Here is a 243,793-nt window from a genome sequence, read left to right on the forward strand (position 1 = left end):
AACATGATGGTCAGCTATGGTAACTGATATGGGGCAAGTTATGTTTTATCTTTTAATGCTTCTGCTACTCAGTCTTTTCCTGTATATCTCTACCCCAGTTAAGACAGACTTGTATGTTTTATCTTTCTCAAATCAGTGAACTAGCAACAATACACCAAATTACCATTAATATTGTTACTTTTTTAGAGATAGCCTCTAGCTAAACAAGTTCTGGATTGGCTGGAATAGGAGAGAGTGGTAGTGCTGTTCTGGTGAGGCAAGTACATATGTCTAAGTCAGTGGGCAACTTGGTATCTCCTTACCTACTTGATAGAAATTGTATTCTTTATCTCACAGCATATATTGGTACAATAAATGATTGCACCTTTGTCATCTTCTCTGACCATATGATCTCATTCTATCAGGCTTGAAATTGATGAAAACATTTCTCATGTTTGGGAAATAGGCAAGATGGACACAGAGAGTCAAGCAAAATGAAGAAACAGAAGAATATGTTCTAATCAAAAGAACAAAATAGAACTCCAGAAACAGATCTTAATGAAACAGAGATAAGTAGTTTAGCTGATAAAGAGTTCAAAATAATGGTTATAAAGATGCTTAACCCTGTCAGAAGAACAATGCATGAACAAAATGAGAATTTAAACAAGGAGATAAAAAATATAAGAAAGTAACAAAGAGAAGTCACAAAGAATACAGTAACTGAACTGAAAAATTCAACTGAGGAGCTCTGCAGGAGACTAGATCAAGCAGAAGAAAAAATCAGTGAACCTGAAGACAGTGTGGTGGAATTCATCCAATCAGAAGAGCAAAAAGAAAAAGAGAATGAAAAAAGAGTGAAGATAGATTAAGGAACTTATGGGATAGCATCAAGCAGCCCAATATATGTACTGTAGGGGTCTCAGAAGGAGGAGACAGAGAGAAGGGGCAGAAAGCTTATTCAAAGAAATAACGAATGAAAATTTCCTAAAATTTCCTAAAGAAACAGAGATATCCAGATCTAGGAAGCCCAGAAGTTTCCAAATAAGAAGAATCCAAAGTGACCCACACTGAGACACATTATAATTAAACTGTCAGAAATTAAATACAAGGAGAGAATCTTAAAAGCATCAAGAGAAAAACAACTTGTTAAACACAAGGGAATCTCTATAAGACTTTTAGCAGAAACTTTTCAGGCCAGAAAGGAGAGGGATGATATACTCAAAGTGCTGAAAGAAAAAAAATTTTCCAACAAAGAATACTCTACCCAGCAAAGTTGTCCATCAGAATTGAAGGAGAGATAAGGAGTTTTCCAAACAAGCAAAAGCTAAAGGAGTTCAGTGCCACTAGACCAGCCTTGTAAGAAGGAAAATGTTAAAGAAAGTTGTCCCAACTAAAAAGAAAGGACATTAATTAGAAATAGGAATACAGATGAAAGTGTAAATCTCACTAGTAAAAGTAAACATATAGTTAAATTCAGAATACTGTAATGTTGTAATGGTGGGTAAATCACTTATAAATCTAGTATAAAGGTTAAAAAACCAAAGTATTTTTACTTTAACTCTAACTTGAACTGTTACTTCAATAATTTGTTAATAGATACACAGGTAAAAGGATGTAATTGTGACATCAAAAACATAAAAGGTAGGGATGGAGAGTTAAATGTAGAGCTTTAGTATGTGTTCAAAGTTATTATTAGCTTAAAATACACTGCTATAAATAAACAATGTTTATGTACACTTCATGATAACCACAAAGCAAAAGCCTATAGTAAATACACAAAATACAAAGGGAAAAGGATATATGCATGTATCACAGAAAATCATTAACTCACAAAGGAAGAGAGAAAGAGAAGAATAAAAGAATAAAGGAAAAGGGAACGCTCTTGCACTGCTGGCGGGAATGTAAATTGATACAGCCACTATGGAGAACAGTACAGAGGTTCCTTAAAAAACTAAAAATAGAACTACCATATGACCCAGCAATCCCACTACTGGGCATATACCCTGAGAAAACCATAATTCAAAAAGAGTCATGTACCACAATGTTCATTGCAGCACTATTTACAATAGCCAGGAGATGGAAGCAAACTAACTGTCCATCGACAGATGAATGGATAAAGAAGATGTGGCACATATATACAATGGAATATTACTCAGCCATAAAAAGAAATGAAATTGAGTTATTTGCAGTGAGGTGGCTGGACCTAGAGTCTGTCATACAGAGTGAAGTAAGTCAGAAAGAGAAAAACAAATACCATACGCTAACACATATATATGGAATCTAAAAAAAAGAAATGGTTCTGATGAACCTAGGGGCAGGACAGGAATAAAGATGCAGACATAGACAATGGACTTGAGGACATGGGGAGGGGGAAGGATAAGCTGGGACAAAGTGAGAGAGTGGCATGGACATATATACACTACCAAATATAAAATAGATAGCTAGTGAGAAGCAGCCTCATAGCACAGGGAGATCAGTTCGGTGCTTTGTGACCACCTAGAGGGGTGGGATAGGGAGGGTGGGAGGGAGATGCAAGAGGGAGGGGATATGGGGATATATGTATACGGGTAGCTGATTCACTTTGTGATACAGCAGAAACTAACACACCATTGTAATGCAATTATACTCCAATAAAGATGTTTTAAAAAAAGAAAAAAAAAGAATAAAGGAGTTACAAAACAGGCAGAAAACAAACAACAAAATGGGAATAGTAAGTCCATAACTATCAATAATAACTTTCAACGTAAACGAACTAAATTCTCCAATAAAAAGAAAGAGCGGTAGAATGGATAAAAAACAAGAAGCAACAGCATGCTGCAAACAATCCCATTTACAATTGCATCAAAAAGAATAAAATATCTAGGGACAGATTTGATCAGGAGGTAAAAGATCTGTACACTGCAAACTATAAGACATTGATGAAAGAAATTGAAGAAGATAAATTAAATGTAAAGATACTCAATGCTCATGGCTTGGAACAATTAATATTGTTACATGTCCATACTACCCAAAACAATTTACAAATTCAATGCAATTCCTGTCAAAATTCCAATGGCATTTTTCACAGAAATAGAAAAAGAATTCTAAAATTTGTATGAAATTGCAAAAGACTCTGAATAGCCAAAGCTATCTTGAGACAGAAGAATGAAGCTGAAGAATCACACTTCCTGATTTTTTTTTCATACAGCAGGTTCTTACTAGTTATCTATTTTATACATATTAGTGTATATATGTCAATCCCAATCTCCCAATTCATCCCACCACCACCCCCAACCCCACTTTCCCCCCTTGGTGTACATACATTTGTTCTCTACATCTGTGTTTCTATTTCTGCCTTGCAAATCTGTACCATTTTTCTAGATTCCACATACATGCGTTAATATACGATATTTGTTTTTCTCTTTTTGACTTGTTTCCCGCTGTATGACAGTCTCTAGGTCCATCCACGTCTCTATAAATGACCCAATTTTTTTCCTTTTTATGGCTGAGTAATACTCCATTGTATATATGAACCACATCTTCTTTATCCATTCGTCTGTCAATGGGCATTTAGGTTGCTTCCATGGCATGGCTACTGTAAACAGTGCTGCAGTGAACATTGGGGTGCATGTGTCTTTTTGAATTATGGTTTTCCCTGGGTATATGCCCAGCAGTCAGATTCCTGGATCATATGGTAATTCTATTTTTAGGTGTTTAAGGAACATCTGTACTGTTCTCCATAGTGGCTGTATTGATTTACATTCCCACCAACAGTGTAAGAGGGTTCCCTTTTTTCCACACCCTCTCCAGCACTTACTGTTTATAGATTTTCTGATGATGCCCATTCTAACCAGTGTCAGGTGATACCTCATTGTAGTTTTGATTTGCATTTCTCTAATAATTAGTGATGTTGAGCAGCTTTTCATGTGAGTCTTGGCCATCTGAATGTCTTCTTTGGAGAGATCTCTATTTAGGTTTTCTGCTCATTTATTGATTGGGTTGTTTGCTTTTTAAATATTGAGCTGCATGAGCTGTTTATGTTTTGGAGATTAATCCTTTGTCCATTGATTCATTTGCAAATATTTTCTCCCATTCTGAGGGTTGTCTTTTTGTCTTGTTTGTAGTTTCCTTTGCTGTGTAAAAGCTTTTAAGTTTCATTAGGTCCCATTTGTTTATTTTTGTTTTTATTTTCATTTCTCTAGGAGGTGGGTCAAAAAAGATCTTGCTGTGATTTATGTCAAAGAGTGTTCTTCCTATGTTTTCCTCTAAGAGTTTTATAGTGTCCAGTCTTACATTTAGTTCTTTAACCCATTTTGAGTTTATTTTTGTGCATGGTGTTAGGGAGTGTTCTAATTTCATTCTTTTACATGTAGCTGTACAGTTTTTCCAGCACCACTTATTGAAGAGATTGTCTTTTCTCCATTGTATATCCTTGCCTCCTTTGTCATATGTCAACTAATGTTGACCATAGGTGTGTGGGTTTATCTCTGGGCTTTCTATCCTGTTCCATTGATCTATATTTCTGTTTTTGTGCCAGTACCATATTGTCTGGTTTACTGTAGCTCTGTACTATAGTCTGAAGTCAGGGAGCCTGATTCCTCCAGCTCCACTTTTTTCCCTCAAGATTGCTTTGGCTATTAGGGGTCTTTTGTGTCTCCATACAAATTTTAAGATTTTTTGTTCTAGTTCTGTAAAAAATGCCATTGGTAATTTGATAGGGATCGCATTGAATCTGTAGATTGTTTTGGGTAGTATAGTCATTTTCACAGTGTTGATTCTTCCAATCTAAGAACATGGTATATCTCTCAATCTGTTTGTGTCATCTTTGATTTCTTTCATCAGTGTCATAGTTTCCTGAGTACAGGTCTTTTACCTCCTTAGGTAGGTTTATTCCTAGGTATTTTATTCTCTTCCTTGCAATGGTGAATGGGATTGTTTCCTTAATTTCTCTTTCTGATCTTTTGTTATTAGTGTATAGGAATGCAAGAGACTTCTGTGCATTAATTTTGTATCCTGCAACGTTACCAAATTCACTGATTAGCTCTAGTAGTTTTCTGGTGGCATCTTTAGGATTCTCTATATATAGTATCATGTCATCTGCAAACAGTGACAGTTTTACTTCTTCTTTTCCAATTTGTATTCCTTTTATTTCTTTTCCTTCTCTGATTGCCGTGGCTAGGACTTCCAAAACTATGTTGAATAATAGTGGTGAGAGTGGACATCCTAGTCTTGTTCCTGATCTTAGAGGAAATGGTTTCAGTTTTTCACCATTGAGAATGATGTTTGCTGTGGGTTTGCCATATATGGCCTTTATTATGTTGAGGTAGTTTCCCTCTATGCCCACTTTCTGAAGAGTTTTTATAATAAATCGGTGTTGAATTTTGTCAAAAGCTTTTTCTGCATCTATTGAGATCATCATATGGTTTTTATTCTTCAGTTTGTTAATATGGTATATCACAATGACTGATTTGCATATATTGAAGAATCCTTGCATCCCTGGGATAAATCCCACTTGATCATGGTGTATGATCCTTTTACTGTGTTGTTGGATTCTGTTTGCTAGTATTTTGTTGAGGATTTTTGCATCTATATTCATTAGTGATAGTGGTCTGTAATTTTCTTTTTTGTAGTATCTCTGTCTGGTTTTGGTATCAGCATGATGGTAGCCTTGAAGAATGAGTTTGGAAGTGTTCCTCTGAAATTTTTTGGAAGAGTTTGAGAAGGGTGTTAGCTCTTCCCTAAATGTTTGATAGAATTCACCTGTGAAGCCATTTGATCCTGGTCTCTTGTTTGTTGGAAGAACTTAAATCATAGTTTCAATTTCATTACTTGTGATTGGTCTGTTCATATTTTCTATTTCTTCCTGGTTCAGTCTTGGAAGTTTATACCTTTCTAAGAATTTGTCCATTTCTTCCAGGTTGTCCATTTTATTGGTATAGAGTTGCTTGTCATAGTCTCTTATGATGCTTTGTATTTCTGCAGTGTCATTTGTAACTTCTCCTTTTTCATTTCCAATCGTATTGATTTGATCTTCTCCCTCTTTTTCATGATGAGTCTGGCTAAAGGTTTATCAATTTTGTTTATCTTCTCAAAGAACCAGCTTTTGGTTTTATTGATCTTTGCTATTGTTTTCTTTGTTTCTATTTCATTTATTTCTGCTCTGGTATTTATGATTTCTTTCCTTCTACTAACTTTGGGTTTTGTTTGTTCTTCTTTCTCTAGTTCCTTTAGGTATAAGGTTAGATTGTTTATTTAAAGTTTTTCTTGTTTCTTGAAGTAGGATTGTATTGTTATAAACTTCCCTCTTAGAACTGCTTTTGCTGCATCCCATAGATTTTGGATCTTCGTGTTTTTGTTGTCATTTGTCTCTAGGTATTTTTTGATTTCCTCTTTGATTTCTTCAGTGATCTCTTGGTTATTTAGTAACGTATTGTTTAGCCTCCATGTGTTTGTGTGTTTTACATTTTTTCCCTTGTAATTGATTTCTAATCTCATAGTGTTGCGGTCGGAAAAGATGCTTGATATTATTTCAATTTTCTTAAACTTACCGAGGCTTGATTTGTGTCCCAAGGTGTGATCTATCCTGGAGAATGTTCCATGCACACTTGAGAAGAAAGTGTAATCTGCTGTTTTTGGATGGAATGTCCTAGAAATATCAATTAAATCTATCTGTTCTATTGTGCCATTTAAAGCTTGTGTTTCCTTATTAATTTCTGTCTGGATGATCTGTCCATTGGTTTAAGTGAGGTGTTAAAGTACCCCACTATTACTGTGTTACTGTTGATTTCCTCTTTTATAGCTGTTAGCATCTGCCTTATGTATTGAGGTGCTCCTATGTTGGGTGCATATATATTTATAATTATTATATCTTCTTCTTGGATTGATCCCTTGATCATTATGTAGTGTCCTCCTTTGTCTCTTGTAATAGTCTTTATTTTAAAGTCTATTTTGTCTGATATGAGAATTGCTACTCCAGCTTTCTTTTGATTTCCATTTGCATGGAATATCTTTTTCCATCCCCTCACTTTCAGTCTGTATGTGTCCCTAGGTCTGAAGTGGGTCTCTTGTAGACAGCATATATATGGGTCTTCTTTTTGTATCCATTCAACAAGCCTGTGTCTTTTGGTTGGAGCATTTAATCCATTCACGTTTAAGGTAATTATCGATATGTATGTTCCTATTACCATTTTCCTAATTGTTTTGTGTTTGTTTTTGTAGGTCCTTGTCTTCTCTTGTGTTTCCCACTTAGAGAAGTTCCTTTAGCATTTGCTGTAGAGCTGGTTTGGTGGTGCTGAATTCTCTTAGCTTTGCTTGTCTGTAAAGCTTTTGATTTCTCCATTGAATCTGAATGAGATCCTTGCCAGGTAGAGTAAACTTGGTTGTAGGTTCTTCCCTTTCATCACTTTAAATATATTGTGCCACTCTCTTCTGGCTTGTAGAGTTTCTGCTGAGAAATCAGCTGTTAACCTTATAGGAGTTCCTTTGTATTTTATTTGTCATTTTTCCCTTGTTGGTTTTAATAATTTTTCTTTGTCTTCAGTTCTTTTCAATTTGATTACTATGTGTGTCAGTGTGTTTCTCCTTGGGTTTATCCTGCCTGGGACTCTCTGCGCTTCCTGGACTTGGGTGGCTATTTCCTTTCCTATGTTGGGGAAGTTTTCAACTATAATCTCTTCAAATATTTTCTCGGGTCCTTTCTCTCTCTCTCCTCCTTCTGGGACCCCTATAATGCGAATGTTGTTGCGTTTAATGTTGCCCTAGAGGTCCCTTATGCTGTCTTCATTTCTCTTCATTCTTTTTTCTTTATTCTGTTCCATGGCTGTGAATTCCACCATTCTGTCTTCCTGGTCACCTATCCATTATTCTGCCTCAGTTATTCTGCTATTGATTACTTCTAGTGTATTTTTCATTTCAGTTATTGTATTGTTCATCTCTGTTTGTTTGTTCTTTAATTCTTCTAGGTGTTTGTTCTTTAATTCTTCTAGGTCTTTGTTAAACATTTCTTGCATCTTCTCGATCTTTGCCTCCATTCTTTTTCCGAGGTCCTGGATCATCTTCACTATCATTATTCTGAATTCCTTTTCTGGAAGGTTGCCTATCTCCACTTCATTTAATTGTTTTTCTGGGTTGTATCTTGTTCCTTCATCTGGTACATAGTCCTCTGTCTTTCGTTTTGTCTGTCTTTCAGTGAATGTGGTTTTCATTCCACAGGCTGCAGAATTGTAGTTCTTCTTGCTTCTGCTGTCTGCCCTCTGGTGGATGAGGCTATCTCCACACTTCCTGATTTTCACTGATATTACAAAGCTATAGTAATCAAAACAGTATGGTATTGGCATAAAAACAGATACATAGATCATTGAAACAGAATAGAGAGCCCATAAATAAACCCATAAATGCATGATCAATTAATTTACAAGAAAGGAGCCAAGAATATACACTGGGGAAAGGATAATTTCTTCAATAATGGTATTGGGAAAACCAGACAGCCACATGCAAAAGAATGAAACTGGTCCACTATCTTACACTGAACACAAAAATTTACTCAGAATGGACTAAAGACTTGAACATAAGACCTGAAATTATAAAACTCCTAGAAGGAAACATAGAGGGTAAACTCCTTGAAATTGGTATTGGCAATGATTTTTTGGATTTGACACCAAAAGCTAAGGCACAAAAGCAAAAATAAACAAGTGGAACTACATCAAACTAAAAAAACTTCTGCAGGGTCGAGAAAAACCGTCAACAAAATGTAAAGGTAACCTATGAAATGGGAGAAAATATTTGCAAACCACATATCTGATAAGGGGTTAATATCTTAAATATATAAGAACTCATACAACACAACAGGAAAACAAATAAACAAACAATCCAATTAAGAAGTGGGCAGAGAAACTGAATAGACATTTTTCCAAAGACATCCAAATGGCCAACAGATCCATTAAAAAAGGTGCTCAACATCACTAATCATCATGGAAATGCAAATCAAAATCATAACGAGATATCACCTCACACTTGTTAGAATGGCTATTATCAAAAAGACAAGAGATAACAAATGCTGGTGAAGATGTGGGAAAAAGGGAGCCCTTGTGCACTATTGATGGGAATGTAAATTGGTTTAGCCACTTATGGAGAGTAGTATGAAGGTTTCTCAAAAAATTAAAAATAGAACTACCATGTGATCTAGAAATCCCACTTCTGGGTATATATCCAAAGGAAGTAAAAACAAGATATTGAAAAGATATCTGCACCCACGTATTTATTGCAGTATCATTCACAATAGTCAAGGTATGGAAACAACCTAAGTGTCTGCCAGCAGATGAATGCATGAAGATGTGGTTTATATACACAATGGAATATTGAAGCCATGAGAAAGAAGGAAATTCTGCCTTTTGCAACAACATGGAGGGACCTTGAGATATGCCAAGTGAAGAAAATCAGACAGAGAAAGATAAATACCGCATGGTTTCACTTATATGTCGAATCTAAAAAAAAAAGCCAAAATCATAGAAACAGAGTGCAGAAAAGTGGTTAACAGGGGCTGGGAAGTGGGGAAAATAAGGAGAGGCTGGTAAGAGTGTACAAACTTTCAGCTATAAGATGAATAGGTTATGAGTATATAATATAAAACATGGTGACTATAGTTGATAACAGTGTGTTGTATAAATGAAATTTGCTGAGAGTAAAACTTAAATGTTCTCTCATACACACAAAAAAGATAAATATATGAGGTGATGGATGTGTTAATTAACTAGAAGGGGGGAATCTTTATATGACTATAAGGCACATATTAAATACCTTATAATTTTACATGTGAATTATACCTCAATGAAGCAGACATTTTTATAAAAAGAAAATCAGAGAATCTGCAGTGGTAGTGCTTTTTGGAAATATTAAGGAAGAGGTCCAAAAACTAGTGTAAAGGATTCATTAGATATTCACAGTTGCAAAGGAATTCTATTAGTAGCCACAACTGGGTGGGGTGTTGGTCTTTTGTCTTCGATTCTGGTATCCAACTATAAGTGAAGAGAGACAAAGTCTCTCATGGGTGGCCATGACTTTCCCCATCTAGAGCCGCCTAGAGCTGATCATTGTGATCTGGGGATATAATTGTGATGTTCCTCAGACTAGAGAACAGTGAAAATTACACTGTTGTTAATGAGCAGTCAGGAAAAGACCAGAGAACCAAGAAACATATGTTTTCTCAGGCTCAAACCTCTGGAGATTCCTCCTGGATCTACAATGTGGTGATCATTCTAAACACTCTCATAGGTTGAAACCTCAGCCCAAAGTGGCTAGAGGCACATGGTTTGCATATCTTGATAAGGTTCCTAGAAATCTAAAGTTGTGATGACCTTATTTAACCCCTTCCAATGTTATGATCTTTTCTGGCCATACCTCTTTTATCTAAAATGTTGCTGTATTTTCAGTTCATTTCTTCTCTAACTTTGCATTAGCCAGAGTCTAATTCATTTTTATCTTGGTGTTAATCACGTAAGAAAAGTTAAAGAAGTTAAAGTAAATCTCTCCACATTGATGCTTCTCCAAAATAACAATCCCATACAGTCCTAAGTACTTTGAATGAAACAAACTATCTGGTGTCACATCCATCTCCCCCAAACCTTCATTTACTTCATATATTAATTCCTGAAGATATGAGTAGAGGGTCTTCAAGCTTGCATTCTGTCAGCTCATTTTGCAGCCTCTACATCTTAGTCCAAAGAACTAACTCTGGAAGTTTCAAGAGACATACTTTAAAGAATCCCAAATACTATCCTGCCACATTCTTTTATCATATCTAGCTAAATGCCTACTCTGGCCTATCTATAATAAAGAAGGTAGACTATTTTTCAACAAAGACGACTTGACATTATTTCCATTTATCATCTCTGTTTTCTTCCAAAACACCCCTAAGTCACCTATTCACACAAATCTCTTCTTTTGGAAAGAAGAGTTACGGTACAAGGCAAGTCTGTACTGATACTAAGACTCAGATGACCACTGAATTTCTTTCCTTGGTGTTTGATGTTTCATTGGCTGTTCTGGCTCCGTATGCCTGATGCTTTGTCAGTGTCTCAAGTTATGTTTGAAAAAGAACTTGTCTGAATTCTCCATTTCACCTCCACTTAATGTAACTGGTGATGACATGGAAATTCTCTTCAAGGTAACCATGAAGAAACCCTAAGGCAATAATACTTGCCCTTCAGTTGAAGTAATTACCTGGCCTTTACCAACTGCAGACTTCTGGGTGTTGATAGGAATCATTCGGCAGGTTCTTTTTAAAAATAGGTAATGATCCTTTAGAGGATGAAGCCCCACTTCATAACATGCAATTTTGTTAACCACTCTGTTTAGAAAACCGGACTCCCTCTGGTTTCCCAGCGCCGGTAGCTCTGCTTGACGCATGAGGTTGGAGCTGTGTCCGTCAAGCCACTTTAGATTACTGGCTCTCACAGGATGCTACAAGGCAGACACACCCCAGGCTGACTCACTGAGTGGGAAGTTTAAAAAGATGGTTTTCCTCAGCCATCAATTAGATAAACCACATTTTCCAGGAGAAAAACAGCATCTTGAAAAGTTCTTTACAAACAAAGCTCTTTTGCTCTTAATGCTTTCGGTCATGTTTTCTTGTGAAGGGAAGTATAACTTTAACCTTAATTGCACTTACAAATTAGCAAGTAAAATATAATGCCACCCTTTCCCCCTTCCTTCCTTCCTTTTTTTTTTTCTTCAAAAGGAGACCCTTTCATGATTTTAGCTCTGGTAAAATTAGAGCTTTCTTCCTCTTTGCCTCTTCCCTCAAAGTTGTGGTTTTGACCAACCACTTGGTGAATAAGTTATAGATGCCTGAGCTCTGTTTCCTCTGCTCTGGTTACTCTTCTTTATATGTTTTCTTTCTACCTTTTATTGCAACCTCCTTGAAAACGTAGTGAGGAAAGGACATTGGCAGATTGTGCCTTTTTGAAAATGGCAATTTGGGTTTAAGATATTTGTTAGGAAGAATCAAGCACCACATAATAATTTAAATCTCCTCACCTCATGTTTTTCCAGTGCTGGCTACATGTTTGGAAAGTACTGGGTAAGTGTCTCTCACTGTATTGTAAGATTCCCAAGGACAAAGGACATATTTGTGTTTTCTATCTCTTGGTGTACAATTTACCTAATGCATATTGAGTTACGTGTTCAAAAGCAGACTTTCTTTGTCATGTAAAAGAATAAATAAGAGAAAAAACACACAATCAAATATTTTGCACAAAATATTTTGTACAAAATCTCATGTCCTTATTCACCCAAAACTTGAGACCAAGGTGACAATATTATTGCTTGGGGTTCCATACAGATATTCTGGGCCCGAAGACCCTTTGTGCGTATTTTTAATATAGACATCTAGATCTGAGATGAGTCGTTGATTATCACCGTCCCCTTCCTGTAATCCTCTTGGGTATGTGAATACAAGGATCCAGCAACACTAAGGCATTCCCCTGCTTGCTGTCTCTTAGATCTGTCTTTATTGGAGTCAATTTACAGCAGCCAAAGGTAATATGTGCTCAATAAATTTGGATGAAAGTAGTGCCAACAGATAAGAATGATGTGACCAGGTTTTTTGTGTGGTTATGTGTGTGGGTGTGTGTGTCTGTACTATCCCATTTAGGTCTCATAATAATTAAGAAAGGTATTATCTCCACTTCACAAATGAGAAAATAGTGGCTGGCTCAGATGAGTAGTTTGCTGAAAGTCAGAAAACTTAGTTGTTAAATCTGGCTTCAAGATGTGGGCTCTTGGGGACTTCCCTGGTGGCACAGTGGTTAAGAATCCGCCTGCCAATGCAGGGGACACGGGTTCGAGCCCTGGTCCGGGAAGATATCACATGCCGCGGAGCAACCAAGCCCATGTGCCACAACTACCGAGCCTGCGCTCTAGAGCCTGTGAGCCACAACTACTGAAGCCCGCGCACCTAGAGCCCGTGCTCCACAACAAGAGAAGCCACCACAATGAGAAGCCCGTGCACCGCAACACAGAATAGCCCCGGCTTGCTGCAACTAGGGAAAGCCTGCACACAGCAATGAAGACCCAACGCAGCCAAAAAAAAAAAGATGTGTGCTCTTAAATATTAAATAATGCTGCTCCTACCAAATTACATTTCCTCTCTTGTATTAGATAATCTGCCACTCTTTTCCACTTCAATTCCATTAGCTATTTTTTGAGAGTTAGTTTACAACAGATTGGTAGGAAAACAGACACCAGAGAGATAAAAGAAGTCTGTGCCTTTAAATAGCGGTGTTATGATTTCTTTGTCATGGCCAAAGGCTACACCACCAATTCTTTAGGGGACTAGGGGGATGGGGCAAGTGAAGGGGAAATACAGTTCTTAAGATGCAATGAACAATACCATCCAAACCTTTCCATATCACCACTGTCTCCTGGGGTGTCCTGGGCCCTGTCCTCAATTTTGAGGGGCTTAGGAGTACCCTGGGCCTATGGGTTGGATGCCTACATAGGGTAACTTAGACAAGCCAACAGTCTGCAGACTTAGCAGAGCACTCCCCTGTTGGACAATCAGAGGGCAATACAGGCACCTGCAGTGGGTGCTCACCTGGAGGGCAAGGGATGGTCCCTGGGCATCATTGGCTCAGGTCACAAAAGGCTTTGTGGTGATGCATGGTGCTGACATAAATAAGAGAAAATAAGAGCAGACTTTGGATACTAATCCTGCTTCTCTCCTCCAGGTGCAGAAGGCCTCTCCCAATCCTCCATCCTACTTGCCTCCATCCCTCTCTATCTCCCAACCTACGTATTCTACCTACTGTTTATGATCAAACGTTATGCACTTTCAGGCAGATTTAGGAGCATGTTCTGGAAGTCAATGCTGAGCACTGTTTTCTATGAATGTTCCATAGGTTCCAACCATCCTAACATTCTCCCAGGTAATGGATGGAATGAGGGAAGTTCATTAACAAGGAAAAGCAAGCGTAAAACTCATATTAATATGTTTCAAAATATAATATTGCACTTAAGACTCCAGAGGATCTTACACAAGTTCTTTTCTTAACGCATTTGAAGGATTTTGAGGCTCATCACATAAGCATCATGTTTTCAAAAATTGTTTTTCAAAAATTGTTTTTCAAAAATTGAAGCTGTCAAATGCTGAAATCAATACAGCTTTGCTACACTAAACTTATGCCACTTTTGTACTGTAATTTGCTAATTTTATACTTTACTGACCCTGTCTCAATATATCTGAATTTCAACAAGTCTTTTTATAAGAGAAAGTCTTTCTGATAGAAAGCTCCTATAATTGACCAAGGGTAACTACAGATGAGTAGGTGAGTGGATCATTAATGAGCTTGATTCAGCTTGGAGAGGAATTTCTAGGGCTGCTTAACAGACATCAAAACCTGAATAAAGTTAGTAAGGATATGTTAATCCAATTCAGACACTGTGAAACTAGAATAGTAGACAGTGACAGATGTCCATGAGAGGGGCAATGTCGAGTGGGGAGCTGAGAAACCTTTAAACGTGACTGGTCACTAACAAGCATAAATGTTCATTAAGCAGAGCTAAATGCAAGATTCTACACCTGGGTTGAAAAAGACCTGTATAAGATGTAGGATGTGGCTTATAGCACCACACATAAAAAATAAAACAACATAATGTCAAAAACTGCTCTTTTGAGTCAACATTAGAGTGACGACACAAATTCAGTGTAATGTTAGAATGATAGATTTATCTGTCTAAGAGGCTGCTTACTCTTGTTGTAGCTATAGATGTCAGGGGCTAAAATTTTCTTTACTGTCTTTGTTTCCTTTAGTGACTCCTGTTGTCTTTAAGTTTCCATAGAGACTCTTTCTTAAGTAGGGTCTGAGCTTTGCAGTTCTTTTAGCTATAATTCCCTGTTATCATGTAGGGGCCCTATCGATGCAGTGGTTAGAATGTGGAGGGAGGGGAATAGTTCTACTACAGTGATTAGGTCTTAGTCTTTCAGGGATCCCAGGCCCTAACCAACTTTCACAAGTACTTCTAAGCTCCCTGTCCCAGTCCTGTCCATCAGTGAGACAGGAAGCCTAGAGGGGGCTGGAGGAGGGTACTTCTCTTCTCCTTAGTCAGTTAGGCTCTGGTTTACCTTGAGGTCAGGGCTTTGCTAAGGAGGGCAGAGAGTTCTGGGTATATTTCAGAATGATTACTTTCCCCTTCCTGCAGCCAGAAGCACTGGGGTAGGGGGGTGGCTCCTCTGACCTTCACCCTAAGAACCTGATGTGGCTCCTGGAGGTAAAACGTACAAAATGTGAAGTTTATCCACACTGAACCTCCAGCAATTTGTCCATGATCGTTTCAGTGCTCCTACCAGTAATGCCTCCACTTGCAGGCTTCTGCTTCTGTCATCTCTGATTCTTAGTATCTGCCTCTCTCTCTAGTTTTTGTGGCAGTGGTTTGCCGTGTGACCTCAATTCTCAGATGGATCTAGAAAGGGTTGTTGATTTTTCAGTCTTTTCAGCATTTTTCTTGTTTTGAGAACAAGAGTGATGACTTACAAGCTCTTTACATGTCAGGCCAGAAACTGGGAGTCAGAATGACAGGTTTATATCTAATCTAGAGAGAAAAGAGTAGTCCTGATGTAGACTAACCACATTCAAGGAATGAAGTTCAGTTGTAGTTACCTCACTTGAAAGAACATATCCAAAGAATAGTGAAAGGAAAATAAAGCCATCATCAAATAAGAATTACTGAAAAATCCGAAAAGTGGCCTGACTCAGCATTAGTACCACACTGGTTTTGCCCTTCAGGAAATTTATCCATGGTTGGTAAGCTATCTTAATGTCACTACTTTCCAGATCTAGATTTATAAAATATACAGACAACACCAACAATTTATTTTTTGTTACTTAGATATACATTGTGAAGTGATTTCTAATGAGGTGCCAGGAATCCTACCACAGAAACAGAAATATTTGGTAATCTCCAGCCACTGTTGGTAGAAATTCAGTAAGTACATTCTTTCTCATAGATAATGATGCTATATAATTTGGTAAAGTAAAAGTACTATGATTCACCTGTCAGTGAATTAGTGTCTCAGAAAATACCAAAAAATGCATATTAGATGATTCAAAGTCAATAAAAATTTTCCCACAAGAAAACATCAGACTCAGACAACTTTACAGAGTAGTTCTACCACACATTCAAGGAAAAAATGATTTCAGTTTTTCACAAAACTCTTCCAAGAAGATAGAGAAAGAGAATATGTCCAATCTCATTTTATGAGTCCAGGATTTTCATGTTCAAACCTGGCCAGTCAAATAAATAAAAATTATGCAACAATAGCACTCTTGAACAAACATGTAAAATGTAAGTAATTAAATAAAATATTAGCAATTAGCATAAAGTAATATATAAGTTAATACATCAGAAGTAAGGTAAGCTTATCCCAGGATTGCAATGCTGGTTTAATAATAGAAAATCAATTAATATTCTTTTTCATATTATTAAAGGAAGAAAGGCAGATGATTACCTTAATAGATGCAGAAAAAGCATTTTAAAAAGTTCAATATTCATATATGATTTAAAAGAAATTTTAGCAAACTAGGAAAGCATGAAACTTCATTAATTTTATAAAAGGCAAACAAAAACACTCAAACAAAAATGTATAGTAAACATCAAACCTAAATATGTAATGTTGAAGGCATTTTCTTTAAGATCAGGAAAAAGTTAAGGATGCCTGTTACCGTCACTTCTATTCAACCACTGACTGTGGGATCTAGCTACTGTAACAGAGTAGGAAAAAAAAGAAATAAAGGCAATAAGGAAGGAAAAGAAGAGCCAAAAGACTCATTTTTTTTTGCAGATGATATAATTTTCATATTAATGTAAAAAATCTAAATGAAATTATAGAAAAATAAGACATTTAATTAGAAAGTTTGGCAAGTTTTGATATAAAAATCAATATGTAAAAGTCAGTTGTATTTCTACATCAGGAATAGCAGTTATAAAGCAGTTTTAAATAAGGACATTCTCAGTGGCAACTAAAAATATAAAAATACTTAGGAATAATTCTATCAAAAGGCAGGCAAACCCTTAGTGGAGCAAATTATGAAATTCTAATAAAAATCATCAAGGGTGATCTAAACAAGTGGAGAGAAACAACCTGTTCTTGTAAAGACTCAATTTTGCCTGTATTAAGCTATAGATTTAGTGACTTTCAATAAAAATTCCCAAATGGTTGTAGAGAGCACTGTGGTGCTGCAGGGCCTGGTAGCATTTATCAGCAGGAGGTGGAAGCAGGGAGAAGAGGAAGGGATCAAAAGTTCACAGAAGTGGACATTCAAAAGTGGATATAGGGCTTCCCTGGTGGCGCAGTGGTTGAGAATCTGCCTGCCAATGTAGGGGACACGGGTTCGAGCCCTGGTCTGGGAAGATCCCACATGCCACGGAGCAACTGGGCCCGTGAGCCACAATTACTGAGCCTGCGCGTCTGGAGCCTGTGCTCCGCAACAAGAGAGGCCGCGATGGTGAGAGGCCCGCGCACCGCGATGAAGAGTGGTCCCCACTTGCCGCAACTAGAGAAAGCCCTCGCACAGAAACGAAGACTCAACACAGTCATAAGTAAATAAATAAAAGAACGTGAATTTCTTTAAAAAAAAAAAAAAAAAAAGTGGATATAGTATATAAGGCAAAAACCCTATCAGCTGACTATATTCTACACAAGGGCCTGAAAGACCTTCCATTTATTAGAACAATAAAGAATGTGCTGGGGCTTCCCTGGTGGCGCAATGGTTAAGAATCCGCCTGCCAATGCAGGGAACATGGGTTTGATCCCTGGTCCGGGAAGATCCCACATGCCGCGGACCAACTAAGCCCGCGAGCCACAGCTACTGAGCCTGCACTCTAGATGTGTATCTAATAACAGATTACAGCAATCTAACAGCAGATTAGAATTGGCCCCACACGGCAGCGAAGAGCAGCCCCGCTCGCCTAGAGAAAGCCCACGCGCAGCAATGAACACCCAACACAGCCAAAAATAAATAAATAAATAAATAAATAAATTTAAAAAAAAAAAAAAAAGAATGTGCTGGTGAGACAGGCACCAGCATCACTGAGACGCTCTTCTCTTTAAGCTTGGAACTGTCATTACAGAACTGGGCTCGCAGACAGCAATGGGGATGATCCCCACATACTAGAGGCCAGGAGGTGTGGCGTAACCATTAGAATGGAGGTGGGCACAGTTATCACAAACAATAACAAATTAGCATGGCAGTCAGGAGCAGCCATGGAGATATTTAACAGAATACAGTCTTCCAAGGGGCCCAAGAGATGGGCACTTTTCTGATCCAGACCCACTGAGCTTAAGCAGAGGCTGGGTGACTAGGAGATAGGATCCTACAACATCACAACATCACAGCACTCAGTGGTAATTTTTTCTAGTCTTTCCTCAAAGGACGTAAAAGCCATTACCAGCAGGGAAAGGGAAAATCCAAATATATTGAGGACTGCTGGGCACAGGGACTGAGTTGACCTGAAGTGGCAAATGCTGTCCCTTGTTTAGGATAAGGGCACATAGAAGTAAAGTAATTTTCTGTTTTAAGCCATTCAGTTTGTGGTCATTTGTTACTGTAGCCCTAAAGAACTAATACAGAACACTTCACCCTTGGCAAGGGCAGTGATTTATTTCATCTAAAGTTGATATGCATTATGGGTATGGTTTGCCTTTCCTGCCTGCAGGACCTTGGCCAGACAACAGAAAGCTTACAGTGATTCACCAACACAGAACACAGATTGCTACCTAATACTGCCTTGGACCAAGGGTCCCTTTTTACAGCAAAGATGGTACAACAGTAGACACATGTCCCAGGGACCCATGGGTCCTATCACAAAATATACTACCCAGAATATACTGACCTAATAGAGCAATTGAATGGCCTTTTGAAGGTACAGATGAGGCATCAACTTTTTACTGAATTTTAAACTATGGCTACTGCCCAGTCCCTGAAAACCTCTGTGTCAAGAGAACAGCAGACAAGGAAAAGGTTTAATTGACTCTGCTCATCATTAGGAGAAGGCAGAGCTGCTATTATACAATGCAGGCAAGAAAGAATAAGTTTGGCACATAGGTGATCTACTGTATTATCTCTTGCCACTCCCTTGCACAATTGTGACAGTAAATAGACAAGTGCAGGAACTGTGTCCTGAGAAAGGCATAATCAGAGTCTCAAAACTTTAGGGATGAGGGTCTGGGTCATGCTTTGCATAAGTCACCTAGACCAGTGGAGGTGCTAGTGAAGGGTGAGGAGAGTCCACAAGGGTGGTGGAGAAAGGGAATTACAAGTTACACCATTGAGTAACTTGAGTAATTATTTACTTGTATAATTAGGTGTGATGGGCAGTTAATTCCATTAGCCTTCCTCTTGTAAATTTCCCCCCAAAAGAGAATAAGCTGAATCCTGAAGGATCTTGACTATAGTGGATGCTGGTAGTGTACCACCTGAATCCACCATGGCACTCATTCCCCAAGCTGCCCGGACTGTTGACTGCTGATAGGTTATGGTTGACTCTCTCTGTAAGAAAGAGAGCTGAAGGGAGTTGCCTAACCACAATATTATATTCCCCTAGAAGAAGCAGTCCACATGGAACATTTGGTTGATGTGAGGGTTAAAAGGTCTGGCCCCTTTAACTCAATTTAGGACATCTCTGAAGAGTCCATGTAGCTCCAGAGCTTCTCATGATATCTACTAAGGCCTCTAATAAAATTGCATCACATTTAAATGTCTCCTTTAGCCCCATCCTGCTTGTCTCACTCTTTCTCAAGTATCGATCGCAAGGGCATAAACTCCTGCACATGAATCCCCATCTGAGTCTATTTCCCAGGAATCCCAAGCCAAGACAAGGGTTTACTGTGGCATTTGAGAAGCTGATCTTAAAATTTATGTGAAAGAGCAAAATTCAAGAATAGTCAAGAAATTGCTAAAGAAGAACAAAGTTGGGAAATGGGTGGTGGTGGTGGTGGACCCTGCACTATCAGATGTCAAAACTTTATTATAAAGATGTAGGAAATGAGACAGTATAATTTTGCTACAGGAGCAGATAAATAACTAATGAAGAAGAATAGAAAACTGGACATAGACTGAAACATACATGAAAACTTGAAGCATGAGAGTGAGTCTCAGAGATCACTGAAGGAAAGATAAACTGCTTAGTAATTGTGTTGTTATGCGGAAATAAAATCCAATTGGATTAATGACATATATAGAAGACAAAACTGTAAAACTTTTAGGTGGCAACATAGGAGGATATCTTTCTGACATCAGGGTAGGGAAGGATTTTCTAAACAAGACACAAAAAAGCATAAACTGTAAAGGAAAAATTACTACATTTGACTATGTTAACATTAAAAACTTCTTGTCATCAAATGTCACCATAAACAAAATGAAAAAGTAATTGACAAACTAGAAAAATGTATTTTAAATTCATACAACTACAAAGGAGTATTATCCAGAATATGTAGAAACCCTACAGATCAGTAAGAAAAAACTAAAAATTCTTTTTTTTAAACAAAAGACATAAGCAAGTATCTTTTATGACATGAATAGAAATCTTTTAAAAACATAAAATAAATAAAATAAAATAAAATAAAAATTGTCTAAAAATTTGTACCACCCAGATATATACAAATTTAGCCAGGAAGGATATTTGTCGGTTTTCACACTCTGAATGTAGACCACTCATTCCTTTTGCTTATCTATGTACATTTCTTTATACTTTTCCAGTGACTTCAATCCTCATGAAAATCTCATCCTAAAAATATTCTTAACATATTATTTAACTAGTAAGCAAAAATTGGTCTCATCTCAACTAGATTTTTCAAGCAGAGTTCTTGAAAAAAAATTAAAATTCTTCATCATGCTTAAGAAGCACCATATATATATATACACACACACATATATGTATACACACACATATATACACACACACATATATATACACATATGCACACGTATGTATATATATGCAATAGCTGTGAAGGTGAATTTTATATGTTTAAACATTATAAACATTAGAATTTATTTTGAAAATTAGCCCATGGGGAATTTCTGATCCAGTAGAAATTATGGTATAAACTGCCCAGGGAATATCAACTAGAAATGGAGTATTTAACCATATCCCTCTTACTTCCCATTAGTCCAGAAATATCAAATATGTTACACATGTCCTGCCTTTCCTCTCACACTCAATCCTTGGTGCGATCACCAACATTTAGCATCTTTTCCAGCGGGATACTAATTTTCTATCCCAATTCTCCTCCATGAAGTGCTCCAGGCAGCCACTATCAATTCTTCAGAGTTGGCAAAATAAATGACACTTATTTGCCATCTCTACTCTAGACCAAGAAGCATGATAAAATAGACATTTAAAATTTTACCTTTCGGGAACACTCTTTTCCTACAAATAACACAGACAATGTATTTTTCCTCATCCATGAGCACCCTTATTTGCAATCTGAAGCACCAAACCCAGGATCAAATGGACTTGGAATGAACACTGGTGCACACACCATCTTCTAATGCTAGAAGAGCTTGTTTTCATAAAAGCCAATCTTATTTTTAGTCCTAGTCACTTTAGTCACTGTAACCAAAATTATGTAAACTTTCTAAATAGACTAAATATTCTAAAAATACAGTAAAACACCAACCTCCACACCAACCAAGTCACAATATGGGTGTCTGGCCTAAACCCACAAAATGAGAATGATGGGAAGGTCATTTATCAAACTGCAGTGACCATAACACACTTCCATCCCTGTATCAAAACAAGGCAATCAAATGGCTATTACTCAAAGTGATTCCATTATCTTTGGGAAAGCATCCCTGCACACGTGTAAATGCTTATCACATTAGACTTATGATTTAAATTCCGTGCTTATATCAATGTGCCTTTTGAACACTTTTCCATACTTTGGAAAATGATGGAACTATTTCCAATTTTGTTACTATGTTTTCAGAATCTCCTATGAAGAAATATGAATGTGGGCTGTGGAAAAAGAATTTGTCTCAGTCTATTTGTTACCACTTATAGTACAGCCTTGGGTACTTAGATTCCTAAATGAATGCTTTGACCATTAGGAAGAATTGTGAAGATAAGTACATCAAACATTATGACTTTCTCATCTCCTCTTGTAGCCTTGGCTAATGGAGGTCCCACTACCGATGCCTTTAAATTACTGAGGCATATTTGGTAAAATAGAGAAATGTGTGTTCCCTTTTGTTGTCACTTGCTATTGGAAAAGCAACAAAGCCAAGTTGCTGCCTTACACCTGCTACGTCACTGTATTTACTGTAAAATATTTCAGTTAGGATGACACGATGTGTGTATATAAGTTATCTTCAATCTACAGTCTACAGAAGTTCGTTAACATTTGAGGTTTCCTACCCCTGAATTCACACTCCAGAAAGTTAGCCTTTGAGAGACCCTATCAGGTTTCCATGCTCTAGAAGCAAATTTAAGAAGTACTTTAAATTGCAAGGTCTAAATCTCCACTATTGCATTTGTTGATTAGAAATGTTTTCACTGGTGAAATGAGTGGTGATTAAGACATGTGATTAGCAAGGAAGATTAGTGTGGATACCTCCACCCTTTCAAAAACAGGGTAAAAGAATTTGGTGAGCCCAACATTCTAACACTTTTGCAGCAAATAAAGCCTTATGACTAAAACTCCACATCCCACTACAGCCCCACCCTTTCACTGTAACCACTTAATGGAGGATTTTTGTCATTTTTACTGATTGAAAAACAAATGATCTTGGTGCTGCCCATTTTTTTTTGCGTTTCCCTTGCAATAAACCTTTAAAGCAAGGTGCTCTCAGAGTATACTAAGGGCAGAGAGTAAAATTATTGCAGCATTTTTTAAAGTGTGAAAAAATAAAGTGTAAGCAAGATGAATGCTGATCAAATGGAAAATGGTCAAGTAAATTATTCATGGAATATTATGCAATATTAGAAACTATTATTAAAGAATAATTAAGCTATGTAAAGTGACTTGGGACATGGAGGTATTCTAAAGTGTGTTGAATGAGGAAAATGACGTGTGAGGAAGAGTATTTAATATTCCATTTTTATAAAGTAAACAATGACAAAAAGTGTATAGTGTGTGCATGTGCGTATGTATATAAAATTACGAAAGGATACATAAAATGGGGCATGGGATGAGAGAGACGAGTGGGGTGGGAAAGTAAGGCAAGCAGAAAATAAAAGCTGGGAAAAGACTACAATAAAGAATTTATAATGTGAAATTTTATTTGTATGAAATGATATGTGCATATGTATGCTCACAGAAAGTGGAAGAACAAGGTGGCTCTCTACCAATGACTTATAGGGATGTTCATAGTATATTAAGTAGAAAAAGATAAGTATCTCGTAATGAGTATCTTATGATCCTATTTCAGGATAAAGGGAATAAACCACACCTCTATGCAGATATATTTATGGCCATATATGTTTGTATGAGCAAAAAAATGATACACAGTTAGACCTCCAGGGTCTGATCTTGTAGTGGGGTGGATTAGTAGGATGTGGGTTGCTGGGGTGTGTGCTTTTTACCTTTGCCCATTTTTGAATTGCATTGTATTGATTTACATATTACAACACAAATGCATTATTTCTGAAATTTGAAAACATGCAAATTACAGACTGGATATCTGAATGGTTTTCTAACATTGTTGAAATGAAAAAAATTTCTTAAATATGCTTATTTATTTAAAGAATTTATTTTAAACCATTAACTTCACTAAATTCACCAATGTACTGAATCCTTATTGGAAATCCTTAACTTAGCTCCCTATTTTGGCCCAAGAGTGCTTAAAATTAATTCATTTGTAGTACTAAAATTCTTAAGCAACTACTGGACTAAAGCCGTCAAAGTTAAACCATGGTCATTGCCATTTAATCATGCTTATTGTCATTTTTGCATAGGAGTAACACTTCCGGTTTTTGAGTGCTGATTCATAAAAACTATCAAAAATTAGCATTTATGGAGCTGTTACTATATGCCATGCATTACCCTTTTTAGGGGGAGCTATAATTTACATACAGTAAAATTTCCCGTTTTAAGTGTATTCTAACCATAAGAGTCCTCCAAGAAACAGATGCCAAGACGGGAATAAACATGCATTACATTGGCAAGTGTTTGCTTGTTTGTTTGATTGATTTTAGTTATTATAATAGGAGTTTAGTTGTTTCCCACTGATATCTTTTACACAGAATTATATAAACAACCCTATACCACAGGTGGAATCTGTAGAACAGATTTATTTTAAATAGATTGCCCATGGCAACTCAGAGTCATCTGATCTTTAAAATGGTGTCTGTAGCCACTCGTGACCTATTGTCGCCAAGATCCTGAGTCTTCCTTAAGTGACAGTTGGTTGTGCATGTGGTTACTCAGAGGCAACGGGGCATGGAATATATTTCCTGGTTCTTTCCTCAGTTCAAGGAGGTGATCAATATCACAAAAACTTTTGAAACTTTTTTCAGGCTTATCTTTGGATAGTGGGACTATCCAAAGAAAATATGGAGAAGTAGAAAACAGAGATGAAAAGTCAACCAAACTCTATTTACTAAGCACATAAGTTTAAGTTGCAGCTGATGGCAGTTGAGGGAAGAAAATTATTGAAAGATAATGTCAATAGTAAGCTGTGTGAGGCTACTGTAAAATGAGTTAAGCTTTTTTACGTAAGTTTTCTCTGATGTGCTTCATATGTAGTGACGACACATTAGTAAAAATCAATTTTTGTTTTTTAGGACTACAGCATAAAATGCAGAAGAAATAAGATCATGTAACAATGTTCAAACTTCCATCTTTATGATTCAGATTTTTGTAAAATTAGTGGAATGATTCTACTGAAAACTAGCATTATTAATCATATGACTTCTAAGGAATTCATTTGATAGAAGGTGGTATGGAAGGGAAGTTAAACAAAACCTTTGTGGGGTTTTCTTTGATGTTGTTTTGGTCTTTTATTTTTGGCAGGGGTTAGAGTGCTGTTTGGGAAAGTGAGAAATGGTAGAGAAATGGAATTGTGTGATTTAGGGATAAATAACTGAGTAACATGGCCCCAGTGAGACATCGGGTTGGGGTTGGAGGGTGGGTTTGAGAGAACGTGAACTGCAAGCTAGTTCATTTTTGTTTTCTGTATTTTTTGCTTTTTTAATCTAGGGTTACATTTATCCTTGCAGAAGATTATCAATAGAATACAGAAACAAAGAACACAGAAACTAGTCTTTATTCCAGACCCCTTGTGTGTGTGTATGTGTAAACTGGCAAGCTATAAGCTCTAATGAGCTTAGAAAAAGCATACCAGCTCCCATCTAACCAGAGTATCAATGTTTATCTACCTCTCCCATAATTAAAATCACATGTCTGACCACAAGCAATGGGTGAGGCTTTGCTTACCTTAATAACTGCTTGTAATCTATTGGGCCACTAAGTGCCACTGGCTCTGTGAATTGAATCAGCAGGCAGAAAGAAAAGTGTCAGCATCGGAATCCACTTTAGGCATTTAAGCTGATTCCACAACTTATAAAACCATTCATATAAACAATTTCCAACTTCAGATATTTTTCTCCTCACCTCCGGTCCATCAAAGTGTAAGTTAACTACTAATTCTGGTTGATTGAATAACTCAACAGACCAAAAATGTGTAATCATTTGCTTAAAGTGCAAATGATTTGCAAAATTTCACCTCGATGTTTTTATTCATGTCATGGGAAATTATGTATATTGCCATTATTCAACATTTAAAAATCAGCCACTTTCTAAGTAGTTTGAAATGTCAAGCCAAATCTAAATTCTCTATATTTTAAATTTAATTAAAATTGCACTAAGAATAGCACAATAGGATGAAATTATTCAGAGCTAACAGACTATTGAAAGGAGAATGTAAATCTCAACCATTTCCAATAGGTTCAAAATCAGAAGTTAATTTTATTTCTTAAGTGAACCAAATTCTTTTTGTTTAAATGTCAATCTACTGTTCATAGAATTACAAACTTACTGTATTCTAGAAAAGACTTAAAGAATTGACACAAATAGTTAAATATAAATCATTGGTAAAATACAAAATGTATGCATTCTAGATAAGTGATTCCATTCAATTATACATTTAATTGAGATATGTTAGATTCCCAAACATAAGTTTAATTTTTTCTTCCCAAGTTTGGTCAACTTTGACTTAACAAGAACTGCATGCCTGCCTGGTTCTACCTTTTCTCTCTACTGGAATAGATAGATATCATGTTAATGAAATTTTAGTATTTGTTTTAATTTTATAACACACTATTTTATGATATCTTTTGTCTGTATGCATCAAGCAAGGTAACTATCTGCAAACCTTAATTCTGGCCTAAGTAGATGGAAGAATTTCTTCAGAGGCATCTGATGTATGGTAACAAGACTACGACCAATTTGATAAATGTACATCAAAAGACTGCAAGACATTTACCTATATAAATCCAAGAAAACACAATGCAATGTTAGGAGGAAGAGAAATGTAGAGAATAAATAAACTGAAACCAGCTTATGTAGAAATAATAAGTGACTTTATTGAAGTGGTTTGTGTCTCAACCTATCTTAAAGAGGAAACTATTTAGAATGATCATATATGATGTCAGCCTTCTTATGAAAGTTAGTCAAGCCAGCTGATGAATTTGTAAAAAAAGGTTTAGCTTTTTCTTTTTTCCTGTATTACATGATCTAGACTTGTAAATGGCGTGACTTGATTTTCAGGGATTGGGGTCTGCACTGTAACTTCATCAGTTCATTATTAATTACATTTTGTCAAGATAAAAAAAAGCTTAATATGATTCCAAAAGTAAACCATTCATTTTGGTATGTCACTGAGATTTTAAATTAAACTAGAATAGAAGCTTCTGTTTTATAAATAAAATAAAATAATTAATATAAGAACAGTAGTTTTAACATCACAGATACACTTTTAGAATCAGAATCTGATGAAGTGTCCTTTCTTTCCCAGGAAAAAAATGCATATTCAAACTAAATTTTGTATACAATTTCTCTGCAAGCTTGTCCTTTGGCATCAAAGTTTAAAACTTCTGAAGTAAAAGTTGGGACCAAGTTAAAGAATACATGCATGCAATAAGGATCTCTGTATAATTATGTTTATTATTGCAAGACTGAGCACAATTTGGCTCAGATTCTTAGGATGCAGGGAAAAATAGAAACTGTATTTATGACGATTCTCATCAAGAAAATGAAACACAGCTTTTAGGGAAAACAAAGCCTTGCCTAGCAATAAATCATAAATAATTTCCCCTGGGACTATTTTGTAAACTTTACTTTGGAAACTGCATAATCTCAAATTCAATAGTCAATTTCATATAATTTCTTAGTTTGGCCACTTAGTAAAATAAGAGGGCATAAGATTACTGGAAACAGGCAGCCTATTTGTTGTCTGAATCATATAGCACAGGCATTCAACTCAACCACTTTTATCACTTCTATTCTTGGATTATGTTCCCTAAAATTTTACTTCTCCCTCAAAGCTGGGCTTTTTGTAGGTGCATTTCAGATATCAGCCCTCTGAAGAATCTCTGCTACATCTAGCCTTATGGAAGGTAGGAAAAGAAGAAACAAAAAATGTATAAAAAAAGGTCCCCAAAGAAGAAAACCAAAACAATAAAATGAGATATTTAAAAAATCTATAATTAAAGACAAACTTTCCTAAAATTAAGAAGATACATAAATATACATGTGTTTATAAATATTCTGGAAGTACGTGTTGAAAAGGCACACTATATACTGGGGAGAATGGGCTGAGAACACTGAGAAAAATCTAATAAAATTATTGGTTATTCAAGAAAATGAGTAAATTCTTTTGACATCTGGACAAAAACCCTAAGTCACTTACAAATGAAAGAAAATCAAATTGTTAACAGTTTTCAACAGCAAAATTTTATGTCTTCTGGGGTGAACCAAATATGAAAATCTGAGCCAAGATTTTTTTTATATTCAGATAAACTTTTCCAAGTATAAACTCTTTTCAATATCTCATGAGTTATTCCTAAGGTATCTACTAGAGAATAACCTTCAGACAACTAAAATGACTGGAGATATATCAATTTTAGGACTGGTGGTGAGCATCAGTATATAGTTAATTGTAGCGCTATGAATAAATGATAGCAATAAAGAAAGAAATATAGTACATAATGTACCAATCCTAACGTTGACATCTTCCCCAAGGGTACAGAGTGAATGGAATGAAGGAACAGGGATGGAAGATAGACTGCTTGGAATATATTTTGTTTTATAGAATTGACTTTGAAACCATGTAAGCATCTGATATAATAAAAAAAGTTTAATCTCAAAAGTTGAAATTAAAATGAGATCAATGAATCTAAATGGGTAACTAGTTGCTGGCATAATCACATGGAAACTAATCGAAGTAACTTTGAAAAATAGTTTTTGGCCATACATCCCTAACAGTATATGCCTTAAGGACAAAAATTGCTGGAAAAAATTTAAACAGTTTTCAGTGATCATATTGTAGGTGGTAGTGATGGTATTGCAAATCAAAAAATGCTGTGTATAAAGTATAATTCTGTGATATTATAATCCTATTATCCAGTGTCCTTCACAAGCAAGATTCTTGGCAAGTGAGAAAGGAAAAACAGATACCAGAAAGGAGAAATTAAGTAAAGACCTTTTAGTCCTGAATTTGAAGTATCAATATAAATCAGTGATATTTTCTGCTTGAAAAAAAATATTTTCTAATTTTTTCAACTGAAAAGTCCCATAAATACTGAGGCACCCAGTAGCAATGAGTACCTCCAGCACCTAGAATTTAGTATTGAAATCTAATTTCCTTCTGAAAGGATCCAGAGCTCCTTGGAGAAATGGCTAATTCCAGGTCTGGGACAGGAAATATACAGATCATATTGGAAATCTTGTCACATCACATAATAAGGAAGCTATCAAAGATGACTAGATTTGTGTCAAAGATTTGGGAATCAACTTGCCGAGACTGTCAAAGATGAGACAATATGAAGATCAATGAGGGAAAAAACCTTCAAAAGATTGAAATATATCAAATAAGTTTAAATCCATGAGTTCATAATGACACTTAAAAAAACTGGTCAGCAATTGGAAGACACTAGTGAACCAATTCATCATTTTGAAAACTTATAAACAAAGAACCACTCAGTAATGAAACAGAAGATAAGAGTAAGATTTTCTTTATTGTGGTATTTTAGCAAATAAATGAAAAATAAATGATAGAATTGGAATATCACTTTCTTGTAACCCAAAATGAATGAATGGATCTAGGCATAGAGTTACTGCTAATATCAAAAGGAGAAAGATAAACAGATATGAGGAGTCTCCTGATAGAGGATCAAAGCACCTCCTAAAAAAAGAGTCTTTTCAGAAAATCAAGCCTGACTCTGGTCGATCCTCCAGATTCAATTACTAATTTATAAAAAATTCAGAGGAAAGAGGAACACGTTAAACTATACTATGGGGTTGTAATCAGCAAAATCCTATAGGACAAATAATCAAGTTTCTTTAGCAAATAAATTACAAACAGAAAAAAAAAAAAGATGGAGGGGGAAACCAATAGGTGAAAAGAAACTTAAAAGGAATATATTAACCAATCATTACATGTGGGCCTTGTTTGGATCCTGATTCAAACTAGAAACATTTGTGACATTAAAGAGATAATTGGAAATTTGAACTCTGAATATTTGATGATATCCAGGAATTATTAATTAAAAAAATATAATCATGATATTGTGTTATATAAAAAGAACAAAAGTCCTTTTCATTTAGAGTTACATACTAAAATGTTTGTTCATAAAATAAAATGTTGTCTGGAATTTGCCACAGAATCATTTGGGAAGGTGGATATGGGCAAGGATATTTCGTTGAAGCTGGAAAACGGCACATGGGGAGTTTATTATATTGTTCCCTATATTCTGGGGGGAAATATTCAAAAATAAAACATTTAAAACAAAAACATGCATTTGGTAGCTTTGCCTGCATGGCATTGTCATGCCCTGAAGGCACTTGAAATATTCGCAGTTATCTCTGTTAAGGAGTTCTTTCTTTTCCCCTGTGTCTGAGAAAAGCAGCCAGCGCTGCATGTGAGCCCAGTGAGGGTTAAAGAGCACAAGCAGCTGATACATCTGGGGAGCATTAACTATATTAAGGACAAGCCAGCATGAAAAGGTAACCGGAAGAAGCAGCTGAGTACTCTCTGGTCAGGCCTTGAGGTCATCTGAATTAAGGGACTGCGGTTTACAGTCTAGCATAGGACATTTATCATTTCAGTACTTTGTCTCAAACCCCAGCACAAGAGTTCCTTTGGTTTGGAATTGGATCAAAACCAAGTAGAAGACTTTTTTATTCTCAATAAGCAATTTAAAATGTTCTGTATCACAATACCTTTCAGGAAAGAATAGACAGGATTTATAGTATAGTAACAAAAGTTATAGTAACAAAAATTGAATCTCGTTTGGATTTTTTCCTATGTTACAAAAATTTCCATTAGCCATATATGTGAATATAATGATAAACACTTCTTTTGATTGTCATATCAGTTGACTGTCTACAGTATTTATTACGTGGTGGCACTGTGAAAAGCATGGTAGAGTTATAGGGGTATTACAATTTCATGGAACGGGAGACTTTGAAATAAAACAAAAATTGTCTAAAATCTTGACTCTGCCATTTCTCAGCTTGCTGGGTGGAGCAGTCTCTCTACTTTGGTTCCCTCATCCGTAAATCAGGATGTAGTGAGGTTTAAAGATAATACATAAAGCACCTAGCCCATAACTTCAGTATGTGGAAGAATTGTCATTTTCACATTTGCTTTCTTATAATCAGTGAATTCTGCCACTTGCCTTTGAGTAAAGGCATCTTTGAGTATTTGACATCTTTCTCCTTTTGTAAACACCACTACTTGGTGCTGTCCTAGGCTACCAGCTCAATCTCTTCTGAAGAAAAACCTGAAACGAGTCAATGCTCACAGATTAATTTTTCTCTTACGGTAAAACCATTTTTATTAGAAATTAAAGGCTTTTTGGATAACAACGTGTCATAAAGACTCAAATACTGGTTTTAACCTTGTAATATTCTGATAACTAATACTAAGAGAGATGCAAAAGTAAGTGTAGTGGATTAAGCAATTGGAGAAGACACAGCTCTGCCTTAGTCCCAATGGAAACAGAATACTGAATATGCCACGCTTCAGCCATTCACAGTTTGAGCTGGGACAGGGCCTCTCTTCCTGGTCTCTTGTCTTTTATTGTTAAAAACAGCAGTGAATAATTGATATGTATAAACCATTTTGATGCAATTTTAATACGCATAACTTCATGCCATGCTTACAATCAGCCATATCTAGATTGTAAATTTCACTCAAACTACATGATAAAATGAGTCCATTTCACTTACAGTAAAAGGTAAAGCCAGCAAGTGTTTTCCATCAATCCCTGTGTCATTTAATGTAGGATAGAAGTTTCCAAAGCAAGAGATTTGGTAGTTTAAGCAACAGTTAGGAAGACCATGAAGCCACTGTACAACCCTGTGGACCTACTTTCATTCCTACTAGTTATGTCATTGACTAGAGGCCGGGACTCTGGGAAATATTACACTTTTTATTGTACTCAGCATATTTATTATATAATCAATCCAAGTCCATTGCAGAGAGATTAGAAGTAGTAAAGTTAAAAAAAAAAAAAAGCCTAAAACCTCTCCAGAGATAATCACCATTATTACAGATTTATATATCTCTATCCAGATTTTGTATAAACATAAGAAAAATTTAATTTTACAAATATTTGGCCAACTAGGTATGTTTCATAACTTATTTTTTCCACAAGAATTTTGATATTGTTTTGCAAATATTTTCAATGATATTTGATATAGATCTACATTAAAAACTGTGATAATAGAGCATTCTATTATATGGAGGACTTATGTACTTAACCAATTTTCTGTTACATATTTGTTTTCGTTATTTTTTTCCCTTACAAATATGTGTCTTGGATAGAGATCTTTATACTAAGGAAATATGATGTGTGAAAATTCCCAGAAGTGTAATCTTAGTATGTTTTAAATTCTCCTCCCTAATCTCCCTGTTTGTGCTCTTTAAAAGGAGTATTTTATTCACTTTCCATGGCAGACTTTTCTACGTTAGCAACACAGCATGTTAATGGAAAAAGGGCACAGAAGGTGGATGACAATATGTATTTTTTTTTGTCCACCATCCCTCTGGAACAGGTTTTCTGTCTAATGAGAAAAAATTTCCTCAGATATGTGATCTGGCCACTGGTGACCAAACCAGGGCATTGAGAGGAGATGCATGTGATCTACAACTGTGGCCCCGCAGGTGCTCTGGAACCATCTCTGTGTTTGAGAATGAATCCATTTGACCAGGTATTTTAGAAAGCTTTTGAGCAGCCAAAAGTTTAACTCAGATATAGCTTAGTTTCTTACAAAGCCAACGCTACGATACTCTTTAGCCATTTTTAATTTTATAGGTAAAATTTGATTTATCAAACATTGTGATGGGTGCTTTGTGCATCATGGTTCTCCTCCATAAGCTTCTAACTTTCAATTTCTACTCTGTCAAAGTCAGCCATTTCCCATGAACAAAACCAGAAAAAAATGTCCTGTTTCGAATGCAGAATCAGGTTACGTTTCTGGTTTCAATGATTATGCATAAGAAATACATTTTTGGTGACTGAAGCTCTGTAATTTTTAGTGACTAACTATAAAGAAAATATTTACAAAGAAAAGTTTTAGTCAGTGTCTATGTAGCTTACACACACTGGTATCCCCCCAGGTCCATTCTGTGCGCGTTCTCATTTTATAATACACTGTTAGCACTGCCTACCTCAAGCACCTAATTTAGGAGCATTCTGCACACAAGAGGAGTCAGCTTGTGGCCAAAATTAGAATGAAGCCAACCTTCCCAACAGACCACTCATCTGTGCATCTCTGCACATGGCTTGGATTTGTCTGCATTTGATAGAAGATGAATAGTGCCAACCCTGGCAAGTGAGGAGGTCGCTTAAGACTTGAATCCAGAGAATAGAAACATATTAGGATACAAGAACGTAAGGACAAAACCAGAAGTGAAGAAACACACACGAACAAGGTTGATGTCCATGGATGTGCAATCAGGACCTGGTATCAGAACAGCTGCATAGATAAATAGTGTTCTTTATAGAAAAAATGCTTTCCCCAGGTCTGCCCTGTCTTGTTATACCGTACCTATGCTCAGGGAAAGTTTGACCAACCACTTGTTGACCATTTGCAAATTATATTCAAATTGGTTTAAGTATGTCCCATTTGTTAGTTATGCTAAAATTAGTTGCATATGTCCCTCTGAAAATCAATGCTGGGTCATAGCAGGAAAGAGGAAAGCATAACTAAAACAAAAAACAAAAGAAAAATTAGGCTCCTCTTCCGCCCTGATTTGGCAGTGCACTGGTGAGCAGCCGGGGACATGGTCTCCTTGGCTATGGGAGCCTCTGGGTCTACAGCGGTACAGCTAGTAGGAGTTTCACCAGGAGACGGAGTTTCAACATAATGAGGACTTTCATCAGGTCATGTCACTTACCTGGGCAGCCTTTGCAACAGAGAGCCACTGCTCACGTTGCTGATGACCACAGCCTCACCTCTAGCTTAACAGGTAAGCAGCAACTCATGTCAAAGAAAAGGTAGGCAGAGATTTGGTGTATAATGTGGGTAGGTGTAGTACTTGGAGGGGGGAAGCCATCTCAATGCAGACAGTGTCACAGGTCCCTGAGCTGAGGGCCCCAGCATCAAGCACATGTTGAATCCATCAGTGAGGGAAATCCCAGCTAGCCATGGGACTGGAACCTGCAGACCCTGTAATCTGTTGGGTTAACATCATCATAGAACTTGCTACTAGCCTAGAGAATGCCAGTTTTGCAACTGGTACACAACACCATGCTGGCCCAAGAAAAGAGGTAGTTAAGGGCTGACAGAGGCAGAAGTGGCAACTAGGTTAAAGCATGGGTGAGAGAATTTGAAATTGACAAGTAATCCAGGCAATGCTCCTAAAATATGTAGTGAACTGGAGTACCAAACCCAATCAGGACCTACTGTGTCTTCAATCAGCCCTGGTGCCAATTTTGGATCTGGAAAATCCCCTGGGACCTCTAGGGAGGGAGCCTGATGCTGAGGTGACCATCTGCTGGAATTGAGGGCTCGACTATACTGGAAGTCAGTCCAGGACAGCCCAAATGAAGAAGTGGGGTGGAAGTATACCCAAAGGGCTTTAGAAAGACCAAAACCAAGGCTGACACACAGGTTGGGAACAGATCTTACACTAGCATCAGTGTAGCGGTGGTGAGTGAACACTACTACACAGTAGGAATAGACTCAATATAGCCTTGAGCCTACAGAGGAAGCCTCTGTTAGGACAAGCCCCAGGGAGCCACACCATCTCTGAGCAGGAGAAGCAAAGTGGAGTCTGGTAATCAATCCTGAATGATGATGGAGATGGAGGAGTTAAAGAAAGAACCACTTTTGACAAGTGAGGGTCATCTGTTGTATGACTTCTTCCCTATTTCAGTGGTCATATCTCAAAGGGAATGGTAGAGCCACCTAGCCAGGCATTTTGGAAATTTTAGGAGGCTTTTTTCCTCTTTTGTCACAGTAATTGGGAAACCCTACAGACATTCAGTAAGAGAGTTCAGGGATACATGGTGTCCTGCAATCGAATACTTGTCCTACATCTGCACAGCTTCCAAATTGTCTCACTGGATATTTACATAGAGGAAAAAATCTACCTAGAGCCTAACTTCTTTTATATATAACACAAAATATTTCTGTACAGTTTTAATATACACTGACTCTTATAGTAATAACTGTAAATTGAGAGAAGGTCCTATTTGACTTGATTGGAATGATTCCGTGAGCCGTTCACCACCTCAGAAAACTATGTCCCTGACAGTAATGCTGCTCATGATATCTGGACCACCTACACAACACACCTGGATTATTAGAGTCTAACTATCACATTCATGTAGATTCTATACCTAGTTGCCAACATTTGGATGCTGGATTATGTCTAATGGTACAGTCATATCTGAGTTATTAAGAATTAAAATTAATTAAATTAAAACATACAGTAGAGAAAATAAAGTCAAAAGTTAGTTGTGAGAGGGGCTTCCCTGGTGGCGCAGTGGTTGAGAATCTGCCTGCCAATGTAGGGGACACGGGTTCGAGCCCTGGTCTGGGAAGATCCCACATGCCGCAGAGCAACTAGGCCCGTGAGCCACAACTACTGAGCCTGCGCGTCTGGAGCCTGTGCTCGGCAACAAGAGAGGGCGCGATAGTGAGAGGCCCGCGCACCGCGATGAAGAGTGGCCCCCGCTTGCCGCAACTGGAGAAAGCCCTCGCACAGAAACGAAGACCCAACACAGCCAAAAAAAATAAAAAATAAATAAACATTAAAAAAAAAAAGAAGTTAGTTGTGAGAAAAGATGAATAAAATTGATAAACTCCTAGCAAGACTAATGAAAAATAAAGAGAAAAGGCTGAAATTACCAATATCAGAAGGCATTAAGAAGGTAATAATAAGATACTATTTAGAACATGACATCAATTACCTTGAAAACTTATTTGTAAAAACGGTCAAATTTCTAGAAAATCTCAAATTACCAAAGAGCCACATGAAGGAAAAGAAGTTATGAATAGTTCTACATCTATTAAAGAAATTGAATTTGAAATTCAAACTCTTCCCACAATATTAAATTACTTACATTTTTCTCAAGGTCTTCCAAAGATTAGAGAAGAGGAAACCCCTGCTGACTTCTGTAATGAGCCAAGCATTTCCTTGACCTCCACAACCCACCAAGGGCATTTCCTTTTCCAAAAAGGAAAATTAAAAAGTAAGCTTTCTCTTCAAACTAGGTAAAAATTCTAAACACAATAACTGCAAACACTTCCAAGCTCTATATAAAAAGGATCATATATTACAACCAAGAAGGACTTATTCTGAGAACATGATGTTGGGTTAACATTTGGTAATCGAGCAATGTAATTTAGTAATTAATAGAAAAAAAGGAAAGAAATATGGTTATCTCAATAGAGGCAGGAAAAGCATTTGGTAAAATTCAACACTCATTCATGATAATGTCTCATAATACACAAGAAATAGAAAGGTCTTCTTTATCTGATAATAAGTATCTCAAAAGAATACAAATAGTACAAATACAAACAAAAAAATCATTTCAAATTTAGAGGTAAAACTTCAAAAGTTTTTATCATAGGATTGGGAATGAGACATGGATGTTTGCTATCACCACTTACTATGTAGGGCAGGCATCACAAACCCAAATACCTACAAGGGTCATGGCCATAGAGAGAGGCGGGGTCTATGGAATTTGAAAAAGAATATTTTGCCGAAAGTCATTCAAATTCAATTACAAAACAAGACCAAACAAAACCAAGACTAAACAAAACAAAAATCACTGGCCCAGCCAAACAAAATATCTGCAGGCCAGATTTAGCCTGCAGTCTGCAAATTGGTGAACTTGGCTGGGGTTATTTTGGGCCCAGCCTTTAAAGATTCTTTCATATAACCAGCTGATAGGATAGGATACTAAACTTCACATCCTAAGTGAAAACAGTAATCAAGTCTATTACGACCTGAAGGAGACCTTGTGTTTTAATAGATGTCAAAGCCTAAGCTAAACTGTGTTATTTGGAAAAGAGAGCTGAAGAGGCAAGTCACCTAATAAAAAGAATAAACAATACTAAAGATATAATATGAAAAGGGAGGCTTAGACTGTGGGCCATCAGGAGTAGTGAAATAACAGCAAGACCACTTGGTTATGAATTATTCTAAGACATCCCCAGGGCACCTCTGCCTGAATTTGTCATATTGTACAAGTGTGAAAGGAAGATGGATAAAAAGTACAGTTTTGAGTTGGCTGTTTTCATTTGTTAAACCCTTTCCTACACTTTACCACTGGAAGTGCTTTGCATGTAATAGCTACTGGTGAAGTCTTTGAATTTAATAGTTTTCTCTTTTGATGTTTTTGATGCCTACAGTGACTAGGAATGGTCCTCTATGGCCCTAGACTGGTGTCATCAGCTTGCTCCTGGGCTCGTCGTTGCAAACACAGGAAGGCAGAAGGAAGGAAGGCCATTTTGCTCAGGAAGAGCCATCTCTTGGGTGGTCCATTTTGCACATGTGTTAAGAACCAGCTTGACCCAGAACCACCTCTCTCATTTCTGCAGGGAGAGGTTCATGGAATCTTTGGTGCAGTGACTTTCTGAATCTAAACTGAACTTGGCTTTTGTGTTTCCTTGGAAAACCTTCTCTCCGCTTTGCAAGGGGATGAGCTTTTTGCCTGCTTCCCAGAATGAGGTGGAGATTGCATGCAGTTGGCCAAAAGCCTAAACCCGATCCCCTCTGGTGCCTTTGGCACTTGGTGTGGGTTTCCCAGGTCAGCCAGTTAGGCGGCTCCAAGAGATCACCCAGAGTCCTCAAAGGAAATCTCGTCCTTGAAGCAAGATGTACATCAGTGCAGCCTGACAGGACTGACCACCCGCCCAGAGGTCAGTCTGGGCTGTCACCCACACGCCCACTGCCAGGCCTGGCGCATGGATGTAACTGTGTTCAGAAATGCCAGCGTTTGGAGGAGTTCTTGACTGTGTTTGTATTTATGATCACAACTCTATGTTTAAGATGATGTGACTTGGATTCTTCCAGTTGTTTTCAGGCTTTCTTGCCCTTCAGATAACTAGCTACACTGGCAGCCACCAAGAGCCTAAGCAGGTGACACTGGGGACAACTGGACAATTCTCCAATTAAAAGCTATTTCCTACAAACTCCAACTTACCTTTGCACTCCATCCTTATAAACCACCTCCAGTTGTCTCCACTTCACTAAGCTGCCTTTTGCTTCTTCCTGAACAAGAGGGATAACAGAAGAAAAAAAAAAAGTTTTTCTTTTATTATAAGTTGTTCTAAGAACAGTGCCTGGCAGCACCACTTTGGTTAGAGTTTCTGACCCGTAAGCTAGTTTTCAGGAGTTTATCACATTCACTATTTTATTTGTTAAGTTGTAGAAACCTTACCAGGGGGTCAGAGTTCATACACATACTCTGTTTACGGAAACATGACTCAAACTGCAGCTGGCCTGTTGCTGTTTGCTATGAATGGTGTCATTTGTATCAGACCACACTTATTGGAATCTGCCTTCAAATACAGCTTTGGTTAAAATGAAATACTGAACTTTTGTTGAAAAAAATTTAATTTCTTACATGGGGCCAAATCTAAGCTCAGATTAGAGACAGAAGATATAGCTCTGAATCTGGGTAAATTAGATTCATTATGCTGAATCTTGTGGACAGAGACCCTAATTTACTTGTTAATTAATATACCTGTGCCTAAATAGAGCGCAACTGGCAGGCACATAATACATGGCTGCTGAGTGACTTAGTTGGAGGAAGTTTATTTTGGGAATTAAGATATCTCATTAAGAATACTTTGGGGGATAGAAGTGGCTCAAACTGTGAGCCAAAAAACTATAAACCACATCTTTAAAATACACATATATTAAATAGTTTATTAAATGGAAAAACGACGACTTGAAAAATACCACTGGTTGTTTTTTGTTTTTAACATCTTTATTGGAGTATAATTGCTTTACAATGTTGTGTTAGTTGTTGCTTTATAACAGAGTGAATCAGCTATATGTATACATCTATCCCCATATCTCCTCCCTATCCCACCCCCTAGGTGGACACAAAGCACCGAACTGATCTCCCTGTGCTATGCAGCTGCTTCCCACTAGCTATCTATTTTACATTTGGTAGTGTATATATGTCCATGCCACTCTTTCACTTCGTCCCAGCTTACCCTTCCCCCTCCCCATGTCCTCAAGTCCACTCTCTACGTCTGCGTCTTTATTCCTGTCCTGCCCCTAGGTTCTTCAGAACCTTTTTTTTTTTTTTAAATTCCATATATATGTGTTAGCATATGGTATTTGTTTTTGTCTTTCTGACTTACTTCACTCTGTATGAAAGACTCTAGGTCCATCCACCTCACTACAAATAACTCAATTTTGTTTCTTTTTATGGCTGAGTAATATTCCATTGCATATATGTGCCACATCTTCTTTATCCATTCATCTGTCATGGACACTTAGGTTGCTTCCATGCCCTGGCTGTTGTAAATAGAGCTGCAATGAACATTGTGGTACATGATTCTTTTTGAATTATGGTTTTCTCAGGGTATATGTTCAGTAGTGGGATTGCTGGGTCCTATGGTAGTTCTATTTTTAGTTTTTTCAGGCACCTCCATACTGTTCTCCATAGTGGCTGTATCAATTTACATTCCCACCAACAGTGCAAGAGGGTTCTCTTTTCTCCACACCCTCTCCAGCATTTATTGTTTGTAGATTTTTTGATGATGGCCATTCTGACTGGTGTGAGGTGATACCTCATTGTAGATTTGATTTGCATTTCTCAGATGATTAGTGATGTTGAGCATCCTTTCATGTGTTTGTTGGCAATCTGTATATCTTCTTTGGAGAAATGTCTATTTAGGTCTTCTGCCCATTTTTGGATTAGGTTGTTTGTTTTCTTGATATTGAGCTGCATGAGCTGCTTGTAAATTTTGGAGATTAATCCTTTATCAGTTGCTTCATTTGCAAATAGTTTCTCCCATTCTGAGGGAGAAAGGTTTATGGTTTCCTCTGCTGTGCAAAAGCTTTTAAGTTTCATTAGGTCCCATTTGTTTATTTTTGTTTTTATTTCCATTTCTCTAGGAGGTGGGTCAAAAAGGATCTTGCTGTGATGTATGTCATAGAGTGTTCTGCCTATGTTTTCCTCTAAGAGTTTTATAGTGTCTGGCCTTACATTTAGGTCTCGAATCCATTTTGAGTTTATTTTTGTGTATGGTGTTAGGGAGAGTTCTAATTTCATTCCTTTACATGTAGCTGTCCAGTTTTCCCAGCTGTCTTTTCTGCTTTGTATATTCTTTTTTTTTTTTTAATTTTATTTATTTATTTATTTATGGCTGTGTTGGGTCTTCGTTTCTGTGCGAGGGCTTTCTCTAGTTGCGGCAAGTGGGGGCCACTCTTCATCGCGGTGCGTGGGCCTTTCACTATCACGGCCTCTCTTGTTGCGGAGCACAGGCTCCAGACATGCAGGCTCAGCAATTGTGGCTCACGGGCCTAGTCACTCCGCGGCATGTGGGATCTTCCCAGACCAGGGCTCAAACCCGTGTCCCCTGCATTGGCAGGCAGATTCTCAACCACTGCGCCACCAGGGAAGCCCCTCCTTTGTATATTCTTGCCTCCTTTATCAAAGATAAGGTGACCATATGTGCGTGGGTTTATTTCTGGGCTTTCTATCCTGTTCCATTGATCTATATTTCTGTTTTTGTGTCAGTACCATACTGTCTTGATTACTGTAGCTTTGTAGTATAGTCTGAAGTCAGGGAGCCTGATTTCCCCCAGCTCCATTTTTCTTTCTCAAGATTGCTTTGGCTATTCGGGGTCTTTTGTGTTTCCATACAAATTGTGAAATTTTTTGTTCTAGTTCTGTGAAAAATGCCATTGGTAGTTTGATAGGGATTGTATTGTATCTGTAGATTGCTTTGGGTAGTATAGTCATTTTCACAATGTTGATTCTTCCAATCCAAGAACATGGTATATCTCTCCATTTGTTTGTATCATCTTTAATTTCTTTCATCAGTGTCTTATAGTTTTCTGCATACAGGTCTTTTGTCTCCTTAGGTAAGTTTATTCCTAGGGATTTTATTCTTTTTGTTGCCATGGACCACTGGTTTTAAATCACTAAAATTTCCATGGGAAAAAAACATGGTATACCACAGGTTCCAGTGGTCTCTGCCCATCTGGAAGTGTAAACACCTAAAAAGGAGGCAGACTTCACTAGTGAAGACAACCTGACTGTCTTCTAAGAACCAGGCAGGCGTATTGGCAAGACCAGTGATGTTAGAAGCATGGCAAATACTTTCTAAGCAATAGGTGCTTATCAAAGCTCCATTTAGTGAATAATTATTTTGCAGTGGAAAAAATGTTCATTAGCACAGCACCACTTCGGGGAAACTCCCTTCCACATTTTTGTGTATATGATCCATGTTGGACTGGCTCCAACTCCAATCATACAGGTCTGGACTAGAGTCAATCTAAAGACTTTTAATAATGCCATCAGAAAAGGGATGCATTTGTTTTGGTGAAGTTGTGAAGGTGATAAGAATGAGGACTAGAATTATTTCTGTCCATCTTTACCACTAAGTGGGAAGAGTCTTTCAGAGAATGAAGATTATGCAAAGAAACTTAGAGATGAGAGATGAATACAGAGAGTTTTCTGGTCATATTGTGAGAGCATCTGGATCCAGCTATACCTGAAGCTGATGTCTGTACTTTCTGTTTAGTGGAAAACTTTTTTAAGTCCATTGTTTCCCCAGCATATTTCTCTCCATTGCTTTTCCTCAGTTCTCATCCAACAAGGTAATATTTTCCCTAAAAAATTCATATACAAAATAATTTTTTATAATTTACTAATAAATGATCTATGTCTCTATTAGGTATCCTTAATGCTCTACTTTAAAAGTATCTTTCCGGGCTTCCTTGGTGGCGCAGTAGTTGAGAATCTGCCTGCCAATGCAGGGAACACGGGTTCGAGCCCTGGTCTGGGAAGATCCCACATGCCACGGAGCAACTAGGTCCGTGAGCCACAACTACTGAGCCTGCGCGTCTGGAGCCTGTGCTCCGCAACGAGCGGCCATGATAGTGAGAGGCCCAAGCACCGCGATGAAGAGTGGCCCCCACTTGCCGCAACTAGAGAAAGCCCTCGCACAGAAACGAAGACCCAACACAGCCACAAATAAATAAATAAATAAATAAATATTTTAAAAATGGATGCCATTATTTGGCATATATATTTTTTTTTAAAAAAGTATCTTTCCAAGTATAAAACTATTTGAGACCTTATCATCTCAACATAATTTTTCAGAAAAATCTCTGAGAGCTCAGAATATTGTATACAGTAGTTCAGTGAGAGTCTGGTCTAGCCCTTTTCAGAAGGCAGAAGAGCTATCTGTAAGAATTAAAAAGATTAACCAGCATGTAAAAGCAGAGTTTTTCTGAATCAAAAGCAGTAACACAGGCACTAAAAACCTTGCTTGACTTGTAATCAGCCTTTGTATTTTATCCCCTCCCACACAGAGGGTTGGGTCAGGGAAACTCCATTCTCTCATATTCCTACATCCACACTTCTGGCATTTATTTAATTTCTAATTGAAAAGTCACCACTGTCAGTCTGGCAGGCACTTGGGAGATGTTCAGACTTTCCTTCTTCCAATGTTATCATGCCAGGTTCCCAGAGGTGGGACTTCCACTTGTGACACTTGGACCACAGCCTGTCCTCCCTTTGCTATTTCAACTTCCTTTTAAGACTTTAATCATCCTTGTAACTTGGCTGGTTTAAACTACCAGCACTTGGCTACCGGGATTGGGAGCTACTGGGAATCTATCTACTGCTCGTATCACGTTATCTCTCTTTATCCCCAAAGCCCTACCATTTGAAATTAGGGGTTTAGTAGACAAATTCAACTGATATGACTTGCCCATAAAAATTGCCTCCAAACACCCAATAGCTTTTTGTCATTGGGCTGTTGTGTCTAAACACGGCATACTGTGGTCCCCCTCTCTGCTTGAGAATATTGGCGTTTGTCCCCAATTCTAGTCAGACTGGTCTTCACACCAAAAACATGTGAAACAAGTGTCAGATGAACTACAGAATTAAGTTTCTAGACAAAGGCACTAAAACTTAATGGAAGCAGGGTGGCCACACCACGCAGAAGTAAGTGTGGCATATCACAACACATCTTCCCCTGGCTCCCAGACCCCCTAATCAAGAATCTGCCCATGCAATGTGGAGTCCAGCCAGATCTGAGAGCTGTATTTTGCAGTGGCAACTGTTCCCATATGCAGCAGATGATTTCTGATTTCTTTGGTCTATTTCAGATTTACATTGATCTATTTGCCTATTCATGCCCAGCACTACACTGTCTTAATTACTGTGGCTTTATAATAAGTCTTGGCATCTGAGAAAAAGTCTTCTCAGCTCATATTTCTTCTTTAAGAAAGTCTTGGCTACCGTAAGTCCTTTGCATTTCTTTATAAACTTTATACTCAGCTTGTGAAATTTTTAAAAATCCGTAAGAGTTTAGAGTGCAGGATTTCATTGACAATTGGTATAAGACTGAGTTTTCCAATCCATTCATATTGTATAACACGATTTAGATTTTCTTTAATTTCTCTTAGTGTTTGCAGTTTTTTGTATAGCAGTCTAGCAGAATTTTATTTAGATTTATTCCTAGGTGTTTAACACTATGATGCTATTATAAGAGCATACACTAAATTTCATTTCCTAACACTTTTCAATATATAGAAATGAACTGATTTTTAAATATTGATTTCATGTACAGCAGTCTTGCAAAACATTCTTTAAGTCTCATGATTTAAATGTAAATTATTTTAAAATATTTTATATATAATCGTAGTATCTGCAAATAGAAGTTTACTTTTATTTTTTCATTTCTAAACCTTATGGCTTTCATGTGTTTTTTGTTGCCTTGCTGTATTACTACGAACTTGAGCAATTGTTGAATAGGAGTGATAACATCCTTGCCTTTTCCCAATTCCAAAGAAAACAATTTCATTATTTCATCATTAAGTGTATTTGCTGAAGTTCTGTTGTTTTGTTTGTTGTAGATATTCATTATTAGATTATTGAATATCTGTTCTAACCTGGTTTGCTAAGAGTATTTGGGTTTTTTTCATCCTAAATGAATGTCGAATTTTATTATGTACATTTTCTGCGTCTGTTGAGATTATCATGATTTTGTCCTTCAGTTAATTAATGTAGCATGTTATTAGAGCAATATACCACTCAGAGGTGAGGATTAAAAATTTAAAAGTTCTATGAAGGGCAGGGGCTCAATTTTGTCAAGGAATATCACATTGTTTATACTAATAGCAGTTATAAATAAAAGCAAGTAAATCAGAGAATAAGTTACAAAGTACTTTTCAAAGACAAAAGACTTGAGAGGAAGAGTATCTTAAAATATGTTATGAGAGCCTTAGCATTATTGCAACTCGTTAAGCACTTACCACATGCAGTATCTAACTTATCCTCAAAAAACCCAATCACTTCCACTTAAGAAAGATGAAACTGAAGCTCATCGTGGTTAAATAATTTGGCCAATGGTACACAGCTAATAAGTGCTGATGAGGGCATTCCAAATGGCTCCAAACCCAAATTCTTAAGTTTCTTTTGGAGAAGGCAACATAACATTAGTGGGTGAGGATTTTACAGTGTCAGTTTTGATAAACAATGTTTTAAAGTGATATTCTTATAGATGAAATAGAATCAAGAAAAAAATTGTACTCTGAACCATTTTATAGGGATTATTCTTCATGTGAAGAATTATAAAATCTGAAATTCTTTTACTCTAGATACTCTCACATAACTTTCCCTAATTGAAAGAACTTAATTGTGTGTCTTTGGGTCTGTGGGCTGAGCAAAGGGTTGAACGTTTGCATGTCTTGTGGTAAAATTCATTCTTCAGTTCCCTTCATTCCTTCCTGTGTGAAAACTCAATGTACTCATAATAGTCCCTAATATAGTGTCTGCCACTTTTGACACTGTTAACTACTCCAATACTTTGATGACGCTCTATGATAACATCACATTCTTCCATTCTCCTTCTGCGCTTCTGTTCTTTTTTGTAGGCTGTTCCATCCATCTCTTAAATGTTGATGTTCATATTCACTTTTTGGAAATCTCATATCTTGGGATCATATCTTATATCTTATCTACCTAGTAGCTCAAGCCAGAAAATAAAAGTGATAAGTGATTTATACATCATTAATACTTCAATATAAATATATAATATCAGTATGATTATCAGTATTTTCTTTTTGCTAATCAGACTTAACTTCTTAAAAATGAAGACTTTATATTTTTAGAGCAGTTTTAGGTTCACAGCAAAATTGAGGGAAAGGTACAGAGGTTTCCATATACTGTTTGCCCCTCCACATGGATAGCCTCTCCCATTATCAGCATTCCCCACCAAACTGGTCCATTTGTTACGATTGATGAGCCTACACTGACACATTATAATCACCCAAAGTCCATAGTTTACATTATGGTTCACTCTTGGTGTTTTACATTCTACAGATTTGGACAAATGTATAATGACATGTATCCACAATGTACGATACAGAATATTTTCACTACCCTAAAAATCTCCTGTGCTCTGCCTGTGCATCCTCTCACCCCCCAAGCCCTGGCAACCACTGATCTTTTTACTTACTGTCTCCATAGTTTTGCCTTTTCCAGCATGTCATATAGTTGGAATAATACAGTATGTAGCCTTTTCAGATTGGCCTCTTTCACTTAATAATATTCATTTAAGGTTCCTCCATATCTTTTCATAGCTTGATAGTGCATTTCTTTTTAGTGCTGAATAATATTCCATTGTCTGAATGTACATTTATTTATTCATTGACCCACAGAAGGACAGCTTGATTGTTCTCCAGTTTTGACAATCATAAATCAAGCTTCCATAAACATCTACGTGCAGGTTTTTGTGTGTACGTAAGTTTTCAACTCCTTTGGGTAAATACCAAGAAGTGCGATTATTGGAGCCTATGGTAGGAGTATGTTTAGTTTTATAAAAAACCACCAAATTGTCTTGCACAGTGGCTATACAATTTGGCATTCCCACCAGCAATGAATGAGAATTCCTGTTGCTCCACATCCTCACCAGCATGTGGTGATGTCAGTGTTCTGGATATTGCCCATGGTGTGCAACTGTGCAGCGGTATCTCATTGTTGTTTTAATTTGCATTTGCCTGATGACATATGATGTAGAGCATCTTTTCATGTGCTTATTTGCCATCTGTACATATTCTTTGGTGAGGTGTCCATAGATGTCTTTGGCCCATTTTCAAATCAAGTTGTTTCCTTTATTGTTGAGTTTTAAGAGTTCTTTGTATATTTTGAATAACAGTCCTTCGTCAGATGTATCTTTAGCAAATATTTTCTAGTCTGTGGCTGTTCTTCAGCATTATTTTTTATATTCTTCATTATATAGAATTCCAACATTGCAGAAAATATGAAGATAAAAATTACAAACAGAAAAAAATTTTAAATGCACGAAATATATTACACATATACACAGGGGTAATAAAATATGATTTAAAAACATTAAAACATGGAAATGTGAACAGCAAATGAGGAAGGTGACAGAGAAATAGGATCAGTGAGGAGTGTACAGGGCTTTAGAATTCAGATTAAATAGTTGTTGACTAAAATATGCTAAAACTTTATATCAAGAATTTTGAACCATGTTCTTCTCCATTCTTTTCTATGTGTTCAAAATATTTCATAATTTAAAGAGGAAAAAATAGAAATCAGAATGCATTCTATTGTTTGATACCTATGATGTTGCTGAACATATTACTTTAGTCTAACCTCTTTTTAGGGTTCAATTTCTTTATTTAGAAGATTCCCTTCCATTCCAAAATTCTAGAAACAGTTTTTTTCATTTATTTATTTACTTACTTACTTATTGGTGCACCGGTGCAGCATGTGGGACCTTAGTCCCCTGACCAGGGATTGAACCTGCATCCCCTGCCTAGCAAGGTGGATTCTTTACCACTGGACCACCAGAGAAGTCCCCTAGGAATGCTTTTATGATGTTATGTTTCACTCCTTTTCTAGGTACATCTTAATTTACAAATATGAAACTTCAAATGTTTGCTTAAGAAATACCTTCAGATTAGTTTACAAGGGGAATGTAAACGCATTGTAACCTTAGTGTTTAATGTATTGAAACAAGGGCCCTCACTTGAATCTGGACTCTGCTATTAGCTGAGTAAATGAACTCAGTAAATGGTCAGTAGCTTGTATAAACATCACTGGTCTAAATATAGGATGTGTTATACCATGCCCAGATTGGGTCAACATCAAAAGGAGGTACGTGCTAATGAATTTTTCCCACTTCTTTTGGAAAAGCATATATCCATTGAGCTCACAGATCAGGGTTTCCCATATGCAGTGCATTTAATGCTAAGCTAAAATTTTAAAAAAATGTTTCCAAAATGATTTGACAAATCACAACCACTACATTTCTAAACGGTCCTTGGGGTGGACCAAAAAGAAAACAAGGGCTTTCAGGCTCTTCCTGACTGAGGCTTCCAGCTGTACCCCACAGCAGTTAGAGCAATGACCTGGGCAGAAATTTCCTCCCAGACATGAACCAAACCATAATCATCTACAGCAATCGAGTCCTTTAAAAATATTCTCCAAAAGTGAAAGTTTACAAAATAAAGCTGGGACTTGAAGTATTTGCATAGGCCCTAGATGTGAGGAATTAAAGAACTTTTGACCCTGCTCAGTTTCTCAGTGGATAGGCCAGTGTCAGGGCCTCCAAGTTCTGCTAGTTGTAACTTGCTTTCCACAGGGACATGAAGAAGGAACTGGTAAGACTCTTAATTGCCTACATGAAGGAAGTCATTGAGGACACTTAGGCTGATAAAAGATAGAATGAGGAGTAAGAGAGAGGCCATGGCTTGAAAGCTGGAAGGATTCTTTTTACTCTGCTCCCTACGTTCACACTCACTCCAGCATGGATCTGAGATGGCTAATGTGTGGACTTCTAATTCTGTTTGCTCATCGTCTAAGCAGGAACAAGCCCTTTTGAAGTCTCCTTGTTTACTCTTTCATCTCACTCTCTACTTCTTTTTTTTTAATTGAAGTATAGTTGATTTACAATGTTGTGTTAATTTCTGCTGTACAGCAAAGTGACTCAATTATACACATATAGATATTATTTTTTTATATTCTTTTCCATTATGGTTTATCACAGGATATTGAATATAGTTCCCTGTGCTATACAGTAGGACCTTGTTGTTTATCCATTCTATATAAAATAGTTTACACGTGCTAATCCCAAACTCCCAGTCCTTCCCTCCCCCACCCCTTCCCCCTTGGCAACCACAAGTCTGTTCTCTATGTCTGTGTCTGTTTCTGTTTTGTAGATAGGTTCATTTGTGCCATATTTTAGATTCCACATATAAGTGATATCATATGGTATGTGTCTTTCTCTTTCTGACTTACTTCACTTAGTATAATTTCTAGTTGCATCCATGTTGCTGCAAATGGCATTATTTCGTTCTTTTTTATGGCTGAGTAGTATTCCATTGTATATATGTACCACATCTTCTTTATCCATTCATCTGTTGATGGACACTTAGGTTGTTTCCATGTTTTGTCTATTGTGAATAGTGCTGTCATTCTCTACTTCTTAAATTCTCTAAATCGTCAAATGTTGACTCTATCAAAAATTTGGAGTGCCATGGCAGTTTGGGGATTTGTTGTAGGAGAATCTGTCTTACTTCTTTTGAATTAGGGTTGGAACTAAAGAGGGCAAAGACACAGGATAATTGAGATAGAGGTTGAAACACATGGGTATGTTATATTTGTTTGTTGAATTTGTTATAAATTCAAAAAATTGAATTTTAAACATATGTAACTTCCTTGAACCTTACATGGTTGTCTGCCCCAGGAGCTATTTTCTAGGGAGGGCATGCCTGAACTTCTGATGGGAGGTCATTTTTATCAGGTTCCTGCTTGAAGGTCTCTTGATCTCAGTATATGTGTGCAAAGTGAGCTGTGTGAAAAAGACCAAAGGCAGCACATGTTCTGATATATCTGGAGGTCGGCTTTGTGGGTGGTGGGGGGAGGGGGAAATGTGGGCATAGAGTTGGAGAACAGAAATGAAGATCAAGCACAAGGTCAGGGGTTTCCCTGGTGGTGCAGTGGTTAAGAATCCACCTGCCAATGCAGGGGACATGGGTTCGAGCCCTGGCCCAGGAAGATATCACATGCTGCGGAGCAACTAAGCCAGTGTGCCACAACTACTGAGCCTGCGCTCTAGAGCCCGCGAGCCACAACTACTGAAGCCCGTGTGCCTAGAGCCCATGCTCTGCAACAAGAGAAGCCACCGCAGTGAGAAGCCCGCGCGCAGCAACAAAGACCCAACGCAGCCAAAAATAAATAAATAAAATAAATTTTAAAAAAAGCACAAGTGTCAGTCAGCTGGCCCGAAAAATGGCAAAGAAATCAAGATTTTGTTTTGTTTTGTTTTCCCAAAGAACACTGTCAACATGAACTTTGAGAGTAAAAATAACTAAGTCCTGAAGGAATCAAGAATAAAGTTTGTGACATTAGTCAGAGCTTCTTTAGAAGGGGAAAAGATGAAAAACAAGACCACTATCGCCCCATGAGGGAAGATGGGCTGGAATAGGCGGGAAGCATGACCTGGGAGGAGGACAGTGCAGCCCTGCTCAGGGGATGCACCTGAAGGGGACCAGATACTCACGAGTTGGGAGCTGGCCTGGCCTCTGTCTTGAGCTGAGGCAATAATTGCAGAGTCCACTGCATTTGGGACAGCTCTGCACACCTCTCTAGAGGAGTACCTTGGTTGTTCTGCTGGTTACCATACAGGGAAAGCTCCCATCTGGAGATGTCCGCCTATCACCTGTTGATCATTTGGCAGGAAGAACGTCTGTGCCCCAAGACGGCACAGTCCTATCTGAACTGTCCTCAACAGAACTTCCCTCTTTCCAATGGCCCAAGATAGCCGTAAGGCTTTTTTAAAAAGAGATTGGATCCTTGACATCAAGAATGGATGAGGTTGGAAGGGGAACACCTCTGTGACTGTACATGGGTGGTACTAAAGAGAACAAGCTCCAGGTGTCCACCTGAGCCAAGAGAAAGATGAAGCTCTATCCTCCATCTACGAGGGTCTTTTATCCCGCCTCCAGACACCCACCACCTCACCGTGCTGCTTGACTCAACCTCATGGTTCTTTGGGTTTCTCTACTTGGATTGTCTTTGCTATAAGCAGTTAATTGCATTTAGGTAAAACCAACCAACCAACCAACCTGAGCATTTCTCTCTCCCTTGAGAATACTAGCATGTCTTTAATTCTTTCTTGGGAGTCTATAACTTTCTTTCCCAAAGTAAATAGCGTGAAAAAAAATTTTCTGTCAAACCCAGTTAATTGGTATCTTTAGGAAGTCCCACAGGATAACTGTGAATGTAGCCTGATTCTATTTTTTAAAAAGATGATTCTATTTCTTAAAATATTACCTAGAAATAATTCTATAATTCTTCCACTGCCACCTTTTGCCTCTGCTGGTTCCTTCTTTTTCCTTCCTTCCTCCCTCCCTCCCTCCCTCCCTTCCTTCCTTTCTTTCTTTCTTGTCTCTGCTTTCAGGTATTCATTCCTAGTCAGCTCTTAGCAATTTCCATACTGACAGCTGGTCTCCGACTCTGGTTTGCCTTATTCTTGCCCTGACTTTCCAACTGGTCCTAGTGTGTGTTCTCTATCCCAGCAACGACTCCTGGCAGACTCCCGTTTTTGAGTTGCTGGTGTTTTGTGGCCAGTACATCAGTATAATTTTAGCGAAGGCAGAAATGGGAAAAGTTGTGCAATTCTTTTATTCTTCCTAATCTCTCCCCCGGGAGAAATAAATCTGGGGAAAAGGATAGGGAGGTGCAATGGAAAAGGTCAGCACAGATTGCTGTGCTTCTGAGAAGAGTGAGGATTATACAGACAGCCGGATTGGGCTGGAGAAATTGGCCCCTGAGTTAACCATGAGGAGCTGAGAGCCTGTGACCCCTCCCCAGGCCACTGCCCTCAAGCTGCTACTTGTACTGACTAATGGATCCAAAGGGATCCATGGCCTTAGCCAATCATATTCTACCACAGGACACTGCATCAGCCCAGACCTAGAAAGCCAGAACAGATTAATAGCTTCCTTACAGTTCTTTGGGTGGTAATATATAGCTATTCTTGGCTGGGGATTAATTCTGATTTCAAATAAGTTAGTATAAACTTTCTAGCTCATATACAAATTGGCCACTCTTCCTTTGTACCTATACTGCCATCAAAATAACACTGGAATACATTGTTATTCTCATCTCTGTTATTATTTTTGTCAGTAAGATACAGTGTCTAATAATAGCCAAAAATATAGCACTTATTATGGGCCAGGAGCTGTTCTACATGCTTTACATATATTAAGTCATTTAATGCTCATAATAACCCTATGAGGAAGGTACTTTTATCATTCTCATTTTACAGAGGAGAAAACTGAGCAGAGAGGTTAAATAACCTCCCAATCTCTTGCCAATAATCCATGGTGGAGCAGGGATTCAAACTAAAATAATCTAACTCTGAAGTCTAGATTTCCAATCATTAAATTATTAAATTGTCTTTATACAGTCATCAATACCTAGCACAGCATTAAACAAATGAGTGCTTAATAAAAAAAAATCCAAGTTCATTATTTCAACTGGGGATATTAAATCAAGTGCTTTAACATGATAAATATTTTATTTGATACATTTTCCACCCGCATTAGGAAACTAAGAGAGTTTAAGAGCCCTGACTTGTTGGGTGGGGTCAGGATTCAAAGTCATCTGACTCTGCATCCAGGGCTCTGCCTACCCTGCCAAGTGATCTTTCTACTTGGCCCATGGAACTACAGGATCGCTTGGTCCTCTTGTGGCTGCAAGGGCTGTTTTCTGAGGCTCTCACACCAGTGGATCTGTAAGGGACCTCACTGGACCATTTTTGCACAACCAGGGATAAATGTGGAGGGAGACCTGTGGTACCCATGGAACCGAGGTGTCTGCTGGCCCTCAGATGGCCCTGCCTAAGCCTCGTCCAATAGCTTGACTCTCATATGAAAAGTGGGAAAGTCTGGGTTCTGTTCCTGCCTCACCAATAATCCTGTGCTATTGAATCACTTCCTTTCTGTGTAAGAAAAAGGAGAGAAAAATCAGGGCTGGCTCTTCAGTCTCCAGTCCCGTTTTCCAAGAACGGGGAACTGAACTACCTGGGCTCCTCAGGAAGGCTTGAGCACAGAAGGTGAGACGTTCTTTCTCCTCTCGGGATCATCCTGAACACCACTGAGGTAGTTGTCTATTTAGAATAATCCTTTTGCCTTTTGGTTTTAATGACACATCTCACCAGGCCTAGAATTAAGATATAACTTTAAAAAATGTTTTAAATACAACAACTGTTGAAGGTCGTCAACAGACACAGCAGGGAGAGTTTTGGTTTATGAATAAAGCCACAAGGGTTCTGAGCTACCACTTTTCGTGAGTTTTGCGAAGTAATGTCACTTAACTATTCCAGTGAAACAAAAATTTACCCAGTATATTTCATGTGACTTCAAAGATGATATGAGGTGATGCGTTTAGTTAGTTATCCTTTCACATAAACTCAGGTTTATATATATTTGAGTGCCTCTCTCGGCACTCTTTATTCTCAATTGCCTTTAGTAAAACGTTCCACTTTTTTCTTTACCCTGTCTGTTCTCCTTAGGAAACAATAAAAGGTTAATTCACAATCTTCGTAAAGTAGAGAAAAAATAACTTTGGGGGATTTTACGAGGTGGCTTTCTAATCCAGGGACAGGACTCCAGTCTGAGTCTTTGTTTAGAGAGGAGTTTTTTGCAGGCTGTTTCTCCACAGATGGCACTTTGGTCACTTTACAGTAACCAAAGCTCTCCGTAACCGATCTCTGTGGGGAGACGATCATGTCCCGGCTCTTCCAGCCAAGCAGTTTCATTTCTGTTCTTCCCTTTGATTTCAGGGAAGGAGACTCATGTTATAGCTCAATGTTTTCTTTTCAATGTCAGCTCCTTACAGTCCCATCACATGCAGTCTAATAATAAAAAGTGGTAAATTTTTAGTTCTTGAATGTTGATTATATAAGAACCAGAAACTATGTAAGCATAAAAAATTAATCACCCAAATTCTACCACAGATGGGACACACTGTTAAGAGTGTTGGTGATTATCCCCTTAGATAGCTTTCTATGTAGACAGTATTTAGTGTTTATATTTAGTATTTATATATGTGTGTGTATATAAAGCATTTACATATATATAAAGGGTTTATGTATAAAGTGTTTATGTATATATATTAAAAGTGGTTTTATATATATATATATAAAACCAATAATATGAATCTCAGAGATCCAAACTGTAATATGTCTCAGTGACATATATATATATATTTGACTATGTTTTTTACAAATATGAAACCATATGAACTATCTTGTTTTGTGGTCTTTTTTTTTTTTTTTTTTTCATTTAAGAGCACATTACATGTTTCCTAGCCCAGGTGATCATAAACATGAGAAGAGATAAACTATGGTACATTTATACAATGGAAGAGTATTCAGCAATAAAAAGGAGTGAACCATGTATACACATAAAAATATAGATGAATCTCAAAAAATAATACTGAGTGAAAGAAGCTTTAACCAAAAAAGTACTTATTGTTATGAGTTCATTCATAAGAAGTTTTTAGATCAGGCAAAGCTCATCTGTGGTGAAAAAAAATCAGAAAAGTGGTTGCCTTGACAAAACTTGAGGCAGGAAATGAGGAAGGGGTAAGATGGAGTGGCTGTAATGTTCTATTTCTTTTTTTTTTTTTTGGCTGCGCCTCGCAGTATGTGGGATCTTGGTTCCCCGAACAGGGATCGAACCCATGTCCCCTGTAGTGGAAGCACGCAGTGTTAACCACTGGACCGCTGGGGAAGTCCCTATAACGTTCTATTTCTTGATAGGGGTTTGGGTTACACAGGTGCATGCATGTGTCAAAACTCATCTAATGGTCCACTTAGGATTATGTACATTTCATTGTACGTAAATTTACCTAAGACAAGAACAACAAATAGAGAACTCTAGTTAATAATATGCATACTAAAGTATTTAGGGGGAACTGAACTAATGTCTGCATCTTACTTTGAAATGCATTAAAAAAAGACAGTTGGAAACAGGGATGCATAGATGGATAGATGAATTATAAAGCAAGCATAGTAAAGTGTTAATTATAGCATCCAGGTAGTAGTTATATGTGTGTTCTCTGTACAGTTTGTTCAACTTTTCTGTATGTTTGAAAATTTTTCATATTAAAATGTTAGCAAGAAAAAAAGACCATATAACATGTTCCCATGTCAAATATGCTTCCACAACATTTAAAGGACTGATTAAATCAACATCTGTAGAATGGAATACAATTCAGTCACTGTTGAACATTTCAGCTATTTAAAACTTTGCAGAATAAGCTATATTACAACAATTATCCTTATACTTATATATTTAAACCCTTGTCTTATTATATCCTTAGGACAAATTCCTATGAGCATAGTTGCTAAGTCAATAAAGAATTAAGGGTTTGGGTTCCTATTTTCATCCAGAAGTCTTGGGACACTTTTCTCTTATTAAATAGAAAACTTCATATTTCCTTTCAAGATTTCCATAAAGATTGAGTTTTGCTCTTTTTTCATCTTTGCTTATCAGTTTGATATCCTTAATGGACTCTTCTTATAATTTATTTTTTGGCTTTCTCCCTCAGCATTTCAGAATCAAGGAAAAAGGACTTAAAAGAGAAGAGAGATATTCAACACGCAATGATGAACTAACAATCTGAATTTCAGAGATCCAAAAGGTAATCTGCCTCAAACCTATTTTCAAGATTTGAAATGGAATTAGTGTTTAATCAGAGATTGTCTGACAGAAAGCGAAAATCAGTTTCTAGGTTTTCTATCTAGTCTTTTCTCTCTGTGAACACCCAAAGAATGTGCACTGAATATAAGAATACGGGAGGCATTTACCCTTCATATCATGATATCACTATGCTTTGAAAAATCATAACTTGGAGTTGTATGTGCTAGCGCCTTTGGGTGATCAGTAAGCTGTATAAAAACCCAACGAATGCCAAGGTTGGATCACTTCTGTTTAAATGATGATTAAAAGCCCATGCAATCTGTGCAGCAATTCGGTGTGCCAGAAGAGGCAGCACACAAACAAAACACTTGGCTACTGGTCCCGCTCATTGTGGTGTGGATTACAGCCCCGTTTTATCCCTTTCTCTTGGCTCTTTCAGCAACAGATGAAACCGCTGAAGCCACTCAGCAGACAAACACGCCAGCTCACGGGCCAGAGGACAATTTCCCTTTCCCAGCAGCAGCTCAGGGCCCTTCCCTGGACTTTCCAGATGACTTTTATAGCAGCGGCTGACTTTCTGAATAGTTTTTATTTTGATGGCCTAGAGCAAAATAACAATGCAACATTGCCTAGTGAAAAGACTGGGATTCAAACTCTAGATCTATGTCTCTTTTGGTTTTGACTTGAATACAAGAGACTTCAAAAAGGCAACAACAGTGAACATGTATGTGTATTTACTCCTCATGGAGGTTTAACCAGTTTCTGAGCAACAGGTGCATTTTACAGCTTCCAAAAATGATATTGTGTTGAACAAGTTCTCTACTGTATTCCAATATCAGCTTTCAAATGGGTTGGCCCGTTTCATGCATTTGAAAATTGATTCTCTGTGGAAGTTGATACTGTTGATGTCCCGATGGAATTTCATTTCCTCTCTGATTTTCTTGATATTGCACCTTCTAGGTTCCCACCTACCTCCCTGAAAGTCTCTTTTCTCTCTTGACTGGCTCATTTCATTTATCTCAGACCCTATAAATAGTTGTCACTCAAACTTCAGTCTTTAGCTGTATATTCTATCTCTACTTTTTCCTATAACGATAGGAGAAAAAGTCAATTCCAAAATTTGGATGGGTTCCAAAAAGTGGAATCAAAATTTAAAATTCTGGTAATATGTATCAAATTGGTATAACTGCCTGGTATATCCTGTCAATTCCCACTTCCTGAAGATAACAGCAATTTTCTTGCATGCTCATCAAGCAGGTTCCTCCCATTCCCAGTGTTGGGTAGACTGATGGATGAAAAAATGACATCTTATCCAGCCAGTCTTATGAATGCTCATGTTCCTCGTCTGTTTTTAAACAGTAATGTTTATCTTTTTCTTATTTATGTCTGTTTCCTTTATACTACAAATAAGCAATTGTCTATTATGAATATTAAAATTTTTTTCCAGTTTCTTTTACATTTTAGTTTTCAATGTGTTGTTCTTCCATGTGAAGAACATTTCATATAGTCAGCTCAACTGAGCGTCTTATTTCCTATGAAGTAATGGATAAACATAGAGCCATAATGAGTAAAAAACTTGATGGTGAGGGTATAAAATAATTATTGTGAGTATGAGAAGAGAGAGTTAACTGGAGAAATGTGGAAGAAATGGCAGACAATATCGAGACCCCAGATGACCATAGATACCCTGAATTGGGCACTAATCTGTATTTTTAACCAGGTAGAGCCAGTAGTCTAGGTATATAACTACCAATTGTAGACAGTTGTGCTGATCTAAGGTATAGTTTCTGGAGGACAAAGGAAGGATTAGTAAGTGAGGTAATTGAAAATGTTAGCAAGATAATTTATATAACAGATTATGTAGTCTGGTATGTACTACTGAATTAGCTGCTGTTTCAAAATATAGAGCAATATGGGGTAAGTGACAGAGGACCAGATTGTGACTGAAACAGACTAAAGTCAGTTGACCATCACACTAGAACATCTTAAGAGACTATTTTTCAGAGTTATGGAAATTTTCCATTTCATTGAACTTCCTGTCCACAAATCTTTATAAATTAATGATAAATTACAACCAGGAAAATAAATGACAACAATGATGACAGGTAGAAAGTGTGCTATAATAAGAGGCCAAAATCTCAGAGAATGGATTTTTACAAAAAAAAAAGGAAGAACAGTAGTTTCTAGGTGTGCTTGTGAAACGAGGTCACCCATATCTTTTGGGATGCAGAATGAAACTGTGTTGTGGAAGCAGAGTTCTGAGGTGAGAGAAAGCTTTAGTTAAGGCAAGGAAGGAATGAAGTAGTTGATAGAAGAGGTATATGTAAAGGATGAGGACATGATATATGGAGAAGGTATACCGTGTATCAAAAATTGTTTTAGGGCTTCCCTGGTGGCGCAGTGGTTAAGAATCCACCTGCCAATGCAGGGGACACGGGTTCGAGCCCTGGTCCGGGAAGATCCCACATGCCGCGGAGCAACTAAGCCCGTGAGCCACAACTACTGAGCCTGCGCTCTAGAGCCTGGGAGCCACAACTCCTGAAGCCCGTGTGCCTAGAGCCCGTGCTCCACAACAAGAGAAGCCACCATAATGAGAAGCCCGCGCACCGCAACAGAGAGTAGCCCCCACTCACCACAACTAGAGAAAGCCCGCGTGCAGTAACGAAGACCCAACGCAGCCAAAAATAAAATAAATTAATTAATTTTAAAAAATTGTTTTAAAATTATTTTTAATCTCTGAAGGTCAGTTTTGCTTTAATATGATTTATCCACTTGTGATTTGTTTTAACTTGTCATTTGAAACCCAGCAAGATCTTTTATTCTGAAAATTCATGTCTTTATTCTGGAAATTTCTCCTTAATTAACCTTTTGTATAAAGGGTATACCATTCTTTCTATTCTTTCCCCATGAAACTCTTTTTAGACCTGAATTGATGCCTCTTATCCTATTATTTGTATTTATTTATGTCTTTTTTATATTTTCTATTGATCAATCTTCCAGTGTATCAATTCTCTTTAACTGGTCTCATCTACTATTTAATTATTCTACTGAATTTTTAAATTTCAATTACTGTATTTTTCAGTTTTAGTTTTCAATTGTTCATTCTCCTGTGTGTTGTATTTATTGAATCTCCCTCATGGTGATTTGATTCCAAATGTAGTTTCTAATTTTTGACTGAGTACCTCTCCAGCAGAGGTTGTTCTACAGGTTTGAAGGTATTCTCAAGCCTTAGCACTTGAAAAAGATGGCCAAGCATGAATCCCACCTTTATGTAGGAAACTCAGTTCTAGCTTAAACTCCTACTCATCACTCTAACTTTGTGTTTCCATTCTTGGTTCAGGCACCTAAAATTTTTCCTTTCTTGCTTTTAAACTTTGTTATGTAATTTTAAAATATGTGTTGTTCCAGGCCAACATAAAACTGGAAAATTCTCCAAATAATTTTATGAACCCAGGATAACTTTAAAACTAAAACCTGATAAAGACAGTATCAAAAAATGATATAGATTGATCTTATTTATCAATATAGACATAGATGCATAAATTGCACCAAATATTAAAAAATAGGTTTTTTAACATGGAACCCACCTTTCTAGTCCTACAATAAATCTTACTTAATTTGCATTTACTATTTTTTTGATACATTGCTAGATTTTATCAATATATTTTACTATGTTAACAGATTAAAAGGGAAAAATCATATGAATATAACAACTGATGGTGAAAATATGATTCAGATTAAAGTCATTTCTTATAGAAATTCTGAGTAAAATTAGAATGCAAGAAAAGACTTAAATATGGTTAATTCTTTACAAAAAAACCCAGTAGCAACTATTACCCCAAAGAGCAAAACCTAAAATATTTTATTTAAAAATCAGGATCTAGTCAGGGGTAGTGAATATATTAACATAAAATTTAAATAATTGGTTTGATTATTTGAAATAAAATGGTAAAACTATCAATTTTGCAAATAATATGATTATACAACTAGAAAATTCAAGGACATTTAGTTACAAGAGGGAAAAAAAAAGATCTGTAAGAGTATTTAACAAAGTAGCTAAATGGAAGCTAAGTATATAAGTATCGGTAGGTTTACTCTGTTTTAGCAATTAGCACCTAAAAATGAAACCAGGGAGAAATATTCCATTTATAATAGAAATAATCTATAAAAATATTAAAAATAAATATAATAAAAAGTCACAAAGGTCTATATGCAGAAAACCGTAGTATCTTAGTAAAAGACATGTCAAGATTTGAGCATACGGAACTTCCCTGGTGGTCCAGCAGTTAAGACTCTGCACTCCCAATGCAGGGGGCCTGGAGTTCGATCCCTGGTCAGGGAACTAGATCCCACATGCTGCAACTAACAGCCTGCACACCGCAACTAAAAAAAAAAAGGATCCCGCATGCTGCAACCAAAGATCCCACATGCCACAGCTAAAGATCCTGCACACCACAACTAAAGATCCAGCACGCCACAACGAAGATCCTGCATACCACAACTAAAGACCCAGTGCAGCCAAATAAATAAACATTTTTAAAAAACATTTTTGGGCTTCCCTGGTGGTGCAGTGGTTAAGAATCTGCCTGCCAATGCAGGGGACATGGGTTCAAGCCCTGGTCCGGGAAGATCCCACGTGTCGCGGAGCAACCAAGCCTGTGCGCCACAACTACTGAGCCTGCGCTCTAGAGCCCATGAGCCACAACTACTGAGCCCACGTGCCACAACTACTGAAGCCTGTGCACCTCGAGCCCGTGCTCTGCAACAAGAGAAGCTACAGCAGCGAGAAGCCCACATATCACAACAAAGAGTAGCCCCCCCCCCCGCTCAGCGCAACCAAAGAAAGCCCACGTGCAGCAATGGAGACCCAGTGCAGCCAAAAATAAATTAATAAATTAATTAATTAGTTAATTTTAAAAAAAGATTTGAGCATATGGATATATTCTTGGATTGGTAGAATTGCCATCATAGAAATGTTAATCTCTCCAAGCAATAAAAAATGTACTTAAAATTTCATTAAAATTCTAATAGTTTCTTGTTGGAATTGGATTAAGTTACCTTAAGTTTTATGTGGAAAAAAGTTCATATAGTATAGCCATGACAATTATAAAAACAAAGAATAACAAAGGGGGAGACTTGTTTCTCAGGCTATCAGAACTCAGTACAAAGAGACTGGGAAAACAAATATGAAATTGGTATAGCTATGGACTGACTTATTACTCAGTGGAACAGGTCATAGAATTCAGAAATAGATTCTAGTATACATGATAATTTTAATACTTGGCTAAAGTTGTGGTTTTACAAAATGCAAAAAGGCAAGTAATTTAATACATGGTGCTATTGCACCTAGCTATCAAAATAGAAGATAATAAAATTGGATCCCACTCTTAACCATTAAAAGAAACCTTCTAGATGTAGTAATAATAATTATAATAATAATTGTTTTACAATACAATCTAAGAGACTATGTGTACAATCTAAGGCAGGGGAGATCTTAACCAATATTGGAAACCCAGAAGCTATTAAGAACGTATAGATACATTTGAGCTTTCAATACTAAAATTTTATGGCAATAAAACCAAAGATAAGATAAAAAAGTCATGTAATGACATTTTAACGATTAATAGCTACAATATTTTAAAAATGAGCTCTAATAAAGAAAAGATAAATAACTCAAAAAGAAAAAATATATAAATAGGCAATTTAAAGTTCAGACTACCAAGAAACGTGAAAATAATAAATTTCACAGTAATATGAAAATGCATATTAAAGTAATGATAAATCACTTTTCTCTAAACATACTGGAAAAAAATTAAAACCCTTATCTCCAACTGTTACCATAGATGTGGGGAAATATATACTCTCAGATATTGATGATGGCAGTAGGAATAGCTGTAAACTTTCTAGAAACAAATCATTGAATAACTACTAAAATTAGTATATGTATATATAGTGTATTTGTAATTTTCAAATTGTAATTCCATATACAATTATTATATATTTGTTTATGTTTATGCATTTAAAAATATTTATAATGTACATTAAAAAATAAACCACGTGGTAAAGCAAAACTTTATTTACATATATATTCCATAGAGGACTTACAGATTTGGTACTCAAAATCCATGCCATTATACTTCTAGTGTGTGTTCTGGTTCTGCAGAGTCTGGAAGGTTAAAAAGCACATTTTTCAGACTCCCTTGCTAACTCTAGAATCCTGGATGTGATTTAGGTTTGGCTAATCAGATGCACTTGTATAAAATTTGGAAGGCAGAAGTCAGTCTTCTCATGAAAACATCAAGATTCTTTTGTCGTTAAGTTTTGGCAATTTGCATATGTCTAGGTGTTTTTGTTTTCTTTTTTATTTGGGGCATTTATCCTGTCTGGGGTTAGCTGAGGTTCTTGGATCTGTGTTTTGGTATCTGTTATTAGTTTTGGAAAATTCTTGGCCATTGTCTCTTCAAATATTTCTTCTGCTCTGTATTTTCTCTCTTCTACTTCTGGAAATCCAATTACACATATATTAAATTATTTGATTTTTTTGCATACCTCGTAGATCCTCTGTTCTTATCTTTTCACTCTTGTTTGTCTCTTTATGTTTTTTTCCTTGGCTGTTGATGAGGCTATTGAAGACATTCTTAATTTCTCTTACTGTGTACTCATTTCTAGCATTTCCATGTGATTCTTTTTTATAGTTTTCATATCTTTGCTGAAATCACTCATCCAATCATGCATATTCCACCTCTTCCACTAGAGATTTAACACATTAACATTGTTATTTTAAATTTTATGTTTGGTAGTTAACAACATGTATGCCATGTCCAAGTATGGTTCTATTGAATGCTTTCTCTCTTAAAAGAGTGTTATTCTCTTGCTAAAAGGAAAAAAAAAAAAACCTATCAACTAAGAATCCTATATCCTGCTTTCCTTCAAAGGTGAGGGAGAAATAAAGACATTTCTAGATAAACACAAGCTAAGGAAGTTTGTTACCACTCAAATGAAAAGACAGTATCTCAAAGCCATATGTAAAATAAAGACATCAGTAAAGTAAATGCCTGGGCAATTATAACAGCTAGTATTATTGTAACAACATTTTGTCACTCTACCTTTTGTTTTGTAAATGATTTAAGAGACTAATACATTAAAAAAATTTATTAGTCTACCAGCTAGTATTATTGTAACTTTGGTGTGTAACTCCACATTTTGTTTCTACATAATTAAAAAACTAATGCATTAAGAAAACAATTATTGGGTTATGTTTTCAGACAAAAATGTACAGTGATGTAATTCTGTGACATCAATAACTGAAAGGGATGGGGACCATGCTATAAATGAGCAGAGTTTTTGTAAGTTATTGCAGTTAATAAATTCAAATTAGAATGTTATAACTCTGTAGGATGTTAAATGCAATGCCCATAAAGAAAATAGTTATAGAATATACACAAAAGAAATTGAGAAGAAAATTAAAATATTTCCTACCAAAAATCCACTAAATATGAAAGAGACAATAATGCAGTAAGAGAGGAACAAAGAATATTTAACGCATATAGAAAACAAATAGTAAAATTACAGAAGTGAACCCCTCCTTATCAGTAATTACTTTAAGTGTAAATGGATTAAACTCTCCCATGAAAAGAGAAGTTAGCAGAATGGATTTTTTTTAAAGTTCTACCTATATGCTATTTACAAGAGACACTTCAGACCCAAGGACACAAATGGGATGAAAGTGAAAGGACAAAAAAGATATTCCATGCAAATAGTAACCAAAACATAGCAGGAGTGGCTATACTAGTGTCAGACAAAATAGGCTTTAAATAAAAAAAGTTTATAAGAGACAAAGAAGGACTTTATATATTTTAAAAACTTCAATACAGAAAGAAGATATCACAATTATAAACATTTATGCACCCAATAACAGACTATCAAAATGTATAAAATAAAAATTGAAGGAACTGAAGGGAGAAATAGGTATTTCCATGAAAATAATTGAAGACTTCAATACCCCACTCTCAATAATGGATAGAACAACCAGACAGAAATAAGTAAGAAAATAGATGATTTGAATAACACAATACCAATTAGATCTAACAAACATATACTGAACTCTCTAGCAAAACCAACAGCATGCACATTCTTGTCAAGTCTACATGGGACATTTTCAAGGATATACCATATATTAGGGGACAAATTAAATCTCAGTAGGTTTTGAAAGATACATATCATACAAAGTATCTTCTCCAACTACAATGGGCTGAAGTTAGGAATCAAAAACAGAAGGAAAACTGGAAATTTCACAAATTTGTGGATATTAAACAACCAATGAATAAAAGAAATCACAAGGGAAATTTGAAAATACTAAGATATGAATAAAAATGAAAGCACAACATACCAAAACTTATGGAATGCAGTGAAAGCAGTGCTAAGGGGGAAATTTACAGCTATAAATGTTTACATTTTAAAAAAAGAAAGATCTTAATTCAACAACCTAAAAATACAACCTAAGGCACTAGAAGAAAAGGACAAACCAAGCCCAAGTCTAGCAGAAGGAAGTGAATAATAAAGATTAGAGCAGAGATAAATAAAACAGAAAATAGGAAAACAATAGAGAAAATCAATGAAACCAAATCAATGATCTTCAGAAGGATAAACAAAATTGACAACCTTTAGTTAGATTGACCAAGGGGAAAAAAAAGAGAGAAAATTCAAGGTACTAAAATCAGAAATGAAAGTGGGACATTATTACTGATTCTACAGAAATAAAAGGCATTATGAGAAATTGAACACCAACAAATTATATAACCTAGGTGAAATGAACATTTTCTAAGAAACAGAAATCCTGTCAAGACTGAATCACTAAGGTAGAAAATCTGAATAGACCTAAAACTAGTGAGAAGATTGAATCAGCAATCAAAAATCTTCCAATGAAGAAAAGCCCTGGAACTGATGGCTTCACTGGTGAATTCTACCATTTAAAGAACTAATGCTAATCCTTCTTATACTTTTCCAAGAATTGAAGAGGTTGGAACACTTCTTAATTCATTCTATGAAGCCAGCATTACCCTGATATCTAAGCCAGTCAGAGATGCTACAAGAAAACTACATAACAATACACCTTGTGAATATTGATGTCAAAATCCTCAACAAAATTATTGACTATATTCACTGTGCTGTACATTACGTCCCTGTGCTTTATTTATTTTATAACTGGTAGTTTGTAGTTCTTAATCCCATTCACCTATTTCACACATCCTTCCACTCCCCTCCTCTCTGGAAACCACTAGTTTGTTCTCTGTCTCTCTGAGTCTGTTTTTCATTATATTTGTTCATTTGTTTTGTGTTTTGTAAACTATTTCTACTCGATATAGAGACAAGAACCAACCATATTACAACTGGTCTGAACAGTTAATACTATGCAAATAAGTCCCTTCCTGGTCAACATAAAAATAAAATTTTGTTGGAAACAAACAAAAAAATCTTCAGCAAAATACTAGCAAACTTAACTCAGCAGCATATTAAAAGGATTGTACACCATGACCAAGTCTATTTTCAAGTATGTGAAAAGATGCTCAATATCATTGACAACTAGGGAAATGTAAATTGTAACCACAATGTGATACCATCTCCCTCCCATTAAGATGGCTACTATCAAAAAACAGAAAACAACTGATGTTGGCAAGAATGTGGAGAAACAGGAACACTTGTGCACTGTTAGTGGGAATGTAAAATGGTACAGATGCTTTGTTTCTTTAAAAAATTAAACTTAGAATTACTATATGATCCAACAGTTCCACTTCTGGGCACATACCCAAAAGAACTGAAAGTGTGGTCTTGAAGAGATATCCAAACACCCAGGTACATACCACCATTATTCATGATAGCTAAAACAAGTATCTGTACAGGGATGAATGTAAAAGCAAAATATCATATATGTTCACAATGGAATACTATTCAGTTTTAAAAAGGAAGGAAATTCTGGCACATTCTACAACATAGATGAACCTTGAGGACATTATGCTAAGTGTAATAAACCAGTCACAAAAAGACAAATACTGTCTGATTTCACTTACATGAGATACCTAGAGTAGTCAAAATCATAGAGTTGAATGGTGGTTGCCAGGGGCAAACACAAAATAATTTCCCATAAATTGTTGTGATTGGCTTAAAATGTTAGGCACAATTTTAACTGTCATCTTTTGCCGTCCTCAGCAGAGGAACACACTACATAACTTCTGAAAGAAAAATGTCCCTTTAGGCAACTTCTTTTGGGCTACCTCAAATCTTCAAATTCCTTCAACACAGAAATATGCCAATTCATCTTCAAAACAGTACTGCTGTGAGATTAAAGGGTTAAGAGCTTCATAGTACATGGTTGATCTGAGTTTGTTATTAATGGCTGGTCACATGGCCTTTGGCAGGCCAAGTGGTAACACTGGCTTCCAGGAGAGAGGATGTTTTGGAAAATGATAACGTATGTGACTATCTGTGCCAGTCCGCCCTGTGTTGGCAGAGCCTCCCATTCTACTGTCTGCTTCCTTTGGTTTGGTTTAACCTATTTTTCAGTATCGTCAGTTTAAGTTTTTTCCTGGACTCTGGGAATGGAGTTTCATTCTTGCTTAGGATCATATGAGATTTTATTGCAAAACCTCAAACCATATTAAATTTGATTATTTTGAAATATGCCATTGACTTTGAGTTCCAGGGGTCTGCTTAAATATTGCCTCTTGGTCCAAACTTTTCCTTAAAGAAAGCAGATAACTTTTCAGCCTCCAAAATACCAGACCCAACTGGATAGATCTTTGTGAAGGGGCTGCTGTTTAGAATTCCTTCCATAACCCTAAGATTTCTGTTAGTCGGAGACACGGTCTGTGAGTACAACATTCCAGTCACCAGAATATAATCTGGAACTACAGGATAGAAATTGCAATATTTATAAGACCTTGTAATAATTTCCATTTCCTTATAGCAAGGCTCATAGAAGATATGGACGAGAATCCATGAGACCAATAATGGATTGACCATCTGTCCAGTTTTCACTCACTAACTTAATGACAATCTGTACTGGTACCATCAGCATAAGGAAATAAGAAAGGCATAATTATACCTCGGTAAAAGCCCCATCACCTGGAGTTAACCATCAGGGCCCAGAAATAATTTATTTCCCCACAACTGCCATCGAGCTTCAATGTTAAAAATGACAAGGCATCTCTTATCCTTAGTCCTCATGAGACAATATAAGCATATGTACAGTCAGCTCCAACATGACAAGGCCTAAGAGCGATTGAGCATGACAGGCTGAGGCAGGGACTGTCATACTCGGGCAAGTTTCTTTACCTCTATGGGATGTCATGTTCTTCAACTGTGATGGTACCTGTTATTCAAGCTTGTTAAAAAGATTTGGAAAAATAAATATGTGATATATGTGTGGGTGTGGGGCATCTCAGACTGACACATATGTGTGGTTGTTCCTGATGAGTATGTGGGGTAGGACCACAAGAAACCTATTGGAACAGGACTGTAGTGCCTTAAAAAATGATTCTTAAAGGACTCTTCAAGAATAGTGAGCTTGGGCTTCCCTGGTGGCGCAGTGGTTGAGAATCTGCCTGCCAATGCAGGGGACACGGGTTCGAGCCCTGGTCTGGGAAGATCCCACATGCCGCGGAGCAACTAGGCCCGTGAGCCACAACTACTGAGCCTGCGCGTCTGGAGCTTGTGCTACGCAACAAGAGAGGCCGCGATAGTGAGAGGCCCGCGCACCGCCATGAAGAGTGGCCCCTGCTCGCCGCAACTAGAGAAAGCCCTTGCGCAGAGGCGAAGACCCAACACAGCTATAAATAAATAAATAAATTTAAAAAAAAAAAAAAAAAAAAAAAAGAATAGTGAGCTTGATCCAGTAGGGCAGACTCAGAAACACTACAATTTTCAAATCACTTAGAATCATTGATATATAGCTCCCACATTGAACTCATATCTAAGAACCTCACTGAGACGGAGGAAGAAAATTCAAAATAAACTCTAAATGACAATAGGAAATAAGCTTCCGTTGGCTCATATATCTTCTAGAAGGTATGTGTATTCCACTCCTGAAATACAGGTAGAGTACAGTGCAAATATGAAGCAGGCTGATTGTGAGTGCATCTGGGACACTCTGAAGACTCCCCAAATTATCTGCCAGAGAATTTGGATAGTACCAGGTCCTGTGTTAGAAAGGTAAGGGCATTAGCCAGTGAAATGTGGATTATCACTGTTTAATCTGATCTCATTTGTACCCAGTAGCTAAAAGCCTGGAGTAAGTTTTATTATGTATATAATAGGTATAATGTAATACTTTGAACACTGCTCATGGTATTAAAATGTCATTTCCCATTAATTAACATAATATGTTTCATACATTAACTGAAAATATTTAATTGTGCTATGTGACACAAGGAAAACAAATGGGATGTATAAAACTTAAAAGCTGTGTTAAGCATAGATAATAAAAGGTAGTTTTAAGATATACGTGAGACTCATAAAATGTGTTCAATATAGATAATAAGTAATCAAATGGCTTCTATGACACGGGCAGAAGTCCTTAAATGTATTAACATAGATAAGCAAGTTATTAACCTGTGAGGCATGTTAGACCACAGATAAACTAAATAGGAACTGAAGGACCAAGAGGCACCTAACATTTGTGATATACTAATACTTGAGACATATTAAGCCCTCAGTTATTCATGAGACCCTATATTGATCACCCACTGTTGACACCCATTCTAGCCCCACCGGGCAACCCAAGAAGTACAAATAAAATGTGTAGCTGCTCATTGGGCTAATTGGTGAACTACAGCTGTGGCCAATACTTGTTCCTGTGTCTCTTAGCTAGATCAACTGTGTATATGGTTAACTCTGGGCACTTTCCATCTGCTTAGCCCACTTGCTTAACCTTAATTCTGGTCCTCATAATTCCAAGATCAACAAGCAATGCTAATGCAGCAGAGGGAGAGGCAAGCCATATAAACATTTCTTTAACAATGATCTAGGTAGTGTGACCCTTCTGCTCTGCTTGCAATTATACCTAATGTGTTCACTTACCACTTCTTTTTCCTCTTTTTGTGTATTTTAAATTGATTTAGTAAACTGAATGATTCAAGCATCTTAATTAAGCCTATGAGCCTCTTTGGGGTAACTGGATAGTAAAGTGTACTTGGACATTACCATTGCATCAAGGCAACTTCTCACATAAAAATTAAGTTTTCTGATATGCTTATGTATTTAGGAAGAGGGATTTAACTAGTAGATTAGAGAATGAACTACAAGGAATGAAAATCATAACCATTTGAGGTGGTTTTAAATCTTTGGAGTTGAAAGAAGACACTGTGTGTGGATTGTCAAAATGGGACCAGATGTGCTTGTTTTAGTACATGTTGGTTTCTGCTCATAGAAGAGTCCTGGGAAAAGCTTGGGGTTCTTGTCTGGTTTTAGAAAAGATAGGTAGCTCCAATCGTCTGATTCTATCTCCTATTCATTCATTCTCCCTCAGTTCAAGGCAAGCATTATTTCTAGGTATCTAATAACAGATTACAGCAATCTAACAGCAGATTAGAACTGGCCTCACACGGCAGCGAAGAGCAGCCCCCGCTCGCCGCAACTAGAGAAAGCCCGCGCGCAGCAACGAACATCCAACGCAGCCAAAAATAAAAAGAATAGGCAACAAATATGAAAATCATTACTATACATTTTTTAAATGAAGTCATTCCAGCTACCTGAATTTATTATTTTTGCAAGCCCCTAGTTGATATTCTTACCTCTAATCAATAAAATTATTCACTTGGTTTTTAAAATTGAGGTGAAATTCAGATTTAAAAATTAACCATTTAAAAATGTACAATTCAATGTCATTTAGTATGGGCACAATGTTGTGCAACCACTACCTCTATCTATGTGAATACATTTTTATCACCCCAAAAAAAACTCCATACCCATTAAATAGTCAATAATTGTTTCCCCTCCCCCAGCCCCTAGCAAACAGCAAGCTGCTTTATGTCTCTATGGATTTACCTATTCCGGATATTTAATATAAATGGAATCATATAATATATAACTTTTGTGTCTGGCTTCTTTCACTTAGCTTAATGTTTTCAAGGTTTGTCCACACTGAAGCATGTATCTATACTTCATTCCTTTTTATGGCTGAATAATATTCTATTGCACATATACACCACAATTTGTTTAACCATTCATCAATTGCTGGATACTTGGGTTGTTTCTCCTTTTGGCTATTGCAAATAGTGCTGCTATGAACATTCACATACAAGTATTTGAGTACCTGTTTTCAATTTTGGGGGATATATACCTAGGAAAGAAATTGTGAAATTATATATCAATTCTACATTTAACTTTTTCAAGAACCACAAAGCTGCTTTCCACATGGATTGCAACATTCCCACGAACAATGTACAATGGTTCCAATTTTTTCCACCACCTTGCCTGCACTTATTCTCCTTCTTAAAAATTATTGCCGTCCTAGTGGGTCTGAAGAGGTATTTCATTGTGGTTTTGATTTGTATTTCCCTAATGACTAATGATGCTAAACACCTTTTCATGTGCTTGTTGACCATTTGTATATTTTTTCTGAAGAAATGTCATTTCAAATCATTTGCATATCTTAAATTGGGTTGCTTATCTTTTTGTTTTTGAGGTATAAGAGTTCTTTATACACACAGTATCCATACTGGACCCTTATCAGATATACAATTTTTAATATTTTCTCCCATTCTGTAGGTTGTCTTTTCACTTTCTCAATGTTGTTCTTGGATGCTAAAAGTTTTTAATTTTGGTAAGATCCAATTTATCTATTTTTAAATTCTGTTGCTTATGCTCTTGGTGTCATTTGTAAATGAATCCATTGGCAGATTCAATGTTTGGAATGAAGATTTACCTGAGCTTTCTCTTAAGAGTTTTACAGTTTTACCACTTATATACCCCTTATATATTAGGTTGTTTTATCACTTATATTTGGGTTGTTTTCTGGATTCTCAGTTCTAGTCCACTGGTCTATATGTCCATATTTATGCCAGTACCACACTGTCTTGATTATTGCAGCTTTGTAGCAAGTTTTGAAATTGTGAAATATAATCCCTTCTTTTTCAATATTGTGTTGGTTATTCAGGGTTCCTTAAAATTACATATAAATTTGAGGATAGGCTGTTCCATTTCTGCAAAAAAAAAAAGATCATTGGAATTTTGATAAGGTTTGCATTGACTTTGTAGGTGGCCTTGGGTATTATTGCCATCTTACCAATATTAAGTCTTTCAATACATGAACAAGGGATGTCTTTCCATTTATTTGTGTTTTCAATTTCCTTCAGCAATGTTGTAGTTTTCAGTGTACAAGACTTTCACCCCCTTGGTTAAATTTATTCCTAGGAATTTATTCTCTTTGATGCCATTGTAAATGGACTTGTTTTCTTACTTTCCTTTTCAGATTTTTCATTCATAGTTTATAGAAATACAACTGATTTTTGTGTTGATCTTTTAGGCTGCAAATTTTACTGAATTCTTTAATTAGCTCTAGTATTTTGTATGTGTGAATTCTTTGGGATTTTCTTTATAGGGTCATGTCATTGCAAATATAGTTTCACTTCTTTCTTTCCAATTTGGATGACTTTTATTTCTTTTCTTGCCCAATTTTTCTGGCTAGAACTTTCAGTACAATGTTGAATAGCAATGGTGAAAGCAGGCATCCTTGTCTTGTTCTTGATCTTGGGAGAAAACTTTCAGTCTTTCACCTTAAAGTATGATGTCAGCTATGGGTTTTTCATAAGTGCCCTTTGTTGCAGCGAGGAATTTCCCTTTTATTCCTAGTTCTCTGTTTTTTTTTTTTTTTTTTGATCATGAAAAGGTGTTGAATTGTGTCAAATACTTTTTCTGCATCAATTGAGATGATCATCTAGTTTTTCCTCTTTGTTGTATTAATGCAGTATATATTACACTGATTAATTTCTTATATTGAAATACCTTTGCATTCCTGGAATACCTCTTGGTCATGGTGTATAATCCTTTCAATATGCTGTTGGAGTCAGTTTGTTAGTTAGTACAGTAGTTTGGAAACTATATTTGATTTTGGCATCTACATTCGTAAGGATCATTGGTATTTTGTACTTTCTTTTTTTGTAATATTTTTGTCTGACTTTGGTTTTAGAATAATGTTGGCCTTATAGAACAAGTTAGGAGTTGTTCCTTTCTCTTCTATTTTTTGGAAGAGTTTGAGAAGGATTGGTGTTAATTCTTTAAATGTTTGGTAGAAGTCACCAGTGAAGCCAGCTAGTCCTGGGCTTTTCTTTGTTGCAAAGTTTTGATTACTCATTCAATCTGTTTACTTGATATTGGTCTTTCCAGATTTCTCTTTCTTTCTTATTGAGTCAGTTTTGGTAATTGTACATTTCTGTCCATTATTTCTACCTATTATTGAAAATGGGGTAAGGAGTCTCCAACTAATATTGTAGAACAGTTTCTCCCTTCAATAACGACATTTTTTCTCTATATATTTTGAGGCTCTATTGTTTGGTCCATATATGATTATAATTATTATGTCTTGATGAGTTGAACTTTTAATCAATAGATAATATCTTCATATCATGTAACAATTTTTGACTTAAAATCTATTTTTTTCTCTTATTAGCATAGCCACCACAGCTTTCTTTTGGGTACTATTTGTATGGAATATGTTTTTACATCCTTTCATTTTCAACTTACTTGTGTAATTGGATCTAAAGTGAATCTTTTGTAGACAGCACTTTTTGAATCTCCAACCAAAGAAATTATTTTTTTATCCATTCTTCCAATCTCTGTCTTTTAATTGGTGAGTTTAATCTATTTGAATTTAAAGTGGTTAAAGGACTTACTTCTGTTATAAAGTAAGATAAAGGACTTACTTCTGTTATTTTGCTATTTGTGTTCTATATGTCATATCTTTTTTGTGATCAAATCCTCCAATGGTGCCTTATTTTATGTTAGATCTTTTTTCATAGTCTATTCTTTTGATTCTCTCATTTCTCTTTTTGTGTATTTTTTAGTTATTTTCTTCATTGTTACCCTGGGGCACTACAAAGTTTTTTTTATAGACAAGTCCCTCCTTTTGGAAATATTGCCCTTTTTTGGCTTTCATTATACATTGCCTTTGAATCTATTTATTTTCTTTCTCTTAAAGCAACTGTTTCTTAATTGGAAATTTCATTCATAATAATAACAGAATATTATCAATTAGGAATTAATTTAGACAATAATGAAGATCTGTCTACAATGGCTTAAACACATAAGGGCTTATATTTATTTGTGTGTGTGTGTAATGGAAAGTCTAGCAAGGTTTGCAATGTTTTCTGGCATGATTCAGTAACTCAAATATATCAGAATCAAGGGCTCTGCTCTTCTTTTGATCTTTCCCTCATGACCCAAGAGGATTCCTATAGCTCCAGTCATGATGACTTTATTCTATGAAAGGAGGAAAAAGAAAAAAAAAAAAAAAAAAAGCATTCCAACTAGCCAAATTAGCCCTTTTAAAGAACTTTCATAAGTTACATCTAACAACTTACATTTACAGATCATTTGCCAGCCATATCAATAAGGGAGATTTGGAAATGTAGTTTTCCTTTTACCTGAGAACATTGCTACCCCTAACAACTGAAGATTTCTGTTACTAAAAAAGAAGGGCAGAATGAATATCAGCAAGGTAACTGGCACATAATTAGTTGTTAACATTTATACAGCAGGTATTATGTGCCAGACACTGTGCTAAATTCCCTATATATTAGCTCATTTAATCACAACAATCTTAGAGAATAGGTGCCTTTATTATCTCCATTGTACAGATGAGAAAGCTGATTCAAATACAAATAGTAACTTTCTTAATTTCTCAGACTTACTTAATATTAGAGCCATTTAGAACCTGGTTATCCTCCAGATCTCATTTTCTTTCTTCATTTCTTTCTTTCTTTCATCTTTCTTTCTTTTTTCAGCTGCACTATGCACAGCTGTGGGATCTTAGTTCCCTGACCAGGGACTGAACCCGGGCCCCTCGGCAGTGAAAGTGCCGAGTCCTAACCCCCGGACCACCAGGGAATTCCCAGATCTCATTTTCTAAACCATTCTGCTGTATTAAACAAAAAACAGATCCTAAATCTATACATACAACTTTTGCCTTTTTCCTTCCATAATCATCTGCTAACGTTTAGATGCCACCTTAAATTCAATATGATTAAAACTAGCCTTTATAGCTGGTTCCTTAACTGGCTTCCTACATCTGTAGCCTCCATTGTTATTCTCTGTTACCATCAAGGTTTGCTGCTCACAATGCCTGCAAGCACTAGGAAACCCATTTTATTGAAAACATGTGCAGGAAGGTGTGATTCATTGATCCTTCACTGTCATTGTATCTCTAGTGTCAATCCTAAGGTTTGATCACTGTGACAGCCTCCCACTGGGTACCCTCACCTCCACTCCCTGACACTGATGTTTAGAGCAGTCTTATGTATATAGATTAACTGGTGAGCAGTGGGAAAACACTGAATGCCAGTCTGAAAGTGAAAGACTTCAAATTTTCTAACATATTTTGAAACTGTCACATAAAGTGGCTCTTTACTGCTCAGTCAAAATTCCTTGGATTGAAATTCAACGTTCTAAACTAGGTTCAATGTCATTACAACTTTATTTTCATGTACTTCTTTATCTCCAATATATTTACAGTCACCTAGCTATTCCTGGCAAAAGTAAAAAGGTAGAAATAAATAATAACATCCTCCCCTGTCTCCCCTTTCCTACCAAGTTATTTCCTGACCCTTTCAAGTCTTACCACTTCAGCTCATAGCAAAACAACTTTAATAGAAATTACTAGAAAATCAGAAGACATACTTTTTCATACTTATGGAAAAGTTATTAACAATAAAAAGCAGAATGAATTTTCTTACAATAGATGGATTTTCTTTTTCTCTATATCCTCACTAAGAAATACCAGTTTCATTAAGTACTATATGTGTATTGATTATTTAAATTTAAAACAAGCTGTTTCAATTATCTACTGCTGCATAACAGAGACGCCCCCCCAAAAAAAATCTTTGTGGATTAAAAAAAATTATTTATTTGGTCATAATTCTGCAACTTGAACAGGGCTTAGCAGTGATAGCTCCTCTTGGCTCCATGTAATTTTGACAATGGCAGCTTAGCTGGGGCCTAATCACATGATTCCAACTGGGGTAGTTAGAAGGGCTTGGGTTGACCATCCCTCTCTTTCTCTGTTTGTAATGTCTCTTCTTCCATTGCCTCTTTCTGTCCACGTGGCTTCTTTCTCTCATAGCATATTTGACTTTTTTATGTCATAGCTGATATCCAAGAGGGTAAAAATGGATGCTGCAAAACTTCTTAAGACCTATGTCCATGAGTCATATAAAATAATTTCTGCCACATTTGGCTGATCAAAGCAAGTCACAGAGCCAGCCTAACGCAAGGGGAGGAAAAAGAGACTCCCCTTTTACTGGGATGGGAGTAATCACTGATAGCCAACTTTACTATCAACCACATGAGTTTCTGCTTTTGTTTTGCCTCAGTAAGACATAACCAAAGTGTTTTCCAACAAAAGTATGGCATGAAAATCATTATTATTGTTCTTTTCTTTGCCTACGGCTATACAGCAGTTTGATTGCAAAACTACATCCCACTCTGTGTTTCTCAAAATTCCAAACATGTGAAATTTTAGCAAACACTAAATCAGGTGGAAAGGATTCTTTCATGAGATATGGCTTGTCATGGGTTAAATGATGGTCCCTAAAATTATGTGTCCAAACCCGAACCCCCAGAACCCATGAATATGACCTTATTTGGAAAAAAGGTCTTTGCAAATGTAATTAAGTGAAGTATGAGATCGTCTTGGATTAACTCAGTGGGCTCTAAATCAATGATGAGAGTCCTTATAAGAAGAGAAGACTCAGACACACAGAAAGAAGAATGTGAAGACAGAAGCAGAGACTGAAGCTGCCACAAGCCAAGGAATGCCGGCAGCCTCCAGAAGTTAAAGAAGCAAGCTAGGATTCTCCCCGAGAGTCTTGAGAGGGAGTGTGGCCCTGCTGACACATTTATTTCAAACTTCTGGCCTTAATAACTGTGAGAGAATACATTTCTGTTGTTTTTAAGCCAACCAGTTCGTGGTAATTTGTTATGGCAACCCTAGGAAACTAATTCATAGTTCTTTATCAAACTCTAATGAAAAATATTTTATAATACTATTTTTAAAACTTCCATGCCTAGTTGCAGAAGAGGATGAAAGGGCCGAAAGAAGTTGCATTTATCTCAAACTTACTAAGAGCTCTCTAACAACAAAATTTAAACTTTAATTCCAGAATAGTGCAGATTTCCCTCATCAGTTTTGTATCTACAGACATAGTATTGAAGTGATCTCATCATTTATTTTGGCTGGATAGTTATACTGATTCATCTATACCCTCACAACACTTTTTTTTTTCCCATGTAGCATCTCTGTGGTCTCAGATACTTATGGCAAGAAATTAACACAAAAGTAAAATAGTTAATCATCACCATGGCTTAAGTCAGTGGCTCTCAAGCAATGGCACCCTTAACAGCAGCATCAACATCACTTGGAAACTCATTAGACGTGCACTTTCTTGAATCCCACCCCGACCTACTGAATCAGAAACACAGCGATCTGTGTTTGAACAAGCCCTCTAGGCAATTTTGATGCTACTAACATTTGAGAACTGCTGGGGATTCTGCTGCTTGCTAAATATGTCTATCATTCCACTTATGCTTTCTGGAGCTGGGGAAATAACCACAGAATGATTTCAGGGACCCATTGGACCCACTGTGAGATGAATTTGAACTAAAACTTCATTGATCACCTGACCTCCATGACCTCTGACTGGTGGACCACAGTGACATTTTGTGTATCCCTGAATTAGTGTCAGTTCAGAGGCAGTGTCCAGTAATCTTCAAAAAACCTGATTATTTCCTTTCCCCAGTGCACAGTCAACCCTGGGGCATGGTGTTATATTGGTGACTGAGTGTTGGTTTCTACTGCTGGTCAACCTGGACTCAGCATTGGCTATAGCCAGGTTGGCCTTAGTGAGTGGAAGTCCATGTTATTTCCAGGGATTACAAACTCCAAATCTTTGAGGTAACTAACTAGATTTCTTACTTGTGTTTGATGTGTTAGATTTCTTACTTGGATATGGTGAAGATATTTTTCCCCAATTGATTTCTTCTTCAGATTTCCTTCCCTTTTTAACCTGCCTCATCTAGCAAGTGTTTTCACTAAGGAGGCTGCTGTCCAACATCTGGGTCTGAAAGGAAACTACAGAAATCCATCAAAACACATTTGCTTGATTCCTGTGGGTTTTTGGGTGGGGAATAAATTTAAACTCTGTGTGAACCTAATGAGGATAAAATAAGCAAGGGCAGAAGAATGAAACATTGGGTTGGGACTGTAGAAAACCAAAAGCATTAGGTTTATGCCCTGATCCTTTCTTCTATGATAGCCATACTGCTGGGCCCAAAGGAACTGATCTGCTTCACAACCTCTCTAGGACTGCAAATACATGTATTCATTATGTCATAGATATCCTGTCAGTATCCTTGAATTATTTCTTTTTGCCTCTTTAGAGTGGGAGAGCCACATTATTATGAACAGATTTAATCCCATTCACAGGGCATAGTCTACAAAATAGACTCTTTCTCTTTCTTCTCAATCCATGCTCACTACTCAGGGAATCAGACACCAGGCAGAATTTAACAGAAACTGGACTTTTAAATGTTGCATAGAAGTGTGACAAATTTACCAGAAAATTCCAGAATAGTCTACCAACGATGTGAATTATAGAATTTTGTTCATCTCTCAACACTATATTCTCAGTCTAGCTGCTCTGCTTATAAGAATATGTATACGGAAGTCACACACCTGAAGAAATGAGAGGTTGGAAATAGAGGAATTCAACACTAAGCACTCGGTAAAATATTTACCTGGTCCCTTCCCATGATTAAAAGTTCATTGATGTGTAGTAATATATGGTAACAGAACAGCCTCCAAGTCCACAGCAAAGAAGAAGCACTTCATATTTTTTATGTTGCCAATGAACCACATTTTATTGAATCTATGATGCTATCAATTGTAAAATGCATCGTTTCATATACGTTAGAAGGAAAAAATAGTTGCCAATTAAATCATCTTCTGTTTTTATTTTATATGTATTCAAAGAGCTCTTTTAGACATATTTAGACCTGGATTTTTATCATATATAACTCTCATGCTCTCATTAAAAGAAAAATGCTGGTAAAATAAGTGACTTAATATTCCTAAAATTTCTTCCCATTGAGAGTTCAACTTTTCTGAATCAGAAGTGTTGATGTCCATGTTTTCCCCCATAATACCACCTTGGGGGCATCAGGAGATGCAGGCACATCAGGTATTAAAAACAGTGCTCCACTCCTATCTCCAAGCTTTTCTTCCAAGCTCCTGACACATGCTCTTCAAGTTTTGGTGCTGACATTAAAAAGTCTAACAGAAGAAGTCAATGGAAGGTTTTCAAACAATTAGGTCCCACATTACTTTTTAATGAGACTTAAAATATTTGTTGACTAAAATGTTCAGAGGTATAGTTGTCCAGTTATGCCATCAGAAAAAACCACAAAGTCACTATGCTTATTGACAAGCTTTTCCTCTAACTCTTCCAATGCATGTCTACAAAATGAAACGAGAAGTAGCATAATTTGTCAGTAATGTAGTGCTCCTATCATCAATTTCCTATTTGGTAGGTTTCCCACTTCACTTCCTCTCCCACCATGAACCCTGGGAGAGTCTCTTTATGGTCAGATAATTACCTTGCTTGTTTCATGTTCCTCTGAGAAACTCTACTCTGCCTGTGACATTTTTCCCCTCACTGCCAAGGCTTTTGACAGGTGATGTATTGTTGAAGTGACAATGTGAATTGCTATGCTCAAGTTCATGCATGTGCAGGCAATGACAACCCCATCCCAACCGCAGCTTGGCCATCAGTAACTATAAGTGCTAAGATGCCACCAGCTTGGCAGCACTTGACTGCCATGATATAAAACGTTAAAATGTGGGGAAAAGTGAATTTTAGGATACATGAAGAAAGGCAATTATTTTATCTTAGATCAACAGGACAGAATCATAGAGGCAGAGATTTGTACCTCTATATCCTGGCACCTAATAAAGACCTGTATATTATTCAGAGATCAGTAAATGTTTGTTGAATGAATAAAGGGCTCACCCATGGCCAGCAAAATGCTGATCATGCATATCAACAAAGCATGAACCCTCAGGTTTGTTTTCCTAATAACAGAAAGTAACAAGTATTTGAATCAGATTTTTCTTTAAATAAGAATATTTATTCCCTGTAGCAGTCATGAATTACAAGTAGAGACATATTTATATCCTCAAAATGAAGGCTGCGGCATAGCAGAAAATTATATTTTATTAACATATAAAAACAATCTAGGGGCTTCCCTGGTGGCGCAGTGGTTGAGAATCTGCCTGCCAATGCAGGGGACACGGGTTTGAGCCTTGGTCTGGGAGGATCCCACATGCCGCGGAGCAGCTAGGCCCGTGAGCCACAATTTACTGAACCTGCGCGTCTGGAGCCTGTGCTCCGCAACAAGAGAGGCTGCGATAGTGAGAGGCCCACGCACCGCGATGATGAGTGGCCCCCACTTGCTGCAACTAGAGGAAGCCCTCGCACAGAAACGAGGACCCAACACAGCCATAAATAAATAAACCCAAAAAAAAAGTTAAAAAAAAAAAAAAAGAAAAAAAAGGGGGCTTCCCTGGTGGTGCAGTGGTTGAGAATCTGCCTGCCAATGCAGGGGACACGGGTTCGAGCCCTGGTCTGGGAAGATCCCACGTGCCGCGGAGCAACTGGGCCCGTGAGCCACAATTACTGAGCCTGCGCGTCTGGAGCCTGTGCTCCGCAACAAGAGAGGCCGCGATAGTGAGAGGCCCGCGCACTGCGATGAAGAGTGGTCCCCACTTGCCGCAACTAGAGAAAGCCCTCACACAGAAACGAAGACCCAAAACAGCCATAAATAAATTAAAAAAAGAAAAAAGAAAAAAAAAAAACACCTCTTTAAAAAAAAAAAACAATCTAGTTAAATATAATTTGTCAAAATATCTCATATATCCTGTGAACTTTCCAGCAAATTGGAAAGGGACAATTTTCTGTGGATGCTTTCTGTTAACATGGGAAGAAAATTCATATATAACAATGTACTCTTACAAACTATTTGCCACTATGATGGCTTTCCAAACCTCTTATGTCAACATTCAATAGTTCCCTTATTTTCATTCTTAGTGAGCTAGTCATCTTCACGCTCAAATGAACCAATCTTTTTCACTGAGTGTGGGGAGAAATTAATCATGTTAACCAAACTCTCCGCTCCATCCTACTCTCAAAGAATTTATTTCATCATTCAACCTTCTGTGAATGTAGATTTTAACTTATTCAAATTGCTATTTTCAAAGAAAACATTCTCAATTAGTGCAATCAGTCAGGGTGCAGTAAGAAGGTAGAAACCACACCAGTAATGTCAACAGAAAAATTTTAACATAAAGAACTACTAATTAGTAACAGATAAAGCACAAAGAGAAGTAAAGAGGATGCTAAAGAATAAGTGTATATAAGGGGCAGCCGGTTGTAGGAGAACACTCAAGAAAGGAACAAACTGGGAAGAGCATGCCTGCCCAAGCACTGACTAGACTTGCCAGGAAGCCACCCACTGGGGTACACATCACTAGTCTCCAGCACACCTCCCCAACAAGGAAGCCAGCCTCTGGCAGATGCACTACAGGATCAAGAGGGAAAGCACCACCACAAGGAAAAGAAGCCCTTTCCTTTTACAGTGTCCGTCCAGCACTCTCTCCTGACAAGTTCTAATATTGTGCCAACGGACTAGAAGAAATGTTTACAGGGTCCATCCCCACTATCGCAAAGCAGGGAAAGAAGGGTGGATTTGGGGCTGAGAGACAATAAATTGACAACTGGCATAATTAGCTTACCCCCTTTTTTCCTACATCTGTTAAAAAAATTCTAACTTTAGAGACATCCAAAACCCAGCACATAAAGACTGATGGGGGAGAGGGAAGAAAATCACAGCTTTATAGATCACTGTCACTTTAAATTAATAGTATCTCATTTCACCTGGGCCTTAGCTGCCCAGAAATGCTATCATGTTCATGACCATCTATCTATTCTCCATTCCCTAAAAATATCCATTTTAAAATTATTTCCTCATGTCTCTACTCTTTAGCCTTGCTCCTTATTCTTAGTAAATTATTTTATTGCTTATTTTAAAGAGAATTATAGAAACCTTCAGAATGAAACTCACTCATTTCTGTGTGCTTACTACAAACATATATGCATCTAGAGCAAACCTTGCTCCTTCTCTCCTATCAGAGTGGGCTAAGTGTATTCTTCCTTTATAATGCTTATTCTACCACCTACTCTCTGGACCCCAACCCCTCCCATACCTCCGTGGACAAGGTTTTATCAGTTTTATCCTTGCTTATTTTCCCTTCATTGTAGTATTTCTAAACTGGGGTTTTTGCAATACCTACCTCACATTCACCTGGGGTAGTTGGTTAAACACAAATCTAGTGCTCTACCTCAAACCTACCTAATCAGCAACTCTGTAGGGCAGAACTCAGGAGTCCTCTTTATTTGAGTGTCCTTGATAATACTTATGCATGCTGAATTTTGGGAACCAGTGATATGCTATCTTTTCTGCATGCTTACTACTTCTCACTTATTAAAAATAACTTGTGACTCTTCCCTTCTCTCATTTTTATTCAGTCTTTCTTTGCCCCTGCACAACAAAGTTTTTTAAAAGCACTGCTCATAGTGGGTTGCAGAGGAGACTAAAAATCACCATCTGGCTTTCCCTTCAAAGATACTAAAAGTGTTCTCCCAGGTCATCACGACTTCTTGGTAATAAATTCAAAAGATTTGTTAAGCTTTTCAGTGTTTGAAAAGCAATGTTTGACACTGATATTTCCTTTCCCTTAGCTTTTCTTTTTCTTTTTAAATTTTTCTTACTGCTTTATCCTATCCCTTAGTCTTCTGCTCAGACTTATCTGCCTAGCTCTTAAATATTGATTTATCCATGGTTCTGAATCTGACGGTTTCCTTCTCTTCCTACACGTTTCCTAAGTAATCTCTTGAACCTCTATGTCTTTACCTACCACTTACATAATAATGTAAGCCAAGATCTCTCTCTCTTAAACCTCATAACCATATTAGACCCAACTATATACTGGACAGCTTTGTACTCACATTAAATCCAACTCTACACTGGACAGCTTTACTTAGATTTCCACAAGCATTTTAAACTCAGTGAGTTCAGTTTTAGGCTTCGCTTTCTTTATTCAAGCTCCACTTTTTCTTTCTCCACCTTTGTGAATAATACTGTAATCCCTCCAGATGTCAAAGTTATCATTGATTCTTTCCTTTCCCTCAGCACACATACAAGAGTCACAACAAGCTATGACTATCTTGTATCTACTTTTTTTCCATAGCCACAGTTTTATTTTAAGCAAGATCATGTGCATCATGCGGAAGCCTACTAAATTTTCTTGTCCCCAAGCTTGATCCTCTTTTAATACACTTCTTTATTGTCAACAAAATTTTGTTCTAAATATCAAATGTGATTATGTCCCATCCCCTTCAAAAAAAACTATGTTTCCTTATACCAACAACAAATAGAAGATGAAATTTTTTGAAAGCATACAATTTGGAATATAATTAAAAATATCAAATATCTAAAAATAAATATTCTGAATAATGTGCAATATCTCTACAGAGAAGAACATTATTTAGAGAAAAGAGCTAAGACCTAAATAAACTGAGGGTATACTATGTTAATGGGTTGGAAAGTTCAATGCTTTACAAATGTGTCATTTCTCCCCAAATTGATCCATATTTTCATATAATCCTAATCAATACTCCCAAAGTTATTTTATGAAATTTTACAAGGTGTTTCTAAAATTTATGAAAGTGCAGAAATTCAAAAACAGTCAAAGAAGTCTTGAAGAATATGTCAAGATGAATTGTTCAACTTTTATTCAAGACTTATAGAGCTATGATAACAAGACAGTGGAGTGTTAGTCAAAGGACAGACAGGTATACAAAGGTTTTTCAGTGGTGGAAACACTTTCATTCTCATTCTTGATGTTCGTTGTAATTGGTAGGGAATTTTTGTAATTTCTTGGGAATTGCTTTATAGTTCAGCACATGACCAATTTTGGTAATTGTTCCATATGCTGCTGAAAAGTGCATACTGTCATTTCTGGGTTCAGTGTTCTACACATGTCAATTAGTCAAAATGGTTAATCATGGTTTCAGACATTTATATGCTTAGTGTTTTTTTTTTAAGGTTGGTCTATCAGCTATTGAGAGAGGTATGTTTAAGTTCATCACTATATGAATTTATCTTTTCTCCTTTAAATTATACCAATTTTGTTTCTAAAGCTATAACTATCAGATACATACAAATTTTGAACTGTTTTTTTCTGTCAAATTTACCTATTTAGCAAAATCAAATGTCCCTCTTGACTGTAGTATTTCTTGCCCTAAAGTCCACTTTATCTGATATTAGTAGAGCTACACATGAAATATTTTTTTTCCATCCTGTTGCAATCTTTTTATGTCCTTACATTTAAAATTTCCATCTGGTAAGGAGCATATAGTTTTGGGTTGTTTTCTTATTCAGTCTGAAAAATCTTGGTCTTTTCATTTGAATACTTAGTACATTAATAATGCAATTATTGATATATTGCTTTTATATCTACCAACTTACTATTTGTTTTCTATTTGTACAACTTATTTTATGTTCTGTTAATCAAATATTTTATTATTATAACTCTCCCTCTATTATGTGAGATATATAGATGTATATATATATACATGTATATATTTAATATATTTACATATAAATATATATTTATACTTATATGTATATAGAGAGATAGATATAGTTATACTATATCTATCTATACATATTTTATATTTTATATATATATATTAGGGATTACAATATGAATGCTTTGCACACCTGACTTATTATCATCTCATATAATAGTAGTTTCTACTTAACAACCCATGATGAAAACTTATGATTTTCTTCACTTCTTTTAACCCCCTCTGACTTTTTATGTTATCGTTGTCATGTATTTTAATTCAACACCCATGTAAACATTATAAAATATTTTATTTTTTATTTAGCATTATTTTATATTTATACATGTATTTACCAATACCATTGATATTTTTCCTTCTTGAATTTTTCGTTTTTCTGTTAGGCATTATTTTCTTTCTATCTGAAGCACCCCTGTAATATTTGCTGTAATATTTACTAATGGTGAATCCTCTTTGTTTTTGGTAATCTGGAAAGTCTTTATTTCCACTTTCAATTCTGAAGTATATTTTCACTTGGTAGAGAATTCTAAACTGGCAGTTATTTTCTTTCATCATTAAAGATGTCATAACATTGTCTTCTGCCTTTCATTATTTATGTTAAGGAATCAGCTGTCCATCTTATATTTACTGGTTTAAAAGTAATGTGTCTTTTTATTTTGTGTACTTTTAATATAATTTTCTTTCATTTTCAGCAGTTTGATGTGCCAAAATGTGGTTCTCATTGTATTTACTCTGCTTGGACTTTATACACTTCTTGACTCTATCACTTATTATCTTTGGACAGATTTGGAAAATTCTTGAAAAAAATTTTCAAATATTACTTCTTCCCCATCCTCTATCTCCTTCCCTTGTGGAACCCCAATTTCTTATATAGAAGACCTTCACTGAAACATCTTTTAAAAGATGTGTTTCCAGAAAAGGAAATGCAACCTAAAGGAAGAACTGCAAAGCAAGAAACAGTGGTAGATAAAGGAACTGACAAACATCAGGATAAATATAAACAAGAATTTATTGCATAAAATATTATTATAATTATTATTTACAACTTAATTGAAGAGTATAAAACAAATTAGAGCTAAAATAGGGAAACACTAGACCTGAGGAAATGTGATAAGTATTTAAGTGTTCTAAGAATTTGTACTTTTCAGGATAAATATATTGATTAACATTGGACTTTTCATCTACAAATAACAAATGCTGGAGAGGGTGTAGAGAAAAGGGAACCCTCCTACACTGTTGGTGGGAATGTAAGTTGGTGCAGCCACTGTGGAAAATAGTATGGAGGTTCCTCAGAAAACTAAAAATAGAATTGGGATCCAGCAGTACCACTCCTGGGTATATATCCAGACAAAACTATAATTCAAAAAGATACATGCACCCCAATGTTCACAGCAGCACTATTCACAATAGCCAAGATATGGAAACAACCTAAATGTCCATTTACAGATGAATGGATAAAGAATATGTGGTACATACATACAATGGAATACTACTCAGCCATAGAAAGAACTAAATAATGTCATTTGCAGCAACATGGATGCAACTAGAGATTATCATACTAAGTAAAGTAAGTCACAAAGAGCAAGACAAATACCACATGATATCACTCAATGTGGAATCTAAAATATGACACAAATAAATCTATCTATGAAACAGAAACAGAACCATGGACATAGAGAACAGACTTGTGGTTGCCAAGGGGGAGGGGGTTGGGGGAAGGATGGAATGGGAAGTTGGGGTTAGTAGATGTAAGCTTCTATGTATAGAATGGGTAAACAACAAGGCCCTACTGTATAGCGCAGAGAACTATATTCAATATCCTACGATAAACCATAATGGAAAAGAATACTAAAAAAAGAATGTATATATATATATGTAAAACTGAATTACTTTGCTGTACAGCAGAAATTAACAGAACATTGCAAATCAACTATACTTCAATAAAAAATATTGATAAAGAATTTAAAAATTGGACTTTTCAAAGTAATGTGTGTTTGTAAAATTTAAGACTATTTAAAGAAGAGAATGAGAATATAAAACTTTCAAAATATTATTGGAGCAATAGGATTCTTAAATAAAACTTAATCTACTAAAAGCTTGAATGGAGGGAAAAAATGGAGCATAGGAAAAAACAGGATAAATGAAAATCACAAAATGGGATGGCAAAAATGGATGATGAATGCATCAGTTTAACTGAGCTTGACAGTTAAATAAAATCTAAGGTTGGATTAAATTAAATGCAGCAATATTCTGTTTTAAAAGACACGCTTAAAACATAAGCATACAGAAAGATTACAAGCAAATGGATAGTAAAATAAATACTACACATGCTGTAATCTAAAAAATGTTCTATTGCAGGGGTCGGCAAAATTTTTCTGTAAAGGGCCAGATAATATATATTTTGGGCTGTATGTCACAACTACTGAATTCTGCCATTGTAGTAAGAAAGCAACCATAGACAATATGTAAACAAATGAGCATACATATGTTATAAGAAAACTTTTTCACAAAAACAGCTGGCACACTATATTTAATCAACAGGCCATGGTGTGCTGACTTTTGGTCTATTGAAAGGTCATAACCATGGGCCTAATAGTTATGAAAAGGAATACTTTAAGATACAACACGATAAATTAGGACATCATGATTTTGTAGGAAAAGTCAATCTCAGAAGCTGGAATAGGTATTCAGTAAGAATAGAGAAGGAATTGGACAAAGATGGTAGATGACTTGATTTTTTACTTCCTTAACCGTCATTAACTCATCACTTCTTTCTTTTTCCCTCACTCCCACCTTATACCAGTACTAGACAAGATAAAAATTAAGACATAGGCTTGGGAGAGTGATTTCAGGTAGCAGATGATCCAGAGTTTATGAGAATAGAATCTCCAGAAACTGCAAGATGGAATGGAAGTGATCTTATAGTTACGTTATTGGAGCCGCTCTTCTGTAGACACTTCTGCTATGAGAGTGAAATAAAGTATGGGATCACTGCTTGTGATAAAAGAATTTCCTGAAACTAACTGATCCCACTAGCATTTATGAATAATTATTTAGGAAATGATTAAAGGACACCAATTACCTTTTATACTTAGCATTTTAATCATAAACTGTAAAATATCAATAGCATGTAAAACAGTTACTTATTATCTCTTAATTATAATTCTAACCACTAGGTGGCACTCATCTTAATTTGTATCTACCCAGGAGGGTGACAGAGAGGTTGCAAACTGACAGGGTCTGACTCTGGCCCACGTGTGTTTTGATTGGCCAATCATGTTTTCAAAATTTTGTATTACTGGTTAATGTTTAAGATTAGAGAATTCCACATTATAAAACTATTTCTTGCTTCTCTTGGAAAAAATTAATTTAATACTGAAATTATTTCAGAAATATAGAGGTAAAGTTAAAAAGGAAGAAATACAACAGGAATCAAGATCTGGTTTCTACATTATAGAATGAATCTTGAATTAATGAAAGTAAAGGGGCCTTAGAGCAAGATAAGCAGCACAGTATAAAAAGGTAAAAATTAATAATGTCCAGCAAATGTCAGTTGGCTGGGTCCAGCACTGGGTTAAGCACTTTCTGTAGATTCATGCATTAAATTCTCAAAATCATTCTATGAGGTGTGTTGTTTCCATCCCATTATACAAAGATAAGAAAAGGGAGACCCAGGGTTGAATATCTTTTCCAAAGTCATAGACAGTAAGGGGCAGGACTGCGTTTAAACCCAAGTAGGTTTGAGGCAAAGTCCAAGTTTTAGCTTCCACTCTAAGGCTTTTGCTACAGAGAGGTTATTTGGTGATTGGCTTGAGATGTAGTTTGGTTTGCTTTGCCATTCATACCAAATCTTTCAGAGCCCTCAAGTTGCTTAGTCCTGATTTTCCCTGTTGAGTGAGAAGATAATTTCTGCAGGGAGACAGTAGATGAGCCCTTCTCTTCCTTCTCCATTGTGATGAGGAGGGAAGTACTGGTTCCCTCGCAGATAGTGGCTTGGTCCTTACAGACTGCGGTCATCCTTGCCCTTCTCTCCCTAGGATTCTCCTTCCTCTGAGAACACCAAAACTCCCCGGGATGCTTACTCCAACCAAAGAGAGCCAGAAAACCTGCTCCGTCAGTGGCGGAGGCCATTCTTTTTCACAGTTGCTGCCACACGGTGTCACTGTTGAAACGTAGGGAACACAGCCACCCAGGTAGGGTCCCTGCTTCACACTGTTGTTGCTGAGCCCCAGGCCGGTACTGTGGCTGGTGACCACTGCAGAGAGCCTTGGTGACCTACAAGCACCGCTGCCATCCATCATTTATCTGGCAGCAGTTTCTCCACAGGAAGAAGAAATCTCTCCTTGGTGTCATTGTCAACTATGGTAGTTCTATGCAGGCCTGAGCCTATTTTCAGTCTACATTTACAGCCATTTTTACAAGATCCATACTTAATCCCCAGAGTGGCTGAATTTGGAAGGATTTTCAGTCTCAGCCATGCAATTGCTCAGAATTGCCTCTCCTCCCTCCCATCTTCTTTAACCAACCTCCAGTGTGAAAGAACTTCCTCTCCATCTCTGACCCAATGACCATCCCCATTTTTATTCAAGGAAGAATAACATTTCTTTGTGACAACACCTAACCTTACTGCAAAAACAAGCTACAACCTTAATCCCTGAAAATCTTTCTACACTCAGAGAATTACTCTGCATGGATTAAGACACCCTGTAGGGTTAAAGTAGTACAGTTTGGTTTCAGAGACTTGGATGTGGACTGACTCTGTGAAGCATACTCAGCATCTCATGTCAAGAGAATGATCCCCCAAATCCCTTCTTGTTAAAAAATAATTGGTGTCATTATTATGCTAGGGATGCATGCAATTGAACAATAAATGATATCTAAATAAAGTTTCAAATTCAGTAAAAAAGTCTGTCTTTTAATTCCACTGTATGCCAATGTTCTTTCTCATGGAAATATGTTCTGTATCTTTTGAGATGAAGAGTAAATATGAAGAAAACACTGAAGATGGATTTGAGGATCATGACATGATCATACCAGAAACAACACTGATAAACTGTCCATTTTGTTCTGGACATATAGTATTATAGATATATAGTCAACTCTCAACTAATTAGAGAAGAGAGAAGTTCACAACCCAAAATCAAAGCTGAAATAAACTATGCATCATCTTCTATTGCTTCCCAACTGCCTGCCTTCCACCATCTTGTAAGTAGCCTTCCCTGAGGTTTGGTTCTGATTATCCTAAACCTACCATGCCAGCTCTAGCCCTCTGGGGGAGTGGGAAAATTGTTCTGGTGAACATCAGTGGCAACAAGTGATGGCTATTACCTAATTTCTGAGTCCTGCTGCATTATTACCATAGCTAATTAGGGATTTGATTTACTCTACCCCAGGGTGATTGAGAAGTGCCTGTATCTTAGTCTCTAAAATCTTCCAGGAAGTAGAATTGCACATCCTTTCTTGTCAATAAATTCTAGAGGTAATTAGCCAGGAAACCATTGTTTTTAAAAAATTAGTACAGTGTTGATTAATTTCCCTATAAATTAAGAAACATAATTTCTGAGAGGTTATTTATATTTAAAACGGAGGGTATTAAGTAATAATTTTTACATCAGTGATGGAATCCCTTCCAAAGCAAAAAGGAAAAGTTTAGAATTATAGAAAGGTCTATAGATCATGAGATTCAGGCTTTTGACTTTTTTCGATTACGTATAAGGAAGTTCATTGCATTCAGCATTAATCCTCTCATCTGTTAAATGAAGGACTCCAAGTGATTTGACCTCAGTTGAAGAGTTAGTTACTTGGGTGGGAAAAAAGCTAAAATTCCTATCTAAGGCACTTTCTATTATCCCCTACTGCATTAAAACTAATCAGTCACTGTCTTCTAAAACCATTCCCTCCCCCTCTCTCCCGAAATGAATGATATTCCACATTATAATTCCAGGATACAGCTTTTAGAACACTTGGCTGGAACTAAGAAGAAAAGTTGCTGGAACTGTGGCTATTCTCTTGTGGTTTAGAGGCAATTCAAACATCAGTTGTGTGTTGTTACATTTCAATTCTCAAAGACTGTGATGGGATCCCATGTTTTCGTATGCTTCAAATAAAAACACAGAGACCTCCTTTCTGAGGCTGTGGGATGACACGCAGTTTTGTGCCACTTCATCAGAACTCGGTCTTTTGACCAGAGAGTTTATTACAAAGTGCAGAAGAGCGGAACAGAACCACAGAGAAACATTAGAGCTCTCCCTCCCTTTCTGAATTAGTCTGAGGAGAGGATTTTCCTTCAGAAACAACATTTCTGCCTCAGCGCTCACTATGCCAATAGCTCAGTCTCACTGGGTGAATTTCCCATGGGATTTTACAAAGAAGATACCTGAGTTTGGGAACTGGGGAAATGCACATTTTATAGCCTCTTTCATTGAATGTCCTCCCTTCTTTGAATGGAAACTATATTATCAAGTTATCTTTGGTTGTGGGAATTGAGCGGGCAGAGAGGTAGGTATTCAGATTACTCCCAACGAGTGAGGCGTGGGACAGGATATGTAAATGAATGTGTCCTTTGACCACTGTAAAAAATAAATTGAGCAAGACTAAAATTTTGGAGTTATAAAAACTGAAACAAAGGAATTTTTGTGTGTGGAGTTAACTACATATGCAGACACGGGTTCTAAAAGTCCATCCCCAGCTTTCTAGTCAGTTCCTGTTATCCTCTATTGGTTTGGGCTCATCTTGTTACCATCCTATTGGTTGCATCTCCATCCTTCTGTGATCCTGAGATGGTTAAGGTGCTGAGAAGGATTTCAACTTGATATTTTATTTTCAATCTTTATTTTCCCTTATTCTTTAAAAAAAAAACAAACAAATACTTAAGTTGGCTAGAACTTCTATCACATAGTTGCCTGAGGTCTTGTTGGAGCTGGAAAGTTGCACAATAAATCAAAGCAAGCTGTGCTCTTGTGTTTCTGAATAATTAAACACTTACATCTGACTGGTCACACAGTATCTTTTCTCTAAATGTATATACCATTGATTGAGCGACAGAGTTTGGTGTCAATAATTTGGAGGATACCTCATTCTAACAGAAGGCATGTTTTAGGCCCAATTCAGCTAAACTTTGCCGATGGGATAGAAAATTTAAGTACAAGGGTTGACTTTTTAGAAAGCTCACACCAATAGAGTACATAAACACTCTAAACCAGCAAAGAAAATGATGTGTTTATGATGCTAATTACTGAACTTCACCAGCCCAGTTCAAGATATATTAAAAAGTTGCTTAGACTGGCAATGGATCTTGTTTCAGTTGTTAAGCTTTCGCCTTATTTCCCTCTAAGGTCAGAGCACCAATCTTGAAGGAATGGCCTAGAAAATCCTAATAATATTATAAAGTGATCCAAGAATAAAAGAACATTATGATGATTTCTATTCTTTTGGGATCCTAAGGTCACATGCTTTTGAGGTTGAAAAAAGTTCATGAAGATAACAGACATGTAACCAAAACAGAAACAGGGTACAGTGTACTCTAGTTTCTGGGTGAGTTGTAGGTGATAATATTTAAGGCTACAATGGAAAACCAAGGTAAACTCTAATAATCTGCTCTGGAAGAAAAATCATTTAACTATTTTCTTGTTGACATCTTCCAAAGACCTTTTTGTGAATATTCTACGATTTGCATACTTTGCAGATTGGGAAATATAGTGGTTATCCACAGTAGTTAATGAGAATAGCCCAAGATTTCCATTTTTTCCATAGTACTTCAAAACCTCTAAGCTAAGTCATCCTCTCTTTGACGTATCTTTAAACACTGTACCTAGTATCAGATTATTCCATCACATAGCATTTTGTTAAAATATACTGAAGCAAGTATATAATATGATACTTCCTGTGGTACAGTATTCCCACCTTGCAAATATCCCCACCAGTGATTGCTCATAATCACATTATGTTTGAGTGGTGATTGAGGGCATGTCTAATAGATTAGCTTTCCCATTCTTCTGCATAGTCAGCTCTCCCCAGGCTCCCGTAGATTGCTGCTTTTAACCAGATTTCCCTTAAATAATAAGATAAAAGGGGTGGGAATCAGAAAAATTGTGAGTCAATAACCACTGTGCTGCTTTTTACCCCAGTACTGATCTGGGGCATTGATGAAGAGATAGTTAAATGTGGTAGAAATAATCCTTTGGGTCTTCATATTCTGTCCTTAAGCCCAAAGACCAGACTGGTTCAGTTTAGGCCTCAGAAACATAGATTCCAATATCCTGTACTCTCACCACAACCTTCCACTTCTCAGAGGATCCCCTCGTCTTTATCCCACAGACTTCCCTCCTTAGTTCCTCATCTCCCCTCACTCGAGCATATATGCCCTTGTACCACCAGCTTTACTACCTACCCTGAACCTCAGGCTTGATCTGCTCTCCACCAGCACCTCAGTTTACTTACACCCTATCCTCCTGCCTCACCCACTATGCATATTCCCTGACCCTTGGATAAAAGACAAGGAATAATCCACCTTTTTTCTCCTACTCTATGCAGGGGACTGGGCCTGCTGGAGCAAGGCACACAACCTTGCAAACTGATGACACCACACTTTGAGACTCTGGCTTCATAAGCCACGGGCACCTCCTAACTGCACTCTTGCAAGCTAATGGAAGTTTTCCCCTCCATTCCATTCAATGACTCTTGTAAATCTAAACCATAACTTCTCTGCCATTAAATTCACAATCCAACTTCCAGTTTCCCAGCTTCTTGTTCTCACACATCTTCTCAATGTTACTTTCTACTGAGATTGTGCTTAACATTTTCAGTGGTTTGTTTGCTTGGTTCTTTGTGTGTTTGTTTTCACTTTGAACTTTCTACCCTATCTAGAAATATATTTTCCACCGGTCCATTTTTACCTATTTCCTCTGGTCTAAGTTCTCCCTATGTCACGTGTCGACCAACCACTCAGTTCTTGAGCCTTCACACTCCCTTCAATCATCCACTGTCTCTCTTATAAGTGTAACCTCTTCTGCCCTACTTCTTCTTTAACTGCCCTTCCCAAAACAAAATAAGAATAAGAACAGATACCTTCCCCTGAATTGAATTCTTCAAGAGCAACATTTTCCTCTCTGAAGTTCAGATTAATAAGGGAGAAGAGACCAATCTAGACTAGTTTATCAAGCATTTGTACTTCATCTGTTGAATTAATGGCTCCCACTCTCAGCACCCCACTGAAGTTACTCTTCTTGGGGTCCATAATAACATTTTCACCAAATTTAACAGTCATTTTCAGTTGCTCTCTTACCAGATCTCTCCACTTTACCTGGCATTGTTCATCCCATTCTTTTTGTAACAGGGAAGAGCCAGATCTGACTACATGTTGGATCTTTTTCTTTTACTTTAACCTTTGCTTCCCGTTGCACTTGTTCACTAAAAGGATACTGTCTATGCATAATGGCCTGCCTCGGGGAACCCTGCCCCTTTGTTTGAATGTTAAACCAAAGTGCCTTTGTTCAGGGAAACATCTGGACCCTGTCTACCTGTGGATGGCTGCAAGAAAGAAGAAATTAACACATCCCCTCCTTGAGGCTGCCCATTCCAGGGGATATTTGCAAAAGTTATGGCCTTTTTCCTTTATTTCCTCATCTCCTTCCCCTCTCTGTGCTATAAAAGAAACTGGCATCCAAACCCCAATAAGATGGTTATTTTGAGACATTAGTCTGCCATCTTCTTGGTCTACCAGCTTTCTGAATAAAGTCGTATTCCTTGCCTCAACACCTTGTCTCCGATTTATTGGCCTGTCGTGCGGTGAGCAGAGCAAGCTTGGACTCAGTAACGTTTTAAACATTTGTTCTGCCCTTGTTTTCCAAGACACACTATTTTCTTATTTCTATTCCTATAAGTGAATAGGAATAGAATTCCTAAAATAGGAATAAAATCGAGTAACAATAATTTCTTACTTGTATTTCCATTTCTATAAGTGGAATCTCTTTCTTTCACATATTTTTAAATTTTGGATTCTTCTCTCAGTTCTCTGCCTTCATCACAGACCAACCAAAAATATGTAAAATTATGTCATTTTAAACTATCATCAGTATGCTTTTGACTTCCAAATTTTTATTTTCAACTCAACTCCCTCCCTTTCTTGAGATCTGAAGGCATGTTTTCACTAGCTGGCTGGATCTGATTACTAATTTTTGAGAGGAACCTAAACCCAGTATTTCTAAACTAGTTTCTTCCCACTACCCTGCATCTCTTTCCAAAACCCATACATACACCTGTGATATTATGATTTATAAGAAAACATATTTGGTCATTCAGAGTACCAAAATATATATCTCATACATGTTTGGTCTTTGTCCACAGTTCCTGGCTCACAGCTCCCAAAATGCTTAGAATTTCCTAAGTGTTGAGAGTGATAAATGTGTCTTTTGTTATGTGAATGAGGTGACTTTTGGAAGCACCTACGGATGGGGGTTGGTGCCAGGAGAACCAACATGTGATTAGAGGGTTAGAAATTTCAGACCCACCCCACCTCCCACCTCCGAGGAGAGGGAGAGGGAGAGGGGCTGAAGGTTGAATCAATCTCTAATAGTGAACGATTTAATCAATTATATCTATATAATGATGCCTCCATAAAGCGCCAAAAGGACAGGGTTTGGAGAGCTTCTGGGTTGGTGAACACGTGCAGATTGGGGAGAGTGGTGTGCCTGGAGAGGGCATGGAAGCTCCGTGCCCTTTCCCCATACCTTGCCCTATGCATTTCGTTCATCTGGCTGTCCCGGTGTTATATCCTTTCATAAAATAGTGATCTAGTAAGCGAAATGTTTCTCTGAGTTCTGTGAAGAGCTACAGTAAATTAGTTGAAACCAAGGAGGAGGTTTTGGGAACAAAGTGCACAGCCAGTCAGTCAGAAGTACAGGTCACAACTGGACTTGTGACTAGCATGTGAAGTCCAAGAAAGAGGTCCAGTCTGTAGCTGGTTGGTCAGAAGCACAGGTAACAACTTGGGCTTGAGATTGGGGATCTGAAGTAGGGGGTGTTGGGGCAGAAGAGGGGCAGTCTAGAAGGAATGAACTCTTAACCTGTGGAATCTGATGTTGTCTCCGGGTAGACAGTGTCAGAATTCAGTTGAATTGTAGGACATGCAGCTAGTGTCTGGAGAATTGTCGGATGTGTGGTGAAACCCCCCATCCACACATTGGAAATTGGTCTCAGAACACCAAAAAGAATGCCCAATATCCACTGCCTATTTAAACAGCCACCTTAACTAAAGCTTGAAATTTGGTGTCTCCTTTTAGCTCTCTACTCCCTCACTGTTTTATATCACACCCTTAACTTAGTCATTGGTTATATCTCAAATATTCTGGTCTCTGGAACCTTCTTCTTCATCTGCACTAAAACTGCCAGGCATCAGGCTGCCATCATAACCCTCTTGGAGATACAAAAGATGACAACATACTCTCTCTGCTGCTGCTTTTGTCCCATCAAATTCATTCTCCACAAAGCTTCCAATCACTCTTCTTAGATGAAGAGTGATTACATCATGCTTATGTTTAATACCCACCAATTATTGTCTATAGAATAATGTCTGGGCAACTTATTGTGATACTTCTTCATGATCTAACCCTTGTCTACCTCTTCAGCTATAAATGTCATAATCCTCTGCCTCAAACTTGACGCTGCTACAGCAACATGGAATGGATGATATTTCCCAGATTCTTAAAACTATTTCTCCCCTAGTTGCCTTTGCTCATGCAATAACTTTTCCCTTTTTTGTTTTTGTCTTTGAAATGGAAGGTTTAAAGGGGGAATATCTGGTAGAAATTGTGATTGTGGAAGCTTTCCATAAACAGTGGGAGTTAGAGGTAAATCTCCTCTCATAATATTTTCCCTTTTTTCCTCCAGGATTCAATTATATAGAAGCCCTGTTACTCTGTTATTCTTTTTCTATAAAATGAAGCTATTCAGCAAAAATTCACCCACAGTTTTCGTCAAAGAATAATTTCCCCTAGTGGAGATATATATATACGTATATACATATATATACGTATATATATATACACATATATACATATATATATGTGTATATATATGTATATATGTGTATATATATATATAAATTCTGTTCTGAGATGTCTGGTAAAGTCCAGATCCTTTAGCAGTTGTGGGAAGATGCTGAAAATCACAAGGAGTAAAGAGCTAAAGGAAACTACGGAAGACTTTCAAGGACAAAGTCCCTGCTGTAGGTGAAGACAGCATGTGCTACTAGCAACCCCCACATCACCCTATGATGGTCCACTTTCTCACTGCCATGTTGTGAATTATTACAGTGTTAGGTGGATTCTGAAAGTAGAAGCCAATGTCAAAAAGGGGCAATGGGAAGAGGGTGTTGGGTGATGTTTATATAGCTTGGCCTAAAATGTATTCCTTTCAATCAGGTTTGAAGTGTTGTGAGGCTCATTTGAATGTCATAGTCCTTGTAAAGCCAGATAACAGGTAACGGCAAGCGGGATCTGTCTTTGCTTTTATTAAGTTCCTCCTGTGTCTCATAAGGACCATGACTCTGGAAGGAGTCTGTCTAACATCTTTTGCCTGAAATTTCCTACCTCCTTTTCTGTATCATATGCCACTAGTGCCTGTCTTAGACCTTCTCAGTCACACCCTTGAGTCCATGGCTGTAGCAAACAGCTCTCTGAAGACCTTGTCTCATGTCATACTAACATAACTAACACTTCAAGTGCCCATGCTCTCTGCCCAGGGTTTCCTGTTGCTGCAGCATGGGACACAGAAGACCACTCTGCACGCATGCCTCTGCAGCCTAGAAGCTCTGGAGCTTTAGCAAACAGTTGGGGAACCCTGAACAAATGGGGGTCAGGAATTGATGGATAATTGCTTCTCCTACTGCTCCTCAGGAGGCTAATCCTGAGAGGCATCTACACTTCCTTAGGGATCCAGCCCCAGTAACTCATGGAGATGGACCTATGCCATTTGAGCAGGCAGCAGTAGTATGTGTGCAAGAAAGAGTGGTGGGGAGTTCTGCTAAGAATCAGGTTGGTGTCATGTTGGCAAAACATAAGGAGAGTGGGAAAAACCCAACATAAAGAAACTAGCTTTGAAGAAACAAGAAATGTCCCTTCCTCAGAATCAAAAGAGAAAGACTGTAGTAAAAACATACTATGTCCACAGAGGGCTAAAAGGGAAACACAAATAAAGATGAGCACACAACCTGTAATCACCATACACTTGAGGAAAAACTATAAAGTAATAGAGGTAATAGAGCAAACTAAATGAAGCTACAGAAAATGTATAAATGGAGACACCTCCCCTGCAGAGAGGTTCAGGAAGATTTTGCATACATCAAAAACTCTAAGAGACCTACAAAATTTAAAAATTGATCCAACTCTAGAGATTGGATTAACAGTAAAATAAACAATGCTGAAAGACAAATTAGTGAGCTGAAAGATTAAGCTGAGGCGTTCTCCCTAAATGAATTCCAAATGAACCAAGTGACAGAAAACATGGAAGAAAGGATAAGAGACATAGCAAGCATGTCCAGAATTTCCAGCAGCAGTTCCAGAGGAAGACAGCACAGAGAACAAAGGGAGAGGGTGGTACATAAAATAAATAAAAGAAAATTAAAGAAGAAAATTTAGTTCTAAGAAAATCCTAGAACTAAAAAGGGCTTGGTATAAGATTAAAAGAAACTGCTTAAGTGCTAAACAGAGGAGATTAAAAAGAAATTATATAGAAAGCTCCAACTTTGGTATACATTAAAGTAAAATATCAAAGCATCAAGGAAAAATTCTAAAATGTAGAAAAAAGAAAATAAAAAATATCACTTATAAAATGATAAGTATTAATTTTCCTAGATATAATGAGAGGCTTGTGGATAATAGAAGACTACTCTATTCTTTTGAAAAGTATGTTAATATTAGGGATGAAAACTCATGATGGCTGCAACGTATTTTCAAATGGTTAAGCAAAAGAATGCACACACATATAGAGAGGGGAATATCATGCAAATATGGCTAAATGTTTATCTTGGTGGCAGATACATGGGTATTCCCTATACCATGCTTTCAACTTTCCTATTTGTTTGAATACTTTCCTACTATAAAGTTGGGAAAACTTCTCAGGATCTTGTTGACTGGCAACTAACAACCAAAAATTATCTATAAACTAACAGGTGTCAGATTAAAATTAGGTATCTCACAAGTAACACTAGATACAAGAAGATAATGAGGTGCTATCTTCTAAGTCCTTAGAAGAATGTCTTTTGACTTTCCCAGATCAAAAAACTATTATGTAAACTAAGTAACTACAAGTAATAAAATTTACTAACTTCAAACTGCATTTAATATAATTACTAAAGGATATATTCCAATAAAATTACTAAATACAAGATGAAGCCAAATTAATTAATTCCAAATATATGGAATCAGTCAACTGTTCAACTAATCGCCCTCCTAGAAGTAACATTAAAGAGAAAAAACGATATAAACTGACAAATACAAAGAGAACATGAAAAGGGGGACAGCTAGAAGAAGAATCTCAATTTCTAGAAAACCAAACATATATGGATTTAATGATGCCGAGGAAGCCATGGTCACAATGAATGAAGAGTGATAGTTCACATGCCAGGACTAGGAGGGGCTCAGGACTAGAATGTGCAAAGTACAGAGGAAAGTGATGAGGAGGCCTAGGGCAAAATTGAATTTTTGTAGACAGTACAAAAATTGTATACAACTAACTCTTCCACTCTCCTTCCCACGCTATGCATGGAAGAGTGATAGCTAAGCTCCTCCCATCTCTCACCATGGGCAAGAGATTGGCAGTTTCTTTTCTGAAGAACTTAGTGGTTCTTGGGATATACCTCTACAAATGGTATTTGCTGAAATAAGCAAAAGAGTCAATGAATGACCAGTCCTTGAGCTAAACCACATAGCTTCCAATCTGCTTTTCAGAGTCTCACTATGAAATATTAATGGAAATTAAATGTTATGAGACATTTGAGAAAAATCTCCCATATGTAAGAAAGATACGAAAATAGGAAAATACAGCCCTGGGTGTTTTTTTAAGGTTTTCTTCAAAACTATTATCTTTAATTAATATCCTCAGGACAATCAGAGAAGATGTTGCACCTATAAAACAAGAACAGAGTGTTATGGAAAATTAACAATTGGAGAACAAAAAAGGCCTCTTAGAAATACAACTTTTTAGGGGTTAATACAAGGATTGAAAGATAAAAATTAAGGAACTCTCCCCAAAAGTATGACTAAAAACCAAAGATGAGTGGGAAAATGTGATAGAAAAGATTCAAGAGGTCCAATATCTTATTAATAACAAGTTCACAAAAAAGAGTAGAGAAAAATGAAAAGGATGAAACTATAACAGACGTAATGCAGTTAAATTTCCTGGAGAGATTTTCCAAATCAAAATGGCCTAGAAAGTGTCTAGCATGACAGGTGGACTGTTATTTACCTTATACTTTATATTCAACTAATATTTAGTTAATATAAAGAAAAAATATTAACTACATTCAATAAGTAAATTTGAATCACTCTTTGTAACAAATGTGCCTGTGTCTCAAATTTGAGGATTATGGTATTTCAATTTTTAAACATCAAAAAATTTCATTAAACAAATCTTTAATAGGGTTGAAAAACTACAACCACAGGCCAAATCCACTTGCAGTTTGTTTTCATACATCCTGGAGCTAAGAAGGATTTTTACATTTTTAAAGAGTTACAAAAGCCAAAACAAAATAAACATACAATAGGTGACAGAAACCATATGTGGCCCACAAAGCCTAAAATATCTGCTATCTGGGTTTGCTGACTGACCATACTAAGCAAACAATGAAAATTATATGCTGTCCCTCAATATGCTGCTCCTCTATTATGCTAATCCTCTTTCAGAGCATTAAAGCATTTCTAAAAGACTCCATCATTAAGAAACTGGGAAATGGAGGGATCTCAAAATCACAGAACAGTTTTTGACAAGTGGTACCTTATATCACAAGGAGTTCCAACTCAAAGGATTTGGTGCCAGGCTGGTTACTTATATTAAGGTAAGAAACCAACCAGGGTTGTACGATGCCCAGGAGCAGTGGAAGGGGCCAGTGAGGAACTAGAGAGAGCATGCCTGAACTAAAGACATTCCCATTCAAAACACAAAAAATGTGCTCTTTGTATAAATTTGTGTGATCTGTACTAAAATCACTGCAGGATGGATGAATATCATGTTCTAGAATTTCTGCTGCTTCTGTAATTTTATTTTATCATTTTCATAGCTATCTAAGAATGAAAATTTTGCTTATATTGAGGCAACCTCTTCTCTCTGCTGACATGTTTGCAAATTCCTTGGCTTAATGTATTTCAGTCCAAAGATTTTCTTGAGATGTGGTAGAAAACAGAGAAATCTTAAGGCAAAGGAGAAAGATGCTTCTGGGTTGATGCCTATAGAGACCTCAGGCCATAAATCAACTTCCAGATGCCCCCAACAATCCCTGACTCCTGGTATCCACACCCTGTGTAATGCTCTCCCCTTGAGTGTGGGCTGGACCGAATGACTTGGGTCTAATGAGTAGAACACTTCCATTGATTTGGTTACAAAAATTATGACTTCTGTCCTGTTAGCAGACTCTTTTGTGGGCCTAAACGACATGTCTGAGAGGCCCACGTGGCAAGGAACTGGGGGCGACCTCTGGCCAACAGCCAGGGGAAACTAAAGCCTTCAGTACAACAGCCAGTGAGGAACTGAATCCTGCTGGCAAGCACCAAATAAGCCTGGGGCAGATGAACCACTGAAGAATATTTAAGTCCCATTATACTATATTTTGACATAAAAACATGAGTTTGTTTTTCAAGAAATTTTCCTACACTTTGCTTTTGTATTGTTTTGTAGGAAATTGTGTTGATTCATTATTTGTTTGCTCTAGTTAAACTTACTCATCACCCTTGTAGAATCAACCCATTGTCTGTGACTTCACTGATGTTACTATAAACAATACAACCTAATACAAAAGCACTGTGAATTCTCTTGGAGTTAAAAGAAGCATTTATAAGCTTTTTCTTTCTTGTATACGTTATGGCAGATTTATTTTTGAAATACAACATGAATTCTCAAACTTTTCATCTCTGCTTAATTACTGACTTAGCTTTCTTAATAAATTATCTGGGTTGGTATACCGGTCCACCATATACTCTGTGGTCGTGGGAAAGCCTCTTTGCTTTTCTAAATCTGCTTCTCCATAAGTAAAATGGAAACTTTGCTCTGATTTGAAAACAGTTATATGGCATAGCGGCATAAATTTCTTGATAAGTGCTCAAAAAACCACCATTTCCTCCCTTCATATAAAAGGCAGATTAATTTTCCTTTTATTTCTACAGAACTGTTTTTTAAAAACAAATAATAACATAGTGTTTCATAAGCAATTACTTACAATTCTCATTTAGTTAAAAGATACTGATTGGGCAATTCATTATGATGATGATATTATTATAGAAGATGAGGCAAAGGGGAAATTTCAGTGTTGCAAATCTGAAAAATCATCATCCTCAAACTTAGAAAAGATTTAAGATCTCACCTGGATATTCCTCACTTAAAAGACATGTTTAGTCAATGGGATAGTTATTTCCAAATGCATGTTATGATATTTATAAATTGAGTGCACTATTATTTTCCTTCTCCAAAATGTTTCCCCATGTTTGCTCAGTGTTTCCAAACTTGCCTGATCATGAGGTTCTTCTTAACTTAAAAATAGATGTTCGGAGCCCTTCCCCTGGAGAGGCTGATGCATTGTGGCTGGGGCAAAAATCTGTACATTTAACTGTTGCCCCACGTGGTTCTTAGGACAAGGCAAGTATAGAAAAAAAGTGCATCAGCTGATCTATCCATTTTGCTGATTGGGAGAAAGTGTATACATGCAAGTCAACCACTAAAATTACATTTTTCCTAAGTCATAACATGCTTAAATTCAATAATTTTTTCCTTAGAGTTAGCAGTTGGTTAGTAGCCTGCAGGATTGAAAAATTAATTACAGTGAAGGTTGAGAAGGTGATTTTGCCACACGGCCTTTTTGTGGCAGGGTTATATTTCAGCGTTAATCTGTGTGTTTTCCAAAAAATTCCCTCCCCACCCCACTTTCTCACTGGTACACTGAGGATCTCTATTCCTCCCTCCCACCTTCCTTCCCTCTTTCCTTCTAGCCAGCAAACACCAAGGTAGAAATAAAGACTGAAAGAAGCTGTCTTAGTCCATATGGGCTGCTATAACAAAATACTATAGACTGGTTGACTTATAAACAACAGAAATTTCTCTGTCAGTTCTGGAGACTGGAAATCCAAGATCAAGGCACCAGTAGATCTGATGTATGGTGACAGCCCCTTCCTCATAGACAGCCATCTTCTCACTGTAACCTCACATGACAGAAGGGACTAGGGAGGTCTGTGGGGTCTCATTTATAAGGGCACTAATCTCACTCATGAGGGCTCCACCCTCATGATGAAAGCAGCTCCCAAAGGCCTCACCTCCTAACACCATCACATTGGGCATTAGGTTTCAATGTGAATTTTGGGGAGGACACAAATATTTAGTCTATAACAGTATCTTTGGGTTCAGTGTCAGACAGTAAGGGTGGAAGACATGCTTGCCAAGATCAGATCAACATAGAAGGAACAGAGGAAAACGAAACCAAAACGGAGTGGGGGAAAGGAGTGGTGGGCTGAGGGGCACAGAACATATATCCTCCCTGTCAAGATCAATTCATCCCTTCCCTCCATTCAATAACATGTTTTATGCATCAATTATCAGTCTGATTGCCCCACATCGGTAACATTTGTGTGTAGAGTTGACCCTTGAACAACATGGGTTTTACCTGTGCTGGTCCACTTATACGTGGATTTTTCCAATAAATACATACTGCAATACTACACAATCCACAGGTGGTTGAATGTGCAGATACAGAATCTCGATATGGAGAGCTGACTGTAATTATACATCGATTTTTGACTGCCCTGGGGTCAGCGACACTAACCCACACATTATTCAAGGGTTAACTGTAAATGCCATATGTGTGTCTTGGCAAAATGCTAGCTAGCCCTAAGGGACATACTGCATATACTATCACTGTACCTGTCCAGCTACTTGCCAGAGGACTTGGCACATAAAAGATGGTTTAAAAACTTTAAAGGTTTATACAAAGTGATTCACAGCACTAAATATGAGATACAACTGTTAATGATTATCTGCACCTATCTGGCTTCCAATTTCTGTAATCCCCTCTCTCCACCTGACCCCAATATTATAGTTTTAGAAGAAATCCTAGCCTTAGCCACAATGCCTTATCTCTTTTGCTAACTGTCTGCTTTGGCAGTAAGTCATCCTTGATCTCAGTTTCATTCTGAGCTTTTGTTCTGATTCTTATAACTGGACTTCTGTCTTGTTCTTTGTTCTTTATAACATTTCTAGGTAATCTGACCACTACTACTCCAGTACCTCTACAACTGGGTTTAGTCATTGTTATGGGTTGAATTGTGTTCCCTATAAAGATACACTGAAGTCATAACCCCCCATACCTCAAATGTGTCACTTCCAAATGTGACCTTATTTGGAAACAAGGTTATTGTAGATGTAATTAGATGAGTAAGATGGGTCCTTAATCTAATATGACCAGTGTCCTTATAAGAAAAGGAAGACAACTAAAGAGAAACAAGGAAAACACCATGTGATGACAGAGGCCAAGAATGTAGTGATGCAGCTGCAAGCCAAGGAATGCCAGGGACTGTGGCCACCACCAGAAGCTATATGAAGGCAAAGAAGGATATTCCCTAAAGCTTTCAGAGGGAGCATGATCCTGCTGACACTTTGATTTCAGACTACTAACCTCCAGAACTGTGAGACAATACATTTCTGTTATTTAAGGCTATTTAGTTTGTGGTACGTGTTTAAAGGAGCTATAAAACTAATGCAGTCTTTTTGCCAGTGTCTTTCCAGATATTATAGATAATTTCTTAGCATCAGCAATCACTATGCCTACCTCACATACACACATCAGAACATGCAAAACTAATGAAATTTCAGTGAAAAGCTCAAATTTGTAGGTATACGAGATATCTACTGGTCAAAATATCTTTTCTACAACTTCCACATGATTCTGTACTCCAAGTATCTAACAAATTCCATGGCAGAGAGGTCAAATTCTAAGTCCTATAAAATATTAAAATAGTGTCTAACCATGTGCCAACATATTTTTCTTTTAGTTTGCTAATCAGACTAAATGTTCCAACCAAAAGACACAGATTGGCTGAATGGATATGAAAACCAGACCTGTATATTTGCTGCCTACAAGATACTCACTTCAGATGTAGAGACATATACAGACTGAAAGTGATGGGATGGAAAAAGGTATTCCTTGTAAATGGAAATCAAAAGAAAGCTGGAGTTGCAATACTTATATCAGAGAAAATAGACTTTAAAATAAAGACTGTTACAAGTGACAAAGAAGGACACTACATAATCATCAAAGAATCAATCCAAGAAGAAGATATAACAATTATAAATATATATGCACCCAACATAGGAGCTCCTCAACATATAAGGCAAATGTTAACAGGCAGAAAAGGAGAAATTGACAATAACACAATAATAGTGGGGGACTTTAACACCCCACTTACATCAATAGACAGATCATCCACACAGAAAACCAATAAGGAAACACAGGCCTTAAATGACACATTAGACCAGATGGACTTAATTGATATTTATAGAGGATTCCATCTGAAAGCCCAAGAATACACATTCTTTTCAAATGCACATGGAACATTCTCCAGGATAGACCACATGCTGGGCCACAAAGCAAACCTTGATAAATTTAAGAAAACTGAAATCATATCAAGCATCTTTTCCAACCACAATGCTATGAGACTAGAAATCAACTACAAGAAAAAAACTGCAAAAAACACAAACACGTGGAGGCTAAACAACATGCTACTAAACAACCAATGGGTCACTGAAGAAATCAAAGAGGAAATTAAAAAATACCTAGAAATAAAGGAAAATGAAAACACAGCAATCCAAAACCTATGGGATGCAGCAAAAGCAGTTCTAAGAGGGAATTTTATAGCATTCCAAGCTTACTTCAGGAAAGAAGAAAAATATCAAATAAACAACCTAACCTTACGCCTAAAGCAACAACAGAAAGAAGAGCAAACAAAATGCGAAGTTAGTAGAAGGAAAGAAGTCATAAAGATCAGAGCAGAAAGAAATGAAATAGAAACTAAAAAACAACAGAAAAGATTACTGAAACTAAAAGCTGGTTCTTTGAGAAGATAAACAAAATTGATAAACATTTAGCCAGATTTATTCAGGGAAAAAAAAAAAAAAAGGGAGAGGGCCCAAATCAATAAAATCAGAAAGGAAAAGGAGAAGTTACAACCAACACCACAGAAATACAAAGAATCATAAGAGAATACTACAAGCAACTATAAGCCAATAAAATGGACAACCTAGAAGAAATGGACAAATTCTTAGAAAGGTACAATCTCTCAGGACTGAACCAGGAAGAGATAGAAAATATGAACAGAACAATTACCAGGACTGAAATCAAATCAGTAATGTAAAAACTCCCAACAAGCGGAAGTCCAGGACCAGATGGCTTCACAGGTGAAGGAACACTTCTGAACTCATTCTATAAGGCCACCATCACTCTGATACCAAAACCAGATAAAGATATCACAAAGAAAGAAAAGTTTTCATCAGGCCAACAGCAGTGATGAAAATAGATGCAAAAATACTCAACACAATACTAGCAAACTGACTCCAACAATACATTAAAAGGATCATCCACCATGATCAGTGGGATTTATCCCAGGGATGCAAATATTTGTCAGTATCTGTAAAGCAATCAATGTGACACATCACATTAACAGATGGACGAATAAAAAGCATATGATTATCTCAATAGATTCAGAAAAAGCTTATGATAAAATTCAACATCCGTTTATGATAAAAACTCTTCAGAAAGTGAGCACAGAGGGAATATACCTCAACATTATAAAGGCCATATATGACAAACCCACAGCTAACATCATACTCAACAGTAAAAAGCTGAAACCATTTCCTCTAAGATCAGGAACAAGACAAGGATACCACTCTTGCCACTTTTATTCAACATAGTTTTGGAAGTCCTAGCCACAGCAATCAGAAAAGAAAAAGAAATAAAAAGAATCCAAATTGGAAAAGAAGTAAAACTGTGACTGTTTACAGATGACATGATGCTATGCATAGAAAATTCTAAAGATTCTACCAGAAAACTACTAGAACTCATCAATGAATTGGGTGAAGTTGCTGGTTCTATACACTAACAACAAAATATCAGAAAGAGAAATTAAGGAAACAAGAGATTATCATACTAAGTTAAGTAAATCAGACAGAAAAAGACAAATATCATATGCTATCACTTATATGCGGAATATTAAAAAAAAGAGACAAATGAACTTATTTACAAAACAGAAATAGACTCACAGACATAGAAAACAAACTTATGGTTACAAAGGGGATAGTGGGGGTGAGGGAAGAGATAAATTAGGAGTTTGGGATTAACATATATATACTCCTTTATATAAAATAGGTAAATAATAAGGACCTACTATATAGCAAAGGGAACTATACTGAATATCTTACAATAATCTATAATGGAAAAGAATCTGAAAAAGAATAAATAAATAAATAAATAAGTAAATAAATAAATCTGAGTCACTTTGCTGTACACTTGAAACTAACACAACATTGTAAATTAACTATACTTCAATGAAAAAGACACTAGACAGCAACATGAAAATATACAAAAATATAAAGCTCTCTGGAAAAGGTAAATATATAGACAAATACAAAATACTCAAGTATTGTAATGTTGGTACATGAATCACTTTTATTTCTGGAATAGAATTTAAATGGAAAAAGAATTTAAAATAACTATAAATCTATGTTATGGATATACATATATATATGTAAATGATGTAATTTGTGACATCAATAACAGAAAGTTGGGAGGTGTAAATGTAAAGAAGCAGAGTTTTTGTATGCAATGTAAGTTAAGTTGTTATCAGTTTAAAATAGATTGTTATAACTTTAAGATGTCTTATGTAATCTCCATGGTAACCATAAACAAGACCTATAGAAGATCTATAAGAGGAAATGAAAAAGGAGTCAAAGTATATTACTACAAAAAAACACAAGGAAGGTAGCAAGAGAAAAAGAGACAGAACAGCTGCAAGACATATCAAAAACTATTAACAAATGGCAGTAGCAGGTCCTCCCCTACCAGTAATTACTTTTAAAATGTAAATAGATTAAAATCCCCAACCAAAAGACATAGATTGATTAGAAAGGTTAGAAAAAAACCCAAACAGATCCATCCAAATGCTGTCTACAAGAGACTAACTTGAAATCTAAGGGCACATACAGGCTAAAAGTGAAAGAATGGAAAAAGATATACCATGCAAATAGTAACTGAAATAGAGCAGGGGTGACCATAATTGAACAGACAAAATAGACTCTGAGTCAAAAACTGTCACAAGAGACAAAGAAGGATATTTTATAATGATAAAAGTGTTAATTTACCACAGAGACATAACAATTATAAATATATATGCACCTAACATCAGAAATCCCAAATATACAAAGCAAACAGAATTACAGAATTGACGAGAGAAATAGACAGCAACACAATAATAGTAGGAGACTTCATTAGCCCAATTTTAATAATGGATAGAACAACCAGACAGAAGATCAATAAGGAAACAGAAGACTTGAACAATAACAATACTATAGACGAATTAGACCTAACAGACATACAGAACATTCCACCCAACACCAGCAGAATACACATTCTTCTTAAGTGTACATGGAACATTCTCCAGGATACACCACATGTTAGGCCACAAAATAAATTTTAACAAATTTAAGAAGATTGAAATTATACCAAATATCTTTTCTGGCCACAATGGGATGAAAGTGGAAATCAACAGCAAAAGGAAAACTGGAAAATTCACAAAATGCAGAAATTAAACAACACCCAAGAATAAATGAGTCAAAAAAAGAAAAAAACAATATCTTGAGACAAATAAAAATGAAAAAAATTGGTGCTTTGTGACCACCTAGAGGGGTGGGATAGGGAGGGTGGGAGGGAGGGAGATGCAAGAGGGAAGAGATATGGGAACATATGTATATGTATAACTGATTCACTTTGTTATAAAGCAGAAACTAACACACCATTGTAAAGCAATTATACTCCAATAAAGATGTTAAAAAGAAAAAAGAAAAAAAAAACCCAGCATACCAAAACTCCTGGGGTGCAGTGAAAGCAGTACTAAGAGGAAAGTTTACAGCAGTAAACACCAAAATTAAAAAAGAAGAAAGGGGCTTCCCTGGTGGCACAGTGGTTGAGAATCTGCCTGCCAATGCAGGGGACACAGGTTCGAGCCCTGGTCTGGGAAGATCCCACATGCCGTGCAGGCAACTAGGCCCGTGAGCCACAACTACTGAGCCTGCGCATCTGGAACCTGTGCTTTGCAACAAGAGAGGCCGCGACAGTGAGAGGCCCGCGCACCGTGATGAAGAGTGGCCCCCGCTCGCCGCAACTAGAGAGAGCCCTCGCACAGAAACAAAGACCCAACACAGCCATAAATAAATAAATTTATTTTTCAAAAAAAGAAGAAAGATTTAAAGTCAGTAACCTAACTTTACATATCAAGGAACCAGAAAAGAAGAACAAATTAAGTATAAATTTAGCAGAAGGAAGGAAATAATAAAGATTAAAGCAAAAATAAATGAAATAGAGAATAGAAAAATAGAAAAATCAACAAAACATAGGAATTAATTTTTTTGAAAAAACAACAAAATTGACAAACGCTTAGCTAGACTAAGAAAGAGAGGACCCTTATAAATAAAATCAGAAGTGAAATAGGAGCTATTACAATTGATTTTCCAGAAATAAAAAGGATTATAAGAGACTACTACGTAAAAAATAAAAATAAAAAAAGAGACTACTATGAAGAATTATACCCAACAAACTAGATAGTATATAAGAAATGCATAAATTTCTAGAAACATAGAACCAAACAAGACTGAATCATGAGGAAATTAAAAATCTAAACAGATCTATAATCAGTGAGGAGACTGAATCAGTAAACAAAAACTTCACAACAAAGAAAAGCCCAGGACCAGACTGCTTCTCTGGAGAATTCTACCAACATTTAAGGAAGAAATTACCAATACTCCTCAAACTCTTCCAAAAAATTGAAGAAGAAGAACACTTCCAAAATCATTTTATGAGGTCAGTATTACCCTGATCCCAAAGGTAGACAAAGATACTGCAATAAGAGAAAACTACAAATATCCCTGATGGATATTGATATAAAAATCTTCATCAAAATAATAACAAACTGAATTCAACAGAATCTTAAAAGCATCCTACCACGACCAAATGAGGTTTATTCCTGGAATGCAAGGATGGTTGAACACATGAAAAGCAATCAATTTGTAGTGTTAATGTAGTGTATCAACACTACATTAATAGAATGAAGAAAAAAACTACATGATCATCTCAATCAATGAAGAAAAAGCATTAACAAAATTCAATACCTTTTCATGATAAAAACATGCAACAAACTAGGAATAGAAGAAAACCAGTTCAACATAATTAAGGTCCTATATGAAAAGCCTGCAGCTAACATTTTACTCAACATAGAAAAACTGAAATCTTTTCCTCTTAGATCAGGAACAAGGCAAGTATGCCCACCCTCATCACTTCTATTCAAATAGTACTGGAAGTCCTAGACAAAGCAATTAGTTAAGAAAAAAAGGCATCCAATTTGGAAAGGAAGAAGATTATCTCTGTTCACAGATGACATATACTTATATGTAGACAACTAAAGATTACACACCCACACCCAAACAAAACTGTTTGAATAAACAAATTCAGCAAGGTGCAGGATACAAAAACAACAGGTAGAAAACAGTTGTGTTTCTATACACTAACAATAAACTACCTGAAAAGGGAATTAAGGAAACAATTCAATTTACAGTAACATTAAAAAGAACAAAATACTTAGGAACAAACTCACTCAAAACACTTAGGAACAAACTCACTTAGGAACAAGACTTATACACTGAAGACTACAAAACAGTGCTATAAGAAATTAAAGAAGATACAAATAAATGAAAAGATATCCCATGTTCATGGATTGGAAGACTTTATATTGTTGAAATGTCCATACTACTCAAAGCAATCTACAGATTCAATACAAACCCTATGAAAAACCCAATGACATTTTTAAAGAAATTGAAGAGCCATCCGAAAATTTGTATGGAATCTCAAGGGACCCCAAATAAATCCTGAAAAAGGACAAAGTTGTTGGCCTCATACTTGATTTTAAAACATTACAAAGATACAGTAATCATAAAAGTGTGGTACTGCATAAAGACAGATATATAGACAAATGGAATAGAATACGGAGATCAGAAATAAACACTCACGCATATGGTTGTATAATCTTGGACAAGGGTACCAAGACCACACAATGGGGAAAGGACAGTATCTTCAACAAATGGTGCTGGCAAAACTGGGGATCCACATGCAAAAGAATGAAGTTGGATCTTTACCTTACACCATATACAAAAATTAAAACAAAATGGGTTAAAGGCCTACACATAAGATCTAAATCTGTAAAACTGTAAAAGAAAACATAGGGGAATAGCGTCATGACAATGGATTTGGCATTGATTTCTTGGATATTACACCAACACACAGACAAAAAAAGGAAAAAAAGACAAACTTAAAAACTTCTGCGCATTAAAGAAGATAATCAACAAAGTGAAAAAGCAACCTACAAAACAGGAGAAAATATTTGCAAATCATATATATGACAAAGGATTAATATCCAAAATATATAAAGAATACAACTCAACAACAACAATTTAAAAAAACCCAATTTTAAAATGTGCAAAGGACTTGAATAGACATTTCTCCAAAGAAGATATCCAAACAGCCACGAAGCATATGAAAATATGGTTTATCATCACTAATCATTAGAGAACTGCAATGAGATATCACACACACACACACACACAGATATATACTCAGAAAATGGCAAGTGTTGGTGAGGATACAGAAAAATTTGAAGCCTGTGCACTGTTGGTGAGAATGTAAAATGATGTATCACTATGGAAAACAGTATAGAGGTTTCTCAAAAAAAATAAAAATAGAATTACCGTATGATCCAGCAATCTCACTTTTGGGTATTCATCCAAAAGAATTGAAAGCAGGATGGAAGACATTTTGCATAACCATATTTATTGTAGTATTATGCACAATAGCCAAGAGGTGGAAGCAATCTAAATGTCCATGGAAGAATGAATGGATAAAGAAAATGTAGTATATCTGTACAATGGAATATTATTCATCCTTAAAAAAGAAGGAAATCCTGTCATATGCTACAACATGGAAGAAACTTTAGGACATCATGCTAAGTGAAATAAGAAATAAGTCAGTCACAAGAAGGCAAATAGTATATGATTCCACTTATATGAGGTATCTAAAGTAGTCAAATATACAGAAGCAAAGTAGAATCGTGGTTGCCATGGGTTGAGGCGAGGGGGAGATGGGGAGCTGTTGCTCAATGGGTACAGAGGTACAGTTTTGTATGATAAAAAAGCTCTAGGGATCAGTTGCACAACAATGTGAATATAATTAATGCTACTGAATGGTACACTTTAAAATGGTTAAGATGGTAAATATTGTCTTAGATTTTTTTTTTTTTTTAAACCACAGTTAAAATAATACAAAACTTCCAGGCCCAGAGATCATGGAGCCATCTTACAAAATTACATTACAGTTAACACCTTTCCTACCTGCCTCCCATTCCATCTATCTTTCTTCCCCATTCCCCATCCCTTTAGCTTCAACTTCAGCAGAGTCAAAATCACTGCTATAAATTTTTAGACGAACTAATTTTTTAAACAGAAAAAAATACCTCACTAACTCTATCAGTTCCTGGTAACAGTGAATGAGTTCACCAAGAACAAATACTGAGCATTATAATGCTGTCTGCGTGTATTCCTTTTCTTTTTTAAAAAAGCACTTTTATGGATAGCGTAATTTTATGGAGAAATTTTATATCAACATGGTGCTCCCAAAAGTTAAGAATTACTAACAATGTTTTTACTTGAATTCCTTTTTTAACATAGAAAGAACATCAGATTACAGAGGCTTACAAAAAGACTAAGAAAACCCCGAAAAGTCTAAAAAAGCAATGTGGAAAACTTTCTTTGAAAATAATTAATGATAATAGCAAACATTGTTTTCCTCAATATTCTGCCGTTATTTTGGCCCTTCCTCACATGCTACCACTAGTATCTTATAGAAGCTGCTTCTTGCCAACATAAGCATTGTGTGAAAACTTTACAAACATAGCTGGGAAGAATAGACTATAAACTCTGTATGACTTCTTAGCAACTTTGCAAGATGAAGGCCTAATTTGACATGTGGATTTGGTGGTTTGACCAGCCTTGGCTAACATCAGGTCCACATGTAAGGGGGGGGTACAGTGGTTCCCTACTCCAGGGCACCAACTCAGTCTCATGTGCTGTGAGTCACAGTGGCAGAAGAAAGCCTCCTTCCTGGCTGTCTTGACTCACTCGGGAGCAGAAGAGGATGCTCATTGGGGTTGTGGTCCTGTGTTACGTGAGAGACCATGGTGAGCTAAACGGCTTCACCAAAATGCAACCAGATCCCTCAAATTAGGAGAGAACAGGATGAGAATGAACAAATTCACTGATGTTTTGGGTTGGCAAACTTCTATGAAGTTCTAACATTAGCTCTGGTCTCATAAGTCGGGTTTTACTTAGTCTTTTAGACTTCTAATACTTAAATTGCTGCAGCTGAAGTTGTCTTTTCAATAAATTCAATATGAATTTACATTCTGTTTTAAAGTAAATTAATATTTAAAGTCTATCTTGGATCAGACCCAAATGTCCCAAATTGCCCAGAACCCATGTCACTTTACGTGGTATAGATACTGCCCTTCCTAACAGGTATCTACTATTTCATTCTTCTCCAGGATTGGTGTGCTTTTCCTTTTTTAAGTTGAAATCATCTACCCCAGGTTTTTCACTTTTTAATTTATATAGTAGTATTACTTAGTGGGAACTAAGTTGCAGTGTGCATCAGTGATTTTGAAACCAAGCAGGACTTTGCTGGGCCTTCCTGGGGACAGAACCCCACATGCCCCCCACCTCTTGTTTGTAGAAAAACTTTAGCCTCCTAGGCTTTTCCCAAGTTCCAAAGAGCAAATTTAATCAGAGAAGTGAGAAAATGCTGAAACAAACAAACAAACAAACAAACAAAAACAGTCAAGCAAGACAAAATAATAATTTACCCATAAAGCAAAGTCAAGGACTTTTAGTTCCTCCTCAAGGGCCACAGATAATATCCTGAGCCATATCCTCGAGTTATTTTACAGATACTAAACCTCCACCAGGCAGAAGAAGTTAACTGCATGCTGACCACCAACATGTAGACTGATTCCAACCAGTTGGAATCAGAAGTTGATAATTCAGATTCCCAAAACTTCACTCTGTTACCTCACCATCAACCAGTCAGAGAATTGTGCACGAGTTGATCACACATCCTATGACCCTCTCCCTCCCACTGTCTTTAAAAATCCTTTCCTGAAAGCCATTGGGGAGTTCCAATCTTTTTAGCAAAAGCTACCCATTTTTCCTTTCTTGGCACCCTGCAATAAAAGCTGTACTTTCCTTCACCACAACCTGGTGTCAGTGGATTGGCTTTGCTGCACTTTGGGCAAAGAGACCCAAGTTTTGTTTGGTAATAATGTGTCTAATTATTAAATTACTAAAACGATTGTCCCTTTTAGACAAACTCCTAAGATTATTTTGGCTGCAAACTAGTGATAAAGGGAATATAAGAAAAATTTCAGGAAAAAATGCGTTAATCCCTCCTTTCATCATATGACCAACCATAGGCCCTCTCAGAACCTAAAGTGATTTTTCAATTTAGATAATTCAGAGACCTATAGTTTCATGTACCATTCAATCATGGCTACCCTCAAGGTTACTCACACATTACTGGTGCCATTTCTCTTCCTATAACGCTTGTCCTCCATCTTCCACTTATCGTCTTACAGGTTTATATCACTTATATCCTTAAAAATCCAAATTACAGTTTATCTCTTTAAGTAAATATTTTCATATTTTTAAGACCACTGCAGTACCTGGGAGGGGGCTGGTCAAAGGCAAGTAAAAACACCCAAAACCCTTCTACCATTATAAAGTTGGCTTGTCTTGATTCAGCACTTGCTTGGTTGTTTGAAACCTTTGCCTATTTTCCTGACTTCCGGCAAAATTGATTCTGACTGTTTCTGCTTAATTTTTCAAAATTTCTGTGGCGGGATAAGCCATTGAACATGCGTACTCTGCCATTTTCACCACTGACATTCAAAAATAATTCTCTTATGGTGCACAGTGCTATTCTAGCCTAAGGTTCACTAAAATAATATTATTCACACCTGTCAACATGCTCAACCCATTTTGAGCTATAATTGAGTATACGGTATCAGGCCAACTTCCCACCATGAATAACCACAGTGCTGGATTAAGTTTGAAAAGGAAACAGTAGCATCTGAGAGTATCCAAAGCAGCCAAGAAAGATAGCTTAGGTATCTCAACTTAGATAGCCTGGTAGTGACTTTTGTCACCAGGAGATATGCTCTAAAACTTAATAAAGAATGAAATGATTTCAAATTTAATCCCAGAAATGCAAAAAGCAATGAAAAGCAAAGTAAGGCATTAATATAAGGATAAATCTAAACTAATATTGTCTGTTTAAAATAAATAATATTTTGTTGGGTTTTTAAATGATTAAATAGAATTAAAATAAGTGACAACAATTGCACAAAAATCAGGAATTGGGTAAATGAAATTAAAGTGTTCTAAAGTCCTTGCATTGTCTGGAAACTAGGGAAAGTGCTAACGTGCAGAAGATTCTAATAAGTCAAAGATTCATTTTGCAATGAAAAAGCCACAGAGTAAGAAAAATATCTGCAATACAATTATCTGCCAAAGAATCATATCTAGAATATAGAAAACCTCCTAGAAATCAGTAAGAAAAAGACAGATAACCTAATTTAAAAATGGGTAGAAGACTTGAAAAGGCATTTCACAATATCCAAATGATATATAGACACATGAAAAGGTGCTAAACTCTTTTTGTCATCCAAAAAACTCAAATTAAATACATAATGTGATAGCCTACAGATGCATCAGAATGTATAACATTACCAAAGGTCCTCCATGCTGTTTTCCATAGTGGCCGCACCATTTTAGATTCCAACCAACAGTGTACAAGGGTTCCAATTTCTCTACATCCTTGCCAACACGTGTTTTTTGGTTAATATCTTTCCTGATGTGAGGTGATATCTCATGTTGGTTGATTCGCATTTCCCTGATGATTAGTGACATTAAGCACCTTTTCATATACCTGTTGGCCATTTGTATATCTTCTTTGGAGAAATGTCTATTCTAATCCTTTGCCCATTAAATTGGGTTATTTGGGGGTTTTTTGCTAAAGAGTTGTAGGAGTTCCTTATAATTTTTGGAAAGTAATGCCTTATTAAATATATGGTTTGCAAATATTTTCTTCTACTTTTGGGTTGCCTTTTCACTCTTGATTTTTTCCTTTACTGTGCAGAACTTTGTTGGTTTGACATAGTCCCACTTGTCTATTTTTACTTTTGTTGCCTGTGTTTTTGGTGTCGTATCCATGAAATCATTGCCAAGCCTACTCTCATGAAGCTTTTCCCATAGTCTTCTAGGAGTTTTATAGTTTCAGATCTTTTGTTTAAATCTTCAATTCATTTTGAATTGATTTTTGTGTATGTTTTAAGGTAGGGGTTTATTTTCATCCTTTTACATGTGAATATTCAGTTTTCCAAACTCCATTTGCTGAAGAGACTATCCTTTCCCCACTGTGTATTCTTGGTGCCCTTGTTGAAGATCAGTTACCTATATGTGTGTGGGTTTATTTCTGGGATCTCTATTCTGTTCTATTGGTCTATATGTCTGTCTTTATCCCAGTATCATACTGCTTTAACTATGGCAGTTTTGTAATATATTTTGAAATCAGGAAGTGTGATGTCCCCAGATTTGTTCTTTCTCAAGGTCACTTTGGGTATTCTGGGTCTTTCAGTGTTCTATATGAATTTTAGAATTGTTTTCTATTTCTGTAAAAAAAAATGCCAGTGGAATTTTAATGGGAATAGCATTGAATATATAGATTCCTTTGGGTAGTCTGAACATTCTAATAATATTAAGTCTTCCAATCCATGAACACAAGATGTCTTTCCATTTATTTGTGTTTTCTTTAATATCTTTCATCAGTGTATGGTAGTTTCACATCCTTTGTTAGACTTATTCTTAAATATTTTATTGATTTGGATGCTACTGTAAATGAGATTATCTTCCTATTTCTTTTTTTGGTAGTTCACTGTTAGTGTATGCAAATGCAACTAAATTTTGTATATTGATTTTGTATCCTGAAACTTTCCTGGATTTGTTTATTAGGTCTAACAGGTGTGTGTGTGTGTATAATCTTTAGGGTTTTCTATATATAAGATCAGCTCATCTGCACATAGGGACAATTTTACTTCTTCTTTTTCAATTTGGATGCCTTTTATTTCTTTTTCTTGACTAGTTGCTCTGTCTAGGACTGCCTATGTTATACGTTGAATATAAGTGCTGAGAGTGGATACCCTTGCCTTGTTCCTGATCTTAGAGGAAAAGCTTTCAATTTTTCACCATTGAATATGATGTTAGCTGTGGGCTTCTAATATTTGGTCTTCACTATGTTGAGGTACATTCTGTCTATACCTAATATGCTAAGAGTTTTTATCATGAAGGGATGTTGAATATTATCAAATGTTTTTTCTGCATCTACTGAGATGATCATATGATTTTCATCCTTCATTTGTTAATGTGGTATATCACACTGATTGATTGTATATGTTGAACCATCCTGGTATCCCATAAATAAATTCCATTTGATCATGGCGTATAATCCTCTTAATGTAGTGTTGAATTCTGTTTGTTAGAATTTTTGTTACAAATTTTTGCATTTACATTCATCAGAGATATGGAGCTGCAATTTTCTTGTAATGTCTTTTTCTGGTTTTGGTATCAGGGTAATAGAGGCCTTGTAAAATGGATTTGGAAATGTTGCCTCCTCTTCAATTTTTTGGAGAAGTTTGAGAAAGACTGGTGTTAAGTTTCTTTAAATGTTTGGTAGAATTCACCAGGGAAGCCATCTGATCCTGGGTTTTTCTTTGTTGAGAGGTTTTTTTTACTACTAATTCAATTTCCTTACTTGTAATTAGTCTGTTCATATTTTCTATTACTTTTACCATCTGATCCAGTAATTCTACTCCTGGATATATAACCAAAAGAAGTGATCCAGTAATTCTACTCCTGGATATATACCCAAAAGAAGTGAAATCAGGATTTTAAACAGATATCTACATTACCATGCTTATTGCAGCATGATTCACAACCGTCAAGATTTGGAAACAACCCAAATTTCCATCAACAGATGAATGGATAAAGAAAATGTGGTATATGCATACAACAGAATGTAATTCAGCCTTAAAAAAGAAGGAAATCCTACCGTTTGGGACATCATGGACGGACCTAGAAGTAAATATTATGTATACCTCTATATTATTATCAAAATTCATTTTTCATTTTAAATGTCCTTTTATCTAAGTGACAACTGCTTTGACTGAAGCAAAAGCTAAAGTGCTACTCCATGTATTTCTTGCCTTTCAGATTCAATCGGGTGACAAATAATTGCACCATCAAGTTCTAATTGCTTAAAAGGCATGTGATATAGATCAGTTGCACAACCAGAGACATCTTCTTACTCTGACATTGCTTCATTCGGTTCAATCATCACTTTCTCTTTACAGCATCTGTCTTTTCTAGATAATTCCTAAAGATTTCTGGAATACAAAATTCAGGGCTAAAACCTCTCATGGGCTGCTTCAGCAGCTGTGGTGTCCCAGAGCCCAAACCTGGAGCGGGCAGAGAAGTTTTTGGGCTCAGGCGCCTGGCCTGGGGGAGTGTGAGGTGAGGGCTGAGTTGAGCTGTATGTACTTGGGGATGGGGAGAGGGAGACCTGCAGTTGTAGCAGCACCTCTTACCTGCCCACACGTGGCCCTCTTACGGCGCCAACCATCTGAAAGGCAGACACCAAAGACCAGCCTAGCCCGCGGCTCACACAAAGTTCAGAGGGAGGAGCTGGAGATGCAGCATCATCATGGCAAACATTAGGCCTGGAAATAAGTCAGTCACAGAATAACAAATACTGCATGATTCCACTTAAATGAAGTATTTAGTACAAACTCATAGATGCAGACAATAGAATGGTGGTTGTCAGAAGATGGGAGAGGAGAAAATGGGGAATTTTTCAATGGTTATAAAGTTACAATTATATACAAGACTAATAAGCTCTAGAGATTTGCTGTACAACATAGGGCCCATGGTTAACATAGGTTATTGTTTACTTAAAAACTTAGGACAGTAGATCTCTTGCTATGTGTTCTTGCCACAAAAAAAAAAGCAAGGGGACACAAGAAATATTTTAGTGGTGATGGACACATTTTTTTAAAAATTTATTTTACTGAAGTATAGTTGATTTACAATGTTGTGTTAGTTTCTGGTGTACAGCAAAGTGATTCAGTTATATATATATGTGTGTGTGTGTGTATTTAAATACACACCTATATATATATAAATTCTTTTTAATATTCTTTCCCATTATGGTTTATTACAGGATATTGAATATAGTTCCCTATGCTATACAGTAGGACTTTATTTTTTATCCATTCTATATATAATAGTTTGCATCTGCTAATCCCAAACTCCTAATCCATCCCTCCCCCTCTCCCCTCCGCCTTGGCAACCACAAGTTTGTTCTTTATGTCTGTGAGTCTATTTCTGTTTCATAGATAAGTTCATTTGTGTCATATTTTAGATTCCACACAAAAGTGATATCATATGCTATTTGTCTTTCTCTTTCTGACTTACTTCACTTAGTATGATAATCTCTAGGTCCATCCATGTTGCTGCAAATGGCATCATTTCGTTCTTTTTTATGGCTGAGTAGTATTCCATTATAGATATATACCACATCTTCTTTATCCATTCATCTGTCAATGGACATTTAGGTCATTTCCATGTCTTGGCTATTGTAAATAGTGCTGCTATGAACATAGGGGTACATGTATCTTTGTGAATTAGTTTTGTCAATGGATATGTTTACTACCTTGTTTGTGGTAATGGTATCACAGGTCTATGCACGTGTCCAAACTCATTAAAATGTATCCATTAAATCTTTGCAACTTTTTGTATATTGTTTGTCTCAATAAAGTTGAAAACAGAAAACAAACAACAGAAAAAGATGAACACAAAACTGAGAATATCGAGTGCTGGCAAAGATGTGGAGCTACTGGAATTTTCATTCACTGCTAGTGGACTGTAAATTGACAAAACCAAAAAACTATTTGGCAGTGTCTACTAATACTGAATATATGTACATCCTGTGGCACAGTAATACTACTCTTAGGTATATATCAAAATCAAATGTGTAACTATGCGCATCAACAGACAGGTATAAGAATATTCATAGCAGCATCATTTGTAGTCACCCCAAACTTTAAACGACCCAATGTTAAGCAGTATTAGAATAGATAAAGAAATCTGGGGAAATATACAAGTATGAAAATGAATAAACTACTATTATATTCTTTACTATGGATCAATCTCACAAACATATTATTGAGTGAAAAGAGCCACACAAGAGTACATACTACGTGTGGCCATTTATAACCACTGGAAAGCAGGCAAAACTAATTTTGGTGATAAAATTCAGAACAGTGACCATTTTTGTATGGGTTGCAATGACTAAAATGGAGCACGAGGAGAGCTTCTATACTGCTGGTAAACATTTAACATCTTGGTCTAGGAGGTGGTAACACACGTTCGTTCAGTTTGTTACCAAGATACATGCTCAGGATTATCGCACTTTTGTACATATGTTATCTCTTAACAATTTTTCACACATCCATTCAGAAATTTTTAAAAATTATATTTCATCAGTTTTGGCGAGGGTGCAGGGAAGGGGTGTTCATTTATTTACGGTAGTAATTTTAGTTTAACAGCTACTTTGAGGAGTAAATAGAGGGAAATCTACTACTGAGATTGAAAATGTGCATACTCTATCCAGCGCACCCACGTTAGTATCTCTACCTAGAGAACACTTGGATATATGTGCAAAAAGGCACAAACATATGTTGAAGGTAGCAACGCTTCTAACAAAAAACCAAAAAAGAAAACAAACTATGGATACATGTCCGAGGGTAAGGGAATCATAAATTAAATCTATTGGTTCTGAGAACTACCACGTAGTAATTTAAAAGAATGAGATAAATTTATATAGAGATACGGAAAGATCTCGAGGATATAATGTTGATTGGGGAAAGAAAATTACATCTACACATATTTAGATGCAGAGGAACTAGGAGTCAACATATAGGGACTGGTTTGTAATTCCTGCCTGAAAAGGATTAGCCTAATGTGTGATGTTTAAATTTATGGTTATGTGTAACTTAACATGAATAATATCAGCAACCCTGACTCAGGCACTGACTTCAACAGGCGAACTGAGTGCCTGAGGACCTGGAAGCGGAAGGAGAACGTTCACTCTGTAACCTTCTATTCCTTCCTGTATTTGAACGATGTAACTGTAGCATCTATTGTAAAAAAGGTTCATTAAAATATAAAGATAATGTGAAGTCAAACAGTGATTAAAGAATGGCAATTTCGTGCGAAAGCCGATACAAATATAATTGAATGTGACTACTATATTAAGGCTGAGGTGTTAGTTATGCGATAGGAGCGCAGAGAAAGTGTGTGTCCTAAGTCTGGAGGGGTCTGAGGAGAAGTCAAAGCTGAGGTGACTCTTGAACAGAGAAACTGAATGTCCTACTTTTTCATTCCTGGAGAGCCCAGAGGCCCTGAAATCCAGTCCCATGATTATTTTCCAGAGCTGGAGCCTAAATCCTCACCGAGAGACTGGAGGAAGGCGGAAGAAGAATGGTTGAGGAGGGAGAAGCGACGTGTCACAAAACGGTGCGGTACGGGTTTGTGGCAAATCCAATCAGCCGGAGTTCCAGATTCCCACTCTCTCCTCAGGGCAGGCCGGCCCGCCCTCTCCCGCCTTCCCGCGACGCTTACTGGGCAGTAGATGATTGACAGAGTCACCCACCAATCGCTGCTCTGCTACGGGGGGGCACTCAGGCCCTCAGCCTGGTCTTTGGTCTCTCGGGCGAGGTGCGGCCTCTGTGCGTCGACGTCAGCGTGATGACGTCACGGGCCGGGTACTGGAGGAGCCGGGGGCCGCTGTCCGCGGGCGGTGGGCTGCGCGAGTCTGCAGGGCTCGATTCCCGGTCCCGCCCCGCCGAGCCCCGCCCCTCCGCTCGCGAAGAGTGCAGCGGGCGCAGCCACAGAGGCGCTGTCGCCGGGCCAGCCAAGGGCGGCCGGCCCGGAACCACCCGATGAGGTAGGCTGGGTTTCTCGTCACCCTATTTGACAGATTGGAAAACTGAGTCATCCGGGATCAGATGATTTGCCCCGGACTCACTGGAGACCCGCGAACGGAGGCCAGAGCCGAGCGTCCGGTTGTGTTTGTTGAGCCCTCGCCGTCCTCCGGGGAGGAGGAGGGGCTAGGCAGGCTGTATTTATAAAGGGTACAAAAGTGAAGTTGCAGATTGCGGAGCCCCTTTTCATCCAGGGTTTGGGCTGGGATTCAGGGGATGGATGCAGGTAGCGAGGTCTCCATTCCTTAACCCTGCGGACCCCGAGGAGCCCTCGGTGGGGTCCAGACTGGTGCTGGCCCCCTGGGCCCTCCAGAATGACCAAGAATGATGACTGGGGTGATGCGTGGATTATACAGACAAGGTCGGTTACTGACCTCTTTTATTCATCAAGAAAAGCTGTGTTCGAAACAAAATTGAAAAATTAAAGCTCAAATCACGAATGTTCTGGCTCTGGTTTCAGTTCAGTGCTTTGCCCACTCATGGGTATCTGGCCATATTTTGAAATCTCAGTAGCATGCTTATTTTTGTTTTAGGATTAGAAAGGGATTTTCTCTCTCTCTCTCTCTCTCTCTCTTAGTTCAAACATGAGTTAACACTGTGGAACTTATCACTCTCTTCATGTGCCAATTGTTCACCATGTCATTTGTCTTCTATTTCACAGATGGAATCACTGAATTCATCACTTGACTCAGTAATAGTTTGGATAAGTTTAGCAAGGTAACAAAGTAACAGGTCGAACCTCTCAATACTAATACTGGAATTAGTTGTTTGTTTCTCAGAATTCTTTGTTGAGAAGCGTTCTGAAAGATAATTCCCACATATATATATATATATATATATATATATATATATATATATATACACACACTGTCTACTCATACACCCTTACAAAACAAAACAACTTAGGGTACCTTTGCTTTATTTATGGGTTCTAATAAGGTGGGGCATAATTCATGCTCATAAAGTGAAAATGTGTACTATAGGATATATGTATCCATATGTAGTATTTTGTATTGTGAAGAATTTATTCTCTTTAAATCTTGCTGTCTCAGACATTGACCTTTTAAGACTGTATTATTGCATAAAACTGCACTAAAGAAATGAAATTAAAGCCGCTTCAGGGGACTATTCCTTACTTAGGTTCACGGAAGAATGGTTATTATCATTTGAATTTAGTCTTTGGACAAATTTATCTGATGAGTGCCTCATCTATGCCATGCTTTGTTTTAGATGTTGGGGATTGAATGCTGAAACATTTAGATAAGGGTCCTGCCCTCAAGACCTTCCATTTTGGTGGAGATACTATAAATATATAAACAAAAATGGCAATTTTAGATAATGATAAATGCTAGAAAAAAATATTACAGGGGAAGGGGCTGGAGCTTGACTGGGATGTGGAGGGAAATTGAGATATGGGTGGTCAGAGGAGATTTCCTTGAGGAAGTTTGGAGGAGACCTGAGTGTTTAGAATGAGTCAGCCATGGGAAGATGGCTGGAAGTTTCCAAGCAGAAATAACAGTGCAAAGGAGCTGAAGGAAGAAGGAGCTTGGCATGTTCCAGGGATAGATGAGAAGCTGTGTGGCTGGAGTGAGGTGAACCTAGGGGAGAGGGAGATGGGGAGACACGAGGAGGAGATGACACTCAAGAGGTAGGCAGGACCGAGATCGTCTGAACCCCATGTAAGAATTGCAGCCAGACAAAGGAAATAGGATTTAGATATAGTTAAAGCTCTCCATTTTTTTAAGTGACATTCATAGAAGCTAACCAGCTCTCTGCTTTATATTGGTTATGAAATCACTGTAGTAAATCATTATATATATATTTTTTTTACTGATGGTCCTCTTTCTTAATGGAAAAATGTCTTCTTCCCTCAAGCCCTGTGTCCCAGGCTGTTTCTTTCCTGTTCATTCTTATTGCTGGCAGGACTCTGAGCCTCTGCTTATCTTCCACTCCCTGCTTTTATCCTTCCTGCTCCCAACCACGAGTCCTCTCCAGTATTGATGTTCAGGCGCTAAGTCCCTTCACTTCCCCACGCGGAGTTCTAGGAAACTGCATTGGCAAGTGGATTACTGTTTTCCATTAAAACTTTTATTACTGACCAGAGACTTAACGTCTGCCTTTATTTAGTGCCTACAATGTACCAGGTGCATTATATACATTCTGATCCTTCTAACCTTCTATTGCAAAGGTAAATGTTATCCCTTCTTGGTGGAAGAGGAAACTTCTGCCTCAGGCCACCCAGCTGGTACTGAGGGAGCCCAGGTTTGAAACCAGTTAGCCTGCCCCCAAAGCCTAATCCATGCTTCTCCACCTCACCGCTTCCCGAGTATATAACAACCACAAACCTCTATTATTTGAAATTAATATTTTATGAAAGAGCATTTTAGGGATCATGATTCAATCCTCTTAGTTTAAAGGTGAGACTGTGGAGGCCCATTGATATTCAGTGCTTTTCAAGGCAGAATTGGCACCAGATTCTCTCTCTGCTGATTCTCAGCCTAGTGTTTTTGTTTGCTTGTTTGTTTGTTTTTCTGCTGTACTTACTTCATGAAAGTCCCTTCACAAGGAGTTTCTGTATACACAAAAATATAATATTTCAACATCATGAATTTACCAAGATGTCCATAAACTCATACAAGGCAATTTTTTAAAAGATGAAACAGTGCTGCTTCTCGGGCTAAAATAACCCCTTGTTTTATTTTACTTCTCTTTTTCAGCAGTGAGCAGGTGTAAACTTTCTGGATGAATGTTGGTTTTCTTAGTAGAAAGTGGTTTCCAAATGACTTTAAAATTTAAGTTTTAACTTCACAAATCTTTGTAAGGGAGTTTTAAATTTCCTGTTTTCCCAGCTTTAACCATTTGCTTACCAGTATGGGAATATTGCCGAGTGTTTGCTGGCTCATAGTTTCTGCTGGCAAGTAGAGTTTCTTCCTATAATTGAGGAAGCTGTTGGGTCAGCTCAGGAATACAACTTCTCTTTCTTAGTGTAATGTATTATCATTTTTAGAAAATGAGTAAAAATCAGTTCCTAAATTATATGGTTGGAAAATGGGTTACTTTGTTTTTGCAATTTAAAAATACCCATTCTTTATTTCTAAGGTTTGCTTATTTTATTAATTATGATTGGGATATGGTTGATGAAAAATAGTAAATTAACAAATAGCTAAATTTACTTTCTGGTGGCTTTTTGACTCTCCTGTAACTTAGTGGAGATTGTCTTTTCTATTAGTCAAATCAGAATAATGTTATTAGAATTAGTAGCACCTTCTTTCTTAAACGTTGGAAGATATTTAAATTTAGCCAAAAGAGACCTTTTGCTCTTTAAATCATCTACGGGCTGTTTTGACTGAGTATCTCTATCCTTTAAGATTGTTCATGCAACTGACCTCCACTTTCTGAAGGTCCAGGCTGTCATGATTTGAGCTCAAATTATAGTGCTGTCCTTCCACCATGAACTCTGTGCCCCAAACTGGACTCCTGGCCTTTCCAGCTTTAGTGCCATTGCTTGTGCTCTGCCTACAGCCTGGTATGCCTTCTAGATGGACAAACCCAGCCAAAGTTCTACCTGTGCCTCTGTTTCCATCTATGCTCCTTTCTCAATGAGATACTTCCTGTATCTCTTTAATGGAAGCCTTCTCTTTCACAGCAGTTTTGGTAGTCTTTCTCATGACAGTTTACCAATCTTGGTATCTTTGGTAATACACTATATTGTGTGTAGGTATTCAAATATATGTTGACTTGAGCTTAAAAGGGACTTAACAATTCATGTTAGACATGCAAAGTTTTTTGTAGATTATAGAGCCCTGTAGTTTCGTTTAGCCCTTTTAGATTTGTAGAGCTTTTATTACCTCTTCTTTGCGGGAAGCATTGTTCATGCTTTTCTTGGCTTTGATTCAGCAGAACCTCTTTCCTGTTTCAGTTAAGGGTCTGACTGCTACAGTTACCAAGGGGTCCCTTGAGAGGAACTCAACCCTTTGCGCTGTAAATATTGAAGACACATTGTTGCAAATAAAAATCAGTGTTCTCTGTGTTTATAGCTTTGGATAAAAATAACAGTAATTCCAGTTTTTAATCGTGAAGATGAGAAAACTGAAGCCCAGAGGACTAGCCAGGGGCTCCTGTAGTGCCAGACTGAGGAGCTTGAGCAGCCCTCCTGGTTCACGGCAGCCGGGGCTAGTGTGGGCCGGCACTCGTTTCGATGTTTTGCAGCAGAATTCCTGGTAGCCTATTAAGAGTGTATCAGTACAGCTTAGGCCTTTTCCCGATTGTTACACTTGCTTTGCTAGTGAGTTGCCCTGGATCTGGGAGACACCTCTTGTTGTGACTCACTGTCAAAGCAGGACCTCTCACCAAGGATCCTGGACTGAACTATTTAAGCCCGTGGGATCTTCCTGGGCAAGCATTGGCTGGTATTGGGTTGGGCAGGCTCTTTAGTTTAAAACCTCTCTCTTCTACTTCCCCTCTCATCACAGTTTTCCAAAAAGTATCTTGGGACTGGTGGGCATCCTTTGTATTAAACTTGGAGTTTGGAGGAATTCAGTCTAGTGCCTTCTAAGTTGCGGTAATCACAGGTTTCCGCGTCCCATATTCTCCAGGACAGTTTACTTTTCAGACACTGTGCATTGTTGCTCACTAGAGCATGTTCTTGTTTGCTTTTTGTTTCAGGAAAATGTATTCTCATAATTCTTTCTTTAATTAATCAATCACTTGCTAAATTAATGATGTAGAACCAGAGAATTTCAAGTTCATTTTCCTATTTGTATGGTATGTTAAATTCTTCCAAGGGAACACAAGGAGCTCTTGAGAAATTAGAATTTTCACCAGCTGAGGTTGGAGCACCAGCCAGGACTTGCTTCTGTTATTATTAATAAAAACTGACACTTAGAGAGGGCTTCCTCTGTGTCAGGTGCTGTTTTAAATGGTGTGTGTCAGGGTTTCTCATCCTCAGCACTGTTGACATTTTGGGTTGGATAAGTTTTTGTGGTGGGAGCTGTCCTGTGTGTCCTAAGGGGTTTAGCAGCGTCCCTGGGCTCTATCCCCTGGGTACCAGGGGCCCCTCCCCCAGCTGTGACAACCGAAAATGTCTCCAGACAATGCCAGCTGTCCTGAAGCCGGTAGTGAGCAGAGTCCTTCCCTCCACAGCCCAGACACCTTGAGAACAACTGCTTTATATAAACTAATTTATTCCTCTCAGCAGCCCTCTAAGGTGGGTCGTATTATTGTCCTCATTTTATGGAAGGAGAAGCTGAGGCATAGAGAGGTTAAGTAACTTGTCCGAGGTTACACAACTAGTCCACAGTCATACTGGATGTGAAACCAGGCAATGCTCTTTGTGAACCCTGGCCCAGCGCATCCAACAGACTGGGCGCAAACTGTTAGGGATCCGAAGACCCATGTAAGCCAGGGGACAAAACAAATGCCAGCGGCATCGAGCAGTGCTGTAAGTGAGGTGGCTGGAGTGAACTGGGGAGCCTTGCCAGAATTGCCTGTTTTTCAAGAGAAGCTCGAAATCTGGATTTTATTTGTGTGAAAAAATTCTTATCTTTTAATATTGGCAATTCAATGTTTACAAAACATCGTGCAAGCCACTAGACAGGCAAAGAGTATCACCTACATATGGACAAGATTTGGTCCCGGGCCATTAGTTTGTGGTCTTTTTTTGTGGAGACTTTGCAGCAATGTAACATTATAGAGAACTGTATATTCATTTGATGAGGGACAAGGAGGTAGATTCTCTGTGGAGAGCGAAAGTTTCGCTTCTTGGAAGGCTCTGAAAATAAGGATGAGTGGGTGGAGCTTCTAGCTAGAAATGGTTGTCTTGCTTTCTTATAAGCCAAAAGAGTGCGAGAATTAGGCTGGCCATCCGTCACACTTTGAAATTTTAATGCTGTGCCGCTCAGACTCAGTTTGCAAGTTCTGTACTTTTATGTCCTTCAGCAGCATCACTCATAACAGTTTCTTTTATGACCTCTGCTTGTCTAGGTGTTAAAATCCATATCTTACATGACACTGAGAAAACATAAATTCTGGAATTCAATGGCTGTATCCTGGAGAAGTGAACCACAACTGTACCTCACTTTTTTAACGGCCGGTAACCGGTTGAGTACGGTTTAACTCTCTAGGTAAGACCAGGCTGTCTGCCTGCTTTAGTAGCAGATGGAATTCTGCGGGCCTTTGCAGCATTTTCCTTGAGCCCGTGTGCCATCATGCCCCTGCTCTGGTGTGAAAAGCGAACTCCTTTTCTTACGCTGACTTTTCATGGCCTCCAGATCTGTCCCGTCCTTCAGTCCCCTGTACCTCCTAAGACTCCCTCACGTGGGCCCCTCCCCAACTGTGGATGGCCCAGTCTCCAGAACTTGTTCCTGGTCCTCCTCTGTTTCTCATTTCCTCTAGTCTGCCTCTTCCTTGCTATATGTCACCTTTTCATTTCTTCTGAAGCCATCCATTTTCTCTTAGGCCAGCTTTTTAATCAAGCCTTTTCTAGCCACAAGAACCTAAAGTTTGGTCCTTTAGACTTATAGCTATCTTAGGCTTTAATTTCTTATTATTTGTATAACCATTTCACCTCCTTTATAAAACTGTATTTTACTTGAGGATAGAGAACAGTCTTGCCCATCTCACTTTTTCCCCATGGCATCTAGCATAGTGTTTTACATTGGGTAGATACTTAATATGTTTCAGTTTATTCACTGGAGTCTGGTAGGTTCCCACTCATACAGTGATCTCTTCCCTTTTTTTCCATATATTTGTATCAGTTTATATAGTGTGTTGTTAGAGTGACTTCACTAAATAGAATTCAAAATATGTAGGGAAAAAGTGATGACCAAATTAATTTGGGGAGGTTGGAGCATTTTTATTAATTACGTTGTCAATGTTAGTAATCAGAGATGAAATATTCTTGGTTAACTTAATATAATATATTAGAGCTCCAGACAACTGTGTAAACTTGTCTAACTTTAGGTAGCAAGCACCTAGACTCCATACTTTTATACAGTGATATTTGTAATTCATGAATTTAACAAACAAATTGAATGCCTAAAACATAGCCAGGCATTTCCCTAGGTGCTAAGGGCACAGAAGTGTCTTCTAGGAGCTTTTGGTATAGTACTGAGAATAAGACATGTAAACAATATGTGAAATACATATGAAAGATTAGAAGTGCTGGTAAAGAAAGATAGTATATCAGTGGGATCAGAGAAGATTTCATTGAGGAAGTGATACTTAAGCTTCCTTGAACAATGAATAGGCTTCTGTGGCTGTTAATTGTTTGGCAGTTGGAGGGAAAGGCACTCCAGGCAGGAGTATTAGGACAAAGGCACGGATAGTGCCACCACCTCGTGTACAAGGGAACCAGCAATGAGTTAGTACATCTAGAGCCCTGGGTGTGAGGGAAATGGAGTTTTGAGTAGAGGGAGGAAATGGTTCATTCAGGCTTTCATTTTAGAAAAACTAGCATGAGAATGTTTTGCAGATAGTAGACTGAATTACAGAGTAATGTGGATAAACGCTGATTGGGAAAACCACGGAAAAGACTGATGAGAGCTATTAGGAGGAATGACACAGTCACCAGTTAAGAATATAATGTTTGGAAGATAGAGCCAGTAGCAGAATCACATTTAACTCATTGTCTTAATACAAGGTGTAAACGAGATCTTACTGATTATTATTGGTTAATTTTTCTTACCTTAAACATTTGTGAAGTATTTCTAGGTAGTGTATATATATTATACATCAATATCAGTATTTTTAAGTCATTCTTAAAATTTTCTTTTTTAATTTTGTAATTGTTTATTTCTTATTAATTATTTGAGAGCAGATAATTTGAGAGCAGTTTTTTGGAGACATGCTAGTTTCAAACCTCTATTGAGAACCTTGTGAGCTTAAACAGGTCTTACTTTAGTGATATCCTCTGACTCTGTAACATGTGTTCCCAGCCCATTCTCATTATTAGGCTGTAGTTCATACTCTATTTTCTGGATATATTAGCTTGTAGTTGTATTGAAGCTTATAATTAGTGGTCTTTGTTTCTGTGATCCTGTTTCCTGAAGCACAAGCTAGGTTGATAAAGTCCTCTGAGGCTGATCTCTCAAGGCTCTGTGTTCCTTTGTGACTGCCTAAAAAGTCTGATGAAGAAAGAGGAAAGGGTACTGGTTTAAATCTCAGTGTCAAGATTTGAGATTGACTTTCCTTACAAGTCACATGCACCAAGCTTTGAACCTCAAGCCTTGACTTATGGTAGAGATTAGTGATTTTTTTAAAGAACTGTGTTTTATCCATGTCTCAAAGTATGGGAGATAACATACGTAACTTCTGCCTGTTGGTAGATACCCCCTCGCAAACATGCAAATGGCCTTCCCTTTCTATTTCTCTCTCAGACCTCTCCCCTGAACTCCTGACTCATATCTAACCGCTTACTTTTATTTCCACTTAGATATTAATAAGCATCTTATACTCAATGTGTCCAAAGTGAACTGATGTTCTCCCTCAGAGTAGCCCCTCCTCTAGCTTCTCCCTTTCAGTCAATAGTGAGTCCATCCCCTCCCTTCCCACAGGCTATAAATCTGGCAGCTCTCGTTTAGTCCTCCCTTTGTCCTGTATCCCATGACCAACCCATCCCGTACTGCTTTTGGCTCTGTATCTGGAACCAACCACTATCACCACCCTCATCTACAAAGGCAGTATGTCCTCTCTCTCCTGAATGATTGCCACAGTCCCCTAAAGGGGCTCCCCGCTTCTATGCTTCTGTCAGCCAGAGAGTCTCCTAAAGCTTAAGCTGCATCAGGCTTCTCTGCTACTGAAAAGCTTCCAGTGTCTTCCCATCTCATTCAACATCTTTACTGTGGCCTACGACGTCCCACAAGGCCGCCCCAAGTTGTTAACTTCTCCGTAATCACCTCCTGCTGCTCTTCCATGCTGTCAGCTCCTGCAAAGCTGGACGCCGACGACCTGCTGAACTCCTGCCTGGCCAGCTCCACCCCATCCTCAGGACCTTGCCTGGCCTCTTTGCTCCAGCTGCCCTGCTCATCCTCCTGATACTATGTGACATTTCTCCCTTATCTCCTGCTAGTCTCTGCTCCACCTTTGTTCACCTGTAAATGACCTCAGTGAGGTCATCCTGACCAAGCAGTTTACAGTTACGGGGCTCCTTTGTTTATCCTGTGTCCCTGCACTCTAGAAGGTAAGCTCTGTGAGGGGAGAAAATTCCTTCAGCTTTATTCATTGCCACATCCCCAGTGCTCAGAGGAGGACCTGATATATTTTTGGTAGTTCAAAGCATATTTGTGGAGTAAATGAAGTAGATGCGGTATATTCTCGGCAAACTTTGAATTTTCAAAAATTATCAAGTGCGGTTTTTAAACCTTATAGTATACATCCAGGTTCAGTTTCTTAATAAATGTTTTAGATTTGCCTCATAAATTATGAAAACATCAATATGTATTTACCCAGCTATCTTTAAATCTTAATATTTCTCTCTATGTTATATGTCAAATAAAAGTTCACTAATATTTCTAATATTGGTATAGAAATAGGTCACTTAGAAATTAAGTTGCCATAAGAACAGGTTTGGGCTTGGGAGATAAATTAGTGTCTGTGAGGGGAGTGACTTAAAAACACCATCACATGCCTGTTTTCTGCTTTAATTCTTCCAAGTCATTGATGCTAACTTCTAAATAAATTTGAGTCTTGAAACATGCTGTCAAAAAGTTAAATTCTCTTTATGCACACACAATTACTTTTATCTGTTGATATTAACAGAAATTGTTAAATGAGATGAGACTGCAAGAAATGACATAGAGCTTGATTAGAGAGCCTTAATGTGTGTTGAGGGGGAAGAGGGCAGAACACATAGCAGCAGAGTGAGCGGACTTATCAGGATGGAATAAAACGTTTCATTACCTCCCAAATGAATATGAACAACAAGAGAAAATATGGCACCTGGAACATAAGTATTCAGAATAAAACCATGGAATTAATACATAGAGATATTACTATGGAGTCGGAGTTCTAAATTCTTGAAGAAAAGTAAGAGAAAGAAGGAAGTGCAGTTGAAATGTAGGTCCCAGTGGAATAAGTCAGCTGCATGAATAAAACAACACATGGTGCCCCCAAGCCTCAGTGGATGATGCTTTGTAAAAGATCCATCTTTCCCCAGGTGTCTGGGAAGAGTATAAGTACTAACATATGGAACAAGTGAAGGATAAATTTGGCCTTTAAAAGCTTACAGTAAAGTTATGTCTTATGCACATTTTCACTAAAGACCGGAACAAACTTTAGACCCCAAACTGTTGCATGGTGTGCACTCCATTATTTCATTTAAGCCTTGTGACGACACAACAACAGCAAAAGACTATTATTAGGTATTTGGTATTGGCTCAAAATCCAGACAGAATGACTCCTGTCTGCAGTCACAAGCACTTTAGAAGTGTTCATCCAATCTCCATTTGTGTCTAGGAAATTTGATAGTTTTATTAGGGGCAGAATGATTTGGATGCCCAGAAATCTTATATAGGTTTTCCTTTGAGTCTATCAGTGTGTCTCAAATTGTCATGTACATAGGAATTATTACACAGAGGTATGTGTACAAAATCCACATGCATTCTCTTTTATAGAATGATTTATGAAGTTTTCTAGGATGATTCCAGTTACTTATTCTGCTCTTAAAGGTAGCTCATACTTACAGTAAAGTTAGTTTAATGATTTTTTGCAGTGAAAATTTGTCTTTATTCATATGTTTATATAAACACACACACAACATACACATATGTATACTATATGCTTATTATGTTTAAATATATTTATATCATATATACATGTTTATATATACTGGATGGATTGATAGAGCAACTCTATCCCAAAACATCCTTATGTCCTTATGTTTTTCTGAACTATTCAGAGGTTAAGAATTTCTAAGAATAAGGGAATTCTCCTGCATAATCAGAATACTAAACTATAATCAATTTTCCAGCTGTCTTTTGTAGCATTATCGTTTGGGGTTTTTGTTTTTGTTTTAATTCAGGATTCAGTCTAGACTTCTGCGTTGCATTTGATGGTTGTGGCTCTTTATGCTTTTTTAAGTATGAAGAGTATCCACACCGCTTTCCTACCTTTTGTTCTTGTTTTGTTTTTCAACATGTTGACTTCGCTCAAGATTCCAGGATAGCTGTCTTGTAGAATGTCCCACCTACTGTGTTTGTTTGATTGTCTCCTTATGACTGAATTCAGGCTAAACATTTTTGGCAAGGGAACATCATAATTGTTGTTATATACTTGTGACTGTATCACATTAAAAGGCATATAATGTCAGCTTGTTCTAATATTGGTAATGCTGTTTGATTACTTGGTACAGGTGGAGACTACCAGATCTCTCTACTATAAAGTCATATTATTCCCAATGAAATTATTAAATATTCTGAGGGGTAACACTTTGAGACTATGAATATCCTATTCCCCAGCAATGTTTTAATAATTTTAAGCATCCAGTAAAGATCCTTGCCTGAATCACTTACTCCAACTGGGGGTTACAAACTGTTGATTTATCTAATTTTATTATTTTTTCTACATTTCTTAATCTAACATTTGTTTCCTGTAAAGGAGAATTTCTACCCTCTCTCTCTTTTTTGCAATATTACTATGGACTCATGGAACGTCTTAATTTTTCCAACATAAATTCCAGCATTACAGTCATTATTCATTTTTATGTTCAAGTCATCCAATCTGACCCACGGGAACTCCTCATAGCCTACACAATTTTTTTTTTTTAATGATTATGGCTTTTTGTGCCTTCTCTTAAGAAATCTTTGCCTACTAAAAGGTTTGAAAAATATTCTCCTGCAAATTCTTATAACAGCTTTATATTTTTAGTTTTTTTGTCTATGATCCATCTTGAATTATTTTTTGCATGGTTTGAGTTAGGGTTTGAGATTCATGTTTTTTTTTCAATTTTGATATCTTGTTGTCTCAGCATTATACTTTCTTTTCTTGTTGGATTGCTTTGACATCTTTGTCAAAAGTAAAATCATATAAGTGTGGGTCTGTTTCTAGACTCTTCCTTATGTTCCATTGATCTATTTGTTGATCCTCACGCTAGTGCCACACTGCCTTCATTACTGAAGTGTTATAGAAAGTCTTTAAGTAGTGTGTCTTCCAATTTTGTTCTTTTTCAAGATTGCTTTGGATATTCTCGTTTCTTTGCATTTCTGTATACATTTTAGAATTAGCTTATCCATTTCTACCAAAAAAGCTTGGTGAGATTATGATTGGGATTGAGTTGAATCTATAGATCAATTTGGGGAGAATTGAAATCTTAACAATATGAATTCTTCCAATCCGTAAACATGGTCAGCTCTCTGTTTATTTTCATCTTCTTTGATTTCTCTCAGCAGTGTTTTATAGTTTTCAGTGTTGGGACCTTGCATGTATTTTAAGTTTATCGCTTACAGTGTTTTATGTTTTTGGTGCTATTTTAAAAGCACTCCACCCCCTCCTCATTTCTTCCTACTCCCAACTGCCCAGAATGGAGGGATTGGTAAACAGGTGAATCACAACATCCTGAATAAGCTATTTTTTTGTTTTCTTTTGTTTTTTGGTGTTTTTTGTTTTGTCTTATTTTGTTTTTATCTAAAGTAGATTGAAAATAATCTTGAGGCAGCATGATCGATGTCTGTGTACACTATTTTCTGATGGGGCAGAGAGGTGTAGAAGAATGGGAGGAAGCAAAAGCCTCCCTGAGAAAGTGACCTTTGAGTTAAGGCTTATTAGGATGGCTAAGAGTCATAGAGATAAGGAAAGTAGCACTCAAGGTAGGGAGAAAAATACAAGCCGGGGTTGGTGAGAATGTGATTCCTTTAGGGAATTGCTTGTGATTTGTAGTATGGTGAAGTGATTCTGGAGAGGTAGGCAGAAGTAGGCCATGTGCTAGGTTAGGCAAGATTAAGGAATTTGAACTCTACCTGAAGGTCCCAGGAAACTAATAAATGATCTCATAAATTTAATTTGCTCCCCTAAAAAATTTACAGGTGTTGGGTGAGAATTACCTTAGTTTATCAATAAATTTATTTTTCTAGTGTACCTTGACTTGCTTTGCCCATTTTTCTAATTGGATTTAAGGTTTTTATTATCTGTCTTTCAATACTCTTGTTTTGCTTCTAATGTTTTTGAATAGAGAAACTTGATTTTTACATATTCAGTTCTGTTTTCCATTGTAGATTGTCTTAGAAAGAATTCCACATCCTAAAATCATGTGTTATTTACCACAATTTCTTCTACTATGTAAACCATACAAACGATTTTGCTTTGTTAGCTTTTTAATAAAATATTCAGTATATTTTGATATGTAGATTTCTTTCTCCATGTACTTGAATGACTGGTTAATAGTTTTATTCTTTTGCAACTGAATTTTGATGGTATCTTTATCATCTGTAGGTATTTTTTGATTTACACAAGTTTTTCCTTGCAGAAAAGCTTAGGGAAGTACAGGCCACACAGTGGCTTATTGGTAATGAGTTTTCCTTGGCCATCAGTGTTTTTATTATTTTTTTAATTGAACTAATGCTTAATATTTTGGAAATTTCCTATGACAGTTAACGTTTCTGGCTTCTACTGATAAATAACAGTATCCTCTATGTCCACATGTTTGGCCCTAGAATATTGGGCATACGCCCCTCTCCTGTTTGCCGGTTGTTCCTTGTCTCCTGACACTGATTGTCAGTTGCCCATTTTTGTTCAGCTTACTGTGGTGTTTTTTGCAATATCACATATTTTCCCCTAGGTCTCTTTCAGAGCCTGGAGAATAAGAGACTTGAGAGAGACACATTTTAAAATAAGTGGAAGGTAGTGGATATCTATGCGGAAATGAAGAGTCCCATGAAGTTTGAAATTATGCCAGTCCTCCCAAATTCGAAATTAGTCAAAATATACATAATTTCAAAGCTTTTTGGCTCAAATAAGTTGTAAGTTGTGTTCATGGGTGCTTTCGAAATGCAGTGAAACATTTCAGTGGGTAAACAGAAATATTTGCCTTCCGATTAGGTTTAGTTTTTTGGGTTTTTTTTTAAATATGAGTTTTGACTTAATTTTTGTGATGTTTCAGGAATACATTCTAATACGTGGGTCCTACTTGTGGGAGCTATTGTGAGGCTTAAATGACATAATGTATGTTAAGTACTCAGCACCAAGCCTGACTCAGTCTCAGTGTAAGGAAGCTCTTGATTTTGTTAATATGTTAATATAAGGCATACAGTATTACATAATATAATAATATGTTAATAGGTGGGATAGGTTTGTACTTATGTTCTTTTGTTCTTGTGTGTTCTTGGTCAGATAATGTTAGGATTATGCTAGCTTTATTTAATGATAGGATAGATAGCTTTTCTTTCTTTTTAATGTTCTGCAACAGTTTATAGGATTTTGTTTATCTTTTATTTAAAATTTTGAAATACCTGTCATACTCTCTGACTCTCATTCCTTTGCTAGGTAATTCTTTGTCAACTTTTTCACTTTTCTTTTGGGGATGGTTCATTCTATTCAGTCCATCTGTGTCTTCTTGATGTAATATATATATTTTTTCAGAGTATGGACTTTCTTTATGATTTTCAAATGTGATTATTATAAAGTATCACTTACACTTTGAAAAATAAACTCTCCTATTATGGGACTTGTATTCCTTTCCTAATCTCCCCTCCCGAATCTAGGTTTACCTATATTCCCTTTTAAAAGACTAATTTTGGGGTTTATTTGTATTTTTTAAATTTGTGGAAATGTTCATCCATGTACAAAAGTAGAGGGTTTAATATAATGAATAACATTGTATTCATTCCTCAGATTGGAACAATTCTTCTTCTTCTTCTTTTGGATTTATTTATTAATTGTACCCATTGTTTTTCTTTTTTATATTTTTTCCCATGGGGATAGAGTTTTTGTAACTTTATTGTTTAAATGCCTAATTCTTTAATTTTATTCTTTATTGAAAAGTAATTAGAGCACTTTAAGGAAGTGAATTTGATAATAAGCTTAACTTTGACAGCTTTCCACTGTCACTATTTTCTAAATAGTTTGTTTTAATTTTAAAATATTTTTATCTCAGTAGTTATTTTAGAAAATACTACTATGTTATGAATTTCTATTTTATGCATTATTTGTTCTGTATTTAGCTCCTAATTGCAAGGCTTACTGAATTAGATTTTTTTTGATAGTCGAGTTTTATGATCAATTTTGTAAACATGGTATATCTTCAAAATAGCACGTAGTCTATGGTTGTAGGGTTGAAAAAAGAATTATCTTTAAAAAACTTAAAGTATTCAAATAATCTATATCCATGTTTGTTTCTTTAAAATACTCAGTAGATTTTAAAAAGTAATCTTCAAAAACTTCCCATTTTGATTATAATCTATCACTAAGTAAGCTTTTGCAGTTTTTTAGTTTTTTTTTTTTTTTTTTTTGGAGTATAGTTGATTTACAGTGTTGTGTTAGTTTCAGGTATACAGCAAAGTGAATCAGTTATACACATACATATATCCACTCTTTTTTAGATTCTTCATTTTTAAAAATGCATTTTGTATTTCTGTTCTTTCTGGTAAGGAATACATGGATACTGATTGGTAAATCTTAAACCTGATTTCAAATGTATTACACTTCTTAAATTTAAAAATATCAAATATTAGCTATACTTGCTTAGTCAAGAGTATATATATAAAAATCTTCAGAGCTTAATTATACATCTGGAGTCTTTGACGTTTTTGTGTACTTATTAAAAATCTTTAGCTGAACTATGTACCCTCCCCTGCTTTTTATTGAGTATGAACTCGTAATCATACCCAAATGCTTACAAGTCAGATTTAAAATAAGCAAATATTGGATCACTGTTGCATGATCAAGTTCAGTTACTATAGCTTTGGGTTGAGCTTGGTAACTGTCATGTACTTAATAATTCTACTTAAGGAAAATTATTGATAATTATATGTAAGTTTATAAAGAGATATTGGAAGAATACTGGAGTGATGACCTTTATATAATTCTCTTTTGAAACGTTACCACTTGCATACTATATACAGAATATGCTTATATTTTTTGGTGGCTAACCATCACTAAAATGGTCTCTGGATGATATCTCTAGAAGCTCCTAAAGAGCAATTTTGTACGATAAGGCCATTGAGGGTCGTCAGGAGACGTCCAGACATTTATCTCCCAAAAAGCTTCTCAGTGGCATCACGTTGGTGACTTTATTAGGTTTGAGTCCAGCCGTCTTTCTTGTTGACTGAGAAACCTGATTTGTCAGCTTGTGTATTCAGAGCCCAGTGGAGAGTGGCTCTTTCTCACATGGGTAAACTTACATCTCAGAATCTCCAGTGGAACACCGTAACTGCCGTGTAGACTGAATATTTATTTCAAGCTGACCAGTCTATTGTCTCCCTATCACATTTTAATAAGCACAGAATTGTGAAAGGTTGTGAGAGGCATGTAGGGAATTATTAAACTGTTCAGTGACAAAAGGCACTGATGATACCCTGATGCCATCACACTAATGATAGGAATAACAAGGCCAGTGGATTGAAGATACTTAAAATCGAACAGACAAGGTGTCCCCACTTGAAGAGTGCCAGACTGGGCACAGGCGCCATTTTTCCTGTATCTTCGGGACTGACCCACCCTCTTTCTGATGGGCACATTCCCTCTTCACCTCTTTAGATCTGAGCATATGTCCTGTCACCTTGTTCTTATGTCTTGGCCTACGAGCCGTTTTACTTCTTTAAGGGCAGAGCACATCTACTCTGATTCATTATGTGCAGATTTTACGGTTTAACTTTCAGAGGGCAGTATTATTTTAATTGTTTCAAAATTCTATCCCCATTATAGTCCTGATAATATGGGCAAATCTATAAAAAGCCTAACAGAGTTTCATACATACACATAGATCTTTTTCTTCTTCTTTTTTAAAACATTTCACTCATTTTCAGTTGGAAAATCAATAGGAATCTGCTGGAAATATTTGATTCCTTGATTCAAGAAACAGTTTTTTCTTTAAAGTAATGCCAAACAATTGGTTGGGTGATTTTATTTAGATGCTTTAAGAAAAATTTTTTTTACTTATTAATTTAAAATAACTTTATTTTCCAGATTTCTTTATCCAGTAATTTCCTATTGCTACAACTACTAATCTGGATGTGATGTGTAGGTGTTTTAAAATTCAATCCAATAGTCTAGATTTTAGAAATGCTTTTCTAGACATTCTATTTAACTTGTAATATATAACGCATAAAGTAAGCCAGGGCTGTTTTGAAATGTGAACATAATGGTAGCGGACATTTGCCAAAGACAGGTTTGTTTGATCTTGATTTTATTAAACTTCCTGTAGTGCTTCATCGTGATAGTTCTCCAGCCCAGGAAGCTGGTATGTTACACAAATGCATCAACTCCCTAACCTCAGCCGCTGCCAGGCTTTCTAAAGACACTTTCATCAGAGTTCTACCAGGTCTTTACCTTCCAAGGTAAAATGGACATACCTATAGCATCAGTACCATGAAGAAGTACCGGATGATGAATCATACTTCTTTTGTTGCTTAGAACATCTTTACCACAAACCAACTTTTTGATGTTTTAAAAACATAAGCAGATCGTTTAAGAAGACACTAAATAAAAGTTTTTAATTTATGAAAGTTTGAATAGTTGGTTGAATCTGATGTGTAGATTTCCCCGGTCTTCTTAGGCATGCAGAACTTTCCTTCTCTCATACTTTGGAATAGGAAGGTTGTCTTATTATGTGTTTCTGGTGCTGTGGATTAGCTTCCTTCCCACAGCTCTCTCTTCTCTCTGCATGTTTACTTCTAAAGCATCTGTGTTTGTTAGTTATCATGCCTCTTTCTCATACTGGCAAGGTATGTTTGTAAATGTCAGGTTACTCCCTTATGATTCCCGTTCTCCACTTCTAGCTGTTTCATTTTGGAAACTGTGGGCTGTACACAGAGCTTTTAAAAACCGTCATAAACCAGGTCTCATAACACGTGGTGGGCCTTGCAAGAAGAGAGTCAGATTGAGGTGCTTCTTGCGCCCAGAGGAACCCAGACCCGGGGTAGAGTGGGCACAGCTGGGGCAGCTCGTGTCTTTAGGGACAAATCCAATGACTGCATCCCAGGGGCCATTTGAACACCTTCCGATGTCCCTCCTGTTTCCTTCTAGGAATCTGATGGAGAGGACAGAAGTGGAAGACCCGAGTCTTAATTCTAAGATATATCTTGAAATATCCCTCAGATGGGTGTGTCCTTATATAATCCACGTAGGCCTCAGCTGCTACCTTTTTGTTTTTTTCATCTGTAAGCAAACATTTACTTTAGAGGCGAGAATAATTTCGGTAACACAGATGAAGAAAGCTTTTTTTAAAATTTATTTATTTTTGGGGGTGCTGGGTCTTCATTGCCGCGTGTGGGCTTTCTCTGGTTGCAGCGAGTCGGGGCTACTCTTCATTGCAGTGCGTGGGCTTCTCATTGCAGTGGCTTCTCTTGTTGCGGAGCACGGGCTTCAGTAGTTGCAGCACACGGGCCCCAGAGCACGCGGGCTTCAGTAGTTGCGGCACGCCAGCTCAGTAGTTGTAGCTTGTGGGCTGTAGCGCGCAGGCTCAGTAGTTGTGGCGCACGGGCTTAGTTGCTCCGCGGCATGTGGGATCTTCCCGGACCAGGGCTTGAACCCGTGTCCCCTGCATCGGCAGGCGGATTCTTAACCACTGCGCCACCAGGGAAGTCCCTGAAGAAAGCTTTGAAAGAACGCGAAGAGACACAATCTGCAGGTGTAGAACTCTCTTTGCCTGTCAGACGACAGGGGGAATAGATCAGAGTGGCAGACTCAGATGACTCCAGGCTAGGTCAAGGCTGAGGCCAAGTGGAGGGTGCGGGCTCTACCTGAAGAGTTCAGCAGCTTCTTGGCTTTATTCTTATGGTAAGGGAACGCAGGCCTGGCTATTCTGTGTCTTTTAACTTTTCCAGAGAAGCTAGACATCTGGAATTTTAGATGAAAGATCATTATTTAAAATGTTAGCAATTAGTTCAAGATCTTTAGAAACACTGCACAAGACCAAGCAAAACATGTCTGTAAGCCAAGTCTGCTCCACAGGCCTTTGGATAAGATGATAAATATTTTTTGTGTCTGTTATTCTCAATTCTCTCTCTCTCGGAGGAGAACACACAGTGTCCTGCTGTGGCCGGAAGTAATACAGAGGAGAAGGCTGGGTGCCTGGGTTGAGAGACTTGGTTTGGCCGCCCCAGTAGGTGCCCAGAGGCCCTCTCCACTTCTCCCAGGAGAGACTGTGGGACTCCTGTAAAATGCTAACAGTGGTAGCTACTGCGCTATAGCAGCTGCTGTTTACCATCTGGGTGGTATCAATTCTGTGCTGAAGCAGATGGAGCTGAAGTTTTGGCTTAGCTTTGCAACCAGCCTGGGGACCAGTACAGTAGTAACATCTCAAAGATGTAAGCTATTCTTTCTGGAAGGAAAAGGATTTCAGGTTTCTGTTTTTTTTCCACGTGCAAAGGGTATCATCGTTTAGGAAGCCACCAGTATAGATACGGTAGAATTTTTCTCCAGTTCTAGCAGTGTGGGATTAAGGGAAGAGAATACGGCAGAGAGCTGTGCGTTTGGGCTGTAAGTACTGCTGAAGTGGCCCTCAGGTAAGGCAACAAGACCACCTGTGCCTGAGCTGTGCTGTGTCACGAGAGCCACCTGTGGAAAAATAAGAATGGATTACAAGTTTTTGCTAATTGCAGAATCAGAGCATGCGTTGGAAAAATTAATATTCATCAATCAGCCTATTTTTTGCTAATTATAACACAGAACCTCTAAATCTCACATGGCTCCCCTTTGAGAAGCTGATGGAAGCAGCAGTCTCCCTTTCTAGAAAACTACAGGTAGTAAAGGAAATATTTTAGGCTTTGTGAACCATATAGTCTCTGTTGTGACTGTTCACCTCTGCTCTCTTCATGTGAAAGTGTCCATAGCAATCGATACCAACCATAGGACTGCATGTGGTAGTATTCTAATAAAACTCCATATTAAGAAACAAGCAGCCTGCAATATTTGACTTACAGGCTATAGGTTGTTGACTCCTAGTTTAGAACATTGACAGCTGTGGTAGATTGGAATATTTCTCAGTAAATATCCACTTACCTTCTCCTCCTCTTTGGATGGAATGTACATCTCAGCTCCACGCCCTTTGGGCTTGGCCTTGAGATATACTTTGACCTCTAGAATGTGAAGAGACATGTTGGATACAGAGATTGCAGTGTGTTTACATGGTCGAGCTTGTCTCCTGTGCTCCTGCCATTTGCTGTGAAGAGAACATGTAGTTTCTCCATGACTACTTCCCCATGTAGCCCTGGTCCAAGGGGAAAGACAAACAGGCAGCAGACTTAGACACAACACAGTTTGAAGCCAAGCTCTGCTATCCACTACCTGAAGCAGAGTTGCCAGCTGGGCCCAGACTAGACCAGCTGAACTGCAGGCACCCTGCAGACCCATGAGCTTGAGAACAAATGTAGATTGTTTTAAGCCATTGGGTTTGGGGGTAGTTTGTGAACACAGCATGATTGTAGAAATAGCTAGCCAATACAGAGGAGGATAGTTACCCATCCAGATAAAACAATTATGACATGAATCTCTTTTTCAAAAACCAAAATAACAAAAGAGGATTCTCATCTCCTTACACAGATTCCAGTAAAAGATAAGGGGATGGTTTTCTTTATTTTATAATTCTCCACCCCACTCCTTATCACCTTCCCCCCTCCCCATGCTTCTTCCATAGTTGGAATAAACCCTGCATGGTAGATTCAGCCTCCTGCGTGTACAGCTAATCAGAACTTAATACCCTCTTTAGAGAGGCATAGCTTTCCTCAAGCCAACCCCAGAGAGGACTCAGTACAAGAACTGGATATTTAATACTTTTCAATATTATATCTGGGAAAATAACCAAGCTTTTCCTCAGAAACAAACAGTGTGGTCTCCTCAGTTCAGCAGAGTTTTTTGAGATCCCCCTGGTGTGAGTGTCTGTGCTAGGTGCTAGACAGGATTTATCCAGTCAATATCTGTTTTGTTCTTGCTGTGTGTTGTGTACTGAGGTAGTCCCTGGGGACACAGGGATGTGCAAATCAAATTCAAGGCCTTCAAGGAGCACTCCAGCTAGCAGGAGGGCAGGCAAGTAAGTGGATAATTAAGGCACAGTGTGGTAAGCAGTACCATAAGTGGCATATCCATAGTCCTAGGGGAGCTTGGAGGAGATGCACTTGGCCTTGCGTGGCGATTGGAATGTGGGCAGCATTTCAGGGAAGTCTTCTTGAAGGAATTGACACTTGAACTGAATCTTTCTGAAGGACATGGTTAGAATGAAATCCTATCATTGTAGAGTAGAAAGAGGCTTTAGAAGTATCTTCCTCTTGACACATTAAAAGGAAGCCCTCCCTCCCTTTTAAAATTTACTTCTGTCCCAGACAGAGATCAGTCTGATTAGAGTCAAGCTGCTGAGAGCAATCTGTGCAGTGGGTAACTTTATCATTGAAGCTATTGCAAGTAGTATCTATACATTCTAGTTAAATAGAAGTTATATATACACACGTCTGAAAAATAATGTAATGATTCTCATTTCCCAAGTCAGGTGTACAGCATTGTATGATGTCAGTTTTTTAGATGGAAATAGCCTCCGATTTCTGGGGTGGCTGTTTTGCTTTGTTGTCCTTTTTATTCATGAGGGGTGGGCTCAGGAAAGGAGGAATGGGTGAGACTAAGAAGATGATCCAATTACCTTGCAAATGATTTTCTTCCTAAAAACAGTCCTCAGTTTGAATTGTGAATTTGTTGAATTTTCTGTACAGTCTAGTGGCTTTAAATCATTGATACGACAGTAAATTATCAAAAAGTGAGTACAGCCATGTTGGCACTACTCAGCCCAAGAAAGAGGACTTGACCAAGCTTGCACCCTCTTGTCACTTCTCCTTTCCTCTTGCTCAAAGGTAATCAGTGACCCAGCCTCTAATGACATAGATCAATTTTTGCCTTGAAGGTCTACAGTTAAGTTCCTATAGATTTCCAGAAGTAGGGTTACTAGATCAAGAAGTATGATTATTTTAAAGTATCATAGTTCAAACTGCATAATGAAATTGCTTTCAAAAATGCTATGTCATTCAATCACCACATTGTATGAAAATGTGGAAAGGACTTTTGTTCCTGAGTGTGGGAAGGGAGAGAATTGAAGGTCAAGTGTGAAGATGTAGAGTTCTGGACTGTGAATAGGACCAAATGGGACCATATTACTTTAGGGAAATTCCAGCAATGTTTTGAAATTGTATTTTACCCACCTGGGAAATGTTCTTCTTTCTACTGGACATTGTCAGTCATTGTGGCAGAAGCGAGAGCAGGGTGAGCCATGCGCTGGTTCTTAAGATCTGGGCGCAGGTAACACACATTACAGTGGCCACATTACACTGGCCAAAGAAAGGCATATGAATTCAGTAGAGCCAGGGGTATATAATCCTCCCATAGGGAGAGGTGGTGTAGGAAGGGAGACTACAATATTTGGCAAAGAAAAATACCATCCATCATACCCTCTGTCTGATGACTTTGCCTCATCCATGAGGAGATCAGATCATTCAGATCGCCAGTCTTTTATTATAGAAGCACATGCTGGCCTTGCGGGGATGGGGTTCCTGCGTCTCCACATAGGACTGTGATTGTTGCAGTTATCGGTGGGGTTATAATGGTAAACTAATGGTAAACTTTTTGAGGTCTGCATACTTCTTTTCCAAGAAGAGGCCCGGAAACATGCTTATTCATTAAGAGGTAATGGAAATGCTAAATTTGGTTTATTAGATACCTCTGGTGGAAAGCAATTTCTCTTAGGAAACAGATTTTTTTTTTTTATACTTGGTTTACACGTTCTGGTTACATGCTCTCTGGGAAGCTATTCAGTAAATGTTTTCCTAGTCCATGGGTAGTGACACTGACAGAACTGTAGAGGTTTTCTCCCTGGCACCGCAAGGAAGCTGGCTTGGCTGGGTCACCCAGAGGCTTGCTCCAGGTTCCAGGCACACCTTTCTGTTGTTAACAGCCTGTTTTTACCCTTTACTACTTACTATAGATATGCATTCTTCTTTACTGACGGTCTTTCCCATAACAGTTTTTTTGGTATTGATAGTATTGAAGGATAATATCAAGAATTGCTTCTCATTTCTCTTTCTCTCTATATCTTCATCAAGACAGAAATGTCTTCAGTTAAAACACCCTGATGCTCAGGGAGACGGGCAGTCACACGGGGCAGGGGTAGCACTGTGGTGTCAGGTGGGCTCTGATTTAACGTGCGTTTCTCTTTCATTCCCCAAAGATTTCTTCTCTCTAGGGATGGTGAAGTTGGAGAGGGGCTCCTTTAACCCCCCTGCAGGATGAACCCTGTGCCGGAAGACATGGAGAACGCTCTCATGGGGAGTCAGAGCTCGCACGCTTCCCTGCGCGAAGTCCATTCCATCAACCCCAGCCAACTCATGGCCAGGATTGAGTCCTATGAAGGAAGGGAAAAGAAAGGCATATCCGATGTCAGGAGGACTTTCTGTTTGTTTGTCACCTTTGACCTCTTATTTGTAACGTTACTGTGGATAATAGAGTTAAATGTAAGTGGTTGGTTTTTTTTTTATGACATTATACAAATTGTTTCCAGAGACAAAAAAAAAACCAGTTTTCTTATTTTTCTCATCATTTCTGTCTCATTTTCGTGAATTTCATCTTTTTTTCAAATGAGGCACCACTGGTCTTCTCCAGCTGATTTGGACCTTTCTTGTTTTTTTATGGTTATTATCAATATTTAAAACGAACCTGGTTAGTTTAAAATTCACTTTGTCTGCAATTATGAAAGTTGAATTCTTGGGGTTTTGCTCTATAACAGGAGATGGCAAACTGCAGTCTGAGAGCTAAATTCAGGTGGCCTGGTTTTATAAATAAAGTTTTATTGGAACACAGCCCTGCCCATCTGTTTACATATTGTCTGTGGCTGGCTTTTGTGCTGAGTGGTTGAGTTGAGTAGTTTTGACAGAGTCCATCTGGCCCACAAAGGCAAATTTTTTATTCCCTGGCCCTTTTCAGAAAAAAACTGCTAATCATTGCTTTAAAAAATGTAACATGCTTCTGGAATATGTTTTAAATGTTGCATTTACTTTCTAGTTCCCACATTTAAGATTTTGCATGCACTTATTTTTTATTTTTTTGCAAAAGATTATTTGTTCATATTTTATCAAAAAATAATCCTAGAGGCATTTGGAGTTTTGTCTCTATTTTGTCAAGTTTATGTGGTTATATTGCCAAATAATTGTCTAGACCAGTACTATCCAATAGAAATGGAATGCAAGCCTCATGTGTAATTTTAAGTTCTCTAGCTGCTACATTTAACAAAAATAAAAATAAGCCGGTGAAATTCATTTTAATAATACATTTTATTTAACACAATATATCTGTTTTCTCCAAAGCCTCGGCTTTGACTGTTTACATTCCTTACCAACAAATAGGTGAACTCTTCCAGAATGCTTCCTCCCAAGCAAATATTGTCTGTTTCCTTCACTTTCAGCAGTTCATTTATTTCCAAGAAACATTTGCTAAGGCCTGGGTAGCAATAGTTATTAGCTAGTGTTTATTATTAAGAGGTTCCTCTTTGCTAGGCATGGTGCTAGGTGCTTTATAAGAAATTTATTAAAATAGAGAAAATATGAAAGGATGCTGAGATTCCTGTTGGAAAATGATTTTTAATTTTGCCTCATAATAGAAAGAGTCAATGTCTTAATCTAAACTTTGATTAATATTCTGATTCATAGCAGCAATTTTAGTTCTAGATTCTAGACTCTTAAAAATTAGCATCATTGGATTCATTTAATTTCATCATAAATTCTAATAGAGTAATAAAACTCTTCATGAAAGCAGATATATACTTATATTAGAAAATAAAAAAAATTTAAACAAAAGAAGATAGATTTTTTTCCCAGAATCAAGGTCATATGCAGCACGAATCTACTGTTAAGTTTCTGTTTATAGATTTTTCCTTCTGTTAATCTTGCATTGTGGGTATGCCTTAGTTTTGTTTCAAACCAAAAAAGCCAGTGATATGACAACAGTAATTTAAAGTGTCTCCTTTAACCATGTGTTCCATGTATACCCATTAAAGAATATATTTAAATTGATATATTTTAAAGGAGTAATATATTTTCAAAACCAGCAGCTGTGGCATGAGAGATGAAAAAGAAATGCATCTTTTAACAGGAAAGTTTAGCAGCAGTCTTAAGGAAGCACACTTAAAATTATTGCAGTGACAGCACAAAATCGAGGCATTCATTGGTTTGCCACTAATATGACCACTGAGTGTGCACTTAAGTTAGGGAAGCTATGGGATGGGGCCGTGGTGGGTCACAGGATTACACTACTCACTTCCCTCCTTTCTTACTGCTTCAAGGAGATTGAAATGGAAGTGAAGTAAGTGGGATGCACCCTGTTTCGTTCATCATAAGGGATCTGTTTCCATCCATATGCAACATTTTATAAATGAAAAATCACCAGGCCTAGCAATTAAGAAATTTGTTTCTATCCTCACTTTCCCACTGACTACCAGTTTCCCCATTTGTAAAAAGAGTATATGATCTTTAAGATAGTATATCATGACTTTCTTAGCAAGGCTATTTTAAAAAAAAGAAAACATTTAACTTTCTAGTTCTATTTGTTTTGAATTGTCAGTCCTAACCCGGGTTTTTCATTACACACTGTACCATCCCTTTTCTTTTGTTGTCTGTCTCTGTAAATCTCTAATCACTCGGATCCACTGTTATTTTCACATGCCTGTACGTTTACTGAGTGCCAAGACATAGGCTTCTGATTCAGGTGTTGCAAGCTCCACAAAAAGCTACATGAGCTTTAAAGTTTAGCAGAGGAGGTGTAACAGATATCTTATATTGCCTCCTACTGTTGATCTTTAAAAGAGGAAAGAAATAGCATAAAGGGAGCTTAGGCCTTCAATAGAGTATGGGGACCCAGCTGTTCTATGCAATCATAACAATAGCCAAAATATTTCGCCTTCATATATGACTTCCAACTTAGCCACTTTTCCTCCTGGCTCCAGGGAGTTGACTGGCGCCAACCCAGCCTGGTGTGCAGGGCCTGGGCGAGCTGGAGCAGCCTAAGAGCACCTTGGTTCATTTTCCTGCTGGAAGACCTTGGGCCAGCTGATTTCTGTGGGCCAGTTGAAGGGATGGTTCTGGTTCTGTGTAGGATCTGCTGGTACACCCTTGAGTAGATTGGTTTCCCAGATTGGATCTAGAATTCACCATCAGTTTGATTTGCCTGAAGACTCTGTTTCCTCTCCAAACTCCTCTACCCCAGGCTCTTTAGACTGACAGGGACAGGGGTCAAAATGGCAGGAGAAGGGAAGTTGTTTTTCTTTCTCAGCTTTTGACACTTTGGTTGAGATTATGGTTCAAGAAAGACCTTTATCAGTGCTTATTGCCTGTCTTCTTATTTTCTAACTGGTATACCAGAAAGTGTCAGAATGCTTCTAATTTGTCCCAGAGCTGTCACGGCCAACTCTGTGGCCTCAGGCAAGCCATGTAAGTTCTCTGAGCCTTGGTTTCTCAGTCAGTTAACTGAGCTAATACCTGTCTTGCCTTCCTTGTGAATTCTTGTGAGGAGCAAATAAAAAGATACATTCCACAGCCTCTTGGCAGTTGTGAAGCTCTATATAACTATAGATTATGTAATTTACTATTAGCTAAATAAATTCTACCCAGAAAGAGAAAAAACAAGTTGGTTATTAATCTCTCTCTATTGTTACACTTATGTTTCAGGTATTTATTATCCTACTGATTCTGATTCTGATTTTATTACCCCACTGTCATTATGTTCTATAGTTAAACTGTGATGACCCATGATAACAAAAACTCACTGGGAGAGTTCAGTGGGTTGGAATTATCTGAAGAGTGGAATTGGGGATAGAAGGGTGATCTAGGATTGGATGGTGGAACCAACAGGGAGAGGGTTTCGAGATGGAGGTGAACAGAAGCACTGAGGCAAGAGTGTTGTGCTTATGCGTGTGTGTGTGTGTGTGTGTGTGTGTGTGTGTGTGTTTTGGAGGGGACAAGGGCCGATGCAGAGAAAATATTAGCCTGGCTAGAAATAAGGTGCCTGTAGGAAATGAAATTGCCTAGGTAACTTGGTTCTAAACAATTGAAATTCTTAAAGAGCTACATGGAAGTGTTGGACTTACCTCAGTTGTGAGCTGAGATAGGTTCTAGAGCAGATTGGAAAACACGGTTTTGAGATGTTCCAGGGGTCACTGACTCACATTCCACATTACATCACGACCTACCTGCTATGTCGATTTGGACGCTTAACTTGACATTGCTCCCCGACGACACATACACACACCCACTTCTTTATCAGTAAAAAAAATACCCTGATGCTCAGGCCAAAGGTGAAGACTCATCCTTGATTGATTTGCTTGTATTTCTCATGCCCCCTGTCCAATCTAAAAGTAAGTCCTGTCAAATCTGCCTGCAAAATATACTCACAATGTGATCCCTTCTCTCCATTTCTACCATTGCCACCCTCGACCAAGCCAACATTATTACTCATCCAAACTACTGCACCCTGTCTGTGCCTGACCAGTTTGCCTGCTTGCACGCTTGCCCTCCCAAAATCCATTCTCCTGATAGAATCCAGAGTGACTATTAAAAGTAAAAACATAAATCAGATGTTACTTTCTGTTTAAAACCCTTCATGGACTTAGCCGGAGCACTTAGCATAAAGTCCAAATGCTGAAACTTGGCTTGCAAAGCCCCTCAGAAGCCAACCCAGACTTCCTTTCCCACCCTCTGTTCCTGGCCCACCCAGATCAGCCAGACTTCTGTTCTCAGAATGGAACAAGCTCTCTTCTGTCTTAGACCTTAATACTAGTTCCTTCTATATGAAATGGTTAATTTCCTTTATCTTGATGTAGATTTCAACTTAGCATGCTGGTATCAGTTTAAATGTCACCAAGAGAAGACTTCCATGACCACCCAACCCAGAGGAGTCAACTGTTATTCCATCACACTGTCCTGCTTCTGTCCTCTGTGTAGCACTGATTTTCTTATGTGTCTCTATCTCCACCTGCTAGCATGGAAGCTCCATAAAGGCAGAGATATTGTTTTGCTTACTGGAGTATTTCCTGTGTTTAGAACAGTCCTTGGCATTCACTAGGTGCTCAACAGATATTTGGTGAATGGATCAAGATCATGGCAGTGGTTTGCAGATTAGGATAAATTCTGGGCAGATTGACAGTAAGAACATTAACTCAGAAACTGCTGAAGGAGCCCCATAGAAGGTGGTAGGAGTAGAAAAGGAGCAGCTAACTTGAGAGACATACTAAAGGAAGAAATATCAGACGATTTGTCGATAGGCTGATTTTATCACCCCCAGTATCCAAAGATGACTCTAAGATTTCTAAGGATGGAGCCTAGAATAACAGTACCAGCTCTGGCAGAGCTCTGATTGGGAAGGGGTTCCATGTGAAACTAAAGATGAATCTGGGACATCTTGTGCTAGAGACGACCAAGATTTTGAAATAATTTATAGTACAAGATGGGCTAGAAATGTAGATTTTAGATTTCTATATTTAAAGGCAACATGAAATCCGGGTCTCTTAAAGTATATGGATACCGAAGAGAACCCTTTTCTACTGGCTAGTTATTGAACTGTTATCAGCAGCTTTAATTCCTGTTCTCTGAGCCAGGAGGGGTAACTTCTATGTGGTAGAGAACTCCTCTTTGCCATAGGCTACTTGGAATAATCTTTTTAAAAAATATGTGGATATTGGTAAGTTTCCTTAGTCTGAAGAGACACAGCAGTGAGACTAGATGGTTGGTTGGCTTTTAATTCTCCTTGCTCCCAGGTTTTCAATTCTATTCATTTGTAAAGGTCTATCTATAGTCAGGCAGGTCTGTAGGCAACCTGCGCAAATTACACAGAAGTCTAAGCCTCCTTAAGGGATTTAAAGTACAGAATAGTGTTTATGGTATACTCCATTTTCATAACAAGCACAGTTGACCCTTGACCCCAGCATGTGGGGGAGGGGGACAGTAATCTTTGTATAATCTGTAGCCAGCCCTCCGTATCCGAGGTTCCTCCGCATCCACGGATTCAACCAACCATGGACCATGTAGTACTGTAGTATTTACTATTGCAAAATATCCACGTGTAAGTGGACCCGTGCAGTCCAAACCCCTGTTGCTTAAGGGTCAACTGTACTTGAAAAGGTATCTAAGCCAAGAGAATCCTTTCCTTATGGCAACTTTTATTCTAACTTGACCAATTAGCAAACCTTGCAAAGGTATTCCTTATTGATTTTTTTCCCCTTTTTTCTTTTACCCAGGTCTTGGGTTAATTGCCCTCTAATTTGTCCTTCTCAGACCAGCTGCACTGGTTTGCCAGGACCAACAATGTCTGTGCTCCAGATTGGAACCGTGAATTTACTGTTGTACATCATGTTCACTATTATCAGCTAATCCACGGGCCCTCGCCTTACAGAGGGTCTGCTTAGAACGCTACATTCGCTACCACGCATACGTTCCCTTCCTTGATTAGTATTCTATATAGTTCGATATGCAGAATTTTGAACTTGATCATTTAAAATTCATCTTGATAGGAAAATTGGGAGAGGACAGAAAATTTATCGTATTAGATTTAATTTTCATCATCTACTATAACTTTCTCACATAGGTCTAATCTGGTCCTTATTTTGTTATCCAAGTTAAAATATATATATACATATAAGTTGATAAGAGTGCAGAATTTTAAAGTGCTAGGAGCAAATAGGAGCAATCAGGAGATTTTTTACACTTCTATCCTGTGTCATGATAACTGTCTTCATGGATGTGTGCTAAGAGATCAGGGGACCACTTGACCTTCCAAGACTTAAAATAGTGCAGTGGTCAGAAAGTGAGGGGAGCCCTGGATAAATGTTAATTGTCTTCTTTAAAAATATGTTTGTATATACAATGGAATATTACTCAGCCATAAAAAGAAACGAAATTGAGTTATTTGTAATGAGGTGGATGGACCTAGAGTCTGTCATACAGAATGAAGTAAGTCAGAAAGAGAAAAACAAATACCGTATGCTAACACATATATATGGAATCTAAAAAAAAGAAGAAAAAAATGGTTCTGAAGAACCTAGGGGCAGGACAGGAGTAAAGACACAGACGTAGAGAATGGACTTGAGGACACGGAGAGGGGGAAGGGTAAGCTGGGATGAAGTGAGAGAGTGGCATGGACATATATACACTACCAAATGTAAAATAGATAGCTAGTGGGAAGCAGCCGCATAGCACAGGGAGATCAGCTTGGTGCTTTGTGACCACCTAGAGGGGTGGGATAGGGAGGGTGGGAGGGAGACGCAAGAGGGAGGAGATATGGGGATATATGTATATGTATAGCTGATTCACTTTGTTATAAAGCAGAAACTAACACCATTGTAAAGCAATTATACTCCAATAAAGATGTTAAAAAAATAATAATAATAAAAATATATGTTTGTGTGATTGAAGACTTTATCTTACAAGAGAAAAAAAATTAGTTTTCACATTTAACATTTCAGTTTACCAAAATATGAACTACCAAAAAAGGCATCGTTCGTCATTATATATTTATATTTGTTGAACAAATGAATTCAGAATTCAAGTGGGAAATGCTCTTCAGCATTTTTCTATTCAAATTATGAGCGTTCTTTTCTTCCATATTTTAACATTTCTGGGTTAGGAGAAGGCAGAAAAGTGTATGCAAAACCTTACTTGTGTGTTCTCTTGTATTATTTTCACGCATAACTCTCCTCATTTTTACTTCTTCCTCTCCTTCCCAGGTGAATGGAGGTATTGAGAACACGTTAGAGAAAGAGGTGGTGCAGTATGACTACTACTCTTCTTATTTTGATATATTTGTAAGTATTCTCTGTTGTAGGTTTCATTTTGGACATGATGAAACTAACCAAAAGGCAAATTTCCTGTCAGTAGACCTCAGATTCTGTGCCATTCTTTTTTCCTCTTTTAAACGTTATCTTTCCTTTTTCCTTATTCTTGGACCATTCAGTGCAATCTCTCTCTCTCTCTTTCTAAGAAATTGCCTGGTCATCTTGAGGAAAAAAAAAGATTAATGAGGAATAAGGGAGCATAGCAGAAGAAGCCATTCTGATTTTCCTTTATTCTTTAAAATGGCTGAGATAGAAGCCACTGACAGCCCCTAATCACTGAAAGGAAAATGCACCTGTTTACATAACAGCACAGTGAAAATGCCATTCCTTTTCTGTCTTGAGATAGATTTCTGTGTATATTTTTAAAAATAATTCTGTTTCATTTTTCCATAATAGGAGTTTTTAAGAAAAGTGATATATTGATAATCTTGGGCAAAACTAGTCAGTTGTAGAATTATATAGATGCAGTTATCTGTAGATGAGGCAGTATCTTTCCAGGACACACTGTGACTTTGGTTGGGTTTAATACATCTCACAGTATCTCTTTATAGGTGATAGTGTAAGTCAGTCAGATTCTAACATTGTGTTAGACACGACATAGGCAATTAAAATTCATAAAGAATCCCCCCTAAATTCATTTTAACTGCTTTACTCACTATCTTTAGAAGCTGTGTGCAAAATGGATAAGACCCTTGAAGTCAGAAAAACCTGGGTTTGATTCACAACACTATCACTCATTGTATATCTTTGAATATATTAGGTCTAAACTTCAGTTTCCTCATATGTGAAACGAGATCATCATCGTTCTGAAAAGTAAATGAAATAATACCTGGAAAACACTTAAGCCCAATGATAGGTATGTCCTAGGAGCTCAGAGACTCACCTGCAATCACGGTTATTACCATCATTAGTTTTGGATGAAGAGTATTACTGATTATATTTTCTAGTGGTTTTCATACTACTCTCAAAAGTCTTGTTTTGTTTTGTTTTTCCCACACTCACTGCAGAAGTATGTATGAGGAAAGAGATGGGGTTCCCAGTAAATAGAGATCAGGGTTTATGTCATCACCCCCTTGCAATCTGAGTAATTCCATTTTCATCTGTACGGTATGTTAGGGTTCCAATAAGATTGTTTTGAAAAAGTGTTTGGCTGCTACAGAATATTTGGAAAACCACTGATATAATTTAATCTCCTTTTCCAGATGAAGAAATTGAGTCTCATGGTTCAGTGTCTTGACCTACCCCAGGTCACTGAACTTGGTGGCAGAGCATGTGAGATCCCAAATCTCTTGATAATTTTTTCCTGTAAAACTATTGACATAGAATAACAAAATTGACTTCTCTTTTTCCTTTTATTTCCCCTGTTGAATTTATCTTAACATAGTCTGAGCCAGGACTTACCGGGAAGCCAAATTAATCCACTGGCCAGATCTCCAAGGATTGTCTGAACTCTGCTTAGGGAGTTAATGATACTGGACAAATAGGTGGGACCTATTAGCTCAGCTTGGAAAGACTGTCATGCCTGGCCCTGGAAATGGACACAGCCTCCAGGAAACCTTGGGATCTGGGAGACTTTGAGATAGAGGAATAAAGACTTATACTTTTGCCAAGTCCGGAATGCAAAGATAGGGCTAGGATACATAGAGAAACTAAACGGTTAGCAGATTATTAGAAAACACGTTTTTAATGAAAGCAGGAAATTAAAACAAAAACAACTGCAAACTTCATTTACGTGAAAGGATCTTCAGTGAGGTCACCCAGCCAGTGGCAGCAAAGACGTTGTCAGCCTCCAGCCTTTCAGCAGTTGTGATTAGTGAGGAACTTTGGGCAGACCCCCTACCCTGAGGCATTGCTCCAGAGCCACCTGACTTCTCCCTACTCAGAATAAGTATGTTTTCCAAGTAAAATTAGTAAAGTTTTATTCCGTGTTTATTCCTTAGTAGAATTACTGAAACAGCTAAGGCATAGTGGATAAGAGCCTGGTCTTCGGAGTCAAGCTACCTGGGTTCAAATCGTGGCATCCTCACTAAGAGTTGTGTGGCCTTGGACAATTTTTCTATCCATCTTAATGACAGTTGACTCATGGGATTGCTGGGCTGGGGGATTACATGGGAAAATAATGCACATAAAAGTCTTCACAAAAGTCCCTGAACCACCCTGAAAAACCAGAGGGCAGGTCCTGGGATAGCAGAACTCTCCCAACACCCCAGTAACTCAGAGCTTTGCAGGGGACTTCACTAAGAATCTGGTATCTTCCAAAAAGTCAGTATTTGTACTTGGAGTGAAAAGGTACTGGAGTGGAAACTTTCAAAGCATTTTCTCCAACCTTAAAAGGATATCAGAATATATATGGACTCAAATAGAAAGGAAAAATAAACATCTAACTATATATTCTTTTGTTGATAATGGGAAGTTAATTTGAATCCCTCTTTGGGCAGTATTCCATAAATTCTAGAGCAGAAGATCCCAAACGCTGGTCTGTAGACCAGTACCCATCTGGGACAGTTTTCAGCTAAATCAGAATAATGAAGACACTTTGGTGGGTTCTTCCTAAAACCCAATGACTTTACCTTTGTGTATATTCCTTAAAACTTATCTTGTCTTTTCTTTTTAATACAGCTTTTGGCAGTTTTTCGATTTAAAGTGTTAATACTTGCGTATGCCGTGTGCAGACTGCGCCATTGGTGGGCCATAGCGGTGAGTATGCCTGGTGAGTGGTTCCTCCCCTCCGATTTTGGTGGCTGGGCCCTGCTCACAAGAGGGCTGAGCTGCAGGCAGATGTGGATTCCATCTGGGTTGAATTCCACTTGCTTTTCCTGAGTCCCCGTCCTCCACACCTCAGTAGGTTTCACTCTCTGGGGCTTCTTTCCAAAGGTAATGAGTAACTAGCTTTGTCGCTATGGAGACTGAGACAAGTGAGGAATCTAGGGCTGACCCGTGATTGTGGTCCAAGCATCAGCCCACCCTCCACCTCATTATGCAAACGAGAGATGAGTTCCGTCCCTCTGTCACGAAGCGATTTGGACAATTTCCTCTCGGGTTGAAGCTGCCTGGTGATTTTTCAGGACTTGCTCTCTGCTTATTTTGATCACTGACTTCCTCACTGTGTTATCCCCCTCGCTCCAGTCTTAAAGGGGAAAGCTCCCTTTTTATGGTTGCCTTCGGGCTTCTCGAAGACAGTGGCAGTTTTTAACTCACCTCTGTTTCCTGGCCTCCAGCCCAGAGCTTTGACACAAGCTCTTCACCCTCAATAAATATTTATTGATTGAGAGAAGAATTACAAGCAATTCTGCCTGAATTATTTTCCCTGTTTCCATGGACTTCTAAACAGTCACCTTGTTGAGAGCTCTAACAAGGCAGGTATATGGGGGGGGTGTTGAAGTCCTCAGACTGGAGAGACGTGGGCAGGACCAACCTGCCGTCCTGCTTCTGGAAGGTCAGACCTCAGTCTGTGTGGGACCGGCACGGGCTTGTCCAGCTGGGCATGGGGTTGTGCGCTGTCCTAAGGGGGAGTCCCCCAGGGGCTGCGTCTGCCTGGGCCATCTCCTCTGAGCATCTACAGAATCCCAGGGCTGCTGTCAGACCACCCGTTGAGTCCCAAGTTCACGGTTCGTGGATGAGGGCTGACAGCTTCAGCCGGACTTGACTCCCTTTACTGAGTAGGCCGTTGCCGATACCAAATGGCTGTGATGATTATCCCTTACCCACTGTCTGCAGCAGCCCCAATTTGGGCCGTTCTATTCCAGTCTCCATGATGTGCACTGGTGTTTGTCAGACCATCTGTCTCAGTGTTTGTTTCAGGAAAGTGGTTGACGTGCAATGAGAGTTTTAAGACAGTTTCTTCAACCTCTTCTTTGAAATGATCAAAGGGACAGGTCAGATTTAGCGCATCCATTTTATTGTTTTTGATTCTCGTTTTTAAAAACATTTACAGAGTGGGGGCCAGGCAGCTGGAAGGAGTCAGCTGGTACCTGAAGAGCACTTAGTGTCAGCCTGTAAAGTTAATTAGTATCAGAATGTAAGATGCCTCCCCTCCCGTGTTGTGTGTGTGTGTATGTGTGTGTCTGGCTGGTGTGTGTGTGTGTGTGTATGTTTTGTTTTGCTGACAAAACTAACTACAACTTTGTCAACACTAAGCATGATGCCTGATGTTCCCCAACCTCCAATCTCCGTTTTGTCAGTCAAGGCTGCTGTTGGCACTCACTTTGGTCAGGTTTCATATTGCTACAAATATCAGTTGAAGGATGGAGAGACAAAGCCCAGGTGCTGTGGGATTGCCTCTGGGCTTCCCAAGCCCTGGAGGAGCCTTTCCTCTATTTCACTGGTCCTTTCTCCTATGCCGATAGCATCTTTGCATGTTGTACCCTCTAGTGGACGAAACAGAGTTTCCCAACACACAGCGTGTGGGTGAAGGGAAACCTCAAGCTGCCAGTCAGGGCTCGTGTGCCACGTGGAAGCCCACTTTGCCCCCGTCTGGTTTAGGGGATAGAGTGACATGGGAGGGAGCTGGGTGAGACAGACCCTTTTCAGGCATTACCTGTTCCTGGCTCAGATGGGTCTCTTGCTTGAGGAAGGTGCCTTCAGAGTGTAAAATATCGAATTTGAACGCTGCTGGATTATGTGTCTTTCAGTTGACGACAGCAGTGACCAGTGCCTTTTTACTAGCAAAAGTGATCCTCTCAAAGGTATGGCTTTTCGCTTTTTCTGTGCCATGACCATCTGTACTGACACAGCTGCGTTCTCCAGGGTGAGCTCATGGTAACTGTGTTTCTCTTTCCTGGTCACGTCTGTTCTTCCAGCTTTTCTCTCAAGGGGCTTTTGGCTACGTGCTGCCCATCATTTCCTTCATCCTTGCCTGGATCGAGACGTGGTTCCTGGATTTCAAGGTGTTACCTCAAGAGGCAGAAGAAGAAAACAGTAAGTTTCTCTCCGAGTTCCCCTCCTGAGACTGGCCAGGCTGGGAGGAGGGGCTGCAGAGGTCTGTCTTTGTTTGTTTGTTTTAATTTTTATTTATATTGGAATAGAGTTGATTTATAGTGTTGTGTTAGTTTCAGCTGTACAGCAAAGTGATTTAGTTATACATATACATATATCTATTCTTTTCCAGATTCTTTTCCCAGATAGGTTATTACAGAGTATTGAGTAGAGTTCCCTGTGCTGTACAGTAGGTCCTTGTTGATTATCTGTTTTATATATAGTAGTGTGTGTATGTTAATTCCAACCTCCTAATTTATCCCTCCCCCTAATATATCCCTAGCCCTAATTTATAGTTACCTTTCCCCTTTGGTAACTATACGTTCGTTTTCTAAGTCTGTGAGTCTGTGTCCCTTTTGTAAATAAGTTTATTTGTATCATTTTTAGATTCCACATATAAGTGGTATCACGATATTGATCTTTCTCTGTCTGACTTACTTCACTTAGGATGATAATCTCTATGTCCATCCATGTTGCTGCAAATGGCATTATTTCATTCTTTTTTTATGGCTGAGTGATATTCCCTTGTATATATGTACCACATTTTCTTTATCCATTCCTCTGTCCATGGACATTTAGGTTGATTCCACGTCTTGGCTATTGTAAATAGTGCTGCAGTGAACATTGGGGTATGTGTATCTTTTCGAATTATGGTTTTCCCAGGAGTGGAATTGCTGGATCATGTGATAGCTTTATTTTTAGTTTTTTAAGTGTACTCCATACTGTTCTCCATAGCGGCTGGAACAATTTACATTCCCACCAACAGTGTAGGAGGGTTCAGAGATCTGGCTTTGCGTGGAGCTACGGGTGCCGTTAGGCAGATCGCGTGTCTCCACCCTGCAGGGCTGCAGGAGACATCGGGGGAAGCGTTGGATGAAAGGACGGGGACAGGGTGTGGTTCCTCACTCCAGCTGTTAGGCCAGCCTTCCCCAGAAGGAAGCGTGAACACTGGTGGAAAAGACATTCCAGCAGCAACAACAGCCAACACCTCCTTCTCCTCGGACAGGTTGACCTTTTCTCCCTGTGGATAATAGCCGGAGGACACGAAGCATTTTGTGCCGAGGTAGCAATTCTACACAGAAGTCCTCAACTTTCCAGAGGCTCCCATCGCTGTCCATCCGCAGCTGGTGCCTTTGAATGGGCCACAGCGTGAATAACAGCGGAGTGCCTACAGGGGGACGGTTTGATGGGTTGCTGATGGAGATGGAGAGGAGGGAGTTAGCCAGCTGGACATGTTCACCCATCTCAGGCTTTCCAGTCCTCCTCTGAGGAGCAGAGTGAGAGCTGGCGTTATGTAGTCATGAGTCCCGGGAAAGCTGTTATAATCTCCCTGTGTGGCTTTGAGCATCACTGGATATTCACTGGGAAATCCAAATGATTGATTGAGCTTTAGGATGAATTATGGGGCTGGAATTCTTCTCTGCATGATGACCTTAGTGAACGCCTGCACATCCCACCTGCCCTCTTAGAGGTGATATAATCAAAGTTCAATGCAGAGACCTGGGCAGTTTCAAGACATGCTGTTTTCTTTTAAATTTATTTAGTTATTTATTTTTGGCTGTTTTGGGTCTTCGTTTCTGTGCGAGGGCTTTCTCTAGTTGTGGCGAGCGGGGGCCACTCTTCATCGCGGCGCGCGGGCCTCACACTATCGCGGCCTCTCTTGTTGCGGAGCACAGGCTCCAGACGCGCAGGCTCAGTAATTGTGGCTCACGGGCCTAGTTGCTCCACGGCATGTGGGATCTTCCCAGACCAGGGCTCGAACCCGTGTCCCCTGCATTGGCAGGCAGACTCTCAACCACTGCGCCACCAGGGAAGCCCCAAGACATGCTGTTTTTATGCTCTGTCAGTCATCTGACTGGATTTGCCCTGCCTAATAGGAAAAAAAAAATTCTTGTGTCTTATAGAAAGTTAAGCATGATTGTAACCTCAAGATACAGCAGAAGGGAAAATAACCTTGCAAGTGGTTTTATTTTTCAAAAGCTCATATACAAAGAAGAAATCTAGAAGAAAAGAATTATAATTTCAAGAGTAGATTTTAAAACACATTAATCAGACCGAGGTCCGTCTTCTATTCTGTGCCCTCTGTTCCTTTATGAAAATGTATTGTGGAAAGGGGACAAATAAAGCTAATGGAAGCCACTTTTTAAAAAGTTGTAAATAGAGGACTTCCCTGGTGGTCCGGTGGTTAGCACTCTGTGTGTCCACTGCAGGGGGCACAGGTTCGATCCCTGGTTGGGGAACTAAGATCCCCCTGCCGCATGGCACAGCCAAAAATAAAAAATAAAAAGTTGTATATAAACATCAAACTGAACTTTATTGAAAGCATTATCAACTGTGAATGTGACTGAGGCTTGCATGCCTATGTGATTAAACCAAATTCAAAGTAACTAATAAAGCAGAATATATAATTAATGAAATAATTGAAAACAGCATTTATTTTCACTGTAGCATGTATTACATGCACACCTGGCACCTGCTATTTGGCCCGGTGCTTCCTCTAGCTTTATCTTGGTGTTAACTCAGCTTCAGCCAGAAGAACTCATTGTCGACGGCCTCTCTCATCATGTGCTAGTGCTTTGATGCTTTACGTCTGCCATTTCTCTAACCAGACACAGATGTAAAGCACGACCGGGTTTTTTGTTTGGCTTTGTGCTTTGGTTTTGATGTTGTTGATTTCTATACGGAAATAGGTATTTCCTAAGGGAAAGATGCTATAAATACAGAGTCAAAGAATCCTATGAGTAACCTGAAGCAATTTTTTTTAACTAGTTGAAATCTGTCCTTATTGTACTGGTTCATAGTTTATTAATAACACTTTGTTTTTGGTTGAAAGATTTTCAGAGTACCCTTCCTGCTAAGAGTTTTTTTAAAAACGTAATAGTAACACCATTTCATTGTGATTAACCTCGCCACGAAGCTACCAGAACACTGACATCATTCCCAGTATCTGAATTTCTTCTCTTCCAGGACTCCTGATAGTTCACGATGCCTCGGAGAGGGCAGCACTGATACCTGGTGGTCTTTCTGATGGTCAGTTTTATTCTCCTCCTGAATCCGAAGCAGGTAAAAAATTTGCTTATCATTTGCGTCTTTGTCCATCATTCAGAACTTGGTCCCCCTCTCCCCCTCACTACCCCCCCTACTTCTCAATACGCTTAGCAAACATTTAACATACCAGGCATTTAGGTTGTGAATATAACGAAGACTAAGACGTGGTCTTGATGTGCGACCCGTGATGAGATGCAGAGATGTGAAAATAAACGTGGTTGAGGGCCTTAGACCTGATGCGTGGCCGGGGGGAGGGTCTCTATGCTCTGTTATCTGTCATCCCCTAACTGGCCTTCCTCCACAACCCCCCATGTCTGAGAGTGGCAGCACTGCCTACCCAGTTGCCCAAGTCAGAAACCAGAGCCTCACTGGGGACTCTGCCCCTTGCCTGTGGCTCCTGGCCCGTCGTTCACCACGCCGTTTTGATCCTCATTGTTTCTGCCTCCTTGATTTCATTTAAATTGCGCCACTTATCATATCTGTAGCCTCAGTTCAGCATTTCTCGTTTCTTTTTTTTTTTGGCCGCGCCGCGCGGCATGTGGGATCTTAGCTCCCTGACCAGGGCTGGAACTCGCGCCCCCTGCATTGGAAGCGTGGAGTCTTCCCCACTGAACCGCCAGGGACGCCCCCAGCATTTCTCATCTCAATTTCTGCGGCAGCCTCCTCCTCAGCTGCCTTCTCCCAACCAGCCACTAGAATGCCATGTTAAATAGAACAACTGCATTGTTCTAAAGGTTCTTCATAACTGCTCTGTGAGGTAGAAGTCTCATTACCCCTGTTTTAGAGATGAGCAAGTTGAGACACAGAGAAGTGAGGTGGTTTGTCCAGCATCACACAAAGAGCAAGAAGGTGGAGGATTTGAACCCCAGCTCCAGGGCTAGTGTCCATGCTCACAGCTAATATGCAGCCTTTCAGTATTAATGAATGTGCAAGACTGATCATGTTATTCCCTTGCTTGAAAGCCTTCGGCGGCGCAAAGGATTAAGAAAGTCATTGGATCCTTAGCCTGACAGAAAGCACCTCTGTGTCCACCCTTACCCAGTGAGCCAAGCTCTCTTCTCCTTATGCTCCTCGTGTGCTGTTCTTAGCTTTCTGAAAATACACTAAAACCCTCAAGCCATTGTGCATGTTGCTTGTTCTATCCTTGGCGTTACCCTCTGCAGTCCTAGTTTCCACTCACACGTGCAGAGGGCTTCTCCCCACTCCCACCCTCCCCCTGGCTCCCAGCAGTCCTAGGTAGGGGGTCTTTTGCCTCGGTTCTCTAAGCTCTCTCCCACAACCCTGTCGTCCTGTGCTGACTGCACCGTCTTTGGCAGTGACTTGGCCTGTTTCTATTACTGGGATATAAACTTGGGTTAGAGACTACATTGTTTTATTCCCCACATTACATTTAGTAAATATTTTAAACACACACACACACACACACACACACACACACACACACACACTAGAGTAAAACCAGACTCCAGGCAGAAAGAGCCACGTGAATATCAAAGGCACAGCAATGGGACATAGGATATTAGGGGAACTCGAAGTAACTTGATATTCTGGGCTGTTGGTGTTAGATTTAAAAGCAATATAAAACACAAAATCATAGAGTCAGATGAAATAAAGATATGAATTAACAGAAACGCTATTTCTCAGCCAGCAGAAACTAGAATAAGTATTAAACTTTCATTACCTCATTATAAGGATGCTTTCCTTGAGATTTTTGTATGTCACAGGACTCATTCTTTCAAAAAAAAAGTTTGCATTACAGTTCATGCTTTTGTATAACTTTTTTTCTAAGACTAATAAAACTTCTCAGCCCCAATGTATTTTTTTAATTAGAAGTTCAGAACAACAGGATAATAATGTGAGGAATACCTCAGGCATTTTTCATCCAGCAAGCCATTGGCTTCCTTCTTTGACTTTTACCACCACCTAGTGGCAGTTGGAAGCATTACCATTTCATTGAATTATGAAGGTAAACAAAAACAACCCTGTCAGCGTTCCACTGGGTGGCTGTGTTGTATAAGACAAAGCCCAGATTAGCAGTGGGCAGAGGAGTGTTCAAAGTGACTTACTTTATTGTATTATATTTTCATTGTCTGAATGTTCAATTCAGGAAAGAATTAAGATTGAAAACTATTATTGGAATTAATGTGCCTAGAAAGAAGATTTTACTTTAAAATAAAGCTTTCTTAGGAGGTCAGCAGACAAATATTAAATAGTCTAATAGCAGCAGAAGTTATAAGCTTTTTGCCCTTATACAGTGCTAATTGGTCCCTATCAATAAGAAGGTGTCTGGGGCCTGCCTTGCCCTTTCTTGTCTTTCTCTAGCACCTAGTATAGTGCCTGGCACATAGTAAACTTAGAACTGTTGAAGGAATGAATGAAGAGAGAAAGAAAGAAATTGGAGGCACCAGAAATTTAAATGTTAGCATTTTTCCTTGTAAAGGAATGGCTTGAATTTTAGAATCACAGAGCTTTGGAAAATTAGCACATTTTAGTGGATGTACTTTTAAAGGATATAAAGGTGGTTTGTTTTACAGATTTGCTTGTTGGTTTAGCCATATCCTGTTTGCCTGTGTATTAAATGGAAAGAATGAGGAAGCAGAGTCCTTTCTTGGATGATTGGGTTGAGGTTGTTATGTGCTCAGACAATTTAAGTGAACCAGTTGTGATGCTGGAGAAAAAGTAATTTGTCACCTCTTGAATCATTGAAAGACTGACTTAAAATGAAGAATAGCTCAATTGCATACTATCATCTGTGCTAAACAAATCTAGATGAAGGCATTGAAATTTTTGTGTGTGTGTGTGCCTTCTAAAATGGGTGTGGCCACACCACACAAGGATCTGTGGGCAAGGATGTTCAGTGCAGTATTGTTTATAAAGTAAAGCAGGGCAAAATGAAACCCAAGCCTGGGAACACCTAAAAGAGACAAAACATTTAAATAACTTATGGTACATCCTTATCATAAATCCTATGAGGCTGTTAAAAGGAGGCTGAGGTTTATAAACTAATATGGAAAGAAGTCCACTATATATTAAGTAAAAAAAAGGCAACTTGCAGAAGAGTATACACACTATGAGTCTATTTGTGTTAAACATATGTATATATATACACTGCAAAATGTACTTTTATAAGTACATTTTAAAAAAAAACTAGTTAGTAAAGTAAACTGCCTGAGGTCTAAAAAAATAAATAAATAAAAGTCATTAAAATAAAATGGAATTTAACATTTAAATATGAGTTTACCTTTATAAATTATGGGCCATTTTTGTACAGTAGATAAGTTTTCTGGAGTTTTTGAAACATCTTTTATTATTTTGAATTTTATTTTATTTATTTTTTTGTACAGCAGCAGGTTCTTATTAGTTATCCATTTTATTCATAATAGTGTATACATGTCAATCCCAATCTCCCAATTCATCACACCACCACCATCCCCACCCCCCCCGCCACTTTCCCCCCTTGGTGTCCATACGTTTGTTCTCTACATCTGTGTCTCAATTTCTGCCCTGCAAATCGGTTCATCTGTACCATTTTTCTAGGTTCCACATATATGCGTTAATATACTATATTTGTTTTTCTCTTTCTGACTTACTTCACTCTGTATGAGTCTCTAGACCCATCCACGTCTTTACAAATGACCCAATTTCATTCCTTTTTTATGGCTGAGTAAGGCATGGAAATTTGAATTTGACACCATGCATGCTGGTGTGGGCTAAGTCTGTGAAATTATGTCCCCTGTGGTGTGTGGTTGTGGATGTGTCTTTTCAGTTGTTGTTGTTGTTTTTAATTCTTTTATTTTTAAGCCTGGCTTCCTAGGGGTCACCCCTGTGTCTGCATAGCTTCGTGGTAGCCAATGATTAGACAGCCTTTGCGGTCAGTCACCTTGATTAAGACTTTCATCCTCGGCCAAATGGATATTTGTATGTATTGGATAGCACGTTCAAATTTCAGGTCTTTTTGAGTCTTCTTCAAAAAGCCTTTTTCAGCTTCTGGAGTCTTCTTTTGCTGAATATTTTTACGCCTCCTCTGCATATGCTCACAGCCTCATGGTTTTTAGGCTGTAGCGTGGGTTCTCTTGGGTTTCCGTTGTGTATGCGCACAGCTTCAGCCAAGCAGATGCGTGCTGCAGCCGTGACCATCACCTCAAACCAGCAGAGGCTCTGGCCCCTGTGCTCACATACCACCAAGTCTGTCATTTCACCATCGCATCACTTCTCACCCCAGATTAAATGAGCTCCTTCAACCGTGTAAGTTTGCCGCCAGTCCTCACGGCCTGCCATACTCTGGAAGAACCTTCCTGCCATGGAGCTGGGCGATGGGAGGTGGGGGAAGAGTGGGGGCAGCCAAAGGAAAGAGCGACATGGTGTTCCCGCAGTTCTGCAGTTTCTCAAGCACGTCTCACATAGTTGTAAGCCTTTGGTCGTTTCCCCAACACTGAACTTGCTGTCTGGTTCATCTAGTTCAGTTTTATAGTCGCTTTTCAAGGAGAAGGTGTGTTGAACTCCTTATTCGACAATAGCCAGAACGCCTTGCTAGCATTCACTTTTAAATTATGGAAAGCATGTGCATTATTATGTTTTAATTTAAAGTTTGGCTTTATTTAGGACTCCCAAATAGTTCCAAGCCACGTCAGCTCATTGTGGCTTGAGTGCCGTTACCCTGACAGGTGGAAAGTGAGCCCGGAAACAGGAAGGCTCGCTGTGACCACTTTCCTTAGACTCCTTTCAAAGTGACATGGCAGTTACACCACCCCAGGGTCTCTAAGATTTCCAGCAGTTGAATAAGCTGGGAAGTGAAGCCTCCCAACCACTATATCTTTATGTATTTGTTTTACCACAAACTTAACCTGAACGACATGACATTTATGAGGTTGAGGTGTGGGACTCAAAACTTTTCTTAAGATTCTCAGGCATTCATTCTTCTGTACCAGATTTGTTCTGGGCTATAATCCAGGCAGACGTTCTCGAAGAAAAAAGTGCCCTTTTAAAAAACTTTTTATTGGGGTATAGTTGATTTACAATGTTGTGTTAGTTTCAGGTGTACAGCAAAGTGAATCAGTTATACATATGCATATACCCACTCTTTTTTTAGATTCTTTTCCCATATAGGTCATTACAGAGTACTGAGTAGAGTTCCCTGTGCTACACAGTAGGTCCTTACTAGTTATCTATTTTATATACAGTAGTGTGTGTATGTCCATCCCAGTCTCCCAATTCATCCCTCTCCCCCCACCCCTCCACTTTCTCTCCGGTGAAATTGCCCTTTTTGAAGTGTATTATCTGATAAGAGTAAAGCAACAGTGAGGCTGGCTGCTTTTGCAGGAGTAGGTAACATTCTAACCTGTTCCCTTGGTCTCCTCACCACTCTCTTTAGTTCCCTTCCCTGATTATGAGAGGAATGCGTAATTGTTATAAAAAATGTGTGAAAAGAACAAAAATGAAAGATAACGCTCCTTCAAACTATTCAGCAACATTAGTATTGACAGTTTAGTTTGTTTCCTTCTACTTTTGTGTAATTTACATAATTCTTGGCCGTACTGTCTGTGTTATTTATACCCTGTTTTAAAAATTATAAAGTCACTTTAAGTTTATTGTAGAAATTTTGGAATATCCAGAAATGTACATAAGTCACCTGGTCATTTATTTCTAGTCTTACTGATTTGTACAAGTATATCAAGTTTTTAAAATTTTTATCAAATGTGATCTTACACTATATTTCTCATTACATATTTGCCTTTACTTTATAGCATATGCATTTCCCATGTTGTTATATACTGTATAAACACAGTTTTTAAGTGGATGGAAGATATTTCATGGAAATATAATAATTACTTAACTTTTCTTCTACTCTCAGACATTAGATTTTTCTTCTCATTTTTAGAGGGAAAGTCTTCATAATGGAAAAAGGTGTTATTTCCTCAGGGAGATATCCTAAGGATATCATCCCAGAGTGGAATGACTGGGTCACATTCAAGAATAACAGAAGGCTCACGCAACATTGACCCAGAGTGGTTGTAACCATGGTCGCTGGCAACAGCGCACAATGGTGACCATCTGCCTTGCCCGTACGTTGGAATCCCTCACTGCTCTCTCACTCACTGAATACAGCTGTTTTTCAAAATACGTAGATTAAATTATTAATACCCAAAGATTCTTGCACTTGAAAAACAGGTAAGCTTTTCAGCAAAGAAGCAGAAGAGGAGGAGCAGTGCATAATAGTTCTTGGTCCATATGAATATTTTTAGAACATACGTGAAATCCATTTTGACAGATCAGTGCTTGCGATAGGTCCTATTTGAAAGGTTTCCCTCCTACAAGATATAAAGTAAAACTATTTTACAGTTTTGTTAACTTGAATCTCTTGTGGCTTAAACATATGTATCCCTCATTTAAAATTTTATGCTCGTAGATTATAATTTTAAAGAAATCGTTTGTTACTGTAATCGAATGCAGTACTTTTTCTCCTTCCCCTTCCCTACCATCTAGGATCTGAAAATGAAGCTGAAGAAAAGCAGGACAGTGAAAAACCACTTTTAGAACTATGAGTAAGACTTTTATTAAAGTAAGTCTTTGAAAATGAAACTGTAATAATGAAGTGGTTAAATACGGAGCCTTTCTTTGAGTAGATTCAAAGTAAAATTCAAAGAATATGTGTGTGATTATACGTTATATTTCTCCCAAGTACATGAATTTGTCAGGCACATTTTATAACGTAAAATCTCTTAACCTTTTCTAGGTATAAATTTGCGAAGGATGAGAAATACCTCAGAGTCCCAAATTTCTAAATAAGGATGACTTAGTTCCTTTTTGTTTATGTAGCCAGAATGTCTCCGTGTCAGACTTTGTTTAATTACAAACCCTAACTTCTGAGGGCGGCGAGGGCAGCAGTCCTGGGAGGCTGGTACGGTCATTGTCTCCACTTACACGGAGGCGGGTGAGACTGAGGGTGAGTGATTGGTCCAAGGTCGCACAGCTGGCAGGGGCAGAGCCGGGACTCAGGCGTTCCGTGTGGTACCAGGATCCGTTCTGGTCCCGCACCGGATGGACGTCTCTGGAGGGTTCTGGAGCTTCTGAGATGACACATGTGGTCCAGTCACAGCAGTCGGGCCCGATGTACCTCCAGGTCAGGGCACGTTGTTCAGTCCCTTCAAATCATCAAAGGAAACATTTCAACCTCAGAAATGCGAGCAAATAAACATACAGTCGATTGTAGAAGCAGCAACCCTGCTTAATTATTTAACCACAGAAGGGAAAAGAGAGTAGGTCTTAAAAGTTCCCATCACAAGAAAAAAAAAATAATCTGTAACTATGTATAGTGAGGGATGTCAACTAGACTTACTGCGGTGATCGTTTCACAATGTAGACAAATATAGAATCATTAGGTGGTATAACTTAAGCTAATAAAATGTTATATGTCAATTACATCTCAACTTAAAAAAATAATGAAATAAAATTTAGAATTTTATTTAAAAAAAATAAAAGGCATCCAGAGGCAGCCAGAGTCGCAGCAAACGGAGGCCCTGCCCTGCATCAGTGGTACCCAACACGCTCCGGCCCCTTTTTCTACAACAGTGTTCAGACATAGGACAAAAATATGGGCATGTGAATAAGGATGTCCTTTTCTAAAATGCTTTAAAATAAATTCTTGGGTGGCCTCACCCATGGTCTTTCAAGTGTCTGTAACACAGCCTATCTTTAGTATGTAGACTTTGTTGTAAACGCATAAAGCAAAATGTAGCATTTTGCCTTTTTACACTACATCTCAAATATTTCTGTGTTCTCTCTTTTTCTAAGTGTGAAAAACCTTCACTGAACGTCACCAGAGGGAAAAAAGGACTGAAACTGGGGGTCTCCCTATTGAGGGTTGAAATGGTGACATCCACTGCTGACGTTACTGAATGGCTAATAAAGAATTTATTGATTGTAATACCTCACAGACATGGTACCATCTCCACATACATTTAATCACCTGCCTGTGGCTGGTAAGATAATGTCATGATCCATCCTGTATCCAGTGAGACTTGAGTCTGATCTGTCAATGAATAGTTGCAGAAAGTCTTGTGCTGTGTTCCTGATCAAAAGACTTCTTAATATATTGGAATAACACTTTTTTTAGTATGCAAAATATCTTTTTATTTTGACTTGCAGAATGGAATTTTTTTGTTTCATGTCTCGGATTTCTTTTGTCTTTCTTTTTTAACTCCCTACATTTCCCTTGTGTTTTTTTAACTCATGCACATGCACTATTTGTACAATTTTAAAAGGTAATAAAATCCAACATATCAAAATGATCAGTTTTATTTTTCCTGTTTTGCATTATGTATTTGGCCTAAAGTGTTGGAATTACAAAAGGGGAACATGAGGGATTGTGAATACATATAAAAAGTCACCAGAAATGGAATCGTTCTCTCAGAAGTATGATCTAAAATAGTCTAAATACTCTTCTTTGAACCCACTCTGTGAAATCATTTTCCCTTGTGTTTAGCTAGTTTGAATTAAAATGAGCTCAATTATATTGTGAGCTATTTTTGTTAAACAGGAATATTCAATGCAATGCTTCCTGGGAAGGCAGCATGTCTATCAGTTTTCTTTCATTATTCATTGTGTCATTCAAGAAATGCTCAACTGTGTATGATGGAAATGGTGCTGGTTTGGATGGAAACTGACCATTTATGCACATCAAATCAACTCCATCCGTGCTTGGTCTAAGAATGGGCCACAGGACCGAAGTGCAACTGGAGGCTCCCTGGGAGGCTGGGGCCTAACCAGGGGGAGCTTCTTCCATGGAGAAAGGGGGAGGGAGAGCTCCAGGGCCTGGCTTTGGACTAAAGCCTCAAGAATTCAGTGGTGTCATCACAACGAGAACATCCTGTCTCGGGAGTGGACCCCCATCTACACCATGACCACTGATGTGGCCTGTGTGCCTTTAACCTGAGAAGGAGCTCTCCCCAACACACTGGGATGGACCAGTAGGATGTGGCCAGTCTTCCTAGGTGGGCAAGGCCCCCCCAGATGTTGGCTCTCAGAGCAGAGACCAAGGAGGATGAAGGATGTGACTTGAATGTGCTGTAAGGTCAGACTGTGAGAGCTAAAGCATTGATCTCAGCTGTAGAGCCGTGCTTCCCTCTGGGACTGGACGGATGGAATCCAGGGCTCAGACCCCTGCTGGGCGGGGTGGAGGTGGGACACCTGCTCTTCATGCTTGCGTTGCTGAGCAGCCCTCGGCTCGTTCACCCATCACACTGTTATCTGATGTCAGTGCTTCTATTAAGCCTTGCTCAGGATGACTCTGAAGTCATTTTGTCCCATTAGGGGGACTTATGTGACTCAGTATATGACACTCAATTGCATGGGTGAGATCAGGGCCTCCGTATCTCTGTTCTTGTGAGGGAAAAAGCACATCACATCTGTCCATACAGCTGGGTTTAGGGGAATCGGGTCTTATGTCACCCTGTCTACACTGAGAAGATGAAACCAAGAAGTACCAGCCTCAGTAAATCACAGATCATGGAAGAGCATGGGTGGTTGGTGGAATGTCAGGGATTATCTTAGTGCTGCAAGGAGTCCTGTCTGCTCTTTCCTCCAGAACAGGGTCCTGAGCGTGGATGGAGGTGCAGCATCTGAATATTCTGGGCATAAGTTTCCCAACTCACATAGGAGCTAATTGGAGGAACTGCATACAGAAATAATGGGGAACGCCAAGCCACAGCCTAGAGTATGTTTGATAGCAATTACGTGCCTGTGTAGAGGGATGTTTTCTTTCCATTAGCTGTGACCCTTTGAAAGTGAGCAAAGTTGGTTGTGGTTTAACTGTTCTTATTTCCTTGTGACACCCCATCTACCCCTTGCACAGTCCCAACCAGCAGGGGCCGGTTTGACTTTGAGCATTTTCCACGAATCAACCACATTCGACAGAGCACGCAAACAAAAGAAGCCTGAGAAAATGAAACACCACCAGCCATACCAGCGCCTTCCTGCCACTCACGCTGTTACCCTCACCACCACCGCCCTCCCGTCTCCGCACCTCCCAGGCCAGGGCAGCCCAGGGCAAGTTGGGAAAGGAAGTTGCTGAGAAGTTGGAAACCACAGGAGGCACTGCCCAGCAGGGCCCTGGCGGTGAAATCAGCTGCACAAAACTTTCAGAGATTTGCAATTTTTCCATCTTGCCTTTCTATGCTTTCCCAATGTAGAAATAGTTTCCAATCTCCAAGAGGAGGGCCAGGTACTTGGGCTAAAGAGATCTGCTCAAATATCTAATTTGGATAGTCTCCACCAAGGAGACTATCTAAATTAGATTTCATCTTTCTTGTATCTGGTTGCTCTTATTTTGTTTCCAAATGGGAACCTCTATTTGGTTTTCAAAAGAACTAGTTTCACAGAAGCTGAAGTGAATTGTAAACACAGAAACAAACAAAAAAAACAGCTTCCCAATTTTAAAGGAGACAATGTTTTAATTCTAATACATAAAAAGGATTTTTACTTTAAAAGGATTAGAGAAAATAGAAAAATATACAATCACTTATTTTTTCACCCACCTACCATGCAGTGAACATTTTGTTTTGTGTGTGCCTGTAGAAATACACAGACACACATATAAATGAGCATCATACTTGTTACTATTACCACTCAATAGAAAAAAGTGATCAAAGGACATGAACAAATATTGCACAGGAAAGGAAATACGAATAGACTTTATATAAAGAGATGCTTATCCTCACAGAAAGAGAAAAACAAATTAAAACCACAGTGAGATAGATGAGATACTGTTTTTCACCTGTCAGATCAGCAGAATCCTGACCTTTGACAGCACTCTCCCAGCATTCACCTACATTGTGGTACAGATGCAGGATGGTGCTGTGTCCATCATAGGCAAGTTGGCCATAGCTGTCAAAATGACCAATATGCACGGTCAAAACGACATAAAACACTATTATAATTTCAGCATCTTTTGTAATAGCAAAAGAGTGGAAATAAGCCAATGACATATCACGGGGGAACTGATTTTTGTAAAGTATTGTAATTCACCAGTGAAATATCACACAACTGTCCATGTGTCCCCAGAGACTGACATGAAAAGAGCTCTAGGTTGTATAAGTGAGAAGAGAGGTGCAGAATAATGTATATTGTTTACTACCTTTGTGTATGAAGCAGGAAATTAGAATATACATGCATGTACATATATGTTTCATTTATTTTGTATGTTCATTCGAATTTGCTAAATAAAAACTGGAAGTATGCAGAGGAAACAGAAGTGTGACCTGTAAGAGGTAGGGACGTAGATATAGTGGTTGGAGCAAGGTTTCTTAATGCAATTTCTAGAGTGTTTTGATTGATTTGGAACCAGGCCATGGTATAATCTAACAATTTTACTGGCGTTTGCTAGGCATATTAGTTTTTCAACAACACTTCCTGACTAATTCTCCATTTCTTTAAATAACGTACATTTTTTTGGAAGACGCATAGAAGTCTGTCATATGATGTCCTTTAGTTTATTTCTGTAGTTTCTAATTGGCATTTGGGTTACTTTGGGCTGTAAGTGGCGCTACATTGGATGGACATCTGGGCACATAAATCCCAGTACATACATTTTGTTTCCTTAGGAAATTGATGCGTGGATGGTAAGATCACTTTCCAGGTGAAGCACGTTGTACACTTGTGTAATGGGCTCTGTGACGACTCCTCGCTGCCTGAGATCTGAGCTGGCGGCACTGGGGCTGTTTCAGTCGCTTGCTGCCTCAACCCGGCTGCACATTAGAATTACTGAAGGAGCCTTTTTAAAGTCTGATGCCTGGGCTGTTATGAAGTCTGGGCCTCAAGTGATTCTTCCTTTTCTCCCTCCCTCCCTCCCTCCCCTCCCTCTCTCCCTCCCCCCCGCCTCCTCCTTCCCTCCCTCCCTTCCTTCCATTTATTTTGAGTTATAATTAACATTCCATGGGTTCCCAAGAAGACAGCAACTGTTATAATGGATAAAGCAGTAGGGCTTAAGTTATGCAGACCTGGCCCAAGCGAACTATGGCACTGCTCCGTGTTAACTTGGGGTATGTTTCTTAGTTTCTCTGGGGCCTGGTGTTCTCATCAGTGAAATGAGTGTCATACCTGATCTGTGTTTTAGTGAGAGCATCAGGCATGAAGCAAGCAAACTGCCCAGCAGAATTCCTGGTGCTCACTAAGTGGTAGGTACTTGCTATTATTCAAAGAAAACAAAAGAAAGCAAACATAACAAAAAGTAGCCTAAGAGACCATGACAGAGACCGTGCACTTACCCAGACTAGTTTTCATGGCTAACAGAAATGTTGAATTTCTAGCTTTTTGGCTGAATTATACCAGCTTGGTGAAGTATTTCTAGTTATCTCTTTTTACTCAGAATTTCTAATTGACAATTATATGTGACTTTGAATAAATAAAGTGGGAAATCCTGTATTACTTAATCATGACCTGCTAGATTAACAGGAAGCCTTCAAAAAATGAAGTCTATGAGGGAAAGAATTCCGAAACAGTAAAGAGAATTCATAATGGGAAAAACTTTGAGAATTGCTGCCTTGAAGTTTCCCTTTTGTATACTTGAGAAGTGTATGAAGTACTCTAGTTCTATAAAAACAACTGACACATGAGAGTTTTTTTTTTTTTGTTTGTTTGTTTTTTTTTTTTATGAGAGTTTTAATGTGGCATTGTATCCATCTTTGCCTAACTTTTCCATTTCACACCTGCAGATGCAGCCTGCTGTTGTGGTATATATTTTATCCAACCAAGTGTCATGGACTTTCGTCACAGAGGCTCTATCAGTGGTTGGCAAGTCAGTGTATAAAAGTCTTCCTGGCATGAAAAATTTGGGGGCAGGTTGGCTTCTGACCCTTTAATTGCACGCACAGCCTAGGAGCAAGGAGAGGAAACGTAGACAAGGAAGGAAATTTTCCAGTTTTAACTGAAAATAAGTGTAACCTGTTTCTATAATAGCAGCAACTAATGTAGAAGGTAAGAGCAGAGCTCCAGGCTCTGCTTGGGTTCAAATCCAAGTAACCAGGCTGCTTGGGTTCAAATCCCAGGTCTGTTTCTTATTAGCTGTTTCACTCTAGAGACCCTCCTTAACCCTCTCTGCCTCAGTTTCTCCATCTATAGAACAGAGATAATTGCACGTGTCTTGTGAGAGTTAAATAAGTTAACAGGCACTTAGACCAGTACTAGAAAGCCTTTGCTATTATTACTTCATTGGGTTATTAATCATTGAATTTGTAAATTGCCATAGAAATCTGAAATGACTTAATTTGAACACTTTCTTCTAAAGATGGGTAAACTCAGGCAACGTGACGTGGTCAAGGAGAAATGACACAGACGTTTCTGTGTTAAAATGTTATAACAGACCAGGAAGTGGAGGCTCTAACGATGGGATGTGAGGTAGAACCTCTGGTCCAGGGTTCCTCCCCCAGTACCACATTGCAGCCACGCTGTAGTGGAAAAGGACTGGACCAAAAGGATGTATGTCTTCCTCCCACCTCAGAAATGCTCCTGGACATATAAGAGGCTTCCAGAGGGAGATTCTGAGGACCTCAGGGCCCCTTGAGTCTAGGGGAGGAGCTGTGGTGTCAGGATGCACAGAACACCATCCAGTGTCCTGCTCTGCCTGAGAATCTCAGTCCAATTCATCACACCCCCCGAAAAGGGCAGTTACAAATCTAGACACACTCACAGAGTAAGGCAGGATTTCCATGATGTGGACAACAAAGGGAGCAGCTATGGTGATTCCAGAGTATGTACATGAGGAGAAGACAGGTGCACCCACAAGTCCTTTAGAAAATTCTCACCAACTCCTTGAAGGATGTCTTTAGTCAAGAAGCAGTGCATGTTGCATTTTGTTGTGGCTTGTTCTGTTTTTATTTTTCCCAGTAGAAAGTGAGTCAAGGAAAAGCCATAAGATCCTAGGAAACAAAATATGAGCTCTGAGTTCAGAGAGCCCTGGCTGTAAATGACTGTTACTTACAAAATAGTGACCATGAGCAGAATACTTAATCTCTCCAATCTGTAAACTGTGGCTATAACTGTACCCTCCCCCAAGGGCTCTTAGACGATGAATGGGATTCCTGGGGAATTGTTAAAACTGAGTCCCTGATCCATCCACACCCACCCTGTCTGCAGGGAAATGAGATTAGAGATGATCCTCGGTGTGTCTGGGTGTGTATGTGTGGAATCTACTATTTTTACAGTAGAGCTACTGACAGTAGATGCTAATGTTGTCGAGGATGTGCATGGACCAAACATTATTAACTCATCTAATCCTCACCCTCCAGGAGACAGGGTGCTGTAACTTCATTACACACATGAGGAAATGACGGCACAGGGAGTTCAGATCGCTGCCTGAGATCACACAGAAATGTACTAATAAAGACCCAGGGCTCTGGCACTTGAATTCATCAACCAGGTCAGAAGAAAAATTCTTCCTCCAACTCCAGTCAATACTTCTTAGTAAAAGAATGTAGGATGGGGGCTTCCCTGGTGGCGCAGTGGTTGAGAGTCTGCCTGCTAATGCAGGGAACACGGGTTCGAGCCCTGGTCTGGGAAGATCCCACATGCCGCGGAGCAGCTAGGCCCGTGAGCCACAATAACTGAGCCTGCGCGTCTGGAGCTTGTGCTCCGCAACAAGAGAGGCCGCGATAGTGAGAGGCCTGCGCACCGTGATGAAGAGTGGCCCCCACTTGCTGCAACTAGAGAAAGCCCTCGCACAGAAACGAAGACCCAACACAGCCAAAAATAAATAAATAAATAAATTAAAAAAAAAAAAAAAAAAGAATGTAGGATGGCTTTGTAGTTATTATTTTCAAAGCAATTAATTGTATGGCTCTACATTAAGAATTTCATTACACTTTACATCTGTACTTGTAAGAGTTGCCAGATTTCTCTTGGCAAACCAGCAACCACATTAGCACTTAACCTTTTCTTAAAGGAAAGGAAATGTACTTAGAAGTGACTCGGATTCCAAAACGTTAGTTAGAATCAGCAGGGAGTTGAATTTGTATGTGCTCTTTATGTGACAACCTACTGCTGAATTGCTGAAGAGTTGAATCAGCTTGCTACCCATTGGTAGCTTTTAGAAGTTTCTCTCTTTAGGGCTTTTCCACCGTGAATCTCTAGAGAAAGCCCCTGTGCTGTTGCCCCAGTGGTCATTGTGACAAGAGAAAGCCCCTCAGAAGCATCAGGAGGCATAAAACAAGAAAGTTGTGCATGGTGTGAGGTAAGGATACGATTTCATTTTGTTTTCCTTATGGATAACCAGTTGCCTCAGCAGCATTCAGTGAATAATTGATCCTTTTCCCACTGATTTCCTCCATTGCCATCCCTGTTTTGTATAGGACTTTATATGAATTGATCTCCATTCTCTTCACTTTTTTCTCCCTGTTTATCCTTGTACCATACCACTCTGTCTAAATTATGTAGTTCTATAATAAATCTTGATACACTGAAGGGCCATTCACCACCCCACCCATACTCACCTTATTTATATTCTTCAGGAGTCTCTTGGCTATTTTTGGCCCCTCTATCTTCCATATAAAATTTAGAAACAGCTTGTAAAATTCCACAAAATATGTTTTTGTGTTTTCATTGGACATGTACAGGATCTGCAGATAATTTTGGAGAGATCTGACATCTTAAAAACATTAAATATGCCCTTCCCAAAACATGGTATTTCTTTACTTATTTCATTCTTCTTTAATGTCTTTCACTAAAATTTTATAATTTTCTTCAAAAGGTTCCACATTAAATTTAGACTTAATTCTAGATGTTGTAGATAGGTGAAAGACTTAGGTAGATAGAGAGATGATAGATACATAGATACATAGATACCTAGATAGATGCTAGTTAGATAAATATAAAGAATTACTATGATAAGTCACCTTTTTGAATTTCATTTTCTATTTTCTGCAAATATGTGTAAATGCAAATTACTTTTATATATCAATTTGATACCCAACATCTTTGTTAGGTTCTTATTAATTCTAATCATTTCCTATTGTTTATTTTGGATTTTCTTGTAAACAATCGTATGATCTATGGATAGTGAATAGTGATAGATTTGGTTCTTCCTTTCCAACTTTTATGTCATTTATTTACTTTTCTTCTGTTATAATACTTGCCCAGCTGATTTTGCTTAGTATTTGCCTAGTAGATCTTTTTCCACCCAAATGCCTTTACATTTTGATTGTGTCATATACAAGCAATATATTGTTGGATTCTGTTTTTTATATAATCTATTATTTTTGAAATGCTTACTGAGTTATTTGGATTCATTACTACTAGGTTATTTTGTGATTTATGTTTTCTCTTTCCTCTCTTGTTTTCTTACCTTTTTTATTATTAATTTTCCCAATTCTATTTTTTTCCTCTCTTACTTTTTCTCTTTAGTGGTTACCCTAAAGAGCTTCAATAAGGGAATTTAACTCAACACAATGTAAAGTTAAATCAATATAAAAGCAAAGCCTTAGAACAGATCATTTCTCTCTTGATTATAATTGAGATATTATTTTCCTTTATATAGTAATTGTTTATTTAGATTAACATGCATGCCATATTTTTGGCTTATAATTTCTTGCATCTCAGGTGCTTCCATTTGAGATCACTTTTTCTTTCTTTTTTTTTTTTGGAAATACTTACCTTAGAAATTCCTTAATCTGTAAGTTAATATATTTTCCTTTGTCCTGGAGAGGTAGGCTTAGAGGATAATGAACTTTAAGTTGACAGTAGTTCTCTCACAGAAAGTTGAAGCTACTGTTTAATTATCTTCTGTTTTATATTGCTGCTGTCAAGAGGTCAGGTTTTAATCTTATTTTTGCCATTTGTAAGCAATTTCTCTTTTTTCTCTGGCTGCTTTTAAAATAATGTTTTTGTCTTTGGTCCTACAGTTTTACAGCAACTTGGCTAAGTATATCTTGCTTTTTATTTATCCTGTTTGAGATTGATTAGACTTCCTGAAACTGAGGATTCATGCCATACAACAATTCTGGAAAATACTTAGCCATTATCTCTTTAAATATTGTCTTTCCTCCATTCTTCGTGTTCTTTTCTTCCAGAAGTCCATTTGTAAGTATGTCAGATATTTTCTTTCTTTACTCCTTTTTTCTAATCATATAGATATACATATTTATATATTTTCTATATGTTATATGTGAGAGATATATATATATATCTCTGTGTGTGCATGTAATTTATTCATTTTTAGATTCTAGCTTATAAATTTTTTCTATAATGCATGACTTGTTTAACAATTAAGTTTCCATTTTACTGTATTTTTCAATTGAGTTTAGTTGAAAATTTTGCCCGATCATTTTGATAGTCTCTTGCTCTTGTTCTTATTCTTTAATTATATTTATAACAGCCTCTCTTATTTATTTTAAAAAAAAAAAAGACCCAGGGTTCGAACTCAGGCCCTCTGGTCAGAGTCTCTGTGCTTCACCCTGCACCCGATGCCCCTCTGGTGTCGGTGCAGTTCTCATGGGGTTAATGTGAGGATCAGGAGTCAGTGCCTGCGAGACACTAGTACAGATCTGAGCACACACAGTGCAGGTCACGCTGGCTATTACACTGTCATCACAGGAACGTCCCAAACCAGTGAGTCTGAATCTGATGACCTTTGAAAGAGAAGGAACCCGGGCACCTTCGTTTGGCGGTGGGTCCCACTGGAGCCAGTGCCCCAAAGAAAGCACCATAACCAGCATCTCAGGGAAAGACTCAGAAATGCGGTGTGACCATGATTACAACCAGCGCTGGATTTGATAGCTCGGTTGTCATGCTGTTTCTTACCTTGGTTAGATTTCATGAAATTAAAATACACAGACAAAAGTGGACTTTTGATTTCTTTTTTATTTTTTGTGTCTCTTATGAAAATCCAAGGACAGGATTCAAGTGGCAACGCTGGCGGCCCCAGGGTGGGTGGCAGGGAGGGTGGGGGCCGTGGTCTGGGTGGAGAGGGGAGCTGCCCGCTGTGCGCCCTCAGGAGGCACGAGGACTCGGGGGCAGGAGGAGCTGGTGCGGTTGTGGGGACAGTGGTGGGAGAGGCTCCCCTGGGCCAGCCCTGGGCCCTGCCCCCGAGTGATGGCAGAATTCCCTGTCACGGAGTCAAACTGTCTGCTTGCCCAGTGCTTTGAAAAGCCCTTACACAATAATGGCACACAGAAGAATACGCATGTGAACTGACATAACCCAAACCCAGAAAGGAAGCCCAGCTAGATCCTCAGCAGACACTTTCAGAGACAAGAGATGATGAAGGAAAGGTGACCCCTTTGTGGTCCCCTCTGTCACGAGCTCTTCCCATGGCCACAGACGGCTGTTCTCCTACACACACAGCAGGCGACGATGACAAAGTAGACCGAGCTCTTGAGGAGGAGAAGGAGGTAGGTGTAGTAGGCACTGGTGTTCATGAGCTGCAGCTGCAGGGAATCTAGGAGAAGTCATCTTGGTTAGTTTCAGCTGTTCCTTTGAGAGGCTAGGACATATTCATGGAAGGGGCGGCCACAATTAATTATTTCTGATGACCTACTAGGAAGCAGTACCCCTGCACCACCAAACCCCAAAGAAAACATGTACAACCTCCATGACCACCACCACTAGGACAGCTCAGAATCCAGCTTGCAATTCAAGTCGATCAACAACCTCAGCTAAACCTCCCATTCACCAGAAGTTTCCAAAATATTAAAAAGTAAGGTTATGTTTTTAATGAACAAGTCCAATGGGAAACAATATGTGTGATAAAGAGCATTTAGCATTTTTTTTGTCTCCACCACATCTCTGAGTAATAATAACAGGTAATAGTCATCAACCACTAACCAAATGTCAAACCCGTATTCTGAGAGCTTTGCATGCAAAATTCTAATCTTATTTAAGTTTTAAAATAGCCTATTCGAGATGATTAATTTCAAGCCCATTTTACAAATAAAGTGAGGACAGAGAGAAATAATTTGCTTGATGCCATCCATTTAGGAAGTACCAGAAACCACATTTCAATCCCAGCATCATGACTTTGAAGAACACATTCTTAGCTGCTCTGTAATCCTGCATCTCCAGACATCAAGGTGAGGCATAAATATCAAGTTGAATTGCTGATTTGGAAACATCTGAGCCGTTACACATGGTGCATGCAATGAGATTCCGACGAAGGATACAAATCAGGGAAATCTGGTTGTGTTCACAGTGGGTGGGTGGGGGGTTTTAGTAAAGAGAACATTGTACAAAATAGAAGAAAGTGGGGAATCCAAAATCCCTGAAACTTTAGGAGATCATGACTCACTCACTTGCCTTTCCTGAATGTCTAACATCGTGGCTGTGATGTTATAGGATAATTGCACTTACTCTCCTTTGAAGTTTTGCAAGAAATATATGATATCAAAAAGCTCTGTGATGACCTAGATGGGCAGGATGGGGGGGATGGGAGGGAGGCCCAAAAGGGAGGCAATATATATATATATATATATATATATATATATATATATATATATATATATATATACACACACACATATAGCTGATTCACTTTGTAGTACAGCAGAAACTAACACAACATTGTAAAGAAATTATAGTCCAATAAAATAAAAACAATTACAACAATGATCATGGGCCTGACTTGGCTACTGAATGAACCACAAGGCTGAGTCCGTTCCTGAGGAAATTTCCCTTTTCCACACTTTATTTCATAGAGCCAGAACTCCAGAATCACCAGCACTTGGTGTGGAAAGGGATCTCAGGAGGTGATGTGCTCATAACTCACTGCCTTCAGTCAGGTCAGGTGTTAGCTGAGTTCTAGGCCCCCTGGTACGGGGAACGGAAGAAGGACCATCAGGGCCAGAGCCAGTGCTTCTAAATTCACTTAGAACCTTCATGTAGGGAGAAAGGGCCACCAACTAGTACTGATTCTGTGCCAGCTAAATGGATACCCTATGGGAGATATTCCACGTATGTGACCTTATGTCTGCAGTAACTGAGGAGGGTGTAATTGTTCCCTATTGGCAGATGAGGACAATATTGCTCAGAAATGTAAGTAATTTATCCATATTCATGCAACTAATAATTAAAGAACTGGGGTTAAAGTCCAGTCTGTGATAGAAGCCCAGGCACTTACACCCCTGCCCATGGGGCCATCCTGTCTCAAGGCTTTGGCTTTGGGATTCTTGCTCTATATTTATATCTTAGAGGAGGGACAGAGAACTGAGTAAGTGCATGAACCGATGATTCAGATGGGCTGGGTTGACTCCCCAGATAGAGCTGTGTGGCTTCGTACAAGGGACTTAATTAATTGTAGCTCATTGCCCTCATCTGTAAAGTGAGGGGAAAATATTGCATCACCTCCTAGGAGTATTATAAGGAGGAAACAGAATATGCAGGCAAGACACAGCACAACACCTTGTGTATATGAAGCTCTCAGTAAGTGTCAGTTCATGTATTAGTTACCTGCAAGGGCTAAAACTTAAAAAAAAGTCTAGAAGCAACTTGATATCACATTTCTTCAGTCACTACAAACAAAACTACACAACTGAGTGAAGCCCACTGCTGAAATAATTCGGAGCCTATCACTGCGTTCTCTAACTTAGAGTCATCTCACAACACAACCAGCATTTAATGTGTTAAGATGACTCTTAGGGAATGATGGATTTACTTAAAATATTATGCAGTCCATTCTGTAATATCCAGATATTCTGGCTTTCTACCTTAAACCAAGAAAGTTCAACAGTTAAGTTTATCCAGTGGGAAAAAGTGCTGTAGCATGACATAAAGGCAAATATATACAAAACTTACTGTTTTCATCTTTCAGACAAGCTTTAGTAGAATTAGTAACAGTGACTTCTAGAAGAAAGGAGAGCAAGTGTTAGTCAATTGTTCATACCTCTTATTGGACAGTGACACATACGTGTATATGTATGTGTGTTAATATATATGTATATATAATATAAAATCTGCTGACAGAGACAGGAGAGATACTGATTAAAAATGTGAACCCCACAATTCCAGGAATAATTGGTTTTTCCTACCATTAGATAGGGAAGTTCAAAAGGTAGTTTGATCAGGAGGAAAAAAATTCTGTAGGATGTCGTAAAGGCAAACATAGGCAAAAACTTACCACTTTTATCTTTCAGACAAGCTTTTGTAGAATCAGTACCAGTGACTTCTAGAAGAAACGGAAGCAAGTATTAATCCATTGTCCATGCCCATTATTTCACTGTGTGTATATGTATGTATATATATATGTAATTTACTGACAGAGAGACAGTAGAGATAGTCATTAAAACAATGACAATGATGAGCCCCACAATTCCAGATAATTGGTCTTTTCTACTTTAAGCCAGAGAAGTTCAAAAGGTAAATAGATCAGGGAGAAAAAAAGACTGAAGCATGACATAAAGGCAGACGTGTGCAAAAACTTACTGCTTTCATCATTCAAACAATCATTTGGAGACTCAGTAGAAGGGACAGCTGAGGTGACAACTACAAGAAATGAGAACAAGTATTAGTCAATTATTCATGCCCATTATTTGACAGTGTGTGTGTGTGTGTTTACACATGTGGATTGTAACATTTATATGTATATATATATATAATCTGTTGACAGATAGTCATTAAAAATGTGAGCCCTACAATTCCAAAAATAGTCTGATTCTATGTAATTCATAGATTTAATCCACATATGGTTTTCTACACATGAAAATGTTGAAGTTCATGAAGGGTAGATTTTTCTTTTTATCGTGACTGGAGGGTAACACCCAAGGCCATCTTATTTTCCTTCTGTATTCATAGCTCCTAGCACAGTGCCTGCTACAAAGTAGGTGTTCAAGAAATACTTGTTGCAAAGACAAATCATCAGAAAAAGCGGCTGCTCTACATCTTCAGCACACACTGCCGACATGAAGAGTTGCTACCAAATCAAATTCATCCAATCCTAGAATCCAAAAGAGAATCCCACATTTGAAGGAGACTGGCTCAGGCAAATTTCCCATCTAAGCAAAGGAAAGCAGCCACACCTTTCCAAATTACGCGTTTCCCAGTATCCCCAACTCATGCACGTGATTTTCTGCAGTTGTGGTGTTTATGGGCATAATTAAAACAATAAGGCTAATAGCTAGTGGGTGACTATAACCGAGTCAGGCACTCGCTTAAGTACTTCACATGCATTATCTTCTTTAATCCTCCAGTGACATTGAAGTGAGTTGTATTTTGCAGGATTCCATGTTACAAAAGAGGAAATAAGAATTAGGGGGTAAGTAACTGGCGGAGAGTCATACCAATGATACCAGTGATGACAGAGTCAGCATTCAAAGGATCATCCTGGGGGATTAAATGAGACAGAGCACGTGGAAAGTACTTTGCAAAAATACTCCATAGAAAGAGAGAGAAATAAGTCTATAGAAAAACAACATAATTTCATCACTGTGGACACTAAAAACATCTTCTCTTCCAGATATATTAATTATTCTTATCAATGACCTTTTTATTGCAGGAGCTCAGTATTTCAGTGCAATCCTTTCCAGGGTTATAAAAATAGGCCAAATCACATTTATAGTTCTCTGACTCTATAAAACCTGAGGTGAGAGTTTTATTCATGAATAATGTAAAAAAAAAAAAAAGACATCATACAAGTACAAAAATTTTTTTAAACGATAACAGACTGTTGGATGGAGGGAAACAAAGACACAATGGTTGTTTTGGATTATCCTTTTTCTCCTGATGTGTTCTTGTCCGTATGGATTTGGTTCTGGTATACCATTTTATGCCCTCAATGAGATCTTTTTTCAATATGCTCTAAAAAATTGGTTTGAGGTATAAAGGCTTTGGAGTAAATCCCAAGAATGAAAATATTAGTACAGTCATGTTTAGATGTTAAAACATCCTCAAGGACTGACTTTAATGTGTATTAAAAGTCTCTTTCTTTTCCTTACAGTGACTTTATTCACTAAAAGATAAACCTCTTATTACCATGCATTGACTGAAGTAGAAACAATTTTTATAATAAACTCTATGTGTTTAAGTTCTCTTTCTCAAAAACTAGGATCAGATGAGCTTTGTTTCTCTTCAAAATCATTTCATTCGTGCTTCCATGTTATATTCTTAGCTTTTATCAAAATCCAAAAAACTTCCAAGAAACAGCATTAGCAATTTGCTGTACAATGACATTAACAGAAATGCCCTCGTTAGCTTTATTGCCTTTAGAACCCCCTGGAAGGCATTTGTTTCAGAAATTGTGTCAGGTGAAACACATTATGAACTGGAACTTCTCTCCAATATGGTAATCGTCACAGTGAAACTTACTATACTTATTTTTTCCTGATCACTAGAAGAAGCAAAACCTAATAGGAAGAGAAATGCAAATCAAAAGTACCATGAGGTATCACCTCACACCAGTCAGAATGGCCATCATCAAAAAATCTACAAACAATAAATGCTGGAGAGGGTGTGGAGAAAAGGGAACCCTCTTGCACTGTTGGTGGGAATGTAAATTGATACAGCCACTATGCAGAACAGTATGGAGGTTCCTTAAAAAACTAAAAATAGAATTACCATATGATCCAGCAATCCCACTACTGGGCATATACCCTGAGAAAACCATAATTCAAAAAGAGTCATGTAGCACAATGTTCACTGCAGCTGTATTTACAATAGCCAGGACGTGGAATCAACCTAAGTGTCCATCGACAGAGGAATGGATAAAGAAGATGTGGCACATATATACAATGGAATATTACTCAGCCATAAAAAGAAACGAAATTGAGTTATTTGTAGTGAGGTGGATGGACCTAGAGTCTGTCATACAGAGTGAAGTAAGTCAGAAAGAGAAAAACAAATACCGTACGCTAACACACATATATGGAATCTAAAAAAAAGAAATGGTCTGATGAACCTAGGGGCAGGACAGGAATAAAGACGCAGACATAGAGGATGGACTTGAGGACACGGGGAGGGGGAAGGGTAAACTGGGATGAAGTGAGAGAGTGGCATGGACATATATACACTACCAAATGTGAAACCAATAGGTAGTGGGAAGCAGCCGCATAGCACAGGGAGATCAGCTCGGTGCTTTGTGACCACCTAGAGGGGTGGGATAGGGAGGGTGGGAGGGAGACGCAAGAGGGAGGAGATATGGGGATATATGTATATGTATAGCTGATTCACTTTGTTATAAAGTAGAAACTAACACACCATTGTAAAGCAATTATACTCCAATAAAGATGTTAAAAAAAAAATACACACACACAAAAAAAACCTAATAGGACACTCAGGGCCGTGGTTACATTAAACTGCACTTAGCAAATTTGCTTCCTCTCTATTTCTTAGAGTAGAAATTAAAATTTAGGGCTGTTTTTGTAATCTTACTTTTAATTAGTTTTAGGAAAGGATATAAATAGATAGGATGAATATAAGAATAAATACCTCCATGTCATGCTTTGGAAAACAAGCGTTTTCTCTGATGTTATTTCATTTGCTCTTCCTTGCAGCCCCAGGAAAAGGCCAAGGTAAGTGTTCAAACCTGATTTGATCATTGGACAAACTAAGAATCAGAAAAGATAAAGACTTGCTTCAGAAATTCGGACTGCTACACAGCAAAAGTCTCTGCACATTTTATGTGCTTGTTTCCCACTGCTTAAAAAGGGCTTCCTAACCACAGGGAAAAGCACAAAATGATTCCTTCCAATGGGCACTCTGGGGCCTTTGGTCTGTTAGGTGAATACTCAGGACTTTAAGTCCCGAGTCCAGTGAGTTATGAAGACACATCCAGCCCTCTGCATGGATATATACAGCATCTGCATCAAAGGGACTCCTTTGGGACATCATGCCTAAATCACGAGTGGCCCTGAGTGATTAGGAAGTGAGTATATTCTCTTTACTGTAGTGCATCCTCCTGGGACAGTAATTCACCAGAGTGTGTTCATCCACATATCCCTCCAGGCCCGGCACGTGCTAGGGCTGCAATAAAAGTTTCTTGAGAGACATTTACCAATGGCAAGAAATATATTCATTATGTAGAATGGGATTATGTCTGTACACTTTAGCCTCACCCAATCTTTAATTACAAAATTTTACCTCACAGTGATATGTAAAATACAAACGTCAAAACCCAAGACCATAACAAAAGCGCAGTGGTCAAATTATTCTACTTTTTTGTTGAGCTGCAATCTTGCTTCCTCTTACAAACACCATTTTGTCATTTAATAACTCATTGTTTTGGGACTGTACCTTGAGTAAAGCAGGATTGAAGTGAGAGTGACTTTGCTTGCTGAGCAGAGCATTCCTGAAATCTGTATAATTGTTCTTATTTCCTGATCAACCAAGATCATCTACAGTGGAGTTTGCTTTTGCTCATTTGCTGTGTGCTAAGTTGCTAGATGCTTTCACGTATGTTGTTTCATTTCATCCGTACAACAACTCTAAGAAGCATCATTATGACCTTAATATTTTGGAAGATGAAACTGAGCCTGAGAAAAGTTAAGTGAAAATTTTTTCTCTTTTTTATGTTTCAAAGCCTATCCCATTTTAATTCTATGGGGGGATAGCAGGACATTTATGCTACCATTAAATGAAATATTTTATAAAAAATTATAGTTGTTTTTCATTAATGCTTAACAGAAAAGGTGGGGTATTTTATTTGAAAAACAGTGTTCTGGGAGGTTATATTTACATTTACAGTCACATACCTTCATTTACTGAAGGAAAAAGAATCTCTTGTTCTGCTCCTCCTCTATTTTTCTCGTGTATGACAACACATATGTGTTCTTTATCTACTGAGTTTTCAGCCACGGTCAGCCAGCTGAACTGCATGTACATGTCAGCGGTCTTCATGGTATTTCCCTGCTGGGATGGCAGAACTCTGTTGCTATTCTTTTCTTTCCAATAAACATTAATAACATCAGGGAAGAATTTCTCCAGAAGACTAAGATATGTTCCAGTCTTATGGTGGTTGATTTCAGCAATTGAAGGAAGAAAAATAGTGGGCTTGGGGGAAATGTCTGCAGCAAGGTTTCTGTCTGTGGAGGCAAATGAAATAGTAATGAAAAAGAATTATTAGAGAAACACGAACATTGTGTGGTTTGGAAAAACCTAGCAAGCAGTAAAAGGAAGAAAGGCTACCACTGAGCTAGTGCTCACCATGGCCTTTCATCCAACTTTCATCCAAGTTGTTAGGTGCTTATTATTGTTCTTATTTTCAATGGGAAGAGAAGTTCAAGACTTAATGTAACTTGCCCAAAGTCATTGCTATTAAGTAGCAGAGCTGGATTACACCTTGGCCTTCAATTTTTCTCCATATGCAAAGATGGGGTTTGGCTTTTAAGTGTACCATATCAAGGCTTTCAACATTCATGAACACATTTATTTTTTAAAAGCTCTTTTGCTCTATCATAGTGGAGCCTGTTTTAAAGTGGATGGATGGGTGGTGGGAATGGGGGTGGAAGAGGAGACCAGGTAACTCTGATGGTTTCTCTAACGGTGAGAATATTTGGTGGGTTCTAAACTACTTCCCTTTCCCATCCTGTGTTTTGTAACTTATGCTCTCTTTGACCAAATAACACATTCTCATGTTTTGCAACTCTGTGGAATCTCATTCTTCACTGAACTGATTCTGGAATGCACCATATTTATTTTATTTCCCACAAAAATAAATACCAAGAGAAAATTTATCATTTTTAAAAATATATATACAGCTACTTTTAAAAATGGGAATCAGCATCCATGTGTACTTGACAATCTATGAAGTTGAACTTTTTGCTCCAAACATGGATCCCATGCCCAATTCTGAAGTGATGGAATTCTCTTTATTTCTAATTTTTTATAACCTCTCAATTTTACATCTGAACCACTCCAGATTTTTGAGTAGAGCAGTACATTATTTATAATGTCTTGAATGTAGAAGCAAAATAGCAATATTTCCAAAACTTCTATTAAAAATGTGTTATTTTGGGATTAACAGATACACACTACTATAAATAAAATAGATAAACAACAAGGACCTACTGTATAGCACAGAGAACTATATTCAATATCTTGTAATAACCTATAATGGAAAAGAACCTGAAAAAGAATACACACACAAACAGATATATATATATATAACTGAATCACTTTGCTGTACACCTGAAACTAACACAACATTGTCAATCAACTATACTTACATTTTAAAAATGTATTATTTTCAGAAATGCTCTTATACTAAACTTATCAAGTAATGCACTTAGAATTTTGTCTCAATTCGGAAAATTTTCACCAGAAACACATTTTATTTTGGAATTTCCTCTGAGGTTTTAGCTTGAGTAATAATACACAATATTTTGACTCTCAGCATCTCCCCCATAATTTGACTCTGCCCTATAAGGCTGCTGAACTGCTTTAGAGCACCACTATCTTCTCTTTTTTCACCTGCTGAATAAAGTGTATATATAATTAGAACAATGTTAAAAGTTATGGTTCCCAAGTTTCTAACGGGCAAAATGTCAAAATATATAACAGAACATCATATGTGTACAAAGGCATATCACTTGAATGCTGGAATGTAAACTTTATGACTAATCAAATAGTTGAAATGATAAATGTTAGAACCCTTTCCAATTTGGTTTCCAATTGAAAAGCAAATAATTAATATTCTCTTATTGGAGTTAGTTTTATTACTCACTGGGTAATATCTTAAGAAAAGAAAAATTGCACTTCTCATTTGAAAAGAAAAGAAAAAAATTCTTGAGAATTTCTGCCTGTGCAACAAAGTTCCTGATTTTTCTACTAAATCTGTAATGAAACAGTGTTGATTTTTGACTCATGCTGTAAATATAGTTGGGTCATAATGTGCTTATTTTAATTTTATACATCTTGCTTTTCATGCAAGTAGTATTTTATTCATTATATTAGCAAGACACTGTGTATTTCGCCAACCATATACTTTGTTGATAGTGATTTACGTGTTCTCTCTTTTTTCCTTCTCATTTTTCTTTTATAAATTAAATAATTAGAACTATTTCATATTTAAATAAGATTTTCAAATTCATGACATTTCTACCTATATTTAATTGACTTTACTTCTTGATCATTTTCTTTATAAATTCAAACTATTTTTCTGATAAATATGAGCATGAAGCCCAAGCTTATTGGCTATATATTTTAGAGCCAATAAATGTTGTTTTTAGAAATGATATCAATTAAGTTAAAGGATTAAGATTTAAAGCACATAGGACAATAAGATATATCAATATAAAAAAATAAACACATTTGAATCTCATTTTTCTTGCCAAGTAGGCAAAAGTCTGCTAAAGAGATACAAATACCTCCCAATTCAATTTTGTGTGTGTATGAGTGGACAGTAAGATAATTTTCCATTTGAGGAGTTGGAAGTGCAGATGCATCCTCTGAAGAATTTCAGTTCAGTCAATAGTTTTAGCTGCAAACAACTTTTCCTTTCGGAGGCAATTTTCCCTTTACATTTGAATAGAGTGTAGATGCACCTACCCAGCACCTAGGATGTGTTAGACAATGTGCTAAGTACCTTATTCACACTACCTCATTCAATTCTCATACAACCCCTGCTGGATATATACTGTTATCCCATTTTAGGGATTGGGAGACCGAGGCCAGAGAATCACCTCCACGTTCACACAAGTAGTTAGTGGTGGATCGGAAGCTCCAGGTCAGCCTGACTCCAAAGCCCAGGTTCTTTGAAAACACCCCTTCAGCCTCAGAAAAGGAAACCTGTCAATTCACAAAACTTACCTGGAATAACAGACTTCAGCCTTCGGCCAAACACAGTCATCATGACTATGCACATTATACACAAGCCGTTTATAGAAGTCCACATGTACACAAGACAAATCCTATTACAATATTTGCACAATGTTGTCTATGCTGTCTTTTACTATATGGATTTGTTTTAAAATCTCTCCTAAATTTCTACATCTAATCCCCATCCACATTCTCATTTTTTGTAACTATCATTCCCATTTAATTGTTTCTTGCCTTCCCTCTATTACCTTGAAGAAAATTGCATTCTCTGGTACCTACCTGTGACAACAAGTTTTGTTCCAACATTGAAGATTTTTATATAATTATTCCACAGTGATTCAACCAGTATCAAAAACCTTAGACTAATTTAGCTTCTCTGATTTCTTCAAATTCTAGTAGAACTATGATGGCTTGGAATTCAAGAGACCAGGTTTCTGGTCCCGGTTCATTTTGCTCCTAACAAGTTCTGTAGTTGAGCAAATCAAGTAAACTAAAGCCTTAGGTGCTTTATTTATTTGAAAACAATGATGTTAGTGTTAAGTCAATTGAAGATCCTTATCAGTGCTGCGGTGAGACCAAAATGAAACAAGATCTGAAAAGTGATTTGAATAAAAATTATATGGAGATAAGAGATTACGAATATTACTATATTATCATTAGCATTATTATTAGCATTTTTATTTGTGATAATCATGTGGTCCAACATGACATTTTTTTTTTTTCAACATGACATTTTAATATCATGGGACCAAACCTTGCCTACCATGATAGGAATTCACCATTTGAGGTTTACAGTTAGATCTGTGGCAACTGATGACTTGTTTGCATTCCTCTGTGCTCTGATATGTCTGGAATTCTCAAAGCTGTCATCACAGATTTTCATACACCCAGTTAATAGGCAGTCATTTGTTTCATCTTATTTGCTTCATTTCCAGGGTTAAGAAAATCAAAGGGAACATTGGCTAAAGCCTAATGGATGCAGTCAGTATACAGAACTTCTTCACTTGGGTTGTCCAAAACAAATGGCTTTTTTCCCAATCAAAAGCACAATCTATTGGCATCCCAAGATTTTACCAGAAATTTCAGCCTCAAACTGACTTCTATCCAGCTTATATCCAAAGTTCAGCTTGCAACTCTGGGCAGTGGGCCTTAAGACAGAATGACTAGAGAAATGGCCTGGTCCAAATGAGGATGCCTGGTCCTCAAATCCTCCTATTGTCACATTGAATCACTAAAACATTGCCTGCCTGACCTTATGTGCTGAGGGTCGCCATCTGTGAATGACATTAAATGTTGGTGCCCATAGCATTGATGCACTGGGAGTATAGATGAATTTGTTTAAAGACCATTTCTTCCATTTTATAAAATGAATGTTGAAGGTAATGTCCCTTTTTACCTCACTTTCCTCCTAAAGACTCCTGCATTGAAGTTCTTTTATAATTTTATGGTTGGAAAAACATATCATATTTGAAAATTTGGTGTGCTATTTTATCAGTTAATAAAAACTATGTATTCCACTACATTTTTTTCCTGCTTTCTTATTTCTTTTTTTATTCACTTCTTTTGTTTTGAGATAGAACTGACACATATTCTGAATATTTAATAAATGCCTATTCAATATGACTTACATGATCTTTTGGGGGAAAAGAGAGGTTATTTCAGTGCCATGATTAAAAGCAAAAGCATTGCTTTCACGTATGAGTAGCAATACAAAGTATGAGCTATTACCAATAAAGTAATTAATTAAAGAATCCAGGTCAGGCTACAGAAGAGTAACTATTCAGGATATAAAAACATGACTTTATGTTTCTAATATCACATAATGGGCCAGACCATGTACTTCTGGAATAGGCAAGTCTCTATGGGATCCCAAACTTTGCCACAGTAACTAGTCATGTGACTTTAGGCAAGTAACTGAACTTCTGTAAACCTTAGTTTCCTTATCTATGAAATGGGAATAAAAGGATTCCTTTGAGGAAAAGATAAGGCACTGAAACTACTTATCATGGTGCCTGGCCCTCAGTAAATATCAGCTGATGTTAACTAATATTCAAATTCTCTTTAATGGGATGATTTGGGGCCATTTCATCAAATTCCTCCACCAAACAAAAGGTATGGGTTTTATAAGTAATAACTATTACATGATTAAGAAAGGAAACAAGCTCGTCAATGCAAGACGTCCTGCCTCTCTGCAGCCACGGGCCATAGAACACGGGGCCCAATCAAGCCAGAATCTAGAAGGCTTTCCCACTAGAATAGAAGCTGTTTGAGTGTTGAGACTTGTTCTATCTGTGTCTTGTTCACACTTTTATCTCCAGCATCCAGCACAGAAACTGAATTCAATAAATATTTGCTGAGAGAATGAAAGAGCAAATGAGGATGTAGACACTTTTCATGGACTTTGGAGCTGAAATGGCTCATTGAGCTCACAAACTGGTCCATATCCAGGCAATTTCACAAGAGATGGGATAGCTTAAGTTTCAGATGATCTCAGCCTACCTCTAAGAAGCTAGAGTAATAAGAAGTGAGATTTATCAATGTTCTATAGTCATTTACTATAAAAATTTTTTTGCACTGCTGTTAGGGATGAGATGAAAAGCAATAATATTGGTTTTGCAGGCTATTGAGAGAAAGGAACACTGTGTTTTATCTCAAACTCTACAGAAGAGATAATTAAGAAAAGTGTTTCTCAGGTAATATGCCGTCTACAAAAAAAAAAGGAACTTGAACCGATAACTTATACTAATGTAATAAAGAACAGGACAACGGTGTAAGAATATTGAAACATAAATGAAACAATAAAACAGACAGGGTCCTCAGAATATTTTAATATGTAGCCTGAGTCTATTTTGGCGTGTGTGTGTGTGTGTGTGTATTTTCTAGAAGACAAATTTCAACTGCTTACAAGCAGGGAAGAGAATACACCATTTACAAAGAAGTTTAGTTTCCATATACAGTGACCAGTAGCTGCAAAATTGCTGTTCATATGCTGAGGCCAAGAATGTGGCAGTCAGATAAGGGGGATCCTAAACTGTGTTTTCTAAAAAGCATCTGTAGGGAATTCCCTGGTGGTCCAGCAATTAAGACTCAGCGCTTTCACTGCCATGGGCCTGGGTTCGATCCCTGGTTGGGGAACTAAGGTCCCACATGCCCCAAGGTGTGGCCAAAAAATAAAGTAAAATAAAAAAGAAAAAGCATCTGTCAGTCTTTCATGACTCACATAAAAATAGAAGAAAATTACTTACCACGGGGAGCTACCATGAGCTTCGTTCCTTCTCCAAATACCTTCTTCCAGCCTGAGTGGTTAAACCTCCTACAATAGTCTCAGCCTTCTCCTGCCTTCATGAAGTGACTAGCAGTTTAAAAATTTTGTACTGGCAATTTGATCTTCTGAGTTCTTTTGGAAGTCCTTGAATATAGGTTTCATGGCATCTGATGTTTTATAAGTTTTCCTCAGGTAAATGGATCCAAAGATCTGCTTTCCAAGGAGGAGTAATCATTGAAAACACTGATGAAAGATGAAAGTATAAAAGCAGGAAAAGAACACATCATTGGCACCAACTAGTTAACCACCTGCTTTTCTAAATTTCCAGGAAGAGTTTTCAAAGAATCAAGACTTTTTTTATTTCCAGGTGTTCAGCTCTGTTGAAACTGCTCAGAGTTTGCATGGAAGGAAAGGCCCGTCTGTTCTCACAAACACCAGGGCTGCTCCTTTAGCGATTTAAGAATGTACTTCTGAAAGGAGGAAACTCTTCAGTAACTGAAAATACAAATACGCCGTCCCAAGTGTACTTGAGAAATGCGAAAAAAGTTCTCCATTCATTGGGCAGCAGGATTTTTTACCATGGCAATGCAAGATGAGAAAATAAGTCCTTGGATTACATTATTTTTTCTAGGATAAAGGAAGAAATGTGTAGAATTCTATCTCCTTTGAAATAATAGATTCCTTATTTAAACTAAAACTTGAAAACAATATCCATTTCTCTGATACTTTGAAAGAAGTCTCTTGGAGGCTTTTCTGTAATCTTAAACCACTCATCTTAGATCAGGGGAAAAAGAAATTGCCAGAAGCAGCTGAGTGCTCCTCTGAATACAGATGAGCTGCCCATCTGCCAGGACCCAGACAGGACAGGCCCTGAGTATCCCCATGTCCACTCCAGATCCACCTGGTCCTGGTCTAAGTCCCGTGAGCAATCATTGCCTCTGTCCTGAGAATGAAAGTAAGAGGAGGCCACGGTGGGCAACTGTTCATTCACAGCAGCTCAGAAACCCCAACACAATGGGGGAAGACAAGAGGTGGATGAAAATCCTATTTAGAAAGGGGTTTTTTAAAAATTGAGAATTCTAAGTTATCAGTACTTGGGGCTGTCATATACCATTTGCACCTATTGTAGACATGAATGATACCTACTCAGCTCCTTTCTGATATCTTGTCCTCTGTTTTTCCTTATTCCAAGACCATGAGCAGAATTGTCAGAAGCTTTAGGAGTTGTCTGTATTTCAAGATCCGTGAAGGATTTAAGTAGTAAAATGTAAGAGAGTAAGTAAAGAGTTATAAAATCTTTGATTAAATTTACAAGATAATACAAGACTGTATAAAGAAAACAGTATAGGATTTTACCAACTGGCTTAAAAAAACCTGCATAAGTGGAGGGACATATCATATTCATGAAAGAAAAACTTAGTATCATAAATGTGCTAATCCTTCCTAAAATCATGTATATAAATTGACTGTAATTTCAATCAGAGTTAAGATAACATTTTTGTTGTTGTATGTTGTAAGGATTGGGGCTGAGCTAGTTATGTAGTAAGAATATTGAAACATAAATGAAACACAAATCCTCCAGAAAATGCTCCAAGCATATGTTAATGTAAAAATAGGATAAAGCATGTTAAATTGTAGGGAAATGATAGATTATTTTAAAACTAGCTTTGAACTATTGATTATATCTGTTAGGAGAACGAAAATAGCTCTTTATCAAATACCACATAAATTAGATTTATATTAAAAAGACATCTAGAGATGTGAGCTAGAAAGAACAAGTAGGAGACTAACTGGGTCCTTGGGTAGAGAAACTTGGAACGGGAAGAGGGTAGGAGACAGCTTTACTTAATAATTTTTAAGAAGGAGAAATTTGGAGACCTTTCACTTTTTACAACATTTTCCAATAAATAGTTTTTTAAAAATTAAATGATGAGAACTTACTGAAGGTTTTAGGGAGAAAAGTGACATGATCAGATCTGTGCTTTAGGAAGATAAAGAGCAGAAAGGTGGGTTGGTCAGAGGGCCAGTCCCAGTGAAGCAGACATGTTTCAGAGACAATCCCCATGAGCCACCGAGAGGCATCTGAGGACCCAGGTTATGGTAGTGACAGTGGGGATGGACGGAAGGGCTGGTGAATAAATATTAACAGAGCTTCTAAGGAATTCACATGCGATAAATCAAATTACCATTAAGGAGGTTGAAAATGAGGAAAAAGACTTTTTAAAAATTGAAGTATAGTTGATTTAAAATATCGTATTAGTTTCAGGTGTACAGCAAAGTGGCTCAGTTATATATATATATATAAAACTATATATATATAACTATATATATATATATAACTATATTCAGATTCTTTTCCGTTATAGATATTGAGTATAGTTCCCTGTGCCGTACAGAAATCCCTGTTGTTTATTTTATATTTAGTGGTGTGTATCTGTTAATCCTATACTCCCAATTTATCCCTCCCCCTACTTTCCTCTTTGGTAACCATAAGTTTGTTTTCTAGGTCTGTGAGGATGTTTCTCTTTCGTAAATAAATTCCTTTGTATTATTTTTTAGATTCCACATGTAAGTGACATCATATAATAGTTGTCTTTCTCTGTCTGACTTACTTCACTCAGTATGATAATCTCTAGGGCCATCCATGTTCGGCAAATGGCAATATTTCATTCATTTTTATGGTTGAGTAATATTCCGTTGTATATATATACCACAGATACTTGATCTATTCATCTGTTGATGGACACTTAGGTTGTTTCTACATCTTGACTGTTGTAAATAATGATACAATGAACATGGGGTGCAGATACTTTATCAACTTAGTGTTTTCATTTTCTTCTGATAAACACTCAGAAGTGGAATTGATGGATCATATAGTAGCTCTAGTTTTAGTTTTTTAAGGAACCTCCATACTGTTCTCCATAGTGGCTGCACCAATATACATTCCCACCAACAGTGTCAGAGGGTTCCCTTTTCTCCACATCCTCTCCAGCATTTATTGTTTGTAGCCTTTTTGATGATGTGGTGGGAAGTGTTCCTTCCTCTTTGATTTTTTGGAACATTTTGAGACGGATGGATGTTAACTTAAAAATATTAAGTTGAATTCATCTGAGAAGCTGTCTGGTCCTAGACTTTTGTTTTGGGGGAGGTTTTTCCTTACTGATACAGTTTCATTTCTGATAGTCTATTCATATTTGCTATTTCCTTCTGATTCAGTTGAGAGATTTTACATTTCTAGGAATTTATCCATTTCTCCAAGTTGTCTATTTTCTTGGCATATAATTATTTGTAGTAATGTCTAATTACCATTTGTATTTTTGTGGTGTCAGTTGTAACTTCTCCTATTTCATGTCTAATTTTATATCTTCGAGTTCTCTCTCTTTTTTTCTTGATGAGTTTGGCTAAACGTTTTCCAATTTGTTTGTTTTTTCAGATAACCAGCTCTTAGTGTCATTGATCTTTTCTATCGTGTTTTTAGTCTCTATTTTATTTATTTCTGCTCTGATTTTTATTATTTCTTTCCTTCTACTTACCTTTGAGTTTGTTTGTTCTTTTTTCCAGTTCTTTTAGGTGAAAGTTTAGGCTGTTTATCTGAGGTTTTTCTTGTCTCCTGACATAGGCTTGTATCACTATAAACTGCCCTCTTAGAACTGCTTTGGCTGTATACCACAGATTTTTTATGGTGATTTCCCATTTTCATTGTCTTCAAGTATTTTTGATTTCCTCTGATTTTTTTCAGTCATGCACGGGTTGTCTAGTAGCATACTGTTTATCCTATATGTGTTTGTGTTTCTTGTCATGTACAGTGACTCCACCTCTAGCTGGCCTTGAGAGAAACTGGCCTGTATAAGCAGACACAGAGAGTGGAAAAGAAGGGTGAGAACATCAAGGGCTCTGTGAGCATATGGAAAGGTAGTTATCACAAAGTGGCAATGAAAAACAGTGATGCATTAGTCTGTAATTGGGGGAGAAATTGGGTCTCCACGTTAAGATTGCTACCTTACGCCCATACACAAAAATTCAAATCAAATCGGACCAAAGAAACAAATGGGCAGAACAAAGTTTTAGCACCATTGGAAAAGTATAAATGAAAATATATTGATGCTTCAGGCTTTCTTAAAGCTGCAAATAGTTAAAACGTGTGGTTGCTGATATAGCATGGCAAGTTAAAGTTGGTTCTTTTACCATCTAATTCCTTCCTCCCCGCAGTCACAGAAGTGAGAAGGACTTGAAGCTTTGACTTGTGTTTTGGGGTTCTCATGGAGACATGTGATGACCTGGGAGAGTGGCAGCACCCAGGGTACAATAAGACAGGAGGGGCTTCTGGGTTGGGAGCAAGCCCATGAGCACCGTTCTAGACTGCCTTCCTGCGTCAGGCTGGGAACTGGCCCGTTTCAGAGGGAGGCATGTCACTTTATCCGTTACTGCTAGGGCAGCAGTTCTTATAAATCAATTTGAAGAAGAATCAACAGTGGAGTTTATCAAAAAACGCACATTTTCAGGATTCATTCCAAGATTCACTGTGTTGAGTGCCACACAGAACATGCACTTTTATTCCGGCCCAGGTGTTTCTGATGCAGGTGGTTCATGGACCACAGTCTGAGAGATACTGTTCCAAAAGCTCAGACTCTGAGCTTTTGGTAGCTTGGTAGTTATCACAAAGTGGCAATGAAAAACAGTGATGCATTAGTCGGTAATTGGGGGTATATTGGAGAATCCAATATACAAGAGACCATACATATATATATGAATCTGGCATTTCTGTATTTCAGTTTGAATTTTACATCCTTAAACCTAGCCCAGTAAGAAAGCCACAACCCTTTCCTATAGGACTTTTCAATTGAAATATATACTTGTCATTGTCTGATTGTTCACCTGAAGTGTTCTTTAATTTTAATTATTGAGAAAATGATAATCTGATAAGTCTCATTCCAGTTTGGCACTTGGCCATGTCAAAGAAGGGGGTGGAAAGATGCTCTGGCTTTACTTACTTGTTTAAGACAGAACAGTTCTGGCTGTGGGCTGAACTTCAAAAAAAGGTGTAAGTAGAATACAATGGTTGACTTACCTAAAACAGTCACTTTTTGCCTACACTTTCACTCCGTCAACCATGCCCTTGTTGGTTATGTGAGAAAAATATCAGTTTGTCCTAAAGAGAAATTGGATACCAGCTTGAGGTTCAGGAAGTCCAAGTTTTCATTCCATCATTTCTCATTCTTCATATTCCTGAATAATGAAGACGCTCCATTCCCAACCATTTTCTCTGGATGATGATTGGATAAATGATTCAGTATTACCTAGCCTCTCCAGTTTGTTCTCCTAAATGTTTCCCCTAACAAATCAATCCTAGGTGACCTGTCTGTCCTAAAGAGAAAATTATACGGACTCCACCAGCTCCTAGGAGAGCTGCCTGCCAGACTGCTTGCCTATGGCCTGGAGGTGGAGGCCTGTTTTTAGGAAAAACTGTGGCTGTTTTGGGGGAAGGAGGAGGTGGCAGTGGGATATAAAGGTTGGGGAATGGGCATTGAGCCTAGGATTTCTCTTTGCTCAGAGTAAAGAGAATTGGGGGCAGGAAGTGAAGCAGGGGTTGGTACCAGGGCTGCTCTTGGCACCCATAAGCCAAATTTCCAGTGCAGTGCACAGGAAGTCTGAACCAACGTGCTTCTCCCAGACAGCGCAGTAGTACATCCCGGAATCACTGTCTTCCAGATTTAGGATTGCAAATGTATAGCTCCTCCCTGTGACTTTATAAACACTGTATTTTGCTTCATTGATTCCTGAATCGAACACACTCTTTGAGTAGTAGACGTCGTAGTAGAGAAGACGTTGGGGGGCAGTCCCCTTCTGGTGTTTGTACCAGTGGATATAGCTGGCATCTTGTGTAAGCTCACAAGTGAGCGAAGCAGTCTCCCCTATCTTACTAGTGACTGAAAGCTTGTCCCCTTTCAAGTTGGAAGATACCTGAGTGACTGCAATGGGAAAAGCAACAAAAAATAATGAGGAAGAGGAAATAGTAATTCCTCCCCCCCCCACCACCCCACCACGGCCAAAAAATACAGAAAAATCCCACGAGCAACCAGACACCATACTTACCAGGAGCCAGGAAAACAAGAAGTAGCCCTGGGACCCGCAGCATGCCTGGGGCAGTGAGCTAGACTGGGGTTCCGAGCAGATGTGACAGGCAGGGAAGTCAGTGAGGTTCTCTCTTAAAGACCACCACGCTGATCCTAGGGGTGGGTGGGTGCTGGTGGAACCCTGGGGAGGAGCCCTGCCTCTCTGCACCAACCCTTTTCTCGAGGGCCCCGCTCTGGCAGGCTGGGAGCAGTCTCCACCCCCAGGAGAAAAGAAGCCTGAGCGCTGAGAGCTCAGAAATGCAAGCAAATGGATCAGATGGGGGAGAGGGAGGAGAAATTCGGATAAAGCTTGTCTGTTGCCTAGTAGAGTGAGCCGTCCTAAATTGGGCTAAGTTCCCTGCAGTTCACAGTTTCCATGTTAATGCTGCTGCCATGGTCCTGTCTGGTGATGAAACTTCTTTATATTCTTTCCCTAAACTACCTTTCCTTTTACACCTGTAAGCAAACTTTGAAGACAACAACCAGCAAATCCAATAAGAAGTGAACCTACTTTATTATAAGAAATTAAGATCAGTTATGTGGGTCTACATTTGACTCTCCTTAAAAGTAAACGGATGTGTGTTTGTGTGTGTGCCTGCGTTATAAATCAATTTGATAGAGGATTTATCTTCATCCTCAAGTAAAAATCTGCCTCATATAGGCTTTCCAGATGTCACCAAAAAAAAAAAAATGCAAGGAGCCTTGCAATATTTGGAAAGTCCATAAACTAAAAAAAAAAAAAATATTTTTTGTTTATCTGAAATTCAGGAAATGCAGATCAAAACAACAATGAGATATCATCTCACACCGTCAGAATGGCTACCATCTAAAAGAACACAAACAACAAATGTTGGTGAGGGTGTGGAGAAAAGGGAGTTGTTGGAATAACAACAATTCAACATCACAATATTGTGATATCACAATAACAACAATATCACAGTTGTTGGAATAACACAATATCACAATAACAACAATATCACAGTTGTTGGAATAACAGAGAATTTAAAGTAGTTATGATGACCATGGGAGGAAATGGAGAGAAGTAGAGATAGACATAGAAAGTAAAATAGGTAAGAGGGATATAGAGAAATAGACAAGGAAAGACAGGTGGTAGAGACAGGCAAGTAGAGAGATAGAAACAGTCAGAAATAGAGATGAGGAAAGAACTAGTAAAACAGAGGAGAGATAAAGAGAACTAGAGAAAGGGAAGGAGTCATTGCTGGAAAGAAAGAGAGAGGGGGTGGGTGGGTAGCAATAGGAAAGGGAGAAGATCTGTGGACGAAGAGATGGAGAGACAGAAGGATATAAAGACTGGTGCAGTGGGAAAGTAGAGATACAGAATGGGAGAGAGAGATAGACAGCCAGTCAAGAAACAGAGATGTAAAGCAGTCAGGAGAATTGTCTTAATCCATTACATAATTAGGGGCCACATAATAATAATTATATATGTATATATATACCACAGCTACTTTATCTATTCATCTGTTGATGGGCACTTAGGTTGTTTCTATGTCTTGGCTATTATAAACAATGAACATAGGGGTGCAGATATCTTTTTGAATTAGTGTTTTCATTTTCTTTGGATAAACACTCAAAGTGGAATTGCTGCATCATGTGGTACTTCCATTTTTAACTTTTTGACGAACCTCCGTACTGTTCTCCATAGTGGCTGTACCAATTTACATTCCCACCAACAGTGTAGGAGGGTTCCTCCTTACCTTTGGAACAGTTTCTCAGAACTATCTGAGAGTCTGTCTCCTGGTTTATAGTCCTCAGTAAGACAGGGAATGAACTCAACCCCCAGCTATTACTTTGTTTCTTTGTTTGTTTGTTGGTTGGTTTTCCAGTTGACAACCCCAAGAGGACTCATGCGCTACTGGTGGCTCTCTTGGGTCCCCATCACTGTCATGAGAACAAGTCCCAGCTAGTCAGCTGCAGGATGAAGTCCCACCTGGAACAGAGCTGATTCATCCCAGCCCAGACCACCATGATAAGGTCACATATTGGTCAGCTGATGGGTTGGCTGGGGCCTGGCTGGTCAACAGCTAAATCTGGCCCAGATCAGCAGAACAGCTTAGCTGACCCATGGGCTTTTGAGAATTCTTGATTATTGTTTTAAGCCACTATGCATTTGGGATGTTTGTTATACAGCTTTATTATGCAATAGAAAGATAGATAGATAGATGGATATAGATAGGTAGAAAGATAATATATCAACACATAAGGAGAAAAGAAATACATATTATTCATTTATTATATAAAATATATTCATATACTAAATAAACATGTAACAATATATAAATATACAGTTTGCAACAATATGTATATAAATATGCATATCTCTAATTTTCTTTCTCCCTCTCCTCTCTCTCACACACACACACACACACACAATATTACCTCTATTTCTGTATATCTATATCTATGTGTATATCACACTCTATGTGGCCACATATATTCCTCTGTCTCTAGAGCTCTGTCATTCTTTCTCTCCCTTTATCTCCACTTCTCTCTTACTGTATATTTCTCTGTCTCTCCATCTCTGTCTCTGGTGTCTACCCCTCTCTCTTTCTCCATCTCACTATATTTATATGAAAATCTCTCTCTACTCCTTTTTTCTCGATATTAATCTTCCTTCTTCTCTCTCTATTTCCATCGCCTTATCCCTCTGTTTCTCTTTATGTCTTTTTATTTATCTCTTTTATTATCTCTCTCTCCTTCTCATTACAGAGATCTATACTTCTCTGTGTATATTTCTCTCCTCACCAACTCTTCTTATCTCTCTATGCCACTGTCTCAGTCATTCTCTCTTTTCCTCTCATTCCCACTCTGCCCTTCATCCCTCTTTCCCTGACTTCCTAACGCTAATTTCTATTGCTATCAGTGTCTCGAAATAGCTTCCTCTCCCTTTTCCACTTAACCTCTCTCCTCCATCTCTCCCTTTCTATCTCATCATCTTTGCTGGGCTCCACAGGCCTGTGGGATGTAAGCCTGGGCTTCTGGTCTGCTGGCTACAATAGAAGAATGAGTCCAAGCTCACAAATATAAATTCACTTCTTTGGCTTCTCCTGACAATTGTACCTGTCACATATGAAGAGATCAGAATTATTATGGTCATGTTAGGAGACTTGTCAAAACATTGCTGCCTTGGGGAGAAGGTTACAGCATCCAGGCTATGTTTACATTTCAATTTCAGCTACCGGTGTTGCTTGGCAGCAATATGGGAAACAGTTTATCATGAAATATTAGAATTTTCTCATGACCTCTAAATGGGTGTCTGTCTCTGTCTATAGTTTTGTGACCATTTTACAGATGAAACAGAGGCGTAGGGAGGTTAAGTAACTTACTTAAGCTTGCCTAGGGAATAAAGACACGGCAAGAATTTGAACCAAGTTAGCCAGTCTCCAGAGCCTGTGCCCTAAGTAACCCGCTGGGCTGTTTGTGATTCAGCAATTAATTTCTGTCCTCTTTGGGATGTTGCATTTGATATATAATGTGATATTGTTATACTTCCTACTTGTGTTCAGTTTTGTGCTTCCTGCTTAAAAAGTACATTATTTTGATTCCATTAAGTTACTTTCACTAACTTCTAGCACCCTCTCTTGGCCATTTAGAATTAATTTTTGTGTTTGGAGGTAAGGAAATAAATTTTGATTTGACTATCCACAGTTGTCACAGAAACATTTGTTGAAAAGGCCACATTTTCCCCAATGAATTGACTTAGCACGTTTGTAAACAACAGTTGACCATAAATATAAGAGTTTGTTTCTGCGCTTAGCTCTCTTGCAGTGACCTGCGTGCAAGGAGAGCACATTGAAAGACTCACTCCAGCCTAGATGGAAAGGCCCCTAACATGGATATGTTAGCTCATGTGTAGCAAAACTAAAGGGAATTGACTCTTGGATTCATATTTTCCACTTGCAAATGCCCCCTGCACCAGACTAGTTTATAGAGAGGACTGCTTAACTCAAAATCACCTTAAAATGATGCTCAAATGGAGGAGAGAGTACACCTGAACCAGGATGAGAAGAAGACATCAGAACTAGACAATTGTTCCAAATGCCAAACCTGACCCGTGTTTTCTTAATTTATTGGAGTTTTGCATAGAATCAAATGTTCTTCTATCATGAGAGCGAGCTATGAGATTTTAGAAATCAATCCAACTCTTGGGCTTGTGGTTGATTACCCACCTGCAGTACTTACGTTAACCTTGGTGGATTTCTCCTCTCCAAGGCTTTGATTGGATGGCCCTCGGAAAATTTATTTTAAAAGAAAGAAGTTATAGCTCTGTTCAGGGCACTATTGATATTACGAGATGGGATGCCCTCACTTGGCTGATCAATAATATCTGCTTTGACACTGACCATAAATATGAATATTCTTGAACGGCTACTCAAGCTCAACCAGAACAAAGATCTGACTCTCAATCAAAAACTTGGGACTTCCCTGGTGGCCCAGTGGTTAAGACTCTGTGCTTCCACTGCAGGGGGCATGGGTTCCATCCCTGGTTGGGGAACTAAGATCCCATATACTGCATGATGCAGGGGGGAAAAAAAAAAAAACCGTAACCTTCCCATTTTATTAGGAGGAAACCTCCCACAATTATGGGATGGATTTATATGGTTAACACCAAGCTATGGTCATTTAAGTTGAAAAGTTCCCTTATGTTGGGAACAATTAAACCATACTAAGGATAATCAGCCTAAGAACACTAGGTAATTGGGCTGGGTGCCTTATGAACAATGTCAATATATCATTACCCTTAGAGATAGCAATGTACGACAGAATGGCTCAGAGGACTGGAGATATACTGGGTTGCCCCTAAGAGAACTCAATGGATTTGAGGAACCAATTAATGGCCTTGGCTTCTTCCAGGATGCATAGGAAGATGTACCCTGGGACTCCTGTGGACTCAAGGTCACTTGGAGGCCAATTTAGATATGGCCCCAGAAAATTTACCATTGGTATAAGCCAAGTGATCTGTATGGCTCAAGTGATCTGTAATTCGGTGGTGTGACCTCTTAGCAGCCATCTTTGCACCTGCAGGAGGATCAGAGTTGGTAAGTGGCCATATGGAAACGTTAACAAAATTCACTCAGCAGGCCATAAATGACAGCAATCAGGCTATTAACCTACTGAACTCTTTCTCTATGATGAGAAAAGTGGTATTACAAAATCGAATGGTTTTCAATACCCTTACGGCATCTCGGGAGGCACCAATGCCATAATTCAAACTGAATGCTGCTTTTTCACACCAGATGAATCCTCTAAGATAACACATTGAAGAGCCCACGTAAAAAATCAGATTTCTTCCTTAAGTGATCCACTCCCCAGGCTTGATGACCCCTTAAAAAACTGGTTTGGTGTTAGAAGCTCTTGGCTTGAATATTTGGTTAACCCTATTAATGCTACCAGCTATATCACTTCATTCTGCCTTTTTTACAAGATTGTTGCATTACCAGATGTGTGACTGAGCCGCCGATAAAACTAACGGTGACTGGGAGACTTGAAAGGATTGAACAAATATATAGTTTTTTATGAGATCAATGATTGTGATAGTGTAACTCTAGGTATGGGAAGAAGTCACAAGAGGGAATCATTCCCTGGACCATAACAGACTAGTAAGACAGGTGATCTAGAGACTTTTGGCTACCATTAATAGGGTCTATTGCAGTAATAGCACTTTGATTGGCCTATCAATGAAATCCTGGCTTGACCTAGGAATGAGCATTCCTAGCACCATTGGACAAAATGATCACGAAATGCCTGCATCCCAAACCTTGGTGCAATTTATGACCATGAGGGGGCACTGCCAACTCAAGAATGCCATTCACCTTCTGGCTCTGCTAGGATTGAGTCATTAGCAACTGCAGTCCCAGACTTTTAACACACCCTGAAAAGAGTCCAGGGTAGAGATCAGGAATGAGGTACTCTATGCACTGGGAAAGCTAGCAGAACAGACCTTTAGATAGTTAAATATTTTCAGGAAAAAAAATTTTGAACCCAAAATTTTGAAAAAATTTTGAATTTTTTACATTGTTACATACTTAGTAAAGCACTAAAGCCAATAACTAAGAGCTGATTCTCGTGACCAGCGGCAACCTTCTACCCTGATGTGTGCTTGATTGTATGCACCCCTTCAGCAAAGTCACAGATATACTGACCTCCCTCCCCTCCCCTGCAGAACAGTTTCTCAGAGCTACTGAGAGTCAGCCTCCCAGGCTATGGTCCTCAGTAAGACACTGAATAAACTCAACTTATCTTGTGCATTTTTTTCCAGTTGACAACTACAAGAGGCCTAATGCACTTTTGCTGGCTTTCTTGGATGCCCACTGTTGTCACGAGAACAAGTCCCAGCTGGTCAGTGTGTGACTTGAATGTGCCGTGAGGTCAGAATGTGAGAGCAAAAACCTTGGTCTCAGCAATAGAGCCACGCTTCCCTCTGGGACTGGATGGATGGAGTCCAGGGTCTGGACCCCCTCTCTGGTCCCTGCTGGGTGGGGTGGGCGGGGGACACCTGTTCTTCATGCTGACATTGCTGAGCAGTCCTCTGCTCATTTACCCGTCACACTGTCATCTGATGTTAGTGCCTCTAGTAAGCCTTGCTCAGGATGACTCTGAAGTCATCTTGTCCCTTTAGGGGGACTTACGTGACATTCAATTGCACAGGTGAACCCAGGGCTTCCATGACTCTGTTCTCTGTCACCCACATCTGCACTCTGTCCATGTCACTGGGTTTAGGGGGATCGGATCTTGTGTCACCCCATCTATACTGAGAAAATGAAACCAAAAAGTACCAGCCTCAGTAAATCACAGATCATGGAAGAGCATGGGTGGTTGGTGGAATGTCAGGCATTATCTTAGTGCTGCAAGGAGTCCTGTCTGCTCTGTCCTCCAGAACAGGGTCAGGAGCGTGGACGGAGGAGCAGCATCTGAATATTCTGGGCGTAAGTTTCCCAACTCACATAGGAGCTAATTGGAGGAACTGCATACAGAAATAATGGGGAACCCAGACCCACAGCCTAGGAGTATGTTTGATAACAATCACATGCGTGTGTAGAAGGATATTTTCTTCCATTGGCTGTTGCCCTTTGAAAGTGAGCAAAGTTGGTTGTGGTTTAACTGTTCTTATTTCCTTGTGACACCCCATCTACCCCTTGCACAGTCCCAACCAGCAGGGGCCGGTTTGACTTTGAGCATTTTCCACGAATCAACCACATTCGACAGAGCACGCAAACAAAAGAAGCCTGAGAAAATGAAACACCACCAGCCATACCAGCGCCCTCCTGCCACTCACGCTGTCACCTTCACCACCACCGCCCTCCCGTCTCCGCACCTCTCAGGCCAGGGCAGCCCAGGGCTAGTTGGGAAAGGAAGTTGCTGAGAAGTTGGAAACCACAGGAAACACTGCCCAGCAGTGCCCTGGCAGTGAAGTCAGCTGCACAAAACTTGCAGTGATTTGCAGGTTTCCCCTCTTGGCTTCTATGCTTTACCAATGCAGAAATAGTTCCAAATCTGTAAGAGGAGGGCCATGTATCTGGGCTAAAGAGGTTTGATCAATTTCAGGAGAATCAAGGAGTTGATCTAAATTAGATTTCACCTTTCTGGTATCTGGTTGCTCTTTTTTTCTTTCCAAAAGGGAATTTCTACTTCCTTTCTCAAAGAACCTGTTTAGCAGATACTAAAAGTTGATGATTAACAAACAAACAAACAAAAAAGAGCTTTCCAATTTTAAATGATACATTGGTTTATTTCTGATATATAAAAGGTTTTACTTTAAAAGGAGTCATTAGAGGAACTTCCCTGGTGGCGCAGTGGTTAAGACTCCACCTGCCAGCGCAGGGGACACGGGTTCGAGCCCTGGTCCGGGAAGATCCCACATGCCGCGGAGCAACTAAGCCCGTGCGCCACAACTACTGAGCCCGCGTGCCACAACTACTGAAGCCCGCGCACCTAGAGCTTGTGCTCCGCAACAAGAGAAGCCACCTCAATGAGAAGCCCACGCACAGCAATGAAGAGTAGCCCCTGCTCACTGCAACTAGAAAAAGCCCACGCACAGCAACGATGACCCAATGCAGCCAAAAATAAATAAATAAACAAACAAATAAATAAATACATTTATTTTAAAAAATAAAAATATAAAAGGAGTCATTAGAGAAAATAGAAAAATATACAAGTTTTTTTTCACCCACCTATCATGCATCAAACATTTTGTTTTATGCCTGTGCCTAGAGAAATACACAGACACACATATAAATGAGCATCTTACTTGTTAGTATTATTACTCAATAGAAAAAATGATCAAAGGACATGAACAAATATTGCACAGAAAAAGAAATATAAATAGACTTTGCCTATATGAAGAGTTGTTTATCCTCACTAGTCAGAGAAAAGCAAATTAAAACCACGAGGAGATACTATCTTTCAACTGTCGGATCAGCAAAATCCTGACCTTTGACAGCACTCTCCTGGGATTCACCTACATTGTGGTACAATTGCAGACCTGGCCCACGTGGATTCTGGCACTACTCCTTTTTTAACCTTGGGCATTTTTCCCAGTCTCTCTGGGACCTAGTCTTTCCATTAGTGAAATGAACATCATACTTGAAACAAGCAAACTGCCTACAGAATTCCTGATGCTTACTAAGTGGTCGGCACATGCTGTTATTCAAAACGACAAACAAAAGTAAGAAAGCAAACAGAAAATTAGCCTAACAGAGCATGACAAAGATCATGCACTTACCCCGACAAGTTTTCATGGCTAACGAAAATGTGGAGTTTCTAGCCTTTCGGCTGAATTAGGTCATCTTGGTATAGTCCCTCCGGTTGTCTCTTATTACTCAGAATTGCTAATTGACAGTTATATAGGATTTTGATTTTTTTAAAAAAGGGGAAATCAAGTATTACTTAACCGTAGGCTGCTTGATTGACAGAATTTCATTCGAAGAGTGAAGTTGAAGAGAGAAAGAATTCCAAAACAGTGAGAATTCATAATGGGGAAAACTTTGAGAATTATTCTCTGACTTTTCCCTTTTTTATAGTTGAGAAGTGTATGGAGTGCTCTAGTTCTATAAAGTCTATTGAGCCTTGAATGTTTTAATGTGGAACTATACAAATCTTCACCTAACTTTTGCATTGCACACCTGTGGATGCATCCTTTTGCTCTGATATTTATTTCATCCAACAAAGTCTCCTGGACTTTAGTCACAGAAATCCTGTTAGTAGGTGGGAAGTTGGCATTAACCTCTTCCCAGCCTAGGGGCAATGAAAGGAAATGTGGACAGGGAAAGAGGCAGTTGGCTTTACCACTTCTTAGCCTGAGAAGGAAAATTTCCTGTTTTAATTGAAAGTAAAAGTAACCTGTTTCTATTCTAGCAGCAACTAACGTAGAAGTTAAGAGCAGAGCTCCAGTATCCAGACTGCTGGTGTTCAAATTCCCAGCTCTGTTTCTTATTAGCTGTTTTACTTTGGGGACCCTCCTTAGACCTCTCTGCCTCAGTTTCCCCATCTATAGAAAAGATTGAATTGCACATGTCTTATAGGCTTCTTGTGAGAATTAAATAAGTTAATAGGTACCTAGACCAGTACCAGAAAGCAATATTCCAGCATTTGCTATTATTGCTTCATTAGGATGTTAGTCATTAAATTTGTAAATTGCTCTGGAAATCTGAAAGTATTTAACTTGAACACTTTCTTATAAAGATGGATAAACTAGGCAACATTACGTGGTCAAGAAGAAATGACACAGCTGGTTAAAACAAACCAAGTAACCGAGGCTCTAACAACAGGGGTGTGATGTGGAACCTCTGGTCCAGGGTTCCTCCCCCAATACCACATGGCAGCAGCTCTGTAGTGGAAAAGGACTGGACCAAAAGGATGTATGTCTTCCTCCCACCTCAGAAATGCACCTGGACACATAAGAGGCTTCCACAGGGAGATTCTGAGGACCTCAGGGCCTCTTGAGTCTAGGGGAGGAGCTGTGGTGTCAGGATGCTCAGAACACCATCCACTGTCCTGCTCTGCCTGAGAATCTCAGTCCAATTCATTACACCCCCCAAAAGGGCAGTTACAAATCTAGACACACTCACAGAGTAAGGCAGGATTTCCATGGTGTTGACAACGAAGGGAGCAGCTATGGTGATTCCAGAGTATGTACATGAGGAGAAGACAGGTGCACTCACAAGTCCTTTAGAAATTTCTCACTGATGCCTTGAAGGATGTCTTTAGTAAAGAAGCAGTGCATGTTTTGTTTTCTTTTCATTTGTTTTGCTTTGTTTTCCCAGTTGAAAGTGTGTTGGGAAAGCTAAAAGATACGAGGTAACAAAATACAGGCTCTGAGATCAGAGAGACCTGGTTCTAAATGACTCTTACTTACAAAATAGTGGTGATGGGCAGATAACTTCATCTCTTCTATCTGTAAACTGTGGGCTACAACTGTTCCTTCCTCCAAGGGCTCTTAGAGGATTAATGGGTTTACCTGGTGAACAGTAGAAACTGAGTCCCTGTTTCATCCACATCTAACCCATCTGCAGGGAATGAGATTAGAGATGACTCTTGGTGGTTCGGTGTATGTGTGGAATCTACTATTTTTACAGCAGAGCTACCAACAGTAGATGCTAATGTTGCTGAGGTCTCGCATGGACCAAGCATCATTAACTCATCTAATCCGTATGCTCCAGGAGACAGGGCGCTGTAACGTCATTACACAGAGGATGGCACTGAGAGTTCAAATAGCTGCCTGAGGTCGCACAGATACTAATACAGACCCAGGCTTCAAACCCAAGTTCTCAGGGCTCAGAGTCTCTGTGCTTCACCCTGCACCCGATGCCCCTCTGGTGTCGGTGCAGTTCTCACAGGGTTAATGCGAGGATCAGGAGTCAGTGCCTGTGAGACACTAGTACAGATCTGAGCACACACAGTGCAGGTCACGCTGGCTATTACACTGTCATCACAGGAACATCCCAAACCAATGAGTCTGAATCCGGTGACCTTTGAAAGAGAAGGAACCCAGGCACCTCTGTTTGGCGGTGGGTCCCGTGGGAGCCAGTGTCCCAAAGAAAGCACCATAACCAACATCTCAGGGAAAGACTCAGAAATGCGGTGTGACCATGATTACAACCAGCGCTGGATGTGATAGCTCAGTTGTCATGCTGTTTCTTACCTTGGTTAGATTTCATGAAATTAAAATACACAGACAAAAGTGGACTTTTGATTTTTTTTTTTATTTTTTGTGTCTCTTATGAAAATCCAAGGACAGGAGTCAAGTGGCAAAGCTGGCGGCCCCAGGGTGGGTGGCAGGGAGGGTGGGGGCCGTGGTCTGGGTGGAGGCACTGAGGGAGGAGAGGGGAGCTGCCCGCTGTGCGCCCTCAGGAGGCACGAGGACTCGGGGGCAGGAGGAGCTGGTGCGGTTGTGGGGACAGTGGTGGGAGAGGCTCCCCTGGGCCAGCCCTGGGCCCTGCCCCCGAGTGATGGCAGAATTCCCTGTCACGGAGTCAAACTGTCTGCTTGCCCAGTGCTTTGAAAAGCCCTTACACAATAATGGCACACAGAAGAATACGCATGTGAACTGACATAACCCAAACCCAGAAAGGAAGCCCAGCTAGATCCTCAGCAGACACTTTCAGAGACAAGAGATGATGAAGGAAAGGTGACCCCTTTGTGGTCCCCTCTGTCACGAGCTCTTCCCATGGCCACAGACGGCTGTTCTCCTACACACACAGAAGGCGATGATGACAAAATAGACCGAGCTCTTGAGGAGGAGAAGGAGGTAGGTGTAGTAGGCACTGGTGTTCATGAGCTGCAGCTGCAGGGAATCTAGGAGAAGTCATCTTGGTTAGTTTCAGCTGTTCTTTTGAGAGGATAAAACACAGTGATGGGGGAACGCGTCGCAGCTAGAAGCATCAATGAGATTCCTATGAGAGGTACAAATCAGGGAAACCTGCTGGTGTTCACAGTGGGGTGGTTGGGGGCTTAGTAAAGAGAACATTGCACAAAATGGAATAAACTGTTTAATCCAAATTCTCTGAAACTTTAGGATCTCATGCCTCAGTCACCTGTATTTTCTTTCACATCTCTCACTGTGGCTAGGATGTTATTAGGTAATGGCACTTCCTCTCCTATCAAGGTTTCGAAGACATATATGATGTCAAGAAATAATTGCCAACAATGATGACGGGCCTGACTTGGCTCCTCAATGGACCACAAGGCTGAGTCCATTCCTGAGGAAATTTCCCTTTTCCACGCTTCATCTTCATAGAGTCAGAACTCCAGAATCACCAGCACTTGGTGTGGAAAGGGATCTCAGGAAGTGATGTGCTCATAACTCAATGCCTTCAGTCAGGTCAGGTGTTAGCTGAGTTCCAGGCCCCCTGATACTGGGAACGGAAGAAGGACCAGCAGGGCCAGAGCCAGTGCTTCTAAATTCACTTAGAACCTTCATGTAGGGAGAAAGGGCCACCAACTAGTACTGATTCTGTGCCAGCTAAATGGATACCCTATGGGAGATATTCCACATATGTGACCTTATGTCTGCAATAACTGAGTAGGGTGTAATTGTTCCCTATTGGCAGATGACGACTGTAGTCCTCAGAAAATGTAAGGAATTTACCCATATTCATGCAACTAGTAGTGAAAGAACTGGGGTTAAAGTCCAGTCTGTGATAGCGGAAGCCCAGGCTCTTACACCCCTGCCCACTCGGTCTCAGGGCTTTGGCTTTGGGATTCTTGCTCTATATTTATATCTTAGAGGAGGGATAGAGAACTGAGTAAGTGTATGAACCGATGATTCAGATGAGCTGGGTTGACTCCCCAGATAGAGCTGTGTGGCTTCGTACAAGGGACTTAACTAATTGTAGCTCATTGCCCTCATCTGTAAAGTGAGGGGAAAATATTGTATCACCTCCTAGGAGTATTATAAGGAGTAAACAGAATAGGCAGGCAAGACACAGCACAACACCTGGGTATACGAAGCTCTCGGTAAGTGTCAGTTCATGTATTAGCTACTAGCAAGGGCTAAAACTTAAAAAAAAAAAATCTACAAACAACTTGATATCACGTTTCCCTAGTCATTAGAAACACAAGCCACACAAGTGGAGGAAATCCACTGTTGAAATAATTCAGAACCTATCACTGCACCCCCTAATTTAGAGTCATGTCACACCAAAACCAGCATTTACTGTGTTAAGATGACTCCTAGGAAATGATGATAGATTTACTTAAAATATCACATCTATTTCTGCAGCATCCAGGCATTCTGGTTTTTCTACCTTAAACCAAGGAAGTTCAAAAGTTAAATTTATCCAGAGGAAAAAAATGTGCTGTAGCATGACATAAAGGCAAACCTAGACAAAAACTTACCACTTCTTTTTTTCACGCAGGCATGTGTAGTGACCTCTACAAGAAATAAGAGCAAGTATTAGTGTATTGTTTATATCCATTATTTGACAGTGTGCATCACTGTGTGTGTCTCTGGATAGACAGACTGATAGAATCTGCTGAGAGAGGAGAGAATCATTAAAAATAAGAGCCCTACAATCTGGGAATAGATGGTCTGATTCAATGTAATTCAGTAGATCTAGTTCATATACTGTTTTCTGTATCCAAGGATGTTCAAGTTCATGAAGGGTGCATTTTTGTTCTTCTTTATTACAACTGGAGGGTAATATCCAAGATCATCTTGGTTTCCTTCTGTGTTCGCCTCTCCTACGCCCCAAAGTGTTCAGGAAATACTGTCAGAAGACAAATCGTCAGAAAAAGCGGCTGCTCTACATCTTCAGCGCCCACTGCTGACATGAAGGGATGCTCCCAAAATGTATGCATCCAATCCCAGAATCTACAACAGAATCTCATGTTTGAAGGAGTCTGGCTTAGGTAAATTTCCCATCAAAAAAAAAAAAGCAGTCAAACCTTTCCAAATCACACATACCCCCAGTATCCCCAACTCATGTACGTGATTTTCTGCAGTTGTGGAGTTTGTGGACGTCAGGATAACAATATAAATGAGGCTAATAGCTAGTGAGTGATTATTACTGTGCCAGGTACTTGCTTAAATACTTCATATGCATTATCTCCTTTAACTCCCCAGTGACACTGGAGTGAGTTGTATTTGGGGGTATTCCACGGTACAAAAGAGGAATAAAGATTAGAGGATAAGTCATATCAGTGATGACAGAGTGCATTCAAAGGATGGTCATGGGGGATTAAATGAGATAGAGTAGGTGGGAAGAACTTTGTAAAAAATAATCCATAGAAATACAGAGAAATTAATGTATAGAGAGACAACATAATTCCACCATGGTGGACACTGAAAACGTCTTCTTTTCCAGAGATCTTAATTATTCTTAACAAATGAAATATTTATTACAGGAGCTCAGCATTTCAGTTCAATTCTTTCCAGGATAGAGAGATAGACCAAATCATATTTCTAGTTAATATGATAACCTGAGGTGAAGGTTGTATTTATCTACAATGAAAAAAAAAAGGCAAACATCCATGCAAAAACAAAATTTCTTTAAAAAAAATAATAGACTGTTGGATGGAGGAAATCAGAGACACAGAAGTTGTTTGGTTTACCCTTTTTCTCCTACATTCATACAAAAACAAAATTTCTTAAAAAAATAATAGACTGTTGGATGGAGGAAATCAGAGACACAGAGGTTGTTTGGTTTATCCTTTTTCTCCTAGATGTGCTTTTGTACATATGATATGGTTCTAGTTTATGATATGGTTCAGGGAGACCTCTATTTGGTTTGCTCTAAAAAATGGGTTCAAGGTACAAGTATCCCCTATTTTTCAAAAGTTTACGCCACTTCGCTTTTACGAAAGACCTACATTCGTACCTGTTTTTGCTAACAGAAAGAAATCTGAAGAGGATTTTCACTTTTACGAGAAAAGGCTAAAAGCAAAAATAGCATTTAGTGCTTGTTTTGCAGCCAGCCATGATAGAGGCAGCGGGCACTCCAGCAACAAGGACAGCACCGCCAAGGGACTACATCAGCATTTCAGCATCAAGCTGCCATAGCTCTGAACTGTATCTGTGAGCATCTGTGCCTTATCTCCATTTACTTTGCGCATCTGTTAGCAAGATCTGCCTTAAGATGATTGCTTCTTCGCTTTATGCCTTTCAGCTTAGGAAAGGTTTCATAGGAACAATCTACTTTCAGGTAGAGGGTAAACCTGTGTTACTTTGGGGTAAATCCCAAGAAGGAAAATGTTAGTACACTCATGTTAGGTGTTAAAATATACTGAAGAACTGACTTTAATATGTCTTAAAAACCTCTTTCTTTTCCTTTCAGCGAATTTATTTATTATAAGATAAATAAAAATCACTTATCACCATACATTGATTGAGGTAAAAACAATAGCATAAAAAGTTTTCATCATAAAATTTGTGTGAATACCCTAAGTTCTCTTCCTCAATCAAGAACTTGGACCAGATTACTTTTATGAGCCTTCAAGATCACTTCATTGATTTGTGCTTCCATGTTATATTTTTATCTTTCATTAAGACAACAAAAACAACAACCAACAAAAACTTCTATGAAACAGCATTAGGAATTTAGTGTAGAATGACATTGACAGAAATGCCCTCATTCGCTTTGTTGCACTGAGAAGCCCATGGGAGACATTTATTTCAGAAATTAAGTGCCAAGTAAAACACATTATGAACTGGAACTTCTCTCCTTTATGATCATCATCACCATGGAACTTATCATTCTTGTTTTTCCCTGATCACTAGCAAAATCAAAACCTAATAGGACCTTTACACCCAAGGTTATGTTAAACTTACACTTTGCGTATTTGCTTCCCCTCTGTTTCTTAGCTGTAGAAATAGAAATTTAGGGTTGTTTTTGTAATCTTACTCTAGTTAGTTTGAGAAAAGCATATCAATAAATACAACGAATGCATGAATAAATACATCAGTGTTATGGTTTGGAAAGCAAGCGTTTTCACTGACGTTATTTCATTTGCTCTTTATCGCAGCCCCAGGACAAAGCCAAGGCAAGTGCTCCAATATAATTTGATCATTGGATGAACTCACGATCTGAGAAGATAAAGACTTGCTTCAGAAATTCAGACTGCTACACACCAAAATCTCTGCACAGTTTTGTTTTATGCTTGGTTGCCACTGCTTAAAAAGTTTTCCTAACCACACAGAAAATAACTGATACAAAATGATTTCTTCTGATGGGCACTCTGGGTCCTTTGGTCTGTTAGGTGAATACTCAGGTCATTAAGTCACGAGTCCAGTGAGTTACAGGACCACTGCCAGGGCCAAGGTACAGCCAGCCCTCTGCCCGCACTGTGTGGATATGTAAAGCATCTGCATCAAAGGGACTCCTTTGGGACATCATGCCTGAATCATGAGAGACCCTGAGTGATTAGGAAGTGAGTATATTCTCTTTACTGTAGTGCACCCTCCTGGGACAGTAATTCACCCGAATGTGTTCATCCACACATCCCTCCAGGCCTGGCACGTGCTAGGGCTGCAATAAAAGTTTCTTGAGAGGCATTTACCAATGGCAAGAAATACATTCATTATGTAAAATGGGAGTAAGCCTGTACACTTTAGGCTCACCCAATCTTCAATTGCAAAATTTTAGCTTAAGTGGTAGATAAAACACAAACCTCAAAAACCTAAGACCATAATAAACATGTAGCAGCAATTATTCTACATTCTGTTGAGCCATGATCTGGCTTCCTCATATGAACACCACTTTGTCATTTAGTGACTCATTATTTCTGTGTTATACTTTGAGTAAAGTAAGAGCGAAGTGAGAGGGACTTTGCTTGCTGAGTAGAACCTTCTTGAAAGATGTGTAATTGTTCTTATTTCCTGATCAAGTAAGATCATCAAAAATGGAATCTCTCTTTGTGCATTTATTATGTGCTAAATTGACAGGTACTTTGACATGCTTTGTTTCATTTAATCTATACAGCAACCCTAAAATACATCATTGTGACCTTTATATTTCAGATGATAAGACTGAGCTGAAAAAGCTTCAGTAAACTTTTTTTTTTTTAATGTTTCAAAGCCAATACAATTTTAATTTTGTGGGGAAATAGCAGGACATTTATGCTACCATTAAATGTAACAACATTTAACAATTTATATTTGTTTTTCATTAATGCTTGATCGTAAAGGTGGGGTATTTTCTTTGAAGAAAAGAATCATGGGAGGTTATGTTTCTTAATAATCACATACCTTTGTTAATTGAAGGGAAAAGAATCTCTTGATCAATTCCTCTTTTATTATTCTCGTGTTTGACGATACAGACGTGTTCATTATCCATTGACTTTTTAGTCACGGTCAGCCAGCTGAATTTCATGTATGTATCATTAGTCTTGATGATATTTCCCTGCTGGGATTCCAGAACTATGTTGCCATTCTTTTCTTTCCAATAGACCTTAATAACATCAGGGAAAAAATTCTCGAGAAGGCAAAGATGTGTTCCAGCCTCATGGAGGTTTATTTCATCAATCGAAGGAAGAAATATAGTGGGCTTGGGAGACATGTCTACATCAAGGCTTCTATCTGTAGGGGATAATGGAATAGAATTGAAAAGAATTATTAGAGAAACATAAATAGTGTGTGGTTTGGAACAACCTAGCTTATAGTAAAAGGAAGAAAAGCTTCCATTGAATTAGTTCTCATCATGGCCTTTCATCCACAGTAGATGTCTAGGTACTTATTATTGCTCTTATTTTCAATGGGAAGAGATGATCAAGAGATTATATAACCTGTCCAAAGTCACAGCTGTTCAGGAGCAGAGGCTGGCTCGCACCTTGGCTTTGGTTCCTTCTCCACTTGCTAAGTTGGAATATGACTTAAAACTGCCCCATATCAATGCTTGGAACATTCAAGGACAAATTTATTTTCTTAAATCTCTTTTGTTCTATCATAGTGGAGCCTGTTTTAAGGGGAATGAGAGTGGGTGGTAGGGTTGGGGGAGAAGACCATGTAACTTTGATGGTCTCTCTACAGGTAAGAATCTTTGGTCACTTCTAAGCTATTTCCCTTTCCTATCCTGTGTTTTGTAACACGCTCTCTTTGGCCGGTTAATACATTCTCACGTTCTGCATCTCTGTGGAACCTCATTCTTCATTTAACTGATTCCGGAATGCACCATATTTATCTTAATTCCTAAATAAATAAATGTCAGGAGGGGGTTATCATTTTAAAAACAATATACAGTTACTTGTATTACTGGGACTCTACCTCCACCTGTATTTGACAATCTATCAAGTTGAACTTTGAGCTTCAAATGTGGGTCCCATGCTCAGTTCTGAAGTGAAGAAGTTCTCCTTGTTGATTTCTAATTTTGTACAACTTCTCAATGTCACATCTGAACCACTCTAGATTTTTGAGGAGGGCAATATTAAAGTTGCACCTCCAAAACAGTGCCTTGAGTTTAGAAGTAAAACAGCAATACTTCCAATATTTCTATTAAAATGTATTATTTTTGGAAATGCTTTTATATTTACCTTACCAAGTAATGCACTTACAGAATTTTGTTCCACTTTAGAAAATGTTCATCAAGAACACATTTTATTTTGGAATTTCATTTGAAGTTGAAGCATGACTAAGAAGGCACCATATTTTGACTTTTATTGTCTCCCCCCAAATTTGAGTCTACCCTGTTGGGCTGCTGAACTGTTTTCAAGCTCAAATATTTCTGTGTCTACGCCTGCTGAATAAAGAGTACATATAATTAGTGTAATGTTAAAAGTTATGGTTCCCGAGTTTTCTTGCAGACATAATGTCAAGATATGTACAAAAACATCACAGTTTGCAAAGGATGTCACTTGAATGCTGGAATGTTCTTGATTATACATTTATTGTTAATATAACAATTGAAATTATAGATGTTAGAACTCTTTCCAATTTGATCTTCAATTGAAACGCTAATGCTTTACTGATATTGTCTTTTGACAAGTTTGGATTTAGTTTAATAATTCAATGGGCAATTTCTTAAGAAAAGAAGAACTGGATTTCCCCATTGAGCAGAAAAGGAAAAATATTCTTGAGAATTTCTGCCTGTGTAGCCAAGTTCCTGATTTTTATACTAAATCAGTAAGCAAATAATGTTGATTTTTTACTCATACTGTAAATATAGTTAGTTCACAGTGTGCTTATTTTAATTTTATACATCTCAATTTTAGAGCAAAAATATTTGATTGATTATAATAATGACACTAAAAATTTCTCCAACTGTATATGTACTTTGTTGATCTTGATTTACATGTTCTATTTTGTCTTGTCACATTTTTAATCAAATAAATAATTACAGCTAATTTATATTTAAATAAGAATTTCAAATTTATGACATTTCTAACTACATTTAATTGACTTTACATCTCGACCATTTTCTGTATGAATTTAATTTTTTTCCTTATAAACATGAGTATGAAACTCAAACTTATTGGCTATAAATTTTAGAGGCAATAAATATTGGTGTAGAGATAATAGCAATTGAGATAAAGGATTAAGATTTATTTTCTTGTTCTATGTACCTAAAGTGTTCATAATCTATGTTTACAAACATAGAACAACAACAGAAATGAAAAACAGACACATTTTAATCTCATTTTTCTTGCTAAGTGAGGAAAAATTCTGCTAAAGAGAAAAAAGTATGTCTAAATTCAATCTTTTTGTGTGAGTGGACAGTAAGATAACTTTTCATTTGAGCAGTTAGAAGTACAACTGTATTCACTGGAGAATATCTGTTCTCTTAATATTATAGGTTGCAAATAACTCTATACTGGACACAATTCTCTTGGAATAAGTTGTAGGTACACCTATCCAGCACCTATGATGAGTTAGCCAATGTGCAAAGTACTTTATTCACACTGTCTCATTCAATTCCAACACAACCCATGCTCGATACATACTGTTATCCCATTTATGGATTAGGAGACTGAGGCCAGAGAATCATCTCCAAGTTCACATAAGCAGTAAGTGATGGACCTGGAGCTCCAGCTCAGCCTGATGCCAAAGCCCAGGCTCCTTGACAACACCCTTTCACCATCAGAAAAGTAATACGTCAACTCACAAAACTTACCTGTAATAACAAACTTCAGCCTTGGGTCAAACATTTTCATAATAATTACATACGTATGAGCACTTTGTATAAGTCCACATGGACACAAAGCTAATTCCTATCACAGCATATGCACAGTGTTATCTGTGCTGTCCTTTACTATACAGATTTGTTTAAAAATCCTTCTAAGGTTTCTACATTTAAATACCATCACAGCCCTGTTTTTTCTAAAGATTCTTAACTATTACTCTAATTTTTTCTTCCCTCCCTCCAAAAACTTGAAAAAAATTGCATTCCTCTGATACCTACCTGTGACCACAAGTTTCGTCCCCGTGCCGAAAATTTTTATGTATTAACTCCACAGTGATTCAACCCATATCAAAAACTTTAGACTAATTTAGCTTCTCTGATTTCTTCAAATCCTAGTGGGACTATAACAGCCTGCTATTCAAGAGACCAGGGTTCTGTTCCTGGTTCTTTTTGCTCTTAACAAGTTCTGTGTCTGAGCTAATCAGGTAAACTAAAGCCTTATTTTATTGAAACAATGATGATAATGTAAATCAATTCAACATCCCTACCAGTGCTGAAGTGAGGCCAAAATAAAACAAGATCTGAAAAGCAATTTGATTAAAAGTGCTACAGAAATGAGATTATAATAATTATTATTATCATTATCATTTTATTAGGAATTTGTAATGATTGTGTGGTCCAATATGACATTTTAATCTCATGGGACCAAGTCATGCCCTCACCGCTAGAAATTCAGTATCTGGGGGTTGCAATTGGATCTGTGGCAATCAAGCAGGAAGACTGATTCCCTGGTTTGCTGTGCTCTGATACATCTGGAATTTTCAAAGCCTTCATCATAGGAAATGTGCCTTTTACACACCCAATTAATAGGCAATAATCTATCTTGTCTTATCCCCTGCATATCTATGGTTAAGAAAATCAAAGGGAACACTGGTTAAATATATGTAATCAGTATATGGGACTACTTAACTTATGTTGTCCAGAACAAATGGCTTTTCCCCAATCAACAGCATAATCTATTGGCATCCGAAGTTTTACCAGAAATTTCAGCCTCAATCTGACTTCTCTCCAGCTCAAGCTCAGAGTTCAGCTTGCAACTCCTGGCAGCGGACCTTCAAGGCAGGATGACTAGAGAAATGGCAGGATGCCTGGTCCTCAAATCCTATTATTGTCACCTTGGATCACGAAAACTTGCCTGACGTTATCTGCTGAGGGTCACCATCCGAATGACATTAAATGTTATGGTGCCGTATCATCAATGCACTGGGAGTATAAACTGGGTTGGCTTAAAGACCGTTTCTTCCATTTTATGGAATGGATATTGAAGTCAATGTCCATGCTTTACATCACTTTCCTCCTTCAAAACTCCTGCCTTGAAATCTTTTTCTAATTTTATGGTGGGAAAACATATCATATTTGAAAATTTGGTGTGCTTCATTTTATCAGTTAACAAAGGGTATGTATTCTACTACATTTTCCCCTACCTTCTTTTTTCTTTTTTTGTTCACTTCTTTTTACTGAGATATAACTGACACGTAACTCTGCTACCTTTGAGCATAAAATCTTACCCTGTGCTTCTTGCTAGATTATCAGCGGCCTTTTCCCTTCTGCTTCCCTTAGTGCCTTTGATCTTCTATTCTTATTTCATGCTCTGCCTCTATATATGTTTGCTCTGTTAGGTCTTCTCAAATAGATTTTGCAAACAAGCAGTTTAAATAAGTGACAAATAGTTTGTGCATTATAGTTTGCTTGTTTTTCTGCCCTAGGGGTTCATAATTAGTAAGATCTAACTCCAGAATGACATAAGGCATGGTAAAATATGTTTACAAATCCTAGTTCTGTGATATAGAAGCAAAACATGCAGGATTCAAACAGACCGAGGGTGCCAGAACATAAGGTGAGGCTTTCTTTCTCAAAATTATCCCTCACAAAACAAGGGGCTGCCTATGTATCAGTGCCTGTGCAACCGTTCATATTAAAAGATACTCTTCTAATACTCTGCTCTGGTCAAAAAGTACTACCTGGACAAGATATCAACCTGAAAGGAACTCAGTTAAAGCTGGTTTGGGAGTATTAATATTACCTGGTAATAATTATTTGGGATTGAAGTCTCTACAGTTTGTGCTTACCTGGCACATGTACAGAATAATAGAATAAATTTTACAAATGCTTTCCTTTTATTTTATAAGTGGGTAATTATTTCTTTGAATGAAATACCCACTGGCATCATCGTATGGGGATCACAAAACAAACAGACCCTGAGATGACTTAGAAAGTTGCTCTAAGGTAGATGTTTTAGGTGCCTGTTTAGGGTCTGAACAAAATTTTTAATGAAATGTGTGGGCAAAAAGCAATATTTCTCAACTGGTTTTGTATTGACATAATTTTTAACTTTCAGGTGTAATCCAAATAAATTAAATACTACAATTGAATATTTGACTTTTGTCTATATCTCTATAAGCTTGTATGTTCAAGTTGCAAAAAAAAAATAATATTTAAAAAAACACTTTTTTTACTTCCAGATATTTCTACTGCAAGATGAGAGAGCACCTTATATTCAGGCTAATAATATTTGAGATAATGCTTATTACATTTTACCACTTTTAGAAGCAGGTAACAATTGGTCATAGAAACTGAGAGAATTTTTAAGTACCGACCATTTGTTCTAAAATGACCTAAGACTAGATGGTAATTAATACATTTAGCTGTACTACTGATTTCATAAAGAATTCCAATGAGTAAATGAGTAATAATTTAAATTCTGGAGAAGGAATTGATCTTTTTATCATAGACCACGTCCCAACATTTGTGGTAGGTAATTTTCATTTTTAATTTTGTTTAATCCTCACAACACCTACTTGAGATGGTTGTTGCACAGATGGAATAAGTGATTAGAAATATATCAAACTGTTAACAGTGATGTGTCTATAAAAATTTTTAATTTTTCTTTATTTTTGTATTTTTCAATTTTTTCCCGCAATGGGCATGCATTATTTGCACAATTTTTTAAAGCACTAACCAGTGAATCAAATTTTATTTGCTAAAGGATCATCATACAGAAAGTGACAGATCCAGAATCAAAGTCCATATTTTTCCCTGCACCACACACTACTAAAAATGATTTTTCAGGACACTTATGAGTTATATCTGGGTCACCTTTATTTAATTTGATTGCTATAATTTACATTGAATAGAGTCAGTTGAAAAAGGGGAACCGGTATGTTGCTTTTCAATTTACAGATTCATTTGTTCATATGATCACAACCACTAAAGAGATCAAAATATATAATTCTTTCATTTTTTCCAATGCTTTACCAACTTTGTGAAAATTTTAAAAAACTTTCATTTCCATGGATCTCATAGGGTAGGAACATCCTTGAGAGATGTTCCCCCCTCATCCAGGCAAAATTTCACCTTTAAGGCAAATGAGGAGGGAACAAATTTACTGGATTGAATTTAGAAAAAAAAAAAAAATCCACCTTAAGACATGCTTGAATATGGTTGCAAAGTTAAATATCTTTCTACTTGATACTAATCATTCTCTAACTAAATGACAAGTTGAACAATATTTGTCCAATTTTTCCATCAGTTATTTCTGGAACCAAATTAAAAAACCAACTAAGAGTCTTTGAAATTTTCCAAGACCCAATGAACCTAATGTATCCACCACTGAGGGACTCACACTTGGTCTAACTGCCTAACTCTTGTCAATGTCCTCTGTACTCGGTCAGGCAGAGAAGGAACCAGGCAGACTCCAAGGACCTGGACGGAGTCACCGACCTCTCCAGAGACCCCACCCTGATTCGTGCCCAAACAGGGATCAAATCCAAGAATTCTGGGCCAACACCAGCACTGCAGCGTGCAGTGCCTGTATTGCTTGCCTCGCTCCCCTACCTTACTACAGAATTTAAAGAATATTTACCTGTAACAATGAGCTGTGTTCCAGAACCAAACGTTTTGACGCTCTTGCCATGTGTTAGCCCACTATCTAAAAAGCCTTTGTAGAAATCTCCCTCTGGGCCTGCTTTAAAATTGTGCCCATATTTTTTCAATATTTGTATAAATACATAAAAAATTGGCCCTGCTAACAATAAACAAAGATGGAACTCAAGCAAAAGCACATTAGGTACGAACGTGGTCAAGAATTGAAAAATTGAACCTGCTCTTATTGGGCAGCTTGGGTTACGTCTGTTTCCATCTCACCTCACATACACTGGAGAGTATGATTCCATCTTTTCTCACCATTTTGCCTAAATCTTCTAGATATCCTCCCTTAAAGGGTTTTCATGTATAAAATCAGTTCATGCTTAGTTAATGTTTCTTTAATTTCCAAAATTGAACTAGGAATAATGTATTTGATTATTTAATAAATGTATATTCATTACTTTTTATAGGTATTTTGTGATATATATGTATTGAGAGGTAGGTATCTGGGTTAATTCTAAAGTAACTTCTTTCCAGAATCCAATCCTCATTTAGTAGACCAGATGAGTTGCTGCAGGGTGTGAATTTTTAATGATGACCTCTTAAGCTATTCATTGCTGGAAGACTGCTCCTTTCTACCTGAAAATAACCTTATGGTTTCAAGGCCATTGAAATAAAATTCTCCGCTGCTTATCAGAGAATCCTATTCAGTTTGGTATTTCTCAAGCATTTGGTATCACCTTTTCTGCACTATTTTTTAAAATTTTTATTTAATATTGGAGTATAATTGATTAACAATGTTGTGTTAGTTTCAGGTGTACAGCAAAGTGATTCAGTTATACATATACATGTATCTATTCTTTTTCAAATTCTTTTCCCATTTAGGTTGTTACAGAATATTGAGCAGAGTAGGTCCTTGTTGGTTATCTATTTTAAATATAATAGTGTGTATTTGGTATTTTTCGCTCCCACCATGTCTGGAAAAGCAGCTCTAAGTTATGCCATTTAGTATAAATGCTATAATTCTTTTACCAGATTCAATATTTTTAGCAAATCTGATGCCAGTACAGAAGGAAAATTGAGTGAAATGGTGTCAAAATGAATTGCCATTCTATAAAGATACTCTAAGCATCATATTTTGAGTATTTAATAATTGGATATTCAGTATGACTTACATGATCTTTTCTGGGAGGAGCAAGGTCATTTTGGTGCCATGATTAGAAGCGGGAGCATTATTTTCACACATGAGTATTAATACAAATTATGAACTATTACTAATTAGGTAGTCAATTACAAAATCCTTTTAAAAGGTCAGAATACAAAAGATTAAATATTCAGAATATAAAAACATGACGTTTAATATCACATGATGGTCCAGACCCCGCACTTTGGAATCGACAAGTCGCTATTGGATCCCAAATTTTGCCACAGTAACTAGTCATGTGCCTGTAGGCAAGTAACTGAACTTCTCTAAACCTCAGTTTCCTTATCTATGAAATGGGAAGAAGAGGATTCCTGTTGAGGAAGGAGATAAGGCATTGAAACTAATTATCTTGGTGTCTGGTCCTCAGTAAATAGTAGGTGATATTATTATTCTCTTTAGTGGGATGGTTGTGGCCATTTCATCAAAATCTTCCAGTAAACTAAGTATATGGATTTTATAGCTATTACATCAATTAAGAAAGGAAACAAGCCCATCAATGCAAGACCTCCCACCTTTCTGGCAGCCATGGGCCAAAGAATATGGGGCCCAATCAAGCCAGAATCTAGAAGGCTTTTCCACTAGACTGGAAGCTGTTTGAGCGTTGGGACCTGTCCTATCTGTGTCTTGTTCACCCTTTTATCTCCAGCATCCAGCACAGAAAGTGTCCTCAATAAATGTTTGCTGAGAGAAGGAGCAAATGAGAATATACAACCATGCAGACTCTTTTCATGGACTTTGGAGCTGAGATGGCTCACTGAGCTCACAAATCCCCTGAAACTGGTCCATATCCAGGCAATGTAACGAGAGTTGTAACTGCATGAATTTCAGCTGATCTCAGCCTATCTCTGAGAAGCTAGAGTAACAAGAAGTGGGATTTATCGATGTTCTATAGTCATTTACTATAAGAATTTTTTTGCACTGCTGTTAAGGATGAGATGAAAACCAATAATGTCATTTTTTCAGGTAATTGGGAGACAGGAGCAATGTGTTTATCTCAAACTATAGAGACGAGGTAAATATTGTTTCTCATTTAAAAGCCCATCCATAGCGCTTCCCTGGTGGCTCAGTGGTTAAGAATCCGCCTGCCAATATAAGGGACTCGGGTTTGATCCCTGGCCCGGGAAGATCCCACATACCACAGAGCAACTAAGCCCGTGTGCCACAGCTACTGAGCCCGCGTGCCACAGTTACTGAGCCCACGTGCCACAACTACTGAAGCTTGCGTGCCTAGAGCCCGTGCTCCGCAACAAGAGAAGCCACCACAATGAGTAGCCTGCGCCCCACAACGAAGAGTAGCCCCTGCTCGCTGCAACTAGAGAAAGCCCGCGCGCAGCAACGAAGACCCAACACAGCCAAAAATAAAGACACAAAGAAAAAATAAAAATTTTTTAAAAATATATTTTTTAAAAAAGCCCATCTATAAGAAAAGCATTTTGAACCAATAACTTACAGCAACGGATTACAGACATGGTCCTCAAAATACTTTAATTTCTACCCTGAGTCTATTCTTTTTTGGATAAAAAGTTGAATTTCTAAAGGTAGAATTTCAACTGCTAACGAGCAGGGAAAAGAATAAGCCATTTACAAGAGAGTTTTGTTTCCATATACAGTGACCAGTAGCTGCAAAATTGCTGTTCAGATGCTGAGGACAAGCATGTGGCAGTCAGATAAGGGGGAATCCTAAATTGTTTGTTTTTTTTTCTAAAAAGCAACTATGAATTTTTCACTATTAAGTTAAAATAGAAAAAAGTTACTTACCAGGGAGAGTTACTACGAGCTTAGTTCCTTCTCCAAATATCTTGATCCAACCTGACCTATCACAATGGTTAGAGCGCCTATAAAAGTTTCAGCCTTCTCCTAGCTTCATGACATGACCAGCAGTTAAAAAACTTTGAAGAGTCAATTTGATCTTCCGGTTCTTTCGAACGTTCCTGAATGTAGGTTTCATGGCATCTGATATTTTGTAGATTTTCCTCAAATCAATTGACCCAAATGTCTGTTTTCCTCCGAGTCATAAACTTTAAAAAGCACTGATAGAAAATGAAAAGGATAAAAGCAGGAAAAGAAGAGTTCAGCACCAACTGGTCAACCAACTGCTTTTCTAAATTACCAGGAAAAGTATTCAGAGAATTAAGGCTTTTTTTATTTCCAGGTGTTTGGTTGTGTTGAAACTGCTGAGTTTGCATCAAAGAAAGTCTCTTTTGTTCTCACAAACACCAGGGCTGCTCCATTAGTGATTAGGGAATGTATTTCTGAAAGGAGGAAACGCTTCAGTAACTGAAAATGCAAATATGCCAACACAAATATACTGAGCAATGTGAACAAAGTTCTTCTTTTCTCCTAAACCGCTTTTACCATTGGGCCACATGATTTTTAAAAAGGCAGTGTCAAATGAGAAAATGAGTCCTGTGATGACTTATTATTTTTCGTGGGATGAAAGAAGAAATTTGTAGCATTCTGTCTCTTTGAAATAATAGATTCCTTATTTAAACTAAACCTTAAAAACCAAGTCTAGTCCTCTGATAAGTTGAAAGATGCTGTCTTGGGATACCGTTCTGTAATGTTATATCACTCAACGTGGATCAGGGGAAAAGAAATTGCCAGAAGCAGCTGAGTGCTCCTCTGAATACAGATGAGCTGCCCATCTGCCAGGACCCAGACAGGACAGGCCCTGAGTATCCCCATGTCCACTCCAGATCCACCTGGTTCCGGCCTAAGTCCCGTGAGCAATCATTGCCTCTGCCCTGAGAACAAAAGTAAGAGGAGGCCACGGTGGGCAACTGTTCATTCACAGCAGCTCAGAACCCCCAACACAATGGGGGAAGACCTGGATGAAAATCATGTTTAGAAAGGTTTTTTTAACTGAAAATTCAAAGGTATTATTACTTGGAGCTGTCAAATACCCTTTGCACCTATTGTAGACATAAATGATGCCCACTCAATTCCTTTCTTTTTTTTTTTTATTTTTTATTTATTTTTTATTTTTTTAACATCTTTATTGAAGTATAATTGCTTTACAATGGTGTGTTAGTTTCTGCTTTATAACAAAGTGAATCAGTTATACATACACATATGTTCCCATATCTCTTCCCTCTTGCATCTCCCTCCCTCCCACCCTCCCTATCCCACCCCTCTAGGTGGTCACAAAGCACTGAGCCGATCTCCCTGTGCTATGCGGCTGCTTCCCACTAGCTATCTATTTTACATTTGGTAGTGTATATATGTCCATGACACTCTCTCACCCTGTCACATCTCACCCCTCCCCCTCCCCATATCCTCAAGTCCATTCTCTAGTAGGTCTGTGTCTTTATTCCCATCTTGCCACTAGGTTCTTCATGACCTTTTTTTTTTTTTTTTTTCCTTAGATTCCATATATATGTGTTAGCATACTGTATTTGTTTTTCTCTTTCTGACTTACTTCACTCTGTATGACAGACTCTAGGTCCATCCACCTCACTACAAATAACTCAATTTTGTTTCTTTTTATGGCTGAGTAATATTCCATTGTATATATGTGCCACATCTTCTTTATCCATTCATCCGATGATGGACACTTAGGTTGCTTCCATGTCCTGGCTATTGTAAATAGAGCTGCAATGAACATTTTGGTACATGACTCTTTTTGAATTATGGTTTTCTCAGGGTATATGCCCAGTAGTGGGATTGCTGGGTCGTATGGTACTTCTATTTGTAGTTTTTTAAGGAACCTCCATACTGTTCTCCATAGTGGCTGTATCAATTTACATTCCCACCAACAGTGCAAGAGTGTTCCCTTTTCTCCACACCCTCTCCAGCATTTATTGTTTCTAGATTTTTTGATGATGGCCATTCTGACCGGTGTGAGATGATACCTCATTGTAGTTTTGATTTGCATTTCTCTAATGATTAATGATGTTGAGCATTCTTTCATGTGTCTGTTGGCCATCTGTATATCTTCTTTGGAGAAATGTCTATTTAGGTCTTCTGCCCATTTTTGGATTGGGTTGTTTTTTTTTTTGTTATTGAGCTGCATGAGCTGCTTGTAAATCTTGGAGATTAATCCTTTGTCAGTTGCTTCATTTGCAAATATTTTCTCCCATTCTGAGAGTTGTCTTTTGGTCTTGTTTATGGTTTCCTTTGCGGTGCAAAAGCTTTTAAGTTTCATTAGGTCCCATTTGTTTATTTGTGTTTTTATTTCCGTTTCTCTAGGAGCTGGGTCAAAAAGGATCTTGCTGTGATTTATGTCATAGAGTGTTCTGCCTATGTTTTCCTCTAAGAGTTTGATAGTGTCTGGCTTTACACTTAGGTCTTTAATCCATTTTGAGTTTATTTTTGTGTATGGTGTCAGGGAGTGTTCTAATTTCATACTTTTACATGTACCTGTCCAATTTTCCCAGCACCACTTATTGAAGAGGCTGTCTTTTCTCCACTGTATATGCTTGCCTCCTTTATCAAAGATAAGGTGACCATATGTGCGTGGGTTTATCTCTGGGCTTTCTATCCTGTTCCATTGATCTATATTTCTGTTTTTGTGCCAGTACCAAACTGTCTTGATTACTGTAGCTTTGTAATACAGTCTGAAGTCAGGGAGCCTGATTCCTCCAGCTCCATTTTTCGTTCTCAAGATTGCTTTGGCTATTCGGGGTCTTTTGTGTCTCCATACAAATTGTGCAATTTTTTGTTCTAGTTCTGTGAAAAATGCCAGTGGCAGTTTGATAGGGATTGCATTGAATCTGTAGATTGCTTTGGGTAGTAGAGTCATTTTCACAATGTTGATTCTTCCAATCCAAGAACATGGTATATCTCTCCATCTATTTGAATCATCTTTAATTTCTTTCATCAGTGTCTTATAATTTTCTGCATACAGGTCTTTTGTCTCCTTAGGTAGGTTTATTCCTAGATATTTTATTCTTTTTATTGCAATGGTAAACGGGAGTGTTTTCTTAATTTCACTTTCAGATTTTTCATCATTAGTATATAGGAATGCAAGAGATTTCTGTGCATTAATTTTGTATCCTGCTACTTTACCAAATTCATTGATTAGCTCTAGGAGTTTTCTGGTAGCATCTTTAGGATTCTCTGTGTATAGTATCATGTCATCTGCAAACAGTGACAGCTTTACTTCTTCTTTTCCGATTTGGATTCCTTTTATTTCTTTTTCTTCTCTGATTGCTGTGGCTAACACTTCCAAAACTATGTTGAATAATAGTGGTGAGAGTGGGCAACCTTGTCTTGATCCAGATCTTAGTGGAAATAGTTTCAGTTTTTCACCATTGAGGACAATGTTGGCTGTGGGTTTGTCATATATGGCCTTTATTATGTTGAGGAAAGTTCCCTCTATGCCTACTTTCTGCAGGGCTTTTATCATAAATGGGTGTTGAATTTTGTCGAAAGCTTTCTCTGCATCTATTGAGATGATCATATGGTTTTTCTCCTTCAATTTGTTAATATGATGTATCACGTTGATTGATTTGCATATATTGAAGAATCCTTGCATTCCTGGAATAAACCCCACTTGATCATGGTGTATAATCCTTTTAATGTGCTGTTGGATTCTGTTTGCTAGTATTTTGTTGAGGATTTTTGCATCTATGTTCATCAGTGATATTGGCCTGTAGTTTTCTTTCTTTGTGACATCTTTGTCTGGTTTTGGTATCAGGGTGATGGTGGCCTCATAGAATGAGTTGGGGAGTGTTCTTCCCTCTGCAATATTTTGGAAGAGTTTGAGAAGGATAGGTGTTAGCTCTTCTCTAAATGTTTGATAGAATTCACCTGTGAAGCCATCTGGTCCTGGGCTTTTGTTTGTTGGAAGATTTTTAATCACAGTTTCAATTTCAGTGCTTGTGATTGGTCTGTTCATATTTTCTATTTCTTCCTGGTTCAGTCTCGGTAGGTTGTGCATTTCTAAGAATCTGTCCATTTCTTCCAGGTTGTCCATTTTATTGGCATAGAGTTGCTTGTAGTAATCTCTCATGATCGTTTGTATTTCTGCAGTGTCAGTTGTTACTTCTCCTTTTTCATTTCTAATTCTATTGATTTGAGTCTTCTCCCTTTTTCTCTTGATGAGTCTGGCTAATGGTTTATCAATTTTGTTTATCTTCTCGAAGAACTAGCTTTTAGTTTCATTGATTTTTGCTATTGTTTCCTTCATTTCTTTTTCATTTATTTCTGATCTGATCTTTATGATTTCTATCCTTCTGCTAGCTTTGGGGTTTTTTTGCTCTTCTTTCTCTAATTGCTTTAGGTGCAAGGTTAGGTTGTTTATTCGAGATGTTTCCTGTTTCTTGATGTAGGCTTGTATTGCTATAAACTTCCCTCTTAGAACTGCTTTTGCTGCATCCCATAGGTTTTGGGTCGTCGTGTCTCCATTGTCATTTGTTTCTAGGTATTTTTTGATTTCCCCTTTGATTTCTTCAGTGATCACTTCGTTATTAAGTAGTGTATTGTGTAGCCTCCATGTGTTTGTAGTTTTTACAGATTTTTTCCTGTAATTGATATCTAGTCTCATAGCGTTGTGGTCGGAAAAGATACTTGATACGATTTCAATTTTCTTAAATTTACCAAGGCTTGATTTGTGACCCAAGATATGATCTATCCTGGAGAATGTTCCATGAGCACTTGAGAAAAATGTGTATTCTGTTGTTTTTGGGTGGAATGTCCTATAAATATCAATTAAGTCCATCTTGTTTGATGTATCATTTAAAGCTTGTGTTTCCTTATTTATTTCCATTTTGGATGATCTGTCCATTGGTGAAAGTGGGGTGTTAAAGTCCCCTACTACGATTGTGTTACTGTCGATTTCCCCTTTTATGGCTGCTAGTATTTGCCTTATGTATTGAGGTGCTCCTATGTTGGGTGCATAAATATTTACAATTGTTATACCTTCCTCTTGGATCGATCCCTTGATCATTATATACTGTCCTTCTTTGTCTCTTGTAATAGTCTTTATTTTAAAGTCTATTTTGTCTGATATGAGAATTGCTACTCCAGCTTTCTTTTGATTTCCATTTGCATGGAATATCTTTTTCCATCCCCTCACTTTCAGTCTGTATGTGTCTCTAGGTCTGAAGTGGGTCTCTTGTAGACAGCATATATATGGGTCTTGTTTTTATATCCATTCAGCCAGTCTGTGTCTTTTCGTGGGAGCATTTAATCCATCTACATTTAAGGTAATTATTGATATGTATGTTCCTATTCCCATTTTCTTAAATATTTTGTGTTTGTTATTGTAGGTGTTTTCCTTCTCTTGTGTTTCTTGCCTAGAGAATTTCCTTTAGCATTTGTTGTAAAGCTGGTTTGGTGGTGCTGAACTCTCTCAGCTTTTGCTTGTCTGTAAAGGTTTTAATTTCTCCATCAAATCTGAATGAGATCCTTGCTGGGTAGAGTAACCTTGGTTGTAGGTTTTTCTCCTTCATGACTTTAAGTATATCCTGCCACTCCCTTCTGGCTTGCAGAGTTTCTGCTGAAAGATCAGCTGTTAACCTTATGGGGATTCCCTTGTGTGTTATTTGTTGTTTTTCCCTTGCTGCTTTTAATATGTTTTCTTTATATTTAAGTTTTGATAGTTTGATTAATATGTGTCTTGGCGTGTTTCTCCTTGGATTTATCCTGTATGGGACTCTCTGTGCTTCCAGGACTTGATTAACTATTTCCTTTCCCATATTAGGGAAGTTTTCAACTATAATCTCTTCAAATATTTTCTCAGTCCCTTTCTTTTTCTCTTCTTCTTCTGGGACCCCTATAATTCGAATGTTGGTGCATTTAATGTTGTCCCAGAGGTCTCTGAGACTGTCCTCAGTTCTTTTCATTCTTTTTTCTTTATTCGGCTCTGCAGTAGTTATTTCCACTATTTTATCTTCCAGGTCACTTATCCGTTCTGCCTCAGTTATTCTGCTATTGATCCCGTCTAGAGTATTTTTAATTTCATTTATTGTGTTTTTCATCGTTGCTTTGTTCCTCTTTAGTTCTTCTACATCCTTGTTAAATGTTTCTTGCATTTTGTCTATTCTATTTCCAAGATTTTGGATCATCTTTACCATCATTATTCTGAATTCTTTTTCGGGTAGACTGCCTATTTCCTCTTCATTTGTTAGGTCTGGTGTGTTTTGACCCTGCTCCTTCACCTGCTGTGTGTTTTTTTGTCTTCTCATTTTGCTTATCTTACTGTGTTTGGGGTCTCCTTTTCACAGGCTGCAGGTTTGTAGTTCCGGTTGTTTTTGGTATCTGTCCCCAGTGGCTAAGGTTGGTTCAGTGGGTTGTGTAGGCTTCCTGGTGGAGGGGACTAGTGCCTGTGTTCTGGCGGATGAGGTTGGATCTTGTCTTTCTGGTGGGCACGTCCACGTCTGGTGGTGTGTTTTGGGGTGTCTGTGGCCTTATTATGATTTTAGGCAGCCTCTCTGCTAATGGATGGGGCTGTGTTCCTGTCTTGCTAGTTGTTTGGCATAGGGTGTCCAGCACTGTAGCTTGCTGGTCGTTGAGTGAAGCTGGGTCTTGATGTTGAGATGGAGATCTCTGAGAGATTTGCGCCGTTTGGTATTATGTGGAGCTGGGAGGTCTCTTGTGGACCAGTGTCCTGAAGTTGTCTCTCCCACCTCAGAGGCATGGCCCTGATGCCTGGCTGGAGCACCAAGAGCCTTTCATCCACACGGCTCAGAATAAAAGGGAGAAAAAAATAGAAAGAAAGAAAGAAAGAGGATAAAATAAAATAAAATAAAGCTATTATAATAAAAAATAAGGAAAAAAATTATTAAGAAAAAAATGTATTCAGAAAAATATTTTTTTTTAATTTTTAAAAATAGATTTATTAATTTTTTATAATAAAAAATAAGAAAAAATTATTAAGAAAAAAATTTATTAAGAAAAAAAATTTTTAATTTTTTAAAATAAAAAATATGAAAAAACTTATTAAAATTTTTTTTAATTTCTAAAAAATAGAAAATAAGGAAAAAATTATTAAGAAAACATTTATTAGGAAAATATTTTTTTTAAGTAAAAAAAAAAAAAAAAAAAAACGGACGGGCCAAACCCTAGGACTATGGTGAAAGCAAAGGCTATACAGACAAAATCTCACCCAGAAGCATACACATATACACTCAGAAAAAAGGAAAAGGGGAACAAATTAATATATATCCTGCTCCGAAAGGTCCAACCCTCTTGAATTTGGGATGATTCGTTGTCTATTCAGGTATTCAACAGATGCAGGCACATCAGGTTGTTTGTGGAGCTTTAATCCGCTGCTCCTGAGGCTGCTGGGAGGGATTTCCCTTTCTCTTCTTTGTTCGCACAGCTGCCAGGGTTCAGCTTTGGATTTGGACCCGCCTCTGCGTGTAGGTTGCCTGAGGGCATCTGTTCTTCGCTCACACAGGACGGGGTTAAAGGAGCAGCTGCTTCGGGGGCTCTGGCTCACTCAGGCCGGGGGGAGGGAGCGGTACGGAGGAGGCGGGGCGAGCCTGCGGCGGCAGAGGCGTCGTGACGTTGCAGCAGCCTGAGGCGCGCCGTGCGTTCTCCCAGGGAAGCTGTCCCCGGATCACGGGAGCCTGGCAGTGGCGGGCTGCACGGGCTCCCGGGAGGGGCGGTGTGGAGAGTGACCTGTGCTCGCACACAGGCTTCTTGGTGGCGGCAGCAGCAGCCTTAGCGTCTCCTGCCCGCCTCTGGGGTCCGCGCTGGTAGCCGCGGCTCGCGCCCATCTCTGGAGCTCGTTTAGGCGGCGCTCTGAATCCCCTCTCCTCGTGCACCAGGAAACAAAGAGGTAAGAAAATGTCTCTTGCCTCTTCCGCAGCTGCAGACTTTTTCCCGGACTCCCTCCCGGCCAGCTGTGGCGCATTAACCCCTTCAGGCTGTGTTCACGCCGCCAACCCCAGTCCTCTCCCTGCGATCCAACCGAAGCCCGAGCCTCCGCTCCCAGCCCCGCCCGCCCCGGCGGGGGAGCAGACAAGCCTCTCGGGCTGGTGAGTGCTGCTCGGCGCCGAGCCTCTGTGCGGGAGTCTCTCCGCTTTGCCCTCCGCACCCCTGTGGCTGCGCTCTCCTCCGCGGCTCCGAAGCTTCCCCCCTCCGCCACCCGCAGTCTCCGCCCGCGAAGGGGCTCCTAGTGTGTGGAAACCTTTCCTGCTTCACAGCTCCTTCCCACTGGTGCAGGTCCCGGTCCTATTCTTTTGTCTCTGTTATTTCTTTTTTCTTTTGCCCTACCCAGGTACGTGGGGAGTTTCTTGCCCTTTGGGAGGTCTGACGTCTTCTGCCAGCGTTCAGTGGGTGTTCTGTAGGAGCAGTTCCACGTGTAGATGTATTTCTAATGTATCTGTGGGGAGGAAGGTGATCTCCGCGTCTTACTCTTCCGCCATCTTGCCCCCCCTCTCCAATTCCTTTCTGATAGCTTTTCCTCTGTTTTACCTTATTCCAAGAAAATGAGCAGAGTTATAAGGTATTTTAGGAGTTGTCTATATTTCAAGATCCATGAAGGTAGTAAAATACAAAAGAGTAAGTAAAGAGTTACAAAATCCTTTATTAAATTACGAAAACTATATGAAGAGTATAATATTTTACTAAAGGGCATAAAATAAAACCTGAATAAACACATATATACCATATTTGTAAAGGAAAAACTCAAGATCATAAAGATGCTAACCTTTCCTAAAAGCATGTATATAAATTGACCTCAATTCCAACCAGAATTATGATAATATTTTATTTTTTGTTCTTTGTTGTAAAATGTAGGGGTCGACTAGGTAAGTTGATTTTAAATTCTAATGAGAAGAATAAATATGAGATAATTGAAAAATATTTTTAAAAACAATGGTGGAGAGACATTTAGCATAGTAGGTTTTATCACTTATTACAAAGCTACTGACATAGTAGGATAAAGGTGTAAGAATAGTGAAACTTATATAACACAGAAATCCTCCAGAAGATGATCCAAGTGTATGCTGATATTAAAATGTGATCTGGTATTTTTTATTTATTTATTTTATTTTATTTTATTTATTGTTGTTGGCTGCGTTGGGTCTTCGTTGTTGCCCACAGGCTTTTCTCTGATTGTGGCGAGCGGGGGCTACTCTTCGTTGTGGTGCGTGGGCTTCTCATTGCGGTGGCTTCTCTTGTTGCGGAGCACGGGCTCTAGGCGCACGGGCTTCAGTAGTTGTGGCTCGGGGGCTCTAGAGCACAGGCTCAGTAGTTGTGGTGCATGGGCTTAGTTGCTCCGCGGCATGTGGGATCTTCCCAGACCAGGGTCTGAACCCGTGTCCCCTGCATTGGCAGGCAGATTCCCAACCACTGCGCCACCAGGGAAGCCCCAGTGATCTGGTATTTTTTAATAATAGGGAAATAATAGATTATTTTAAAACAAGCTTTGGACTATTGATTACCCTGTTGGAAAAAGCAAAAATAGCTCTCTACCTACCTCATACATATAATTGGGTTCCAAGTAGATAAATATCTAAGTGAAAAAGAATCTAGAGATGTGAGCTGGAAAGAAGTAGGGGACTAATTGGGTCTGTTGTGTAGGGGAGCTTGGAAAGGGAAGAGGATTAGGAGGCACCTTTACTTAATACTTAATGTTTCAGAAGGAGAAAGTTGGAGAATGTTTACTTTTTTCCAGTATTTTCAAAAAATATTTATTTGAAAAGAATAAATGGTAGTGACTTACTGAAGGTTTTAGTGACATGATCAGAAGGTAATGTAAGAGCAGGAAGGTGGGTTGGTCAGGGGAGCAGCGCCGGTGAAGCAGACATGTTTCAGAGACAGTCACCATGAGCCACTGAGAGGCGTCTGAGGACCCAACTTATTGCAGTGACAGTGGGGATGGACAGAAGGGCAGGTGCAATAAATATTAACAGGTTTATCAGAGCTTCTAAAGAATTCAAATGGGAGAAAACAAATTACAATTAAGGAGGTTGAAAGTGAAGAAAAAGACGTTTTAAAACCAGAAAGATCAGGTTCCAATTCTAGCTCCTCTGCTCCTGGTGATGTGTCCTTGGGCACATCTCAGAGTGTCGGTTTCCTCATCTTTAAAAGGGAGGCGATAATATCTGTTTCTCAGGACTTTTGTAAAGTTCACATGAGATAACGTATCTAGAAGAGATGATGCAAAAGTTCAGGAACAGAGAATTCATTTTCTTGGAAAGAATGGAAAAATCTTAGTGTTGTGTACAAAATCATTTTGCTCGTAACCCTGATTTATGTAACACATGCAAACACACACACCCCTCACTCACCACATTCTAAGGTGACCAACAAAGGCAACTTAAATTCTTCAGTATGAGGAATGAATACAGAAGTAACAAGCAAGTCAAGTGAAGTAAAGCACAAGTTTCAAAAGGATTCCTTGAAGTTTTGCATTGCTTTTTCAGGTGTGATGATGATTTCATAGTTGACCAAATTCAACCAAATTTGGCAGATCATCAGAAGTTATGACTCTCATATTATAATTATTGTTAGGATTATGTGGTTATTTCTGTGCTGGGCTTGCTGATTACCCTGCACGTGTCAGCTGGAAAATAAGAGTTTCTACACTTGCACCAAGTCAGAGAGAGAGAGGAGTGGGAGTTCTCTGCCTCAGAGCTGAGAGTTTTGGTTTTGGGCTTTGTCTTGACAGCCAATTCTGTTCTCAGACAGCACACCATAGGCTCTGGCCTGGTTTGTGGTTTCCTTTCTACCAGATGAATCCACAGTTCCCAGGGTCTCTTGTCTCCTCCTTTCAGATCTCATACGACGGGAAATACCTAAAGAACTGTCAGGTTTCCTCATTTCTTTTTTCTGAATACTGAAGAAAGCCAAAGATGTGGAAGGTCGAGAAAACACCATCTGTTTTTATCAAGTATTCTTGCATGGTGTTAAATGACACACAGACCTTTGCTGTTTACTGAGACAGGAAAGTTTGGGGGGAAAATAATGCAAATTGTGCAGATTGGGGTGAAGGAATAGCATTGGAATCAATAATTTTATTCTGGCTACTTATTAGAAATCCAAGAAGAGAGGTATTTAGCTGTATTGTAAGGGTATAGATTTTGTTGTTATTGCTGTTCTTCATGTTATTTTCAAGTCTGGCTGGTAAGAACTGCAAAAAGCAGATCAGGGCTACCAAACTTGGGACCAAGTGCACGACCATCCAGTTAGGATTGGTGCCAGGTTTCAGACTGAAGAGCAGGAAATTTAGGGCTTGGTTGGGCAGGTCCTTCGGTAAGTGGCAAAGAATTTACAAACGTATTCGTGAAGAAAGCAATCCCCATGTTTGATGTGTATGCCAGGAAAATTATTCCAATCACTGAGGATTTCAGAACAGATAGGAAGCTACAGAAATGAAGGGGGACTGGTAATAGGATAATAGGGTAGCCATAGGAAAACAACAGGGAGCTAGACAGAGCTGGGAGTCCATCCCCTGCTGACCTTTATCCCTTCTTAACAGTGTGTCAGTCACACAATTTACCTACAAATCAGACTTCATTGGGTTCTGGGGACATCACTTATGAAGACAAGCCATTCTTGTCACAGCTGCCTTTGAGAGAAATGCAATTGCGCTAAAAGGAGTTCAACGCTAACCACAAGAGAGGCAAGAAAAGGCACTGGACTGAGAATCTGAAACGCAGGTGTGTCCTACCTCTGTGGTTAACTGGCTTTGCAAAAAGCCACTTGCCATCTCTGGGCCCCAGCTTCCTCATCTGAAGTGTGGCCATTGGACTAAATTTGTCCTAAAGGCCCTTCCTGTTCCTACAACTATGAACCCATGATTAAGAGAATTGAAGAGTCTGTCGTGGTTGCCTGAGTGTGAGGTGGGTTGAGAGTTAGTAATAGAGAAGATTTTCTTCCAGGTCCCTTCTGACTCTGTGACACTGTGAGATCCCAGCAGGCACAGTAGTAGGTGGCTTCAATGGACTTGACAACGTTATTGATTATCAGGTAAATGATTCCATCCTCTACCTTATCTGTCTCCAAGCTGGAATTAGGTTCATCCAGATTGTAACTGTCAGCTGAGCCATAAAGGATTCGCCTCAGGGGCTCCCCTTCTTTCTCTTGATATCAGTGCACAATGGCATTCTCCAGGGGAACCCCAGACAGTTTGCAACTTATGTTCACTGTTCTGTCTAGTCTTCGGGGAGAGGAGAGTTGATCCTGAGAAATTCTCATGTTGGTGTCTCCATCTGAAAAGCAAGGGGGACAATCAGAGACACTTACAAAGGCTGACGCTGGTCACAAAAACAATAGAAAGACAAGAAAGGAGAAAAGTCAACCTACAAACCCAAGCCAAAGATACAAGGAAAATCCACGTGGTTGGCATGGCCAGTGATTAGTAAGAATCGGGTGTGAATCAGGACAGGACAGAGGACGCAGTGGCAGCCCTGGTTCTGTGGAGGCAAGAATACGGGAGGAAGGTTTGCTTTAGAGCCAATGAAAGTCTTTCGCAGTAAGATGTGTCGCAGTGTGATTTTGATCATCTTCCTGGTATAAAGGAGCTTTCAGACTCCTGACAAGCTCATCAAAAAACATTTATGTTATAATCATTTGATGTTAACATCACCTTGGGAGAAATGGTCTCCTACTTTTCCTTTACGTGTTGCTTCAAACACACTTATCCTTGGGCTCGTTTTCACTCTGTGAGTTATAGATTTTTTGTATGACTCTCATGAGAATTAGAAGGATATTATCATTACTGTAGATAGTAATACATCAATAATGATCCCACAACCTTATATAGAAGGTTGTATATTATATAGATCATTAGTTTGCAGAAAGCTCACAAAGCTGGGTAAATACTAACAATTACTGTAGTTATTGCTTAGGATACTACGATGTTATTATATGACATTTCTTCATTTTGCTGTGAATGAAGAAAAGTGTTGAAGGAAACAAAATCCCCTTGGTTCGTTACCCTGCAATTTTTCCTATTCACCATTCTTAGTTTGTCAGCATTAAAGCTATGCTTTCCTGTGGTTTGGAGGACAGTGTAAGATGTGATTTTTAAAGGGTCCTCAGCTCCTATTTTAGCTGTGATGGCTCAGTGAAGTGGTTTAGTCATAGCTGGAAAGGACACTGTGATTTGTTGAACACCGTGCTGAAACGTTCATATGTGAACCTCATTCAGTCTTCAGCAACCTATGCAGTTGTTAGCACCATGCCCGCTTAAAACTGGGAAAACATGGACCTAGAGATTGTCATACTGAGTGAAGTAAGTCAGACACTGAAAGACAAATATCATATGATATCACTTATATGTGGAATCTAAAAAAAAGGTATAAATGAACTTAGTTACAAAACAGAAGTAGAGTCACAGATGTAGAAAACAAACTTATGGTTACGACAGCATAAGCGGGGGTGTGGTGCAGGGGAAGGATAAATTGGGAGATTGGGACTGACATATACACACTACTATGTATAAAATAGATAATCAACAAGAACCTACTGTATGGCACAGGGAACTCTACTCAATACTCTATAATGATTTATATGGAAAAGAATCTAAAAAAGAGTGTGTGTATATAACTGATTCACTTGCTGTACACCTGAAACTAACAAAACACTGTAAATCAACTATACCTCAAAGGAAATTTTTTAAAAAATAAATAAAAGAAAATAAAATTGGGAAAACAGAAATAAACAATTCAGTAACTCTCCTATATCACCCTGTCAGTGAGTGGGTAGGCAGGAGTTAGAAACCCAGTCCCATGTCACTAAAAAGGACTTGTATCTTCCATCACTCATTCATTCATTCATTCATTCATTCTTCTTTCCAAGCCAACACATCATGTTCAGCACTGGATTATGGCTTACTTCCCAGGAGGCTCCCATAGATGGTGAAGCAGAGACAATTTGGGGCAGTTACAAACTGTACCAAGACCCCCGAGGTGAGGATGGAGGATAAAGTGACCTAGCTGAAAGAAGCCTCACAGATCAGGTCCTTGGGCTACTTTCTCAGACACTGCTCAGGACACATGTGCAGGAGAAAAGTCCTTTATGGGAGGCAGAAAGGAGGAGAGGTGTGTGTTTGCACAGGTGTGATGGCGGAGGAGGGTTTTTGTTCAATGACAGCGGCGCCCATGCGCACCGTGTATCCCAGCAGGCGCAGTAGTACAGTGCCGCATCCTTCTCGGTTGCTCCGTGTATCCTGAGGCTCAGCAGTGAATTACTTGGCCATTTCCTTGCTTCGTATCTTTCCTCACTAATCCCTTGTTCGTGAACAACATTTTCATTGGAGGAAATATACAGAATTCGGTTTAGAGGCTGCTCTGGCTTCTGTCGGTACCAGTGGATGTATACACTCTTCTTTAACATATCCGTTTTTATCTGGCATTCAAGAGATGCCGTATTTCCTTTTTTCTTGGTAATGGATGTTATGCGTTGTGTTATTTGAATATCTCCACTTGTGTCTGAAAGAAAAACAAGAGGAAAAATTAGCGAAGTTTTGATGTTCATTAACATAGTCTACATGTGTTCTCTCCTCATGAAAAGCCTGGGGACTGATGTTTACATTTTCTTCCCAAAGAATTCAAGGTGATGATGGAATTTGTCAGCTTAGCTTGAATGACCACGTGATGAGTGTCCACCTGAAAGGGGTGATGGGACTGTCCGTGATCTATCCCCTCCCTTGGGTAAAGCCACTCACATGTCCAGAGGGAGGCCACCACCAAGACCTGGGGCAGGAGCAGCATGCCACCAGCTCCAGTCAGGAGAGGTAATTGAATAGTGGGAAGATTGCAGAGCAAACCGGAGGACTGATTTACTAAGAGGAAGTGGTGCTCGGAACACACAGCTAAGACCCATAGACTGCAGAGAAAGGGGCTCGTGGTAATGCTCAAGACATCCTGCGGAAATAGGTCTGCTAATTCATCAGCAGATTCCTCTCATTACTGTGTGATTTTCACCAACCAGTGATGTTAGTGTTAAGGACCCATTTTCTTGTTAAAGGACTAAAGTCCTTTATTGGTCTAACAGAGGGAGGGAGAGGGAGAAAGAGGGAGAAGGAGGCCTAAGTCCACGCTTGACAAGCCTCATGGGAAACTTCTAATCTGACATCTTTGACGGTGACTACACTGCATCAGGCAATCTCAGATGTAGGCTAAAGGGACAGCTTTCTTGTGTATGATGGTGCTCTATACTTTAGATAACCCAGCTAAAGAAGACATTTCAGATTCTCTTATTTTTGAATGTGACCATTAAATGGGATCCTTAGAGATGCTGTGTCCTTGTAGTGCCTTAATATACCTTAAAAACAAAAGCCATTGTTATTTCCTAATATATAATGAGTGCATCCGCAGTATGGATCATAAAGAAATACAAACAGAAGAGAAGGCAATCGCTTTTTGTCCCATCGCTCAGAGGCAGTTACTTGGTAACAGTTGGTACATTCACTTACAGATTAATTTCTGTTCATTTAAAAAAACTGTTTCACATAGATATAGTGATATCGTATATTTAGGTTGTGCTCTGTCTTTATTACTTAATATGATACCATGAACATTTTTCTACTCTGTAAGTACTTCCTTGCAGTGTTCTGACTCTTAGCAAGATTCCCTGGTTCACCGCCACGTTGACTATCAGATCGCTTAGGGTCCCACAGATTCTATTCTTTTTACATGGCCAGTCCACAAAACAGGAGAGCAGAATGGGAAATCCATTACACAATTCATCACTCAGTTTTGAACCCCTGTTATGCTCTCTGCAGTCACCTAGTAACTGGTTACCGAAATACACTTTATCATCTGCCTTGCCTTTCATGTTTCCTTTCCTTACTGCTCTGCTTGTTTGCCTGCACCTCCCAAATAAACTACTTATATACTCATATCCCAAGTCATATATTCTGGGGAACCCAAACTAAGATAGGTAGGTATTGATGGAAGACATGTTCACATATTGAGGTATGGGGAAGTCATTCTTGCTTATACCTCATTTGGCTTGAACTTTGTGCTAACTAGAACAGCCTGTCTTATGGCCTGTCAAACATATATTGCACATTCGCTTTAACCATTCAAGAAAAAAAAAAAAGAATGCATTACCAGATTATTTAGAATGTCCACTTTGAAGATACAAATGAATGCCCTTCCCTTCCTATGAGGTCAATGCTAGTACTCCTTTGAAGATGAGATTTCCTTTCCAGACACCAAGGTCAAGCTGAGTCGCCATGTACATACTAATCTGTCTCTTTGAAACCTTGATGAAGTGTGCCCTTGTCATGTTCAATGTCTGTCCTTTGTTCTGACAGAAACAAAACTGTTTGGGGCATCCCAGATGGAGCCGGGTGCCATTGTGGATGTGGTCTCCGACACGTCCCTGCACTACGGAGAACTTGAATTTTCTGAAGTGTATCAAATCAAGGACACTACAAGCCCTTTCAGAAACAGTACCTGCTAGTAGCTGCCGGCTCAGAGTCACCCTTTACATCTTGCCGACTCCAATCCTAATTACTGAGAGAAACACTGTGGTCCTTGAATCTGTGTCTCCTAGGCTGTCTTCAGGTTAGCTCAAGTAAAAAACTTTTTTTCTCTTCCTATTAAAGATTACTTATGGATGATTTGCATTGACAGACAGTTGTGTCCCTTTACTAAAGGCCACAGCTCCTGGCAGGTGACCTCTCTTTCTTTTTTTTTTTTTGGCCACGCCTCGCTGCTTGTGGAATCTTTGTTCCCCAACCAGGGATTGAACCCGGGTCCTCGGCAGTGAGAGCGCTGAGTCCTAACCACAGGACCACCAGGGAATTCCCAAAGTGACCTCTCAATACAGATACCCTCCCTGTTGTCATAGCAGTTCCGTGTCCCTAAAGGTCTAAAAGGAGAGTGACTTCATGCTGCCGTGGCAAAGCTGAAGGGCAGAGACGGCAAAGCTGAAGGGCAGAGACTACACAGCCCACAAAACTGAAAATCATTGCTCTTTGGTCCTCACAGAAAATGCCTGCCAACTCCTATTTTAGAGCAATTAAAATTAAGATTTAAGGGATTACTGTTTACCTTCATTTATTATACTCCTAGTGCACATTTCTTTATGGAAATTCAAATTTTTGGCCTATACCATATTTTTGATGCCTGAATAACTTCTTTTAACATCTCTTAGAGTAGGTGGGCTGGCAATGAATTCCCTCGATTTCTGTTTTGTCTGAGAATTCTTCAATTCTCCTTTACTTTCGAAGGATATTTTTGCTGAGATGTCAGTTTTCCCTTCCAAAATTTTAAAGATTTTTGTCCATTGTCTTCTTGTTTGCATGCTCTCTAAAGAAAGTCTACTATTTTTTTCCCCCATTCGGTAACTGTCACCACAAAGGAAATCACATCTCCATGCCTCTGTTTCCATCACCTATAAAATGTGAATCATGATAGAACTGATGTCAACGGATTGTCCCAAACATGAGAAAAATTAGACCTAAAGGATTTAGAACAGTGTCTGAGAAAGAGTAGTAGCCTGAATAAATGGGCTCTGTGATGCTCTGCAGGTTCACAGCAGAATCCCGGGGAAAAGGATCCTGACAGGAGTATCCACCTTGTTGTGTGATCACCTAATGCCCCTGAGGGTCAGAGGCCTGTGCAAACGGAATTGCGCTGGTCGGGCTGTCACACAAACCCTGAGTGAGGAGTCAACAGTAACCCCCTTCCTGCAAGGGAGGGCAAGAGCCCCACCCCACATTCACCCCAAAGATGTAGGGAGTAACCAAACTCTGAACTTATTCGGGATGGCCTGAGAGAGTTGAAGTAGCATGGGATTTGGAGGTTGAAAAAGTCATTTTATCTCGCTAAGCCTCAAATTATTAGTATTGAAGTGGAAAAAGTGAGAATTACGTTGCAACAGTGTTGTGATGTTGATATAAGATGTAATATCACCAGCCTGTTTTCTGGCCATGGGTGATTTCCTCTTTGAGGATGAGCCATGTAACTTCCAAGTAATCTCTGGATAGTAAAAAAAAAAATCACATGGGACTCGCTCTCTGTAATGGGAGACTTAGGCGGGGCTCTCAGCTGTGCAGCCTCAATAGCTGCTGGTATTGAGGATGTGGGTAGGCACAGAGCTGGAGATGGTTCTTGTGTGTGTTACCCAAGAAACTCTAACACTGTGGACCTTAAACCAGCTGGCACAGTAGTACGTGGCCTCATCTTCTTTCTCTAAGAAACTTATTTTCAAGGTAGAAGTGGAAGTGGGGACGTCTTTTCTGGCCTCAATCTTGTTTTTCTTCCCTCCTAAGTGATTTAGAGCAGGGCCTGTTACGACGTATGCTAGATGTTCTATACTCTGATCTGGTTTATGCCGGTACCAGTGGATGTGTTCTTGGCTAAAGTCTGCAGAGGACACCTTGCAAGATATCACGGCACTCTTATCTCTTGCTCCAGTAACTGATATTTCAGGTTGCTCCCACTTTAATTGCCCAAGGCCAACTGCAAGCAAAGAAGAGAAATTCCCATAAACAAATGACATGTAAAGAGGCAACAATAAAGACCTTCTTCAGTCTCTTCTGTAGAATGAAATGATTCGGAGGCAACTCACAAGCCCAGAGGGAGGAGAAGAGGACCGCTTCCAGGAGTGCCATCCCGTCCGCAGACCGGCTCCCTGGGAGGAGGTAAGAAAGTGAGGGCTCTGCTGGCAGGAAGGCTCAGGCCAGTGGCAGGAGAGCCGGACTGGATCTCATGTCTCAGAAGAAGCGATGGATCAGGTCGGGTGGTTCTCTAGGGTTCTTCATGACCTGCTACGGATATGAGCAGTTCTGGTTTCGTGGGGTTTTCCTGCCCCTGAGTGCTGGGCAGGTGGGCTAAGTAGGCTCACGATCTGGAAAGAAAACCCTGAGATGAACGTGTATACCTGGGGGTGGAGCAGTTCTCATAGCCACTCACCTCATCCCCCTGAAATTCCATGCTGTAGTAACATTGCTACAGAAATATGAGGACATCCCTACTGTGTTCTTTCCCTATGTCTATCTTTCTGTAACTGGCTGGTGAGCCAGGACTCTGGTATGAAAACTAACCTTTATTTTTCTGTAATGCTACAGAAAAAAATCAGACACTAGAACATCTCCTGGACATTATTTTAAAATTTATTTATTTTATTTATTTATTTTTGTCTGTGTTGGGTCTTCGTTGCTGCGCATGGGCTTTCTCTAGTTGCTTCAAGCAGGGGCTACTCTTTTTGCAGTGCTCAGACTTCTCATTGCGGTGGCTTCTCTTGTTGCAGAGCAAGGGCTCTAGGCGTACGGGCTTCAGTAGTTGCGGCACGCAGGCTCAGTAGTTGTGGCTCATGGGCTCTAGAGCACAGGCTCAGTAGTTGTGGCACACGGCCTTAGTTGCTCCATGGCAT

General features: G+C 38.3%; 1 protein-coding gene, 1 long non-coding RNA gene and 2 gene segments (V, D, J or C); 2 read left to right on the plus strand and 2 right to left on the minus strand.

The window, feature by feature from the left end:
* The first annotated feature begins 120,037 nt into the window (after positions 1 to 120,037).
* Positions 120,038 to 167,554, plus strand: STARD3NL (STARD3 N-terminal like). 3 transcript variants are annotated; one of them, XM_036863957.1, is made up of 9 exons: positions 120,038 to 120,215; positions 143,603 to 143,885; positions 151,139 to 151,216; positions 153,866 to 153,943; positions 155,878 to 155,931; positions 156,046 to 156,163; positions 159,188 to 159,283; positions 165,752 to 165,827; positions 167,060 to 167,554. In XM_036863957.1, the coding sequence occupies exons 2-8, from the start codon at positions 143,661 to 143,663 to the stop codon at positions 165,808 to 165,810; spliced, it is 708 nt and encodes a 235-aa protein (XP_036719852.1). In that variant the 5' UTR covers positions 120,038 to 120,215; positions 143,603 to 143,660; the 3' UTR covers positions 165,811 to 165,827; positions 167,060 to 167,554. The 3 variants fall into 3 exon arrangements, with proteins under 3 accessions (XP_036719852.1, XP_036719854.1, XP_036719853.1); XM_036863959.1 differs by having other exon boundaries at positions 165,752 to 165,810; positions 167,060 to 167,420; XM_036863958.1 differs by having other exon boundaries at positions 143,618 to 143,885; positions 167,060 to 167,420.
* Positions 167,555 to 174,305: 6,751 nt separating this feature from the next.
* Positions 174,306 to 177,046, plus strand: LOC118901034. Its single transcript, XR_005021278.1, has 3 exons — positions 174,306 to 174,488; positions 176,155 to 176,332; positions 176,846 to 177,046. It is a non-coding gene; the product is annotated as an uncharacterized LOC118901034 (long non-coding RNA).
* Positions 177,047 to 177,265: 219 nt separating this feature from the next.
* LOC118900779 lies at positions 177,266 to 197,429 on the minus strand. The segment is given in 8 exon segments: positions 177,266 to 177,689; positions 180,038 to 180,085; positions 180,360 to 180,407; positions 180,665 to 180,724; positions 184,924 to 185,253; positions 191,233 to 191,275; positions 196,911 to 197,221; positions 197,346 to 197,429. Coding segments are annotated over 8 exon segments (1,026 nt in total).
* Positions 197,430 to 208,635: 11,206 nt separating this feature from the next.
* LOC118900815 lies at positions 208,636 to 243,140 on the minus strand. The segment is given in 7 exon segments: positions 208,636 to 209,179; positions 210,722 to 210,757; positions 214,569 to 214,898; positions 224,321 to 224,376; positions 241,248 to 241,252; positions 242,567 to 242,880; positions 242,990 to 243,140. Coding segments are annotated over 7 exon segments (927 nt in total).
* Positions 243,141 to 243,793: the final 653 nt, after the last annotated feature.

The sequence above is a fragment of the Balaenoptera musculus genome, chromosome 9, assembly GCF_009873245.2.
Source record: "Balaenoptera musculus isolate JJ_BM4_2016_0621 chromosome 9, mBalMus1.pri.v3, whole genome shotgun sequence".
Classification (NCBI taxonomy): Eukaryota; Metazoa; Chordata; class Mammalia; order Artiodactyla; family Balaenopteridae; genus Balaenoptera; species Balaenoptera musculus.

What these genes read in the sequence shown, in the direction of transcription:
- STARD3NL (XM_036863957.1), top strand. Translation starts at nt 143,661, where the DNA reads ATGAACCCTGTGCCGGAAGACATGGAGAACGCTCTCATGGGGAGTCAG. An exon ending in GCCATTGGTGGGCCATAGCG is followed by an intron (nt 153,944 to 155,877) that starts GTGAGTATGCCT and finishes TGTGTCTTTCAG; the next exon opens with TTGACGACAGCAGTGACCAG. An exon ending in CAAAAGTGATCCTCTCAAAG is followed by an intron (nt 155,932 to 156,045) that starts GTATGGCTTTTC and finishes CTGTTCTTCCAG; the next exon opens with CTTTTCTCTCAAGGGGCTTT.